Below are 288,358 nucleotides of genomic sequence, written 5' to 3' on the forward strand. Positions count from 1 at the left end.
TTTATTGATAGTCAACTATCGACACTGGAGCTGATGAAGGTCCTGCTGATGAAGTAAACATATCTGTTATTTTGACACATTTACAGCGACTGCTTGAAGGGCCTATTTCTTTTTTTCATGCTATTTCTCTGCACATTCCTTGCGTTTCAACTCCATCTCTCTGATTATTTTGACAGATACACACTGACATTGCATACTTGCTCAGAGCCCAGAGGGGGACGTGTATAAAGATGTGATAGGGCCAGCCCAATGTCAATCAAGAAAAGAACCAATGGGCCGCTGATCTACGTATTTCATGGGTCGGTCTGTCAGTAAAAGAAATCCTACGCTGACTTTTTATGACCAATGCATTACACAGGCACAAAGACCCCAGCGCCCCTACTTCTGATTGGCTTCAAGTTTGTTATAGTGCTATCCACATTCAACAGTTTTTCAGAAATTGCTTACTGCACCTTTAATTGATGAATGGTTTAAAGTCCGCATGAAATGGCAGTTGCGGCAATCTTTTCTTCATTATTGTGCCGTATATCTGAGTGAAACGCTTCTGGAACAAGAACAAATGTAGGAATTGATTGGATGGTTGTGGTTTGCTATTGGCTGATCTCATGTGAGTGACAGGTTATTGGCCCGCCCTCATGATCAGAGAAGAGAAGAGATGCTGCAAGAGGGAAGTTATTCTGATTCAAGATTACCAGGAACATGAAAAAAAAAGTATGTGCACGGATCAATCATCTATTATAAATACTGTAATATATTCCATTTAAAAGGTATTGTCAAATTTGATTTCAATCTAAATTTAGGATGCCAAATTCTTGGACAGCAGGTTCAACCCACACTGTTCAGAGGAACCAAGAAACACTACAAAAAACAGAATTCATCTACGTTCAGTTGAATGTCAGTAGCAAGACAACAGCGGCATCTTATGGACATTTTTCTTTTGTTATTACCTTAGTAAAGAAGGCGAATTCAACCAAAGTTTGAGCTGTAATAATAAATTCACTCAATTTCTGCTAAATTCTATCATTAATGCGTTTCCTGGTTTCCCCTAATTTTCATCTGTAGTCAATTGTAGGATTGTGGATTAGGTGTAACGCATTTTTGTGGATGTATTGTTGATCAAATTCACATGTAGACATAGATATACAAATTGAGAAGTGTTTTATTGTGTAGCCTACCAAGTATATGTTGGTATTTAAGGATCCTGGATGGCAACCCAAAGGTCACAGCCAACATGCAGCCTAGGTCTATTTAAAAAAAAACTACAGTTCTTGAATTTTTAATACAAAATATGTGTTTTTAATACAATACATTTTAACTTAATTACTTTTAATAAAAAAACAAAAAAACACATGTAGACATGGAAAATGGAGAAGTGTTTTCTTGCTTTGCACCAAGCCTATGGTAGGCTATTTAAGGATAGTCTACTGGATGGCAACCCAAAGGTTTAAGGTACAAACAATAGCCTATTTAATAAATTTTTAAAAATCGAATAAATAGCAATTAACCTTAATAACATTAATCTCTTAGTATGACGATGTAATATTTCATAATTTGAAATAATTACTGCACATCACAGCCAACATAGCTTTGGTCTATTTAAAAAAAAAACGACAGTTCTTGAATTTTTAATGCAAAAATATATGTTTATAACACATTATATTTTAACCTAATTCATTTTAATTCAAAGCAATCCACTGAACACGTGTAGCCTCGAGCGCGTTCACGAGTACGTGCGCGCTCCAGCAGGTGAACAGTCTTCCTCCTGGTTGGTTGCCCAGTAACAACAAGTGCAGGATGCGCTCATACGTTACCGTTTACGCACTGCGTGGGCTGTGACGTAAGATCGCACATCCCGCACTTGTCAGTGTGCCAGCAGGTCAGTGTATTTCCCTTCACCCTCATGCATGACTGGAATACTGCACAGGCTTATGTTTCTATTTGTGACACGGACTGATTTCTGGATAAACAGAGCGGAAGAGCGTGATTCTGTGAAATGACGCGCTCCGGTTGACGGCAGGTTTGCACGAGCAAAATCCGGTATAGTGCAGGAATCAGAGCGGTCTGTCAGACCGGTTCTTCTTCTTTACCTAGTTGCTATAAAACAGCTAAAAAGCATGACATAGACTCGTTTAATGTGCGTTTAAACGGGGTAAGTTTACTTTTTATTGTGCTATGACGTCTTATTGCCAGGTAAGTTAGCCTATTTACCAGCTAACAAAAACATATTCTGAGATCGTTTTGCTATCGATCTGAAAACGTCGTTCCTAAACGACAAGATTTGTAAACGTTTTTAAAACGTTTCCTCGTGTTTATGCGAACGTTAAAGGAACGTTCTATTTGATAATTTTGTAAGCATTATGCGAATGCTACTTTTGAATGTTATCTGAACGTTCTATTATGACGCTAGCATTTTGAGAAGCCCAGATAACTTTCAACAAACGTTCTATTAACGTAACTGGAAGAACGTTTGTTCATAACTTTGAGAGAACCAGCTTAATTAGATCTCATTTAGTAGTTAAATAATAGTGTCAGGTTTTAATATGAGGTCATGACCCTTGTTAAATGACGTCAATGAGGTCAGCTCCGATTGGGATAGCCGCTCCACAAGCAAGGAGTTATGAGCAGCCTTACTAAGAAGACACGGTTTTTTAACAATCCTGGCAATAAACTGTCTTTTGGCAATAGAGACTGGAGTGATGACTTCATCAGGCTCTATGATGAATCCATTGGGAGAGGGATGCACACATTGCAGCCAGACAAGGACACACACACTTCACCACGGGACGGAATGGCGCTGAGACTCAAAAGTCCTGCTTCGGTCATCCTTCCCACAGGCCATCTGGACCTAAGCACAACTTCAGTCGCCAGCTACTTCCACACCACTAACACAAGTTACTGCACAAGCCCTGCCTCAGACTATCAGGAAAAGAACCGTCTGCTTGACATTCGTAAACGGTCCAGCTCCTCCAGACGCAGGTTCGAGGTGGTCACCGAACTGGGACCGGAGGAAGTCAGGTGGTTTTACAAAGAGGACAAAAAAACATGGAAGCCCTTCATGGGACACGACTCTCTCAGGATAGAAATCATGTATCGCTACTTCTGCGAGCGCAACCCGGAAAGGGGTTTAAACCGTGGAGGAGAGGTGCTTCTCGAAGATGATGGTCTGGATGGAGGAGAACCGTCGCTGGAGACATGTGGAGACGAGAGACATGACAGTGTGGATATCAGTGTAGAAGCAGTGTGTGTGAGAGGAGGACTCTATGAAGTGGATGTGAGGAATAAAGAGTGTTATCCGGTGTACTGGAATCGTAAGTATTGCTCGTTGATGGATGCAAGTCAAGTCACGTTTATTTCTTTTTTTGGGAGCAATTGTTTTTATTGAGCAGTCAGTTCAATATAAGAAAAAATATACAACATACTAAAGTGCACCCCCCCCCCCCCCCCACCCCATGCTAAGGAATTGCAAGACATGGAGTGTAAAGGGTAAAAAATAAAATATCCTAATAAATAGAAAATAGACATAAACACCAAATACATTTTACATCAAAAAGAAGAAACAAAGGATTTAACAATGTCAAAAGTTGCAAGTCACATTTATTCCTGTGCTCATTATAGAGCTCTTTAACCTGTGCAGATTGTTTCAAAGCAGCATTAATAAACAGGAAAATAACTGTCAGTCTTGTTAAATGCATAGATTATGAAACCAATCAATTTCAGCCTTAAAGCAGCTTGCAGAAGACAGTAGTGTTATTATTCATCCAATAGTGTCAGTGCAGTTAAATCGATAATATTATTGAATATTAATGGTCTTCTAATACCTAGTCCTGATTTTTAGTCGTCATTCAACTACAAGAGCCAGTAAAATAATGAAAATTAATTAAGTGTTAATGACGCATAATAAATAGTTACATGATTAAATTGAATAATTAAATGACTGTAAATTAATAAACAAAACAAAGAAAATAAACACACACACAGTTTGCTATTAAGAATCCTTTGGCTTTAGTTAAATCAATAATATTATTGCATAATAATGGTCTTTTAATCTCCAATCCTGATTTTTAGTCCTCATTCGACTAATTCCTGAGTAAAAAACCTGACCTGACTGTTTTTAATTTCTGTAATGAATTGGGTTAGAATCCGAGTTTGTCTGATACCCAAAATCAGTTCACAAAACTGTATCAACTAAAAGTCTTCTCTCAGCCTGAGAAGTTAGAGGAAGCCATGAAATGGCAGAAAGCAGAAGAAGTGATGATAAAAATAAGCAGGGTTTAATGATTAATCTTGGTTGCAAAGCCTATGTTTCAATTTTTTAGACTTTGTCTGACCAGCACAAATCCAACAAGTGATATTATCAAAGCAAAAGCAATTAAAACACAGTGTTTCCCCTAGAATTTTTTCCAGCAGCGGTGCTGTTACGTGCCCGAGGTTGTTACCAAGCCGCGCATGGTGGGGTCCAGGGGCATGCACCCTGGAAGAGTTTTGTAAAAAAAAAAAAACCCTTAAACCATGACTTCTGGCAAGTTTTGTGGATAGAAATGGACATTTTAAGAAAAACTGATTCAAGGCATGATTATTGCAGCACGTACCTTGAACTGCCGTCACAAACAGAAACCTTAATTTTATAATTTTAGACAGGATTATTCATGTTTTTCTTTTGTGTTCATTTTCAGCTTGGTAGAAATTGTTTAGGGGAAAAATGAAACAGCACAACCCAGAAAAAGATTATTTACAATTTATTGAAAATTTTATGTTAATGGGAAAGGCCACACCCAATCTGTGAGCACTTAATTTTTCTGGGCTTTTTAAAGAAGATCTCTAAGGCTCTTTGGTAATTGAATGATATTGTGGGGGTATTTTTTGTTTTTGCAAGAAGTCTTATGCTCATCTAGCCTGCATTTATTTAATTTAAAAAAAAAAACAGAAAAAACAGTAGCCTAATATTGTGAAATATTATTACATGATGTTCTTTTTATTAGTCAAAGAATCTTTGAAAAAAAAAGAAAAGAGCATCACATATCATATTAGAATGATTTCTGAAGGACACCAACAAGTTTAGTAGACTCATCTGAAAAATTAAATATGATTTAACGTTAACTATCAGGATTATGAGCAGTAGGTGATACTTCCTCGTCCTCATGGAGAGCGCAGTTCGTACCGCTTTCTCCTTTCCACAAGCGCTTGCTCTTCCTTGGCGTCTGTCGTTGCTATGCAACCATGAACAGAGGCGTGCTTGGGAAAAAGAGTGCGCCGGCCGCATTTGAAATAATGAATTTGAACGCGCAAAAAACGCGCTATGTGAACGGCCCCTTATGGAAACGTGACATTAGCCTAATCGAAAATATTTCCATATGTGGCTCTTTCCTCCTTGTTTACAAGTGGATTCAGAGCCACCGCATGCAGCGCCGCCGGTCGCCATGTCTCAGTGTTTTTAGGTGTGTACGTGAATGAAGAGAATGTCGTGATATCACTGATCATGGAAAGATTTTACAGCGGCGCTGAAAATCCAGCGGCGGCGCTGCGCCGCTGCTGAATACATTGTAGGGGAAACACTGAAACATCACTGTTTCACAACATCCTGTGACATTAAAAATCTTAAAATGCACGACAAGAGCCAGGAAAATTAGCCTGGCTCCGCCCTCCTACGCACTTCCGCTCAATTTCATTTTCCTTCAGTACTGAGTCTGGGATTGCGCTGTAGACTTTGGTTTTCTCCGATCAATTTTTTACCGGGCCAATCAGCGAACAGAGGGAGTGGCTGAGAACGATGACGTTGATGTCAACTCGTGCGTTATTTTGAGTTGTAGTTCAAAATAAGAAAGATGCAAGCGAAGCCATTCGGTCCGTTGTGGCAACGCTGCCGAATATCAAGAAGTTAAAGCCGGAGCAAGAACAATCTTTGCTTAGTTTTGTGTTTATGGCCATCCTCCCACGGGGTTCGGGAAAATACATATGTCACGACCAAACGTTAGCGATTGGTTATGGCAGATAGAGTGACTCTGGGCAGATCCAATAGTTTTAGACTTCAATAGAATACCCGCCTACAAGGAAGTTAACGCTTGTCAATGGAGCGGTGCCAGACTCTCTGTACAAATGAAATGTACGAGAGTCTGGTAGAACCAGGCTACAGGAAAATAGGCTAAGTAAAATAATAAAAAATAATAAATGGTTAAATGACACATAACAAATGTATAATTAAATGAATAAAAAACAAACAAAGAAACACACACACAAAGTTTGCTGTTAAGATTCCTTTGGCCCTTCTAGTTTTAGTGAACACTTCTAAGCTTGAATGCTTAAAAACATTTGCATCATTAGCTGCCCTGTCCACTGAATTATTAATATTCGTTGGTGTCTTTGACACCTGGAGTTTTGTTCACATCAGGTGTGAAGTAAGATCTCTTTCATTTTTTCTAATCGACTTTTTATTGAGAATTTTCAATATTGCAAACAGTGTATGCAAATAAATATAATATACCCATACTAATTCTTCCATCTGGATGAAATAGTTTTAAACCACTAACAAAAAACAAATGAACAATGTAAAAAAAATATCATGTTCGTAAGAGTGAAGTAATATAGTTGACTTTTTGTGGAATACTTTAAAATAAACCTACAGAAAATAAGGACCTCTACTCTGTGCATAATTTTGAAGGCTTCATGTTTAGTTTTCTGCATAATGATTAACGTACTCTGTTACTAACGTAACCTCGGTTCTCTCCAGAGAGGGAAAGAGTACTGCGTAATATCTTACGCTACGAAGGGGGATAACCCCTTTTCCACGAGATATTGAAGCCAAAAATTATCCTTAATTTTGAATTAATGACATTGGCAAGACGGCTCGCGCGCCTATTGGCTGCCCTGCGGCAACAGCAGCAGCCTATCGACAGAGCCCCTGAGTGGCGTGATACCCAATGGGGGCGCTTCGCGCCCATTTCGTCACGTCCCGCCAGAATAGACGTGGCCTTGGCCTTTAAATACGCTCGACATGCTGATACAAACTGGTTTTCATCACTGAAGCGAACCAGCGCTGTTGTATGCACGGCAAGATACGCAGTACTCGTTCCCTCTCTAGAGAGAACGGAGGTTACGTTAGTAACCAAGTACGTTCTCTTACGATAGTATCTCTCGTACTGCGTAATATCTTACTCTATGTGGAACACAATGCAACACGCCGTGCGTACTGGGATCCGACACCAAAGTCCCAAGCGCAGTAGCCTGTGGCTCATATACTGCATAATCACCGTAGACTCAGAGAGTCGGAGAAGAGAGGCTACAAGCATCATTCCCAATGAAATAGCATCCCACAGGAGCTAGTTATGTTAACAGTGTTTCACGCAGACAGGGTGAATGTGTTCAGCCTGAACTGGGTATAAGAATGGGTTATTCAACACCCATGGAGCTGTTCTATCGATCAGTTAGCGATGCACAAGCAAAACTCAGCATTCTGCGCCGGCGCAGCGGGGCAGATAGTACTGAATTCTAGACCGACAGCAGCTTTGGCCTGTAAGGCGGGAACCTCTAGGTTATACAACCTTATAAATGTAGACGGCGAAGCCCAGCCTGCCGCCATACAGATATCTTGCAAGGAAATCCCGCTAGACCACGCCCAAGACGAGGCCACGCCCCTCGTGGAGTGCGCTCTGACACCCAAAGGACACTGCAGGCCCTTAGAAGTGTAAGCCAGCGCTATGGCATCGACTATCCATCTGGATAGGCTCTGTCTTGATGCGGCAAGTCCCTTGGAGCGTCCGCCAAACAAAACGAAAAGCTGCTCAGTCTGTCTGAAGACAGACGAGTGGGACACATAAGCTCTCAGTGCCCTGACAGGGCAGAGGAGACTCGCATCCTCCTCCTCATCATGAACCGGGAGGGCGCACAGGGAAATAACCTGGGCCCTGAACGGTGTGTTGAGGGATTTGGGCACGTACCCATGCCTTGGTTTGAGTATGACTTTTGAGTCATTAGCCCCAAACTCCTTGCATGACGCGCTTACTGAAAACGCTTGCAAGAGCCATAAGGAATACCGTTTTGAGAGACAGATATTTCATGTCTGACAAATGGATTGGCTAGAATGGGGCACCTTTCATGGCTTCAAAAAACGTAGAAAGGTCCCACACAGGGACTGAGGGGGGTCTGGGAGGATTCAGCCTCCGAGCTCCCCTGAGGAATCGCACGACCAGGTCGTTTTTCCCCAGTGACTGTCCAGACGTCGGTTTTGCAAACGCCGCTATGGCTACCACGTATACTTTGAGTGTGGATGGGGTTCTGCCCTTATCCAGCAGCTCCTGAAGGAAGGAGAGCACTTCCGTAACCCTGCAGTCTGCGGTTGAAAAGCCCTGAGATTGACACCAGGCAGAGAACACAGACCACTTTGAGGAATAGAGCCGTCTAGTAGACGGGGCTCTAGCCTGCGTGATTGTCCCTCTGGGAGGTTAGCGGGTACCCGTTGATGGCCCATGCATGTAGGGACCATAAATCCGGGCGAGGATGCCAAATCGAGCCCTTTGCCTGAGAGAGGAGGTCTCTCCTCACCTGTATCGGCCACGGGGCAGTGCTGGTCAGCCGCATCAGGACTGGGAACCAATTCTGGTTCGTCCAGAGCGGAGCCTGATTCGTTCCAGCACTTGAGGCAGGAGCGAGACGGGGGGAAAAGCATAGAGGGGGCAGCGGGGCCATACGTGGGCCAGCGCATCCCTGCTCTTGGAGAAAAAGTTCGGTCAGTGAGCGTTTTCTTGGGATGCGAACAATTCCATCTGCGCTCTGCCGAATGTCTCCCACAGCAGTTGGATCGTCTGCGGGTGCAGCGACCATTCCCCTGCTGGGACATTGTTTCTGGACAGACAGTCTGGTCCCAGATTCAGGCGACCAGGCACATGCGCTGCTTTCAGGTTGTTCTGTGCCCAGACCAGGAGGCGTTCCGTCAGCCTGTAAAGGTTTCGCGAGCTGACGCAACCCTGGCGATTTATGTATGCCACCACTGATATGTTGTCCGACCGGACTAAGACGTTGTGGCCTTTTATCTGGGGACAAACGCGCCGTAGCGCGTTGTTGACTGCCAGCATTTCCAGACAATTTATGTGTAGGAGCTTTTCCCCTTCTGACAACTGGCCAAAGAACGGTCTGCCCTCGAGCAGTGCTCCCCATCCCGAGGTGGAGGCGTCCGTGGACACCACCGTCACACTCGAGGGAGTCCCTAGACTCATGCCTGACTGACACCAGTCGGCTATTTTCCAAGGTTCCAGAGCCGAAACGCATTTCATGTCGACCCTGAGGCGAAACATACCAGAGGTCCATGCCCGGGGTGGAACTCGCGCTTTCAGCCATAATTGCAGTGGGCGTAAGCGAAGCAGGCCCAGCTGAATTACCGAAGATGCCGAGGCCATGAGGCCCAGCATTTTCTGAAACCTTTTGAGCGGGACTATAGAGCCGTGGCGAAAGGATTGTGGGATTGAGGATTGAGGACCCCAATCAGGATTGAGACCCCAATCTGGGTCTCACAGCCCAATTGACTGTGAGACCCAGATTCTCAAGATGCTCGAGTAATGTGGTTCTGTGTTCTATGAGCTCTGAATGTGATCGAGCAAGAATCAGCCAATCGTCCAAGTAGTTCAAAACTCGCATGCCCTGAAGTCTCAGGGGTGCGAGGGCCGCGTCCATGCACTTCGTAAATGTACGGGGTGCTAGGGATAGGTCGAACGGTAGGACTGTGTATTGATATGCCTGGCTGTCGAAGGCGAATTTCAAGAATCGCCTGTGACGTGACGCTATTTGTTTTTGGAAAAAGGCGTCTTTCAGATCTATTGCCATAAACCAGTCTCCCTGGCGCACTTGCGCAAGGATTTTCCTGGTTGTCAGCATTCTGAACTGGCGCTTCATAGCACTCTGTTCAGCTGTCGCAGATCTAGAATGGGTCTGAGACCCCCGTCTTTTTTTCGGTACCAGAAAATATCTGCTGTATAGCCCCCCTTCGCTCTGAGATACAGGTTCTATGGCCCCTTTGCTCAGCAGTTTCGCTTTTTCGGATCGAAGTAGATGAGATACTTCATTGTTTACCGTGGTTTCGACTTGCGCCGTGTAGCGGTGGGGATGTCGAGCGAACTGTAGCGAATAGCCTCTTTTTATAGTGTTCAACACCCCTTCTGATACCTCGGGAAGCTTTGCCCTCGCCTCTGCGTGAATAGCTAGAGGTAGAATGAAATCCGGGCTCTGGCCGCGGCATAGCGGCGGCCGCAGAGCTTCGGTGTGCTGTGACATAAACACTGTGTTTACAGTGTGAGATGCGGGAGGTGCGCCGATCACGGCGGGCAGCCTGGTCGCGCTCGAATTCTCTATGACAGATTGTGGAGAGAGAGCGAGCGGGACAAACCCCATGGGGTTGAGCGTGTCTGTGAGGGAATGTGGGCGCGAGACAGTGGGCACACTCACTGCACTGAAAACACCGTCGGCTTGTGCTGACTGAATGTGTGTCGGTCTCGTTTTTACAGAAACCGAGGCACACGTATCGTGTAGTGTTTGTGGGCACTGTGTCGTTTGGATCATTCACTACATTTTTTTAATTTATTTTTAATTTTATTTTTTCACAATCGACATGAGTCGATTTTATTTGTGCTAGCACTGAACTGTGGCGGGCGGTGTCTGTGTGTGGGAATGGGCACTGAGACGTGGGCATTCTTATAACACTCAAAACACCATCGGTCATAGGCGGAATACCAGAAAATACACTATTTTTTGGGATTTATCTGGGTCTCCGTAAAAATGGCGTTTGTGTGCAGGCAAGCGGGCTGTGGTACCGGCTTGTTTACTGGGAAATACACTGGAATAGTCACATTTTCTGGAACTGAATGAGCGAAAGTTCGGTGGAATTCCGGCCGCGGCGAGACTTTAAAAAAAAAAAATGTATCCGTTTGTTGTTGTACAACAGGCTCATTGCTGCAATATTGACATTTTCAGCCGCTCAGACTACGAGGAGCTGAGAAATGTTTGAGAAATGGAGATTGGTCCGGCCTCGGTGGAACAAAAACATACTCTTTCCTCATTTCGTCGGTGACGCGTGCCCACGGGTTGAGAGCGTCATCACAGTTTTGTGTGTTTCGGCATTTGTTTGCAGGCGTGCGTGTTATTCAACAGGCTCATTGCCGCAATATTGACATTTCAGCCGCTCCGACTACGAGGAGCTGAGAAATGTTTGAGAAATGGAGATTGGTCCGGCCTCGGCGGGACCAAAACACACTCTTTCCTCATTTCGCCGGTGATGCATGTCTATGCGGGGCGGGGTAGCTTCCTTAAAACGTAAAGAAAGCTAGCCGCGCCGCGGTTTTGATGCTGGCCCGTTTCCCTGACAACTCACGGGCAGATGGGAGGAGGTCCACAGAGCTCGCCCTATCCTCACTGTCCGACGCCAGGATAGAGCAGCTGGCCTTCTCTATAGAAGCAGCTATCTCGTCGTCATTAACGGCGGAAGCGGCGGCGCGCGGCGGCCGTTTTCCGTCAGCGAGTGACTCGAGTGAAGCTGGCGGGCGAACCGGCGAGCTTTCACGGGCTGGAGAAGACTCGGGGACCCACTGAGTACGGTGCTTTTACGGCGCGGCACTACAGCGGGCGGAAGAGCAGGCTCTGAGAAGGATGCCAGGCGAGTCCTCAGAGTCACCATGGGCATCAGCTCGTAATGAGGGCATTCGCGTCAGCGAGCACGAGAGCCGCGTTATCCTCACCCAGGCAGGAAGCGCAGATGACGGTCTCTGTTGCTGAGTGTGGCTTGGCACGAGCCGCAGGATCTTTGCATCTTTAAAAAGACGCAGCTCTTTTAGGAGAGAGAGAGAGAGAGATATACAGTGCGCAGCGGCGACTCACACTCTCACTGTATATGTTGTAAATATTTTTTACATGTTTGTAAAAATATTTTACAAACATGTACACTGAAAAAAAAGTGGTGTATGATTTACTAAATCATGTAAATTTGACAAATAATGACAAAGAAATGGCCAGTAACACATTGAATACATCAATATTTTGAAGTAGAAAAACTAAAATAGTATAGTATAAGCATGCTCTAATAATGTATGTTTTATTTACAGCATTGAAAAATCATTGTTAAATGGGTACTATTACTGTATGCCCTTTTACGAAGTCTTGATTTTGTTTTGGGGGTGTACTCGAATGTTTTCATGCTTGATTGTTTATTTCTTTATTTGTTTATGTTCCCGAAGGACAGTTGGTTTTACAGCAAGACCAGCATACAAAAAAGAAAATTTACAATACATTAAAAAAAGCATAATAATCTACACAATACAACAACAGGCCCAAACAACTACCTACTTCCACCTATTCCCCCCACGCCCGAATTTAACAGAGAAATTGAAGTAGGAATAAATTAATGTTTGTACCTTTTACTCCTAACAGAGGAAAATCTTAACCGAGATCCTGAGGGTAAAAATTGAAACTCAGAATAGAGAGGATGGGAACTAACCATTAAGATGGATTTGTCTTTTCTAACTACCTGGTGATTAAACAGGATGGTAGGGTGACTCTGCTTAATTCCTAAAATCTAACTACTAGAATTACCTATTTTTGCCAAAGCAGTCTTTGCCTTCACACTAAGACTGGCATACCAGCATAACATAGCGAATGTTAAAACGGACTCAATATAAGACTTGTAAAACAAAGTCAAAGACCGATCAACGTTAACCTTGGACAGTCTCCGTAGACAGTATAGACGTTGCTGGCCCTTTTTACAAATCGTCTCTACATTGACATTAAAATTCAGCTTGTAATCAATCACACATCCCAATTTTGTTAAAAAAACACATTATTTTTCACATATTTTACATTATTACAGCCTCTCTCTCCCCAGTCTGGTTGAACGTGTTGTTTTCGATGAAAACGCTCCTTCCAAACATATGAAATGTGTTGTAATTGGATAGCTGGCCCAGTGTGTTATGATTGGTAGTGCTTAGTGCGTGTTTGGGAAATTTCCCGCCCCTCCATATCCGCGAGCTCTATTCGGATGTAAATATTAAGGATGGCGTCCATTTCAAAACGATTTGAGCCCGATTCAGACCCTGACAATGTTAACAAACAAGAGGATCGTGCTGAACAGATTTCAAGCACGGATTTCACAGGATGTTTCGGAGTGTAATGATGTTTTTGTATTATTCTTATAGATACAATGTTATCCACCATTTAATCATGATATTTGTCGGATTAAGGTAATAAGTAGGTAGAAATTAAGGTAATACAAACAGTAATCGTCCACAAAACCATGGTTAATTTTCCTGAGGAGCAGTGAACCGTCTTACAAAAGCAAAAGCGTACAAAAGCAACAGAAAACAAGCTGTTCTCCATACAAAGTGCAGCACACAGATAAACGTTGGGGTTATAATGTTCAGGAACCGTGTTTAAAATAAGCTTTAACCACTATTAAGTTCGTCAGCCTTCAGAAGGTCAAACAATGAGTTTTGGAAACGTTGCGGAAGAAACTGCGTCTCTTTGACGGCGACAACATTGTCTTCTGTAATGCAGCTCAACCAGGCCTTGTCCACCTTTTGTGTAATGCGTGCTTGGGGATTATTTAATGACTTCATAAGATCTGGAAAAATCACGTTGTTGTCCAAACGAGCCATTCTTTGTAGTTCTTGTGAATCGTGTTAAATAAAATTTCTCCCTTTGCATTGAACTTTGAGCTTTGTAACCTTGCAGATATTTTTTATGCTCAAACAGCAACATTACACACTAACTTAAGTTGAAAAAGTGGAAAAGCATAATTAAAATAATTTGTTATTTTAATTATTTTAATTTGTTATTTTTCTTATTTTCTGTGTCCTTCACTGTTCTATCATTATTTTGTGTCTCCCACTTTGTAGAACAGGATTGCATCCCTGTCATGAGAGGCCAGTGGTTCATTGACGGCACATGGACGCCTGTAGAGGAGGACGAGAGCGAACTCATAGAGAAAGAACACCTGACATGTTTCCGAGGACAACAGGTACAGGACGCTTTTGAGACTGACACGCTGGCCCATACTGTGGACAGAAAAGATGGTGAGCGAATTCACTACTAGCACATCATTTGGTTGGAAATTGATCAATAGAGGTTAATTGTAAAGAGAGAGCATTCCTCTTGTGTGTGAGGCTGTTTGTCAGCTTAGAAGTATTTGAAAAACAAATGAAGGATCTGCTCCAAACCAACCCCTAAAACTGGCTTGTCTCAATCCAGTAAATACGGGGAGTGAAATGTTAACTCGCACATTTGTTTGTCTGACGTCACACCTGCCCTTATTGTCAGTATCTGTTGAAAAATGACTCTTTGTGTGTGACGGTGTATATGTTTGTATGTATGTTATAGCGTTCGTGACTTTGAAATGATCTTCATGCAATTTCTAAAACAACATGATAACAATTACATCAAAGGCATTTTACACTTTTTTTTGTTTTTGTTTTCAGTTCGATCCATTAAAACACAAGCCCCTTTTTCACTTACTGGTGCCATACACTGTGTTTACATCTCAGAAAATTTGCCCGGGCTGAAAAAATCGGCTCCAAACCAACCCCATAAAACTGGCAAGCTGTCTTAATCCAGCAAATATGGGGAGTGAAATGATGTTAAAAAACTCACACACAAAACACTAGAATGCATTAAACTCGATAGTTGAAACTACATAATGTTACGTTGCACAGCAGCTTCAGTCACTTAAGCATCAATTAAACTGAAGAAATGCTTATTCAATTTTTTCGAATGTTAAAATGTTCTATAATAATGTCTGTAGTTAAACTTCTGGGTTGAACTTTGACAAGATGGCATAGTGCTCCGAATTAAGATCTTTCTGATTTTCATTTATTGTCATTTAGCTTTGAAAAGTGAATGAGAGCAATGATAGAAACTAAATGGAGTTAGAAAAAAAAGAAGCAACCCAAAATTGAGTACCCATCATGGTGATGCTAATGAATCGGAAGTCTTGTGCATTCGCAGAAAACGGCTTTCTTTCACGTTGCAAAATAAGTTGAATTGGATAATGGAGTTTAGACAGGAAAGCAGGCAGGAATGGAGTACAAACACGACTGGGTCTTTAGAGATTTTCAATGAGACATAAATCAACTTGAGGATAAAAGAGAATTTGCACAAATGCTCTAGACTGACAGAGACAGAAGGCCGTGACCGCTGAAGAGAGGATACTGATACTGAGTATCAGAGATGTCTTCAAATTAGGCTTTTGCAAAAAGAAGAAAATCTGTAAAAGTGCCACTGAGTCATTGTGACTCTCCACATTGAGATGTTACAACAGGGTTTAAGTAGATTGGCCATCATTATCTTTCTCCTCCTTTATGTTAAGCTACTCTACATTTTATTTTCTCTGTCTTGTAGGGAACTTAAAGAGCACTAATGAGGAGATGAATGTTGGTCGTGCTCAATTACACACAATGTGTATTTAAACATTGAGTCACAAGAATGCCCACTGGAATCTAGCTTTTAATTACAAGTAAAGAACCAGAAAAACTTGCCTAATCTGCTCCATTCAGTCTGTGCAAATCTCTCAGCTGCACTTTTACAGTTTTGTCCGACCAGGATAGCAGATTTTATTCACTAAGCTGTAAATCAGATTTTTTCACCAATCATCATGGAGTCCCACAGGGTTCTTTACTGGGACCTCTGTTGTTCTCAGTCTAAATCACATCTTTCAGCTGTAGCTTATTTTATTTTCAGTCCAAACAGCAGTTCCATACTGAGTGTCACTTTGGATCACACATGACACACATTTCCCCGTGGTTCAGTTTTCAAAACCATCAAAGTGTTTACAATCTTCAAAAATTCAATCTGCCAGAAGCTTACTTATAATTGGTTCTGCATGAGATGCGAGAAAGTGTTTTAACATTCGAAGAACTCTATTATGCAAAACTTTTCATTATATGCCACATATCTTTCTCTTATATGCCACACTTCTTGTGTTTCGAGACATATAGTGTAATAAATCTCCTTTTTTTTAAATGCCGACTGCTGAAAACTGTTGACCTTCATGACTCAAATGACGCTTGGACTGGGTGGAGGAGATAAATCTGATGAGAGAATGAGTGTTTATTGAGTTTATTGAAAATGTAGAGAAAAGCTCAACATTAGTTTGTCTATAAGAAATAAAGGGAGCGAAGGAAAATATAATACAGCCTCACAGAGGAGTGATTGCTCTCTATAAAATGGCATTCGATTTACTGAATCATTTAGAAATGGACCATGTTTACATGCACATCATTTTCTAAATAAGTTCTGTGTTCTAGTTAAGCTTTTATTATATTAAAAGTTTTACATGCTCCACAGCTGTAGGAATTTTCCTCTGTAAAGAAGCTGTATGATATCAGCAATTTTTCTGATATATTCTTTTTGAAAATACTGGAGATATTCTCCTTGCCATTTATTACACTGCATATTTAGCAATTCACTACTGTCATTTAATCAACACAGTGGCTTAATCTACTTTAGGTAGTTGTTAACGTTTACACAATGGATGCATAATTGGAATATGACCAAATAAGATTAATATAGCAATATATCAATATTTGATTATTATAGCATATGTTGAGCTTGTAAACGCAGTCGGTGAATAGTTGAAGCATCAAAAACAACAGCTCCCTTAAACACTGAAATGATAAGACCAATTATGTTAATATATTTCATGTACGAGTTTATGCAAACTTTGTAATTACATGACAGCAGACAAAGTGAATTTGTGTTTTCACCATGTCTTTACTTATGCAACATTTATTGGTTTGAGACTTAAATGATATGAGAAATGTGTCCTGGGTTATATCACATACTTTCACATTAAAATCCTTTAAAAAGCCCCATATAAAAGACTGTGCAAGTGAGAAGCAGGATTTTCATGTGAAACTTTGCTTAAGTGCTTGTGCTGTTGGAATAACAACACAATATGATGGTATTACTTGTATTTTGAGCTGAATAGTATACAGTACAACACTGTCTGGTAGTTGGTTTTTATTAAAACTAATAGTTTGTCTGTTCTGCTGATGTTGTGTAGGGTGATAGAGAGGTATCATTGCCAATAACGTGACCATTGACTGTTTTTGGTTTGTTAGTTCTTTCCCACTTCCCCCCATTCTACCTCCCTTTTCTATTCAAATGGAGCGGATATCAGACGAGTGCTAAATGTCACAAGCGAAAGCGATGTCAAGGTACTACAGCCCTCCGTTTTTACTCCTTGTTGATGCTGATTCTCCTTTTCCGCCTTTTGGTCATTAGAAACCCTCCCATTAGTTGTAGTTTCATAAAAGTGTTATTTTTGGCTCTCATGCCCATTTTTCCTATTTTCCCAGCTGTATTTCCTTATTGTGTTACTATTATTAGAATCTGATGTTTTCAAAACACTCAAAGCAATGTTTTGGATAAGGTACAGTGTCAAAAGTTCTTTAAATTGTGAAAAATTGCAAAATAGTATAGGATTTAGTTTCACTCAGAAAATTCTTGTAAATTTCACATATAATTACAAAGAAAAGACGATTTCAACTCCTTTTTCATGCCGCATCGACAAGACAATATTTGGGGAATCATTCCTTGAAGCTTTAGTTTTATCAAACACCACTAATAATTAACGTGAAAAAATAAAAACATGCTTCATAAATTGATGATATACGACCATGAAAATTTAATGCAAAATAATATTACAGGCTTGTATAAAATGTTTAATTGTATATTCCTAATAATCTCTCATATATTCTCATATTTAAATTGTTTTGCATAATTACATATGTACAGGAGTATGTTGTGTTAGCTCAATTACCTTTGTTGGCAGTGTATAGTAGACACACCCGTCTTGACGGATCCTATATATTTATTATATTCAGAAATGAAATTCCAGCTTTATTAGAACCCTGGATAAAGCGATTCATAACCTTCGAAATACATGTAGAAAACCAAGTGCCTATCAACGCTTACAAATCCTGATAGGCTGCCTTTTGACACAAGCCCTCTTAACCTTAGTTAGCTTCGTAATCCCTCAGAGTTAAGTTGGTCCTGCTCTAATACACGCTTCTCCTGTTACGCCGCACATATAATGACACATGTTATGTTTTGGGGATGTTTTTCCTTACAATATCATCTATTCCATAGATTCATGAGGGCCTCGATAGCCATATTTATATAATTTGATCTTTATTCAGACCCCTGAGTACCTTTTAGTTCAGCTCCTTGCACCACAATGGGCTTCTGTTGAGTATGTAGGTCAATAGAGTAGCACTTCATGCTTTCATTGAGTTTTCTCTGGAAAACGGTTTGTTCAAGAGTTTTCAAACACACATATGTTGATCCTCTTGCAATAGTGCCATACAAGACCCTATGAGTAAGACCATTATTTAGCCGATTCTTGGCCTTTTTTAAAATGATTGTCATTGCTTTGGCACAGGAACACAATTAGTTTGTTGCCCTTTGTGTCAGTTTCAAAATACCTTATTAATGGATAGTTTTAATTATTTTTGTGTATATTATGTTTTCCGTTGTGATTATTTTTGTCATATTGTATTGCCATATATGCATTTCATATACATTGTCATTATATTAGCCTTTCTCCTCAAGATATTTCCATCTGCATCAGCCATTGGACCAAAATGTAGCCGATTACTCGTCATAATTTTTTGCTATAATAGCTACTTAAATTTTTGTTTTCAGTTATATTTTTAAAAAAAACCCACTGTTGCCCAATTTGCTGCATTCATAAAACAGCATATCTGTCAAAATGTGTTTGCACTATTTAATAAGATGGTGCTAATATGGGCGTCTATTAATATTTTAATGTTTGGTTAAAAAATGTAAAATCTTTTGTCATTTTGAAATTTGAAGCCCTTGGAAATACAGTACATGCGTAACTTAACTCAATGCAGGCTTTATCGCCCCTCTGTCCTCTGAATGCCCTCACTTACACAAATGAGATTGATCGAGGGACATTCAATTTACACCAATCTAAAGAAACTGCGTCTATAGAAGCCATCACTGTAAAGGACTTCTGAACAGTTCTGTATTTCGGCATGGTGCTCTAGGCCTCTAGTCCTCCTTTGTTTGCTTTCCTATGGCAATCAGCTTTAGACACCTGTGCACAAGAGCAGCCCACCTGTGATAAAGAACACCGATCAAAACTGGATGAATTTAGAAATGTGCAAAATTAGTAGTACTTAATTTTGTACAGTGAAGGAATGCTTTGGTCCAATACAGCACATGTGGTCAGTTACCACAGATAATCGTTTTTAGTCATTCCTCAGTTTGTAAAAAAATAAAATAAAAATTATGGTAATACACTTATGGCTGATGTATATGGGGTAAAACATAGTGTTAAAATACTTTTTACCAGCAATATGGAACACCAAACAATAGCGAAAATAATGTCTGTGTCTGAAATTGCCCCCTATACTCTTTAAAGGGTAACTAAACCCCTGGTCAGAGCCTGACTCCACCCACTGGCAATATTTTCCAATGGAAAAGTGGGCAGAGCCCAACGGAGGGGGGCGTGCACCTGAGACGCATCTGTCTGTATGGAACTTGCCTACCTCACCAACAACCCCTTACGTCACGAACCACCCCAAGCATCCAATAGGAAAATTCAACTGCAGTAGCCACCGTTCAACCTGAAGAGGGCAGCACTCAGACGTTTTTACACCATATATTGTAGAATTAAAACACTTTATTAACAAATGTCAAAACAGTTACTCGAATCAATGAACAGTAGTAATAAAGCCCAATTCTTACAGATCATTAACTAAAAAAAGTTGGTTTAGGGTTTAGTTACCCTTTAATAGAGCACTATTTGAGGGAAAAGCCATTTGTAGTGGTGTCCGAAACCATTGTGGACATTATCGAGCGCACTCATTCAATCCCACAATGCACCACAATAACAAGTGTACAACCGTGTACACTCAACGGCTAGAAAATACCCATAATGCAGTGACGTAGGGCTGTTTTTCAAATTCCTGGTTCTGGAATCAATGGGAGTTGATTTTTTTTTTATCCTAATCTCGTCATGACTACAGGACAAAGGTCGTAGAAAGTTGCCTTCTCATAACATGAGGCTTTATTTGTAATATGAAGATACATTTCTATAGCTCTACTTTATTTTTAAATTGTAATTTTGGCTGCATTGCCCCTAAAATGGGTCGTACCTCATAGTCCAGCAGTATAGGCTTAAAAAAAAACGCTTATTCGTGGACATGCATTTATTGCATGGATGGAACAAGACATGAAAATATCTGTGCATAGTTCAGTTGAATGAAGTATACTTTAACTGTATGCTTCGTGCCAAATGAAGCTGTACACTGAAATAAAATAAAAGGGACATTAACCCCCTGGAGTCTGCCGTCGTGACAGCCTTGCTTTTTTTCTTATCAGTGCGAAAGAGACCCAAATAACTATCGATTTTTGTCAATAAAAATATCAATATTACTCTATTAATATTACTTAATTACTCTTGTATGTATGTATGTATGGCAAAAAATATGTTAATAGTATTAGACCAATATAAGTGAACTATCAAACAAACTGAGGGATGACATTATTTTTTGTGGTAATCAACAATATGCCACGGAACCGGGACCGGGAACATTTGTCATAATATTAAAAACATTTTTTGCACTGCAAACTGAAACATGAGATTTATATTCTGTATGTGAAGTACGAAGCAGGGCTGCTCTTATCATCAGGTGAACCTTTGCTGATTTACTTGCCGGATTCATTTCTCTGTTTATTTCTCTCTGTTTGTAAGGGAGAATGACAGGCGGCTTTTCAGTGTGCTATTTAAGGGATACTTTCCTGCCTAATCACTCAGTGCTGTGGCACTCTTTAAACGCCTCAAATAAGACCCTCAGAGAAAACCGGACATGATGTCTGTGCACTGAAAAGCACTGCTTCCCTTTAGTTTTGTGTCATTTACTGTGTAATGTGAACTGTGATGTGTTACTGTACAGCCATGTCAGTAAATGTAATGAATGTTTTGTTATCCTTCTCATCACGTACAGCCATTCACAGTCTGCAGTTGAGCCGCAGTCATGTTGACTGGTACAGCGACGATGAGGTGTATCTGTACAGTGACGCCACCACGTCTAAGATTGCTCGCACCGTCACACAGAAGCTGGGTTTCTCTAAAGGTGAGTGGATCCACTGGAGCTGCATGAACACAATCATCAATCCCAGCCGTATCATTCTGTCCGTACACCAGATTCTCTCTCTGTGTGTGTGTGTGTGTTTCCTGTCTGAGTTCCTTGTGTCATTATTATACGTCTCTCTGCAACTGTATTTTAGGATAATTTCTGAAACATTATGTTTAAGACTATCCAAAGACTTGCATTTGTAAAGAGCGAAAGCTTTTCTCATATGGAGTAAGCATGTTTTTGTGTCCATAACATTTTTATTATCTTTTATCATTTTATTAGTTATCTTTTCATAAAAAAGCAAAAATTATGGAAGCTTGCTTCCATCACGGAATAAACCATTTTAAAAGATAATTGCGTTTTTTTTTTAATCTCACAATTGCGAGTTTATCTTGCAATTCTGACTTTATATCTCCCAATTGCATGTCAGAATTGTATTTATTGCATTATAAAGTCAGAATTGCGAGAAATAAATGTGCATTTCTGAGAAAAAAAATCTTAATTGCGAGTTTATATCACGCAATATAACACACAATTGCGACTTTATATCACGCAATTCTGACTTTATAAATCGCAATTGCGACCTTATATCACATATCAGAATTGCGAGATGTAAACTCGTTATTGTGAGAAAAAAAGTCAGAATCGTGAGATAAAGTGTCGCAATTACCTTTTTTTATTTTTTATTCTGTGGTGGAAACAAGCTTCCATAATAACTGTACAAGAGACTGAAAGGTACACAATGTGTAACCTAAACTTGCTACATCTTATCAGGCAGCTTTCGCGACCCATTGTAAAGACTTTTCGGCACGCCCATTACTCCGATGTGCAGAGACCCAAACTAGGACATTTCGGTGCATGACTAGATGAGGAGGATGTAACTTGGGTTAGGTATCGTTCCAATTCTGATTCTTATCGATTCCTAATTTCGCTTCCAATAAAAAAAACATTCTTAATGACTAAAAACTTACAAAACATTTCATTGTAGTTGAATACCATGAACAAAAATCAAAAGGCTAAAGAACTTTTGCCTATGGTTTAAAAATATCATAGCAAAAACATCTAGCCTATAATAACTAATATAAAAATCGTCTCAGGTTACTATTGTAACCATAGTTCCCTGAGAACAGGGAACGAGACGATGCGTCCATCGACGCCATGGGAACGCCCCCAGCGTCGATGGACGCATCGTTGAGTTCCCTTCGTAAGGGAACGTCTCAGGTTACTATTGTAACCATAGTTCCCTGAGAACAGGGAACAAGACGATGCGTCCATCGACGCTGGGGGCGTTCCCATGGCGTCGATGGACGCATCGTTGAGTTCCCTTCGTAAGGGAACAAGCATTATTAAAGACAAGTAAACACTCAGTAATTAAAAAAATTATAATAATTAAATAAATTGGCAATCACACAAATAGATACAACTGAACAAAGATATGATAGAAATACAGTGTCTTAAGATTTTCAGGTATTCAGGTACAGAAACTGTAATCAAATGTAAAATAACAATGCACTTTATAAATAAAATGTACATTACAAATATAGTTACAAAAGTTATTCCGTCAAGAACAGTGAGTGGATTTTCTCTTTTTTTGTTGTTTGATTAACGTTATTAAAGTGGCGGAAGCAGGAATATTAGCCTTCTGTCACTTTAAGAGCTGCACTGATCCAATTTACCGTTACACATGCGTTTTCTTTGTCAACTGTTTATGTTCACTTAAAACATAACTGACTGTGTTTACGAGGATATTTTAACATTTTTCTGTGTATTTGTCCGGTTTTTCTTTGCAACCCTTTGCAAAAAGACAGTAAAAGTTCAGTAGTGTTTTTTAACACTGTGGTTTAAAATCACTATTTATGTGCTTGTTTTAGGCTAGATGTGTGCGCAGCACAGAAAAGAGTGCAGGTCTTCTTGCGCTTGAATGGTTTAAAGTCCTATTAAAATGCACACATGGAATTGCAATTTAAATTTTATAACGATTATCCGATTCCTGACCTTAAGTATCCAATTCCAGAATTGGAATAGATTTTCGATTCCCAGCCCTAGTTGCAACAAGGGTGGCCGTGCCCTTCAGCTGTGACTGTATTAGTAAAACAGCAGTGACTCTCTCTTAACGTGTGTCCTGTGATTGGCTCAGCCTCCAGTAGTGGCACCAGACTGCACCGCGGTTATGTGGAAGAGGCCTCACTGGACGATAAACCCCCTCAGACCACACATATTGTGTTCGTGGTTCATGGCATTGGACAGAAGATGGACAAGGATCGCATCATCAAAAACACTGGCATGTGAGTCCTCAGGAGTACTGTTGTTTAAGTCTTCAGGGAGATGCCTTGGTGATGAATTATAGTGTATTAATTGGGAAAGTATTTAGATAAATCTGTTTCTAGGTTCATTAAAGATATTCAGAGCTTCTTTTTTCTTTTTACAATATTTGTGTTTATGTCTGTCATATACACAGTAGTGGTCAAAGTGATGTCTGGTCATAAAAAATTTGACATACATGTAAGCTCATTGTATAGTTTTGCTTAAAGCCAATTGTTTTATTTGTGATAATGCAATGAAATGTAAAATTGTGCCGACATAATTTTTGGCCAGGCTGTCATACAAAGAAATGATGAACACATGCAAAAATAAGAGAGAATAACTGATTATGTTGTAGTTAATACATACTTTTTCCTGTGAGCTTAAGTAAAGTAAAAACTTGGTGCTTTTTTTGCCAAATCTATTTTGTCAGATAAATACCTTAACGATGTTTAGTGTTTTGTTCTTCCCTCATATTTCAAATATTTAAATTATGTAAAATATTGTCCTCATATTTTGATTGTTTAACCAAACTTGTAGGTTCATTTCAAAACAAATATCCCCTCTGGTCATATAGATATAATATATATCAATATGAATGAAGTATTGAGTTGTGAAATGAGAACAGCTGGATAGTCTGTAATGATGCATCTTTTTTTTTTTTTTATAAATTAAGATCATTTTTGTTAACATTCTAGTGATCATCTCTGGTTAATATTAAATTGGAAAACTAAGTGTTTAGAATATTTTGAATTGATTTTTATTTGTATTTTATTTGTTTGTTTTTTTAGTAATTTTGTCATGCCCTTTTATCATCGTTTAATATTTCTTTGGTGTGTGTTCAGGCTGCGGGAAGCGGTGAGGAAGATGGAGGAGAAGCACTTTGCTGAGCAAACAGAGGAGCATGTGGAGTTCCTGCCGGTCGAGTGGCGCTCGAAACTGGCTTTGGACGGCGGTAAGACTGTGAAACCATGTGTCTGTCTGCGTTCACTCTCTGAACAGCTGTTCTTATCACACACGCTGTCATTTTACCATTTGTTCACAAGCACACACACTGTTTTATATGATGACAAGAGAATGTAATATAGTTCATCCTCTCTCAGCTGTGCAAACAAAGCAGCTCAAACAATGACATGCATTAACATTAATAACGAAATGTTGACTGAGCTGTTCAATCATAGTTTGTGTTCATATTTTAAGAGCGTTTTCCTCTTTACATGCAGACACAGTGGAGTCGATCACACCAGATAAAGTGAGAGGCCTGAGAGATTTACTCAACAGCAGTGCCATGGACATCATGTACTACACCAGCCCTCTCTACAGAGATGAGGTGAACCACATCTTACGTTTCATTAGTTCTTACATTTTGTCATCATTTTCTCTCACCCACTGAGTGGCAAAAAGAGTGAATTTTCAGTGTGAAAACAAAACACAGCTTTGCGATTGACTGTACAAATAGATTTGACAATACATCTATTTGTTTTTAATAAATTTTCTAAAAGACTGTTGAAAGCTACAGAACAGAGAAACAAATTTATCGCTCCAATTCATAGAAACAAATGGACTCCAGGCAGCGAAAGGTGGATTTGCAGTTACCGTGTGTCAATATGCTGAATTTAGTGGTAAAATCATTCCCTATATATTGTATTGACACCTCATCAATTAAATATTTACCATCGTATAGACCTTATGCGCCAGAGAAACGAGGGCGCAGCCATCTTTAGAAAATCGTCTTTGAACTTCCGTTTTTGCGGTCGCTCTGTATATTTCTATGCCATTGCTGTCCAGGAGTAATTAGCTTTTGAAGTGGATTTACTTAACTATGAGCAGAAATTGGTGAACAAAAGCATACCTATTTAATGTGACGGTAGTCTTTTTTTACAGTCAAAACTTTATAATCCATCCAAAACTAATCACAAAATCTTTTCTAAACATTTATATTTAGTCTGTAACATATTTTGTATGATATATTAGCATATACATGTGAATTAGCAGTTTGTTGCTTATACAGACATTTTATTTCAACATATTTCAGTCTATTTTTACTCATCTTAGTAGGCTATATCAATATATTTTGGATGTGTTCATGTAAACATAACGTTTACTAATGTAGGTGCGAGAGTGAATGAACGGCACAGACACGCGCTGTATAACTCTAGTAAACAAAGCGTGCGCGCGCCTGTGCCGTTCATTCATCATTTAGCCTACACACAGACACACAATTCATATTTAAACAGTCTTTTTGCGGTTTACAGTCAGACACTATTCAATATCGCGATTAGAACAAAGCACTTAAGAATAAATGACTTACTACATCAGCTGGATCCGTTGCTCCTCGAAATGAAACTACCAGCACTTCTGGTACATTTCCCAGGGTTATTAGATAGTATTATTCCGCACAGGGTAGGGATACGCTGTGTTCACAGCGGTAGTAAGAAACTTACTAAACACGATGTGTTTTATAATCCAGCTGGAGGGTGTTGGCATGTTTGAATGGCTTGCCTTAGATCATTTGCGTTTGAATACCGCGCACTCTCCGTGGGCGTGGAACATTAACGCGTAATGAGGTATAATGAGCTGGAAAGAAAAAGACTGACATCTCTCTTTTCATACAGATTACATAAACTGAGAATATTTGTTTTTTTATATAAATTTAATTCATTTAAAAGAAGAGAGTTCAAGCTTCATTATGGAAAACACTCGTGCCTGTATGACAAGTATTCGCGGAATTACAGTTAATTTTCGGACACGTTTCAGAATGGACTTAACTGACAGAGTAAAAGCAAAACGCCCATCATGTTTGTTTTTCTTTATTTGGCGAAAAGCACAACACTTTGTTTTTATTGTGAGTATCCACAAAAAAATAGACACTTATCAGGATCTAATGATGTACCACACTTAATATGTAAGATCAAAATTAACAGAGTATTTTGAGTTTCTTTTGCACTGATAAGAAAAAAAGCAAGACTATCGCGCCCGCGCGATAGCCGACTCCAGGGGGTTAATGTAAAATTAAAGGGATAGTTCACCCAAAAATGAAAATTCTGTCAGTATTTACTCACCCTCATGTTGTTCCAACCCCATAAGACCTTCGTTCATCTTCGGAACACGAATTAAGATATTTTTGATGAAATCTGAGTTCTGGATCACTCCTCCATAGGCTTCTTAAGGGATTGAAATTGCCAGCTCCTAAAAGTTATTAAAGACATCGTTAAAATAGTCCAAGTGACTACAGTGGCTCAATCTTAACTATATCAATCAACGAGAATACTTTTTGTGCACAAAAACAAACAAAAATAACGACTTTATTTCAACTATTCATTTCCTTCTCTGTTGGCCTCTAGTCAGTTAACTTAGTATGATTGCGTAGAGCTACGTCACACGTAGGCTCACTATTGGCCGACGCGGGTCATGTGTGTGATGCGTGTGACGTACAACAACAGAAGCTTACGCTATTATACTAGTGAACTGACTCGAGGCCCAGAGAGAAGGAAATAAATAGTTGAAACAAAGTGTTAGAACACAGATAGAGCTGGGATAGAGGAAAAGGAGATTTCTCACATTTATTATTTTTAAATCTTTCATTTATTGATAGTCCCTCTTTTCCCCTAGACTGGAGAGGGAATGTAACAAAAGTTATTTTTGTTTTTTTTGCGCACAAAAAGTATTCTCGTCGTTTGATAAACTTAAGATTGAGCCACTGTAGTCACTTGGACTATTTTAACGATGTCTTTAATAACTTTTCGAGGCTGGCAAGTTTCAATCCCTGAAGAAGCCTATGGACTAGTATGGAGGAGTGATCCAGCTCTCAGATTTCATCAAAAATATCTTAGTTCGCGTTCCGAAGATGAACGAAGGTCTTACGAGGTTGGAACAACATGAGGGTAAGTCAATACTGATAGAATTTTCATTTTTGTGTGAACTATCCCTTTAACGAAAGTTATCATGAGGTTTTTAATGTTTAGAGCAGATGTCTTAAAGGGGTGGTTTACTGCTTTTTTTCTTTGCATGATTGTGTTTATGGGGTGCAATATAACATGTCTAAGTGTGTTTTTTTTTTTTTATAAACCTTATTTTTCATAAATTTCACCTTTATTGTAAGCCGCTTTCTCCTCTGTCATTTGAACGACCGGTTGACTTCCTGATTCTATGAAACCACTCCCTCAGAAACAGGCAATGGGCTCAGATTGGTTAGTTGGGCTGGTGTGTTGTAATTGGCTAAACTGCGTAGTGCACGTAGTCCGGAAACTTCACGCCCATAATTACCTTTACAGGCGAAAGCTGCATGTGCTCCGGTCTAATGTAAATAATGTCAACAGCCTACTGCCGTATCAGTTTGAGCCAGAATCAGACCCAGAAAGCGGCAATGAAGAGAGTCAAGCAGAACCTCCCCACGGCTCTAACAAAACGTTTCTGAATGTTACATTATATTATTATTATTGTATCCTATTCTTTTCTATTCTATTATTATTATATAAGAATTTCGATACGCTGTTACTTGAAAATGCTACTTCTGTTTATAGCTTTTGAGATACGGTTTTCTCCTGATTAAACATTTAATATAACTGAATAAATGACAGAGTAATACCGTTTTTTTAATGTTATTGTTTTATCGATATCATGAACAACCGTTTATCTATTCACAAAACTTAGTTTACTCAGTGTATCGTTTTCTTTAGGTACACGTTTGTCTTACACACACAAAATAGCATCGAACTAACTGGCTACTATAAACAAACAGTGTTGGCATTGGTTTACGTTCTTGATCAAATCGAAAAGTTACGTCATAAAGTATACATGGAAAATACATTTACAAAATTAGTAATAATTACAAATTCAGGTCCAAAATGTTTGTAGGCTACGCATTTGCCATAGACACACGAAATAGCATAACTAAGTGGCTACTAAAGCCAGCGCTGGCATTAGTTTATGTCCTTTACGTCTGAAATTATACATGCAAATACATTTAAAATTATTAAGTCTTACTTACAGGTTGTGGCCCAACAACTGCTGCCTCTGGTTTTAAAGTTGGAACTGCTTCATGTTTTAGTAGATTCCAAACATGATCCAGTAGATTCTGGAAGCGGTCTTCCGTAAAATGCGCAGCACAGAGAACTAAATTACGATTGTAATTTTCAGGAACATAATCAAACATAAACTGTAGCCATTGTTGATGAACTACAGCGTCCGTAGGAAGCCCGAACACAGAAGACTGAAAGACTGAGTGAAAATAACACACTTTCGACGGCATGGCTACTGCTCTCCACTACAACTCTTCCTCTTCGACAAAGCAGCAGAAATATGGCCATGCCCCCTTTTTTGCATATTCCGGAGGGAGGGTTGATTATGGGTTAGTTACGTATAAAACCCGGGAGTATCTCGTTGTAGTCCCATTCGAGTCGTTTTTGTAGGCATTAAACTTCCTGATTTTTAAAAGACGATATCTCTGCTTACGTTGAACTTTCAGCAACTTTGCAGATACTGTTCATGCACCAACAGCAACATTACACACTATTTAAAATTAAAAAAGTGAAATTGCAATCAACCACCCCTTTTAACAAATGTCAGTTGACTGGGAAGATTTTAAAACGAGCCGCTCATTCATAAATACACAAGATACACAACGAGTGCAGCGCTGAAAAAAGGGCTACATAAGGTCTATATTCTGCATAATTAGATGAATTTAAATAAACACTGACAAAAAACTTTTAAGACGATATGATTGTATATATAACATTGATATGCGTGATCACGTGGATTTAGACCTACCTATATTGTATTTATATAAAGCGTTCACACATAAAAATGTACATAAATAAATTGCTGGCAAATTTGTTTATTTCCCGTCGTCTAAATCAGGCTTATATAAATATCAGGAAACACGATTCCTGGCTGCATGTATATATCTGTGGATCACTGGATCTTTGATAAGTTGTAAGGAACACTATATCGAGTTCAACCTTTAGTTTAAACTGATAATTATTTGTTTTACTTGCGTTTTCACAGTTTCCCCATATTAAATCCAGTCTTGCAGCAGCTCTTCTTCCACTCAGTGCGGCTGAGAGAGTGTTCCCGCGGGAAAGTGACGTCAGTGCATATATACAGTATAGCTGACCAATGAAGTATTTTGTTTATACTGTATATATATATATGTAAGCTAATATTCATCCTTGCAGATCACTAAAGGTTTGACGCAGGAGCTCAACCGCCTGTATTCTCTCTTCTGCTCACGAAACCCTGAATTTGAGAGGAAAGGCGGCAAAGTGTCCATCATCTCCCATTCACTGGGCTGCGTGATCACCTTTGACATCATGACGGGCTGGGATCCGGTGCGCTTCTGTCTACAGGAACATCACGATCAGCTGCAGGGGGAAGACTTACACTGGATGAGTTACGGAGAGCGCCTCCTGCTGGAGGAAGTGCAGCTTACCAGACAAAGGTGCTGCTGGTTCATACGTCTAAGATCATTTAAAGCATCCTCATGTTAAGTGCAACATAATCTATATATAGTGCTGTTCACTATTGTTTCATAGCAGCGTTACAATAGTGTACATTTTATTAATGAAACTGATAAAAAAATTTGACTTTTTTTTTATGACTAGATCACATTGGCATCATTAAACACTAGCTGTGACTATATCATCATGCATTATTGGTGATGAGACTGATAAGACTAAAATGTAGTTAAAGTCCCCCTGTAGTCAATCATTTTATCGGTTAAAACTCATCTTTGATCACCAAAATGACATTTTTAAATGAGAAAGGAAAAAAACGTCTTCGTGCCTTAAAACAGCTTGAATGTAACTCGACACCCTTGCCTCATTTAGTATACGTGGTTTATGAATATGCAAATTAGCCACGCCTCCACTCACTCACAGCAGCTCAGAGATCCACTTGTTGACGATTACACGTTGATCTGGTACGAGGTAGTTTGTGACTTCAGAAACACCAGCGATTACAGTGTTTTTGGGACGGTCTTTGGTTCACTCTAGTTTTAAAGCTACAATAAAGATTTTTGTAATAAAATATCCAAAAATCACTTGCACAGTGTGATATATTTCCTTCAGATTTACCTCACAAGTTTCATTCGTCTGATAAACTGATCTGTGTGAGTAGTAAGTCTGCACTTGTGGGTAGTTCGGTAGAATGAAATGTCCTTATTCCTTTATATCCGCGGGACTTGTGTGTGGCACTGATATCTGTCTCTCATTAGCAACGCCCTGCTTCATACCACAGTCATGTTAAAAACATCAATGCATTCACTCATCCATAAACATTATTAGATCCATCGGCATGACTACAAGTTCCATGATTCCGCTTATCACTGCGTCATCAACCTACGCCTTTGTTATTGTAAGAGGTTAGCAACCCCTAGCAGTGAAAAAAATTACAAATTTTCGCTTGGAGAAAATACTCAGCATTGGTGTTGACTTATGGATTTTTGACTTAAAGCATATTAAAGGGCACCTATTATGCCCCTTTTTACAAGATGTAATATTGGTCTCGGGTGTTCCCAGAATGTATTTGTGAAGTTTCAGCACAAAATACCCCACAGTTATTTTATTATAACCATTGAAAATGTCATTTTTGGGGCCTGTTTTAAAAAGAGCTGTTTTGGTGTGTACCACCTTAAATGTAAATGAGCTGCATATCCCCGCCCTGCCTGTGGATGAGGGCGTAACTTGCATAGGCTACCTATGGCAATAAACAGTCGGTAGAAGCAGAATGACTGAGAGTAGAGACCCGCTGTTTTGTATGGCATTCAGCCGTGCATGTTTGAACCGGAATCAGACCCAGATGATGAAGAGACTCTGGCAGAAGAAACACAAATGAGAATGGACCAGGATGTCTCGGAATGGTTATTTGATACATTTATGTACTTGCAGAGTTGTAATCGCGTCCCCTGGATGTGCAACACAGACACACACAAGCTGTGATGACGTTGGCGCAATCTTTTGAAACTACAAACACAAATACTGTGATAACGTTTGCTACGTACAAACGAAATTACATTTATGCGAGGGACCTGTTGCGTCATGTTTACATTACTTGTCGTACAGGTGCTTATGTGGCAAATGTGAGAAGGCTACAGAACAAGAAAATAAAATCCATCCACTGCGTTTTCAGTGGCTCTGATGTCGGAAGAAAGTGAAAACTACTATGAACATTATTACATCCCATAACAGAACAGTTATGTTTCTTATGGGTCTATGCCAAAACCACAGTGTCAATCAAACCACGTCGGTGGGGCATGCTCAATTCTACGTCACACTGAGCCGAATCTTAGAACAGCTCGTTCTGAGAAGTGCTTATGATTTATTGAGATTGTAAAAAAAACACTGGGTGGATTTTTATCATTCTAGGGTGGTTTTGCTCACACACTGCCAACACACATTTATGTTCAAACTTTTTTGAACTTTGAATTTTGCATAATAGGTGCCCTTTAAAAACACCACATAGACATATACAGGTGAAACTCGAAAAATTATCTAAATTGAATTTGGGGTTTTCATAAGCTGTAAGCCATAATCATCATAAATATAACTTTTGCACGATAATCTAATTTTTCGAGTTTCACCTGTAAACAAACATTTAAAAGGTGGATTTTCACCACAGGGGGACTTTAAAAGAATATATTTTCTTCCCAGTGATTTACTACTTATGTTTGCAATCTGGCAACCATGCACTTGCGCTCTACACTACAGAAAAAGCATACAGTAGATGATCTGAAAACACAAACATTCTGTTCAAATGAAAGTGTAGCAACTGCATGGTGACACCCTAGCATTGTGAAACTGAGTTTTGCGTAGACAAGCACCACTCACACTTTAGAAAAAGTCAAAATCTAGTCTTGTAATTAATCAATGTCTGTGACAGGTTACGAGAACTGCAAGATCAGCTTCAGGGCCTCAAGGCATCGAAACCTGCACCCTTCCCTACGTTAAAGTTTAAGGTGATGTAGTGACATTAACATGGTGATCAGCTAAAGTAACACATCTGTACCTCAATACAGTCAAACCAAAATTTATTCAGACACCTTCAACATTTCTCACACTATCACAGTTTATTCACTATAGTTTAGAAAATGGTAATACAATATGACAACAACTCAGACTAACAGAAGGATGGACAAAACCAGTAAAACATCAACTGATCTGATAACTGTCTCACAGATGAATTATGTTGAATATCTGTCAGCTGTTAAATTAAACTACACAATTAGATAATACCAGTTTAGCTCAACAAATTACCAAGCGATGCTTCACATTTTTCAGTCTGTGGTGTAAAAAGATCACATTAGCAATTAAAGAAAAAAACACTTCAGCAAAACATGGTCAGGTCAAAGTGTCTGAATAATTTTTGGTCCCAAATGTTTATAAGTTTTACTGGTAGTCGCTGTATGAATAATTTTTGGGTATGTCACAGTTTATTTTGCTCTCCTCACTTACATAAATGAGCTATATTGTCCTGCACCCCCTAGTAAAAAATATCTGGTGTCTGATTAATTTTTGGTTTGACTGTATAATGAAGCTCCATAATTAATTTGCAGGTGGAGAACTTCTTCTGCATGGGTTCTCCTCTGGCTGTGTTCCTGGCTTTGAGAGGGATTAGGCCTGGAAACACCGGTGATCAGGATCACATCATGCCCAAGTCCATCTGCCAGCGCCTCTTCAACATCTTCCACCCGACAGACCCTGTGGTGAGATGACGACACTGCATTTCACTCTGTGACTTTGCTATTCATTTGAGGAGAGTGGAATGATTTGGCATTTTTGTAATAATTGTTTCACTGTATTGCAGGCCTATCGACTGGAGCCTCTTGTTTTAAAGCACTATAGCAACATCGCTCCTGTCCAAATACACTGGTGAGTCTTGATTTGTTATTGTTTAAGTATAGTTTATACTAGTCAGGGAAATGTATGTGTATGCTTATGCATAAATGTTACATTTTATTTCCTCTTTTTTTATTTGTCCTTATTGTAGAATTGCTTAAAGCAGTGGTTCTCAATCTTTTATTCTCGTTGTCCAACACCAAATTTGAGCCCCATATATATTTTTTAACTTTGTTATAACTCTTTTTAACAGACACTGGGAGTGTTGGTGTCTTACATTAACTAACCACCACTATTCAGTTTATGATTTCAGAATGTTCAAGAACTGTGCTTAAAAAAAAAAAAAATAGTTATTGAGAGAGGAAAAAAAGATGTTGATTATTTTTTTTGTGTTTTTACCATTTTAATTTAGATTATGGAAACACTTTACAATAAGGTTAATTAGTTAACATAAGTTAACTACCTTAGTTAACATAAACTAAGAATGAACAATGCTTCTTCAGCCTTTAATAATCTTAGTTAATGTTAATTTCAACTTTTACTAATACATTATTAAAATCAAAGGTTGTATTTGTTAACATTAGTTAATGTACTGTGAACTAACATGAACAAACAATGAACTGCTGTATTTTTATTAACTAAAATTAACAAAGGTTAATAAATACTGTAACACATGTATTGCTCATTTTTAGTTAATTTAGTTAATACATTAACTAATGTTAACTAATGAACCTTATTGTAAAGTGTTACCTAGATTATTAATTTAGAGTTTTGAATATACATTACTGGTATATAGGAGGTTGGAATAATGGCAGGATGCACCATTTCTCCACTGACTTTTACCATGGCAATGGAAGTAATCATTAGGGCATCAAGATGGGTAGTAGGAGGAGAGCGCTTGGCTTCTGGGATGCAACTACCATCAATCAGAGCATACATGGATGACATGAAAACCATGACTACAACAGTATCCTGCACTAATCGGTTATTGGGGAAGTTAACAGATAATATCGAATGAGCACGAATGCAATTTAAGCCCTCTAAATCAAGGAGCATCTCGATAGTTAAAGGAAAGGTAGTAGATAAAACATTCTTCATTAATGGTGAGGCAATACCAAAAGTTTCTGAGAAGCCAGTGAAGAGTCTTGGGAGATGGTACGATGGGGATCTAAAGGACACAGTTCGAGTGGGAGAAGTTAGACGACAAGCAGTGGAAGGGTTGAAGAGCATAAACAGCTGTGCTCTACCAGGCAAACTAAAACTCTGGTGCTTTCAGTTTGGTCTACTGACAAGGTTGCTGTGGCCACTGACTGTGTACGAGGTTTTTTTGACAACAGTGGATAAGCTGGAAAGCGTTAAGTTCATACATCAGGAAATGGTTGGGAGTTCCACGCTGCCTCAGCTAGTGGGACTTTATAGTAAAGGAGTATTGCAGCTGCCAGTCTCTGCTTTAACCGAGGACTTTAAGGGTGTCAAGGTCAGACTCGAAATGACTTTAGCTGAGTCACGCGACAAATGTGTAAGGGAGGCAGCCCCTGTGGTAAAAACTGGTAGAAAGTGGTCAGCAAAGAAATCTGTAGTAGAGGCAAAGGCTGACCTTCAAATTGGGGATATCGTGGGACAGGTACAGCATGGAAGAGGGGATTTTGGGCTCAGTTTAGCTCCTCCTATATGGCACAAGGCAGGCCCAGCTCAAAGGAGGAAGCTGGTAGTCAACGAGGTGCGAAAGCAGGAGGAGAGGATGAGATGTATAAAGGCCATTTCCCAGGCCAAGCAGGGAAAGTGGATGAGATGGGAGAGTGTGGAACAACGCAAAATGGGCTGGCAAGATCTTTGGTCAATGGAAGAGAGTAGGATCAGTTTCCTTATCAGGTCAACATATGATGTTCTCCCATCACCGCAGAACCTAAACCTCTGGGTAGGAGAGGATCCCTCTTGTCCTTTGTGTTCATCACCTGCCACATTAAGGCACATTTTGACAGGATGTAAGGTGGCCAAGGTCGGTTTACTTGGCGCCATGACTAAGTATTGCGATCTTTGGCTTTAGCATTGGAAGGCAAGCGTAGTATGACCAATAAGTTGCCGCCTGTTCTAGCAAAACATTACACGCAGAAGACAATATTCCTCAGGCGAGCAACCACAAAGAAAAGGTGCTAACACCGATTCTCGGCCAGGACAACTGGAAGCTGCTAGGGACTGGAAGATGCTGGCTGATCTTGATCAACGGCTTATTTTTCCACCTGAGATTGCCACCACTAACCTACGACCAGATATTGTTTTTTGGTCTGGATCAACACGCTTTGCTCAACTGATAGAGTTAACAGTGCCATGGGAGGATGCGGTAGATGAGGCATATGAGAGGAAGAAACTGCGGTATGCTCATCTGGCCACTGAAGCAGAACATCGAGGATGGAGAGTCCAGGTTTATCCAGTGGAAGTGGGTTGTCGAGGTTTTGTGGCACACTCTACAACCCGGTTCCTCAGAGACGTCGGATTCAGTGGCCAGCAGCAGGAGGGATGTAGAGGTCAGTAAGCTGGGCTGAGTTGAGTGGGGGACGGAGGGGGGTGACTCTGGGACGCCAGAGTCACTGTCGAGCCCTCTTGAGGTGTCGTGGGCTAGTCGACGAAACACTGAGGATTGAAGGTGCCCACTTGAAGACCCTAGAGATGTCCCCTACTCAGCTCAATCCAGACGGTTGTCATGGGGGGACCGCACTGTGGTTGCAGCCGTTGTGTGTGCTGACGCGTGTTAACACTAGACAGAAGGAGATTTACATCACCATATGGAAAGAAGCGTAAATGGATGGGAGAAGCATAGGCTACTGTAATGCTATGTCTTAGTTGGTGCTTATCTTGGCGAAAGCTGAGTACAACTGATTTTTAACATCTACTCTCGTGTAATGGAAATCATTACTGGTCAGAAGATTTTTAAAAAATATTTTTAAAAGAAGTCTCTTATGCTCATCAGTTTTTTTGATCGAAGATACATTAAAAACAGAAATATTTTGACATATTACAGTTTAAAATAAGTTTTCTATGTGAATATATTGTGTAATGTAATTTATTCCTTTGATCAAAGCTGAATTTTCTTCATCATTACTCCAGTCTTCAGTGTCACATGATCATTCAGAAATCATTCTAATATGATGATTTGATGCTCTGTTTTTATTATTATTTTTCAGTTTTTATTGTTATTATTGCTGATGATCAATCATTAATAATGGTTCCAATATTAATGTTGAAAACAGTTTTTGCTGGGTTTTTTTGTTATTTTTTTACATTTTCTTCTGAATTCTTTGTTGAATAGAAAGTACAAAAGAACAGCATTTATTTGAAATAGAAATCTTTACTGTCTTTTTTGATCAATTTAATACATCATTGCTGAAAATCATCATCATAGAGTGATTTCTGAAGGATCATGTGACACTGAAGACTGGAGTAAGGATGATGAAAATTCAGCTTTGATCACAGGAATAAATTAGTTTAACAATATATTCACACATATATTCAGTTATTTAAAATGGTAATTATTTTTCATAATGTCACTGTATTTACTCTATCTTTGATCAAAATATTGTGAGCAGAAGACACTTCTTTCAAAATCATTAAAAAAAAATGTATTCCAATCTTTTGACCAGTAGTGTATTAATATTATTATTAATTTAAATTTAAATATGTTTGTAAGTTTGCTGTGGGCCACAGACCCCTAGTTGAGAATCACTCTCCTCTGAGTTTAAAGGTTACATTTGCAATAATTCTATATGTTGGGATTTTCTGATATGATTTTGAATGTTGATTTTGATGTTGCTTTGTAGGTGTAACACCACCAACTCCAGTCCATATGATGAGATCAGACCCACATATATAAACGTCAGTAACGACACAGACAACAGTCCCAGCACCTCACCTATCCTGGCCAGTCGACACTACGGAGAGTCCATCACCAACCTGGGCAAGGCCAGCATACTAGGTACATCTGACAAACGCATGAATAAGCTTCTCTAGGTATTCCTCAGACACAAAGGATCTGATTCGCACTATGCTTTTTGGATGGTAGTTGGCTGATTTAGTAATGGCTTCTGAAGCTTAGGATGACACCAAGATTCCTGACTTCATGTTTAGTTTTTAGACCCCTGGTGTCAAGATAAGCATATACCTTTGATACTTCATCTTTTTGCCAAATACGACTACCTGTTTTATCTTTATTTAACTGAAGAAAGTTTTGGCACATCCAGTTGCTAAATACAAAGTTCTGTCACGAAACTCTAGATGGCGCAGACTGATAGGTCCTTTAACTGAATCCGCTCGCAATCACATCATTCTCTATAGGACACAGCTGATTGGTTCCTGCTGTATCAGTAGCCAATGAGCTCGCTGCTCAACCTTCAAATATTTGGTAGCATTTGCTGAAGCAGTTGCTGCGTGCTTTCAGAAACCCTCCACCTGTATAGATATGCTACAGGCAATTCATGTGCAGTATTGTACAGTAGCAGCATATCTTACCTGCTCACAACAGTGTGTGGTGGATGGATTTGCATTAGCAAGTCCTGTACTTGCTCTATAGCAGCATGGTGACAAAGCTAGGTAGATATGGGTGTCATCTGCATAGCTGAGATGAGCAATATTGTTGTTTTGAATTATTTGGCCTAACGGGAGCATATACACACTGAAGAGTAGAGGCGCATGGATTGAACAGTGTTTAACTCAATGTGTCAAAGCAGTCCAGTCAGATTCATAACTGCCTATGCTCACAAAGTAGCCTCTGCCTTCTAAATTGAGCTAAATAATGACCTTCCCAGTCTGTTGAGGAGTATATTGTGACCTCTGGAAGCATCTCTTTCAATCGTTTAGTCTGTATAGGGTCTAACATACAAGTTGTCGATTTAGATGAGTTAACGATTTTGCTAAATTCTTATTCTCCTATAGCAACAAATGAATCAAATTTTTCCTCAGGGAGACTACAATGCACTCCCTGATGCGATACTGTAGTAAACGGTTGCATAGTTATAATTTTGTCCCTGATATTATTGATCTTATAAGTGAAGAAGTTCATAAAGTCATTACTGCTGTGTTTCTTGGAAACTTCTGGGCTTGACGTTTTCTTTTTCGTTAGTTTAGCCACTTTTTCAAATAAATACCTAGGATTATGTTTATTTTCTTCTAATAGGGTTGAAAAATAAGCAGATCTAGCAGCTTTTAAAGCCTCTCTGTAAGCAATCGAGCACTCCTTCCATGCAATCCGAAATAACTCTAGTTTTGTTTTCTTCCAGCTGCGCTCCATTTTTCTGGCTGTTCTCTTAAGGGCCCGGGTGTGCTCGTTGTACCACGGCGTTGGACTATTTATTTTAATCTTCTTTAAGCGCAGCGCAACTGCGTCTAAAGTGCTGGAAAAGAGAGAGTTAAAAGTTTCTGTTGCGAGTTCTTCTAAGCTATCTGGGATGCTGAAATGAAACTGATCAGGAAGATTATTGATAAAGCAATCTTTCGTGGCAGAAGTGATAGGTCTAACATATTTATAACACGGAGTCGGCTTTGCAGCCTCGGCTAAATGTAATTTACATGAGACTAGATAATGATCTGAGATGTCGTCGCTCTGCTGCAGTATTTCAACAGCATCAACATTGATTCCATGTGATAATATTAGATCTAGAGTATGATTACGACAATAATTAGGTCCTGACACGTGTTGTCTAACTCCAATGGAGTTTACAATGTCTTTAAATGCCAATCCCAATGCATCTTTTTCATTATCTACATTTATATTAAAATCACCAACAATTAGTACTTTATCTGCAGCCAAACTAATTCTGATAGAAAGTCAGCAAACTCTTTGATAAAGTCTTTATGGTCCCCTGGTGGCCTGTATACAGTAGCCAGCAGAATTTTCAAACGTGATTTATCGTTTACACTATATATTTTTACATTAAGCACCAACACTTCAAAAGAAGTATATTTAAAACTAGATTTCTTAGTGGTTTTGAAAATATTACTATAAATTACAGCAACACCTCCTGCTTTGCCTTTCGGACGAGGTTCATGTTTATAACAGTAATCTTGCGGGGTGGACTCATTTAAAGTAAAGTAATCGTTTGGTTTTAGCCAGGTTTCTGTCAAACACAGCACATCTAGGTTATAATCTGAAATCATATCATTAACATTAAGTGCATTTGAAGTAAGGGATCGAATATTCAGCAACCCAAGCTTTATCGTTTGCTCATCTGTAAAATATGTTTTTTATATGTTGAACATCAATTAAATTTTTAACCTTAGATAGGTTTGGAAGTTTTTTGTATTTCCAAATTCGGGGAACAGACACAGTCTCTATATGATGATATCTAGGTGAAAGAGCCTCTATGTGATGGGATTTATCTGACCTTGGTGACGCGAGGCCGCTTGCAGACGGTCGGTTTAGCCAGTCTGTCTGCTTCCTGACCTGAGCCCCAGATTGTCATGTTTTATTTCTCAGACTATGAGCCAAATTACTAGAGAGAAGAGCAGCACCATCCCAGGAGGGATGAATACCATCTCTTTTCAACAGGCCAGGTTTGCCCCAAAAACTTTTCCAATTGTCTACGAATTCTATATTATTTTGCGGACACCACTTTGACAGCCAGCCATTGAGTGAACACAATCTACTAACTATCTCATCACTCCTTCGGACAGGAAGGGGGCTAGAGCAAATTACAGTGCCTGACATCGTGCTTGCAAGTTCAAACACCTCTTTAATGTTAATTTTGGTGATCCCCGACTGGCAAAGTCGAACATCATTAGTGCCGACGTGAATAATAATCTTAGAGAATTTACGATTAACATTAGCCAGCACTTTTAAATTTGCTTTGATGTCAGGCGCGCTGGCTCCCGGCAAACATGTGACTATGCTGGCTGGTGTCTCTATTTTCACGTTCCGTATAACAGAATCGCCAATTACCAGGGCACAATCAACAGAATTCTCAGTCGGTGTTTCACAGAGTGGGGCAAATCGATTTGTTGTGGTAATCGGAACGGAAGAGTGGTTTTTTTGATCCGCGACTAGAGCGATCCCTCACTGTCACCCATCTGCCTGGCTGCACAGGCAATAATTCAGCCGGAACCGGATCATGTAAAGGGTTCACTATGCTAGGCGCATCCAAAATAGTATCTAAAGCTCTTGCACACTTACTATCCTCAATTAAAGTTTGGATGCGTGTCTCTAGTTCTGAAATCTTCTCCGTCAGCCTGACTGTTTCCTTGGATTTATCACATATATATCCTATATTGCTGACGGGGAAGGCTATACTAAACATGTGGCATGAAGTGCAGGTGACAATAAAAGGACAAGACATTACTCACCGTGTTTGTTGACTGATTCTTACTCACCTGGGCTTTTATGAACTCAGTGGCGCGGGCGAGCGCGAGAAAAATAAATAAATAAACTGAGCGCGCGGGTGGCGCGTTAACAGACTAGCGAGTTACTAGTGTGTCGTGCTAAGAATAACGGAAGCTAGTGAATGATAAGTAAGCTGTAATTAGTAGTATAAACAATTAGAAATGATAGTAAATGATGGTTCAAAACAGAAAGAAATACGAAGCTAATACGAGGCTTAGACGGAGTTTACAGCCTCGAAGCAAACAAAACTCACAGCACAGCAGGCAGCGAGGCAGACAGGAGCAATCGATTGTTTTGCGTTAAATGACCAGAAAGCCACGCAACCAATTTACACATGGTTTCTCTTAAAGCATATTAAAAACACCACAGAGACATATAAACAACATTTAAAAGCTTGATGTTCACCACAGGGGAACTTTAAGGACCTTGGGAAAATACCTAAAATATTATAATTTATTTCTAGCTTTGTTTTCTGCCACATACATTTAGCTTTCCTGCATTTCCTGCATTTTCTGCATTTACTTAGAAGTCTTAAAGTTGCCATGAAACAGAAGTTGCGTTACTCTATTCTTCCCTATTCTGCCGTATAACCAAGTGAAACGCTTCTGGAACTAGAACAAATGTGGGCGGGGCTTGATTGTGTCTGTGGGGAATTGATTGGATGGTTGTGGTTTGCTATTGGCTGATCTCATGTGAGTGACAGGTTATAGCCCTGCCCTCATCATCAGAGAAGAGAAGAGATGCTGCAAGAGTTACTCTGATTCAAGATTACCAGGAGCATAATTTGTTTTAAAACAATGATGTCAACGGATAAATCATTTATTATCGTCTAATGTCGCTGAATATTCGGCCGATGCTGATCGTTTCATTTACGAACCTTACGGGCCTGTGCCCTTGTATATACCGGCCTATATATGTTGTTGGCCTCTCGATCTAGCACGGAGAAAGCGCAGGAGGAAACGTGGGAAACGGGCTGGGATCTCCATCCGACGGAAAGTCCAGCTCCAAGCTAGTTTTAAAGCTAGCCTCATGTCTCCGATATGGAAGTCGGTCCGAGATGGTTATGCTGTACACTGTTCACTGGATCTCTCCTCGCGCTGGCTTCGCCCCATTCACCTTGCCTACTTGTCTCCGAGCCAATGGCCGGACTCTGCCCTCATCCGCGTTTGTACGCGTCAAGTAGGGGTGAATTATGCGAATCTTCGTCCACTGAGCAGAGCTCAGCTCACCCGCAACATCATTACTCCACCAAAAATGTCTTTGTTAAACGCTCATTCCCTGGTGAATAAGACGTTCTTGCTAAACGTTTTTTTCTTCTCGCACAAGCTGGACTTGTTTATCACGGAATCTTGGACACAGGTGGGAGATTTAAGTCCCTTTTCTGAAGTGGTTCCTAATGACTGCTCGTTTTTTAATTCTCCCCGGGATAACGGTCGTGGGGGTGGCTTGGTGACCATTTTAAAACAGTCTTTCCTCACGCATTGTAAAATGGTCTCTGCAAGGATTTTTTCTAGTTTTGAAGTGCAGTTATTAAGGCTTGAGTGGAATGGCCCTGTTCTGCTAGCAGTGTTGTATTGCCCCCCACATCTTGCAAAGGACTTCATTTTTGTATTTTACTAATTTAATTGATTTGTATTACTTGGTGATTTTAATATTCATGTTTGTTGCCCGTCTAATACTCTTTCAAAGGAATTTTTAAGTGTCATCGAGTCTTATAATTTAGTACAGTGGATAAATTATCCTACTCATATCCACGGCCACACTTTGGATGTAGTGCTTACTAATGGTTTTTCCATCTCTGAGATTGAAATATTGGATACTCTGATCTCTGACTATAAGCCTATTGTATTTAAAGGGTTAGTTCACCCAAAAATGAAAATTAAGTCATTAATTACTCACCCCCATGCTGTACCAACCCCGTAAGACCTTCGTTCATCTTCGGAACACAAATGAAGATATTTTTGATTAAATCTGAGAGGTGGATCACTGCTACATAGGCTGCCTAAGGGAATGAAACTTGACGGCCCAGAAAGTCATTAAAGAACATGTTTAAATATTCCATGTGCCTACAGTGGCTCAACTATAAGTTTATCAAGCGACGAGAATACTTTTTTTCCGAAAAAAACAACAACATAAATAACGACTTTATTCGACTATTCCTTTTCTTCCTTGTGGGCCTGAGACGAGAGTTCAAGAGATTTCCACGACGCATGCGCGAGAACTGAGAAGAGGATGTTCTTCTTCTAATACTTCTTGTTCAGTTCTCTAACTAACCCTTTTAATACAACTACTACAACTAACTAACCCTTTAAATACAATGATCTTTGTCACTCGAGTACTCAAGAAGCCCTCCTTAAAAGCTTACCGACCCATCTCTGTGATTCCATTTATTACAAAGGTTTTGGAAAAAACTGCATTGTGTCAGCTGCATTCATCCCTAATTAAGTCAAATATTTCTGAAATGTTTCAGTCTGGTTTTAAGTATTTTCACAGCACAGAATCTGCTGAGAGTGTTAAATGACATTTTTGTTGCCACTGATGCTGGAGACCCTGTGGTTCTGGTTCTCTTAGACTTATCTGCAGCTTTTGATACTGTCAATCATTCACTGCTCTTATCTAGATTAAACGATGTGGGGCTGAAAGGTTCAGTCTTAAAATGGTCAAAATCCTACTTAACTGATACATATTTTTCAGTCAGGATTGGCAGTGTCACCTCCTCTGCTTCTCTCCTTGAAACCGGACTTCCCCCAGAGCTCTATCTTGTCTCCCTCGCTTTTCTCTCTGTACATGCTCCCTCTTGGCCCGATTCTAGGAAGGCATGGTGTCTCTTTCCATTTTTATGCGGACGATACACAGATCTATTTGCCGATTCAAATAAAATGACCCCTCTGCATTTAAATTTTTAATGGATTGCCTCGATGAGGTAAAGCTCTGGCTGGCAAGCAACTTTCTAACATTAAACAATTCAAAGACTGAGGTTATAGTTTTTGGCCCATCAGACAAATTTGTATTTGACAACTCTTTGGGTAACTTATATGTTTTTAATACAAGCTGCGTACGGAATCTGGGAGTGTTCCTTGACAGTCGATTAACTCTAGAGAAACAGGTGTACTCTGTGGTCGCATCTAACTTTTTTCAACTCCGCCTTCTTGCTAAAATTAAGCACTTAGTGCCAGAAAAATCCCTTGAGACAGCTATTCATGCTTTTATAACATCCCGCTTGGATTACTGTAATTCATTGTACTGCGGCATTTCTAAGTCCCAGCTCTTTCGTCTCCAATTGGTCCAAAATGCTTCGGCCAAATTCCTTATGAAAAGACATAAATTTGATCATGTCACTCCCATCCAGCGAGCTCTCCATTGGTTACCGGTCCAATCTAGGATTGACTATAAAATTCTTCTATGTGTATAAATGTCTGCATCATCTTACTCCAAGTTACCTGTCTGAACTTTTTCATTCCTATTGTCCATCCCGTGACTTAAGATCTAGTAATCTAAATATGCTGTTCCTTGTACTAGGCTCAAACGTAGAGGAGACACCGAGCCTTTTCGGTGGTAGGGCCTAGACTGTGGAACAGCTTGCCGGCACAACTTGGAGTAGCTCCTTCTTTATCAGTTTTTAAATCTCTGCTAAAAACCCATTTCTTTCCTTAGCTTTTAATGCTTGTTAATATCTTTACTCTGTATGTTTGACTTATATTTTGCCTATTTTTTCTTCATTGTTCTCTGTTTTAAATTTGTACATGTAGCTTCTTAGCTGTTTTTCTCTCTAATCTTTATCTTATGCTTGTACAGCACTTTGGTCAGCCTTGTGACTGTTTTAAATGTGCTTTATAAATGAACTGAACTATTATAAATACTGCAATTTTCCATAAAAAATAATTCTTTGATTTCATGGGGACTTTATAGGCAGCAGAAAAAAAAAGAAGAAAAAAGAGAGAGATACTGTGAATTATGACCAATTTTAGAATGAAAAACATTGACAACTGGATTGTAACTGGATCACAGAAAATCCCACACAGTAATAGTCTGCATGACCAGGTGTTGTCTTCTAATCTGTGACCTTGTGTTTGTGCAGGTGCTGCGAGTATCGGCAAGGGCATCGGCGGGATTTTATTCTCCCGTTTCTCTCGCTCACCCAGCCTGCCATCAGCCGGGGATTCTGGGGTGTGTGACAGTGAGGACAGCCAAAGCACTTTCTCATACTCCGCCATATCTCCATCCTCTTCCTCCTCTTTATTCGATGCAGCAGGTGTGTACAGCCAACTGTTTGTGTCTTTTTAATGTGGTGAGATGATGAATCAAACTATAGTGTGAAAGAATCCAATACTTTCCTTAAGCAAGGATGCATTAAATTGATAAAAAAGGGACAGTAATGGAATTTATAATGTTACACAAAATTTATATTTCAAACTAATGCAGTTATTTTGAACTTAATATTAATAAATAAATAAAATATCACAGTTTTCACAAAAATGTACAATGATAATAATCATAAATGTTCCTTGAGAATCAGATCAGCATCAGAATGATTTCTGAAGGATCACGTGACATTGAAGACTGGTAATGATGCTGAAAATGCAGCTTTGATCACGGGAATAAATTACATTTTCACATATATTCACATAGAAAACAGGTACTTTTAAATTGGTAATAATATTTCACTGTTTTTACTGTATTTTTATCAAATAAATGCAACCTTGGTGTGCAGAAGAGAATTCTTTCAAAAATAGATAAAACATCTTAATTATTCCAAACTTTTGTGTGTGTGTGTGTGTGTGTGTGTGTGTGTGTGTGTGTGTGTGTGTGTGTGTGTGTGTGTGTGTGTGTGTGTGTGTGTATTCAAAACTCTAAATTAATAGTCAAAATTAAAATGGTAAAAACACACAAAAACATTTTTTTTTCTCTCTTAACTTTTTTATTTAAGCACAGTTCTTGAACATTCTGAAATCACAAACTGAATCGTGGTCAATTAATTTAATACACAATATATTCACATATATATATATATGTCATATATTCAGTTTTTTAAAATTTTAATTATTTTTCACAATGTTACTGTACTTACTCTATTTTTTTTAATCAAAAATAATGCCACCATAATAAAAATAGTTACAACAAAGTAGAAAAAAACAAACATTATATATGAACCATGAATACACTTTTTTTTTTTTTTAGGGATTCGAGGAGTTTTGTGGTTGAAGTTTTAAAAAGTAACAAATCCTTCCCTCGTGGGTCAATTTGACCCCCATAGGAATGAATGGAATGCGAGGAAAGCTTCAGTAGGAAAGCTTGTTAATATCTTTACTCTGTATGTTTGATTATATTTTGCCTATTTTGTCTTCATTGTTCTCTGTTTTAAATTTGTACATGTAGCTTCTTAGCTGTTTTTCTCTCTAATCTTTATCTTATGCTTGTACAGCACTTTGGTTAGCCTTGTGACTGTTTTAAATGTGCTTTATAAATAAATGAACTGAACAATTATAAATACTGCAATTTTCCATGATACACATAGAAAACCTTTTAGGTTTTTCAGTACACATAGAAAAACCTAAAAATGCTCAAAATTCTAACTAAAAATGCTAAAACTTTACCCCAAATTTTTTTTTTATAAGTTCTACATGTGTATCTGAATGCTTAGGCCGTGTGTCCACCAAAGCGGTTTTTCACGCACCTGGCGTAAAATTCTAATTGTTTTCAATGGGAGCGCCCCGTTTTTTTAAACGCCATGAGCGTAGTAACGAGACACTGAGCGTGTATTTAACGCTCAAGCGCTGAGCGCCCGGCATTTTTTACTGTTTGCCGAGAGTTGAAAAATGTTCAACTTTGGGTAAAACGCTGCGCTCATCACTGTCACTTTTTACACAGCCGTCCAATCACAGTGGAGGAGGGGTGGGACAAATATCACACCGACCAACTGTCAAAACATTCTTTCTGAACAACGACGTCAACCGGCAGAGCTAACCGAACAAAATGGATGAAAATATTTTTTTAGTATGAAACAAATTATCTGCGAAATCAGTTACAAGTAAACTGTGCTGCGGATATTCTGTATCATAGCAACGAATCGTCTCAACTGAAAAAACGCAGCACTGCCAAAACGCTCTCAAGCGCCCACAGCTAGGCGTTTTCAGCAGAGCGTCTAGCTTTTTCAGCCGGCTAAAACCGCTTTGGTGGACACACGGCCTTACTGAAGAACTGACTTTAGGACCCAGCGGAACAACCCTAACCCTAACCCTTGCTCCATATAGAGATATAAGGCCATCTAGTGGCTAAAGTCGTGAAATATCAAGTTTATTATTATATACAAGTTTATATATTATTTTTTTTCCACAAGAGTTCACAAACACACCCAATGTAAGATATTTTGAGCCGAATTAAAAGGGTTAGGCATGAAAGTGTGAAAGTAGAAAGAATTGTGAGGAATGTCCTAAATTAGTATTTATTTGATTTAAATCTAGTAATTTAAAGGAAAACTAAATAAAAAAAATAAAAAAAAATCTCCCAAAAAAATTGCATTAAAAAATAGAAAAAACATTATCAAAATGAAATATAATAACCTTTCTGGACAAAAAAAAAGTATAATTTTAGGGCTTGGGTCATTTTGATCCGTGAGGGAAGGATTTGTTACAAATGCGACGGAAAAGGATCATTCACCTAGAAATAACTTTCTTTCTGCTATTGATTTTGGTTGTTGTGTGTGTCCCAGTTGAGATGGAGCACCGCATGGACTATGAGCTTCGTGAGGGTTTGGTGGAGAGCCGCTATTGGTCAGCTGTGACCTCACACACGGCCTACTGGACGTCCCATGATGTGGCCCTGTTCCTCCTGACCTTCATATACAGGCCTCAGAGCTCAGACCAGGCAGAACACACACACAATAAAGACTGACCCCATCCGGTCCATCCCGAACACTTTAAACAACACTTGGTGCCTCTGAGTTTCTTCCCGAAGCCTTTCCCGTACGGACACAGGCTGGACTATGCAAACATGCAGCGCTGAATCGCGTTAAGAAACTGTAATATTTTTTTACATAATGCAAGTCCAAAGAATGGTATGCAGAGAGTGTGTGCAGTATATGGGTCGAATCAATTTCCTTTTACTTAGTCAGCGGTACATAATAACTCCCTAATAATGAACACCACTTATTTAAATGTCTACTTTTTATAGATATTTTTGTTTTGACTTGAGAAATCAATATCTGTTTCATGCATAACTTATGTTTATTGTTAACACAATTGTATTTTTATGCAGAAGGACACTTGAGTTTCTTCATTGTGCCCTCATAACTATATTATTTAATTATTTTATTGACGTGATTATGAATGGTTATGGATGGCCGGGCATCAGTTTTTATAGCCAAATCATTCCAAGTGTTTGTGAGCAAGTTATAAAGTCTTTACATCTCACAAAACTTGCAATCTAACCTTGACGGGTTTCCGGAAGATTCTCCCTTCACTTGTACTGCCGTTTTAGCGTTAATATGTGCCACGAATAACAACACTATTAAAATGTAGAAGCTAGCTCATGGAAAACATGATATTTAGGCATTAGGGGCTCAAGACTGTTCTCTCATGTAGTTTGATGTTCCTGTTCCTCTGAAGCGTTTGATCTTCAGTCACTATTTACATGTCCATAAAGGTCACATGTTTATGATTCTGATGTTCATCTGCACTTTAACAGCAGAAATGTCCAAGATGTGAAGGACAATAAGTGACATGATAGAGAGCTTGTCTGTTGAGATTGAGACCTGCATGGCTGACATGATCAGTGTTTGTTTATTTTTGTTCCCATTATACTTGTTTTTCCCAGCTTGTTGTTGTTTTATCCCATCAAGTACAGAAACATGTTCTTGTGAACTCATGCTACACTGGATATTCGTAAGCTGCACTGTATATTTTTATTTATAAGTGAAATCTTGGATGTTCAGCGGTGGTAAAATTATTTGCTGTTTTAAGTGGTGCAATTTAACAATCACAAAGTATCAAAAAAAAATTTTTTTATCCAAAGTGACACAAAAGAGGAACAAATCGATTCTTCAAAGAGCCAACAATATTCACAATATCCAATGCAAATATCGGATATTGGAGGCCTGTCATATAAGGTTAAGAGGAGAAAGTCAACATAAATCAATAACGATAACACATATATGGACGTATTACACAAGTTTTTGTTTTACAGGTTTATACACAAACAAAGCTAAGTCTTATCAACATCCTACAGGTTGGGAATCACTGTTGTGCTTTTGTGTGTGAGAGAGAGTGAGTGTGTGTGTCTCCATGTTTGGTTATCTGAACCATCAATCATTTGCTTAAGTGTTTCTCATGTAAGACAAAGAAATAAATAACTTAAGTTTACCTGTTTTTGGCTACAAAGTTTATTTAAGTATTAGTTCATAGCAGCGGGGCAACATTTAATTGCTCTTTCTTTGAACTTTGCTGCTCTTTTCAGTGCTCAAATAATAAATATATATGTATATATAATAGAGTTGTTGAAAAAATCGGTCACTACACAGAAAACATTGATCCAATTCGTGTGTAATCATCATATCTGCAGTTTTTCAGCTTTTATTGAGAGTTGGCCACTAGATGGCAGCTATTACTATTCTCCAGCAACCCATCCTTATTTCAATGCTACTCCTTTTACAGTAGATTTGCATTCACTTTGCTTAAGTTTTAGTAAATGGGTCAATGTTTGTCTCTTTTTATGTCTTACATCTTTGTTACGTCCTATTGACCAAATAGAAAACTTTAGGAACCAGCACTGCAGTGATTTTGCTCGCTGGCATTGTACTCCTGCATAGAGCTGATAAACAACTTTCTCGTTCTGAACAATATAAGAGCCCTTTTCAGAAATTCTACACTTTCAGAGTCACATTAAGTAAGCTCTCATCACTGCACACGCACACACACACACACACACACACACACACACACACACACACACACACACACACACACACACACACACACACACACACACACACACACACACACACACACACACACACACACACACACAGCTTCTCATTTCCCTGCTCTGTTTACACACTAATTAAAACACAGCCTAAAAAGGCAATGGCAGAACAGAGGAGGTTAGAGAAGAGGTTATACATTCTTCTGATGCAGATCCACGGCTCAGGCACACATTCCTTCATGCAGCACCATTCGCATTTGAGCTGGACTGGAAATATTGGGTTATATTCTTATTTTTTATTCATTTATTTTTACATATGAAAACTATTAGCTTAAAAAAAACTTTCTTCAGTTTTGTTCATGCAGGAAAAAAAAATAGAACTAAATCTTTAGATCTAGCAAACCCGAATCAAGCAGAATGAGCAGAAAAGCAAGATAGACAGACAGACAGACATACAGATAAATAAATAGAAAGACAAATAGATAGATAGAAAGACACATAGATAGATAGACATATATATATATATATATATATATATATATATATATATATAGACAGACAGATAAATAGAGAGATAGATAGACAGACAGACATATATATACTGTCTGTATATTTATCTATTTATCTGATTGATTGATTGATTCAGTGTAGGCTACATTTTACTTAAAGTTATTTATAACCACATTTTATTTCCATAATAGGCAGTTCCTACTCCAGTAGTGTAATAATATTCCAGATGGCCTGTTAACTCCTGGATTCACTCCCATAGAAAAGCTGAGAATCACTAATTCGACAATTGTGTATTTTATTAGGCTACTGTTAACTGTTTGTTATCAGCGTGATCGCAATCGTTTAACACAATTAACCCATTCAGAACGGATAATTGGTCGGGCTTTCACAGAAAAGTGAACTGATGCCAATATTCATTAGAAATAGACCTATGATGAGAAAGTGAATGATGACTGGGAAACAAGATCTATCAGTAGGTTTCCACTTTTAATTGCATTGTATTTTTTTTTAGTGCTTAAAGATGTTTTTCAACAGCAAACTAAGAACGTTTTGCTAACATTCACATTAAGTTACGAAAACGTTTCACGAACGAATAAAGCCGATAGGCTATATCATAATTTTATGATCATATTTTGAGAACATTATTAAATAATAGCTGACTTTGGACTTCCTATTAACGAGAACGTTTGTTCATAATAACCTTGTCACATTAGGCAACGTTTGTTGGGATAATGTTCTCAACGATATAATGGCGCAAAACAGTCACTAAGAAAAATAATGGTTTTGTCAATTTTTAGTTAACCAATTAAACAAAAAACTGACGTTACGCTAGTATCCATAAGAAACGTCATTTATCATGAGAAGTGAATGGCGAGCGAGTGAGTGACGTTATCCGAGGGCGGGCTGGAGGAGAGAGAGAGAGAGAGAGAGAGAGAGAGAGAGAGAGAGAGAGAGAGAGAGAGAGAGAGAGAGAGTGTGTGTGTGAGTGTGAGTGAGTGTGTGTGTGTGTGTGTGTGTCTGTGAGAGAGAGAGAGAGAGAGAGAGAGAGAGAGAGAGAGAGAGAGAGAGAGAGAGAGAGAGAGAGAGAACGGCCGCTGGACTCCATTAACGCAAACCCTCCAGGAGCTCCGTCGCTGGACTTTGGCGATTTTCTTCTTTTTCGGGAACCCTCCTCATGATAGGATTAAATACGCGGTCTAAGGAAAGAAAACGCGCAAACTGTTGAAGTTCTGGGAAGTGAAGTGGTGTTTTGTGGATTTGTTTCGGCGTATTTGTGAAGGTTAGTGAACGCTATGATTTCACTCCTCTCAGGATTTGTCTGGCGTAGCTAACGTTACTCCCCAACTCTGTATACAAATAACCCTACGTGTTACTTTGCTTTGTGTTACGTACTCTCGTATCCTACCAAAAAAGCGAGTAAACTAACTTTCGTGGTCGTTTTTGTGTGTTTTCTCTCATTGACCTGGCTGTCTTTATTTAGTTGGCATTTGGAGCGGGGCTGCTGACGTCATCCGAGCCCTAGCTCAGAGATTGACCGTTAGTCACACGAGCTACAGGTTTAATATCATATTTAGGTTTAAATCTGAATTTAAAACTCATCAAAACGTCCAATATGATATTTTGTTGTAGTTTATTGAATTAGGCGGCTGGTATAATTTAACTACTGCATTTAGTTCACACAGACTTCTAGAAATAATACCAATTCCATTCAGATAAAAACGTGACAAACATTACAATGTTTTGCTAAAGCATTTCCAAAGTAAATCTAATGTTTAATAATAATTTAATTTATAGTAATTCTAATGCCCTTATCCACTTGACATACCTGAAGAGCTTTTAATTCAATTTATTTCTAGTTTATTTACACATTTTATCATTGATGAAGTATTATTTTATCTGTGCACATTGGTATTAAAGGGATAGTTCACCCAAAAATGTAAATTCAGTCATTAATTCCTCACCCTCATGTTGTTCCAAACCTGTAAGACTTTTCTTCATCTTCTAAACACAAATGCAGATCTTTTTTAATTAAATGTAAGAGATTACTGTCCCTCCATTGACAGCCTACGCAACTACCACTTTCAAGCCACAAAGGTAGTAAAGACATCATTAAAGTAATCCATGTGACTCCCATGGTTTAACCGCAATTTTATGTATGGACAGGAGTGCATTGTTTGCCCAAAAAAACCCATAATTTACCAATTTATTTTAAAAAATGATTCTCCAATGCACCTTTACCCAACAACGTTTGTTCTCGCATCAACACAACACGCATGTGCCGTGGTGCTCTCATGAATGCGCGTTGGAGATTAATATAAAGTGGTAAATTATGTTTATGAAAGTGGTAGTTGCGTAGACTGTCAATGGAGTGACAAAAACCTCTCATATTTCATTAAAAATATCATTTGTGTTTAGAAGATGAACGCAAGTCTTACAGATTTGGAACATGAGGGTGAGGAATTAATGACAGAATTTAAATTTTTGGGTGAACTAACCATTTAACTCAAAATGTCATGTGCTGTCATTAGTGATTCGATTCCTTTCTGCGAAACCGGTTCTTTCGGACAGTTCGTTTCAATGTTCATAAACCGATTAATCAGTTCCTTACATCATCAAGTAATGATGCCACGACACATTTATTTTCTAACAACTTCAGTTCGATTAATGAAATGTCTCGACCGGTTACTTCATATGAACCGGCTTCAACCGGCTTAAAAGAACGATTCATTCAAGATCAGAACATCACTAGCTCTCTATAATGTCCAAAAACGTTGTCTAGGTGTGCAGCTCACTAGCTATTGAGATCTGTGTCTCACTCTCAAGAGCTTTGCTTTACTTTGACCAGTTGGACACTTGTTGCTGAAGTTCCCAGACTTCAGATCCTCATTTTTGTGATGTTTTGACTGTTTTTAAAGTATGGCGTTGGACGGGATCCGGATGCCAGACGGCTGCTACGCAGACGGGACCTGGGAACTGAAAATGAATGTGACTGACCTCAACAGGGACGTGTCTCTCAGAGTCACCGGGGAAATTCACATCGGCGGGGTGATGCTCAAACTCGTGGAGAAACTTGGTACGTACGCGGTTTCCTCTCTTCATTTGAGTTTGCTGAGCCGAATGATGCTCATGCCAACTGCGGTTTCGTTGACTCATGGTCGCCGTACACATGATTATGCACTGATTCATCTGTAATTCATCATACACTGCATTCAGACATCCAAGCGTTATGTTTAATGTGATTCACAGTGCAGGTATTCTCTCATTATTTGTAATAATTGACCGACATATTCCAACCAGATTGTTTGATTAGTTGATATTTGTTCATTTTAAAACTATCAGCATTGACTGATAACTGAGCCATAATTGCAAAAGTGGTCATTATCATCAACAGCCTTGTCCATGATTTGTAGGATTTTGTATGTTTTCGGTGGTGGTTCGGTTGAATAATTGGGCTGTTTTAATAATCATACTAATTCTACACTCTTGCAAATAAAGGCCTTTTTGACATAGAAGAACATTCAACATTCGTGGAATTTTTATAAGGTTCTTTATAGTGGAAAAAGGTTATTTTAGATTATTAATATGGTTATTTAGTGCTACCTAAAGAATCAAAAAAGATTCTAATAAGCAGGATTTGTACAAAGTGCTTAAAGTGCTTGAATTTGACTTTTTGAAATTGAAGTCCTGGAAAACCCTTGGAAACAGCCATATTTATGAAAAGGTACTTGGAAAAGTGCTTGAATTATTAAAAGACATATGATATTATACATTATTGCTTAATTTTATTGATAAAACAAGATTTTTATGATTATGAAATTTTATGAAAATTAATGCTGCAGCCATTTTGCATGGCTATGAGGCTATAGTGTTTTTATTCTTCAGGTCAATCAAATGTATATATTAATGGGAGAAAAAAATCAGTTTGAATAAATACTTTGTTATAATATCTTTTCAATGGTTAAAGTCCACAGTCATTGCATCTGCTGCACTTTGTTTGTACCATTTTGTTTTATTAGTTTATTTATATATTTACATTTTTTAGAATTTGAAAGATAATAAAGATAGGCCTGTTCTTTTGGTTCGGAAAGTCCTTGAATTTTATTATACAGTATCTGCACGAACCCTGTCTATGGCATCGCTGGGGAAAAAAAACTTTTGAAAGCTTAATTTTAAGAAATGTATGAGAATAGCAAAGTCCACACCTCAGCTCTAGCCATAATGACAGAGGATTCAGAATGATTTCTTCCCAACTTATGAGCAATTTACATTGAAAGCCAATCAGAATTCACCGCTATAATTCATAAATCAGTCATCATGTTCTATAGATGTGTCATTGTTTAATGAAAAACCCTTAATGGATGATTATTCTCTTGCATTATTAAATGGATGTGTTTGTGTGATATTTATTTTGGTTGGAAAACAAAAGTATGGAATGATACTACATGTGGCATAATTAGCTTCTTGGCAATTTCCTTGCAGTTCATCCTTGTTGTTTGGAGCTATAGAACAAAACGGCCTTTGTTTTCCGTGCTCTTCCCACTCTATGAAGACGAAGATGAAGAACACATGTCCACTGATCCTCCCTTGTGGAGCCATTGCATTATTAGCACACTTACATTTTTCTGGATTTTCTGTGTTGCTGGGATGTTTGGTGTGTTTGTGAACTCCTTGAATGCTATAAAGTGTCTGAAAAGTGTTGCTGTAAACGATCAGCTGTGGCATCTGTTGTTTTCTTCTATGCTGGAGAATGAGGCACACCAGGACCTCCTGTGGCTCTGCCTTCATCTTTGACCAAAGATGTTAAAAAAGCAGCTTTGTTTGAGGGAAAATGTGTGAGAAAACTCATCTAGCCGTGGTCATTAGGGACTGGTTACCCATGATGCTCATGCATTAACCCTGTAAACTCTCCAGGAATGTGTGGTGGTGGTGGTTGTGCTAGTTTAGAGCACATGTTAGCTATTAACCCTCAGATAAACTTCATTTCTCGTGACCCAAACATGCTGCTTGAAGATACATGCTTAACAAAAATGTTGTTGTTCTCCTTTGTGCTTCGTTACTGTGTTTTGGTGTTGAGAAATGTTGTCTGTTGGCTCACTAACACTACAGCTGTCATTTTCGAGGCCTCTAAATGATCAACATGATCCAAACTTTGCGTTTTCACACTATCTAATCCAGTCCTTCTGTCTCTGATTGATAGTTTAGACTCTTTTATTAAGTAAAAGTCTTTTAGTATATTGTACAAACGTCCTTTTTCAGCTCGAGCTTCACATGTCTTTCTGTGTCAAATCTGCACTGGTTTGCTGATTAACTTTTACTTTGTTAGTAATATTTAAATTGGAACGTTTACTGGACTGAAGCAGGTTTACTTGATTGTCCAGACATACTTTTATAGAAAAATCATGCATATCAAATGTGATCATCAGGCTTTTGAGGAAGGTTTATTTGTTCATCTCTCTATCATCATCATTGTATTGCATTGTATTAGGCTATATGTTTTAAAACTACAGATCTTTGATCATAAAACTAACCACTTAAATCTTAATAAGACACATTATTGGCAGATATAGAGTGATGACTGATATTTAAATGCAATTTTCAGTTTAAACAACTCAAACATGCATTTTAGTCTGGGACTAGCTTAAGTCTGTGAAACCGGGGTTAAGGTCAAGCTGTACAGTGTTAAACAGATCAGCAGTGCAGTTCTTGGATGCTTTGTGCTCTTGGTATGCCAAAAATAAAAAAATAAAATAAAAATAATATATATATATATATATATATATATATATATATATATATATATATTGACATATTGTGGAATCTGTCAATTCTGGATAAATTGAGAACCACAATTTTTTTTGTTTCAAACAGAGATCACAGTTCTTCCGAATACTTAATTGTTTCATTGATCATTACTATATGAATCAGCATGATTTGAATTAGGGTTGGGCGATGTCTACCAATTTGGTATCAGACGATGTCTACAGTGAAACATCGCGATGGATGATGATATCGGGAGGGGGAGGAGGTAACATTCTTTTTTTCCACTAGATATTTTCCTCTATATCTCATCAGTAATTTCGATTTCGGCAAACTCTGCAGCAGCTGAGCACTAAGGAGCGAATGTACAGTGACGTGACATCACTACCAGATTCAAACTGTGCTTCCGCGCTATGGCTGGCGCTGAGCCAAAGACGGACGCACTCAGTGCTTGTCCTAGGCTATATCACAATTGTTCAGTGTGTTTAACCACATACTGTTTATTTTAGGTTTCAGACATTTAAATACATATAATTTATAGCAAAACAATACATTTATAGTTTGTAAAATACACAATGGTGTCTATGGAAGCAGCAATAACAAACCATTCAAATATATTTGCAGACAGTTTTTATTCATATCAGACACAGTGTAAATATCTATAAAGGCAACTCTATTTTTCTACCAGTTCACCGGCCACTTTCATGTATTTCAGGAGAAACTGATGAATGCACGCGGTGTAATAAATCCAACAGACAGTAATCTCTGAACTGCGGCCCAAACAAACATGACGGCGCCCATCTCACGTTACAGATCAAGATAATTTATAAAAGGTTTTTTAAACAACAAAACAAACTCACACATATTTGAGAATCGGAATAGAAGATAGTTGATGACATGGTAAGCAAGTTTGTTAATATTTATAAATAAAAGCGATTCATCGTTCATACTGCGCTATTTTGGCTGTGGTGTACCAAGCATGAAGCGTCACCATGGAAACGTGTGTGTGTGTGTGATCGCGATGCAAGCTAAACTACGTGATGTCTGTCAGCCATCACAATGATATCGTCCATCGGCCCAACCCTAATTTGAATGAATCTCTTGAATGAATGATTCAATGACAAATAAATTTTTTAACAGTTCCTTTTCGCCACCTACTGGTGTAACAATGTAACTGATACGATCTGTATTTGAAGTGCCAAGTTATTTTCAAGAGGTACTCTATTTTGATAGATTCCGAAGGCATCACTTGTTTATATCCGAACTATAAACTTTCAACCCAGTTTTTCAATGATAATATGAATATTTGAAAGACTAAAATAATCTGTTTCATAACTAGCCTATGCATGACAACTGCTCTCTCTGGATCAGAACGCAGGTCTCTGTGTTCGTACTTGTCAAAGGTTAAATAGACAGAGACGAATCGTTGTCTTTTAGGAATATTGTTCTCAAATGACTGTCGTCACATGTTTTCATGATCTCTGTGATCGGAGGAAAAGGGTCGAATGACTCTTCTTTGTGACTTTTATTTTGTCCTTGTAAGACACTGTAAGCTTGACCTGTCTGCCCTGCTTTAAGAAGACAAAGTTGCCTTACGCCTCTGGCGTTTGTTTCATGAAATCCATTCTACCCTTGACATGATATGCTTGTCCTGCACGTCCTTCATTTACACTCTAAAAAATGCTGGGTTGTTTCAACCCAAGTTTGGGTCAAATAATGACAAACCCAAAAGTTGGGTTTAAAAATTGTATTTAATGATTTATTTAAACCAATTGTTGGGTTTTGTCTATATTTGACCCAAACATGTGTTAAAAAACCCAGCGTTTTTTTTAGAGTGCACCATTATAGTGTGCTGAAATGAAGTATGTTGTTTGGTCTTCACTACACTTTAGAACTGATGTGATTGAATTAGGAGTGTAACGTAGGGCTGTCGCAGTGAAGGAATTTCCCTTGCGGTAATTTTGAGTGGCTCAATAGCGCGATATGCGGTTTTACCGCCATTTATTTATTTATATTTATTTGCTATATAAATACGTGTTATGATGTGGTCAGCATACACAAAAACAATGTAACCAATGTAACCGAAACTAAACCGCGTCTCTGCGCATTAAAAGACTGTCACTCAGCGCGCAGTTGTTATGCCAACGGACTGTCTTTGAGTGAGTCATTGAACCGTTCATTCAACAAAAACGTTCAAAAAAGCTGATTCCTTAAATGATAGATGTAATGAAACAAGGTGTTAATTATTTTTTTAACTTTGAGCTCCACTTTTCAAGGCTCAGCTGGCCAGCAATGCTTCACTTTTGGGCAAAGCGGAAGCAATGCTTCACTTAATAGAGACCAATGGCATTGATTCAATGCGTGACTCGCTGCTTTCCCCCCACGGCTTCCTCGCGCTGTGTAATGCTGACCAGCGCTGACGCCATTCATGGTAAATACCCTTACACGTTAAAAGGATAATAGCCTACGACAAATATTTCGCTTTCCTTGGAAACGGCAACCTTTTCACGAATATACATGACTTGACTTCAAAGACAGACGCAGGTAATCGCACGCGCTCAGTCAAACACATTCACTGTCTGTTTAGGCTTAAGTCCAAATCCACGAATCCTCTGTACAAATCACCATGATAAACAGTCTTGTTATCATTATTAACTTATTTAACATTCAATACACATGGTACGAACTACGAAGGGTTGCCTTATGAAAAAAGAAAACGCGGTTGCTGCGGTTACTTGCGTTTCTCTGCAGTTGGCCTGTCAGTAGCGCGGTACTGCGATTATTGCGGTTATCGCGACAGCCCTACTGTAACGATACCCTCATGTCATGATTTGATACGAACTTACAATACGATATTATTGCGATACTCCAAGACATATGGGAAAACGTTAACAAAATGACTTGGTGCTGGTAATCCAATGCACAGGACAATAGTGACACCAGAATAAAAATATTCATGATTCTGAAGCTGAAAACAGAATTATTTGAGATAAATAGCCTATGCTTGCACTCTTTCAATGACTATATACACTTAAAATAATCTATGCCACTTTTTACTGGTAACATCAGACATTTGCCATTATCAGGACCCACAAATATTCCCCCATTGCATTATTGTACATTATATTCATATAGTAGTTAAGTTTACAGAGTTTTACCGTACGTTCACACCGCCGGCGACTTGAGCGGCAAAGAAGCTCTGGACGCCCTGTCAAGGACGCTTGTCAAAAAGTACGGGGAAGCTTGTTGACGCTTTGGTCGCTCTGACGTAGCAGGGAGAAGAGAAGTGTCACAACATGAAATGTCACATGAGATTGGTGTTTTTGCATTCCACTTCACTGCTTTTCTATTTAACTATGTAAACACGCGCTAGACTGTGTGCTCGAGCTTTGTGTCTTTTGCCGCGTCTTGCGCATGTCACAGCGTTTTAAAAAACGCGTCATTCAAGTTAAAATAAGTTCAACTTTAAGAACAAAAATGTAAACTATCCCAGCTATTTTATCCCATGCCTCGTTCTTTTGTAACTGGTCCCTATAAGCAAACAACGTCATATCATAAATGATAGGAAACCCAGCAACGGCGATTATTAGCTTCTCCTCCATTTTATCTGAACTAATGTTTTGGTAGGAACGAAAGTTTACATCGCGTGTTTCTCCGGAATCAGCCAGCGCGGAGGACGTCTATATTCCGATTGGTTCCTGGCTTTTGCCGCTGCTTGCCGCTGAACCGCGTCATAGCTCATTACCATAAAGTGGAGCTACTTTCAACTTTCTGATTGACGTTCAAAACGCCCAAAACGCAACGCCGATGGATTTGACGCTCCTTGCAGCTGAGAGAAGCCAGCTTCCATTGAAAATTAATGACTTCCGGTAGCTTTGGAAGCTCAAGTCGGCGGCGGTGTGAACGTATTTTTGTATTGCGATTATATTGTGACAGTCACGATATATTGTTAAACCCCTAGTTTGAATGCATTGCAAGTTTCATGTTAATTTAAAACATGAATTAAAGGTGCAGTGTGGTATCTAGTGGTGAGGTTACGAATTGCAACCAACAAAAGTTACGGTGGCTGACAGGAAAATGTCATCGTCTGAGACAGCAGAGAGTAGCCTCTATGTAAAATATGTTTACTTTAGGGCTGCAACAACTAATCGATAATAATCGATTATGAAAATCATTGTCAACGAATGTCATTATCGATTAGTTGATCTGCTTGCGTCACAGGGAGCATTTACTGATGACGTCACTTTCATGACAACACAGTCACACACGAAAAGGCAGAGAGTACCGTACCTACAGATCAATTGGCGGCAGAAAAAGTGTGCGCCCCAAGCTGGGGCTGTTTACAACTGGCCACTTCATGCGTTTTCTCAGATCGGATAGCTATCTGATTTATCAAAACGATTCCGTTTACATCTGGTCACATAAATGTGTTTTCGCTCTTCAATTCCCGCACTATATGCAGATTTAATGGAGTTCATATCACCGAAAGCAACAGATATGAGCTGCATTTCATTGATCATCAGCAAAAATCAAAATCAAAGACCACAATAAGAGAGCGCGGCAACAGCACTGGTAAGATCATTTCGTTTCTTGACTTTTAATGATGATGTTTAAGCGTCTGCGACTGACTTTGCGATAGTTTGTTTGTTTTATTATTCCTTTATTTTTTAACCAGGAGAATCACATTGAGATATTGCTATCTCTTCTTCCAGAGAGACCTGGTCAAGACGGCGGCACAAAAAAAAAAAAAATTCATACACAAGAATCATTGAAAAGAAATATCACAATTTACACATTCACAGACAACATTGATTCGTTGGCTTGATGAATAGGCTAGAGTTTCTCATCTGCGGTAATGCGTGTTGCAGTAGCGCCGTCATATCTGGCTATAACATTACATATAGCCTATAACACGCTCTCACATGTTTATTTTTTAGCATTTTTGGGAGGAGTAAAATTTACATATGTGGTTTCAACAACCAGATGCATTTACACTTGTCCAGTTTGGTCTGGAATGAGTCCCAGATCTCCTCCTGAAGTGGTTTGAGCGATCGGATTCAAATCCGTCTCGAATGCGTTTTCGAAGGGCATTTACACCTGGTCTTTTCACGATCAGATAGCTATCCGATCTGAGAAAACAATGCTACTGTGTAAACAGCTTTGTTTACTAACTTCGGGACAGTCACACTAGATCTGTTTTGTCTCGAGAATCAGGTTGCGCAAACAGTTCGCTCGCAACATAAGTCATGGATTAAAATAGCGCTACCGCAGAAATTTTTCTTGTCCCCTCACAATGACAGTCAACTAATTATTACATGAGTGATGATTAACGTTACATAGGCCTATTTTCACCTCAAAATGGCGAAATTAGACAAAAGTATATTAGTTTGCCTGATTATTTTTGTCATTCGTTTAACATTTATGACCTAAAAAAAATGTCAATGAAGGAAAAACGGAGAACGCGCTGAATCTGATTCTATAACAAGACTGAAGCGAACACGAATTATGCATTTTGCATAACGGCTTGGTCGGCTTTTGTTGGACATACATCACATGGCAAAATGTAATGAAAGCGGAACGAAACTCATTATTTTGTGCTTCACGGACCGTTTATCAGTTCGGACGAATGTCAGTGCAGCGCGAGTCGATCTTGATTAAGCGACACCGTTACTACATAAGAGATCCAGTAAACAAAGCATTTGAATTCGCCACTTAAGTAATAACATCGCTGAGAGATCTAGTGAGAAGCGTTACAATTTCTCCATTATTAACGGATCAAACAGCACTGACGTTGAAACCAGGAGAAACATCGTTCCATGAATAAACTAGTTATAGGTTTTAAGTCCACTGATCATTCACCATGGATTTAATGTAGTAACACTAACTTGTAACCTAGGAAGTTTGGGAGGAATATTAAAATGCTTTCAAGTACGTCACACATCTTTTGCCAGCACTTCAAAACTCAAATGTTATTTAAATGTTATTTTCAATGTGATGACCAAAACATTATTTGTTCATGCTTCAAAGATTACCCCCATTTATAAAACTAAAAGTTTCAAGATGTAGGAAAACTCACACTTATTTAAAAATATTTTTTCTTTTAATAAATAGGAAATTTTTATGGCATTTCTTTATTTTTGCTGTGTCGAAAACGTACCGAACCGTGACACCGCTGTATCATATCAAACTGAACCGTGAATTTTGTGAACCGTTACACCCATATTAAAAATATAAAAGAACAATAAAGACTTATTGAATAATATTTTATTATTTTAAAAAGTTTAGGAGTCTTTAAATCAATAATGTCTCATATCTTTATGTACTAGTAATTCTATACAATAATAGGTCAAATGCAGCAAGTCAAAAGACTAATTGGACCTTCTTTGCCATTTCTTTGAAGGATTGCAAAAATATCGTCTGAATATCGATATCGAGATATTGAAAAAAAATATCGAGATATTCATTTTTGTCAATATCTCCCACCCCTAATCTCGGTAGCCTACTTTCTACGTTTCTATTTGGATAAAGAAAATCTCTATTTATAAAAATAAAATAAAAAAAGTCATTTTCACATCCTGCTCAATGATATCCAAACAATGTTGATATTGAAGGATATGGAAACATATATAGGGAATGTAATGTAGGCTATGCAATATATTATGTGCAAAAAGGTGGTTAAAATCACATTATATTTTAACATTGTAACATTACAATCTAAAAACAAAAATAATGCTTTTGTTTTTAAAATGACTAAAGGCTAAACTAAAAATGAAAATAAAAACAAAAGCACAAACTAATTATATTACCTTGCATTTGATTACCCCATTATAATGGTCACTTTCATAAAAACATACTTGTAGATTTAAAATTCCACATATGGCACATTTATTGTCTCCAACAACAAATATTTTAGCAATATGTTTATTTTAGTCAGAATTATTGCACTACTATTCTATTGTCCTCGTCTGTTTGGCGCGCATGCTTGCAGCGGCGCTCGTTCACGAAAGCTTCAATCTTGAATATTAGCGGAGATTCACTTGCAGAGGGCTCGTCCTCTCCTGACAGTGAAATGGACATATTTGTTTGACTTTGTAACGTTTACAGATGTAGAATATACTAGGTAAATGTAAGTTAAACACTGAGGAAAGCACCACGTCTCAAACGCATTAAATAGCACAAGTATTAAATCTGTCAGTCAGCAACAGTATCAGAGTATCTGACAATGCAAGCTGCTTTAAACTTGTTAACTAACGTTATATCTTACCAGTTATTTTGAAGCGCTTAACATAAGCTTGTGTCATGTTTAGGACAAATTGTACTACCGGTATGTTCTTTCACTGCTGGAGCTCACACTGCGTCCTCCGCTATTTATCAGATGTGTTCGTATCAAACTACTGTATCGATATAAACGGTATTGCCTCATTCCATATCGTTTAACAAGAAATCAATATATTGTACAAAATATACCGCCCAGCCCTACTAGGAATGTCCTCTTTCACGTATCAGCCTCGTAGTTCTTTGACATTATTATAAATAACCTGAAGTAATATTGACACTCTTCGCGCCACTGTGTATGACGTTTGCTGTTTGTTTTGCTGATGGCCAGTCGGACCAGTGACTGGCCAATCAACTAGCCCGACATACTCTTTTACTGGCCCCGGACCATCGGGCGATTGCTTATGTCGAGCCCTGACTAATGCATCATTCCTGTCCTTTTAATCAAGCCTGTTAGCGTACCTCCATTCCATTCTCTTTTTATAGCATTTGTCTACTATTAAGTTTTAATTGTTTTTCAAACGCGATCCACTGCGGCTCTACTACGTTCACACGCTTGTTTAAAGTCTTTCTATATTTAATTTATCAATATATTAAGGTTTAAAATGTCAAAAATAAAGATTATAGGCCTATTAGTAAAACTCAATATGTGGTTTTTGCACTTTTTAAAGTACACTTTTACACATAAATACCCTGATTTAGGGTTTTATTTAGTTATAATAAACAAAAAAATCAAATTTATTTAAAAACTTTTTTATCCGATTAATCAAAGTAGTCGTCCGACTAATCGATTATCAAAATAATCGTTAGTTGCAGCCCTAGTTTACTTAATTATTCAGTAAAACTATGTTATTGCAAATATTATTGTTACTTGTTCATCGTTGTGTCAGTGTTTTATTCGCTGAAATAAGCTTGCTTGCACGAAGAGCAACATAGTAATGAAACGCGTTTAGGGCTACTGTAGAAACATGTCGGCGCATTTCAATGTAAGGGGAGCCGCGGTGTATGTAGATAGAAACTGCTCATTCTAAGGTAATACAAATATAACGGTTCATTAAGTGAGTTCTTTATACACCACTGAAAACTTATTTTTCAAGGTAGTGATGAAACGCGCTGTTTGTTAGCTGTCGGCTACGGTAGAAACATGACGAGACAATATGTCGACCTCCATAGAAGGCGGTGCCCGCGGTTATGGAAATATAAGTTTCTCATTCTAATGTAATAAAAACATAACGGTTCATTATGCAAGGTCTTTATACACCACTGAAAACATAGTTATGGATCTTATATTGCATTTCTGTCAATAGATCCTCAGAAATATTATACATTGCACCTTTTAGAATAGGAAAAGTGCAACTGGTTCACTTTACTTTGACATTTGTGCAATTCCAAGTAACCTGATAGTTTCAATCAAATCAATGAACTTTTAAAAAAAAATTAAATGCTTGCAGGGAGAAGTGATGAACACTTTTGCCAAAATAAGCCTTAGAAATTAGAACATGTTTTCTTGTTATTTTTTTTATGGTTACTGAGAAGTGGACATGTTCGGTTCACAGTTTTGTCGTAGAGACAAGATCATTTTGTCAAGGTAAGGACATCATTATGTTGTGGCCAAGAGATAAGTCGAGGGAAAGAAAGGACTGAAAACTAAGTTAGCACCACAGCTTTCAGGGAAAACATTAGCAATACAAATGTTTTTCCCTGGATATTATGAAACTATGGGAGAGGAACCTCATACTCTCCAGGCAGGGGGAAACAACAATTTTGAAATAGGCAAACTATTGCTCATTGGATATCACAGCCATCCACAACCTAACCATAAGCTCAATGGTAGCCATAAAAAAACTTTAACACAAAAGAAACTCTTTCAAATGTCAAACATTACTGAACATTAAACATTAACAGGTCTTCACTCAAAAACACATACAATAACACTTAATTTTAACATTTACTCTCCTGATCCAGCCACATCAAATCATGCAATTGTGTTATAAAGTGTGTTCCCCACCTTTCAACACTCTCCCCATGTTCATCTCTTCTCTGTCCTGTATATCAAAAGGTTTTTGATTTTGTAATAGAATAAATGGGAATGCCAGGAAAGCACTCTCTCATTGATTACAGTGCTCATTTCCTGAAACAGCATTTCAGCAGATTCTATTTAATAATTAATGATCTGGGGCCTTGATGGCTTTTATTTGCCAGTTCAGAGGAACAGCATGTACCTCACTTTGAAGTGTAATTGATTAGGCTGGAATTGACCGTTTGGAAAGACCCGCCCCCTTTAGTTACTGTTGCTATGTCCGACAAGCCACGCCGCTCTCACGCCACACCATGTTCTCACGCAGTGAAAAACGCATCGTGTAGCAGAGAGGACAGGACAGAGCAGGTTACTTGTGATATGAAACAAAGTCTCGCCTTTCAAATTTTGCGAAATTTAAACAAATACCGTTTTGTGGCTCTTTAATGTGTCTGATAGATCGCTGTAGAGCCTCAGTTAAAGCTTCTCGTGAACTAATCATCTCTTCCTTCTAGATCATTTATAGCATCAAATAAACATGAATGAACATAAGAAGGAATGTTATTTTAACCACGGAGAGACGTCAGTTCACACCGTTCAAATCCTCCAACGTTAATCTACTAACTCTCCTGACTGCTTTGTCGGACAAAAATGGCGGATTCGGCAGATTATGATTGGTTAGATCGCCTGTCAATCAATCTCCATGCGAAGGGTCAATTTTGCCTGCTGCACTACTTTATTTATTTATTTTGACTCAACATGCGCTTCAGAAAAGAAACGCAAGGAAGTCTAGTGTAGGAGACTGAGACCTTGGTGACAGTTAAATTCTTATTCTAGCTTTTTATATATAAGATGGTGTGTTTAATGCTGAGGTTTCAGGTATAGTTCTAATAAAATATTACAGTATTTATTAGAGATGCACCAATATATCGGCCAATAATCGGTCGTATAAAAGCTTTGATTTTCTCTATCGTCCATCGGCAGATTGTTTAAAAACAGCCGATGATCAGGGCCGATTGTATCCTGTCAATCAAAAGGGTGCGGAAAAATGTGTCAGACTGCAACTCATACGGTGTGTGAGGAAAATCTCTCTTGTGTTGAATTTAGGGCAAGTTAACGCAACAATAATGCATTAACAGTTCAATAATAGCGTTGTAATGCAGGCCTTATTTGACTCTATGAATCACCCATAGTTCAAGCCAGGGTTGCCAGATCTGCGGTTTTTGCCTACACCAATCATCATTTGTAGCGCCTCCCATCCAATAATCACAAATAGCTCTGTTACTTCTGATAAGAAACAAAGTTTCAGCTTTCAAATTATGTACATTTCAGCTAGGGATGGGGCCGATCCGATCCAGTATCGGTATCGGCTCCGATACAGCCATTTTTGCCGGATCGGGTATCGGTCAGACGAGGCCGATCTAAATCCGATATTGTGTGTTTACTATTGTGTTATTGTTAAGCCCCACAAAAGTATTATAAAGCACCATTAAGTGTTCGTGCACTATATTATAAGTGTTCTGAAGCCATTCTATAGTATAATGTGAGATAGAAATGAATATTTAAGTCATTAAATTCAAGATCACGTAAACTGTTCCCTCCGCTGCGGCTGTCAATCATTCTTCATTCAGCATTCAACAGCGCGTCGCGTTCGGTTATGACAGTCAACTCGATGAAACTCTCCAAGATGATTCAATTACTATTATTATACTTGATCTGTAGATAAAGCTCTATGGTTTCGGATAAAATGACTATCTTGCTGGACTTGCTGTACCTTAATCATGTTACTTTTTAACGTGTGTCTGTTAGATCACAACACTGGAGAGCACTATAATTGTTCTTCAAGCACACAGTAACTGAAATTTAAAACTGTTAAAAGAAAAGGCTGAATAAACTATTGCATAGATAGATACTGTACAATACACTACGCATTAATATGTCTTTCCTTTGTGCGTTGAACTTTTCAATGCGGACTCGACGCGCTGGGCGCTGTGACTCCATGTTGCTTCAAGCGCATCATTCTGCGCTCGGGATGCGCATAAGCGCTGTGTGCCGCACTGTATTGGAGTCTTTCATAATCATATCATAATACTTTTGCGCAATGAAAGATTATTAAATGTCCCATCTATCATATGTTGCTGCCTCAATAAACAGCTGTGCTATACATATAAAAAATGTCTTAATTTTATAGTAGCTAGACTATGTATAAAATAATTTATCTTTTTGATTTTTGTTATCTTGTTTTTTATGAATGTATTTTACAACAATACAAACAGCAATGTGTAACGTTTTACCAGATTTGGTGCTGGTGCCTACACTTATTGTCTCTTATTTGTTTCTAACCTTATACTTACTTCAAGTTGCCTTTTGGGACATACATGCATACATATCATACTTGCCTGTAGACAGAAGTTTATTGCAGCATCATATAAAATCAACAATAATGATAATAATAATATTAAAGCAAACACAGCTCTGGTATCGGAATAGTATCGGTATCGGCCGATATCCAAATTCAGGTATCGGGATCGGATCGGAAGTGAAAAAATGCGGATCGGTGCATCCCTAATTTCAGCAAACAATAAACGGCGTTTTGACGCTCTTAAATTTGACGTAACAGATCGCTGTAACGCAAGTCTTTTTTTCCACTTTAATACAAATTATGTCTCAAAAAACATGCATGAATATCAGACGGTATGTTGAAAGTTTCAGGACAACTTACCGAAATCCGTATTGGACTTATTTAATCACTCAATCAGTGTTTTATCCGCGGATAGACGTCAATAAAACAGCTTGTAGTGCTGGGCGGTAAACCGGTTCAACCCGAAAACCGGTTTATATTTTCGTCACGATTTTGATTTTGAATAAACCGCCATACCGGAGTATTTAATTACACAACGTTTGGAACGAACGTTACGCTGCGCGACACTGTTTCAGACGGACCCTTTACAATTTTGCACTTCTAAGCAGCGACGAGTGAGGGCAAACAAACAGCAGTGCTCTGTTACGTTACATGGACGATGGATTCGGAGCGCATTATTGTAGCGCGAAAGTACATTAATATAATGCGCGAGCGCGAATCTCTCTGCTCGCGTGGGGAATATAATGTGCCGCGCTCTCAGATACACGCTGCTCTTGTGAAAATAGGTCAATTTTCTCTGGGCTCGCTCAGAGAATCCTGCACTTAAAACGTGTTCAGTGCAATCGCGAATCTCTCCTCTTCCCCAGCTAACAATTTTAGGTTATAAGAATGTTTTCATAAGGTTCCCATTAAGTTATAAAAACTAGGGGTGGGAATCTCGAGGCACCTCACGATTCGATTCGATTACGATTCAGAGGCCTGCGATTCGATTCTAAAGCGATTATCTGAATCTTTTTGTGTGTGTGTGTGTGTGTGTGTGTGTGTGTGAATATAAATACTTTGCTTTAAAAGTACAAAGTAATGACCTATAAAGAATTAACGTACAATATATTTTATTAAAATTGCAAAGAACCAACAGGAAAATAAATGTGTGCTTGAACTAGCAGCATGAGCATACTTCTTCTGCTTACCACGCCCATAAATCTATGCATCCTTGCTGTGGAGACTTGTAGGAAACTTTGACAGGTGAAAGACAGGGAACTACACTGCGACCAAAATGGTCGCATATGCGACCTTTTGAAATGCCATTGCGACCCTAATTTTTAATGGGTCGCAAATGTATCACCGTTTGATTATTTTTGTACCTACCTAATGTTCTAGGCAATATGCTATGATTTACTATGAGCATTTATTAAAACAGAAATGTGTATTTTAAGAATACGTTTTATAACGCGCTCTGAGCATTCAACACATCAAGTTGGCTTCGCGGATTCGCGCTTGTTTAACTGAGAGAACGAGCAGAGAGAGTGAAAGCCCCAGTCGCGCGCGCGCTCTCTCTCCCTCCCTCGCTCATAATAATGAATTGAGTTGACTGAATATCTTTGAGAATACACGATGGTAAAAGGTCGGAAGACCGAAGTTTTTTTTTTTCTGAACTACCACTGGTTGTGAATTGTGCTAAAATAACGTTGCCTCATCTTCTCTGAAAAGCTTTCCACACATTCAGATGGCATAAACCACTCTTTCAATAAACAAAACAAAAAATCTATCTGGTGATGAAATGTTTTCTGTGTTGAGACAAATCTTGTGCGATGTCCTAAACTGCCTGGATAATCACACAACGTGTGCCGTGGTCCGTTAATGACACGTCCGATTCGCGAACTGACTCCTTTGAACCGATTCACTTTAATGAATGGTTAAAATAACAACTGATCTGTCCAACACTGAACTCAAGAGTCATTCTAGAATGATTCATTCTTTCCAAGTAGAGCTATTCAAGTCATCTGTAGAAATTGTTTTTATATCGCAATATATATCGCAGAAAAATCAAATATCGCAATGTCATTTTTTTTACCAATATCGTGCAGCCCTACTGTAAATTCTGTGGGCCTTCAATTGCAGGACTGTCCAAATTTGTAACTGCGTCAAAACAATTCAAACACGAATCATTGAAGCTTCACAATGACATATTATATTTATTTTACTTTTCCTTAAGAGTTCAGAAGTCTGCCCATCTGTGCCAACCATAGCATGGTGAAATCCAAAAGAAATTAATTTAGCACTTTATTGTGTAGGCTACTGTATTTTCTATTGCAGTAAATCTATCCCAACCATTTTTAAAGAAAACAAGAAGGCATGTGTTTTAAAAGATGGAGAGTAAAATAAAAAGCACATCTGTATGCAATACAGTTTCACCATTGGTCATTATTATCCAGAGCGGCTTACTATATAAATAATTTGTGCGACCAAATCATGTTTTGCGCTAGTAACTGAAAAAGTTAGTAGCGCAAGTGCCACCAGTGGAAAATGTTAGTGTAGTTCCCTGAAAGATGAATATTTGATGATAATTTTTACTTTTCACACCCGATTTAAAAATAAAAACAGTACATTATACTGTACTCTTAACTTCAAATTTTATTATAATTTTATTTCATATAATATTATCATTTTTACTTGTTATATCAAATGTGATAATTGCTAGTTCATTTAAAAGATCAAAATATGCCCCCCATACACTTACCCTGATTAAAATGAAATAACGATGTTATAATATTGTGAGATTTACACCATTATGGAAACAATAGAGAAAGAATCAACATTATCTGTGATCGATTCGCGTTTGAGTAGCATTTTTCGACAAGGCAGCAGAAATCGTCTGAACACCGGTACAGCCCAGAGCCATAGAGAGAAACGGCTCTGGTACAGCCGAGTGTTTTTCCTCCTCTGGGTGGAAACGTGTCATATGGCTTCTCATATTTGTCGTGTTACCGAAATATTTTAGTTTTATTCTACAAAGCTTACAACTAGTGTGGCTCTTGTCCAGCTCCTTTTCCCCTTCAACTTCATAGAAGCCAAAATATTTCCACACGTCAGCTTTTAACGAGGAGGGTGTTTGGATTTCGCGCTCAGCCATCGCGTCTCTGTTATGTCCACACGCCACAGACAGACGGTCTTGGGACTGCACTTCCTTGCTTCAGAGTTCCGTCTTTTGCGTTCCGTCAATATTACGTCATTATAAATAGCCTACATATCTAAAAAAAAAAATTGTTTTTTTTTGAAAATCGATTTTTGACATTTCTGAATCGATTCAGAATCGTCCACGTCCGCATCGCGATTCATCTAAGAATCGATTTTTTCCCCCACCACTAATAAAAACGTTAACGTTATTTCTGAATGTTCTAGGAACATTCAAAATGTCCAGTTTTTTAGACGTTGTATTAACGTTATATCTTGGTTATAAGAACTCCATTCAAAACATTATAAGAACGTTCAATTCTCTCGTTATATAAACGTTGTATTAACGTTCTTGCTTGGTTATAAGAACATCATCCCGTTATATAGACGCTGTATTAGCGTTACTTCCTGGTTATAAGAACGTTATTAGAACGTTAAGAAATAACAATTTTAGGTTATACTGGGCGCTATTCTATTCTACAATATTCACTAATGACAGTAAAATAGACCATCTTAAGTCAATTTACTAGAGTAATTCGTCTCTCAACCAGTAGAAAATGCTTTGAACACCTGATTATGCATGAAAAAAACCCCCGTCATAAACCGGAAAACCGGCATAATTTTGAAAAAAAACGTGATATAAATTAATAACAGCTTGTGAACAATATCAATTAGCCTACCAAATACTGCATGATGCAAACACTGCACTCGAAGTACTTTAGGTAACAACAAAATATTAATGGTTATGAGCTTTAAATTGTCCAGTAAAATAAATTATAATAGTTTATATAAGTTTAAATAAAAGTCACATTCAGTCTCAGTCAGTTGAGCGCGCTCTAGGACACACTCAGTCTCTCTCGCTCAGTGTTGAGTGCGCTCTCGGACACACTCGTTCTCACTCGCGCTGTGTTCAGCACGTTCTCGGACACACTCGGTCTCTCTCGCGCAGTGTTGAGCGCGCTCTCGGACACACTCGGTCTCACTCGCGCGGTGTCGCTCGCAGAGTTCGCTGCGGTTTTGTCCAGTCCGTCTGTCATAGACAGACGTGGTGTGCATGGAGGGGAGGGTGTGTGTGTGTGTGTGTGTGTGTGTGTGTGTGTGTGTGTGTGTGTGTGTGAGAAAGACGCGTGAGTGTCACAGATGGAGGGAGAGCAGGGAAAGGAAATGCAACTGAAAGAATACGCTGCATGTTTTAAATAGCGTTAAAAAAATGAATAACGAAACGAAACGCAATATGTGGCAGCCGGTGTTGATTCTGTGGCGCACCGTAACGAATTAGTCTATGTTTGTGAAACACTGCATAAAAGTCACGTGGGAACTGCTCGGCTCGGTACTGAGGGCTTAGCGTCAAGTTTCTTAACTTTTTCGCCGACGAAAGCAGAGCCGTGGAGAGCCGCTTCGCCATGCTTTCATTGAGAGGCAGCTGAAATGACGGGAGGGGTTGTGTCGCCCAGATTTGCTTCCCCCGGTCTGCATTTTTCCCAGACATACGTTCTTTTCCCACACAAAAACAGAATTTAATTCCAAATATGTAAAATTCCGCGAAATTCTGCATTAACACTAGATTCCGTGTTAATTTGCCAATTCTGCCAGTCCGTCTGCGGTTCTGTGATCGTGGAAATTATAGGGCCCTAATCACTGGCATTTTGTAGTTTACTACAGCACACACACACACACACTGCTTTCACAGGCTGTGTGAAGCGTTTAGACGACCCATCTGCAATTGATTTTGAAAATAATAGTTTGGGGTTCTGCCGTCTCTCCATCATGCAAAATGACACAAGTCATGTTTCAGAGACTGAATATAGAACCATCCCCTCCTCAAGAGACAGGACCTTCATTCGTTTTCCCTTTGCAGTGCTGTTTAAATCATAATGTTTCTTAAGAGTAAGTGGAGACATCTTAAATGAAGCAGGGCACATTTTGTTCAGACTATGTGGCAAATGCTGTGAGTCTATAATCGAGTAAGAATCTGCAGTGTGTCAATGTGAGTGCTGGCCAAAAGAAAACCCTGCCTTCTAAAGGCAGTGAAGAGACACAAACACACACACACACACACACTCCCCTCCACTAATACTGGCGAAGGGAGCGCGTATATTATTAGAATGTGAAACGGAAACCCTAAAAAGTAAGCAAGCTCAAAATGACATCATTGAGACAGGACTTTTATCTGAGTCCTCTTGACCAAACCCTCAGTTGTTCCAAACGTTTGGTCATGAGGGGTTGTAACGGAGGTTGGAGGAAAAACGATGATAGTGATTCTTCACTTTGGTTTAAGGTGGGGTTGCAGCATGTCGAGCCCAGTTTGTGACGTGGCCGAGGGACTTTCAGCAAACAGGATATGACTTTGAGCGTTTGGCTCGTTCCCTGGATGTTGCCGTCATCCTGATATTTTCTGCTGCTGCTCACAGATAATTTCATTGTTTTCATACTTGATTTAAAAAACATCAGTAATTTATGACAAAGCCATTAAGTCTTTTTTCAGACGTTGATTATTGTTCAGAGAGCATTAATTGACCAAAACTTAGTATGGAATGGCATAGTTTTAATTTTCCAGTAACTAAAAGGTTGTCGTCTTAAAGTCCCCCTGTAGTCAATATTTTTTTTCCCTTAAAGCTCATCTTTGATCACCAAAATGAAAAATTAAAAAAAAAAATCCTGGGAAAAAATTTCTTCATGCCTTAAATATCTTGAATGTAACTCGACACCCTTGCCTCATTTAGTATACACTCGTCTATAAATATGCAAATGAGCCCCGTCTCCGCTCACTCACAGCAGGTCAGAGATCCACTCGTTGACAATCACACGTTGATCTGATTGGTTACAAGGTAGTTTGTGAGACTGTCTTTGGTTCACTGCAGTTTTAAGAAGAAAATACTCAGCAATGGTGTTGACTTATGAATTTACACAATGGTTTGTCTTAAAGCATATTAGAAACACCACATAGACATATAAACAACATTAAAAGCTTGATTTTCACCACAGTGGGACTTTAAACTAAGAATATTTCTGTCCTATACGATCCTACTGTAATCATGGCAGAGGAATGTGGAGACTGCAGGGAAATGCAGGATTTATCAGAGGATGCATCATTTCCTCCCCTTTCCTTCCTCGTATCAAGAGATTTGGAGATGTTGTTATTGCCTGCCCAACTTGGACAGGGGAATATTTTGAAGTCAAGATCATGGATTATGTGCTGATGATTATTTGTGATTGACAATTTAATTGTCTGTTTTGTTCATGTAACTTACAGTGTAAGTCTAACACATATTTTTACATTTAATGTGTAGCTGTATAATTAAATAGGCCCATTTGATTTTCTTTAATGCTGTGGAAATTAAAATTATGTTAAAATATTTCTGCTTTTTTTAACTTTAATTTTGGTCCAATTAACATTCACTCTGTCTGCACCTGAATATAATGCAATATAATATAATGCAGTCTGATTAAACCAACAAGGCCTCATTTCATTTGAAGACATTTGACTGTCTCCACAAATGTATTGGCTCGTCATCTCCTCATCCTGTAACTATATGCTGTTATCTGTGTGTGTAACAAGAATGCTTGGCATTACGCAAATGTTAAAGTAAAAACAGGGCCGTTACGCATTCTTGATATGTGATATGAGCTTTTGCATGAGTTTGCTGTGAACTGGACAGAAGCGTCTATTCTTCACACACTCTGACTGAGGTCTCTATTACCTTTACAATTTTGTAGAAATGCCCTAATGATGTGTGATGCAAAGAACAAGCTGTTGTTTATTGTTGAATGAAGTATCATACATGACTGTCGTATTATTTAAAAGTTTTCCTTTCACTCATCGTCTGTGAAGTCCACCCACCAGTCCTTGTTTCATCCACAGACGTCTTATTTTGGGCCTTAGGGAGGTGCGTTTTTTTACTGCTTGTTCAATATAAGCAGCACGGCACAAAAGTTCATGTGCAATCAGGGCCTGAGTTTCGTTTTGGAAAATAGGGGGGAAATCCCCCTTTAGGTCATTCTTATGGGGGGGATTTTTTAATTTGAGGGGGGAGTTTTTTTTAGACAATTAAAAAAAAATACGTTTAGCTAAATCATTGTTTGCTCACTCATTGTATTTGTATTTTTACAATGGGGTCATTTGTTTTAGTTTACACAACAAAAGGAAGCTTGATTAAATCTTTGAAATTAAATTGAAAAAAGTAGCACAAATAAATACATGAAATAAAGAGAAAAGTTTAGGTCTAACACTAGTATTCAGAAATGCTAGAAACGGAAAAATAACACGGAATAGTCTTTTAGTCCTGTATAATTTGAATACATAGGCTATTAATCCTGATTCCTTACAATTAATGCTATCTTTTGTTGTTTTATATACAATAATGACAGACACATTTTAGGCTACTCTCACTTTAAGCGCTAGTTCACGGATCCATGAAGCGTGGACATGTTGTGTGTAAAGCGCAGTCCGTACCACTTTCTCCTCTTTTAAAAAGGGCTCCCTGTTGCTAAGCAATCATGAGCCACGTTCTCCATGAAGACGAAGACGTTTCAGCAAAGGATGAACGCGCAAAAGACGTAACGTGAACGGCCCATACTGTTTTCATTATAGTGTCACATGCATTTTCTTTTTGTATTATTTTTTTAAGACATAACCGATTGTGTTTGAGAGGATACTCCCCAAGACCGGAATTTAGACAATGTTGTGTGCTTTTGACCGTTAAAGCGCTATAATTTGCGAAAAATAACTCAGTTTTGTTTCTCACGAGCTGTTTGTTCTGCGGGTTAAAATCGCTTGAATGTTTAAATAGGTAAGACTTAAAAAGACGCACAAATTATAAACATTAGTGACGATGCAATGGCCCGATTGTGCAAGTGACATTTCCATCATATGTCCCGACTCCTGAAACGCGAGAGTCTAGAATCACCGCCTGCAGCTGCAGCGCGATTGGCTTGCCTTGTGTAACCTATTTTGAAAGACAGAGAAGATGCGGCATTGGCAGAATCACTCACGCTGTTTGTGAAATTGCGTCTCGCAGAATGTTTTAAAATGACTGATTTGATCTTATAATCTGTTAGATTAAATTTACTCATAGACTTACATGCTAGATTGAATGAATGTTTGCGGGAATTTCCCGCGTTATAAACGCAAGACCTGCGGGAATGATTAAAATGATGCGCAATACCCGCAATCACGCACCGAAATTTGAGCCCTGTGTAAAGGTTCGTTTGTTTGCACATTAATGTTTCTCTGTAGTTAAACGCTGACTGCAGTGTGTGTTTGTCAGCTCTGTTGGTCTTTAGGGTTTAATCTACGAGACAGGAAGTAGTTACACTCAGCAGAAGCCCTACCCAGCACAGAGCTTTCCTGTGGCATTGATCAAATCTAGCTGTGATTTAGTGTTGTAGACTTGCTTACTTACACTGAAGCCCTCTGGGAAGAGAAACAGCTTCATGTCTGCTTTCAAGGCTGGCTTTAGAAGCTTGATAATTAAGTTATTTCATCATTATGGAAATATACATTATTTATGAGCTTTTAGTATTCTACAAATAATATTTGTCTAAACTGTTCCTGTGAATATCTTAATTATTTGTGCTTCTTGAAAATGCAACAGAAATGAATAAGATCGCTGGCAATCATTTTAATATTAATTTTAAATTTAATAATAATTTACAGTGTTGTTTATGTGAATGTATGTGATTATTTCTATTGAATATTGAGGTTATAATATGACAATTTTCTTGATTTTACTTAGTCTTGATCCAGACTGCGACTAAAACGGTTGCATTTGTGACCAAAACTATTAATTTGCGAGTGATATAAATGATATATAAAATATAAATATAGAATTTAATTGGCGACAATATAAATGTAATGATTAAAATTGCGTGCCTTTTTACCTGCATGTTCTGTGATGAGTAACCCATCACATCTTTTGTTGCGTTGACATAATAAAATGAGACGACGCATTGGCAAAAATACGCACAGAGTCAGTGAGGATCAGCTTTCCGCGTCAGAAACGCATGTCAAACGGAAAATATCGGGCTTTTCAAAGCCCTCATCTCTTTCGAGCAACAACGCTGAACGCTGTGCCAGAAAGAGAGGGAAAACGACGGAGACGTGTCAATGAATGAACATGCAAGTAGGGATGCGCGGTATACCGGTACTGCAAAAATACCGGTATATATTATATTTCAAACGGTACAATATCCTAATTTTGTTCAATTCGGTATTTAATGCGCTGCTGTTTCGAAGTTCACCGCTAGGCGGCAGTGCGCTACCTAAACTGACGCGGGTCATGCGAAACCGGCAAACGGTGACAACAGAGGAACACGATGGATCAAACGAAGCTCATTCGAATTTCTACACGCCCGAAATTAATAAATAGTGAGAGCAGTGAAATAAGGCATTACTTTGCCTACAAAAGTAATGAGACAAGTAAAGAAACAGATCTCAATGCACCACTCTGCAAACGGGGAGGCAACACATTAAATCTGCCTAAGCACTTGACTTGTCAGTTGCTCATCCTGACTTGTTCAAAGAGTTCAGAGATCGACAGGTTAGTCCATCATTCAACTGATTTAATTTAGACTTTTATTGAACACTGAACAGCGCACATACGTAAGAGCTTATCAATTATATATGATACGGTAAACACGAAAGCTCAAATCTGCTTGCATGGCACGCTAGAACCAATTAAGTTTAGGTCTCATCATTTTAGCATTTTCAAACAAACATATATTAATTGAATTTGAATGAATAAAGAATACAAATTTGAATAATATTAATTTTAGTATTAGTGATAGTAAAATGAATGGCATATTAGAGCCGCTGTTGCGACCCCTAGAGGAATAAGCCGAGAGAGAGAGAGAGTGATAGTAGTAATATGAATATTACTAATATTACAATTAAGCTACATTTGTCAACATTCATTAGGTAACCAGACCTAACAGTATTATAGCATTTATATCAATCAGTAATTAAATGACCTAGAAAATTAAATATACTAATACATGTTTAACAATGCATTAAACTAATATGAACCCAAACAGTAACCAAACCAAGATGAATAAATGCAATAAATGTTGATAATTCTCTGTTGATGCATGACAGCTAATGGTTTACATGTCATTTCATTATCCTATTATTATTATTATATGTTAATCTATTATTATAGATATTAACCTATTTTATTGTATAATTTCAGGGTTTTTTTTCAAAATCAAAATTTAACCTACTGTATGTTCCCTGACTGAATTATTATTATTTTATTTTACATTTTGATACCTTTTCTTAGCACATTTGGTAGTGGCGAGTTTCAAGCAGTGCTTTTTAAGTGTCACTTAAATTTTGAGACTGTTTTTTTCTTTTTTTTACCTGTGGTATTGATTTAGTATCGATACCGAGGTATTAGGTTCTGGTATCACACCGAAGCCAAAATTGTGGTATTGAGCCATGCAAGTTCTGTAAAAGTGCAGGAAGGTAGCGTCTATTTCATGTACAAAACAGATAAACATGTCAGGTGTGAGAACACAAACTAATCGTCAACAATTTTAGTTTTTAATTGATACTGATATGGATTCTTATTCTCAATATCTTTTAATCTTTGCTGTTTTCTGTAACTGCCTGAACTTCACATTATTTGTCGCGCAGTAAGATTTGCACTTAGCTGTCTCCTTTAATGTGTTTGTTAATTTTAGTAAACAATTAACAAAGTTTCAGCTTTCAAATCCTGTCAATTTTATCATGAAATACAAGCAATGGATGTAGTTTTGGCGTTGTTTAATGTGATCTGACAGACAAGATCGCTCAATCAGTATTTCCACCTATATGAAACCACTTGAGAACAATCGTGTCATGTCAAATTTACCTCAGAAAAGCAATTTAATTGTTTATTTAATAGTAATGTTCATAAATGTAATTTACTGTCGTTAATGAAAGAAGGAAGCTGCGTACACAACAGTGTTACTTGTCTGTGTGTTCATGGGTCGCAACACACCCCTCTCTCTGCAGCACTGGTCTCTCGCACCGTTTCATGCGTCCTATTACTTAGCATGCATTCATTCTGTTACAGCATTACGTCATCTGCTGCCAGGCTGTATTTTTAGCCAAGAAATACTATTGGCCGACGGCTAATTAAATTACAGCCCCCTATTTCGGCTGTTTAATGGATAGTCAATGAAGGGCCGTTCTCCCAGCACTCCCATCTGATGGCAGGACTGGGAAACCAGTCTCACTGGGGATCCTCTGGAAAAAGTGCATGTGTGTGTGTTTGAATCTATGAGCGTGTTTATTCCATAACTTGCTCATGACAACGTAATGACTCATGTGGATGTCGGTCAAAGATGAAATCATACTACTCCCAAAAATGGACTGGCATCATTTCATTGAAGCTCATCAGGGATGTTTGGCACAAGCTTGGCCGGAGACTGTAGGGGTCGAGACACACGCACACGCACACGCACACACACACACACACACACACACACACACACACACACACACACACACACACACACACACACACACACACACACACACACACACACACACACACACACACACACACACACACACACCCCTGCATCTGGCTTTATTCCCGTTCCCATAACAGGAAGGAAAGACTACGGACATTATTTAACACATTTAATATATAGAATTGACTAGTATCAGCGCAATAATAATTTTGTTTACACTCAGTAAATTAAAACTTAATAATGTAATTAATTTAAACCTCGGTTTTTGTTCCGCTCATTTTGACCCCGAGAGGATTTTAGTTTTCCCGAAAATGCTAGTAAGGAATCGTTCACTTAAAATTTAAATTCTGTCATCATTTATTCACCCTCAAGTTGTTTCAAACCTGTATGAATTTCTTTCTTCCGCTGCACATAAAGGAATGTATTTTGAAGAATGATGGTAACCTGACTTTTATAGTAGGAAAAGATACTATGGAAGTCAATGGGGTCCATCAACTGTTTGCTTACTGACATTCTTCTAAATCAAAATCTTCTTTTGTGTTCAGCATAATAAATAAATTCATACAGGTTTGAAACAACTTGAGGGTGAATAAATTAGCTTTATTTTAATTTTTAAGTGAAATGGGCCTTTAACGTTATTGCATTATTATTGTTATTGTCTCTCTCTCTCTCTCTCTCTCTCTCTCTCTCTCTCTCTCTCTCTCTCTCTCTCTCTCTCTCTCTCTCTCTCTCTCTCTCTCTCTCTCTCTCTCTCTCTCTCTCGACCTTGTTATTAGGGCTGGGCAATATGGCCAAAAAAATCTTGGAGAGGACTTTTTTTCTTTGATAAGTCCAATTCATCCTGTGAGGAAGTGACATTTTATTTTAACCCTCTGAGGTCTAAGGGGTTTTTGGGGTCCTTGAGGTGTTCTGACATGCTCTGACATTTGTGCTTTTTTCAGTTATTTATAAACATCTTAATGGCAAAGGTGTAAATTCACTCTATATAGCACAAACGGGGCTACAGTAATATGTGAGCAACATGTATGAATATTTATGTTTGTATTTTAGAGAGAATAATGTTTATGCGTGGTTATTGAAAAAACTAAAACTTAAATGTCTGAAATAAGGCCACAAAACACATACTAAATATGTGTCCACAAGACTTTTGACTAATGGGTGTTGTTGCCTAGAATTTTTGCTTCAAAATGATTTGAAAATCATCCTGCCTAATCATTTACACAAAACAATACATTGATTTAAATTTTATAAGACACCTTTTGTTTGGAAAGGCAATATGCGTGGAGGCGTGTTCACACCTGAGAAGACAAAGGCCGGATATTGTGCCACATACATAATGAGCTGCATATTAATTAGCCCTTTCACACAGGTGTGTCACAGGATCCCAAAGAATGCAAGGACAAAAGAAATTATCTATATATACATATTTTACAATTAGAAATTGTAACCAATTACAAATAGGTTACAATTACAGCAACAATTACAATTTTAACAATATTTCAAGTGTATTTCTTTGTAAAAAGTATGCATTTTATCATACGTATTAAAAAAGGGAAGGATTCATTAGTTTGAATATTGGAACAAACACTATAATAACATCTTAGTTGATTTCAATGTATTGAATATACCTACTTTATTTTTGACAAAACATCATACTATAGTATATTTAACTATGAGCAGAAATTGGTGAACAAAAGCGTACCTATTTAATGTGACAGAAGTCTTTTTTTACAGTCAAAACTTTATAATCTATCCAAAACTAATCACTAAATCTTGTCTAAACATTCATATTTAGTCTTTGTTACAATATTTGTAAAATATTGTGTATGATATATTAACATATACATGTGAATTTGCAGTTTGTTGCTTATACAGAAATTTTATTTCAACATATTTTTTAGTCTATTTTTACTCATCTTAGTAGGCTATATCAATATAGTTTGGATGTGTTCATGTAAACATAACGTTTACTAATGTAGGTGCGAGAGTGAATGAACGGCACAGGCACGCGCTGTATAACTGTAGTAAACAAAGTGTGCGCGCCTGTGCCGTTCATTCATCATTTAGCCTACACACAGACACACAATTCATATTTAAACAGTCTTTTTGCGGTTTACAGTCAGACACTATTCAATATCGTGATTAGAACAAAGCACTTAAGAATAAATGACTTACTACATCAGCTGGATCCGTTGCTCCTCGAAATGAAACTACCAGCACTTCTGGTACATTTTCCAGGGTTATTAGATAGTATTATTCCTCACAGCGTAGGGATACACTGTGTACACAGGTGTAGTAAGATACTTACTGAACACGATGCGTTTTATAATCCAGCTGGTGGGCGTTGGCATGTTTGAATGGCTTGCCTTAGATCATTTGCGTTTGAATACCGCGCGCCCGCGCGTTAGCCGACCTCAGAGGGTTAATCTTTAACACCGGTGTTTTCTGCACCACTGTTAAGCTCCTCATACTTCACTGGTTGCAATCAACATACAGAGCAACCAGGGCATCTTCCTGTACAATATCCTCAAAATTACAAAGCAGAATTGGAGCATACAGGATGGTGCTTCTCTTTTGATTATTCCTATTAATTGGCAATGTTGGCTAAAAGCTTTGGGCTCTATATAACTAGAGCTGCACGATTCTGAATAAATTGAGAATCACAATATTTTTGTTTCAAATAGAGATCATGATTCTCCCACGATTCTGATCAGACAACTAGCTTAGTCCAAATAACGTGTAATTTACTAGATGTTAACACAAATTTTTTATTGCTGCAGTCTATTTAAAAGTATTTAATTAATTTGAATTAATTCTTTAAAAAAATCTGTTGAATTAATGATTCAATGACTCAATTATAATTACTTCCCTTGTTTTATTACTGGATGAATCAGCGTTTTTGAATAAATCTCCTGTATGAATGATTCAATGACTGTACATTTTGTTAACAGTCACTTGGTGTATCCTAATCGATGCAATCGTTATTTGAAGCGCCACGTTACTTTCAAAAGGTGATTTGCTCTATTTTGATCGCTACCATAGACATCACTGTTTATATTCAAACTACAAACTTTTATCCTTATAAGTACTTCTGTGATGGCCGACAACGTGGCCACACAGCAAGGCGGTAACTAACCCATGCAAAATCATGCATCTTTTTCTTTTGTTTGTTATTTTGGTTATCCTTTATACATTACGTCATTCAATATTTTGTTACAGATCACCCTTGTATACATTTCATAATAACGACAGACACAGATTTGGTTCATTACATTCACTTTATTTATCATTTTCACTGTTATCATACATGACTAGGTTGGGTGCACACTTTCTAGTTATTGGTGGTATATTGTGTTAATATTATTTTCTTTGAGTTTAAGTTACCTGCATGTGGAAAGTGGAGTTGTGGCGCTGCCTGGGACGTAGAGCTCCGGTGAAGGTCCATTCCATTAAAGGACGGGCTGGCGTCAGTGGCTGCCATTTTATGCTGTTGGGTTAATCCATGTTGCCAATTAGCAGGGGGGGGGATGATTGATTATATGTTAGTTTTGTTTATTATTCTATTTACATTTTGGTTATTATAATTACTGGAGTAAGTTATTTTATGATCTCTTTATTGATAAATTTGAAGTTTATGACTTTATTTAGTGTAATTGTGTTAAGTGATGATTGTGTGATGTCCCTTGTGTGTGTTTAATGGACTAGTCATTTGTATATATAAGTTCCCCATGTGTGTCATAAGGGAGGTCATGTTGGTTTGGTTAGTTTGATTTGATTTCTGTTAAGTTTGATCCTGTTCAGTTGACCCTTTTTCTTTATGGGCCCAGACCTGACTTTATTTTTATTCAGTTTTTCAATTATTTTGATTTTGTAACTTTCTTTTTTTTGTATTTAAATAAATAATTTTTGGTTGGAAATCCTGTGTCCTTTGCCCTTGACTACTCGGTCCCTCACATATGGTGTCAGAAGTGGGATCTGCAGAGGACGCAGGTTTCCTATTTTTTGTTTTTTTCCTTTTTTTTGTCCTCCCTGTTTTTTTGGAGCCATGAGTCGACCTGGAAGAAGAGGGGCTCAAAGGATGATGCCAAGGGAAGTACAGGAAGGAGAGGTGGAGACCATAGAGGATGGTGAGGAGATTGTGCCAGAGGAGTCTGGAGGGCAGGAGCCAACGCTGGCAGATTTGACGAGTTTGTTCCGGGCCCACATGGCGCAGATGGATGCTCGGGAGGCCGGGAGGGCCCAAGAACAAAGGGAACAAGAACGACGATTTAAGGCATTGCAGCACCAGTTTGGTTTACTTCAGATGGAGGTACAAGCTCGTATTCCTACTCCACCCACCCCTGATCCACGTTCTATGAATCCAAGTCCAGAGGAAGGGCAGGATGGTGACCCTGATCTTGATCAACCATTTCCGGCAAGGAGGGAAAGAGTACTTCACCACGTGGACCAAGACAGAGGTCAGTCCTGGATCAAAGAACCCAGATTAGAAAAGTTAAGTGACTCTGATGACATAGAACATTTTCTGATAACCTTTGAGAGGATTGCTGCAGCATGTGGTTGGCCTAAGGCTGACTGGGCGTTCCGACTGATTCCCCTACTGACCGGTAAGGCCCGAGCGGCATATGTGCTTATGGACATTGATGATTCGCTGGATTATATGAGTGTTAAGTCGGCTATTCTGAGAAAGTACGACATCAATTCAGAAACTTATCGACAAAGATTTCGTTCTCTGGAGGTTGAATCATCTGAGAGTCCCAATGAACTGTATGCCAGGCTGAAGGAGCTGTATGGGAAATGGATTCGACCTAAAGGTAAAACTACTGAGGAAATTGGAGAAATAATAATTCTTGAGCAGTATCTGCGAATGCTCTCTCCTGAGCTTCAGGTATGGATCCGGGAGCGGGGCCCTGATACTGCTGCTGAGGCTGCATCACTGGCGAATGTGTTCGTTGCTGCTCGAGGAAGGAACCAGCCATGGAGTTGGCGGGGTGGGAGAGATTCTCGAAAGCCCCATGTCTTTCATCCACCCCCTCACTACCACTCTGGTAAGCCTCCTGTAGCAGGGAAAGCTGAAGCGGTGTTTCTCAAATCACCTAAGAAAGTGCCTATTTGTTACCTGTGTGGCCAAGAGGGTCATACCAAACCTGTTTGCCCGAAGAACGTTAAGCTCTCTCAAGTCTGTTATGTGCCCAGAAGTAATGCAGCTCCGGTGAAGCCCGGATTGTCCGTAAAGATGACCACTGTGGAAGTGAACGGTAAAGAACTTCCTGCTCTGGTTGATACTGGCAGCGACCAGACGTTGGTACACCGACAGTTTGTTTCACCTGCCTTGATTAATTCTACTGACCAGAGATTGATATGCTGTGTCCATGGCGATGAGAAACTGTTACCTACCGCGGGTCTTTACATCAAAGTACAGGGACAGACTTATCTCATGGACGTGGGAGTTGCAGAAAATTTACCGTATCCTGTGATTCTGGGGCATGATCTACCAGTACTTTTGGATTTACTGCAGTCAGAACAGCTTTGTAATGTTGTGGTAACCAGGGCCAAAAAGAAACCGAAAGAGGAACTGACACAAACACTCAGTACTTTGCCTTTCTTTGATGTGGATATTGAAGTAGAACCTTCAAAGTCACGGAAGTCCCGTAGTGAAAAACGACGAGACAAACTTGCATATAATGTTTCCAAGACACCGACTAACCCCTCGGGTGACTTGTTTCAAAGTTTCCAGGTGCCTACTAACATGGTCCAGTTACAGCAGGAGGACGTCAGTCTAGCTCCGTACCTCAAGAAAGGGGAACAGGAAGCTACAGCCAATGCGGATGACACTGACTCTGCCGAAAGGTATTTGTTTCAAAAAGGTATTCTTTATCGTCAGTTCGAATCAACAAACCAGCTTGTCGTGCCACAATGTGTCCGAGAGGTAATCCTCCAGTTGGGTCATTCGATTCCCTGGGCTGGCCACTTAGGGAAACACAAGACCTTGGCCCGTATCAAGAGACACTTCTATTGGCCAGGATTAAGGAGGGATGTGACTCGATACTGTAAAAGTTGTCCTGAGTGTCAGAAAGTCTCAATGAGAAGTCCTTCCAGAGCTCCATTACAACCTTTACCTGTTGTGGGTACACCCTTTGAGAGACTGGGGATGGATATTGTAGGTCCTGTAGAAAGGAGTCGAGCTGGAAATAGATTTATGCTTGTTATCACTGATTATGCAACTAGATATCCTGAGGTGTTCCCGATGAAGTCCATTAAAGCCAAGTACGTAGCAACATGCTTAATACAACTTTTTTCCCGAGTTGGATTCCCCTGTCAGATCCTTACTGATCAGGGCACTAACTTTATGTCAACTCTCTTGAAGCAGGTATATCAGCTTTTGGGTATTGAGAGTTTACGTTCCACTCCTTATCATCCGCAAACCGATGGCCTCACAGAGCGTTTCAATCAAACACTCAAGCAAATGCTTCGCAAGTTCGTCAGTGAGTCAGGCAAGGATTGGGACCAGTGGTTGCCCTATCTCTTGTTCGCATACAGAGAAGTTCCTCAGGCCTCGACGGGGTTCTCTCCCTTTGAGTTATTATATGGACGTGAGGTGAGAGGCCCTTTGACCCTGCTTCGGGAGCTGTGGGAAGGCACACAAGGTAACGAGGATTCGGTAAACGTGATCTCTTATGTGATTCAGATGAGGGAACGGTTGGGAACGATGGCAAAACTGGCTCAAAGTCACCTGGCTGAGGCACAGAGATCTCAGAAGTCATGGTATGATCGGTCTGCATGTGAACGAAGTTTTAACCCTGGCCAGCAAGTGTTGGTGATGTTACCAAGTCAGGAAAGCAAATTATTGGCAAAATGGCAAGGTCCATTTGAGATCCAACGGAAGCTGGGACGCACCACCTATGAAATTTCTACACCCGGCTTGGGACAGCAGAGTAAAATCTTGCACGTTAATTTGCTGAAAGAGTGGATTCCTCGTCCTGAAAAGGAGTCACAAGTCTTGATGATTCAACAGGTGAGGGAGGAGGAGGAACTAGAGGAGCAATATTTGCCTCAACCGGTCACGGAATGTGTTGATCTGGAGCATTTGCACAAGGATCGCCAATCCCAAGTGAGAGCCATTTGTCACTCTGATCTTTTTTCTGAGTATCCGGGAGCCACAACATTGATCGAACATGAGATTGTGTTGAAAAATGATGCTGTTGTCAAAAGAATGAGTTATCGAATACCTGAGCGATTACAAGTCTCTTTGAAGGAAGAGATTGATTTGATGCTGACGTTGGGAATCATCGAACCGTCTAAGAGTGAGTGGTGCCACCCAGTGGTTTTAGTCCCCAAAAAGGATGGAACCTTACGGTTCTGCATTGATTTCCGATACTTGAACTCTGTTTCCAAGTTTGATTCCTATCCAACACCCCGTATAAGCGACCTTATTGACCGTTTAGGTCGAAGCCAGTATCTGACCACCATCGACCTCGCCAAAGGATATTGGCAAATTCCTCTCACTCCTCAATCCAGAGAGTTGACTGCCTTTAGAACACCCTGGGGACTATTCCATTTTAAGGTTCTTCCCTTTGGCCTGCATGGGGCTCCAGCCACTTTTCAGAGGCTCATGGACCAGATATTACATGGTTTGTCTTTTACGGCCGCTTATCTAGATGATATTGTTATCTATAGTGACACTTGGGAACAGCACCTACAACATCTACAAGAAGTTCTGCGGCGACTACAGCAAGCTGGTCTTACCATCAATCCACTCAAATGTGCTATAGCACGGACTGAAATTGAATATCTGGGCTATGTCATTGGTAAAGGGGTGGTCAGACCCCAGGTAAAAAAGATTCAAGTGATTCAACAGTGTCCTCTACCCCAAACACGGAAAGAACTGAGATCGTTCCTTGGTATGGCAGGTTTTTATAACCGATTCATTCCTAATTTTTCTGGCAGAGCAGCAGCCTTGACGGATATGGTGGGTTCCAGATGCCCTAGTCAACTTCAGTGGTCAGAGGGAGCAAAGCTGGCTTTCCAAGACATCCAGACTGCCCTGGGTGGGGACCCTGTGTTGCATAATCCTGATTTTAAGGAACCCTTTATTGTGCAAACAGATGCTTCCGAACGAGGCATTGGGGCGGTGCTACTGCAAGGGACAGGTGACGGACGACAACTGGTGGCTTGTATTAGCCGTAAACTTTTCCCGCGAGAAGTCCGGTATTCTACCATCGAAAAGGAGTGCTTGGCTGTGAAATGGGCTCTGGATTCCCTGAAATATTATCTGCTGGGGAGAGAGTTTATTGTGGAAACTGACCATAAGGCTCTACAGTGGTTGAAAAGGATGAAGGACACTAACAGCAGGATTACTCGGTGGTACTTGGCCATGCAGCCCTTCCGATTCATCGTCCAGTATGTTCCCGGAAAGGACAATGTTACAGCTGACTTCCTCTCTCGCTGTGTTGGGGAGATTTCTGAAGTGGGGGGGAATGTGATGGCCGACAACGTGGCCACACAGCAAGGCGGTAACTAACCCATGCAAAATCATGCATCTTTTTCTTTTGTTTGTTATTTTGGTTATCCTTTATACATTACGTCATTCAATATTTTGTTACAGATCACCCTTGTATACATTTCATAATAACGACAGACACAGATTTGGTTCATTACATTCACTTTATTTATCATTTTCACTGTTATCATACATGACTAGGTTGGGTGCACACTTTCTAGTTATTGGTGGTATATTGTGTTAATATTATTTTCTTTGAGTTTAAGTTACCTGCATGTGGAAAGTGGAGTTGTGGCGCTGCCTGGGACGTAGAGCTCCGGTGAAGGTCCATTCCATTAAAGGACGGGCTGGCGTCAGTGGCTGCCATTTTATGCTGTTGGGTTAATCCATGTTGCCAATTAGCAGGGGGGGGGATGATTGATTATATGTTAGTTTTGTTTATTATTCTATTTACATTTTGGTTATTATAATTACTGGAGTAAGTTATTTTATGATCTCTTTATTGATAAATTTGAAGTTTATGACTTTATTTAGTGTAATTGTGTTAAGTGATGATTGTGTGATGTCCCTTGTGTGTGTTTAATGGACTAGTCATTTGTATATATAAGTTCCCCATGTGTGTCATAAGGGAGGTCATGTTGGTTTGGTTAGTTTGATTTGATTTCTGTTAAGTTTGATCCTGTTCAGTTGACCCTTTTTCTTTATGGGCCCAGACCTGACTTTATTTTTATTCAGTTTTTCAATTATTTTGATTTTGTAACTTTCTTTTTTTTGTATTTAAATAAATAATTTTTGGTTGGAAATCCTGTGTCCTTTGCCCTTGACTACTCGGTCCCTCACAACTTCTTATAATTATAATTTGAAATTTATAAATATAATTTGAATATTTGTAACAGAAATAATGATACTGTGGTTGAACAACTGCTCTCTCTGTGTCAGAACGCAGATCTCAATGTTCTGCTGTGATTTTGTCAAATGGTTAACAGACACATGCGAATCATTGTCATGTAGGAATGAGATCCCGTGGGTGTTTGAATCAAGATTGCGATTTTTTAACGATTAATCGTGCAGCGCTATATAACTTCTTCAGAATGATTATAGACTGTGATTATAGACTTAGAGAATTTAACATGTTCTGTTGTCTTTTGTTCTGTTATGTTGTTATGGGGATGGACGCCACAGTTGGCTAGTGAACGAGATGTGGTCATTGAAACGGGGCCGGTGTGAAGAGACTTGGTTTGTAGGGTGTGGAGGAGAAAAACTGAGTCAGTGCATTTCTGTCTGTAGAAAAATGGTCACAGCTGTGACATAAGTGGACATATGATTCGAGAGATTTTGAGAAATCGATAGTCACATTCATCGTTTTGTCCTTATAAAATAGGAAAATTCTATTAAATTTAAAAAAACAAACTTTATCACAATGTCTTTAGTTTGTTCTTTTTTTTAGAAATAAACATATTGGCTCATAATCCTTTCAAAAAATGTTTGTCATCTAACAAATAAAAAACATGAATTTTTATACTTATTTGGGCAAAAAAAAGTGTTTTTGTGAATTCTTGTGTTTGAAACAAAAAAGCAATACATAAAACCGAACATACAGAAAGCAAAAGAAAACACAATCTTCAAAATTTCGAACTACTAACAGGGTTCCCACGGGCCTTTGAAATCCTTGAAAGTTTGTGAATCAGAAAAAAAAAACCTTTCAAGGCCCTTCAAAGTTTTTGAAAATACACATACATATAGTCCTTGAAAGTGCTTGAATTTATTATTCCCTCCAGTCCGCTAATGTGTTATTTCACCAACACTTCGTGGCCTATGCACACTAGCTTGCTTGATTTAGGCTACATTAGTTACGCGTATTTACGTATTACTTTAAGTGTTTCCCGCGTGAGGTACTTTGTGTTGCACGTTGCCATGACGTTCACGCACTCAAATTTAACTGCAACAATAGGCCTATTTCACAAAATGGCGACCGAGACCGGAAGTAGGGTAAACTCTTTTCCGGTGAAAGGGCTAGCAGTTGCAGTCGGAGAACAAATGCGGAGACTAAAAGCGGTCAGTCCTGTTGCGTACCTTTTTATGTTTCAACCCAAAGAAGAACAACCCTATTTATCACTTCACAGCTTTCCGTGTTTTGCTGGTTTCCATGGAACAACCGGGGAGAAGTTAAATCACGCTAGAGTGACACAGATGACAAAACGACTTCTGGTCGCGCCGCCGCCTGCTACGATTCATTCTCAAAATGGACTCTGAACAGCTTGTTTCCTCTCTCAGTCATTCATATATCTGACAAAAGTAAGAATAGCAGATGTTGTCCGTGTTGTTGATAGTTTTCAGGGAGCTGTGAAAAGATCGCTGAAATTGGACAAAGGTTACAAATTCTTGACGTTTGCTTACATTAAAACAAAAAATTCCATTCATTTAAATGGCATGACACTTGATGACTAAGCTCACATTTAAAGTTACTATATCTAAACACAATAAATAAATAAATTGAAATGATGTCCGATTGCTATGAGTGAAATTTAGTGGCTTTTGTTACAAATTCATGTTATTAAGTGTTAGTTTGTCCAGGAGATTGCAGCAATCTTCCACTAGATTATGGCTCATTTTTCATGTTACCACCATGAATGAAACTAAGAATTGTACATCTTTACAGTGAATTTGACCTAACGTTGCTATAATAAAAAAATGGTTAGACTAAAGACATGAATGAAGTGAGTGATATTAGGCCTACATGTTTTAAAAAAAATCATGATGTTACAAAATAACATTTTAATGTCTGAGGTCCCCTTATGAAAAGAAAATATATTTTCCTATATATGAATGATTAATATATGAAATGGTTTAACAGCTCACAGGCATAAATGGTTTAAAATATCCACAGTATTCCTGCGCCCCATGACGCTTTGCGCGAATTATGGGTGTAACTTCCGTTAAGCTGTAAACAATCAGTGAAAGACTAGCTCTGGACGCAATAATATATTTTTAAACCGTGTACGATGACATTACATTATTCTACTTACCCTTCAACCATTGAACATTAAAAGGACATTTTCAAAGTGTAAAAGCGTAAACAAGGTACTTTCAACAGACCATGAATAATCTATGAAAAAGTATCTTTCCACAGCAACATCGGCGGTAATCTGTATTATGTAACATACGTTGCCTTAATAATAAAAAAATGTTTTACTTCAGCATTGCGTGATACTATTTTAAAGTGATTTCAGTAATTTTGACAGATAATAAATTGTAAATTTACCTGTGAAACCAAACCTGGAAAGAGACGTGCAGGATTTGGGGAGTATTCCAGTGAATTGGTATAGGCTACATCGTAAATTAAATCGGGAGAACAGACCACAAATGTGCAGTATATGTTGACCTTTATCATACTATTACAGCGAAATTCAAAAGTAAAAAAGAAAATAATCATGAGGAAAAGAATGCAGAGCTCTTACTATAGATATTCTTGTTATAACATGTCACGTTAAAATACCAAGTGTTACGTTATTCTGATGTTATTCTTAGATAAAACATGAAAGAAAACTGATAGCTCATTGAGTCAAACTGACGGATCAGCTTTATTTGTAGGGCAACCTTATGATTTGAAATGATTCGTTTCAGTCTTTTTGAATGGGAGTTCCCCAAACCGGAAGTGCCACCCATAATTCAAAACGCAGTAAGCTCGTCAGGAATAAGGTGGATACAGAATAATATATGGTGTTAATATATTACAATATATTGAATAATACATAGGGAATTTTCATATATTAAAAAATATATAATGTATGTAAATTTTATATTCAGTAATACACTTCATCATACAGGGATTAAAGTTATCCGTCGCTACAAGAGTCTACGACGGATTTCCGTCAATATCAAGGTTCCCACCTGTCCTTGTGTCTTAAATTCACTTTTTATAATTTTAAGGCCGTAAATATGCTTACATTTCTCAAATAGTGTAATAAATGTCTTAATTTTAGTTTGAATGGGAAGGACGAGGTGTTCACTCTGCTGAGGGGGATGTGATAAAGCCTGGAGTGGAGCGAAAGCCCCCTCCTCTCTGCACTCTAAGCGTGCTGTCATCACTCCGCTCCTGATCCACTCCGGGTTTTCCAGTCCCACTCACGGTAAAAACTGCTCCGTGTTTACACAACTTTAAAAGTTATTCTAATATGTTTATTTTTTGTATATCACAAACGTCTGAATTTATAATACTATATGTAACGGTTTGGAAAGTATTCTACACGTTTAATAAATGTTCCAGCTGCCCTTGCTTGCACAAGTAAACAGCAGGCCTGGCAAAGCGCACCCAGGAAAAAAGGGAAAGAAAGTTACAGAAAACCACTTCTACAAACAATTTTAAATTGCCAACATTATTATTATAATAATAATAAATTAAAGTGCATGACGTTCAAATCGGATAACAATCAAGTGCAATATAAACATGTTTTGTCAGGGCATCACTCCCGAACCCGGGCATCACTCCCGAACCCCGGCATCAACACTCAATTTCAACATCTGCTTCCTCCTTTACATGTGTCTGGCGTGATTTAACTTCTCCCCAGTTGTTCCATGAAAACACGGAAAGCTGTGAAGTGATAAATAGGGTTGTTTCTTCTTTGGGTTGAAACATAAAAAGGTACGCAACAGGACGGACCGCTTTTAGTCTCCGCATTTGTCCTCCGACTGCAACTGCTAGCGCTTTCACCAGAAAAGAGTTTACCCTACTTCCGGTCTTGGCGGCCATTTTTGTGAAATAGGCCTATGTACATACTTACAAGGTAACATGATGCAACCTTGCTCTCACTTGAAATGTGTCCCCACATTAAGTCCTTCAATGTGAGGATGTTGGACCTGGAAAATCCTTAAAAGGTCCTTGAATTTGAAGTTAACCAAGGTGTGGGAACCCTGTATGAACTTTCATAGTCGTCACACAAAAACAAGGAGAAACTGGATAGTGGGCTGCTGAGTGGAAAACGGTTTCTTTTGTCTGCTCGCATGCATACCTGTCTACTGACATCACTGACGGAGAGACTCCACCGGTCCACCCGACATTCACTCAAGGCCCGGGCCAATTTGATTGCGTAATTATTTAAAAGATCGGAATTTAATTAAACCGCATGAATTGCGAATCGAATCGTGCAATTTGTGTCAATATCTACCCAGCCCTAATTATTATTGTCACATTAGCATTAGTGTCTTTAGGTGCTGTCAAGATTTTTATAGATTTTTTTCATCCATAAATATCAATACTAAAATATTTGAAACTGTTTCAGTACTCATTTTCCACAGTATCGGTATGCCAGTACCAGCTGCACTTTCTCGCTCTCTCTCCAACAGCAAGTTGACACAACAGACCAACAGCGTTTGTATTTTATTTAAAGTTCCCCTGTAGTCAATAATTTTATCCCTTAAAACTCATCTTTGATCACCAAAATTACATTTTACATTACATTACAAAAGTTTTTTTTTACTCGCTCACTCGCTCAATTTACGGAGTGAACGCTGCACAATGGTGTCGCTTATTACAACGTCGGACACAGAACGGTAATTAATATGATTAGCCTTTTGTTTTACTACATAATGAAACAGCTAATGTTACACAAATCATGTTCCCATTCGCCATCTCAGTCTGCCTTCTAACAATGATCAGAAACGCATTGAACAACTCAGAACGTCAGTGGAGAAAGGCATAGTTCATCATCTGTTTTTTAGGTTTTTTAGGTATCTAACAGTAGTTTCCAGGTACAAAAATTGAAATAATCAAATGTAAGACAACATTGCATATAATCTTCACTGTATAATTAAATAAAGATTAATCCTTATTTAAATTACAAAAGCTATTCAATCTAGAGCAGTGGGTGATTTCCTTGTCTTTTGTTGTTTGATTAACATTAAAAACACAAGACAGCAGGAATATTAACCTGCTGTCACTTTAAGACATAATGCATGGATCCAGTACACACTGATACTGATGCACATCACTCGACTGTTTCATCAGGGTTCCCGCGGATCCTTAAAAAGTCTTAAATTAGATTTTTAAAATATAGCCTAAGGCCAAAAAAGTCTTATTTTTACTTATGAAAGGTCTTAAATTTTAGATGACACTTTGACTTAGTTTTAATTTGGAAAGCATTTAGATATGTCTATCTAATTAGCGTACGTATTATTTTTTATTATTCTATCTTTGTGGATTTGCTTGTTCACGTGACAATTCGCATCACACGCTCCCGGGTAGAATAACGTCTGTCTCCTGCACGTGAGAGGAGAGAAGGAGAAGAAAGTTGGTAAATGTCAGTTCAGTTGTAAGTTCATTCTTTGTGCATAGGGGTGTGCGATGTGTATTATGATTGTGTACTATGAATCATTGTTTTAAAGATGTACGAGGCACTGCGAGCTGACATTGCATTTGTCTCTCGTTCTTTTACTGTGTGATGTGTGCAGTTATGCTGTAGGTATGTCCCCAAATTAGTTTTTGTCTTATATTTATATCATATTATCATTTCATTTATCATTTATCATTTTTTAGACTTTTTAGACACAATATTGTCCATATTCACAATATTCGCCGACTAGAATTTCAAAATAAAACCGTAGCAGAGTCTCAATGCAACAGACAGTGATGATTTCTTGACTGCTTCTTTCCCGAATGAATCAGCCGTTTGAACGAATCGGTTGAAAGAAAGACTCCTTCAACTCAATTAAGACAGTTACTTGCCGCCACCTACTGGTGGTTTTAGTTTCAGATTTAAAGTACCCTTTAATTAAAACTTTAAAATTACAGTCCCTCCAGAAAAACGTGATTGTGATCGCTGAATTCAATGCATATTCAATATACGTGCACTTTCGCCGCATAAATTGCCGATTTCCGTGCAAAATATGCAGAGCTTGCATGATTTCATAATCCTCGCTAGGACTGCTCAATTATGGAAAAAATCATAATCACTATTATTTTGGTCAGTATTGAAATCACGACTATGTAACACGATTATTTCACATGACTTTAGGAACGTGTTGCATTTATTAAAAGACACCTTTCAACAACTCTTAAAAAAAATTAAAATGTGAACATTTATTGTACTTTTTGAACTATTAAACAGACCTGCAAACTCACAAGTAGTGAAACAGGTGACATGTTTACAAATTAATTTGTTTTAGGGGGTCACCAGGGTGTTTTTTGCCTTTATAAAGGACAATTTATTAAACCTTACTAAATGTTTTATGTCAATTTCTTACATTTGATCAAATTCAGTTGTAATAAAAAGGGCTGGTATCCATTAAATTAATTTACACTGCAAAATTACAACTGTAAAAATATTATGAGATTAAAACAAATAAAAAATAAAATCAATGATAACTTTAAACAATAAAACAATAGGTGGCGACAACTACCGTCTTAATAAATGAATCATTGAGTCATTCATTAAAACGATTCGTCCAAAATAATGAATCATTCAGTAACAAAACACAGCCCTTAGTGATGCTTTTCTTTTGAAACTATTTTCGTCGGTGAAATAGAACAAAACCAGTCAATATTGCGTCTAAAATGTAAGTTACTACATATAAACTAGGCTACTTGTTTATGAAACCTAAATTCAATGTAACATTTGCAATCTTGTTATAGAACAACCCTTAGTCGTGTTATGTTACTTAACTACATCATATGTTAAAAAAAAAACTGTTTTGTATGTTTCTTCTGTGAGTTTTTGTGTGAGCTGTTAGGCTCATTTGTTTTGATTTCTCCACTAATGTCTCTCACAAATAGACAGGCATCGCAGCTTCCAGAAACTATCCATTACCGATCTCTGTTTACACTGACTGTATAAGATCAAAACCATCTCGTGTTTCGATCAGTCGGGCAAGTAAAACTCTTTTACTTGAAACTTAAAAATCCCCTTTTCCCGGACAAGCAGACCAGTGTTAATGTCGCTCCCTGTGTTCATTCTCGATTTGTTTCGTGCTGTAAACTGGAATAGATGATCAGGTAGTGTGCGCTGGCTCGCGCTGCCGTTCGCTTTAACTGAGGCGCTACACAGTGATCGAGCAGAGATCTGCGACAGCTCGAGATACGTCTGGTCTCACTCCAGTCTGTATTAAATTAGCCAATTGTTATTGTGAAGTTTATTGTGCTTGCAGTTTATGACTGTATAGGCTGAGAGAGTTTATGGCTTCGGTAGGGGCGGATGTGCGCATGCGCGAGTCATTCAGAACACAAGACAAAATAAGAGTGTTCTTGCAAAACAGAACATGGCAAAATAATCGTTTTTACTCGATTGTACTATTTTGGAGATTGTTGGGAGCCAAAATCGAAATTGAAAAAGAAATTCGATTAATTGCACAGCCCTAATCCTCGCATTTTCGTTGCAAAAAAGTCACATATTTTTAAGCAGAAAGTTGAAACATTTTGCGTTTGCTTCACACAAGAGCAGCCATTTCCCCCTGTTTCCATGGGAACGTTATGAAGTGACGCAATTACGCGACAGGATAGCTCACAGCTGAAGTTATTGCAGAGGCCAGACAGACTCACGGAGGCGATTGGCATCTCACAACTCGCTCTTTACTCCCAAATCGAACTATCACAATCACAAAAAAACTCTCATAGCTTTATTTATGCAATTGTAAATGGAGTGTAAATATTTTAATATACTGTATGTGGTACAGTGTAAGTATTATTGTATAAATAAGTATAATTACTGTATAATTTAATTTGAATGTTAGTATTTGACATAAAAGGTGAAGCTTAACTCTACATAAGTTTAGAAAAAAAGTCCATATATAGGTGAAAATGCCCCTGGAAGTCAATTTAAGGTGGCAAATATTGTCCCTTAATAAAATTATTAATTTCTGTCACTGCTGTGAACTGACCACTGCATAGAAAACGAAAAATATGAATATCTTCATGAATCAGCTGTCAACAACAGGCCTAAACCAGCCATGGCACCAGCACAAAAACACAATCAGTAAAATATCATGTAATTATTATTAGGGCTGTAATCTCCCAGTCGACTAGTCGATTAATTGGTCGATACGTTCTGGCTCGACTAAAATTCTGATTGGTCGACTTTTTGCCGCATTAATTTCATTACATTCATTTCATCACTATTTGCTAATGGGGGTGTTTTCAGAGCACCCCTGTTTCACAGGTAACAGTCTGTCTTCAGAACACCCCCCTTGTTTTCACTTTTTTGGATTAGCCCAACCCACTGGAGACAGATTGAAGAAAGAACTAAGGCATTGGTCTGTATCATCCATGGTGGTTTGCTGAATTTACTGTCAGAGTAATCTACCATGTCAAAGACATCGGGAGTGTGGCAGTATTTTATGAAAATAGAAAATAGAAAAAAAGTCGAAGGCAAAGTTTGCATATCACAGCTCGACATCAAACATGGCATATCACCTAAAAATGGTAAGCTAACTTGTCTGCGTTTAGTTGCCCCGTCTGTGTTGAGTTGCTATATGAATGAACATATCAGAATTGGCATAAAACATTGAAATATGCCAATTAGAAATAATCGTTTTATAAGTTAACTGCAGGCGCACCCGCTCGCAATGACGGTAGCTCCCCCAGACACACCCATACCACGCTGGGAACATTTTATGGTTCACCTTTATTATTGTAACCATTTGTTTCTAGTCTTATTTATTGGAATTTTTTTTTTTTTTGCCTAATGGTAATGCGCAATTGCGCTGTGCCCACCGTTTGTATTTGTTTTGAGCCTATGCTTTATTTTTCAGTTATGCCCTATTTCGTTTCTGCTCTCGTCTTGATCTGGTTTGTTTAATAAATATTCTTATTTCATTAAAGTGGACGTGCCTTGTGTGTTTAAGAGTAAAAGCTTTAAATTAATAGTCTATTCGTGCCTCAGCAGCGAAGCTGAGCTCCTATGTTCAGCCTCGCTCTGTGCGAGGACATGCACAGAGCGGCTGAAATGATAGTGTCTGTCAGTTATCATAACATTAGGACAAAAACCATTGTCTAAATTATGTTGCATATTCCTCAACAGTTCTTGTGCTGATATCACTAGTTGACATAGTACTATTTTCGGAAATCATAGGCTATATAGGCTACAGGTGCACGTGATGCAACGCTGTCAGAGCCGACAGACTCGAGTGTGTCATTTCAGTGTAAAATAATTAGGTCAAAAAACGATTTAATATACTGCAATTATTAGAATTATTATAATTTATTATAATAAATATATAAATATGTTTATTTATGATTAATTTATGCGGACAAGGCTACCAAGTACTGCACAGCTAGTTAGATATTAATCTAAAGTTTTTTAGGAGTTTAGTCGACCAAGATTTTCTCTAGTTGATTACAGCCCTAATTATTATCAACAAAACGTTGAAAATATCGAGATATATTTTTGTCAGTATTCCACACTCCTAATGCACGGGATTAAATTTTGATTTCTTCAGGTCTTAAAAAGGTCTTAAAAGCCTTAAATTTGACTTTAAAAAGTGTGCAGGAACCCTGTTCATTCCCTTAAGACGTAAATGACTATGTCTGCTAGGATTCTCTCCAAGATGGGAGTGTTGGCATCATTTTTTTATTCGTCTGTTTTAGGGCTGGTTTAAACAAAAGCATAGGCCTAACTGTTTTACTCTTGCAAGTGAAGAAATTCTTTGTAGAAACGGTTAAGAAATTAACTTAGAAACTGTTACATTTTTATGCCCTTAATGTTGTGACAATATTTCCCTGTGGTATCGAATTTCAATATTTTTCACGGTATTGTATGGGAGTTAGAAAGTCCAGTTCAATGGCAACATGTTTTTATAAAACTGGACTTTTAAAACAAACGTTTAATTGCAAAGCCCTGATTGGCGTATGTAACATGTCACCTGATACGTATGAATTGGATTCTTCTTCTGTAGCTCCACTAATGCCCACAGCTTGAGTTGTTTGTGTGCATCTGTTAGAGGAAAAGCTGGTTTAGAGTATCAGAATCAGATTACAATGTGAATCTGGAACAAAGAGAAAGGACTGACCCTGATCTCCTTACTCACACATACACACACTTCTCAGCGTTTCACCTCCAACTGCTCCTGTTTTCGGCCTGTGTGCATGAGCCTCCCGACGAATTTTTTCATCCAGGCCAGAACGCAAGAGGCTTTGGCAAGTGCAGTTTCACACAAACACATCTGACACTTAACCATGTTTCTCTTTAGTCGACCTCTCTTTCAACTCTATTGCATTGCTGGATGTGAGGCAAATTAGAGGCCAGTATTAGCTTAGCTACTTTTCATCCCGAGTGTTTATCAATGTAATTCTTAACCGTGTCATATTTCTCTCTCTCTATCTTTATGCAGATGTGAAGAAGGACTGGTCAGATCACGCACTGTGGTGGGAAAAGAAGAAGACCTGGCTGTTAAAGACCCACTGGACGCTTGATAAATATGGCATTCAGGCCGACGCCAGGCTTCTCTTCACTCCACAACACAAACTTCTGCGACTTCAGCTTCCCAACATGAAGCACATGAGGGTGAAAGTCAACTTCTCTGACCGTGTCTTCAAGGCTGTGTCCGACATCTGCAAAACGTTCAGTGAGTGCCTTCTCTAAAATAGACTCCATTTGCCTAACTCAATATTCCCACTGGTCGTGAAGAACAATACGTCATGATAATTGTGTTATTTTGATATACATTAAAGCAAATTCAGCCTTTAATGCTGAGAATAGATGTAGGGTTTGGATAGAGAGATGGTGTTAAATCAGAATACAGTGCCATCTTGAAGGCCCCATGAAATGGATTGAAAACACAATTGTTTTTATGTGTTGATGTATTTTCTCTACCTATCCAAGGGCTTGTGTTTTAAAATAACCAGTAGTCTTTATTTTTTGCAATCCAGCACAATCATTGCTTGGAATTATATGTTAGCATACTGCATCCTCATGCTTTAAAATAGCTTGAATTAGGGGTGGGAATTGGCAAAAATGTGACGATTCGATAGTATTGCGATATTTGGGCCACAATTCAATATTATTGCGATTCTCAATATATTGCGATACAGCAAGTATTGCGATTCGATTTTCTGCAATATTGCGATTTATGTCCCCCATATTATTCAAAGGCATTACAAATATCGAGGAAAATAAGACCGCTCAACTCACTTTAAATGTCACATTTAATTCTGTAAACATTAACTTCTACACATTAACTGAAGTGCAAAGACTTAGGAGGGTATTGCAAAAACTTGAAAACTTGTTCTGGAACATTCAGGACATAGGACCTTATTGCAGGACAGGACGTAATTATTATCTGAATAGGAGACCTCTCACATGAATGGTTAGCTCTAGACTTGCTACGATGGTCGGTGTTGCATGGTGTCGCAACCACGGTTTCAATACTTGCCCACCGGGGCAACCCAACAACAACACAAAAGTTTAAAAATATTTAATGCAATTAGGCAGTATCCGTTAAATCCTGCCTGTATCACACACACACACACACACACACACACACACACACACACACACACACACACACACACACACACACACACACACACACACACACACACACACACACACACACACGACCCACAGAAAAGACTTGCGTCAGTATCGAGTTCTCTTTCGGGCTTGAACAAACCATAGCACACACAAATTATGCCAAAATGTCCGTTTTGTCGAGTGTCCTCATAAGAGCAGTCTTAAATGATTTAAATAAAGTCTTAAATTAACGTACAGATTTGTGAGAAAATGGGACGCGTGTCAGAGTGCGTCTCTGTCTCACATTGCACTGCATTAATGTACAGCTTATGTAGCCTACGCTCAACGGCTGTCCGAATTCACTCATTCGTTTTCATTCACTCCTTCAAGTGAACAGTATTAGTGGACTAACCTAGGGAATAGGCCTAACTTAGTGAATGAGGGTTTAGGGGGCGATTTAAATAATGAAAGATCGATACTTGGCGCCCGTGTATCGATACAGTATTGTCACAGAAAATATCGCGATACTATGCTGTATCGATTTTTTCCCCCACCCCTAGCTTGAATGTAACTCTACACCTTGCCTCATTTAGTATACGCGGTTCTATGAAAATGCAAATGACCCCCACCTCCACTCACTCACACAGCTCAGAGATCCACTCGTTGGCAATCACACATTGATCTGATTGGTTACAAGGTAGTTTGTGACGTCAGAAACACCAGCGATTTCAACCCGTGTTTTTGAGACTGTCTTTGGTTCACTGCAGTTTTAAGGAGAAAATACTCAGCAATGGTGTTGACTTATGAATTTACACATGGTTTGTCTTAAAAACACGACATAGACATATGAACAACATTAAAACCTTAATTTTCACCACAGGGAGAACTTTAAATATATAAGCTGTTAAGGCCGTTTTCATATCTGGGTTGTTTAAAGCATTTGTTTCAGAACCTAGCACGTGTTCTCCCTTGGTTTAGTTTGTTTGGCATATATGAAAATGGCGATCACACTCGGATCCGCTCCAGAAATACGTCAGTGATGAACTAACTGAACGAGTTGGTCTTAGCCCGCTTGAAGACGAACTCTGGAGCCGTTCCCTTGTGGGGAGAAAGCAATCTGACCCAACGGACATAAGTATGATTGGTAATTATTACATGTATTGCATGAAAAGCAGCAGTGTTTGTTTTGCTAATTTTCGCGGGTTAACCTGGATCAAAAACTAGGTGTAATGCATATTTCAGAACTGTCCAAAACGCATTAAAATACAGATGAAGCCTTGATGTTTGCTCAGAATTATAACGTAATATAGCGAAACTACAAAGAAAGCCACTAAAACAAGTTTTGATCCATTTAGGTCAGTGGCCTTGTGAAAGCAAACTGAAACAATAAGAATTTGCAACATTGTAACAATTGGTTGATTATGATTTAACTTTTCTAACTCGAGTTTTAATGTTTCTGTTTGCGCATAAACAACATCTGCAAAGTTACAACGCTCAAAGTTCAAAGCAAAGGATGATATTTTCTTTTACAGACATTGCTTTTTAAGGACTACAACAAATGGCTGGTAGGGACTACAACGAGCTTCTTCACGAGTTAGTGACATCACTAACCTTAAAATTTACATAAACCCCGCCCCCGGGAACATGATTTATAGATTATCATGACAGAATATGCTAATCAATGACTATAGGATAACTATACATAAGCTACATAAATTCATCAACTAACCATTCAGAAATGTTGTCACTACTTCTTGAGTCTCTCCATCATTGTCTGACTCCGGTTTGAACATAAAAGTCTTAAAGTTTTTGAAATATTCAGTGCACGTCTGTGAGGTAAAAGGATACAAGCTGTTGAATCTCCATCCTCTGTGCCGGGAGTAGCAGCTCATTTGCATTTAAAGCAGGGGTGTCAAACTCATTTTTACCCCGGGCCACATCAGCATTATGGATGGCCTCAAAGGGCCAGTTGTAACTATAAAACTGTGTTAATGTAGCTACTTCTTAAAATATTGTTAAATAACTCTCTCTGCATTTGTCATCCAAGTGAATGCTGCACATTACTGGTGGTTGAGGTGATTCCCCCTTCAATGTATAGCGCTTTAGTACCTAGAAAAGCGCTATATAAATGTAACAAATTATTATTACAAAATTATTTGATTTGATAATAATTTATTCAAGTGTACAAATACAGCAAGTGCATTCACATTAATGTAAAATATATGTAAGCACATTGCTCTGTGTTATTATAACATAAATCCCTTTAATTTATCAGGTTAAGAAAAGATCAAACTTTTCAAGTGAATAACAAAGACAAATATCATTAAACACAAGTTATTAAATCAAATTTGTTTAAAACTTTGTCACAGTTGAGAGGGGCAAAACTATGGTCCAACACATACAGTAAGTGTGAGAGGCTAAGAACATGTGTGACAGATGTGGCATTTTACAAAAACAAAAGGCTACAGAGGGCATATCCAATCCAACTAATGAGATATGGTTTTGATTACAGTAAACATTTTGCTGCATGGACGCATACACCTGTAAACACACTGAATACATTGCTTCATAGTACACAAAGTAGTATGTGTAATTAACTCAAAATGGCAATAAGGTTTGTCTCAGTTCACAACTGTATTGGTCAAGTTCTGAGTGAAGTTGATGAGGTGATGCTGCTTGACCTCAACACACCAAAGATCCTTTCTCAGCTTACCTACACCATATTCCACACCATCCTCATCCATTTCATGTTCTGAAAATAACAAACACAAAACAAAATGCAAGTTCAACCATTACATTTCACACATATTACACTATACTTATTCGGTTGAAATATTTTTTTTAATATATTTGCAATTCAGGTTTATAAAAATGCTTACCTATTTGTTTTCTGGCTGGATGTCTGACACCGTTTTCCTCTGGTCAGTCCGTCAATGTCTGGCTTTAAATCTTGTGCTGTAGCAATCCGTAAAACAGCGTGGAGGTTGTCATCGTTGATGCGTGATCTGTGTTTGGTCTTGTTTAGATTCATTATTGAAAACATCTGTTCGCACAGGTAGGTGCTCCCAAACATGGACAGAACGCGGGCAGCATTAAGCCGGAGCTGCGGCATCAAAGCATGGGGCAGTAGGTTGTAAAAGTCCTCGATTGCAGCATCCTGGAACTTTGCTCTCAGGCCACTATTGCTTTGAAGTTCTATTAACTCCATCTGAAGGAGATGGGGCGCACTGTCGACGTCAGCGGCGAAAGGATTGGCAAAGATGGCAAAGCCTGGGTGCTGTGTTTTAAAGTCAGAGAAGCGCCGATCAAATTCAATTATTAACCGGTTCACTTTGGTAGCCAACCGAGCGCATGAAAAAGCACCAGAGACTGAGGCGGAGATGCTCTGACAGACAGGAAAGTGGGCAAGATTATCGTGTTGGGACTTCCACATGTGCAGTTTACGCTGGAAAGCTGTGATCATGTCGGACATCTGCGTGATGACCCTGCAGCCTCTGATTCAGTTGAGCGAGATGCTCCGCTAGGTCACACAACATAGCAAAGTCACACAGCCAGTTTGGATCAGACAGTTCATGCAAGGGTTTTCCTTTACTTTGCATGAAAAGCACAATTTCTTCCCTCAGCTCAAAAAATCGTTTGAGGACCGCGCTCCTACTCAGCCACCTTACTTCTGTATGGTACGGCACATCTCCATGCTCCGAGTAGGGGTGGGAATCTCTAGGCCCCTCACGATTCGATTCGATTACGATTCAGAGGCCTGCGATTCGATTCAAAAGCGATTATCGATTATCTGAATCTTTTGTGTGTGTGTGTGTGTGTGTGTGAATATAAATACTTTGCTTTAAAAGTACAAAGTAATGACCCATAAAGAATTATCGTACAATATATTTTATTAACATTGCAAAGAACCAACAGGAAAATAAATGTGTGCCTGAACTAGCAGCATACTTGTAGTAAATTAATAATATAACAACAACAGGTGTTCTGACGATTCATGCTACCCATTGAGATGTGCTACTTACTGGTTATGCGCATGTGCAGACTCATTTTTCTTCTGCTTACCACGCCCATAAATCTATGCATCCTTGCTGTGGATACTTGTAGGAAACTTTGACAGGTCAAAGATGAATATTTGATGATAATTTTTACTTTTCACACCGTTTTAAAAATAAAAACAGTATATTATACTGTACTCTTAACTTCGAATTTTATTATAATTTTATTTCATATAATAATATCATTTTTACTTGTTATATCAAATGTGATAATTGCTAGTTCATTTAAAATATCCAAATATGCTCCCCATACACTTACCCTGATTAAAATGAAATAACGATGTTATAATATTGTGAGATTTACACCATTATGGAAACAATAGAGAATGAATCAACATTATCTATGATCGATTCGCGTTTGGGTAGCATTTTTCGACAAGGCAGCAGAAATCGTCTGAACACCGGTACAGCCCAGAGCCATAGAGAGACACGGGTCTGGTACAGCCGAGTGTTTTTCCTCCTCTGGGTGGAAACGTGTCATATGGCTTCTCATATTTGTCGTGTTGCCGAAATATTTTAGTTTTATTCTACAAAGCTTACAACTAGTGTGGCTCTTGTCCAGCTCCTTTCCCCCTTCAACTTCATAGAAGCCAAAATATTTCCACACGTCAGCTTTTAACGAGGAGGGTGTTTGGATTTCGCGCTCAGCCATCGCGTCTCTGTTATGTGCGCACGCCACAGACAGACGGTCCGGGCACTGCACTTCCGCGCTTCAGAGTTCCGTCTTTTGCGTTCCGTCAATATTACGTCAATATAAATAGGCTACATATCAAAAAAAAAAAAAAATTTTTTTTTTGAAAATCGATTTTTGACATTTGTGAATCGATTCAGAATCGTCCACGTCCGCATCGCGATGCATCTAAGAATCGATTTTTTCCCCCACCCCTAGCTCCGAGCCCAACTCCTTTAAAAACAGCTTGAACTGGCGGTGATTCAGGCCACGCGCTCGAATGAAGTTCACTGTTTTCACGACTGTGCTCATTATATCATCCAGTTCCAGAACCTTTCCACACAGACCTTCTTGGTGGATAATGCAATGATAAGTTATCAGAGGTGTGTGGCAGTTACTTTTTTGCATTTTCTCCTTCACTAGTCCAACCAAGCCTGCTTTTTCTCCACACATCCCAGGTGCGCCGTCGGTAGTTAGCCCAACAAACTTTTCCCAAGGTAATTTAGTTTTACTTACGGACCTCTACACCGCATCAAAAATGTCCTTCCCCTTCGTCGTCCCATGCATTGCAACTACATCCAAGAGCTCCTCACTGATAGTGATGTCTGCTTTCACGCCTCTTATAAAAATGGATAGTTGCGCTGTATCCGTATTGTCTGTACTTTCATCAACAGCTAATGAAAAAGTCTGGTAACTGCGTGTCTCTTTGGCCAGCTGTGTTGTCAGATTGCCTGCCAGTTCCTTAACTCGGTCTGCGATGGTGTTTCTTGACAAACTGACATCTTTAAAATTCTGTATCTGGTCGGGGCACACCTGCTCACATACCTTTAGCATACTCCTCTTTAAAAATGCTCCCTCTGAAAAACACTTGGAAGCGCGGGCGATTTCTTCAGCCACAATAAAGCTAGCTTTCACAGCTGAATCATTTTTTGCTGTGGCTTTTGTGAACATATTTTGCTGCCATTGCAGTCTGCTTTTCAATTCTTGAACAATTTGATTTTTTTCTTGGAGACTAGAGTTAGCATACTTCGCTCCATGTCTGGTGTCAAAATGCTGACGTAAATTGTATTCCTTCATTACCGACACTGTCTCGCCACACAGAAGACGTACCGGTTTTTCTCCTTGAAGTACAAACATGTATTCACTTTCCCATCGTTCTTTAAATTGCCTCCCCTCTGCATCAATTTTTCTCTTTTTGGACATTTTAGTTTATAAATTTTTAATTTGGGTTATCTATAGCTCTTTCTCAACTCCACAGGTAAGGGCCGATATGGAAACACTGCTATCTAGCGGCACAATGCCGTCCTTTCGCGGGTTACAAAATCAACATGCATTGTGGGAGATGTAGTTTTTGGTCAATGTACGCTGTAAGCATACTTTATTTTAAGACAATCATATGCCTTTTGAGCTCGCGCGGGCCACATAAAATGACAGGGCGGGCCGAACACGGCCCGCGGGCCTTTAGGTCGACACATGTGATTTAAAGGGACACACGAAACGGTATGTTTTTGCTCACCCTGAAAAGTGACAATTTTAACAAAAATATCTGTGGGGTATTTTGAGCTAAAACTTCACATGCACACTCTGGGGACAACAGAGACTTATTTTCAGGGTACCCGCGGGGTCTTAAAAGTATTGAAAAAGTCTTAAATTTGATCATCTCAAATTAAGGCCTTAAAAGCCTTGAATTTGGTATACAAAGTCTTGGATTTCGTTACAAAATTCGTTTTTAACATTGCATATTTAATGAACATTGTTTTATTTAAAGGTGCATTGCGCAACATTTCATGTTAAAAATACCCGTTTTTCCATTCTTAAACAATTGCCTGATGGGCTTAATGAGCCCTTCTCTGATCACTGCGATTGCCTCTATAATCCTGTACAGTAAAATAAATAAGAGGGATTCGGGACGGAATTTGAGACTGGGCGTGACGTCATGCGCGTTTACTCTCACCTGGCTATGTCTGGCAGGTTTGTGTATTCGCTGCCATTCTCCGTATCAGCGAAGACAACTTGAGCGACAAAAGCAGAAGATGGATTTAAAGAGACCGGCTTGTAGTCCATTCCAAACCCCAACGCAAACTCCACGTAAGACAGAAAAGAAAACTTTTGTGTAGTGCCACCAAAAGGGCCAAATTGGAGTCAGACAGGCGTCGGAATAAGACTAGTCAACATCAGGAAGGCTTTCAACAAATGGAGAGATCTCCGGTCTGCTCTAGGGCTCAAACGGGATTCTCAGTTGGCTTTTTACTTGATAAAACGGTAAGATATAGCCCAGTCTCTAATGTATGATACGGCAAATCTATGACTACAAATGACTATGCTTAAAATGTGTAATGCTTTAGCTGGTTGCAGTTTCACTTGTTGCCAGAGGGGGCATAGTTCTGCAAAAACTCAGACACTTGCGCTATGCACCTTTAAAGCATTATTTCTTTTTTTAAAGGTATTATAAAGGTAAAAAATTAAATGGAAAAATTGATTAAAGGGGGCAAATATTGTCCCTTAATGGCAAAGGTGAGATGCAGTCTAAGTGAAAGAGAGGGGGTTCGAGGGTGTACGGTACTCTAAAACATTGGAGAACCACGGAACTTAGGAAAAGGGATAATTATGTAGAACTGCACAAGTGCTACTGCTGAAGAGTGCAATGTCAATAATGTCTCATAAGGTTAATTGAATTGGCCTAGAGAGAATAATTATGATGACATTTTCAGTCTAAAGACTACATATAAAATAACTACCAAAAGTAAAGTAACTGCAGTTTGACTAAAAGTTGACACAAAATGCAAAGACTTTGTCAACTAAAACTATAAAAACAGAATGACTAAAATGTGATTAAGACCAATAAGCATTTTCATCTATAGATGAAGACTAAGACTAAATCAAAAATGGCTGCCAAAATTAACACTGGCCTACACACACGTGCACAATGCTGTTGCGTATGTATTAAATATGACTGATAATTTAAATAAAATGTTTTATTTAATTCAAGTAGCCTACTTGTACATGATTATATTCTAGGGTTTAAAACAGATTTGACATTTTCCCCTCATACTTCTGTCGGAATGGGTACAAAGTTAGCATTGAATTTCATTTGAAATGGTATTAAAAAGGTCTTAAAAAGCCTTGAATTTAAGTTGGAGTATCTTGGGGGCACCCTGTATTTTACATCTTGTAAAAAGGGGCATTATACCACCCTTTAATCCCTGTTTCGGGGGAAAAAAAGCAAATGATCTAAAGGTCTAAAAACTCCCATAAAAAAACAATTTACTCCAATTTACAATATTGTAAAATGCATTATGCAACAGTACACATTTCAAGCAGTAGTATAGATATAAAACCAATATCAATGTCATTACTCGATTTAAAGACAGTATAACATGAACAGCATTGCTGGAAAAAAATACATAATATTCATATACATAATATGTATCGAGTCATTTGAAATTAAATTGAGAATTGATCAATTTGGTAAAAAAATGTTTTAACTTGATTTGATTGATAAATCTTTATAATTTGATACAAAATGTCAGTGATTCTGCTCTATAATCCTATTTGAGTAGTTTCACAAATAGAATGTATTACATAATACAACATATAATAGGCTACAAAATATATTGGTATTCTGTTGGCAAGTAGTATGGTGATAATATCACTTATAATGTTTGGAAGCCATGTTATAGTATTTACTACTGTGTATCACGGTCCTAGTGTTTGAAAAATACTGCGGCACTGCATTTTGAGGCGATAATGCCTTAGCACTGCTATCTGATAAATTAACCACATTTCTTGGCCTTTATTATTTGTTAAACAGACTTAGCTGCCATGATTGGTCTTTCTTAGCATAACTAAGACCCAGCATGTCCTTGAACTGCTCCAAATCTTGTTTTTATAAACGATTCTTATCACTGTAACTGGCAGTGTAACTTTTGTTGTGTCCGTTTATGGAAAACAAGGCCTTATGAGCACTTAGAAGTTCAATACTGCAGAAAAAGCCTTATGACCAGCAAAGAAGTCTGATGACCTCCTCTCTCAAATTGATTTCAATTGATCGTATCTCTCTCACACTCTCTTTCTCTCTCTTTCTTTCTTTCTTTCTTTCTTTTTCTTTCTCTCTTTCTCTCTCTTTCTCTCACTCACTCTCTCTCTTTCTCTCTCTCACGCACACACACACACTCTCTCTCTCTCTCTCTCTCTCACACACACACACACACACACACACACACACACACACACACACACACACACACACACACACACACACACACACACACACACACACACACACACACACACACACACACACACTCTCTCACTCATTCATTCACTCTCTCACTCACTTAACAAAATAGCATGAAATGTTAGTATTTGCTTGTTTATTATTACTTGAATACTACATTTCTTGAAACAAAAGTGTTGGGGTTTGAAAAGGGGGACAATACAAACAAAGCAACAACAAACAATTCATATAGAATAGTAGGGATGGGAATTAGAAGGAATTTAAAGATGAACTGAACTGAAATTTGAGTAAAGGTGATATAACAAATGTATTTTATTTATTCTAATTGGTACAATTATTAAAATGGCAGAATTTGTTAAAAGGGATAAAAGGGGGTGGGGGGGTCATACTGTATTGCCTCTGGCTGTAGTAATGAATTGTATAGGGCTAAGTCAGCTGAGGTTACGATACATTTTCACAGGCTACCTTTGACAAGGAAACCAGCCCTCAAGTCATGGCTAGCTGCCTTAAAACTGTCTAGCCCTCCGACAGCCCCTGGATTTCGAGTCTGTGGTGAGCATTTTTTAGCGACAGACTATTTGGAGAGTTGTACTTTCGATACAACAGGTTCACTGGTGAGGGTTAAGTCCCTGATGTAGTTCACTGCACAGGAAGGGTTCGAAATCCTATTCCTCCTTCCCAAATGCCCCCTCGCCCAAAGAGTGAACTGCCGGTACGCTGTTAACCTAAACAGTCTAAACTAGCCTAGCACAGTCGCCAATTCGTAAAATACACTGTTACATACCTGCTACTTACGCCCGTTTCACACATACTCCGTGTGCGGTGCATATACGGTACAGGAGCAGCACGCGCTATAGTGCTTTCACATATGCTGCGTTTGCAGTGCGCTACTGATCCGCAGTTTCTGTGAGCCACAAAATCAAAAATGGCTAAGTAATTTTGATTTTATCCAAAACGTTAAATTTGACATTGTTTAACCCATACAAAAATGTAATATATGGCCATATATGTACTTATATTTTAAATAGCATGACATATATCTATAGGCTTCATATATTTGACTTATCTGAGAACACAATATATGCATGCTACATATATTAACATTTATGTGTCCAAACATGTGAAGAAAATATTTGAGTTCATCCATATATGATACCATATATCTGTTTATGTACATGAGATCCACTGGGAGGAGTCGGATCAAGATCCAAGGGGTGGAGATGGGTAGGATTAGGGGTGGGTTTAGGGATCAGGGGGTGGAGATGGGTAGGTTTAGGTATATGTAAGGTGGGAGGAGTTGGATCTGGATCCGACTCCTTCCCGTGCATTTCATGTTCTGCAGTGAGGACCATCTCCATTTTTGCTATATTTTGAAATATATGTTTCATATGTCTATGTGTTTTATATATATGAATTTTGCATATATTCTCATATAGGCAGCAGACATACATGGGCACTGACATTATATATGTAATTTACTTATATTGACATATATTGCATTTCTGTGGGAAGACATTGAAACAGTATGAAAATTTATTTTAATCATGATTCTTTGTTTTACATGTAGTTTCCCCCGATCCCCTCCCCAAAATATATTTTTTAAGGGGAAAAAATCATATATGATGGCATTTTGCAACTATTGAGACTATAATCATACTTTTTTGTTTTTCTTGAGCCTGTAATTTAGTAACTATAGAACACATTAACTTCTTTGCTTCTTTGCCTAATAGCCTTAACACAGGCTTTACTCCCTTCAAACTTAAATTACAATGTCACTGTTTCTGTCTCTGCAACTTCCCGAACACAAGAAATGAAATACATTCAGCCCAAGCAAAGGCTTTATTAGTTTGTCATATAAAGCGCTTCACAGCCTGTTACATATCACATACCCAACACTTTATTCGGCCTGGTGAACTATTTAATTAAAACGCTACCACAAGGCTTGTTTTCCTTTATTGGTTTGCCCTGAAGATATTTTGATGTTGAAAATGAAATTAAAAAGAGTGACGCATGATCATTGCGTTTTACAGTGAAATGAATGTTCAGTGTCTATATTGAAATCAACACATCAATAATTTATCTCTCTAGATTAACCCTCTGAGGTCTAAGCATTTTTTGGGGTCCTTGAGGTGTTCTGACATGCTCTGACATTTGTGCTTTTTTCAGTTATTTATAAACATGTTAATGGCAAAAGTGTAAATTCAATCTATATAGCACAAACGGGGCTACCGTAATATGTGAGCAACATGTATGAACATGTTTGTATTTTTTAGAGAATAATGTTTATGCGTGGTTATTGAAAAAACTAAAACTTAAATGTCTGAAATAAGGCCACAAAACACATACTAAATATGTGTCCACAAGACTTTTGACTAATGGGTGTTGTTGCCTAGAATTTTTGCTTCAAAATGATCTGAAAATCATCCTGCCTAATCATTTACACAAAACAATACATTGATTTAAATTTTATAAGACACCTTTTGTTTGGAAAGGCAATATGCGTGGAGGCGTGTTCACACCTGAGAAGACAAAGGCCGGATAATGTGCCACATACATAATGAGCTGCATATTAATTAGCCTTTCACACATGTGTGTCACAGGATCCCAAAGAATGCAAGGACAAAAGAAATTATCTATATATACATATTTTACAATTAGAAATTGTAACCAATTACAAATAGGTTACAATTACAGCAACAATTACAATTTTAACAATATTTCAAGTGTATTTCTTTGTAAAAAAAAGTATACATTTTATCATACGTATTAAAAAAGTTAAGGATTCATTAGTTTGAATATTGGAACAAACACTATAATAACATCTTAGTTGATAATTCAATATACCTACTTTATTTTTGACAAAACATCATATAGTATATTTAACTATGAGCAGAAATTGGTGAACAAAAGCGTACCTATTTAATGTGACAGAAGTCTTTTTTTACAGTCAAAACTTTATAATCTATCCAAAACTAATCACAAAATCTTGTCTAAACATTCATATTTAGTCTTTGTTACAATATTTGTAACATATTGTGTATGATATATTAGCATATACATGTGAATTTGCAGTTTGTTGCTTATACAGAAATTTTATTTCAAAATATTTTTAGTCTATTTTTACTCATCTTAGTAGGCTATATCAATATAGTTTGGATGTGTTCATGTAAACATAACGTTTACTAATGTAGGTGCGAGAGTGAATGAACGGCACAGACACGCGCTGTATAACTGTAGTAAACAAAGCGTGCGCGCGCCTGTGCCGTTCATTCATCATTTAGCCTACACACAGACACACAATTCATATTTAAACAGTCTTTTTGCGGTTTACAGTCAGACACTATTCAAAATATCGTGATTAGAACAAAGCACTTAAGAATAAATGACTTACTACATCAGCTGGATCCTTTGCTCCTCGAAATGAAACTACCAGCACTTCTGGTACATTTTCCAGGGTTATTAGATAGCGTATCCCTACACTGTGAGCAATAATACTGTGTTCACAGCTCTAGTAAGATACTTACTAAACACGATGCGTTTTATAATCCAGCTGGAGGGCGTTGGCATGTTTGAATGGCTTGCCTTAGATCATTTGCGTTTGAACACCGCGCGCTCTCCGTGGGCGTGGAACATTAACGCGTAATCAGGTATAATGAGCTGGAAAGAAAAAGACTGACATCTCTCTTTTCATACAGATTACATAAACTGAGAATATTTGTTTTTTATATAAATTAATTCATTTAAAAGAAGAGAGTTCAAGCTTCATTATGGAAAAACACTCGTGCCTGTATGACAAGTATTCGCGGAATTACAGTTAATTTTCGGACGCGTTCAGAATGGACTTAACTGACAGAAGAGAAGGCAGAACGCGCATCATGTTTGTTTTTCTTTATTTGGCGAAAAGCACAACACTTTGTTTTTATTGTGAGTATCCACAAAAAAATAGACACTTATCAGGATCTAATGATGTACAACACTTAATATGTAAGATCAAAATTAACAGAGTATTTTGAGTTTCTTTTGCACTGATAAGAAAAAAAGCGAGACTATCGACCTCAGAGGGTTAATATGCAAATTGGGATGCACCTTTAGTAGGGCTGGGAATCGAAAATCGATTATATACTTGTTATAAAATAAAAATTTTGTTTCCTTTGTGGGCATTTCAATATGACTTTAAACCATTGAAGCTTGAGACGACTCACACTGTTTTCTACATCCAGCTATATTGGATCTGTGCAATAATATTAGTCTAACATTCCTGCTGCCATCTTTATAATAACACTAATCAAACAACAGAAGCATGCATGAAAATACAGCCTGTCAAAATAGATGTGCATTAATTTAAATGCAGACTAACAGATTCACAGAAACAATTTTTTTGCATGACAATATTTTTGAATAGCTTTGACAAATAATTGCAAGAGCTATTGCAGATACTTGTCTACTTTTACTTTAGGCCTTGGAAAATGGTGAATACCTGTGATGTGACGTGTACCTCTTGAATTAGTGTGTGTGGTTATTCAGAGGCCGTAACATTGTTCGACACTGACTTCATAACACTCTCTCTCTCTCTCTCTCTCTCTCTCTCTCTCTCTCTCTCTCTCTCTCTCTCTCTCTCTCTCTCTCTCTCTCTCTCTCTCTCTCTCTCTCTCTCTCTCTCTCTCTCTCTCTCTCTCTCTCTCTCTCTCTCTCTCTCTCTCTCTCTCTCTCTCTCTCTCTGGTATCAGTTGTTTTGTGGGTCTGATTGGCTTCAGACCATGTTCTCCTCACATTACTGTTGCTTTCTAATGTGATGCATTAAATGAATTGGAGTGTGTTTGTTATTTACCTCCTAAAGCAAGTGGACTGGATTTTTCCAAGCGCAACACAAGAGCTGCATGTCAGAGATGCAATAAAATGAATAATGTGTGGTTTCTCAGTCAGAGCGTTGTCTACAAGCTTCATGTGAGTTATGGATGTTTATTTGGGAGCGTTTGCTGAAGGATCTTCTGTTTGTTGATTGGAATTTGAGAGGAGTTGCTCACTCACTCCCAGCTCTCTTGTGTCCTGCTACAGTTTGCTCACACATGGCTGTAAAAGGGCAGACTCGGAGAGAGAGAGAGAACTACCATCTGGTAGTTCTTAAAACCTCTGGAATGCTTTTGCTTTAGTAACACAACTAAACAAGCCATTCCTGCCCCCAACACACTCACACTCCGTCACACGCGTTTCCTCCAGGACTGTGGAAAATCCAGGTCGTCCTGCCATAATGCTTGAAGTAGTGGAGAATTAAAGTGCAAGAATTTCAATAAAAAATCAGTTGATGCCAAAACTGTCAGCGATTAATAAAATGTGCTTTATTATGTATGCAAAATGTATACTTTTCAAGGTTTCTTTAGATCGCTGATCTGCTTAGATATCTAATGTCACTGTTTAAGTGCCTTTGATTTGATACGAAAAACACAGAATAGGGGAATCCTAAAAAATGGAATTTGCTGTTTAATGTCGTGGAACGCGAATTTTAGATTTTAGAAAAAGTAAAGTTGCACACTTAAAGGGTTAATTCACCCAAAAAAGTAAAATTATGCCATTAATGACTCACCCTCATGTCGTTCCAAGCCCGTAAGACCTCCGTTCATCTTCGGAACACAGTTTAAGATATTTTAGATTCAGTCCGAGAGCTTTTTGTCCCTCCATTGAAAATCTATGTATGGTATACTGACCTTGTCCAGAAAGGCAATAAAGACATCATCAAAGTAGTCCATGTGACCTCAGTGGGTTAGTTAGAATTTTTTGAAGCATCGAAAATACATTTTGTTCCAAAAATAACTAAAACGACGACTTTATTCAGCATTGTATTCTCTTCCGGTTCTGTTGTCAATCCGATTTCATGAGTCCGCTGACGTAAGACGCTGCTGATGTGTGTCTGGTGCGCCTGAGCTTCGTTTACAGTCTGATGGAGACGCACGCTGTAAAGAAAACAATCTTTGCAAACATGTCTAAGGATTTCGACACAGAGGAAGACTTGCAATTTTTTTAACCAGACATATTTATTTGAACCCGAATACACGGACGCACCAGATAACACGTCAGCAGCGTCTTACGTCAGCAGCGTCACTGGCCTTGTGAACGCGGATTGACAACAGAACCGGAGTTGTATAATCACATAACAATATATTATAGTGTCTGTGAATATTAAAGCACAAAAAAGACTGCTATATAAATATGAAATCTGCATGTTCAGTATCTAATAATAATAATAATAATAATACTATGGCTAACAGGACGGCCGAGGGACGTGAGAGAACGGCGCGAGGCCGGTGGTGCGATTGCTAATGAGCAACACCTGTGAAGCACACCGGTCTCGCATCTCTCACGGAGGAGCGGAAGCATAAAGGAGGAGCGACGACGTTGATGATCGAGAGAGGAACAGGCCTGTGTTTTAGTTTTTGAATTTGTGTTTTATTTTAGCCAGCAGTCGTCCGCGAGGGGCTGCTGGCAGTCCTTTGTTTATTTTCGGTAGCCAGCAGTCGTCCGCGAGGGGCTGCTGGCGGTATTTTGGTTTGTTTGTTTTATTTTAAATAAAGTTTATTTGATTGTTCGCCGGTTCCCGCCTCCTTCTTCCCTGAAAATTGCTACAAATACAATTAAAATTCTTTAAGTCAATCACACAATTCTTCTTCCATTTTTTTATTTTAACAGTAAATATGTTGTGTAGCACTTTGTTTAAATTTAATTTAATTTAAAAAATAAATAGTTACTTTTCATACAATTTTCATTAAAAGTTAAATCCAGAAATAATAAAAGTCAATACAGAATTTCTGAAATAATTCAACATTTCATAGGGCCTTATTATTGTAAAAATTGAAATAAATTATGAATTCATTAGACATGCCTTTTTAATTAATACATTTAAATTTAAAATAAACAACAAAACAGAATCCAGAAAAAAAATAAACAACAAAACAGAATCCAGAAAAAAATAAACAACAAAACAGAATCCAGAAAAAAATAAAACTGAAGACACTGCATTTGGATTAAAACTGATTTTGCAGGGTGGGAAAATTGAACTTTTAATTCATTATTTAATTCATAATTCATTATTCATTAATAATTCATTATATTCATTATTATTTAATTTAAATTGTTCAAGTTTAATGATGATGATTTAATTAGACATGCCTTTTCATGACTTAAGTCATTTGACAATTAAAACGTAAAAAAAAAATGGAATCCAGAGAAATGAAACCAGTATATAAATAAAGTAAAATTTATAATAAAACAGAATTTGTAAACAGTCAAATGGGTTTCGTAGATGAAGCATGACATCTTGTACTCTTCCAGAGTGAGGAAGAGAGGAGGTAAAGTCATCACAGACTCTACTCACCCTGGACACCACCTATTTGAACTGTTACCGTCAAGACGGAGACTCAGATCACTGGCCATAAGAACATCTCGGCACAGGAACAGTTTCTTCCCACAGGCCATTTCCCTTCTGAACAGTTAACACTCCTCCCAAGGCATATGTCTTTAAGTGCAATACTCCCACTGTTTAGTGGTAATATCCTACAACTCAGATGATACTTATATTTAGATTTATTTATTATAATATTCAAAACACTGTAAATATGTTCATAATCTGTAAATCTGGAAATGTATATTCTGACTAAACCCAACTGTGATACTTTTATTCTCATATATTTATATTTTTATTCTTTATTCTTATAATTTGTAGTATTATGTTTTATGTTTCTTGTTGTATTTGTATAGTCCACTTGAAGCCTCAGCACCAAAACAAATTCCTTATGTGTGGAAGCACACTTGGCAATAAAGCTCTTTCTGATTCTGATTCTGATCTGATTGTATACAGTGAATTATCGGCAATTTAAATCATTCACTATTATATTAATTCAGACATGCTGTAATTCAGGCTTGTTTTAAAAAGGTTTGCATTTAGACTTATTGAAATGTAGGCCTATTATTCCTTGTTTCTAAATCTTCCATTTGTCTCTTGCCTTTATTCTGTTTGAAATGGCCTTCAGAGTCTGAGACTTCTTGTGTGTTAGGTGGGGTATTGTAATGAGTTCACTTTTAATTACAACGAGTGCCTCTTCTGCAGACATCCGGCACCCCGAGGAGCTCTCCTTACTGCGCAAACCCCGCGACCCCAAGAAGAAGAAGAAGAAGCTGGAGGAGGCGGAGGAGGAGGCGCTGGAGCTGGAGGGACCTCTGCTCACTCCTGGATCAGGTACATCATCATCCCCATCATCATCTTCATGTGTCCTCGGACTAAATATACGTCTGAGGATGTTAATGCAGGAACCTCTCTGTCGAGTGAGACACGAGGAAGCTCTAAATAATGACTCAAACTCGGAACTCATTACAATAAGGTACTTTAGCTAACAATACTTCTTCAGCATTAATTAATCTTAGGTAATATTTATTAATATTAATAATATAAATTTTACTTATATATTATTATAATCAAAGGTTGGGTTTGTTGACATTAGTTAATGCACTGTGAACTTACATTAACAAACAATGAACACCTGTATTTTTATTAACTAACATTAACAATGAGCAATACATTTGTTACAGTATTTATTAGTTCATGTTAGTTAATACATTAACTAATGAACCTTATTGTAAAGTGTTACTTGTTTACTTTAGGAAATAGTTTTGTTCCAAATCCTAGCGTGTTGCCTACATACAGTGGTGCTCAGAATTAATGGCACCCCTGGTAAATATAATCAAAAATGCCTGTAAAAAATAAATCTGCATTGTTTATCCTTTTGATCTTTCATTAAAAAAATTGCAAAAATCTAACCTTTCATTGAAGTAAAATAATTGAAATCTAACCTTTCATTGAAGTAAAATAATTGAAATCACATTATGAAATAAATGTTTTTCTACAAAATAAGTGGCACCCCTAGAATTTTTAACGAGTAAAATATCTCTGAAGTATGTTCCCATTAATATTTACCCATCACAATGAGTAAAACCAAAGAATATAGTTCTGATGTGCATCAAAAGATTGCTGAGCATCACAAAATAGAAAGTGGCTGTAAGAAAATAGCTAAAGAATTGAAAATCCCCATTTTGACCATCAGGGAATAATTAAGAAGTTCCAATCAACTAAAGATGTTACGAATTAGTGGCTCTTCCACTTTTATGGTTTTATTGTCATTTTTAGCAAGAAATTTGTATTGTAGTAATTAAATAATCACTAAGTCCATCATTAGACCATTATGCTGCTTAAGGGCCATTCACACAGAATGCGTTTTTGCTGATAAAAATGCAAGACGCAGGTCAGTGGAACGAAAAAATGGTCTAGTTGAGCTTATTTTAACTTGTGCAGCTCGTTTTCAGAACTGAAAAAGACATGAGTTCCGCGGTTAACCCTCTGAGGTCGCGCGATAGTCTCGCTTTTTTTCTTATCAGTGCAAAAGAAACTCAAAATACTCTGTTGATTTTGATCTTACATATTAAGTGTTGTACATCATTAGATCCTGATAAGTGTCTATTTTTTTGTGGATACTCACAATAAAAACAAAGTGTTTTGCTTTTCGCCAAATAAAGAAAAACAAACCTGATGCGCGTTCTGCCTTCTCTTCTGTCAGTTAAATCCATTCTGAAACGCGTCCGAAAATTAACTGTAATTCCGCGAATACTTGTCATACAGGCACGAGTGTTTTTCCATAATGAAGCTTGAACTCTCTTCTTTTAAATGAATTAATTTATATAAAAAACAAATATTCTCAGTTTATGTAATCTGTATGAAAAGAGAGAGATGTCAGTCTTTTTCTTTCCAGCTCATTATACCTGATTACGCGTTAATGTTCCACGCCCACGGAGAGCGCGCGGTGTTCAAACGCAAATGATCTAAGGCAAGCCATTCAAACTACTATTGTTATATACTACTATTATAACTATTGTCACATTAAATAGGTACTCTTTTGTTCACCAATTTCTGCTCATAGTTAAATATACTATAGTATGATGTTTTGTCAAAAATAAAGTAGGTATTGAATTATCAACTAAGATGTTATTATAGTGTTTGTTCCAATATTAAAACTAATGAATCCTTACCTTTTTTAATACGTATGATAAAATGTATACTTTTTACAAAGAAATACACTTGAAATATTGTTAAAATTTTAATTGTTGTTGTAATTGTAACCTATTTGTAATTGGTTACAATTTCTAATTGTAAAATATGTATATATAGATAATTTCTTTTGTCCTTGCATTCTTTGGGATCCTGTGACACACCTGTGTGAAAGGGCTAATTAATATGCAGCTCATTATGTATGTGGCACATTATCCGGCCTTTGTCTTCTCAGGTGTGAACACGCCTCAACGCATATTGCCTTTCCAAACAAAAGGTGTCTTATAAAATTTAAATCAATGTATTGTTTTGTGTAAATGATTAGGCAGGATGATTTTCAGATCATTTTGAAGCAAAAATTCTAGGCAACAACACCCATTAGTCAAAAGTCTTGTGGACACATATTTAGTATGTGTTTTGTGGCCTTATTTCAGACACTTTAAGTTTTAGTTTTTTCAATAACCACGCATAAACATTATTCTCTAAAAAATACAAACATGTACATGCATGTTGCTCACATATTACTGTAGCCCCGTTTGTGCAATATAGAGTGAATTTACACCTTTGCCATTAACATGTTTATAAATAACTGAAAAAAGCAAAAATGTCAGAGCATGTCAGAACACCTCAAAGACCCCAAAAAACCCTTAGACCTCAGAGGGTTAAAGACGTCTGTCTAGTGCATTTACATTGAAAAACAATGGAAGTTGTGTAGTGGAATGGAAAAACACGTTCTGTGTGAACTAAATAATGGTTAGTTTTGTTTGTTTGTTTTTTAATCAAAAAGCATGTATAATCAATTGAAATCATGAAACCGTTTAACAGCAATTTATTAAAAGTTGAACAAATATTTATTTTTAGGGACCTATGAAATTTTTTCTAAAATTTTTACCCAAATTCTATATTATTTTTCCAAACTTCTGTGTTTTCCTTTATTTTTCTAGATTCAGTATAAATTGTAAATTTTATAATCGAAAAGCATGTCTAATAAATTAAATGTTACATTCTTTTACATCAATGAAATGCCTTCATTTGGTTACAACTATTTAAAAATAAAATAAATTTGAATTTAATCCATTCTTCCAGAAAAATTTAAATAGGTAACACAGAATTTCAGAAAAAATTTGAATCTGCAATGAACTCCTTCATTGGATTTTCATAGGGCCGAGCACAAATGTGAAATGTTCAGTGTTATGGGTTTCCTAAAAAAAGCATTAAAAACAACAATCATAAGTGGCCAAACAACTCAACCTAAATTAATTTTATAGAGTTTGACATTAGAATAATAGTAACAGCACTCCTCTCTTCAACAAGCCACACAACTCTAGTTCATATCTGTAGCACAGGTGGGGTTGCATGCTAAAGTACTGAATTGGGTTTAGTTCGAATTGCAAACCCAAAGTACGCTTAATGCAAAGTGATGGTTGACAGAAGCGACTCTGATTGTCTCGCCACATCGCGTTGCTTGTTTGCAGCGTAGACAGAGTTTGATGGTTTAAAACCCATGAAGCTCCATAATGTGTGGTTGAAGAGCAGGAAAACAAAAGGGTGGTTGTGTTGAAATAGTGCTGAAATGAGAAATGTGTGGGTTGAGAGTAGCATATCATTTGCAGGCCTGCAGCCCTCGCTCTAACTTCGAAGCGTGAATGGTTTAGATTCCACACATATTTGGTCACTCTGCCATTTTGAAACCAAGCAGTCAGATGCATCCCCACACATGATGTGCGTAAATCCATTTAAGATGCACAGAGGACAGTCTCCAGGTCTACATGAATAGGGTCTATTGTCCCGGTGCAATGCATCCCCCATGCAAACTCAAAACGCCTGTGTCTAAGATCTGTTCTCCACTTGTTTCTTCAATACAACCATGTAACCTTACAATGACCCTCGTTAAATTAGTGCATGAGTGCTGATGTTTTGGGGCTATAAAGACTGGTTTTTACTATGGGTGTAACAATATATCGCAATACAAAAATGCAACAATATGTATCGTGGATAGTTCACCCAGTTTTCAGAGTTTTAGTGTCAGTACTACATTAATATAATACTATCAGGGTTTCCGTTGTCCGGTAATTACGGACATTGGCCGGGAAAAAAATGAAATGTCTGACAAAATTAAATCTCTCCGGTCAAATTGTCTGATTAAAATTGCCTAATAATCCCGCCCCCCTAACACAATCTGAATTTGAGAATATGCCTAAAATGTATAAAGGAAAAATACACTGACCTTTTGCTATGTTATAAAGGAACAGGCTCTACCGTTTGAAAGTTATTAAAAAACATCGCATGCTGCATTTCAAATAAAGCGCACGCCTAAAATGGCTGTAATATAGACCTAAACAACGAACGATTGAGTGAGACGTTTCAAATATGGCCAGGCCCAGGCAGACTAGCCTTAAAAGCTTTTTTCAGAGGCCAGACGCGACGGACGATGGTGAATCAGGAACGCGTGAAGCCTCGGATGTCCAGAGCCAGACAGCTCCACAGCCACCGGACGTTCATGTTTTTTTCCGTTTATTTGAAAGTTAGGCTAGTGGCGGCTCGTCAATAGAGGGCGCTGGGGCGCCGCCGTCCCTGGTCACTGCGTCCCTGGCAAATCAGAATTTGATACATGTTATTTTATCCAATCTGATTGGTTCTTGTCACCTATCATTCAACTTTACGCTCTTGGGCCACTACTGAGAGTGTGCAGGCGACTTCGACAAAACCTTGCTAGGCTGATCACTTTCGTAGAGATAATGGCAGCAGTTAAACCAAATTTAACCCGTCATTGATTTACAAAAAAACCCTTTCACAAGGCGTTCGCTGGAAGAAAAAAAAAAAAGGATAAAGGGTCTCGGACCGGACTAACCCGATTTACAAATCCGGCAGCAGCCAGTGACAGAGGACGAGCTTCACCCGGAGCTTCACCCGCGCTTGTCATAAGAAACGTGTCGGCACTAAAGTTATGTGGACAATAACGGGGGTAAGAGACCTCAAACAGCTATCTGAAATTTACTTTCGCCAGCCACCACTGCAAACATGTTGCATTCTATACGACCTGATTATAAGTTACATAGCCTGCCTCCAGTTTTCCTCAACTTGACTAATTAAGAGGCAATATTTGACCGGCATATCATCAAAATGTCCGTAAAACGAAACCTCTGCCGGTCACTTTGACCGGCACCATTTTTTTATCGGCACCATTTTTTTCTAGCGGAAACTCTGAATACTATATGCTACTATATGAATATAATGTATAATAATGCAATGGGGGAATATTTGTGGATCCTGATAATGCCAAATGTCTGATGTTACCAGTAAAAAGTGGACTTTATTATTTCAAATATATCTAGTCAGTGACAGAGTGCAAGCATGTTCATCTAAAATAATTCTGCATTTTCAGCTTCAGAATCATGCATATTGTTATTCTGTTGTCTCTATTGTCCTGTGCTTTGGGTTTCCAGCACCAAATCCAAACCTATTCATTTACCCCCACAATGAAATACCAAATTTAGCATATTAATAAACAGGAAATTTTTGTTTACCTTTTACCATATTTCTTGGAGTATCGCAATAATATCGAATCGTGACATGAGGGTATCGTTATACCGCTAGTTTTTACTGCACAAAGCCTCTTTTAGAATGGAGAAATGAAACGGGAGCCATTCTGGGCCACAACAAGTAATGAGCCGAAGACCCTCCGCTTGAACCGCTCTCAGAGGGACTTATTTCAGTCGCTGTGATAAGATTCACTTTGATAACGGCATGAGTAGAACACCAGCTCCACCCAGAAGTATTTGTGTTCCTTTCCCTTCTTCTCTACGGATCTTCAGTCGATACCATCAGCTCTGGAAGTACAGGCTCTGTCTTCATTTGTGTTCGGTGTCTGAACTTTCTCCAATGCTACTGTTGGTCACTTTTACACAAAATGGGGTAAATTTGGTTTCCCATATACCAGTCAGTTTGGAATAATATTAAGCAGCAGATCATAATATCAGAGTGATTTCTGAAGGATTATGTGACACTGAAGACTGGAGTAATGATGCTGAAAATTAAGCTTTGATCACAGGAATAAAATACATTTTACAATATATTCACACATATAATCAGTTATTTAAAATGGTAATTATTTTTCAAAATGTATTATGTTTTACACAAAAATATAAAGTAGCAAAATAATTTTTTTATTTTATTTTAAATCAATAAGAACAATTAATAATAATAGAGCATAAATAATAAGTGAGCAGCAAATCAACATATCAATGATTTCTGAAGAATCATGTGACACTGAAGACTGGAGTAATGATGCTGGAAATTCAGCTTTGATCACGAATAAATTACATCTGAAAACTTATTACGTCAGTTATTTTAAATTGTAATATTTCATAATGTTACAGTTTTACTGTATTTTTGATCAAATAAATGCAGCCACAAGAGACCTTTTCTTTCTTTTTTTGAGATTTTAGTTATTTTCTTCTTGAAACGGTTGTTACATCTATTCTAATGTCTTGTCTCACTTTGCATGTTAACACTTTCCTTTCCTCCAAGCTGTAAATCTCTTTAATATATCCTTTCATTCCCCCTCTTTCTCTCTTTGTTGTTTTCTTTTCTACATTTCCTCTCATTCCTCAAGCCTCTGAGATACTATACATTGGACCGGTAAAAGGTAAGGTTTCCTGTTTTCCTGGTTTCCCACATTGCTTCCTTCACCTCCCTTCACCTCAGCTGGAGAAGTCACATGACCACTGCAGAAATCCCTGGCTCTGGTCACATGACTCTCTGCTTCAGTTGCACCTCAGCTGACGAGGGTCATGAGATGAGCTTTTGCCCAAACAGTGCATTTGCTTATAGGTTCACAGTTTGATCTTACTTTGTCCTAAAATCTCTATAAAATTAGAGATAAAAGAATTAAAGGTCAAGTCAAGGAGCCACACTAAACGGTTGTGATGCTCAGGATTTTGTAATTTTTTAACCCCAGCCAACAGTGATATTGATTATTCAAGCTTTTATCAGGAGCTCACCATCACTGGTTATAAAAACAAACAGGCTTACACAAAATGCCACCATATACGGATGCATAGGAACATAGCTATTCCCTAAAGAGCTTTATTGAGGAAAACACCCTTGTGAAGAGAGTGGATGGGAGAGCATGTGTTTAAACTGAATGGTTTTTCTTTGAATTCTTTTCTTTTATTTCATTGGAGCATTTGGAAGGAAATACCAGTGCTTGCAAGCCAACAAAAAATGGTCCCACTTTATATTAAGTGGCTTTAAGTACTATGTACTTCCATCGAAAAATAAGTACAATGTACTTATTGTGTTCATGTTGTATTGTAAAACACTTGTGCTGCTATTGAAGTGTGATACTGGTAAGGTTAGGGACAGGTGTGGTGGTATGGGTGGGTTAAGGTATCAGGGAAGGTCAACAATGTAATTACAGATGTAATTACATGCAGGTATTTTCAAAATATAAGTACAATGTAAAAACATGTATGTACACAATACGTTCATTGTATTAAATGATTAATTTCAGTGTAAGAACATAGCACTTAAAGCCACTTAATATAAAGTGAAGAAAGGTTGTGGAAAAAGGTTGTGGAAAAGTCAAATGATAGGAAAGTTGTAAAGCCAAGTACACAGGGAAATTGATAGTAAGATAAAGGAACGATCACAAACTTAGAATGCAAAAAAAAAACACTCAGTATGCAAATACTATTGCACACTTAAAGCTGCCACATTATGGCATACAAAATATCTATGGACACTGCAACGGTCATAAAGATGTTACACACTGTGGTGTCTTTAAAAAAACAGCAACATAATTTAACATATAATTCATCCAAAATTTTCAAAATATGTGATCTACTTTACTGCCATACTGCAATTCTGCAGATCTTTGATGCTTTCATTCTTTTAATTCAGCTAAGAGGTCATGCTGATCTTGCAAACTTGACCAAACTTGAACTTTGGAAATCAAGGAAATTTGCATGAGCTTGTGTTTCCGGTCTCTCACATTGGCATGTGTATGAATGGAAGTAAGTGGAATAAAATGTGCAGTGTTTGTGGCTCTCAAGGCTAAGATGAAAGTCCCCAGCAACTGGTTTCATTGGTGCTGAATCTCCAAAACCACAGAAAAAGAAATAATTTTTTTCTTAGTTGTGACATGAAAATGCCATGACAGATTGTCGTACTGTGGACTGCACACAAAACTAGTTAGCAGTGTAGTCTGATTCACAAACACTTATTTGATGATTGTGATGACTGCCTTGCAAACAGTAATTATCTAATTGATTAGCAAAAAGTTTGACATCTGAGCGGGTGAACATTCCTCCTCACTTACTCAATTATTTTAAATGTTCCTACAGACATGATCCTTGTGTTTGTGGATTGGGAGTTATTTGAGCATTCCTAAACAGTGTGTAGAGTCGAGTAAACATCCTAACGCTGCTGACGGTCAGGCTTCCTCAGTCCCTGATGGGAGTGAAACCCTCTAGTGACCTTGAGTTTCTGAGAACGCCTGTGAGGCCTTCCTCATGTCTCTCCCTTTTCTCATGACCTCAAGCTCTTCCTTTCCCTCTTCACGACTGTGGCCTCCCACTGCCGCATAACTGGCTTTGCTTCAACGCTTCTGTTTTACTCGCTCTGTGATTGCTCGCTTAAGTGGTTAGAGAAAAATGTGTAGTGTAACTGTTTTTTTCTGATTTATGACCATAAACAAGTTTAAAAAGTTGAGGAATGATGGTGTCTTCCCAAAAAAATTATATCTTTGCACAACTAGTTTATTTTTGCATTGCATTATTGCTCACACAATCCAATTTTAGTGATAATGTCTAAGGACAGGTGTTTTGTGTGGGCTGCCTGTAGTTTAAAATGATGTATGTGTAATTTTTTATTTGCCAAAATCACATTTCTTTTAACATGATGTAACTAAAGGTAATGCCCTCTTTTAAAAAGTTCAAATTATTAAATGTGTTAATTTTTTAATACAGTAAAGGCCTTTCTCAGCTTTGATATTCCTAGTTTTTTGTAGTGTTTACAAACCTTTTCTTGACTATTTTTAATGCTCAGGAACTATGACTATACATAAACGGACCAATCACAAATATTTCAACAATAATCTACACAGTTTCATTAAGTGCAACTCCTTCAGCTGTGATTTATATTCACAAAATACTACAGCCTCTCATACCTTTGTGCTATTATATACGGTTGCTGCATACAGTATATTAAGGACACTTAAACTCATTAAAGCTTTGTTTTATCAATCTTGTTCATTAAGTGTCTTTAAATTATGTTGCAATTTGTCTCAATGGGTGCTTATACACAGAAGCTGGTGAACAGCTGATACAATATCACGTATTTTCGCACAGCTAAAATGCTGCATTGACCACTTAACATCCAGAAGTCTATTTAATAACCAACTGAACCTGTTGAGGATAAGGGGAAATTGCTCCAGTCGTCCTGTAGGCATTGCCTGGAATGTTTAAAGAATTATGAGCACTAATGTACTGAATGTGTTAATGATCTGTGATGATAACAACCACTGTATTGGTTCACTCACTGTCTGAGACCCATCTGAATGTTCAATCTCTGGGTTCATAGAGATGTCAGTCCCCTCTTTAACCCCTCATGCTGCTGGTTGTGCACGCGCAAAGTTGAATTCTGTGTTTTATCAGGAATGTACAGTCATGTGAATGATTGTGTGAACAACAGTTTTATTGCATTTTTCAGTCATTGGATTTGGTTACACGTATCTGGCTAAGAGTGGGCGGTATGACAAAATATTAGTCTTAATTATTTTATTTTAATTAGTCTTAGTTATGTTTGCCAAAAATATTCAACCCAATTCAAATGTTTGTTTTATGACAATAAAAAAAATGTCAATTTAATCTAGTTTATTATTATAATCTGAGCAAAAGAGCGCTCAGTGTTCAGCGAGTGAAAAAATATCTATGCTAAAATTATACTTAACCTCTAACACACACACACACACACACACACACACGCACACACACGCTGGCGAGTAAAAACAAAGAATTTATTAGCCAATGGCTAATGATAGAAATTATTTAGTCGCCCAGATTGAAGATTTAGCTGCATTGTAGAGGGTTAAATTTTTTCTCTCTTTTGACCAATGTAATCAATTCTTTCAATATTTTTCCCTGTTTTGTAAAATCATTGACATTGTATAGAATATTGAAGCAAACGCAAAGGCAGAAATAATATTTTTTGGTAGTTTCAGTACTAAAGAAGTTTACACACAACTATGATGACTTCCCCTTCTGAGAACCCCGGAAATGTGAAAAGGGTCAAATTGCAACTGTTTGAAGAACACAAATAACCTACATTTACACCGTTTACAAAACTAAATCGTACTCTATTGGTTTCGTACTCTACATATTTCTCTTGTTGCGTAATATATTAGGGCTTTGAAACGATTAACCGCATTCAAAAATAAACAGTCTGTACTGTGTATAATTATTTTGTATATATAAATACACACATGCATGTATATATTTATATATAAAATGTATTAAATTATTTATATATATATATATATATATATATATATATACATACAGTATATGCATGCAAATATTTTTTATAAATATATTCATGCATGTGTTTGTATTTATATATACAAAATAATTATACACAGTACACACACATATATTACAGTATGTGAACACAAACTTTTATTTTGGATGTGATGAATCTTTTCACAGCCCTAAAATATATGTCATTCTGCCCTGCACTCCGTCTGGCTTTTCATGAGAATGGGGTGCCGCCTGTTTCAGGCGTTTACTAATGGTAGTGTTTAATTTCAGGGAGCATCTATTCTAGTCCCGGACTTTACAGCAAGACCATGACGCCTACCTATGACTCTCGGGACGGCAGCCCTCTGTCCCCCACCACGGCCTGGTTTGGAGACAGTCCCCTGTCTGAAGGCAATCCCAGCATCCTCGCTGTCAGCCAGCCCATCACCTCACCAGACATTCTGCTCAAGATGTACAAACCCCAGTCCCTCCTGGACAAGGCCAAGATCAACCAGGGGTAAGTTGGGGCAGATCTGATCTGTGATTCAGGGTTTAAAGGGATTGTTCACCCAAAAATGAAAATTAGCCCATGATTTACTCACCTTCAAATCAGACGGCTGTACGCATCGATTTACGCCGAAAGAGTAACACTTGAACTTGACACACAACGTAATGCCGAACACCATTGCCCAGCCCTGTTTGTTTGAACCGCAAGTGGCGTCAAAGCTTACGCTACTCCTACATCTATTTCAAGTCAAGTTTCAAGTCATCAAGTGTTACTCTTGTGGCGTAAGACGACTTGCTTACGGCCGTCTGCCGGAAGCTAGTTATTTTAGTCAATAAAGTCTTAAATATGGATATTTTTCTTACATCATCGCTATGCTTCAGAAGGCATTTATTAAAGGACAAGTTCGGTATTTTACACGTAAAGCCCTGTTTTAAGATCATCTCTGATGAAATAGAACGGTTAAGATTGAAATTTGGACAAATGCTGCTGTCCCGAGAATTTTCGGTTTCTGTGTTAGCACGACTTGTATTGGATGTTCTGTGAGGTACGGTATTACTCCGCCGACGGAAACGGAAATTTCCGGAAAAACAAAGTCCGGTTGTGAGGCGATTGGAAAAATAGGTCCACAGTTTTACAAAAAATTGTAAAACACCTGTTGGAAAGAATCTTTTCCAGCGATTTTTGTGTGAGCATATCAGTGGACACCCCAGACCACTCGGTGAGTTTCACGTCTTTGTAAACTAAAGTTTAATGCTTTTTATGAATGATTGTTCCAGTGCCCCATCAAACCATTGTGGAGGTGGGGGGTGCTAACACAGAAACCTAAAATTCACGGAACAGCAGCATTTGTCCAAATTTCAATCTTAACCGTTCTATTTCATCAGAAACGATCTTAAAACAGGACTTTAAGTGTAAAATACCGAAGTTGTCCTTTAACCCCTTGGAGCCAATATGATGAACTTTTATGGGCTTCAAAAAATAGTGTCCATTCACTCCTATTATTTAGCTTGGAAGAGAAAGGACATTTTTTAATTTAACTCTGATTGTATTCGTCTGAAGGAAGAATGTCATATACACCTAGGATGGCTTCAGGGTGAGTAAATCATGGGCTAATTTTCATTTTTGGGTGAACTATCCCTTTGATTTGTGTTCCTCTGAATGTGTTTGTGAAGGTGGCTGGACTCCTCCAGATCACTGATGGAACAAGATGTGAAGGAGAACGAGGTTCTTCTGCTCCGGTTCAAGTATCACAGCTTCTTTGACCTCAACCCAAAGGTCAGTGTGTTCTGTGTTTGAAAACTCAACATTGTTATCATGCTTATTTCATTACCAGTTACACGGCACTGACTGTCTAATTGCTTATTAGTGAAGTCATATAGTAGATGTTTGTGAAAAGCCATTCAAGTAAAAGCTTTTAATTAGTCGTGTTTATACACGCATCATTATTACTATTGCTTGTTATTTGAACACACCTCTTACAGCCATTTGTGCTCCAGGCATGAATGAGGTGTGCTGTTACTTTACCATGAGATTATACTTAAATGGCTGGTTCACCCAAAAATGAAAATTCATTAAAGTCATAATTTACTCATCTTCATGTAGTTTTAATAAGACTTCCGTTCATCTTCGTAACACGAATTAACATATTTGTAATGAAATCTGAGAGATTTCTGTCCCTCCAATGTAAGTACATTCACCCAAAACATTCATAAAGAGATTCTAAAATAAACCCATATGAATTGAGTGCTTTATTCCAAGTCTTCAGAAGAGACATGATCACTTTACATGATGAACAGGTTTAAATTTAGGCTTTTATTCACACCCGGGGCCTAAAATTCAAGCCAATTGCGAGTAAAAGTATAGTGTTGGCAAGTATATGAAACGGTCACTCGCCAGTTGGCTGGTAAAATTTTTATGAATTCTAACAATGACATTGCACGAATATTAAACTGGGTTTTTAATCAAGCCTTCTTACACTTGACCGGACAAATTCCCACAAAATTGTGTAATTAAATAGCAAGTATCATAGTCGGTTGTCTCAAATGAACGTAAACAGTTAAGAAAATAAATGCATGTGTTGTATCAGTCTATTAGATCCATGCATTCGCTCTTTAAGTGACAGCAGCCTAATATTCCTTCTGCTGCCTGTTTTGCATGTCATAAGGTGTAGTGTGTGAGTTGTATCTTACTGCCCATTTACGTCAAAACTAGGCTAAGTTGTAACTTACGCACAGCTGGTGCAACCAGTTCCTGAAAACTACTGTTAGACCAACCTGAAAACCTGCACTTGTTATATTGTAATTATTTGTGTTTTTGCTTGTAATTTGATTATTTGTTTTTATTTTATTACTGACTGTTTAATTGTCTTTAATAATGTTTTAAATGTATATTAGTTAGGCTAGTAGGTTTAGCTGTAATATCACAATTGGAGTAGAGAATTGTGAATTGTCACTGGTATCTAAAATTTTGGTGTCATAACTGCCTGTTTTTGCCGAAACATTTTCATTGCCATTGGCACGTGTAGCAAAAAGTTAGTTTTAGGCCGTTCACATATGGCGCTTTTCACTGCACGGCTCGGCTCGGCTCGCTTTGCTTTTCCACTGCAGTTTAGTACCGCTTCAAAGTGGGTGAGATTACACTGATCGTTATAGTTGCTGAAAAATGTTCATTCCTGGTCGCAATATATAATGTCCACCTCGTCTACTGACCAGTCACCACGATTCAGATATTACTTTTTTCCAAGTTTTTTTTATTTTATTTTTTAAAAATAAGTCTAATTTTATTTTTTAAGTCTTCTAATAAAAATAGTGCGATCAATAAATACTGCGGTGGCTTTTGCTGCCTTTTTAAAGGACAAGTTCGGTATTTTACACTTAAAGATCGTTTCTGATCAAATAGAACGGTTAAGATTCAAACTTTGGACAAATGCTGCTGTTCCGAGAATTTTCGGTTTATGTGTTTATGTGTCACAACCCCCCCCCCCCCACCTCCACAATGGTTTCATATGGGCACTGGAACAATCATTCATAAAACGCATTAAACTTTAGTTTACAAAGACGTGAAACTCACCGAGTGGTCTGGGTTGTTCACTGATATGCTCACACAAATATCGCTGCAAAAGATGCTTTCCAACATGTTTTATCGTAGTTTTTGTTCAACTCCATATACTTGTATTGGATGTTCTGTGAGGTACGTTATTACTCTGCCGCCGGAAATGGGGTTGTTTGTATTCTTTCTGAAGTCTTATGCAGTCGCGGTATCGTAGGCTACGCTATCCGAACATTGGCAAAGTTGCATTATCGCCACCAACTGGGCTGGAGTATCTATTATTCAAGCTGTCAACGGAAGAATGTCCGGTTGTGAGGCGTTTGGAAAAATAGGTCCACAGTTTTACAACAAATGGTAAAACACCTGTTGGAAAGCATCTTTTTTGTGTGAGCATATCAGTGAACACCCCAGACCAGTCTTTGTAAACTAAAGTTGAATGCGTTTTATGAATGATTCTTGTGCTAACACAGAAACCGAAAATTCTCGGGACAGCAGCATTTGTCCAAATTTCAATCTTAACTGTTCCATTTCATCAGAAACGATCTTAAAACAGGGCTTTAAGTGTAAAATACCGAACTTGTCCTTTAAAGCTAGAGCTTTTGGTGTTTTGTGTTGCAAATCCAACGACACTGGTATAGTGACGATTCTCTCTGACCAATCAGTGATCTTCAGTGTTCTCACATCACATTTTAGTATCGGTACGGTATGCTTGGAACCTCAACAGAGGTGGTACCATTTAAAGCAAACCAAAGCTAGCCGTACCATGCAGTGGAAAAGCACTATTTTGCTTATATTACAATTATATTACATTGTAACATATATGTGCTGTGTTTCCTGAATAGAGCATGTGATAAGGTGTCGTGTTTTTAACGCTCTCCTGCAGTATGATGCCATCAGGGTGAATCAGCTGTACGAACAGGCCAAGTGGGCCATCTTACTGGAGGAAATCGAATGCACCGAGGAAGAGATGATGATGTTCGCCGCGCTCCAGGTATGTGCATGTCAGAATTAATGTGAACGCGCGCCGTCTGTTAGGATTGCTGTGTAAGCCCGGCATTTTACAGTCTGCAGTCTTCACTCTGGTCCTCTCGCCCTGGTAATGGACTGGATGGGCTCAGTGCCTGCACAGCATCTGCAGTGTGCAAACGTTTGGCTTTGGCCAACGATGACCCGGCTATTTCAGACCCTCGTAAATGTTGAGTGACAACACCTCAGGACGCCTCACTGTCTTCACATCATGTAAATATAGAGAGGGTGTCTGTGTCAGAGAGGTGGGACATGGAAGACCACCCAGAGTCTGATGTACTAAGGAGGTGTGGGTTTCTCCAGCAGGGATTTCTGGAGATGTATCAGTGGTGTCGACTTTCTCTGTTTACGTACTGCGAGTTTAAATTAGTCAGATCTGTCCCTCCCCATCAGTCCACGTTGTGTCAGTGGGTGTCTGCGGGGTCTTAAAAAGTATTAAAAGTTGATAAATCAATTTACAGAAAATGAAGGCCCTTAAAAATTTATTAAATGCCATTTTCCGAGGTATTAAAGATCCATTGTGTAAAATTTAGGAGGATCCGTTGACAGAAATGCAATATCATATACATAACTATGTTTTGAGTGGTGTATAAAGAGCTTACTTAATGAACTGTTATGTTTTTATTAGCTTAGAATGAGCTATTTCTATCTACACACACCGCGGGTCCCCTTACATTGAAATGCGCCAACATGTTTCTACAGTGGCCTTGAATGGACAAAATGCGTTTCGTCACGATGTTGTTCTTCATGCAAAAGAAGCTAGCTTAAGTCAGCGAATAAAACACTGACACAATGGTGAACAAGTAACAATAGTCTTTTACTGAATAATTAAGTAAATCTAATTTCTTAATTTATCTTTGTAAAGAAACCTCATATTTTCCTGTCGGCCACCGTAACTTCAGTTGGTTGCAATTTGCAACCTCACCACTAGATGCCGCTAAAAATTACACAGTGCACCTTTAAATTTTGTATCTTTTCATTATGTATATTTGTCCAAAGAATTGTATTAATTTGTAAATTAATTATCTTTTGCTTTGTTTCCACCCTTCTGAATTATGTTGCATTGATAAGCAATTATCACAAAATAAGAATGTTTAGTTGTGCTATCTTACAATCAATATATAATAAATGTAAGTTAAAGTGTCGCCGATTTAACCAGTTAAAACTTGAAGTGGCTATGAGGTCTTAAAATGAATGGAAACTTGAAAGAATCTTAAAGTTCTTAAAAGGTATTACATTTAACTCCATGATTCCTGTATACCCTGTATGAGGTTGGCTCATGGTCCGTGTCTCTGGGTAGAAGAGATCGTCAACATCAAACATCAGCAGGTCTAAGTTTAGCCAGCGTTATAGCAAGTCTGTTAACTGTTGAGAGAAATAGGCATGTCATTCACTTACTAACCACTCTTATCCGAGCAGAGAAATGGTGACATGAAAATGCCTTCCGGCCTCCATTTTGAAAGTGGAGCTGTCATCAGCAAACGTTTGCAAGTATCAGTGAAATGTGCTTCTGTAGTCCAGCTGTTCACTGTAGTACCATGGGGATCGTTTGACTTGAAGTCACAGGCTTCAAGCTCATACAGAAAATAAAGTTGTTTCACCTTCAAAACATGTTGTCTGTTCATCTCATGAGGTCAAAGCAGGGTTATTATTGTAAACCCAAACTATTTAAAACATTTCTGTTAATTTAAATAAAACTAAAATAAAATATAAATATTAGTTGTAATATATTAGTTCACTTCATATAATAGTTATAAACTTAAATGAAAATTAGAAATGTTGCCTTGGTATTAAACTAGTTTATTAACTAGTGGTATTAAACAAATTAGTTGAAACACTAAAATTATAATATATAACAAAAAAAAAATTAATTAATAATTTATAAACTATAATAATATAATATAATATAGCATGTGTGAAAACTATTTAAAACCAAATCATGAACATTTGGGGTAAAAAATAAATGTTACATTTCACAAATGCATAAATTGTTTTAAATCTAAATAATATTTGGACGTTTAACATGAATATTTTAGTGACAATTTATCTTCTATTTAATTGGAAAAAATAATCCAATAACAGTGTTGCATGCAAAATGGGAAGGGGCTAAATATACGCCCATCTTGCGAGGTCAAAGCAAATATTGAATTAGCCGTTTATTTGTCGATTTATTTTAATCGAGTTCTGCAGTGAACTCTGAAATTCTGGACAATGTGAATAAAGTTTAAACCCAATTCATGAAAATGCTAAATAAAATGTTCACAAATTCACAAACACATGAAAGTTATAAATGTTTTACTTTTCTAAATAATTTATTTAACAATTTCCATTTTCCAATTCAGTTTTAAGTGAGAAAATGCTAGATGTGGGAGAGGGTTAAAGGTACACTGTAACAAGTTTTTGTCCAAAATTGATATAATGAATGAGTACCGTATTCTTAACTCATCTTCCAAACTGTGTTTTTGTCTCAGAGAGTTCTTGTTCTTTCGCAAGACTCATGCAGTTTTGTTTATTTACCACTAGAGCGGCAAAAGTTACATAGTGTACCTTTAAATATTGCAATAAATAATTTACAATTTGATGAATTAATAAAGTGCAAGACTGTGTTTATTTAAATTTGTGTTTTTATTTGCAGTACCACATCAACAAGCTGTCCATCATGTCTTCAGACAATCACATGAACAACAGTGAGAAGGAGGTAGACGAGGTTGATGCCGCTCTCTCAGACCTGGAGATCACCTTAGAGGGAGGAAAGACATCCAACACGCTGGTACTGAAGCATAGCAATAGCAACTTTATTTAGATAGCACAATTAAAACAACACAAGTTGACCAATGTGCTGGCCAGGGTGGCCGCGGGTCCCTTAAATGTCTTAAAGTTTTCCTAATTAAAGGCCTTAAGTATTAAAATGTCTTAAAATCAGATTCGATGGGTCTTAAATATATCTGGTCACATTACCGCTAAAATTTCTCCAGTCTGACGGACCAAATGTCCATCTAATAACCAGTGAGGCATCGAATCGTGAGAATGATTCTGATTTTATTACATAAACAGCGATTGATGATGATAATGTATTTCTGCGCTGTTGAGACTCGCGCTGCCTGTCTCTGTGAGAGATTTTATAGTGAGAAATCAAAACAAATGAGAATAACAGCACACATAAAAAAACTCACAGAAGAAACATACTGAGGTAAAAATCCAAAATGTTGAGTTTTTTATTTATAACATATGATATAGTAAGTAACATAACATGACGGGAGCTATTTTGCTGAATATTCTCACGATTGCAAATGTTACATTGATTTTAGTTCAATAAACAAGTAGTTAATAGTAAATTACTTAAATTACTTAGGTTAAACATTAAATGTTACATATACGTATGTAATATAATGTGTATTTCCATCACAGGTTTGGTCTTAAATTTCATTCAAAGTGGCATTAAAAGGTCTTAAGTCTTAAATTTAACTTGTTTATATCTGTAGACACCCTGTTACAATGTCACCGACCAAACACTCCACCAAACTACACTTTGATCAGACACATGCAGAAATTCTTGGAACTTTTTGTCACAGCAGTGTGTCTGATATATGGCAGCCACAAACTCACACAACTATAGGCTTTTATCACACTTCAGATAATAGCGTAAAATAACTTCTGTTGCAACTTGAATCAATGCAGTGGACATAGCATGTGGTTGTTATGATTGATTTATAGATTGTCAACACACCAACCTCATTAATCAGGAATGATGAAGCAGAAAAATGGTGTCATTATGTCATTCTGACGCATATTTCATTGTCACAAAGTGGAGCACACAAGCCATCTGTATGTGTATGTGCAATACTTCAGTCTGACCACTTTTTTTGTGAAAGAAATGTAAACACAAACAACATATCACATTAAAGAGCATTAGAATTAGACAAGGTTATACATCACATTAAACATTAATTACGAGTGAAGGCTGCATAAATGAAACAATAATAATGTACGTTCATGCACTTGCTTTACTTTCCAATATAGTCTCTAAGTATTTGACCAAATTCTAATAAAAGAATATAAAATAGACTCCTGTCCTCCGTGTTTGAATGTATTGATTGGATGGCATTATATTGCAGATGAAATTGGAGTTTAATCATAAGACGTTAAGCAACAACAAAAAATGTATTATATTAAAACGGTGTATTGTGATTATTTTTCTGCCGTTAACTTTCGCAACTTGCAGCTGTTCTGTGGGCTCGTAACTATAAGATATCTATAAGGTTCTGACAACTTTATTTATAACTTTATTAATGCACTTTGTGTTCTCAGGGTGACATCACATCCATTCCTGAACTGGCCGACCATGTCAAAGTCTTCAAGTGAGTTGAAATTGGAAAAATGTGGAGTTGTTTTTTTGGGGGGTTTTCGTATGCCTTTATTAGTGTCAAGCAAAAAAAATAAAACAAGGTCTGTTGCCAGATTGAGCATATAGACTGTCTATAAACATTAGTCTGTTTAAAGTGTAAATGGTGTCATTTCCACAACACAATTGGCAACAAAATGAATTCCAGCGTGATTGTTAGAGTGGTCCAAATGTGTCTGATGTGACATAATATTGGCTCAAACAATGTTGTGACTTGTGATGTGACCAGACCTGTTTGATCAACTATGTTAGGCAAAGAGAAATGTTTGAAACTCTAGTGGCATTTTTATAATGTTCTTGTATTTTGTTGAAGGTATTTTGTTGTTTTTTACCCTAATGGCCTTTAATTTAAAGAGCAATTGTCGAAGAGCTGATCTTTTCTTTCAACAGAAGATCATAACCTCTCATCGAAGTCATTCCTCTTTGATTTTGACTAACTTTTTTTCCACATTTACTTTCATTTTGTACTTTATACAACAGGTGATATCATACAATGAACACAATAAACACTGCTTGGTGGGACCGGAATGTCACCTGCCAATTTTGACTAACTTTTGCTTATACCTCAGACCAAAGAAACTCACTCTGAAAGGATACAAGCAGTACTGGTGCACGTTCAAGGACATCACAATCTCCTGCTATAAGAGCCGCGAGGAGGCGCATGGCACGCCAGCGCTCCAGATGAACCTGAGAGGTGAACCACACACACACACACGCACACATGATTCGCCGTTAGAAAGCATGTTTGCCACTTATGCACTGTTTCTCATCCGCTGTTTCTCTATAGGCTGTGAAGTCACACCAGATGTGAACATCTCTGCTCAGAAATTCAACATCAAGTTGCTAATTCCTGTAGCAGATGGTATGAATGAGATCTGGCTGCGGTGTGATATTGTGAGTGAGATGCTTTTCTATTGAATGCCATACATTATTGTATAGTTAATCAACTCACATATTCAGTTGTCTATTAAAAGTAATACATTGCTTTTACTTGCTACTATTTATGCAAAATGTGACCCGACTTCACTAAGCACTAAGGCACCACTAAGCAGGGTTTCAATAAATCTAAAGCCATTAACAAACATTTGTGTTAGTTGAAATATGAAAAACTTTTACTGCAAGAATTTAAAACTTAAACGTATTTTATTTCAGCTGGTCGCCTAAAGGCTGCAATACACTACAGATTTTTGCCCTGATTTTCAGTCTGGACGAGTCGAAAATCTGTCAGTCCGCAGATTTTTGGTCAGTCGAAGTTGACAGATTTCACAGAAAATCGCATGGTGTATAATGGGCACAGACTCAAACCAGTTGGATGATATCAAAACATGCTTGATATATTGAGCCGAATTTAGAGCGGATATCATAGTGTACGACATAAGGCTGGGCGATAAACTATATCATGTCGAGATCAAGATTAAAATTTAGGTCGATAACGATGATAAGCTGCGGACATTTTTTACTCTATATGGATTAATTTAACAGCCTATCACACAGCAGAAATAAACACAACATCCGGTCAGTGCATGACGCTAATAAGTGATTTGTGCGTGTCTCTGTGGATGAACGACACGATTTCGTCTGATACTCAAACTCACACACGCGTGTGATGCTCACTGTGCTTTCAGCGTCTGCGTCTCAATATATGAGGACATGAACTTCATCTCCAGAGCTGCTCTGAGAGTCGCTTCACAAGCTTTTGACCGTTTCCTTTGAGAAAAACTACCATCAAACATGCATTGAAACTGGAGCTAAAACTGAAAGATCTTCACGACAACTTGTCAAAATAAAAGTTCGGTATATAATCACTGAAATATATCACTATTGTATACTAAAATGTACTTCTCGAAGTAATAATGTTATTATTTCGAAGGAATATCATACAACCAAGATATTTTTTCATCTATGTTTTACATTTAAATTGTTTTAAATGTAAAATGTAAATGTAAAACAGGAGTGTAAAACAGGAAAGATGTCATCTTGATGGCAGTTTATGTCTCTGTACAATCCAAATAAATGCCTCCATGTCAATGGTACCTTCACAATAATGCAAGTTACCCATACTGTTTGCAATGATGCACCTCAATACCAGCACAGATGTTTGCTTTTTCACCTGTCACTGGTGAAAGTCTGGTTGGTCCCTTTCGTCTTTGGGACTGAGAACTCGATGATCATTTTCTCCCAAAAACAAGCTGAAACATGGACTCATCTGACCACAGCACACATTTCCACTGTCTTCTAGACCATCTGAGATGAGCTCAGGCCCAGAGAACTCGCCGGCATCTCCACATAGAACTGATGTAAAGCATTCTCCTTGCGTAACGGTTTCTCCTTGATGCAGCGTCAGACTGTGTTCAGTGAAAACGGTTTTCCTATTTACTCCTGAGCACGTGTCTGTATTTAACGGATTAGGATGATGGTATCTTGTGCAATGCCATCTGAGGGCTCAAAGGTCACGCACATTCAACAGAGGTCTACTGCCTTGCCCTACACAGACTGAGATTTCTCTGCATTCCCTAAATCTTGTGACAATATTATGCATGGAAGATGATGAAAGGCATACATTTTTTTTGCAATCTTGCTTTGAGAAATGGGATTTTTTTAATTGTTTGACAATTCTCTCATGATATTTGGCACAAAGTGATGAGCCATGACCCATCTTTGCTTAAAAAGACTGAGAAGCACTTTTACACCCAAAAATGATACCCTCAACTATTATCAATTCACCTGCTCATTGTGGACTGTTTCTAAATAGTTGGATAATTTAATTTGGATAATCTTTTCACTTTTATTTGGTCTCTGTCCCAACTTTTTTGGGGGGTGTTGCAGCCATCAAAATCAAAATTTGTTCATATTTACAATATACAATTATGTCGGTCAGTGAAAACATTGGAAAACATTTCTTTATGCGTCCCAACTTTTAAAATGTCCCAACTTTTTCTGATTTGGGGTTGTACTAAAACAACTCAAACTAAAACTGAAATAAAAAATAATAACTATATAGACATTTAAAAAAAAAAACGGGTAACTACTAAAAATGACTAAAACACACCAATATTACTAAAACTTTAACTAAAATTAAAATAAAAAGAGAGAATTCAAAAATAAAAACTAGCCTAATTTAAAATATTAATATTACGTCCCCCTGTAGTCAATAATTGTATCCCTTAAAGCTCATCTTTGATCACCAAAATGACATATTAAAAAAAAAAAAATCCTGGGAAAAAATTTCTTCATGCCTTAAATATCTTGAATTTAACTCGACAACCTTGCCTCATTTAGTATACGCTGTTCTATGAATATGCAAATTAGCCCCGCCTCCACTCACTCACACAGCTCAGAGATCCACTCGTTGACGATCACACGTTGATCTGATTGGTTACAAGGTAGTTTGTGACGTCAGAAACACCAGCGATTTCAAACCGTGTTTTTGAGACTGTCTTTGTTAAACTGCAGTTTTAAGGAGAAAATACTCAGCAATGGTGTTGACTTATGAATTTACACATGGTTTGTCTTAAAGCATATTAAAAACACCACATAGACATATAAACAACATTTTTTTTTTTTTTTTTTTCACAGGGGGGCTTTAAAAGAACTAGTAGTATCTCAATGATAGTAAAATACCTCTGCGGTCTCTTTCCCCTGTCTCTCAGGAGAAGCAGTACGCTCAGTGGATGGCAGCGTGCCGTTTGGCCTCTAAGGGGAAGACGATGGCTGATAGTTCCTACAATCTGGAGGTCCAGAACATTCTGTCCTTCCTGAAGATGCAGCACATGAATCCTGATCCTCAGATCATAGAGCCCATCACCACCGACATCAACCCTGAGTGTCTGGTGTCTCCACGATACCTGAAGAAATACAAGAACAAGCAGGTAAATAAAAGAGGCTGAGGCTTCAAGAGATCGATCTGCCAATGCAGTGCAGAACACAGACAGGAAACTAAAGGCAGATAGTACATAACCATACATAGTAGTGGTGTAACATTACATGTATTCGTCCCGAACCATCGGTGCATACAGTCAGACGACGAATACAGTCACAGGTGATCCATACTCCAGTCCAGAAGGGGGCACACGCTAATGCAACAACAGGAAAAAGAGCAGAAGAAAAACAAATAATCCATTCACGAACCCAAAACAAGAGCCTGCTATTAGCCTATACGCGGAGTTTTTTTTTTTTTTTTTTTTGTGACGCTCTCTACAAGCTTCACGGAAAGCGACATCCCGTTGTTTTCTTTATTTTGCAAAAGCACAGTGTTTTGTTTTTATTGTGAGTGTACACAACTGAAAACAGACCTTTTACAGTCTGAATGATATGTTGCTCTTATCGTTATCTTGCTCTTATGACCATAAGTCAGGGTGGTAAAAGTACTCAAAAATTAAACTCGAGTAAAAGTATGTATACCTAAATAAAAAATGACTCCAGTAAAAGTGGAAAGTCCTCCATTCAAACATCACTTGAGTAAAAGTACAAAAGTATCCGATTTAAAACATACTTAAGTACCGAAAGTAAAAAGTAAATATTCAAACTGTAAATATTAATAATTAAACAGATCAATTGTTTTGGGAGTGATATGCAATGTTTTAATTGAACAAATTATTAGATACTGCAATTAAGAATTTGTTAGATTTGCAATCAGTCAAGAGACAATGAAGCACCTTGCATCAATTCTAAATAATTTCATTAAGTTTAGTGACAGCATATTATGGTGCAATGACTGGTAGGTCATTCTTTGATAAAAATTTTACAATTTCAATTCAATTATTGTGGTTTGATTCCGATCTTGATTCAATATAGATTCATTTTGATAAATATTTTAATTTAAAATAATTTTTAAATTAAGAAAATCTCACCTAATTCTGTAAACATAGGCTACAGAGAGCCCTGTCAGCTGGTATTATTAAATGTCAAAAATACATGTGATTTTTATTATAATAACAACTTTATAATATTTTAATGATATAAGTAAAAAATATAATAAAGATATAGTGCACATATTTAGCAAAATACTAATTTATATTAATATTAAATATATTATAAAATACTAATTTTTCTAGCAAACTAACGTGCTATGGTCATTAAATTTTTTTTATTTATTTTTTCTGAGGTAGCCTAAGTAACGTTATGTGACATATTGTTCTCCAGCTGTTTTACTGACCTCTTTCTGCGGTTGAAAAACACTGATTTATTGATATTATGTATAAGGTATATACATTTCGGTAAGTTGTACTGTATCTTTCAACATAGGCTATACCTATTATTGTTCATTTGTGTTTATTTACAATTAACTAGTAGTAAAGAGATTAACGGCACCCCATAGAACGCGCTAGCTATCTGTCACGTCACATTTAAAAGCTCCAAAACGGTATTTATTGTTTGAATTTCGTAATAAAATTGACAGAATCTGAGAGCTGAGAATGTATTTCATATCAAAAGTAACCCACTCTGTCCTGTCTGTCGGTGTCAATGTCCTCTTTGCTTCGCGATTTTTCTCTGCGTGAGAAAATGGATGTGTCGTGAGAGCGTGTGGAAAGTGTCGATTGCGTGAGTCTGATTGAGTGAGAGTTGGCAGCTCTGCAATAGACATGTTCCATAAAATTAGCTGCATCAAACAGAAGATGTGCAAGATACAGTGTATGCGGGAATGTCTGGGTCATTGCTGGCCAGAGCTGCACCTTCACCTCTTTCTGCGGTCATCTTCCACAATGGCGAACTGACTGCTATGTGAGCGTTTGCTGGCAAAGAGCTTGCACATTCTTTTTTTCAAAATAAAACCAAGTTTTTCATTGGTTTGGAAAGCCGGTGTATTAAATACTTGGAGCGGGCATGGGGGAAATGTAACGGAGGAAAAAGTAAACTTTGTCTTTAATATTGTTGTGGAGTAAGAGTAAAAGTAGATGCAAATAAAACATACTCAAGTAAAGTACAGATCCCCGAAAAAAATACGTAAGTAAAGTAACGAAGTATTTTTACTTCGTTACTTACCACCACTGCCATAAGTGACAGAGTATTTTTAGTTGTTTCCGCTGTTATAATGAGACAAGATCACTGGCATTGTGGTGATTTGTGTCGTAAGTCTCACTACAGTCCAGTGATGAAATCCGCTTGTCCTGGAACAGGAAGCCTCAGGTGCCGCTTCACTCACTCTCTCCTAGTGGAAAAGTGAAGTAAGCTCAGATGTAGATGCCACTTTTTCTCCTTCTCGCTCATCTTTCCATGATTTGAAAAAGCGTAATATTGTCACTGCATCTTAATGAACTCACGTGCAAAGAAAATGACAATTAGTTAATGACAAATCATTTTACCGCGCAACATTGGTCAATCTAAATTAGATTAACAAGTCAACAATTCCTTAATTTTTATTTTAAGCAATCAGGAGTCTGGGGGAGGCTGGACATGTAAATTTACCGAACTCGTATCAAACCGTGACCCCTAAACCGAGGCACTGTCACTTCTGTGTACCGTTACACCCATAATACATAGTAATAAACAGCAGCATATTAAATATGAAATATATCACGGAGCCCTAAATGCTAATGTAAACAACAAGCCGCTAGGGTGACACGCGATGAATCAACATCGAATGAACAACAACAAAGTATGATAATCTCAGGTACTGTTTATGTGCTTTATGTAATGTTAAAAGCGTCTTTGTGAGTTTGAATATCATTTTGTGTTTTTTATAGCCGTACTGAAAGCAACTCACCTCAGATCTTCAAAATAAATATGTCAACCCATTGTTAACAGACAAGTGTATTCTATGACAACGATTGTTTCAGTAACTAATTATGTATTTTTAATAATGTTAAAATGGTGTAATATTCATAAATTTGATTATATAGGCTAGGCTATAATACTTATCAATTTCGTTGCGAGTGCTGGGAGCTTGCCGAAAGAGCCCGCCCACCAGCTCTTCTGATTGGCTGTGATTTTTTATCGCGTCCCATAGTCACGTCGTTTCTGGTGTGGACACACAAATTACTTTAGCAGGAATCAGGAATCTGAACATGTAAATGTACCAAACTCATACCCAAAATTGTGATGCATACCAAATCATTTTACATTTACTTTTGCTTTTATCCAAAGCGACTTACATTGCATTTCAAGGTACACATTTACATTCTTATCAGTTCTTGCTTTTCCTGGGAATCAAACCCACGACCTTGACGTTGAAAGCATCAATCTCTACTGTTTGAGCTACAGGAGGGCTACACATGAATCATGACGTCTGTGTACCGTTACATCCCTAATACATAGTAATAAACAGCAGTATATTAAATATATCACTGAGCCCTAAATGGTAATGGTAAATTTTTTTGGTAACACTTTATTTTACAGTGTCCTTGTTACATATGTTACATGTAATTACCATAGTTATAACAGTAAATTATGCATAATTACGTGCAATTAACCCTCAACGAAATCCTTATCGTACCCTAACCCTATTGTAAGTACATGTAGTTAATTAATATTACACTGTACTTAAATATTTAATTACACTGTAACAATGACACCTTAAAATAAAGTGTAACCTTTTTTTCACAAATGCGCTAAACACGACAATTTTGCATTGGTGAAATTTTTCAAGAGAATGTTTTTGGTTATACTTGATTGAAAAACGAGAGAAAAGTGTAAGTATGTAGGAAGGGAGTGTGTGTGGGAGTCCTCAGTCTGTGTGCTCCTGTGTGGCGCTGGTGTCGTCTTACAGTGGCCCTGGACTCAATCCAGCCCCTGTGATGCTGGGGGATGGTGGGCTTCCCGGCCTCTCCTCACTCGCTCCCCCACTAGCGTAAAGCTGCGAGAAAGTTTGAGGAGTTGGGGTGGGGTGTTCAGAAACAGGCGGGAAAAACATACAGGAAACGAGCCATGCCTGGGAATGTGGAGAGAGAGTCTGGGAAGAAGACAGCAGAGTGCAATGTGATCACGCGTTCAGATGTTTCCTGAACACTGCATTACAAGCTTCAACTCTTTTCTTCAAAGGCTTCCCCTGGGATTTTACTCCCAGATCACGTGGGATAGAAAGCACTTGCTTTTGGAAACAAGGATAGATGACTTTCTCACTTCCCGACTTGTTTAACTTAACAAGACCAACAAAGCGGATGTAGTCATCCAAATGGTGGTGAATGTCAGAGGTCTCTCCAGTAGTATTGGGTTTTAAGTGTGTGTGGCGCCGCCTTGTGGAGTCAAGGGTGTGTGGTTTGATGTGTTTGAAGAATTGTTCAGGTTAATCATAAACTACAGCTCAGCCATGAACTTTGCACCCCTTTTTATATCTTTAAAGTCCTGTTTCGAGACTTTTAAAAGTGAACCGATTTGTTCTCAGCACAAAAGATGTAATTAAAGCATTTATTTATTTATATTTCATTATTTGTTTAAATCTTTAGTTTATATATTTTAATTTAGAGCTTAAAGAACAAACAAAGAGATATAAAAAAACTAGAAGAGTGAAGCTTGTTGACAAACTTTGATGTTGGCTTGACCAAGCTTTTAAAACAAGGCTTTAAGGTTTTACTCAGAGAAAAGACAATACAAACTACTCACTAAAATAATTCCATATTAGACTACTTTAGAAACCTCTTTGAAAAAAAAAAACATTAGACCTCTAAAAAGTGCCCCTCTCTTTGACTAATGAATGTTCATGGAAGTGTGGGCCTGTTTGGAAGTCCACTGGAATTTCGAAGGTCAGATCTGTTAGAAAAGATGTATTGTCAAGCCAACATAATAAACCATAAGATGAATCAGTCTTACATTAGTGCAAAAACAGCTTAGACGGAGTTATCCCATTGTAATCAGTAAAGATGGATCTACACTAAGATCGCCCAACCACCACAGAGTTTGTAGAGTACACTAGTCTTCTGCTTGGGTCAGTGCTATAGCAGGATCTCTCAGGTTAGTTGTCATATTTCTGCGTAGTATGTATAGTCGATCCTCTTGGACTTAATGTGCTCCTTCGCTCTCTCCTGTCTAAAGTGAACCTCTCCTGCTGTATACTGATATGTGCACCCTGCCCTCTTCTCTCTCTGTACATTAACGGTTGTTTTGATTCTGTTGTTCTGCTTGTTTGCTGCATTGTTCATTTATTTGCTTTTCCCTTGTTTCCTCTCTGTGTCCCTCCTCCTGTTTCCACCCTCCTCAGCCTGGCTTTGTCAGGGACTTGGTAAGTCACTCGTTTGACAGCTGGTAAATGTCTGTGACTCACTAACACTGGTGCTGTGTTTTATTTCAGTAATCCTTCTATTAACCCACTTTTCTATTTATTGCTGTAGCTCAACTCAAAAGCTTGCATTTCACCTTTTTTTATTATTATTTAAAGATTATGTTTTGAGTCACTGGTGTCTCCCCATGAACAGCTGTTTGCCTGAATGATGTTGAGTGCATGTATGCTGTAAACACTCAAATAATGTATAAGCTCTCATTTCATGGATATTTTAGAAATATCCTAATGAATATAGAAGCAACTTGTAGTCTCATGACTTTGAGGCTTATGATGTCAGATTAGACTGTAGACTGTTTTTATCATTTCAAGCATGATTATATCCCTAAATATAATCATATTGTTTTTACTATTATCATTATTATTACAATTATTGTTTTGTGATATTTATTTAGATGACACTATGCCTTGTCCTGCAGCTCCTAAAGGGACTTGGTGACAGTAAAAAAAAGAGATGGGATGAAAATGATATGCATATCTTTCGTGATAGAATGCAAAGTTTCTTGGGCAAACGCAATAGCTTTGCGTGACAATGTAAAGTTTCTTGGGAAAACTCAATAGTTTCACGAGCGAATGTTAAGTCTGACTTCTGCCCACTCCTTTTCGAGCAATAGATGGATTTAAGTTGTTAAAGTATGGTGAATTCAAATTGTCATACTGTTTAATCAAATTGCCTTGTTATGTGCTATTATATTGCTCAAAATGAATAAAATAATAAATAAAGTTTCTTGAGAATATGCAATAGTTTTGCATGACAATGTAAAGTTTCTTGGGGGAACGCAATAGTTTTGAGTGAGAATGAAGTTTTCTTACCATCTTATATTTTTTTTATTCCCATTTCTTATGTTCACATTGGGGCTCTATGATTTTCTCTGTAATCAACACATTATTTGTCTAATGGTATGTTTAAAATCTTACAGAAATATATTTTTTTCAAACTCTGTGTAATTGAAAGACCCTTTTAGGCAGTTTTTTAGTATGTCAGCTGATCTGCAGCTTTTATGAAGCAAGTCATCGATCAGTGGGAGGCTCCAGTGACATCACTCATTTCTTTATGAAAATGTTTCATCCCAGTGGTAGCTGGGATTGCAATGGCTTCTGTGTATGCATGTTAAGCCGCATGTATAACAGATCATAACAGTTGCTTGAACAAGAAGAGGGGTCTCGTATGTACACAATGATATTAGTGGTGATGGGATACAGCAGTTTCATAAAGTCTGTGGTGTTGCATTCTTCTCTGGGGTTGTTTCCTAATGACAGCGTGTCTGTGTGCTCACTCTGTACTTCTGCTTAAGTTATGATTGCTTGTAGCACTTGTTTATTAATGTTCACATATGCATTATCCTCAGATTTCCGCCCGTATTCTGGAAGCTCATCAGAATGTGGCCCAGATGAGCCTCATTGAGGCCAAGATGCGCTTCATACAGGCATGGCAGTCCTTGCCAGAGTTTGGAATGACCCATTTTCTTGCCAAGTAAGTTTCTTCTAGAAAACCTGATGTTTCTGTCAGATATCTTGATTAAATGATTGTCGGCCAATAACAACAGAATTCCTTGTTGAAGAGATAGAAAGTTCTAGGACATGTTACTGTTAGAAATTTGGTCTCAGAAGAAGCTTAAAAAATGTGGGTTCTTTTATCTTTTACTTACTTTTACTTTCTCTATATTTCTGTTGTTAATTGTTAAATATCATCAAATTAGGTTTCAGGGGGGCAAGAAAGATGAGCTGATTGGCATCACCTACAACAGACTGATCCGTATGGACGCCAGCACAGGAGACGCCATCAAGACATGGCGTTTCAGTAACATGAAACAGTGGAACGTCAACTGGGAGATTAAGATGGTAAGATGCTCTTCATGTTACACCTTCATCCCATGATGTCATTGAGCATGAACACCAATACGCTGATAACTACCAAAAATCAGTTTATTGAAATAACCCAATTTACCGGTTTCGGCAATGCAAGTAATTGCGTTTACATGACTGTATTATAAAATTAGGGTTAGTTCACCCAAACATTACTACCCAATTAATTACTCACCCATTAATTATTAATTACTCACCCTTGTGTCATTCCAAACCCATAAGACTTTCCTTCATCTTCGGAACACAAATGAATGAATCGTTTTTATGAAATTTTATGAAAATAGAAATCTAAGAGATTTTTAGTAATAGAAAGCCAGATGTTCATGGCAAGTGGCCTGTCCATAAAACATGACCAGTACTCGTATGTAGATGGTGCACAGGGTCATAAACACCATCAGGATAACACACACAACACTAAAATAAGGCAATAAACCTGAATTAAATAACAGAAAATATAATACTAATGATAAAAAATATTAGAAGAAACATTTAAAACTATTTAAAATATAATCATATGGGTAACACTTTACAATAAGGTTCATTATACCTTAGTTAACATGAACAAATAATGAACAATACTTCTACAGCATTAATTAATCTTAGTTAATATTAATTTCAACATTTACTAATATGTCATTAAAATCAAAGGTTGGGTTTGTTAACATTAGTTAATTCACTGTGAACTAACATGAACAAACTATGAACAGCTGTATTTTTATTAACTAACCTTAACAAAGATTAATAAATACTGTAGCAAATAGAGCCCGACCGATATATCGGCGGGCCGATATTATCGGCCGATTTTAGGCATTTTTCTAACTATCGGTATCGGCATTTATAATGGCCGATAAATGAATATTTTTAAAAATGCGGGTACGGTGATTCATGTAAGGGTGGCGCTGCCAATAAAGCACCTAAAAGCTGTCACAAGAACTGGCAAAAATAATGATTATGAATACAACAAATATAGCAAGGCGACATTTTAATTGTTTATTAATAAACAAGTGTTTTCAGTCAGTGTCAGCCAAAGATGAAGTTGACGATGCTGACTCGCGATCTTCAGTGAGCGCGCGCCAGAGAGAAATGCACATTTCATACGATTACATGAGTCTGTCTGTCTTTCGTTTTGAATTGTTCTGTTTAAAAGTAGACATTCCAATATAGATATATTTCAATTCTCAGGTCTATACCCTGAGTTTCGGTTCATGAGACGAGCTCCAGTTCACCCGCAGGCGCCTCCGTGTCGAGATTATCTATCGTCTGCTAAATTTACTTCTTATAAATTAAATCCAGGCAAATGGCTGATGAAACATTGATTAAAATTAAGATACAATTAATACAAAACGAAATTCACTTTGAAACGAAAGGTTTTGTGCTTTCTGTTTGATGTCTATGTGAAAGTTTCAAAGCATTAGTGCCGCTTTCAGAGCGCTCACGTCCGTAGTGCTGAACTGTCGCGTCTGTAACATTGTTTTTTCCTCATAAATGCAAACATGAAAAATAAAATAAAATAAATATTTTATGTAGCCTGTGGAGACTGAGAGCCAACCCTTCTTCATCCGGTGGGTAGTAGCCTACTTGTGATTTGCGCAGTGTAATTCACAGAATTGATTTCTCTGCTACAAGCCTCTGTCACGTATTGTGTGAGCTTGTGACTATTGCAAGCGCGCAGCTGAGAAGTCCTGATTATATTGTCTGCTATATTTAGGCCTTCTTCTTATTTATTAAGGCAATTGGTTGATGAAACATTGATTAAAATGCGTGGCGCGAGCGATCTCCGACAGTAAACTGATTCTGCTTTGTCTAGGGTAAACAGCTGTTGCGACGCGAGCAGTAACGGCCGCGTCCGGTGTAGACACAGTGTTAAAGCTCATTCTGCCTGATAACGCTACGTTACAACATCAAGCAATATTCCAAAAATGTATATAATTATAACACTTTATATAGGGCCATTTTGCATTAAGAGTAGGCTAGTTTCACGTTTAGTACCTTTTGCTTACTAATTATTTAAAATAGTATAAAAGTACTGTACATATGTAATAAAAACGTTTTCATTATGATATTATTCATTTTACTTTAGTAAAAAGATCTGAGTTCTTCCTCCACTGGTAGAGATTAGAGGAATTAAGAGTAAAAATAGAAGATAATAAGGTTTTGTCAGTGACACTTTTTATATATTTATTGATACAGTTATGACTAAATTAAAAGACAAAGTCGTCGTTAGTGAAGATTATGCAACAGTATTTAGAATATAATATAATATAATATAACATGCAATGCAAACTAGTTTGGTTACAGCTCAGCTGTATAATTCTCATTCTATCATTCCCCCTTCCTCCATTACATATCTGTGTCACACAAGTGTTTGATTACCACATTTGAGTGATCATTGCAAAACGTGTTTATAAAATATATTTATTCTGTTTATAGCTACTGTGTAAAGTACCCATCAAAAGTTTGTACACACCAATAGGAAAGTGTCCAAACTTTTGACTGGTATACTGTACTATAATACACATAAATAATATTGATACTGCATTATAATATACACATAAATAATATCGGCCGATATATCGGTATCGGGCTTTTTTTACTCCCTAATATCGGTATCGGCATCGGCCCCCAAAAATCCATATCGGTCGGGCTCTAGTAACAAATGCATTCCTCATTGTTAGTTAATGTTAGTTATATGCATTAACTAATGAGCCTTATTGTAAAGTGTTACCATCATATGAGATGAGAATGTTCTTTTATTGTTTTTCACCATAAATTTATAATTCATTCGCTGTCAATCAGACAACAGAAGGTGTGTAGTAGATTGTGTGCAACAGGTCTATCTGCAAAAGTTTGATCTTGTTGTTCATTTCGAGGCCTTAGAGATGTGTTTATCAAATATGACACAGTGGGCTTTATAGGAAGCCACGTTCATCGCAAGTAACCTCTCCACAAAACATGACCAGTACTCGTATAGATGATAACAGATCACTCTAAATTGTAATGTGGACTCATCCATTTTCTGTAAAGCTGCTTTGAAACGATGTGTATTGTGAAAAGCGCTCTACAAATACATGTGAATTGAAACTTTTCTGTGCACATTTGCTCTGTTCTCACGTCAGGTGACGGTGGAGTTTGCGGACGAGCCCAGTCTGGCCTTCATCTGTGCTGAGGTGGACTGTAAAGTGGTGCACGAGTTCATCGGCGGATACATCTTCCTCTCCACGCGTGCCAAAGACCAGAACGAGTCTCTGGACGAGGAGATGTTCTACAAGCTGACCAGCGGCTGGGTCTGAGAGTCGCTCACACCGCTTTACTCTTACTTTCACTCTTCCTCTGTCTCTTAACAGCTCCATCGTAATACTTTGAAAACTGAAACTTTTGTTTTTTTATCATTTCCGTTCGTAACTCTAGCAGAAGTGCCGAGTCCGTGGAGAACGTGCTGCTTCCCTCCAGAAATGATTGGGTTGTTGAGATGAGGCATTGACAGTCACATAGCCATGACCTTTCACCCCTGAATAGAAATATGCCGATTATTTATTTGTCACTAATTTACGTTGCTTCTCTCCGGGTAATTGTTGAATGTTGTTGCCGTGCTCTTCTTTGATGATAATTGTGTCACATCAATGTGATGTTGTAGAGACACTAGAGAAGGATTTGCTTATTTTCTGAGCGTTGAGTAGATGACGCTACACTTTAGTCAATAATCCATTCGAGTTGGTCATTTCTAAGCACTTCTATCGTGAGGTGAGAGTCTCTGCATCGATAAGCTGAAGTTTGAACACTACATTTAATGACACAGATATTTTTTTACACTATGAAGAAGGAGAGTCGCACACTTTTTTGTAGCAAACCGCTTGCAGTGAAGCAACATAGGAGAATTATGAATCTGCTTTTGAAGCTCATTGATTTCCCACTGTTGGATGTTTCTTTTTATTATTAGTTTCCTGTTATTTTATTCATCACTCTTTATTGTGAACCAGTATAGTATTATTCAAAAGTATTTCTTTAATACCCACCAGCGATAGGTCACAAACCATGCAATTTTCTTTTTTTTTTATCTTCTTTTTTTTTTTTCCAAAATGAAGGATTGTTAAATGAAGTATTAGGTTTGTTTTGTATCTAATGTATAAAAAAACAGGTTTTAAAAAAGAAATTGTACAGTTATTTTTTTGCTGCTTTTTTCTGTCATTTTTGGAAGTGTGTTTTTCCAGAAGAGAGGGGGAAAAAAGCCATTTTTTGACATTTGAGGATCGGTGCCTGTCGATCTTAAGGACTCTCAGAAAAATATATATAAGTGCATATGAAGAAGTGGAAAAAGTCTCAAGCTCCTGGCTGGAATAAAATCATGTAGATTAAGCCATTCTTTATGTCTCTGGTGAGAAGGAGCGTTTGATGGGTTTTATTGAGTTTCTCCTGCCTTAACTGATAAATATCCACACTCGTTTGATTCTGCTGAACATATAGCCTTTATCAACACTACACACTAATGAAGGCCAGCAGAATCACTCCTTCTCTGCTATCACTTCTTGTCAGTATTTTCTCCTAATGTTTCCCCATATGAAGGTGGTGTCAGAGCCAGAAATGAAGGTTATTATTATTATTTTGTTTGTTTATTTGGTTTTGTTTTCTCAGATGCCAGCAGTGCGTTGCATGGCCTGCTGTTTTAAGACTGTAAAAATGCCATTTACCTGACAAATAAATCAATAAAATCATTTTTATTTAAAATCTTATGAGGATGATTCAGCAGGCCTTTATTCCAGCTGTTTTTTCCCATCAGCCCTGCAGTGGTCCGTCTTCACCACAAGAGAGCAGTCCTGGAGAACTTCTATGGCTTGTGCAATTTAGAGCAGGTTTACTTTAGCTGAAAGATGCAACCATTTTACAATCCTACAATGAGTCCATTCATTCTAAGTAAAACGTATAGCACAAATGAAGGCTTTAAAGGGATACGCCACCCAAAAATAAAAGTTCTCTCTTCATTTACTCCCCCTCATGACATCTCTATTTGACTTTCTTTCTTCAGATAAACACAAATGAAGATTTTTAGAAATATATTCCATCTCTTTGAGTTTGTATAATGTAAGCGATTGTATAATGTAAGAATGTCTTCTGAAGCCAAACGATAAGTGTACGTAAGAAAAATACTGACATTTTAACTATAAATCAAAGCTTTCGGTCTACTGTTACTCACTTGCATAATATGTACTTTCAGAGATGAATTATTTTCCAAAACATCGTCATTTGTGTTTATCTGACAAAAAGAAAGTAATATACATCGGGGACGTTATGAGGATGAGTGAATGATGAGAGAACTTTCCTTTTTTTTTGAGTGGAGTATCCCTTTAAACATGATTATTTAGACATTTAGGTATCGGCATAATAATGAATTGAAAATATAGCCACTCATTTGATTTACTGAGGTAAACAAGCAACATGCTAAACAACATTCTGTAGAAAAATTTGCTAATTGTTTAAAAATAACTTCAAAGTATTTGAGTTTTTCAACCTCTATTTTGTACAGAGTTAGTGTGAAACTGCATTGAGTCGCTGGGTGTTTTAGAAAACTCGTTTTCCTGTTTCTCTAACACATTTAAACACTGTCATGTTTTGGTGCTGATGGTTTACATTTGCTCTGTTCAAAGGTTATTTAAAACATCAGTAATAAGCTGCAGAGACGAAGTTTGAAACTAATTTTCTTGCGTAATCTTTATTTTAACTCATGATTATGAAGTATCACATTGTCTTTTTAATTTTGATGTATGAATATTTTATTCTGTTTTTGAATGACCATAAATATGGCACAACAAACTAGTTGATGTTCTTGGTCTTCTGTGACAGAGCTTTAACCAAAGACCTCCTCTGATTTGAGATATTTATGTACTGTAAGAGCAGTCAAATAAATATACAAGAAAAACAACTTCTTTTTCCTTTTTTTTTTTTTTGAAGCCTGCCTTTTGATATAAAAAAAACGTCCACTTTGACATATCATCTTGCCGGCTGGTTATGCCAAACTGACTGCTAAACAGTTCTTCACATATTCATTTTTAAATGCATTTTTAATAAGAAGACTATTGCTTATTGTAAGCAATTTCATGAGGTGCTTCTGGGAACCTTACATGTATAACAGGTTAACAAATATTAGCTATTATGGGGAAAAACAGCAATTTTCTTAACACATAGGCATACATTAACTTGCATATTGAACAAATAAACTTACCTTTCTTTAGAAACACACACAACTTGCAAGATTTAGATGCTCACAACAGCCCAGCCATAGTGGTGGAGAGTGAACTGCAATGAAACAGCAAGAGCTTTACTAGAATAATGCAAAACTAATAAATGACCAATTCACAAATGCTTGAAATTGCACATAAGCTCCTGAGAAGATGTTGAAACAGACAAGCAAATCCATGAATGTTGTACAAAACAGGCTTGAAACTCTTGAGCTCAAGATTTTTATTTGTCACATGCACAGTTACATACTAGAGATTATATAACCAGCAGTGAGATGTAAAAACAGGTCCGCTCCATGGACAGTGCAAATATTATCAGAATACAAACACAAGGTGGACAAAGTACACAACTTCCTTACCTGAGTGAAGGTATATATACTACTGTTCAAATATTACTCCGTTACAAGAAAAAGTTGTAAAGACCGACTTTTATTGAAGTAAAAGTACAGAAGTACTCGTTTTTAAAAGTACTTGAGTATCAAAAGTAAGAAGTAATGTCAATGCATTGTTTTATTATTGTTGTATGTAATAAATACAGTACCTTATGCCTCTGAATCTATGCCTACCTCATATCAATATCACATGTATTTCTAGAACACAGTAGTGGGATTGAATGTGAGATTGGATAAATGCACTCAATAACATCCACAATGGTTTCAGACACCCAAATGGCTGTTCCCTCAAATAGTGTTTTGGCTTTGAGTCGACCCGACTTTCATTTCCAACCTAAATCTTCCCCTGACTGACGTTACTACTTTCTACTCAAGGACACTGACAGAAATGTAGTGGAGTAAAAAGTACGATATTCGTCTTTCAAATGTAGTGAAGTTAAAGTAAAACGTTTCCAGAAAAAAATAATACTCAAGTAAAGTACTCAAGTAAATGTACTTTGTTACTGTCCACCTCTGCGCATGAAGAGTACGGGTAAATATAGATATCTATGCACTAATAAATATTTAGGTGAGCAGAAATGTACAAGAGAAGAATGTGCAAACAGGTTGTAAAGTAGTAGTAAAAAAAAACAAATGCAATGCACAGTCAGATGAATAATCTTGAATTAAAGGAACACTGTTTCTTTAAATGATAGAGTTAGTTTGACTGATGCAATATGACACCGGTGGGTGTGAAATCATGAAAGGTAGTATGACCTTTGACCTGAAGATTTTCATTTCTGCATTATAAGGTTGTTCATTAAATGTAAATACACATTATTGTGACAGGTCTTGGTCTTATTAGCCACTGCAGGTTTCATGGACACTGCTGGCCCAGTTTGGCTGAAATATGCTTATTAAGCCTTCAAAGCAACTATATGAAATTCACTGATATTCACAGTTGACTGTGATGGACTGGTCGTCTGTCCTTACTTAATGGACGGATGGATAATGGATGAAAATTACTTTTTTTTAAATGAAAACCACAATGAGTTCAGAGATGATGACTCTTTGGACCGCAAACAGTGTGTTTTAAGAAAATATAGATAGAATACAAAGCTTTAAAATGTGTGCCATCATTGCTGTTTGTATCACTTAGTGCTGAGGAAGAGCTGAAATTCAGACATAAACATTACTATTCTGACACATGCTGCAAACTGTCGACCAACAACAGACTGGGCAATCTGACCAATCACAACAGACTGGGTCATCTGACCAATCAGAGAAGAGTAGACCAATCACAACAGACTGGGTCATCTGACCAATCAGAGTCCAGCAGCAGCAATAGAGAGAATTCAAAACAAAATAGGATCTTTTAAAATAGCATGATACGGACACTTTAAAGTTCAGTTAAATGTATTCATTTTTTTTTTTGCCTATTTGTTGTTGGATATGTGTCACATTTTTATTATATTGTGAGTTAATTTTTTTATCAATATCCTGTTCACTTACACTCAGTTGTGTCACAGCAGCCAAATATAGGCTATGAATTAAACTCAGCATTTATATTTGTGTTTGTTAAGTACCAATTTAAAATAAGCTGTGTTAATAAACAAGTGTCTTTTGTCATTTATATTTATTTATAATATACCTAATAGTGTGCATGTCAATGTCAACATGTTTATTGATACACTATATCATCCAAATAACACATCTTATGAATTTAATTTAAATAAAAACATTACAACTGAAGCATAGTTATTTGGTAAAGGTAATTAATTGTTTTTTTCTTCTTCAAATAAGTGTCAGTCACATACATAGTGAAAAAACCCCCAAATTTATCAAAATTATGGACAAAATTATGAACTCCGATTTGTAGTATTTTATAGAAATGAACACTGATCGCTGTCTAATAGTTCTCTCTCTAAACGCCAGGACTTACTTTATTGTTTAAAACTGTTTGAAGCCTATTCGTGAAACGCTGCAGTATAGTTGTATAAAGCCAGAATGAGGAAATTAAGGAATTAAGGAAGTGAACTATAACAGGTACAGTGTCGCGCGCGCGCGCGCTCGCTCACTGCGTCTGATCCACGTCACGCACATTTCCACGCGGTCAAACAGTGAAGCAGCTGCGGTTTGTGCTGTCGAGACACACACACACACTACAGAGTAAACATTAATCGCTCCAGATACAGTGTGTGACAGGAGAAGCGCGCTCTCAAACTTTGCACGTTTCTAGATGGAAAATACAGCATAGAGGGAGCGCGAGAGAATAAAGCTGAACTCACAGTGAAAGGTAAGAAAAACACCAGATGATGATTAGTAGTGAGAGAAGAGGAATACTTATAAGTGTGGAGATGCTGTAAAGCTCTAGTAGTCTTATTTTATAGTCGAAATAAGTTGTGCCTGTTTATTGTGACGGAACGCGAGTCACGGATCTTGGTTGACAGAAAAAACGCTTAATTCCTCTCAATAACATCTTTATGAAACTAACACAATATGTCAATTGTGTGTCTGGCGACAAACCCACTTAACTGGAGCACGTATTTCAGTTTTTACGAGAATAATCCACACTTTACTACGACAGAAAGTTGTATTGATCTGCAACGCACATCGCTGCTGCTTTTATTTTGAGGTAAACGGCACAGAAGGAATTGATATTTGCAGAGAAATCATTTAAACACTGTAACTCGTGACCGGCTGTGTTTCAAAATCTTTTCAGCCGCCTTTCTAGACAGCATGTGTTTTATGATGAAAGCTTCTTGTTTTCACGTCAACAGTTTTGTTTCTTCCCAGGATAAAAACAAACATTGTTTGAATGACCAAAAACATTAGACCAAACAACTTGTATTGTAATATCTATTTACTATTAATTTAAACGTACTCATGTTTTGAATAGTGCTTTTGAAAAATTATTAATAATATAATAATATGTTTATTGTATAATAATATGTTTCAAGTCATTGAAGCCTCTGGTCATGTCAGTCACATTTATTTGTATAGCACTTTTTACAATACAGATTGTTTCAAAGCAGCTTTACAGTGGCCTCACATGACTAGCCAAATGTTTCCCACTAAACCCTGATATTGGACACATTTGCTTGTGGAAGGAATTAATCATTGCTGACTTTGAATAGGGACAGCACTGCTAAAGGGTCATGATGGTGGAAAAAAATATGAGATGGGAGGAAAATGATTTTGTGCTCTCTCGCAAATGATTTGTGTTCCCATGAGAAACTTTGTGTTCGCTCTACAGTAATGGAAAACTTTTATACGTCTAAATTCACACTACTATAAGATGACTGCCATGTCCCAAATAACCAGCATAACATAAATCAAATATTACAGACTCTAAATGTGCAACCAAAATGAAAATCTGATGACATGTTTTGAAAATACCTACCTGGTAGGTTTACAAAAAACAAAAACTAACAATTTCCATCTTTACAGACAACATAGGCTACATTACAAAAAATGACTAGAGAGAGTTGTCTAGATTATAATCCCTCAAGTTGCAAAAATATATTTTATTTATTTATAATCCTTTGTTGTGATGCAAAATCACTTGGTGTGACAATAATTATATATTTTTACAGTGAAAATCACATTCATCTATCAATTAAATTAAGTTGTAAATAAAGTTTGGTTAAATTTATATAAAATAAAATCCTTGGTAAAATTATTTAACAAAAATGAATGTATTAATGTGTACAACATGTGCTTGCAAAGATAAAGGCCTCGGAGCTGTGTAATATAGTAAAAACAATATATATAGCATAATGGGATTTATAAGCTTTTTTTTTTTGTCCAGAAACGCCACAAGTGTGACTTTCTTGTTTGTACAAAATAAATGCATTTCAAAACAAACTTCCTGGTTAAACATTAAAGCACTCTAGTGTGATAAACAGTGCAATTTCGTACCCATATTTGTTGAATGTTGACATTTACCCACAAATAATGCTTTTTTCATTCAACAACTGAGGTGCATAAACTCAGATCAACAAGGACGATCAATCAGTTTAAATAAAGAAATAGCCTACAAAACCTGTGCTAATTGACAGAAAAAAAGTTGAGAAAAGATTGAATCCAAGAATTGGTAATAATAAGGCATAACAAGAAATTTTTAAAGGGTCTGCCATTTTTGACCGGGAACACAAAAGGTTTCAGGAGCGCTGGTCTAAATATAATGAAGTCCACATCAGGTTTCTTGGGTTTATTGGGTTCTTGGTAATAATTCTCACTTACTGCTGAATCACCACACGAGATGGACAGCCCTTGTCGAAAGTGAACCGCAACCTCTCGCCAGTGTAGAAGGTTTTTTATTCCTCTCAGTTTATAAGTATAATGTGTCACCGCAAAACATTATTTGAGCATAAATTTAGTATGTTGTCTTGACAAAATTGATATGGTAAATGTTGAGGATTGATCAGAGAAAAGGCCAAAGTCATTTCTGAATGAGTGAAAAGATGATGTACCATACAGCGGTGGAAGTCTATTAGATTTCGGCTGATTCAGGGTTTCGCAAACTGGGTTTTACAAACGCCTGGGGATTGATGAAAAGCTAATAACTAATTGAATCATAAAAATAGAAAATTAGAAAAGAGGCAAAATGGAGAGATATTAGACCGCAGCAGTATTAAAGATATGTTAAATGATTCAGTAAAAATGGGGTAACAGTTTACAATAAGGTTCATTAGTTAATGTACTAACATGAACTGCCACTGATCAATACATTTGTTAGGCCTACAGTATTTATTTATTCTTTGATAATGTTAGTTAATAAAATCCAGCTGTTCATTGTTTGTTCATGTTAGTTCACAGTGCATTATCTAATTTTAACAAAAAAAACCTTTGGTTTTAATGACGTATTAGTAAATGTTGAAATTAAAATTAACTAAGATTAATTAATGCTGAAGAAGTATTGTTCATTCTTAGTTCATGTTAACTAATTAACCTTATTGTAAAGTGTTACCAAAAAATGGCTTTAAAAATCATTAATACTATTACTAGTAATTTGATTAAATTGCTTAACAAATTGATGTTGTGTGATCAGTGTGAGGTGACAATAGCTATGTTTCCATCCACTTATTTTTATGAGCATTTTCATCGTTCGCATAAAAAAACGCCAAAATGCGCATAAATTCTAAAAATGTGCATAAAAACATATGCGATAAACTTTTTATCCAATAAGAAAACATGTGCATAATGTGGAAACACATTTACCGAATAAATTCTGGACGGCATAACTGGACCAACCAGCGGACTGATGTCATTGCACAGCGTCTGAAATTAGTTTTTTGTTGTTGTTCTGAAATGCCTCAGCAAAGTGTGTTGTCTAAATGGTTCGGTATAATGACCTCCTAGAACTGTCTAACACGACTGTTCCCAAACGGCAGGCAAACCTCAGAAGTGCATTCATTGCGTTTTGTTTGCGCGATCTGAGGTGCAAGTAATTTATTATTTTAATTAATTTCATATATACGACATTATTACATACAGTGGCTTCTCGTACTGCAGCAACTTCCATTTTTATTGGGGATATTTAGCGCCAATTTATCAGGAAGTTACGATTTAGTTCTCTTTGGCTCACTTGATGGAAACTTGCTTTATTTACAAATGTTAAATGCATTATTCCAATTTTGTGCTAAAGTTAAACTTGCAAACTTTGGATGGAAACATAGCTAATGACACAGACCTGCCAATCTGTACGCATTTTGACCTCAAAGTACTGGTACGATTTGACAATAAACTACGCAAAATCCTGGTGACGGCTCTGTGCACGTGCAGTACACTCAATCAACAGAAAAAGGAGAGATCGACCAATCATATTCCCCAAATAGTGACAGCAACAAATTCCGCTCGAACTCCATTCAACCCCCGCCGTCTGAGTAATTTCTGAAGCGATGACAGTATAGTCACGGTACTTCTATATTCTTAAAGTCCATTTAAAAATGTCATTTTGGTGATCAAAGTTGATTTTTAAGGGAGAAAATGATTGACTACAGAAGGACTTTAAGTTAATCAGACTGGGGTGAATGTTTTACCATGTACTGTACTGTAGTAAGTGTGTTTTTGTTTTTTGGCAGAATGAAGAAATAAAAGACAGATATACAGTAAATATGAGTATTGTTGTCCTAGTTTTGGTTAGATTATGACCAAGGCCATTTCCCAGGCCAAGCAGGGAGAGTGGATGAGATGGGAGAGTGTGGAACAACGCAAAATGGGCTGGCAAGACCTTTGGTCAATGGAAGAGAGTAGGGTCAGTTTCCTTATCAGGTCAACATATGATGTTCTCCCATCACCGCAGAACCTAAACCCCTGGGTAGGAGAGGATCCCTCTTGTCCTTTGTGTTCATCACCTGCCACATTAAGGCACATTTTGACAGGATGTAAGTTGGCTCTTAGCCAAGGTCGGTTTACTTTGCGCCGTGACCGAGTATTGCGATATTTGGCTTTAGCATTGGAAGGCAAGCGTAGTATGACCAATAAGTTGCCGCCTGTTCTAGCAAAACATTACACGCAGAAGACAATATTCCTCCGCCCAGGGGGAATGAGGGGGAGGAGATTGTGAGGTTGTGGTTAGGTCTCAGCAGCAGGAGGGATGTAGAGGTCAGTAAGCTGGGCTGAGTTGAGTGGGGGACGGAGGGGGGTGATTCTGGGACGCCAGAGTCACTGTCGAGCCCTCTTGAGGTGTCGTGGGCTAGTCGACGAAACACTGAGGATGGAAGGTGCCCACTTGAAGACCCTAGAGATGTCCCCTACTCAGCTCAATCCAGACGGTTGTCATGGGGGGACCGCACTGTGGTTGCAGCCGTTGTGTGTGCTGACGCGTGTTAACACTAGACAGAAGGAGATTTACATCACCATATGGAAAGAAGCGTAAATGGATGGAGAAGCATAGGTTACTGTAAAGCTATGTCTTAGTTGGTGCTTATCTTGGCGAAAGCCGAGTACAAATCAGCATGAAGTTTTAACATGTACTCTCGTGTAATGGAAATCATTAAGACAAGTGTTTTCTCTAAAATACTGCCTTCAGAGGAATAGCACAAAGGTGTGTGTGACTGTTAATAATAACTAAATTACCTAATTAGGCCTATGTTATAAATTTATTTTGAATGAAAACTTGTGCATTAGTTACTTATGGATTAAAAAGTACAGTTTTTTCAGTAATAATCATTGTATATTATAATGTAGCCCAGTGCAGTGTAAGTGAAATTTATGAAGCGTGTGAATTTATGTGTGTGTGTTACAGATTCAACCCCTAGAATTAACTTAGCCTATTATTCCTAAAATCACAAGATTTGAGACCAATTTGTGCAGAAAGCCTTTCCACTACATTCATTATAGAACACAACGTGTCATGAGCTGCTGCTGACCATGCTGATGTTTCCTGACTGCATAGTTTTCTTCACAACCAATGTATATGTTGAAAAATTTGAGAATATATGAGCCCCTCCTCCAACCCTGTGTCCCATCCCGTCCCAGTGATGGTACTCAAAAAAGTTTTCCAAGGTTGGCAGGTCTGGTGATGCATACAAGTTTGGTGTTAATATTAGGGATGGGCATTCGATTAAATTTTCTTAGTCGATCGTCGGGAGAATTAACGATCGACTATCGATTAATCATTAATATTTTTTTATTCAAATTCATTATTTATTTAACTTTTTATAAATTAAAAAGGCAATGAAAATACAAAAATACAGCGTGTTTTTCCTCGATTAGATCTTTATTACAAGATGATCAACTTGTGGCAGTAAAACTGGACGTTCGGTTAGGCTAAACTTGAAGATATATATGCGCTGCGGTGCTCGAAGCAACGGAACCTGCAGCTGCGAGTTGGCGTTCTTAAACAGAGACCCTTGTTTGTTCCAAAATAATAAATAATAATAAAAAATCATGTTAAACAATAACTTAACCAAAAACATAATAATACTTAGATCTGACAGGTTTTGTCGAAATGTAACTCAAAACTATCCAAGAACGAAGTCGAGAAAGAGGGTGAGAGAGATTACTGTAACAATCAATTAGGCTAGGCTACTTAACAAAGCCTCATAAAAAATAACTAGTAACTCACATACAACTTCTACACCAGTCTACTGATTTTTTTTGAGAAAGATAAGCATGTTGATGACATGATCTGAGGTCAGACGCGACCGCAACCTGACCGTCAAGCCTCGTTTACACTTTCGCCTGGCTCTGCAGCGCGAGTCTCCGCAGACTGCGCGCACACCTCCCCAAACAGACGAGGCGTTTATACTCGACGCGCTCGCCTGTGAAACACCGAATACCGCAATGACGTCATTTTTGCCGCGCTAACCTTCGCGCTCGTGCGGACGCCTCGAGTGTAAACAAGGCTTCAGTCCAGCCGCTGAAAACACCTGCTCTGAGGAGACTGACGTTGCCGGGATGCACAGGTACCTCCGCGCTAACTTGACCAGCCCGGGGAACACGTTCACTTTCCGCAGCAGCATTAGTTTAATGATAATCGATAACAAATTAACGTGATCGACGAAATTCTTAATGATCAATAATCGATCGTCGATTAAACATGCCCATCCCTAGTTAATATGGCTAAGCGTTGCATTGTTACAGCCTCAGAATCAGCTTGGCATTTATTAATTTATTAATTTATCAGCTTGGCCATTAATATAGTGGGTGCGTTATTTGAGAACCGTTTGGACAATCAAACATCTTTTAATACATTTTTACCGGCATGATCTGAAGATGATCTGAGCCACTGTTGGTGAAAATCGGACCAGCGGTTTAGGATTAGTTAAAAAAAAATAGGGTTTCAATGAAATTTAATGTAGCAGACAACAGTTTCGACTGACCATGGTGTAATTGGTATCAATGTTCTTGGTATGACTCAAGTTTCATTCAGATTAATCAAAAGCTATAGCATCAATTAATCAATAGCATTTTTTGAAATTTCATTGTAAGTTCCTCCAGGGGCATGGTGCCAATGATGCATATCGAGTTTCGTAATGATATGCTAATGTGTACGTAAAATACTGCATTTCATGACAAAATTCAAAATGGGTGACGCCCAAATTGGTCAATATGGGAAAATTGGGTATCATTCGACTGCTGCACTTTTCTTTTTTTTGTTTTGCTTGGCAAACTGTTCAGAAGTTATAAGCAAAGCCATTTTTCATATCTCCTGACCAGTAGGTGGTGCTGTGCCGAAACGCTGCATGTAGCCTCAGGTCATGCTTGTGATGACATGCACCAAAATTCATCTCAATACGCTAAAGCACTGCGGAGATACAGCCTCATATCCATGTTATGTGTTCTTCGTCAAATTAGTTTGCGCGTCAAATTAGCTTTAAGGTTAAAATCTGATGAACCGTCTAGGATGAGAAAGTAGCCTTTTCAGAAAATTCTAAATTACGGAATTCCATTTTCTGTAAATGTTCATTACAGGAAATGACATCATAGTGTGCAATTCAATCATCTAGAGCCAAGGAATTTTGTTTCTAGCCCTTATGGTTCAAAAGTTATTAGCATAAACATGCAACTTTGGACAGTTGGTGGCGCTAAAGACATTGAGTTAGAGACTCTTAAATTGCTGTGGTTAATGTGCCAAATTGCACAACTTTTTACCTCACGGTTCCATGGGCTGCCATAAGACAAGACGATTAACGACTGTTTTTTTTTTCTGTTTTTTCAAATACCCCATTCACGAGTGAGATAATGATTAGTCATGCACTCTGTGCCAATAATTGGCTGTTTTGGACCAGTTTTTTGCTTTCGATTAAGGATTTCATTTAGTCAGTCGCAGGCCTTAAGCTTCATGTGTTTTCTTTCCTTACTCTGAATTCTGAGCTGATCATCATGTTTTCCGCTCTGTGGTGTGAAATCCTTGCAGCCCCTTCACTGGCTGATGGGAAACACACGTTGCTTTGACTTCACTATCCAGTACTTCTGCCTCTTGTGCTTGTTGTATAAGAGGTCAAACTAACTTGCTAGTCCTGTTCTTTCTGTATTTTTATGTAACTGAGTTTTCTGTAAATGCTTGTATTTTTATTATGCTCAGTGTTTTGTAGTTGACTCATATTTCCAGGAGAATTCCTTCAGTATTCTCTTGGTTTATGATGTACAGTGATACTACTAGTCAAATGTTTGGAATAATTAAGATTTTTTTTTTTTTTTTTTGAAAGAAGTCTCTTATGCTCACAAAGGCTGTATTTATTTGATCAAATAATAAAAAACAATAACTTTAATAAACTTTAAAATAAACTTTTTTTTTTTAATGAGCAAAAGCTGTTTTCAGCATTGTTAATAATCATAAATGTTTCTTGAGCAGCAAATCATCATATTAGAATGATTTCTGAGAGATCATGTGACTGAGACTGGAGTAATGATGCTGAAAATTCAGCTTTGATCACAGGAATAAATTACATTTTACAGTATTTACATTGTGTCTGAAGGCCCTTTCACACCGGACGCGTAACGAAAAACCGTAACGAAAAAGCCAATAGTTCGTGTGCGAATAGTTCGCGTCAAAACCGTTCACATCAGCCGCGACGCAAATTTGCAACGTCTGTGACGTTCAGAGCTCCAACATTCCAAAATTTTCGCGCCGACAAAACATGGACACTTCAACATCATCATCTGTCACAATAACGAGTCCCAAGATCCAAGTGCAAGTTAAGACAGTTTATTAAATAGGAAAGCGGGGAACACACTCAAAACGCCACAGGTGGCAGGCGGGCGACCTGGAATCCGTAATGTCCGGACGGGAAATGTAATACTCAAAACGCCACAGTTTGCAGGCGGGCGACCTGGAATCCGTAATGTCCGGAAGCAAGACGAAGAGGCAAATCCCGCAAGGAGACTCCAACAGGAACTAGGTGAGAAAACAAGCAAGAGTGACGAACCGACAACACAGTGCACACGCCAGCTAGATAAAGGCAACTTAACTAGCCACAGCTGAGCCTCTAATTAGAGTGATCAGCTGAGTATCTAGGCAACGCACACGCACTGACACACCCACATCCCAATACACACCCGTTATAACTCAAGAAATGAACATACAGATTTATGAATCATGACATCATCATCCAGTAAAGACGAGCTTTTCATTTTTAAAAGACAGAAAAGAAGGTTTTGGGTGCACCCAATCTTAAAGAACAGAGTATGAAGGGGAGTATGCTAATCTTGTACAGGAGCTAAAACTTTATCATGGCCGGTTCTGCACTTAATTTCGGATGTCTCTGGGACAATTTGAGGAGCTCCTTCAGACAGTGGCACCGCCTCTGATGAAACAAACCACAATCTTCAGGGCACCAATCGATCCGAAGGTGAGCTGTCCTCTTAAAATCATCAGGGGCTAGGTTTACATGCAATCAAATAAACAATCCATTAGTAAGAAGAAGATCCATCATTGTTGCTGTGACGTCACCTTTGTTTCCTTGTATGTGATTGGCTGAAGCCTTTTCTGTCGCCACAAAAGTAAAAACAAAAGACATCAAAGCGAAAAAAGTAGTTTTTTCACCACAGCACATTGGCGTTCGGTGTGGAAGCTCTCATTACACAAACAGCTGATCAAAAAATAAAACCTTCGCACAAATTATTTGTGCGTCAAAATCGCGCCCAGTGTGAAAGGACCTTGAGGCATAAGCCTCATGGGCAGAACATGAAATGATAAATGGCATATGGCGCAACTGAACCTCTGGCGCCCGGAGTTCGATTCCTGGCTCGAGATTTTTTGCCGATCCCGTTCGCCATGGATTGAACTTGTAGGTCCAGCACAACCCACTGATGCTCAGCTGGATTGAGATCTGGGGGTTTGAAGGCCAGGAAAACACCTTGAACTCTTCATCATGTTCCTCAATCCATTCCTGATCTGTGTGTGTGTGTGTGTGTGTGTGTGTGTGTGTGTGTGTGTGTGTGTGTGTGTGTGTGTGTGTGTGTGTGTGTGTGTGTGTGTGTGTGTGTGTGTGTGTGTGATGGTGCATTATCCTGCTGAAAGATTATTCCCACTTCCACCAGGAACACCAGTGTCATGAAGGGCTGGACCTGCTCTACAACAATCTTTAAATAGGTGGAAATCTACGTCCACATAAATGTCCGGACCCAGAGTTTCCCAGCAGAACATTGTTAAGAGCATCACACTCCCTCGAGCGGCTCGTCATTATCCCACCGTGATTCTGGTTTTATCATTTCCCCAGGTAAACGGGTCACATGTCCTCATGATATAGAAGAAAACGGGGATAGCCTTCATTGCCCTTCGTTGAGCCTTGGACACTCAACACCCTATTGTTGTTTTGTGTTTGTCCCTTCTCGGACACTGTTGGTAAATTCCCACCACTGCTGACTGGAATCAACACACAAGCCTCACCATTTCAGAGATACTCTGACACAGTCGTCTTGCCATAACAATTTGGTCCTTGTTGAAGTCGCTCCGATCTTTATTCCTGCCCATTTATCCTCTATCCAACACGTTGATGACGAGAACTGATTGTTTGCTGACCATCTAATCTAACCAGACCTTAATATATGGCCTTGTTAGGAGATGATCAATGATATTCGCTTCACCTGTGATGGGTCATAATGTTTTGGGTCATCAGTCTATATCTGACCTTATATATCTGAACTTCTGACTGTTACATCAGAACCCAGTGTGTGATTGCATAAAGATGCTGAATTACTATGATTTAAAGAAACAAAATAAAATGGCATCAGTTTGTCTGCAACTGGTTAATTTTATAGTTTATTTAATTATTTAAGAGACTGAAATAGACAGGACTCTGTGCCGTATGTTGCTGCTTTATGTTCCCTGGGTTTGCAACTTTCTAAAGAAGGCTTTCAGTGACTAGTAAGGGGATATTGAAATCATTTCAGATATCTTACATCTACTGTTTCAGCAAATGTAAAGGGAGGTTACCGTTTTTTAAGGTTGCTGACACCATAGTAAATTGGATTTGAAAAATGTGGCTGGAGCCCCCTAAAAAGAGTGCAGAAGAACAATAAAATATTTTCTTAAAACCAGGAGTCAGGATGCTTCGACTCTATATGACCTGACGGAGAGTATGATGGGCATGTGTTTTTAGGGTGTGCAAAGAGCCAAGCCAGTTTGACATGAAGTGGAAAAACGACAAATTGGATATCTAAAAGCCATTTGTTTCTCATTTAGGTGAGACAACAGTGTGCAAACAAGACAACATCAGCACTGACCTTTTCATGACAAAACCATTGCCTCCAGGCCTGCTGTTTGCTAACAGGAGCTTTGTGCCCTTTCTTTAGGCATTGTGACTGTAACTATGAGTCTTTGTTCTGTGTTATACAAGGGATCATGAGTTTGGCGCTGCCTCCCATATGCCAGTCCACAATGACTGCTGACAGACTGAATGTGTTTGTGTTTCTTGCTTTTGCACGAGTGTGCCAGTTGGTCTGGGTTTGGTTCTTGAAGGTTTTATTCATCTGTCTTAACTTTTTGTAATATTAGGTCAGTATTCAGAATTTAAGTGTGGTCCAATTTTTTATAATCTCATGATGTTTCTGCTATCAAGTTATGTTTCAAATGAAGTTGATATTAACAGGTGCCATGTATAATGTATTTTATGTTCATACATTATGAATGCAACAACAACAACAACAGTTGCAATATGCAGATTTTGTTTGACTGCTTAATTCTCCAATAATACATTCAGTCGGTTGTTACCTCTTCTCTTCGGGGTCCTGATCACCCTGTCAGGCTTTATTTCGAAAAAAAACCAGCTGGAATGTAAATTATCCCTTACTTAAAAAGACCATATTATGTCCCCTTTTAAAGTCTTGATTGGGTGCTTTTGGTGCTCTTATAGAATATGTTTTCATGCTTGAATTATCAAAAATGCACCTTATTTGTCCCATATTCTCCATTGTCGCATCTCCTCTCTTCTCGGTGTGTTAGTAATGCTGCTGGGGTTCGTTTTCCGATGCGAAATATAGTTGGAAGTTCCATCGTTACCAACACAATTCAGTGGAACATGCGACCATAGTTGGCTAATGATGCTTTTGGGAAACGCACCCCTAGAGCCGGTTGCACAAACTGCTAAGACTTGTCTTAAAGGTTAGTCATCAAATTTTTTTCCCTTTAAGACTGTTCATAACTGTTTTAAAGGGTTAGTTTACCCAAAAATGAAAATTCTGTCAGTAATTACTCACTCTCATGTTGTTCCAACCCCTTAAGACTTTAGTTTATCTTCAGAACACAAATTAAGATATTTTTGATTAAATCTGAGAGCTGGATCACTCCTCCATAGGCTTCTAAGGGATTGAAACTTGCCTGCCCAGAAAAGTTATTAAATACATCGTTATAATAGTCCAAGTGACTACTGTGGCTCAATCTTAAGTTTGTGTAACAGCGCAGCGCTTCTGTGTTGTACGTCACACGCATGTGTCAGGGAACTACACTGCGACCAAAATGGTCGCATATGCGACCTTTTGAAATGCCATTGCGACCCTAATTTTTAATGGGTCGCAAATGTATCACTGATTATTTTTGTACCTATGTTTTTAGGCAATATGCTATGCTTTACTATGAGCATTTATTAAAACAGAAATGTGTATTTGAAGAATACGTTTTATAACGTGCTCTGAGCATTCAACACATCAAGTTGGCTTCAGCCCCGCGACCGTTACTTAGATTAAAACGTACCATTGTATCAGTGCTGCGCTCTCTCTCTCTCTCAGAAACACGGACGCGCGCACACAGAGAGAGAGAAGATAATTGTAAAATGAAAATTGGCTATAGTTTAAATTTTGTTCTTGCTTGTTTTTTTTCTGTCAAAATGTCAGAAAGCATTTTGTATTATCCATCCGTGTTTTTAAAATTCGTTAAATGACGTCCGTTTTACTGCTAACACAGCCCTCATTATAGGCCTATGTCGGTTTCATTTAACTTATACTTGATATTATTTTTATAATAAGTGATTTGTTATGCTATTATTGGACTTCATTCTATTCATTGTCAACTGTTTTCTATAAATATGTTTGTATTGGCTAACATTTATTCAGCTAATGCGTGTCCTGTTTAATGTTCAAACGCAAAGACAGCACGTCACAAATAGAAGCCGTTTTCCCTGGATATTGGAATAATAAATACAACACTTTTTTTTCAGCATTTTTTTTTTTTACTCTTTTCTAGGGGGTTCTTAATTTTAGACAAGTTGACCAGCACACATTATATGCAATGCAATATAATGCATGCGTGTCCTATGTGTGACATATTTTGCACACAGGTAAAGGTGCCCAATATCAGTCATTTCTAAAGTAAAAAAAAGAAAATAAAAGTGTTTTTAAATATATCTCTTTATTTGATTATCAGTAAATTTGTTTTCTATACAGAGATATCGACCATAACAGCAATATTAATATCGGTTATCGGTATCGGCCACAATTTTCACATCGGTGCATCACTACTTACGAGTTCACGAGTCTGCCCATCTGTGCAAACCATAGCATGTTGAAATCCATTTTGCTCTTTATTGTGTACAGTATTTTCTATTGCAGTAAATCTATCCCAACCAATGTTAAAGAAAACAAAAACAAGGCGGCATGTGGTTTAAAACATGGCAAGTAAAATAAAAAGCACATCTGTATGTAATACAGTTTCATTATTGTTCATTATTATCCAGAGCGGCTTACTATAAATAATTTGTGCGACCAAATCATATTTTGCGCTAGTAACTGAAAAAGTTAGTAGTGCAAGTGCCACCAGTGGAAAAGGTTAGTTAGTGTGTGCAACACAGATGCGCTGCACTGTTACACTGCGTGAACTCACTCGAGGCCCACAGAGAAGGAAATGAATAGTTGAAGTAAAGTTCTTTTTTTTCTTTTTTTTGGCGCAAAAAAAAGTATTCTCGTCGCTTGATAAACTTAAGGTTGAGCCACTGTAGTCACTTAGACTATTTTAACAATGTCTTTAATAACTTTTCTGGGTCTGCAAATTTCAATCCCTTAGAAGCCTATGGAGGAGTGATCCAGCTCTCAGATTTAGTCAAACATATCTTGCGGGGTTGGAACAACATGAGGGTGAGTGATTACTGACAGAATTTTCGGGAATTTTTGGGTGAACTATCCTTTTAAGTCAGTTAGATAAAAATGTATATTGGTCTAATTTGAAACCAAAAAGTTAGACTGATTGTCCCTTGACTAATTACTATTTGGTCATACTAGTAGGCTACATACTTAAGACACAGGCTGCATCCGAAATCACATACTTCCCTACTATATAGTTGGCGAAAAACGGTATGTGACAAAATAAGCATGTCCGAATTTACAGTACTCATAAAAGAGGAGGCAAAAAGTACCCAGGTGATGTACTATTTCCAGCGAGATTCTGTAGTTTGCATTTGATGGACACTTTACTTTCCCATGAGGCCACAGGAGAGGATTTGAGAATATCATGAGAGTTGTCTGGCTTCACTGTTAATGACAATATGATAAATGTAGTATGTCCAGACTATATTCATACTACACACATTGGCTCTCATTTATCAAAAGTGCATACACCAAATTTCCAGCAAAACAAAACTTAATTAAGTGGCCAAAATCATGTCTGTGCATGTCTCCCTATATTGCGAATCCTATCTTAGCCTGTTCACTTTTCATAATCAACATAGATGGGGAAAAAATAACATTATTATTTTTTTTAACAAATATGAAACTAAATGCACTTAGTTAATGGCTACAACACGTAGCCTAATAGTAGGCCTGAATATTGTTATCATTACTTTTTTCAAGTTCGGCACGAATTACTATTAGCCTAAATGTGTTACTAAATGATTTGAATGTATTTTTAACATTGTTGTATTTAAGGACTGTATTTGTGTGTTATTTTTAAATTATTTGTTTTATGTGGTGGACAATATTGGAACGTGACATTGGAAATATTTATTTTATTTTTACTATTTAATTTATTTTACTATTTATTTTGTTTGGCTTTTATTTATTTCATGCAGTTGCACTTATTTAATTTATATTAATTTATAGTATGAGTCCCTGATTATATGTTGCATGTTCTCTTCTTGTTGTTTTTGTTGTTGTTTTTTTAGACAAAAAATGGATGGATTTATAGCGTTTTGAAAAAAAAAATACAATTGAATTTATCAACAACAATATTGTTGTTTGATTTAATAATAATTTTTCATGATGGTGATGGTCTCGATCTCCAGAGAAGTGTCTCCTCTTTGCCGTCTTCCGTGTGTCCATGGCGTAAAAGGAGGGCGTGGGGGAAGCGGATACTTGAATATGGGGCGTGTTATTCTAATGACGATCGTTTTCAGCCGCGGGATTTATCAAGGGCAGGTATTGCGTACACCTGGATTTCAAAGGTACGCACAGCTTCATAAATCAGGCGGTGAGAGGAGTGTAAGCATAATCTTACGCCAAATTATACGCCCGTTTCTACGCAAGAATGATAAATGAGGGCCATTAATACTATATAGTAGGGGTGTAACAATATATCGTGTCACAGTATATCGCAATACAAAAATGCAACAGTATGTCAGTGGGAGTATTGCACTTACAGGCATATGCCTTGGGAGGAGTGTTAACTGTTCAGGAGGGAAATGGCCTGTGGGAAGAAACTGTTCCTGTGCCGAGATGTTCTTGTGGCCAGTGATCTGAGTCTCCGTCTTGACGGTAACAGTTCAAACAGGTGGTGTCCAGGGTGAGTGGAGTCTGTGATGATTTTACCTGCTCTCTTCCTCACTCTGGAAGAGTACAGGTCCTGGAGGTTTGGCAGGGGGGCAACAATAATCCTCTCCGCAGTCCGGACTGTCCGTTGTAGTCTCCTGATGTCTGATTTGGTAGCTGAACCAAACCAGACAGTGATGGAAGCGCAGAAGACAGACTCAATGACGGCTGAGTAGAACTGAATCAGCAGATCCTGTGGCAGGTTGAACTTCCTCAGCTGGCGAAGGAAGTACAGTCTCTGCTGGGCCTTTTTCACAGTGGAGTCAATGTGATTGTCCCACTTCAGGTCCTGAGAGATGATAGTGCCCAGGAACCTGAATGACTCCACTGCTTCCACAGTGCTGTTCATGATGGTGAGTGGGAGGAGTGCTGAGCTGTTCCTCCTGAAGTCCACGATCATCTCCACTGTTTTGAGCGTGTTCAGCTCAAGGTTGTTATAACTGCACCAGGCAGCCAGCTGTTCAACCTCCAGTCTGTAAGCAGACTCGTCACCGTTTCGGATGAGACCGATGACAGTGGTGTCGTCTGCAAATTTCAGGAGCTTGACAGTGGGGTCTTTAGAAGTGCAGTCATTAGTGTACAGGGAGAAGAGCAGTGGGGAGAGAACGCACCCTGGGGGAGCACCAGTGCTGATTGTGAGTGTCTTGGATGTGTGTTTCCCCAGTCTCACTCGCTGCTGCCGGTCCGTCAGGAAGCTGGTGATCCACTGACAGATCGAGGATGGTATGGAGAGCTGGGTCAGTTTGGCTGTGAGAAGACCAGGCATGATGGTATTGAAGGCCGAACTGAAGTCCACAAAGAGGATCCTTGCATAAGTCCCTGGTCTGTCGAGATGTTGCAGGATATAATGCAGTCCCATGTTGACTGCATCATCCACAGACCTGTTTGCTCTGTAAGCAAACTGAAAGGGATCCAGCAGGGGTCCAGTGATGTCCTTCAGGTGGGCCAGCACCAGTCTTTCAAACGACTTCATGACCACAGACGTGAGAGCGACAGGTCTGTAGTCATTAAGTCCAGTGATTTTGGGTTTTTTGGGGACAGGAATGATAGTGGAGCGTTTGAAGCAGCAGGGAACTTCACACTGCTCCAATGATCTGTTGAAGATCTGCGTGAAGACCGGGGCCAGTTGGTCAGCGCAGGCTTTTAAACAAGCAGATGAGATGCCGTCTGGGCCTGAGGCTTTCCTAGTCTTCTGTTTTTTGAAGACTCGGCTCACGTCCTCCACACAGACCTTAAGCTCAGGTTGGATGGCAGGAGGGGGGAGTGATAATTGGAGAACAGGAGGTGATGCTGAATGTGTGAAGTGCAGATCAGACCGGGTGTGTGGTGTGAATGAGGGCTTTTCAAACCGGCAGTAAAATGAATTTAAATCGTCAGCCAGGTGTTGATTGTCCACAGATCGAGGGGATGGTGACTTGTAGTTGGTAATGTTCCTCAGGCCATTCCAGACTGATGATGGGTCGTTGGATGAAAACTGGTTTTTCAGTTTATCAGAGTAGTTCCTTTTAGCAACTCTGATCTCCTTTGTCAATCTGTTTCTGGCCTGGTTATACAAGATTTTATCCCCACTTCTGTAAGCATCCTCTTTGGCATGACGAAGGTGTTTGAGTTTCCCAGTAAACCATGGTTTATCATTAGTGAATGATAAGAATGTGCTGGTAGGAATGCATGTATCCTCACAGAAACTTATATATGATGTTACAGTATCTGTGAGCTCATCCAGATCATTGGTAGCAGCTTCAAAAACAGTCCAATCAGTGCAATCAAAGCAGGCCTGTAGATTCTGCTCTGCTTCATTAGTCCATCTTTTCACAGTCCTTATTCCAGGTTTAGCTGATTTCAGTTTCTGCCTGTAGGTCGGTATGAGATGAACCAAACAGTGATCAGAGAGCCCCAAAGCTGCCCGTGGGACGGAGTGATATGCATTTCTTATTGTGGTGTAACAGTGGCAGTATATTACTGTCTCTGGTGGGACATGTAACGTGCTGTCTGTATTTTGGTAGTTCACGGGAAAGATTTGCTTTGTTAAAATCCCCAAGAATGATTAAAAGAGAGTCTGGGTACCTTTGTTCCGTTTCAGATATTTGTTCAGCCAGCTGTTGTAGCGCCGCGCTCGCGCACGCGTCTGGAGGGATGTAAACATTCACGAGAATGAAAGAGGAAAATTCCCGAGGCGAGTAGAAGGGTTTACAGTTTATGAAATGTGCCTCTAAATTAGGAGAGCACATCTTCTTCAGTGTTGTTACATCTGAACACCAACTTTCGTTAATGTAGAAACACAATCCACCACCTCTCGTTTTCCCCGTTAGCTCCGCGATGCGATCCGCTCGGAACAGCTGGAAGCCCGGCAGATGTATTGCGTTGTCCGGTATGGCTTCACTCAGCCAGGTTTCAGTGAAGCACAAAGCAGCAGAGTTTAAAAAATCCTTGTTAGTGTGGGTGAGGAGAAGAAGTTCATCCGTTTTGTTAGGAAGGGATCGGAGATTCGCGAGATGAATGCTGGGGAGTGCAGTGCGCAGGCCGCGCTCGCGGAGTTTAACCAGCGCGCCGGCTCGCTTCCCGCGTTTGCGTCTGAACGCGCGTTTGAACAACAACGCTGCCCCTCCGACGAGAATGTCCAGCAAAACGTCAGAATAATCAAAAACTGTAGAAAAGGTTTCTGGTGTGTGTTTCCTAATGTCCAGTAGTTCGTCTTTGGTGAAACTGATAGGAAAAGAATGACTAAACGCAGAACAAACGAACAAAAACAACACAATAGCTGGAGAGCTCCACACCGAGGCAGCCATCCGCGGCGCCATCTTGGATCTACTGGATGTATCTTGGAGAGTGACAATATTTGTGTATGATTCTCGTTTACAGAGTTCTAGTGTCAGCACGACATTAAACTAATATATATATATATATGTATATTTGTATAATAATGCAATGGGGAAATATTTGTGGGTCCTGATAATGCAGAATGTCTGATGTTACCAGTAAAATGTGGCCTATACATTATTTTAAATGTATCTAGTCAGTGAAAGAGTGCATGCATATTCATCTACAATAATTCTGTATTTTCAGCTTCAGAATCATCAATATTGTTATTCTGGTGTCTCTATTGTCCTGTGCTTTGGGTTTCCAGCACCAAATCCAAACTTATTCATTTACACCCACAGTGTAATTCCAAATTTAGCATTTTAATCAACAGTTAATTTTTGTTAACCTTTTACCATATGTCTTGGAGTATCGGAATAATATTGTGAGTTCAGTATTATGATATCTATCGAATCGTAACATGAGTGTATCGTTACACCCATGATATATAGAACATAATTTTTAGCGGTTGCAAAGTAGTTATTCAAAATATGTACCTACTCAAGACAAGAGAGCATGTGATTTCGGATGCAGCCACAGTATTAACATAATGGCTATATTTATGCACTTATGCAAGCGCAATAAATATAACATCACAGGTGTCGTAACATTAAAATATTTGCTTGCATTATTGTTATCTTTTTATTTTTTGTATTTGTGTAAATTAGAATGTATTTAAGGCGCTTTGTTAACATTAAGATTATTTTAAATATGCCAATTAAAATCTAATATTGGCTTTCTCCAGGTATTTATAATTTTATCAAAATTATGTTTTTACAACATATGTTTACTTTCACTAGCCGTCGCGTATTTGCGAACTTTCAGCGGTAATCTCTTGAGTGAGAACTAGATTACAGGCTTCTGTACGCCGCCCGCCTGCGATGATGACTGGGTTTTTTAAAGGTTTCATTCTCTCAAGTCTGCACACGATGCATCCTTGATATCAAGAACACATCCAGGTACTTTCTCTGTAGGCCTACTTGCATTCTTGAGTATTGGAACCAGATTGTAACGGTTTATGATGATGTAGTAGCTACAAGAACACAAGGACTGAAGATCGCTTAAAAACTCATATTGAGAAACCGCCTCTGTGTCTCATTTTTTCTGTCGTCAGAGTTAAGAGAGCCCTGCTGTCACCCAGCCTGTGCTATCGGCTACAATGAGTGGCAAATCGGCCCTCAACAAGGCGGTCTTTCTTCCGAATGATGAGCGGATGTTGGCAGCCGTGCAGGTGAAGAGGAGGACGAAGAAGAAGATCCCATTCTTGGCTACAGGAGGCCAGGGTGACTACACCACATTCATTTGCTTATCAGGTAAAGTCTAACCTCATAACCTCATTATTACTGCTGCTCAAGTTTGAGCTTAGTGATTTGATCCCTAATTATTAAACTGGCTCGTAACTTCACCCACATCTTTGAGCTACAGACATGAACAATTGCTCAAATCAGGTTTATTAATAATTGGTATTTACTTTAATTTAGAACTGCACTATCAGTGGTATCTAAGAAGTGTTGAGATACTTTTATAGTTTTTATTAATATTTTGAATTTTTTTAATAAAGATATTTTGTTTTAATTTGTTAAAGTTTAAATTAATGTATTGTGTTTTTGCCATTTTTGTATATATTAATTTTTTTATTTCACTCTTAGAAAAAGCAATAGCTTTGGCAATTAGTTGAAATAAATTTAGTTTGAGGGTTTTTGTATATATATTTTATTTCAAGTTATGAAAGTTTTTTTTTTATGGTTTCGGTTGTCATTAACTATAATAACCCTGTTCACAATTGTGACGGAAAAAAATTACAGGATTTACTTTGAATCGAGCATTTACTTGGCCATTCGCAAAGACCCGCCCCCTTTAGTTACTGTTGCTATGTCCGACAAGGCAACCCGCTATCACGCCACACCATGCTCTCACGCAGTGAATAATACATCGCGGAGCAGAGAGGACACTGACAGACAGGACAGAGCATGTTACTTTTGATATGAAACAAAGTCTTACCTTTCAAGTTTGGTCATTTACATAAACAACAAATAACGTTTTGTGGCTCTCTAATGCGTCTGACAAACTCATGTCTCTTAATCGCTGTAGCGCCTCAGATAAAGCTGCTCGTGAACCAATAATCAATTCCTTATAGTTAATTTATAGCATCAAATAAACATGAATGAACATAAGAAGGAATGTTGTTTTAACCGCGGAAAGACGTCAGTTCACACCGTTCAAATCCTCCAACGTTAATCTACTAACTCTCCTGACTGCTTTGTCGGACAAAAATGGCGGATTCGGCGGATGGCGGATTATGATTGGTCAGATTGCCTGTCAATCAAACTCCCTGGGAAGGCTCAATTACGAGCTACTCATGTGTAAATAAACATGGTGCTGTGCTTCATTCTGAAACACATAGTGCATATATTTATGTAATTAAATCGTAGCCTTAGTGATTTGATAATTGCACAAAGCCATATCACGATTTTGGTTTGATTTTGTAATGTACATTCAGGTTGTTGTTACCTCTTCTCGTTGGGGACATAAACACCCTGTCATATCCCTTACTTAAACAGACCATATCATGCCCTTACTAAGTCTTGATTTAGTTTTTGGGGTTAACTAGAATAGGTTTTCATGTTTGAATGTTGCAGCTCTTCCCAGTCTGTCAGGAACGCTCTTTTTAGTTCCTGTCTCTATGAAGCCCCTCCTTCTGAAAAGCACACTGTGCTCTGATTGGTCGGCTGGATTAGTGTGTTATGATTGGCTGAGCGCTTCAAATGTGTTTGGGAAATGTCCCACCCCTTACCATAACCGCCAGTTTCAACACACTACTAAATAACTCAACCAGGCCACGCCCCTTTATTCTGCGTATTCATTAATTAAATGAGGAATATTGTGACGTGTCTGTTTCCGGAAGAAACTCAAGACTACAATGGAGGCGTTTCAGGGAGTTCAGAAACACTGACACTGATATAGAGAATAACTCCCGCTGGAGGGACTTTGCAGATCTTTTTCATGCTCAAACAGCAACATTGCACACTCTAAAGAAAGCGTGATATGTCCTCTTTAAATGTCAGACATCTTTCTATGTGAGTGGTTCTTGTCTAGAATAAGCTGCTTAGTGAACCAGACTTCACTTCTAGTCAGGAGTTTGTTTTTCAAGACTACAGAAGGATTTATACCATGTGCAGTCTATCCGCTTGTGATTGATAACACCTGTGTCCCTGAACTGTCTATGATCAATATAAGAAGACAACTGCTTTCCAAAAAATATTACTACAATGAGTGTGAGTCAAGTGGAGGCGTTTCCTCCGTCTCGGTGCCAACACAGAGTATCGGTCCAACTGAATCACGGTGGAAGAAATAAATGTTGTGGAGCTGCTGGACGCCTCAGGGCTCGACTGCTCCGTCACTGCAGACTAATGAATCCCAAACTCTACTGCAGAATGTGTGTGTGTTTCTGTGAACTCTGATTCAAAGAAAATTAAAAACACTGGAGAAAATGAACAACAGAGGACAGTCCTAGCTTTACTACTATTGAAATGTAGCACTGTTATTAGTCAAAGGCAAGGAAACGAGACTTCTTGGAAATATGGAACATATCACTATTCATAATAGAATGATTTTACTGTGGTTAAATGGAGTGGTATATTGATTTTATAAAATGTTGGTTATCAGTATGTAGGGCTGTGCCGGTAAACTTGACAACCGCACCACAGCGGTGGCTGAGCAGCACTGGCGGTGATCCTCCAAAACACATTTTTTTTGTATGTAAATGCTATAATAAAAGCAATAATAGGTTAGCAAATTAAATGTTACATCACAGCCATGGAAACGTTGGGATTTGTGACGAATGAGAGAGTTGTGCGTGAGCCCATAAATTTAAGCTTTGTCGGCTTTGTATTCTGATTTGCGATCCGGTCACCCGATTATCAGCGAATTTAATACTATTTTTTTTATTATTTTTTTATTTTTATTACAGTAATTATAACATTTCCTTACAATTGGATGGTACCTGGAATCTTAGTCAAGGCATTCAACAGTTGGGTATATTGGCTAAAAATAAATAAAATAAATTAAAAAAAAAAACAACAGCAAAACATATTTTGTGAAACAGATATTACATCCAAAATTATAAGAGAAAGAAAAAAAGGGACATAAAAGTCATCAATTGTAGTAACAATACAATATGTTGCAAGGCAATGTCAGCCAACCAAATATTACAGCTGTTTTGTAAATTCGTATAGCTATAGTTATATATTTATTACTCTGCCTGTAGTTTGGGTACCAGATCCGATCCGTTTTCAAATTTTTTTTATGAACTATATACAAAAGAAAACATTTGAGGATGATGCATTTTAATCCAGAAGTACTCTCATTCCCAATATGGGTATTTATTTTTATTCCTATCATTACTTCTTTCATTCCATATCCTTCGTAACTCTTATTCAATAATTCTTAAGATTTCCCTTCTTTTCGTAAAATTTTTCAAAATTTCTACACTAGGTCTGGTCTAAGTGGGAGAATGTAGTCTATCCATTTTCTCCATAGCTTGATAAATTTCTCGGACTGTAGCCGAAGATTCATTGTTAACCTCTCCATTGTGTAAATTTCATACACAATTCCCAGCCAATCGTTGATTCCCGGTGATTCAGGTTGCAACCACTTTCTAGTTATAGCTTTTTTGCAAGCTATCAACAGAATTCTCATTAAATATTTATCAGATTTATCTTCTGATTTAACATTTGTAAGACCCAAGTATAGAGTTAATAAACTAAATTGGATGGGTTCCATTAATATATACTCTCTAAACTCTTATGGATTTCTTGCCAATATTTTTGAACTTTAGAGCATTCCCAGAATATATGGCTATGATTTGCTTCATTCGAGCCACACATTCTCCAGCAGATTGCATTTTTGCTTTGATATCTCTTCTGCTTAGGAGTGAGGAAAAATCTAGTGACATTTTTCCAGCCGAATTCTCTCCAGGTTGAGGAATGTGATGTCCTCCACTGTGATTTAAGTATATTTGCTCAATCTTCCTCTAGGATTTACAAATTTCCTTCCATTTCCCATTTATTTTTAATGTATTGGGTATTTTCTGTCTTGTAGACTTTTATACAATTTTGCAACTATTTTAGTCATGTCCCCCGTTTTATAAATTGAAATAAACATTGTGAGAATATTGTTTTCCTTGTCTTTATATTCCCTTATAATATTTTCAATTTTATGTCTTATTTGTAAGTACCTATGAAAATCCTTATTACATAACAAATGTTCACATTTGAGTGTCTCAAAATCCAAAATTTGTCCTTTATGTAAAAACGTACAGTGTGCTGTGAGGCCTTGTTTAGTCCAAACTTTAAAGCTATGGTCTATAGTATTTGGAATAAATGTTGAATCATAAGCGGGCCAACTCAATATTGACACCAGGTCTATCAAATTTTTTTTTTTTATTATATCTTGCCAAATCTTTAATAAAGTATTTGTCCACGGATTGAATTCTTGTATATACATTTTAATCAAGTGTTCATCTGCCATTATAGCTTGTATTGGGGGTCTTTTAAGGTCAGCATTTTCTATTTCTTTCCATCTGGCTTTAAAATCTGGATTACATAGACATAATAAAGGTCGTAATTGGGCTGCACGATAATATTCCTCTAAACATGGCAAGGCAAAGCCACCTTTTTCTTTCTTTAATTGTAGTGTCTTAAATGTTATTCTTGTTTTTTTCCCTTGCCATATAAATCGTGATATCACTCTGTCCAATTCAATAAAGTTTTGTTTACTTATCTCTATTGGAAGTGTTTGGAAAAGATACAAGAATCGCGGAAGTATATTCATCTTTATTGATTCAATTCTACCACATAATCCTAGATATGGCAGAAGATTCCATCTAGCCAAATCTGATTTCATTGTAGAATATAATGGCTTGTAATTTACTTCAAATAGGCGTGTGAAATCTTTGGGTATTTGAACCCCAAAGTATTTCAAATAGTCCTCTCCCCATTTAAACTTAAATTTTCCCTTCAAATAACTAGATGGTTGGCAATTAAAAGTTAAGACCTGGGTTTTTTGTACATTTAATTTATAGCCTGATAAATCTCCAAACAAAACCAATGTTTCCACCAAAACATTTAATGATTTGTTGGGTTGTCCTAAATAAACTAATATATCATCTGCAAAGTGTGATAGTTTGTGTTCTTCTCTATTTATGTCTATTCCCTTAATGTTTGTATTTTGTTTTATATATTGGCTTAACGGCTCTAAAAATAAAGCAAACAAAAGAGGGGAACATGGACATCCCTGCCTACATGATCTTTCTAAGATAAACGCTTGTGAAAGATTTCCATTAACTTTAACTCTTCCTGTTGGTTTATTGTATAGTGCTTGGAAGGCTTTAATAGTGGTATGGAATCCAAACTTTTCTAATACCTTATAGAGATACAACCATCTAACTGTATCAAATGCTTTTTCTGCATCTAGTCCCAGAAACACAGAATTGATCTTGTCATGCTGTATATTTCATAGGATGTGTAATGTACGTCTAATGCTATCTTGTGTCTGTCTTTGACGAATAAACCCTGTTTGGTCAAACTGAATAAGGTCAGGCAATATAGTCTCCAGTCTTTTAGCCAAAATCGATGTGTATATTTTATAATCTATGTTTAAAACCGAAATTGGACGATAATTTTTTCACTCTAATTTATCTTTTGTGTCTTTAGGGATAATTGTTATTGTCGCTTCCCTCCAGGAAGGGGGAATCTCCCCCTTTTGTAGAGCCCAGTTGCACGCAGTTTGAAGTCTTGGGACTATCTGTTCTCGAAAGCTTTTGTACCATTCTGATGTGTATCCATCCGTACCCGGGCTTTTGTTAGCTTTTAGTCTTGCTATTGATTTATTTATTTACATTTCTGTAATTTCTTTTGTTAAATCTAGCATTCTGCTCTTCAGTGACTTCTGGTAGGTTTAAAAATACTCTCTACGGACAAAAATACTCTCTAAACTAATAAAAGAAAAGACTCAAATAGCCCTTATACAAGAGACACATTTAAATGAAACTGAGCATCAGAAACTTAATAAAGGGGGATTTAAATATCTATTTTCAGCTTCTTATAAATCTGGACACAGACGGGGGGTTGCGATTCTTATATCAAATCAAGTAACTTACGAGCATTTGTCAGAAAGGAAAGATAAAGAAGTTAGATTTATCCTTATTAAAGGGAGAATAAATGGGTTTTTAGTAACTATACTCAACATCTATGCCCCTCCGGGTAGTCAATGGTCTTTTTTCAGACAAATATTTAATATGATATCTACAGAATCTGAGGGCATACTTATATGTGGAGGAGATATGAATATTCGCTTATCAAAACTGGAATATTCAAGGAAAAATCCTATACTTCAAAACCGGGTGAGCAAGAAAGTCAATATCATGTTAAGAGAAGGGGGTATCATTGATATTCGGAGAAATTTCTACCCATCTGGATGAGACTACACACACTTCTCAGCTCCCCACTCAACGTACAGTCGAATTGATTACTTCTTTACGTTTCTTAAACACAGACACAGAATCCATTCATGTGACATTGGAACAATTGATATATCAGATCATGCACCTATAGTAATGACAATAAATATTAACGACAGTTTAAGATAAACCCTTTGGAAGCTGAATTCAAGTATACTAAATAATCTGAAAAATCTGAAATCTGAAATTGAATCTTACTTTTAAGGAAATGATAATGGAGAAGTATCACCAACAATTATTTGGGATGCCTTTAAAGCAGTCTTAAGAGGAAAAATCATTGCGCATACTGCTTCACTAAAGAAAATGAGACGAGGGAAAATTGAAAATTTACAATCACAACTGAAAGAGGCTCAACGGGTTCATAAAAGAACAAATGATCCTGGTGAAAAACAGAGAATTCAAAGATTACAGAAAGAGTTAGATGCCATATTAACAGAGGAAATTCAACGTAAGCTAATATTCCTAAGACAGAACTATTATGAATCAGGAAACAAGTCAATGAGACTCTTAGCATATATACTATACTAAGAAAACAACAAGCTTCAGGGATTTTTCCCTGAATATTCCAGTTTTGATAAGCGAATATTCATATCTCCTCCACATATAAGTATGCCCTCAGATTCTGTAGATATCATATTAAATATTTGTCTGAAAAAAGACCATTGACTACACGGAGGGGCATAGATGTTGAGTATAGTTACTAAAAACCCATTTATTCTCCCTTTAATAAGGATAAATCTAACTTCTTTATCTTTCCTTTCTGACAAATGCTCGTAAGTTACTTGATTTGATATAAGAATCGCAACCCCCCGTCTGTGTCCAGATTTATAAGAAGCTGAAAATAGATATTTAAATCCCCCTTTTTAAGTTTCTGATGCTCAGCTTCATTTAAATGTGTCTCTTGTATAAGGGCTATTTGAGTCTTTTCTTTTCTTAGTTTAGAGAGTATTTTTGTCCGCTTTTGAGGGTTTAATATACCATTAACATTGAAAGACATAACTTTCAGTCTCTGCATATTGGTCTCCAACTCAAAATTATGCTTAATACCTGTACTTCTTTTACAATATCCATTTTCTGTCCAACATCCTCTTGGCTGCAATGAACTTCACCCACAAAACAAAGCAAAGTAGAACAAGGAACATACTGTATCATGAACATTGTAAGAATATGATTCCAAACTTTTAGGACTTCCAGAAGTGAGGTTCTAAAAATCACCCATACTGTGTTTGGGAAGATCAGTTTTAAGGAGGGTGTCTCTCTTTTCACCACAGGATGGCCCTCCATGATCACCTCAACGTGATAATCACTCATCTCTTCTGGCTAGTAATTTTCACGATGCTCCCGATCCTAATATCTCGATTTAACAGACATACTAATGACACAACAGACACGGAAAGAAACAAACGAAAAAAACAAAAAACAAATCCGCGTTCTGTATCCTAGTCTTTCAAATCAAAGATGCGCGAGTCTTGGTTCTCATAACGAAAAAAGAAAAAAATGCACCTGCGAATCAGTCAGTGTATCCGTTTACGTAACATTAGGAGAAATTCAGTCCATGCTATGAACTCGTGCTTATCTGGCAAAGAAAAAAAAAAGAAAAGAAAACGGCACTTATATTCGCCGAGTGCATTCGTGCCATCAAATTAACTATCTTCCGCGGGTTCTCGATCATGTCTGAATTGCTGCTCGTCTCCTACGTTCTCTTCTATTACTGCTTCTTCCTCTTTGATCGCTCGTAGTCCACGTCATCTTCTGGATTTTCTCCATCAGCGTCTCCGGCTGCTTAACTACGGTAACAGGTAATCCCCTCTCAGCCATGTCTCTCGTCGCTTCTGTAGCAGAATTGTACATACATACTCCGTCTTCATAGAAGACCCTCATTCTGGCAGGGAAGGGGGTTTGGAAGCGTAGGCCCTTTTCTTTTAAGATTTTCTTTACCTCTGCGTATTCCCTTTGTTTTTTCACCACTCCTGACGCATAATTATGATCAAAGTTTATTTGCTTGCCCCTCCAAATAAACCCTTTGTTTTGCCACGCAGTTTTGATGATTTCTTCTTTTGTTCTATAGTCCAGAAATCTCACAATGACAGACCGCGGTGCTGATCCAGGAGGTGGAAGAGGATTAAGAGCTCTGTGGGCTCTCTCGATCTGCAAATTCATGTCAGTAGGCAGTTTCAAATTTTCTGTTAGCAACTGCTCGATAAAGGCCTTCATTGATGAGTGATTTTTCTCAGATCCTTCGGGTACAGAGTAGATTCTTATGTTGTTGCGCCTGTCATGTCCTTCCTGGTCAATTATCTTTGCTTCGAGTTGGCCGTGGAGTTTAAGTATCTCCGTCATCACCTCTTCTGTAACCTGCATTCGATCCTCCATTGTTGTTATGCGTTCTTCTGTTTTGTCAAGTCTTTGGTTTGCTCTGTTGATGTCCTCTTTGAGCTCTTGGAACTCTTTCTTGTTGTCTTGACGGAACTTTTTTATTTCTCTGAATATCGTCTTCAAATCCACGTCCATGTCCCCATCTTCCTCGCTATGATTAGCTAGTGATTCAGCGTCATTAGCCTCGAGGGCTCCTTCAATATTCTGTACCTTTTTCTTACCTTTAACTTTATTTTGTCTGTCTTTTGTCATGGCCCTAGACTTTTCCAAATCAATTAGAGGAAAAAAAAATTGAGTATTTTTATTTGCTTAGGCCCTTTTCGCCACTTAGTTGGGAGCAACTCGTTCTCACGCTGCCATATTGCTGTCGCCCAAACCGGAAGTCAATTTAATACTATTTCATTAGTTATTCCCCTGGAAATGGAATCTCTTGTTTCTTTTCCCTAATCTTCACTCACGTCTCAGCCATATCCGCAGGGGATTATAAATGTTTCTTCCTTTGGTTCGTTTTAAAGTAGGCCTATTATATTAGCATTCTTTACTGTGGTAAAGTAGAAAAACGCAGTAGGAAAGCTCGCCTACCTTTTTATTTGCACGTCAAATTCTTTTTAACACAGTTTGTGCTTGTTATTAGACTTGTTAAGGCGCGTCAAGATTATTTGTAGTCTGCTCTACACACACGCGTGGGTGATTTTAGTTTCGCTTTCTCTGGTAGTGTAAAATCAAACATAGCCTAAATGCCTTGTCCTTCTGGAAGATAAAATTCGCTCTTCAGACCTTTTACAACAAGTAGAAAACATGAAGATATAAAAAAAAAGAGGGAGATGATCTTTTTCTGTTCTTGTCTCACATCCCTGATCCCTCTCAAAGCGCAGAGCTATAGGCTATATCACAGATCTTTGTGTGGAAATATTAAACAATGTTTTTTTAAATATTTAACTTTATTATATTATTTAAGTTAATATTATTTACTGATATTTATTTCAATGCTTTACAGGCTTTAGTGTGATGATTCATTGACGCAAGTGGTCAAATAAACATAAATGTTTGTTACGAAATGGATGTTTGAGGTGGTAAAACACTTTACACTTAAACTATATTATTGTTTATTCTGATAAATTAATTAATCCAACCATTTTTTGAGGATTAGTGCCTTTTATCATAAAGTGCCCGTATTATGCTATTTTAAAGGTTGCTAATTTTGGTTTGGTGTCTTGTGCAGTTGGTTTACATGCATGCAAGGTCAAAAAAATGCTTGAATTTTCTCATAATATACACTGCAGTATCAGCTCTTTTCTCGCGGTGTCTGAAACGGTTCAATAAATTCAGTCTATCTCTAAACCCCTCTTTTCCTAGAGTCTGCTCTGCTCTGATTGGTCAGATGGCTGACAAAAAGTTGCTAAATGTATTTTTTTTTTTAAATTTACGTAAACGTAAAAATATCTTATTTTTGAAGAATTTTCTGAGCCTGATGAAATCGGTATTAAATACGTGTTTAATACTGCAAAATACGCTCGATTGGTCAGTTACTGCCCTTGCCGCCCAGAATAAATGAGAACAACCCAATCGAGGGAAGGAATTTGTGGAAACTGGTTCCTAATTATTGTGATCTAACATTTGCCTTGCATTTCAGGATGAAAAAAACAAACATTTCAGGTGAAGGATAATCCACTTCTTACCTCAGAGACTGTGTTATGATTTGTATGACCGTATTGTTTTTTATTGTGAGTATTAGGTTTATTATTATTTCTGATCACTGTTGATATGCTATATTTTTACTATTAAACTCTTACGACAAACATGTAGTCTAATATCTTCAATTGTTGCGTATACCGAGCTGCAGCAGACACATTTGTAAACGACTTTACTCTGACCCATTGTGCGAACTGTCTCTTTAATACCGCGTGGTTTATATACATGTTGCTGCTGATTGAGCTGACATTTTTGACACCCCCACCAAACGAGAAAACATCTCAAACCCCGTTGCACATCATTTTTCCAAAAACGTTTTTCCCCGTTGCACACAGCTTTTCCAAACTCTTCTAGTCTCAGCTACAACTACAGTGTTTGAGGGCGGGGCAAAGTTGATGTTGTTCACCCAATCAAGACCATAGACTGGCTTTATGCAAATTAGTTACAAACCTACATAGGTACGTAACAGGAAGTGAGACTGGATTTACTGACGACTCATTTCAGGCAGAAAAAGCCTTCAGGCAGAGCTTTTACATTAACAAACAGCACTATTACACACTACATGAAGGTAATATCTGAAAAAGCATAATGGGGCACTTTAAGTAACTAATAAATTAGTAATAAATAACCATATTATTATACTATAATTATTATTACAAATAATAACAACATCATCAACAGTTTGGCTGTGTTACTGTTGCAAATTGACTGATCCAGAATTATGCAAACCCTCATTCCTGGCCAATCCTATAAAAATAATGCTTCTGTTATATTGCAGATTAATATGAACATGTAAACCAGTCCACATTCTCACAGACAGTCTGAGAAATTCAAGTCACACACAATGAAATAAACATTATCACAAGTGGGGCATGTGGTTTTCTCTCTGTCAGATTACAGATGAAGTGCTTCCTTGACTTCCTTGTTTAAGCAGTTTGAGTAATCTAGTGGAGATTTTTTTTAGAGATAGCAGAGTTGTTGAACCAGTCACATTTTCTACATTGTCATCTAGTCCCTTTAGGGCAACTCCAAATATGTAATTTTAAAGAAATGTGGTGAAACGAGTGCTGCTACTAGCTTCGGGGAAGGGAAAAATAGAAAGAACTGGGGTCCGTGAGGATGGGGGAGAAAAAAAAAAAGAAGATGACTTACTCGCAGAGCACTCTCGTACAAGGTGCAATTTTATTTACAGTGCCAAACAGGAAGTCAGTCCACAGTGAAATATATATTCACAGGTGCGCACAAAAACTTAAAGTACCAAAAATAAATCAAATAAAAGAATTAAGATGAAAAATCTCCACAATGTATCCAACGTAGGCTACACAAAAGGTTTGCTTGAGGCACCGCAGTTGCACTCTCTGCACTGACTTGGTTAACAAGTCCTGATTGTGAGTCTGGCCTCCCTTTTTATAGGCCAGACTCCGCCTTCTTTGGCAATCCCCCATTGAGAGGTACAGATATATAAACTCTAGCCAGTGACATAATACATACAACAATGTTAATCAATCAACATTAAACCATATTTGTCCTTGGTAATTATCAAATAAATACATCTATCATTATCAACAACACAGAAACACATAAATAGCAAACACTTAATTCACACATAATCCCCCCTTAATCACACGACAATGGTTTCACCGTCTTTGGTGGCAGTGCGCCGGCGCGACCTAAATTATACGTCATAAATATCCGCCCTTCGTCTGCTCTGTTTGGTCGACACGGCGTTTACCCACCAAAGCCAGACTACTCCCATACAACAAACAAACGAATGAAGACACGCGAACAAGACACAGACGATGTGTGTGTGTGTGTGTGTGTGTGTGTGTGTGTGTGTGTGTGTGTGTGTGTGTGTGTGTGTGTGTGTGTGTGTGTGTGTGAAATAATCTGGTATGCGACTGACTGAAGGGAAATGTGGTGTGGAGAAATGTCCGCGAGCCATCGGACCGGCGTGTGCACCCGCATTGCAGACGGCAAAGTCAACAGGTGAGGACGGGAATTGAGAGTGAATGCTGTATGTATGCTAATGTGTTTGTGTGTGCAAGCCAGTGCTGCTCCCTCAGCGGTGACGATCAGACAGATTTGTCACATTACTTTCCCCCTCTTCAAGCCGAGTACTGGCCGGAAACCTGGACAGATAGTCGGCCACCACGTTTAGCCTTCCAGGTCTGTGCCGGATCTTAAAGTTAAAGGGCTGCAGTGAAAGGTACCATCTCATTACTCTGGCATTGTGATCTTTCATAGAGTGTATCCAAGTCAAGGCTCGGTGGTCTGTCTCCAGGTCGAACTCTCTTCCGAGGAGGTAATACCGTAAGCTTTCCAGGGCCCACTTAATGGCGAGACACTCCTTCTCAACTGCCGAGTAGCGAGTCTCCCTTGGCAAAAGCTTACAGCTGAGGTATACAACTGGCCTCTCATCCTCCTGGGTTCCCTGGACCAGAACCGCCCCAAGTCCTGTAGCGGAGGCATCTAACTGGACCAGGAACCTTTGGGCAAAGTCAGGACTTTGCAGGACTGGACTGGAACACATTTTCTCTTTCAGAGCACGAAATGCCATCTCACAGTCTTCAGTCCACGGGACAGGGTTTGCCATGCCTTTGATCAGTAGGTTGGTCAGGGGTGCGGCTACAGAGGCAAAGTTTGGGACAAACCGTCGGTACCAACCCACTAGTCCTAGAAATGACCTCACTTCCTTCTTGGTATTTGGTCTGGGACTTTGACGGATGGCCTCCATCTTGTCAACTTGCGGACGTAATTGCCCATTGCCCAGATGATAACCCAGATAGTTTGCCTCTTGTTTTGCCCACTCACAGTTTGCCACATTTAATGTTAATCCTGCCTCTGTTATCCTTTTCAAGGTCTGTCTCATGTGCTGGAGGTGTTCTTCCCAGGAGTTGCTGTGTATGACCACGTCATCCAGATACGCTGCAGACCACTCCTCACATCCTTGTAACACTCTGTCCATTAATCTCTGAAACGTTGCTGGAGCTCCATGCAGTCCGAAAGGAAGGACGGTAAACTGGAAGAGCCCCAACGGAGTCCTGAAAGCAGTGTACGGTCTGGAAGTTGGCTCTAGGGGTACTTGCCAATATCCTTTGCAGAGATCTAGAGTGGTGATGTACTTGGCTTTTCCTATTCTCTCCAGCAGATCATCTACCCGTGGCATCGGGTATGCGTCGAATTTGGATTGGGCATTGAGCTTACAGAAGTCGATGCAGACACGTAAAGATTCATCCTTCTTTGGGACTATGACCACGGGACTGCACCAGTCACTCAACGATGGCTCAATTACTCCCAGCTCTCTCATCATCACAATTTCCTTCCTCAAGGGTTCCACCAGTCGCTCAGGTACCCGATAAGGTCTCTGTCGGGATGGGGTGGAGTCGGTAAGGTGTATGGTGTGGTGAATTATCTCTGTCCTTCCAGGCCTCTGACGAAACAGAGTGGGAAAGGGGTCTAGCAGGTTCTGCAATTCTTGGCGCTTGACGTCCTCTAGGTGAGTTGGACTCACCACAGACGGTTGCCTCTCTGCGGCCTCAGACCCATCTTCCTCCTCCACATCCTTCACCTTCCGTACCATCAATGCTGACTCAGGTTTTTCCCCTGGTGATTCTTTTAATAGGTTAAGGTGGTACGTTTGCTTGGACTTCCCCTTGTCGGGATGGTGGATCTCGAATGTCACTGGCCCCATCTTCCGGACCACAGTGTATGGCCCTTGCCATTTCGCTAGTAGCTTGTGTGTTGAGTTTGGCAGTAAGAATAATACCTTCTGACCTGGTTGGAACTGTCGTAATCTTGCGTATTGATCATACCACCGCTTTTGTGCTTGTTGTTTCGCCTGTAAGTTTTCTTTTGCTTGTTCCCGGTACCGCTCTAGACGGTCTCTCATCTCCAACACATACCGAACAATGCCTGTCTCCTCGGTTTTGCCTGCCAACTCTCCTCCCAGCTCTTTCGCAGGAGGTCCAGTGGTCCTTGCACTTGCCATCCATAGAGAAGCTCAAATGGTGAGAAACCTGTCGACGCTTGAGAAACTTCTCTGTAAGTAAAGAGAACAAAAGGTAGCCACCTGTCCCAATCTCGTCCCGTGTCTGCGACGAACTTCCGCAGCATATTTTTGAGGGTCTGGTTAAACCTTTCCACCAGGCCGTCAGTCTGTGGATGGTATGGGCTTGTTCTGATGGCGGTAATGCCCAACTGTCGGTTCAGTTGCCCCATGAGCTTTGACGTGAAGTTGGTGCCTTGGTCCGTCAAGATCTCTTCTGGTATTCCTACCCTGGAGAAGAGTTGTACAAGGCAATGGATGATTTTTGGTGTGGTGATGGTACGGAGTGGGAAAGCCTCTGGATATCTTGTTGCATAGTCACTGATTACCAGGATGTACTGGTTACCTGAACTGCTTTTCTCCAATGGCCCCACAATGTCCATAGCTATCCGCCTGAAAGGTTCAGAAATCACAGGGAGAGGTTGCAGGGGTGCTTTGCTCCGCCGGGTCACAGCACTGGTTTTCTGACATATGGTGCATGTTTTGCAATGTGTCAGTACTTCAGCATATAATGTTGGCCAGTGAAAACGTGAGCTGATACGTGCATATGTCTTTTGTTGGCCTAGATGACCAGCCCACGGAACTGTGTGTGCTAAGTGCAAGACAAGTGGACGACAACAAGTTGGTACAACAAGGCGGGTCACATCATTGACTTGCAAATACAACACACCATTCAATAGCTCATACCTCTCATTACACAGATTGGATAGTTTGTCAGAAGCAGTTTTCTCAAACAAAGGTTTCAACGTCTCATCATCTCTTCTCTCTGCTGCTGTGCATCTAGGAACTGACGCATTAGGGAAACCATCCCCTCACCAGCTGTAGTGACTGGAGTGATTGGCTCAGTCCGTGGTGACCTGGACTTTTTCGAGGTATCAGGAAGCTCTGCCATCACTTCCTCCTCCTCTGAAGTCCCATCCGAATTCCAAGCCTCATCCTCCATCGTCGCTATCTTCATCTGTGATCGCAACCCAGTCCTGGGTTTTCTGCCTTTTGGCGCTGTCTTGCGAGTAGCCATCCCACTTCTGACACCAAACATGTGGTTTAAATTTCCAGAATTAAAGTTACAAATTAGGCCCATGTGTAGTTGGGATCAGCGCGTCTGAGTGATCATTCTTAAAGATGGTTTGAGAGCTACCAGGGATTTCCCAGGTTTGCCTGGATCTCACTAAAGTGATAAACAAAACTTTATAAAAACCGAATGTGCAAAATCAGCCTCCACCATCACACGAGTTTTGGCTTTTATCATCCAATCGTCCTGCCTCCAAAGAGTAAGTGCTGAGTGTCTGTGATTCTTCACCACATTTACTGCACCAAGAAAAGCCCTGAAAAGTGAAGCCAAAACGTCTCGATCGCCCCCCGGTGACCGGTCCTAGTATAGCTCATAAACCCCGCCTCCCTATGTTATTCAATGGGACGTGAGACCAACTAAACATTTAAATTACACTTCACATATCTTTTTTCCAAAGATAGTTTCTGTCATTTACTGTAGTTTTCATCACGCTGATGTATTCAAGTGTTTGTTTTTAAAATAAGTTTGTTTTAGTTAGTTATTTGATGCTATAAAAACGGCACTGTGTCGTACATGATTGACAGCTGTGATTGACAGGTTCTCTGAGCAAAGTAGTCCCTGAAGCAACAACGGACTTTTTATCGGGATCTTTGGAGGACTGAGGAGATTGGAGCTTTAAATTTAATATCTAAATTTCTATAATTAATTATTTCACACCGACATAACGGTTTGTTCTGCAGCAGAGGTGCGTGCTTGCGGTTGATTCAGCGAGAGTGAAGGCGGGACCAGAGCAGGACGTTGATTTCGTGGCTTTACTTCCTGCTCACTACTGCGCATATCTGGTCCCGAAATCGCAACTGCGCATACTCAAGTCCCAAGATGTCAGGGCCATATATCGGGACAATGGCGGCTTCACTTCTCGCCAATGGAAGAGAGTGAAGGGGCGTCGTCCATCTTTTTTTACAGTCTATGTACTGCACGGTCATAGTTTCTGTGCCTTTTTAAGTCATATTTCTTTGATTAAAAAAATAAAATAAATCGAAACCAAGCTTTTCATTTAAAGTTGTTGTCATCTACCACTGACTGGTTTTTCATTCCATTTGTTTTTTTTAAATATATTATGGTTTTATGGTGTTACATCCTAAATGACATCCTGAAAAGTAGTAATACTATTTTATTTACTATATAATTAGTATTTAGTGTTATGCCTCGTAATTCTTGAATTTAGAATAATTTCTTGTAAATTAACGTGATTTCATTATTTGCAAGTTACAACATAATTTTTCTGTCTTACAATTACTTGAAAAGCTCAGAATTATGGATCCTTTTCTTATAATTGCTAGTATTCATTTTAAGAATTGTCCTTACCAAATATTTACTTGGGATGGAGGGTAGATAACAAATACAAACGTGTCTTTGTCCATTCTGGAATGTCTGGTATGAATGTACTTTTTGTTTTGCTTTGAAAGTGTCTCTGATCTGTGTTTCACATACTTCACAAACCACCTTTTTGGACTACAAGCCTAATGAAAAGAGGACATATATTCCTAAGCTAACTGTCTTTAGAAGGATATTCATAAAAATGTTGTGACCTAAAATGTTTCAGTGTCATGAAACTGAAAATTCAATTCTTATTGTTGTTCATTCTACATTATGTGAATTGTGGTAGTCTTTCAAAAATTGTCCCGTTGGCATTTTATAAAACCCTCACTAATCACGTATATCAGCCAAGACTGCCAAAATGACACTTGGGAATAAAGCTTTGCAAGCTTTTTACTTGAGCCTTATTGCCTTGCTTTTGCAATTTTTTCAGTCTTTGTTCTGATGTTTCCTAGTATTGTTCTTCCCTGCTTTGTCCTTGTTTTCTTTCTGCATCTGAAACATTTCTCTATGTGCACTTTGTCAGTGTGGTTGGATTTACAAGAGCTTGATGCTAAACAGAAACATTTCTTAGAGTCCAACCTACATAACAGATGAAAAGATGAAATTACTTTTGGTATTTATTTGCTGATGTGAGAGTTTAATGGCAGTTTATATATAGGCACTGCACCATTCATGACACCATAGTGATATTAACTCCTGCACCTGGTGCTATTAAGTCGAAATAACTGTTTAAGAGAAAGCGCTTAGATGAAGTGCACTCTCCTAAACCTTCACCGTTCCTTATTTAACACCTGAAACTCAAGATCTGCCGCAGTAGAGTGTTTTTGTTATCCGACTGTGCCTTTCTAATAATTCCTAAGCAACTGCAATTTAAACCATGTAAGACTATACTGTACTTTGAATATGCACTGTGACTTTCAGCACTCAAAGCTCCAGGGAACAACACTATTGAAACCGATCATTCTAGGGATGTCCTGAGCCGATCTCAATCCTTTACCCGATCCTTTATTTTCCATCAGCTGTCATGCGGGTGTTGTGCAGTAGGTGGCGGTATGCATCTTATAGTGGGTTCGCCATTTAAAATGAAAAGAAGAAGCTCAGATGTCTGTGTGACGCGTGAGAACCAATTAGGTCTGTTCTAGCACATCACACACACAAACGTTCAAGCATCCGTGTTTAGCATATTTGATGCACACTTTTGTATGGAATCACTCGAGTCAAGTCATTTATTGACTATTTATTTGTATCTGCCATCAGACTATCTGAGTGGCGTTGCCGTGGGTTGTGTGTGTGTCTTGCCCGCAATTTGACCGCAGCTTCATGCTTTCTGACTTTTCCCTTTATATTGCAATTATTCTGCTTATTGTACATACACATTTTTTTTGTTACAATGGTGCAGATTAAAACTGTATTAGATCCAAAAGAAAACCTAAAGCTTGTGCAAACAACGCAAAATATTTTTACATGGATGTCTTAAATGCACATTAGCTAAAAATGGCCTGTTTAGATCCAAGGGCCAGAGAGACAGAGGAATAGTTTCATAAACCGATGAACTTTGCAGAACTTAGTTATTGAACTTAGTTGAATCAACATTGAATCAACTAAATTGAGCTGAATAAAGATGTCTTCTGTAGAGCTGCTATATTAGTGAAATTGAAGTAATTGATAAGTTTTGCACTTATTTTCTTGTTCATTAACGTGAAGCTGCTTTGAATTTTTTAACTGAATTTATTTTATTTTAAATCTCTATAGAAATACAAATATCTTGTCTTAACTTGATAAATCACATTTTGAAAGTTTTTCAATCAATCAAATATCCACGAAAAGTTAATCCATGAAAAGGATTAGCAGAAAAAAGGTGTCGGACAGGTAAATGTTCTGAAAGAGCAATAAATATCCAGCTGAGCATGTAAATATGTATCATAAGCAAACATTTGTGTAGATTTGCACAAATGCATGCATGCTTAAATACATAAATAACAGGTTGTTCAAATTCTGTAACGGTCAGTTAAGTCAGACGGTTCATCTCAGTAGATATGGCTGCCATCTGTCTCTTAATCAGCAGAAATTAAAAGGTAATTCTTTTTAGAAACGTAATGCTATTGTACTACACAACTGTGAGGCAACAAGAATGAGCTGCATACTTCACATAGCAGAGTCTGCTTTATGACTGACGTCTGTGTTAATTGTTTTAATGAAAGTGTGCACAAGAAGCTGCTGGACTAACACACACACACATACACACACACTGACACCACAGAGGCCTGTAGTTTAGACCTCTGCCCACCAGGACCATGACACTGACATATGCTCTAATCTCACTTCACACTTCACTGCTAATGGGCAAAGACCAGCTCTTTTACTCTTGTTTTACAGTAAGTTTCACTAAATTGAGTCAATCAATAACAATTTTTAATAGCAATCCATATTTTTCTGTAGCTAATATGTTTGTGCATCAGGTCATATATGTTTTTCATTTAACTACTAACTAGAACACTGCTTTTGTACTTTTGACAGTAGCAGTAGCAGAGACTTTTATATTGAAAGGGACTGAAACAAGGTTGTAAACAAGGACATAATTTTTTACCTTAAACAACACCTTATGAGACGCAACAGACACATGCATTGACTAGCGCTGTCATGGGAATTCACATTAAAGATATCGCTTACCTCAGTGGACATCTAAACATATTTTTTATTATGAATATAAGATTAACCCGAAGAATGAATGCTTTAACAGATGCAGGTAATACAATCGATCTCTCTTATAATTCTCTACATAATACAATAAGCTTCAATTAAGCGACTCTGCGTTCCTTCATTACTAGTTCTAAAGTGACGTTTGAAGTAGTTGAAGGAAATAGTTCTGCACAAAAGAGACACTCCCTCCGTTGTTGTTTCTTATGTACCCACTTATGTACCCATAAAAGCAATATCGCACTTGTAGTCGTGTGATATGGCTCTATATCACAGCCATGCTAAAATAGAGACATATTGCACGACTATGAGTGCAATGTACGTATGTTTTAGGCAGGTCTTGACCGCATTAGTTACATAATAATTTTGCTAAATGATTTATTTCAAAGGGCCTTACAGCCTACAACCGCAAATTAACCAAATAATTATATCAAACAATGGGATAAAAATGACAAACTATTTCCATGTTTTCCCACAACATTACATTTCATTATCTATGGACAGCACACACACTTTCTCCCGTTCTCTCTCCCATACAAACACACACACACACACACAGAAACTGGTCAACGCTGCCCAGCGACCTTATCAATGAAATAGTTTTGAATCTGCAAAACTACATGACATTTCTCAGTATCGAGGTAGTAATGTCGTGTTTTTTGAGGCAGTTAAACTTACAGCTTTGCTATAGACTTCGCTGTCAAACACTTTTGAGAGACTCACAGACTGTTAATTCACACACACTTAAGCAATCTATCAATCTCTCTTCAATAACTGCATTAGTCTGCGTATCAATGGCTCAAGCCTACTTATATAAATTTACTTCACTCAGACAGATGCTTGTGTGACTGCTTTAGGATTGTCATTTATTGGGGGGAAAAGATTATATAAACGGAATAATTGATTCCCGGCCATGAAGTGAATTATTGAAAATTAACTCAAATCCACATTATGACCTCAGGTTTTGCATTAATCTACACTAAACAGTGTTGTCATGTATGTAGATGGAAAGACACTGTGTTTATATGGTCAGACTGACCCAATGCAGATTAAATACAAGGCATTTAAGTCTTATCAGTTGCTGAAATGCTGTTATGCGTGTCAGTGTCCGGAGCAGCAGGACGGTTTGTGTTGTGTTGGCGGCCTGCTGTTCACTCCGAACATGTCTAAAGGTTAGATGAGATTTAGACAGACGTTTCTCTCTGAGAGCTTCTGCGCTTAAGCAGTGACTTGAGCTGTTTGGGTGAAGTCAGTGTCATGTCGATTTGTCAAAAAAAAGATTTGAATTGATCTCTTTTGGTGAAATAATAGGACTCCAGCATGCATCTGTCCTTTATGAATAGTTGAGTCAAAACTGGCATTGTTAGAGCACAACTATATCTCTCCTGTTCTGTGTTGCATTCATTCACGCACAGTTAAGTGGCTTTAGATGCAAATATTTCAGTAGAAATTTAAATAATTTCACATCATTACTTGGTCATTGTGAAACTATTTAGACATGACACAGGTTTGACACAGCAGAAAAGTCACATTTAACAGTGTTCATAAACTGTTATTCTGCATTATATCGGTATTCAAGATGTACTTTGTAAAGCATTATACAGTATATTTGCAAAAAATAATTGTAACCATAGTTAAAATGCATTGTAATAGTTGCATAATCTTTATTAAATCTGAAATTGGTTGTTTGTCATATTTTAATGCATTATACTTTCTAAAGGTATAACAATGTAGACAAGTACTAAGTGTAATATAACTGTTGTTACAATTATTCATGAGATCATGTTTGCATTATAATGTGCATTACAAGGAATAATGAATGCATTAAAATGAATTACAAATAAAGCCATTCATTATAAATAAAGCCTTCAAGTTAAGTGGTACCAAAAACTTAAACTCATTTTATTTTAGTTTGTTGTCAAGGCAACATTTAGCCTTTTCATTGATGTACTTAAAAAAACACAAACTAAAAATGACATCAATGCACAATAAAATTATTGAAACTTTTACTAGGATGAAAATTAAAAATATAAAAATAAAACCTATTCAAAATATATTTATTATATTTACCTATTCAAAACATTCTTTGAGGATTCTCAGGAAGGGTTAGAAAACTATATAAAAAGAAAAGTAGTGATCATTGGCTATAAACTGAGTGTTAATGCAGAGGTCTGAGTGGAGCTGTTGCTCCCGGTTAATCTTTTTTCAATAACGTACCCCCTGTCAATTTTTCTCTCAGCCAAGTACCCCCTGACCGGCCCCAATCATTTGAGATAGAAATAAAAGCTATGACTACGATATAGTGATGTGCCATCACTATGGGATTTATTATACATTGTAAATGAAAAACATTTGCAATAATAAACATTTACAATAATACATTGGGGGAAACTCCTTTCCTCAGATTTATTGAAGCTTTTATGTAAAATGCATTGCAACTGCACAGTGAGAGACTGATTCACTGATTGGCTGTGCTGCAGCAACTGCACATCCAATGGCGAAGGCACCTCTGACGTGTGCGCTAATCAGCTGTCAGCACAGACATAGCGTAGACACACATAGCGCCTATAAAGGGAACAACTGGCCATGTTACTACAGTGCGGCAGGCTACGCAATACTCGTTCCCTATTCTCAGGGAACCGAGGTTATGATAGTAACCGAGTATGTTCCCTTTTGAAGACCGGTCACTTCGTATTGCGTAGCTATGCGCAGTGGGGACGCAATGTAAAACACCGCACCATGAGTAACTTTGTTGCTGTGAATCCCATCAAAACAAACCCCTCCTGATATTGACGGAATTTGGTTGGCTCCACTTTGACTTTCTTTATTTCTCCACTTTGGCTTTCTTTATTTCTTCAGGATTTCATTTAAATGTCTGTTTGTTTCCAGTAAAGCAACTGGATTCCTGCTAAGCGTGATTCAAATTCTTCTTCTGTGATTTAGGTAGTTTACTAATCACATTTAAAATAGAAACATTTTATATAAAAAAAAAAAGTGGTTTACATAAACATTTTATTAAACTTATTTTCGTATGATATCTTCATGGATCATGGATGATTTTGTATATATTTTAAATTAATTTAAGTTAATTAATAATTTAAATTAATTAATTAAAAAAAATGTTTTATATAAATCTCACGTACCCCCTAACAGTACCGCAAAGTACACCTAGGGGTATGCGTACCCCCATTTGAGAATCACTGCTTTAAGGAATGATTAGATTGAAGGGCATGATGTTGTTGTTATTATTATTATTATTATTATTATTAAATTTCTGTACACGCTCAGACATGAAAGGCAAAATAACAGATATTATGTTATAAACGTGTTATATGATAATAACCTAATTGGTTACACATTATTTTAAGGTACCACATTGTAAATACAGAAAAAAGTACTGATTTATGTAATATTAACTTCATGTACTTAGAAAGTAAGTACATGCAACGTGTAACCATCACCTAATAATAAGGTGTAACTACATATTTTACATGTGCATTTAATTTTAACTTAGAATACATTTTTTAATAACATTACTTTTAGGCAAAGTTGATTTGCTACAAGATCACTAGTCAAATTATTAGAAATAACAGAACTAATACTTAAAAATGTTCTTCTGTAGGCTTAGGTGGTATCCAAATTTTTATACCGTCAAACCTCCTCCCTATTTTACTGGGGTATACGGTATTACCGTGACTACATTTCTGTGCTACACCGTTCAGAAACTGTATACCAGATCGGGCAAAAAAAAAAACACAAAAAAAAATCAAGGCCAACCCGTGCACGTTGTGTCTGATCCCGGCTGACTGCATTAAATTTAATTATGAGCCGGAGCCCTATTTAGAATCGACTATTTTTAATATGTGGGCCGTTATAATATAGTGGCGCCAAATAATTTTTTAACCCAGGTGCTGAGGGGGTGGTAGATATTAATACTATTTATAAATGAGCAAACATGGGACACTTAATAATATTTAATTATTTTAATTATGACAATTAAAGTATTCATTTTATTAATTAATTTAAATTAAATTAACAAGCAACAAGCAAGAAGTGCATTTGTAAATCCGGTGACACGCGTCCATTGATTTTTATTAATACAACTTTTCTGTCAGTGCTGCAAAGATTAAGTTGACGATCGCCATCTCCTAGTGAACGCGCATATATAGAGAAAATGCAAATCATGGATTACATAATCAGAAGGTATAGGCTAGCCTTTTTCTTTTCGTTTTGAATTGTTTCGTTTAAAGAAATTGACGATTGATATCTCCGTAGTGAACGCTCCTATAGAGAGAAATCATGGATTAATCAGAGAATATGCTGCCTATATTTCTTTTCCTTTTGAATTGTTTCGTTTAAAGAAATTGATGATTGATATCTCCGTAGGGAACGCGCCTATAGAGAGAAATGCACATCATGGATTAATCTGAGAGTATGCTGCCTATATTTCTTTTCCTTTTGAATTGTTTCGTTTAGAGAAATTGACGAATCGCCATCTCCATAGTGAACGATAGAGAGAAATGCACATCATGGATTACATAATCAGAGAGTAGGCTAGCCTATTTCTTTCGTTTTGAATAGTTTCGTTTAATGAATTTGATGATCGCCATTTCCGTATGAACTCGCATAGAGAGAAATGCACATCATGGATTAAATAATCAGCGAGTGGCCTATTTCTTTTCGTTTTGAATTATTTCGTTTAATGAAATTTCAAGCTTTATTTAGATTTAGGCCTATCTGTCATGTCTGTGAGACATACACTGAGTTTCGGTTAATTTATGATGAGATTTCAATGCAAGTGACCGCGGCGCGCCAGCGAACGATCATGTCATGATTATGTTGTCTCCTATATTTGATTCTTATTTATTAAATCCATTGATCCATTTATTAAATTGGTTGATAAAAAAAATTATAAAAATTAAGATACAATTTATACAAAACGAAATTCACTTTAAAGAAAGGCCTTTTACAAAATGAAACTTAATTAAGTGGTCAATGTCTGAGTCCCGATGCATCCCATCTTACCCGTGCTGTTCAGTTTTCATTATCAACGTAAAAAAAAATAACATTATCATATTTTAACAAATATAAACTAATGCGCTTATTTAATCGACTCGGGGCAAAATGCATCCTCGCAGCAGTGAGTGGGTGGTTGTTTCGGAGATGCGACATTAGGTTAGAGGTGTTTCCATCTCTCGCGGTCAACTTTTTTATTGCAACATTTACAATTGCCTCGTCAGTATTTACCGCCTCTCCCTTCTCTCTCTCTCTCTTTCTCCTCCACACTGTCACTTGATGACAACTACATAAGCATTTTTAGGCATTGAATAAATGATATTTATATATTATATATAAGTGCCGGTGATGAAGGTATTGAAACTGATACCATTGCTATTTTAAGACCCCGCGGTATACGATATTACCGTAATACCGCCCAACCCTATTCTTCTGTTAAGTTTTTGTGAATGTCATGTATTTAGAGATTCAGAACTCCAGCATTTTTTTAGATACTTGTGCCAAAGCAAGGCCAGACTGATCAAGGCAAGACTAGATTTATTTACCATTAATAAAATAATTTCACAGACTCTGTCTATATTTCATTCTCATTATCTAGAATTTTGACTGTTGGCATTAAGCCAGACTCATTTTCTAAAAAGTTTAAATTGACAGTTTAAAGTTTAAACACTGAAGAAATTGGCAGAACTGTGTTTCACCTCATTTTTATACAAGTTGTTAAATCTGCACAAAATGTCAATAAATATATTTTTGGGGAAAAACAACTTTTCAGCAGTAGTGTAAGTTTTGTTAAGGTGTGATGCCATGAACCTTCCAGCAATATTTTCTTAGAATTGTTTATTAGAAGAAGTGTGCCATCTTCTAAACAAAGAACTCAACATACCATCATAAGATATGAAATCCATCCAACATTCGATTATGAGAAGATGAAACTATAAAAAAAATGCTACAGAAACATGACTTTGTACCTTGGCGCTTAACTTATGCTTACGCTTTTCCCTTTGATAATTTTGCAAGATTTAATTAATGAAATTGACAGTATCCTTATATTTGTAATACTTGTTGATGGGCTCTTGTACGGCGTGTGATAAATGAGCATCAGCTCAACAGTGTTGTGTTAGGCGATGAAAGGCTTTTGTTTCCCTGGACAGGAAGGAGGACACAGGAACAGTGATGTCATTTTTGCAAAAGCTTCGCGTCAAGCTGTTTTGTGCTGCTTACCTGAACAGACTCTTGTGTTTCTGACTTGAATTAAGCTCGTCTCAGAGACGAGCAGAGGAACTAAACCTTCTTGTATGAGTGAACCGCATACTGGCTCTGTTCTGTGTGCCAATGACCCTTCATGTTGTGATTAAAGGATAAAGTCTGTTACGTTCTTTTTAAAACTTGAAACATAAATAAAAAACATGTTCAAAGGCCTTTCAGTAAATCATAGATGACCTATACCAAATAATTTTCAGTGTGGCTGTGGCCTAATGAAACTTTTTAGAAAGCGTAGTGATGCTTTGAGAGAAACTGTCTGCCAGCTGAGGAGCAAATGGGCCGTTCCTGATACCGCTTTACATTTATTTGTTGTTTATTTCCTCTAATTAATTGAACTCATGAAACTTATACAATTTAACAACAATTTATTTAAAGTTTAATAAAAACAAGTTTAGGGCCCTATGAAATACATTTAATCACTAAAACAGTCGCTTTGTCAGTTCATCGCAATCTCACAAAGTTACATTGTGATCAATGAAGCTGCCAACAATGCACAATAAATATCTTACATCATGTCTACACTTGTTTGTTAATGAGGCTTTGTGAGCCTGTATAACTCGGCACTGAATAAAAGCTCGGTGAGTGGATTCTGACTGATTTAAAGGGCCATGAACTGAGAATTAAAATTCTACTTTTGACAGTTAAGAGGTAGTTATACTATAAAAATATCCTGTAAGTTTCAAAACTCAAAACTTCCTTGTTATTCCATAAACAGCTTTATGGAAACCACGGCCAGAAAAGGGACCTAAAAAGTGTGGAATTATGATGTAATATTGCGACGAAAGACTGCCTTTTCAGAAGATCAACGCCTATGTCTACATGTCTTTGGCTCCGCCCACTGGTGCGTTAGTGAATAGTGACATGCAGTGTTGTGCCTGAACGCGTTCATTGAATGATAGTTCATGAACTCGTTCATATGTTGGGCGAACGTGAACTGAACGTACTGTATTATTGCCTGGTGAACGTTACTGTGAACTCGTTCATTCTGGTGTCTGTGAACAGCGCGCTGCGCGCTCTCAGTTTAACTTCGTTCAATAGGGCGCCAGATTTCTATAGAGCCTTCCAGGCGAAAACCCGGCTAAAACACAAAATGGCCTTAATATGTAGCAGAAAAAACACCCAATCTGGCAACACCAGCCAGCAGCCACCGCCGCATGCGTGATCAAAACAAAATAAAGCAAGGAAGCGTCGTATGATCATTTAAGCGAGTTTTATGACAAGGCCGGTGAGGATAGGAAAAATCTTACATTTCTGTTCAAACTTGACCCGCCGATAAAATAACTGCTGTCTGTAGTTCTATATGGGCTGTGGCAATCATTTTGAAAAATAATAGCTAGTAGCAACATTATGGAAAAAAATAACTATAAATGAACTAGTTAAAAAATTTAAAGTCTGAACTGAACTGAACTTTAAACTAGTTCATGTAGAAAGTGAACTTTGGCATGAGAACTGGTAACACGTGACATGAGAACGGGTAAAGATTGACACAGGATTAATAACATTACCCTCCAAAGAATCCTAATGCTAGGCAAGTGTTTGTTTTTTTCAACTATGGGAAACTCTCAGCAGTGTATTATTTGTTTGTATTTGGTACATTTCACTGTGTAATCATTTGGCAATTCAGTCGCAATCTTGGCGCAGGCTTTGCAAACAGACTTTTACGATATGGATCCATCAGCAACACCACAAACATGTAACAGTGTTCATTCTAATGCCTGATCTGTGATCAGTGATTTCTGATGTGTAACCATTCAAGTTCAGACAGATTTTCTATGGCTTGATTTTTACAGAAAGCGATCAAAGAATGATCCCTTTACAATAGCCGAAGCTGTCAATTACACAGTGCGAGTTTATCTGGACACTTGCCAAAACTCCCGTTATGTAATCAATGACTCTCTTTCTGTATTGACATCATGTTTGCATTATTTATGGTGAAATTTGTGAGTGCAGAAATTGTGTTGCAATGATGAGATCACTGCATTCACGTGATTAACAGTCTGTCTGTCATCTGCTCAATACTCATCACTGCAACCTTTCATGTGATTAAATTAGATCTAAATTAGGACTTCAGTTCGGCCTTCAATACCATCATGCCTGGTCTTCTCACAGCCAAACTGACCCAGCTCTACATACCATTCTTCGATCTGTCAGTGGATCACCAGCTTCCTGACGGACCGGCAGCAGCGAGTGAGACTGGGGAAACTCACATCCAGGACTCTCACCACCAGCACTGGTGCCCCCCAAGGGTGCGTTCTCTCCCCACTGCTCTTCTCCCTGTACACTAATGACTGCACTTTTAAAGACCCCACTGTCAAGCTCCTGAAATTTGCCGAAGACACCACTGTCATCGGTCACATCCAAAACGGTGACGAATCTGCTTACAGACTGGAGGTTGAACAGCTGGCTGTCTGGTGCAGTTATAACAACCTTGAGCAGAACACGCTCAAAACAGTGGAGATGATCGTGGACTTCAGGAGGAACAGCCCAGCACTCCCCCCACTCACCATCATGAACAGCACTGTGGAAGCAGTGGAGTCATTCAGGTTCCTGGGCACTTCCATCTCTCAGGACCTGAAGTGGGATAATCACATTGACTCCATTGTGAAAAAAGCCCAGCAGAGACTGTACTTCCTTCGCCAGCTGAGGAAGTTCAACTTGCCACAGGAGCTGCTGATTCAGTTCTACTCAGCTGTCATTGAGTCTGTCTTATGCACATCCATCACTGTCTGGTTTGGTTCAGCTACCAAATCAGACATCAGGAGACTACAACGGACAGTCCGGACTGCGGAGAGGATTATTGGTGCCCCCATGCCATACCTCCAGGACCTGTACTCTTCCAGAGTGAGGAAGAGAGGAGGTAAAGTCATCACAGACTCTACTCACCCTGGACACCACCTATTTGAACTGTTACCGTCAAGACGGCGAATCAGATCACTGGCCATAAGAACATCTCGGCACAGGAACAGTTTCTTCCCACAGGCCATTTCCCTTCTGAACAGTTAACACTCCTCCCAAGGCATATGTCTTTAAGTGCAATACTCCCACTGTTTAGTGCAATATCCTACAACTCAGATGATACTTATATGTAGATTTATTTATTTATAATATTCAAAACACTGTAAATATGTTCATAATCTGTGAATCTGAAAAGGTCAATTCTGACTAGACTCAACTGTGATACTTTTATTCTCATATATTTTTATTTTTTATTCTTATAATTTGTAGTATTATGTTTCTTGTTGTATTTGTATATGTCCACTGGAAGCCTAAGTACCAAAACAAATTCCTTGTGTGTGCAAGCACACTTGGCAATAAAGCTCTTTCTGATTCTGATTCTAAATATAGTGCTATAATCAACACTTTTCACAATTCGTTAATCATGACTACTATAATAGTCAAAACGTAGTAAAAGTATTCAAGAGGGTTCCATATGCAATATTTATTTCATATACAAAGATGTTCGCTCTTCAAACTATTTAAATTAGAGGGCTAAAATCAGGGTAGAAAATTATTCTATAATAAAACCATTTACTTCTTAATTGTGAATTTTATGTAAAAATCATTAACATTATAAGTGCACCTCAGGAAACATTTATAAAATAATTTTAAAATCCAGTTCATGACCCCATTAAACACGATTGGCCATTGCGTTCAAGAGATCAACAACTATGTCTGTGATACAATGTGCTACCTTGCTCTCTGCTTCAAAAACATGTTGTAAATGGATACATTTTGAAGTTCTCCAGAGCGAAAACACAGACATGCACTGGAGCATGTGCAAAGTGTCTGTTTCGCCAATATATTACTACAGTTCTGTCAGGACCACTATCGTCAAATACAATTGACAATTAGCATACAGTGTGGATTGGCAGTATGGTTCCGTTCTGGGCGAGAACTCCCAGCGCATCCATGCTGCCTAGCATGGATAAGAGCAGGGAGAGCAGCAATAACCCCCCAAAACAAAACCAAATGCCAATATCCCCCAAACCCAACTGACAGTGTAATTCTGGATGCTTTTGCAGTTACCTGAGTGAGCCAAGGCAAAAAGCATGTTGCCAATACCTAAAAAGCTTGAGCAACAGCATGTTACCAACAATATGGAAAGCCTTAAGCAACAAGTATGCTGCCCTTACCTGGATGACCTAAACAAGTATGTTGCCAATACCTGCATCAGCCATAGCATCAAGCATGTTGTCAATACCCGAAATGCTTAAGCAGTAAACATGCATATTGCCATAAATGACATGCCGTCTGAAATGAAGAAGTGAAAATTGAGATATCAAAATGAATCAGCTGCTTGCTTGTGGTTGTATATCCTGAGTCCAGTTCCAGTTTCTTTTGAGTGACGACTGTAAGCTAGAGATGAGATATGGAGATTTCCCTTTCAATTATCCTTATTGGAAATATGTCACAATACTGAGTAAAGTTGGTGGAAACTTCCAGTTCACGCAGAATTAAGCAACACATGTCATTAATACAGCTGGATGGTTAAATGCAGCAAGTGTGAATCTGATACTTAGATATATTTAGGCACAAATATGTAGGTTTGCAAAAACTGCGTACACCGACACCTGTCAATGATGTCATAACCTTGTTATACTTGGTTATAGTTTACTTCTGTAGAAACCAAGAAAATACAATTATTATTTTTTATACACTACCCCCAACACGACTGAGGCTGATTGAATGGTTAATACATCCTGATGTTAGCGGCATATGTTGAGCACTACAGATTAATATAATGGGGGAAGCATCAGCCCAGCTGGATCAAGCAAGGACACATTGCAACAAGCCTGTTGTGGTAGCCAATTTACCAATTGTATAGGATCTATTGGGGGAAGCTTACACCCCTAGCGGCAGCAAAATCTGATACAACAAGCATGTTGTATAATCAAGGAACTATTGCTTAAACTAGTGTAATTTGGCAGGGGAAGCATACACCCTACAGCAGTGAACCTCTGTGGTGAACGTACCTACTGTGAATTTGTACAAGTATGTTACCGATAATCTAGATAAGCTTTAGCCACAAGCATATGCTAACTTAAACACAGCATGTTGCAATAATCGGATAGAATAAAGAACAAGCATTTTCCCAATGCAACCAGATAATCCTAAAACAACGCTTTATTACTAGAGCTTGTTGCGTAGGACAGTATGCGCAATAATACTAGAAGCCTAAGTAGCAAGCATATATACGATAACATTTCCACTAGCAACCACCAGTACAGTACTGAGAGCAAGTTGCTAAAACAACAGCATATTGCTGATACCTAATAAGCTTAGCACAGCATGTGACAATGACACCAGATAGAGGCCTAAAACACAGGCATGTTCCAAACAACGACTGGGCTAAATAACCTTAAAACAGCCATGTTGACAGTAGCAACAAACCACTTTTAGAGGAAGCAGTTTTCAATAGAAACTAGATAGAATTTCGAACAAGCAGTGTTTTTAGAGCAAGCATATTTCCAATACACTATAGCTTTAAGAACGCTGTGTTTCCAAGAACTAGATAGACCAAGCAAGTCTGATACCCTGCAGAATAAACGCTGAACTGACTCAACTGAATAGTGACTGCTTACTATATATTTTTAGAGCAGCACCACAGCAGAAATTATTCAGTTTGCACAATGAAATGTTATTTCCTAACTATCAGCGCAAGAATCGGTTGAATCTGTGCTGCATAGTGCTAAAAGCACAGCATGTGCAACGTGAGCTGTTGCCAATGACAAAAGATAAGTACGCACATAGCCAATATGATCACATAAGCCTAGCAAGAGCATTTTAATGAAAACGACTAGATAAGCCCAAGTAACACGGATAGCATTAGCTACAAGCATGTTGTCAATACCCTGATAGCTTTTAGCAATGAGCATTAAAAAGGAAATTAGCTTCGTGAAGACTTTCAGAGATAAATGGAGAGTGAATAACATCGAGTCTTGTGTCAATAATGTCGCGATGCAAGCAGCAATGCAGACTGAGATCCCTTACAAATCACGCAGCTTATGATCGATGCGGCGAATCTCATGTTCAAGTTCATGAACTTGAATTAATCTGAGGTGAAATCCTTGTGGGGAACAAATTCCTCTTGCTAAATTCCCGACTGCACGATTCCTTGTGAGATGATGCAGTTTGCCTGCCTAATTTCGCCATTTAATTAGCTCCTAAGAAACGCAATAGCTGCTGATAATACTGAAGGAGCTTATATATGTATACAGTGATAGGCGTCGTATTCCTATTGGTAGACATGGATCATCTGAGAGTCAGCTGATGCGAGCTTGACTAACGTGACCTGCCAGAACTGACGCTACGCTTGATTATCAACTGAGGGTGTTCTTGCTTGTGTTTGAGGGTCATTAGTTACCCCTTAGAACTAGGCCTGTTCACTTGATACAAACACACTTGTGATGCAAACACACTTGAGTTGTATTTAACTTATTTTTCTAGTTTTTCTTTAAGCCTGAACTTTTGAGACAAAGAGAGTTGTAACTTAGGATCTACTTTAAAATGTTCTTTTATAGTTTTCAGTCACAGTAAAATAGTTGCTGTGTTTAAATGCCCATAAATAATATGTTTGTACTCCAGGAAGTTGTTTATTAGTCTCAGCCTAAGTCTTGCTGGGTTAATAGTTTGGTTGGAGTGGTTCCACAGACTCATTTGTGCTGATCTATTAGGCTGGTCTGTGATCATCTGGAGTCTGCGGAGTGACTATTAGAAGTTCCTATTCATCAGACTGAGTCCTGAACTCTTGCTGAGCTCTGCTCTGTACATATATCCAGCATCTTGGCACTTTCTGAAGAGCCATGAAAACATCTCTGAACATCCTCACTGGTGCAGTGTGACAAGCATGCTCACTTAAATGGGTCATAAACAACATTTTTTAAATGTTATAATGTTTCTTGAGGTGCACTCGTAATGTTAGTAGGATATTTTATATCTAAACTGTCTTAATTAAGAAATAATAAGCCATTTTCTACCCCGATTTTAGCCCTCTGCTTCAATTCAACTTGCTTCAATTCCACTAGCTTAAATAGGTGTGTCTCATTTAAACGGAAATTGCAATAGTCTTTTCTTCCCTGTTGAGGCGTATATATCTGAGTGAATAGGCTTCTGGAAGAAGAGAAAATATAGGCGGGGCTTGATTGAGTTAATTTCTGTCACTGTTTGTTTGGGATTGTTTTACAGTTTTTATCTTTGCTTCACTGAATCCTGCAAAGGCTCCTCCTTTTTGTTGCAATAGCAATGAGCACCCTAGTCACACTAAGTGACCCAAAACTGGAAAAACTCCCACAGTGTGTATTCAGCTTTCTGTTGTGTTTACTTGGTTTAAATTCAATTTCGCCAGTTTATTTTTTTTTGTGGATTAGATCTGTTTATTTTAATTTATTACATCGTCACCCCAAAGGCACATTCACTTTACCCCCGCCCCTAATATGATTTATAATGTGCACGATTTTAAACTTTTTCTTTGAGGATAATGACCATTTAATCTCCAGATACTGTGCAAATATTCTGTTAAACTGAGCAAGGTTTATGTGGTGTGTTAAGCATAAATGTGGTTAGCCAGTCATAATAAATCTAGCGCCCAGAGCAGAAAATAAGACCCATCACCAGGATCTCCAGCTTGGCCTTTGTGCTTTCATTCAGAGAAAGTCTAAAACACACCCAGAACGTCACGGTTCTGCATTCCAGCCCACAGACCCACAGCAACACTGTGTTCCAGGAGTCAGTCTGTTTCATTATACAGTGCTCAGCATGGACGGTCACATGGCTCTAGGTATCAAAGGAGTCCTGAAGATTTTGAAAAACATTTTGGGGTTGTTGAGGGGAGACCGCACTGAAAGTATTTAATAGTAGCCTTCTGGAAATCATCTACTGCTGAGCTCCAGTAGAATGTTTTGCCTTTTAAAGGCCTGTTGACACTAAGAATGGAATGAATTACAAATGAAAGATCTATTTACCAAGAGATACTAAAACAATTGGAAATTACAAATTTCACTTACTTTCAATGGCTCCTGTCATGTTTTTATTTTATTTTACCTTTCCTTTACAGGGCTCGCAAAATCGCTAGCCCGACGTCTCGGGGCTATTGTGTTTTCAAGTCGGGCTACCAAAATGCATAACCGGTCTGCCCGACGGGCTATCTGAAATAGTGTAATCAAATTCCCCTAAACTTCTGCCTCGCCCCCCTAAAAATGTGTGATTAAGTGTAAGCTACACAAATTCGTGTTCGCTTCAGTCTTGTTATAATCAGATTCAGCGCGTTCATCTTCAATCCGCAGCGGCGCACGAGCAGAGTGCACGTCAGAAAAAGAGGACAGGGAGTGTGTGTGTGTGTGTGTGTGTCACTGCTCGTCAATGTCAGAATATTTGAGATGACCAATCAAATAGGCGGGCTTTATGTCACAGAAGCTGCTGAGCGCGAATTTTAGCAGAGTGACTGACGCTTCAGTTTATGGTCAAATGCGAGATAAGATGTAAGTAGCTAAACTAAACATTTCATATTTGACCGTTTTTTTAGGTCATAAATGTTAAACGAATGACAAAAGTAATCAGGCAAACTAATAGGCTTATGTAACGTGATTCATGTAATGTAATAATTAGTTTACTGTCATTGTGAGTTGACAAGAAACATTAACAAAGCCCTTTGCATCGTTGGGCACAAGATTAATAATGAATGTGTACATGTTGAGAATTAATATAATACAATTTGTAGCCTTCAGTAAATTAAAAAAGTTCATTTTTCGGAGGGGAAGAGACAGGGCAAAATGAAGAGATTGAGAGAAAAAGAAAGAGTGATGGAGATGAGAGAGCAGGTATTGACAATCTACTGCCACTGACATGGTTTTAAAGCTATTTCTTATCCTTTTTTGGCCTTCAAATGTCTTGAAATGCACACATCAGAGATATAAAAAATATGAACCCCCTGACAACCTTTAATTTAGGACCTCTTTGATAATAAAGCCCTGTCTACGGCCCTGTGTTAGGAATAAGATCAATAATGAATGTGTATATTGTGAATGAATTTAATAAACTTAGTTAGGCTACCTAGCTTTCCTAGTAGCTTTCAGTAAATGAACACTTCTGAGAAAATTATTCATAAATCAACCTATCAGTTGACCCTATGTTTACTTTCTTCACTGAAATAAGGAAAATAATCAGCTGCATGACATGTTTTTAAAGTTATTGTTATCCAATTTTTGGGGATATGTAGATGAGAGAAATAAAAATTTTCTCGAACCCCCCTAACTAGCCTACCTCACATCCGGGATCTCAGTAATTATAAAACCCTGCCATCTGCATGTTAATGAAACTAGTTAATAGTGAGCAATTAGACACAAAACTAAAGTGTTAACTTTTTTAGTCATAAACTCATTGGGGGCTGAGCCACAGACTGATTCATGTTCCACACTGGTCACACAAATTTCAGTTCAGTTAGAACCAGATGCATATTTGTATTGTTGATTCTAATTTGATTATTTTATATCCAATTGTTGATATTTGTGTTTTGAAAAAGTTTTTGATTGATGTTTGACTCCTAACCAATTTTCTACATTAAAAATTGTCTTTTTATTTGGGCTAGTAAAATCCATTCCGGGCTCACAAAATCTGAAGAGTGCCTGCCCGAAGGGCTACCAGCGATTTTCAAATTTTGCGAGCCCTGCTTTAATGTGTATTAAAGCTTTTTGTTCATTTTTTCTGTTGGAGTGAATTACTCTTGGCTGAAACACCTAATTTGTAGTCCCGCTATTATTTCCATGCCACATCATTAAGGTTAGTTATCGCTTCAATTTTAGTGATTCTGATTTCAATTCTGATTCTCAGATTCTTATTGATTACAATATGGTGGTAAAAAAAGGAAGTCAGAATAAATATCAAACAACCAACTAATAAACTAGACTAACTAATATAAATGTCAAACATTATTAAAGACAAGTAAACAATCAATAATACAATAAGAACAAATTAGCAGTAGCACAAATTCATACAACTGAATAAAGTTAAGAAATTGAAATCAAATGTAAAATAACACTGCATAGTTTTCTTTTTATAAACAAAATATAGATTAATTTTGTTTATTCAGTTTTTAGTCAGTTTTGTTTTCAGTCAAGATCAGTGAGTGATTTTTCTTTGTCTTTTTTGGCTTGATTAACATTAAGGACACGTGTTTTTTCAACACCGAGTTTTACTTTTATATAGATAGATATTTTATATAGATAGATAAATATCTGCTAACTGTTTATTTTGATTGTCCTCCAACAGACACTCTACTGACTATAAGTTTCTTTGCAACTACATATCAACTTATTCTAACCCTACCAGTCTACTAACACTCTAATGAGAGTTAGTAGATATGTAGGTGTAACGTTACTTACAACAGACTGTGTAAAGGGACCATCAAAATAAAGTTTAACCAGAAAGTCATATAAGTTTGGAACGAGAGGAAATAATGAGTTTTTGTTTTTGGGTCGACCATTCCTTGTCATTTGACTGGTTCAGTCAAAGTAAATATCACTCATTCTGTTCAAATTTTGTTCAGAAATGTCAGTGCTGTTTGTCCGTATGCAATTCTTGCTTTTGCAAGGTATAGAGTTTGAGTAGATATACTCAGAAAATAAATTAAGTTGTGGTAGAGATGATGTGCATGGTTATATTGTAAAGTTAGATTACTAAACATTATTGCACAATAGATTTGTCAAGATATTGAGTTTGGAGATGGCTGAGGAATATTCCTACAGACACACGCCCTTGAGCTACTGTGCAGTGTTCAATTTCATCAAGAAGAGTCTGGAGTCTCCTGGGACTGCACAAATGTTGGAATTGAAAGCTGGGCTGATGGATCTGAGATGACCCTGACATGAGTAGCCTCACACAGATGGAGGGAATGAGAGGGAGGAAAAGGGAGTGTTGTACACAGAGGCCTGAACAAACAGTTGAGGATCAGAAATTCCTCAAACAGTACGCCTCGGGCCGGATGTTCTCGCTCCAGAAGAACCGGGTGTGGTGGAATCTGTAAACACTGCTCTTTGATATGGACAAGAGCGCTAGAGAGCCAGCTGATTTTCCACATATTGTGTATTATATGTAATTCAGATCTCTTAGTATTGTTTGTTTCTGTATTATGTCGAAAAATCGAATGTACTGTGTGTATGTTTCCGATTAAAAGTTTGGCTTGGCAAGATTTGTTTGTTTTTGAAAGTCTCTTTTGCTTGTGTGTTCAAAGCTGAGTGTTCAGCATCATTACTCCAGTCTTCAGTGTCATATGATCCTTCAGGATTATTCTATTATGCTCTTTTGCTGCTCAGTTATTATTAATTATTATTATTTAGTGGTCAATTTTTGATAATGGTTCTTATTATCAGTGTTTATTTTTCTGCGCGACATATTTTCAGGATACTTTAATGAATGGAAATTTCAAAAGAACAGCATTTATTTGACATAGAAATTTTTTGTAACAAATATCTTTACTGTCCCTTTCCATCAATTTAATGCATCCTTTCTGAATTACAATATTATTATTATTATTATTATTATTATTATTATCTACTACCATTCAAAACTTTGGGGTATCACTGGTTTTCAACATTGATAATAATTAGAAATGTTTATTGAGCATCAAATCATATTAGAATGATTTCTGAAGGATCTTGTGACACTGAAGACTGAAGTAAGGATGCTGAAAATTCAGATTTTAATCAAAGGAATAAATTACATTTTTCTATTTACATTACACACAATAGATTTTAAATATTCAAATAGAAAATAAATAAATATTTATTAATACAGTCTGTTGATAATACAGGTTTTACTCTATTCTTGATCAAATAAATACAGCCTTGGTCACCTGAAGAGAGTTCTTTTATAAACATTAAAAATGTAATTATTCCAAACCAGTAGTGTGTTTTCATTGTCGTTGCAGTTACCAATAAGAAACCAGTGCAAGTTTTCCTCACAAAAGTGAAGCAGTTTGAGGGCTCATCATCTTTTGTTAGGAGAACACAATGGACCATCAGTCAGCTGCGGCAGGTGAACGGCATCGACCCCATGCGAGTGAGTAGATCAGCCTCTTTCTCCATTTCCATCTTTCTGAGATAGCTGTTGGGTGTTTTGATGATAATGATCTTTGACTACTTCCCTTCATCCAAAAATGTTTAGGATTGCGCTGAGTTTGACCTGATATTTGAGAATGGATCTGACCAGTGGATAGCAGGTTCAGCTGGAGAGAAGTGCATGTTTGTCCAGATCCTCCATCACACATGTCAGCGGTTCATCCCCGAAAGAAAACCTGAGTTTATCAACTGCCACTCCAAACTGCTGGGAGGTGAGACGCCCCCTTCAAACATAATTCACAGTCTCTCCTTCAGCTGTTTTTAGCTTTGTCTTCTGCTGCTGTAGTCCATCTTCTTCCCGTTTCAATATTTTGTGCGTTCAGAGATGCTCTTCTGCATACCTCGGTTGTAACAATTTGAGCTACTGTTGCCTTTTTATCAGCTGGAACAATTCTCCTCTGACTTCTGGCATCAAAAAGGCATTTTCACTCACAGAACTGCCACTTACTGGATATTTTCTCTTTTCCGGGCCATTCTCTGTAAACCTTGGTTGTGCATGAAAATCCCAGTAGATCAGCAGTTTCTGAAATACTCAGATGAGCCCAACAACCATGCCACATTCAAAGTCACATAAATCACGTTTCTTCTTCATTCTGATGCTCAGATTGAACTTCAGCAGATCGTCTTGGTCATGTCTACATTAGTGTTGTTAATAGTACCAACTTCTGTACCAAGTTGGTACTGAAATTTTATGTGACTATACCAGCATTTCCCTGGTCATGGCAGTTTGAGCGCTGTTGAACGGTTTTCTAAACACCTCTGGTTGTCCATTGTGTTCATGGCCATATATGTTGAATGCGTGAACACAATGGCCAATCAGAGACATATATGTTGAACGCATGAACACAATGGCCAATCAGAGACATATATGTTGAGCGCATGAACACAATGACCAATCACAGACATATATGTTGAGTGTGTGAACACAATGGCCAATCACAGACATATATGTTGAGCACGTGAACACAATGGCCAATCACAGTCATATATGTTGAGCACATGAACACAATGGCCAATCAGAGACGTATATGTTGAGCGCATGAACACAATGGCCAATCACAGACATATATGTTGATTGTGTGAACACAATGGCCAATCACAGACATATATGTTGAGCGCGTGAACACAATGGCCAATCACAGACATATATGTTGAGCGCTTGAACACAATGGCCAACCAGAGGTGTTTAAGAATCCGAAGTCGTTAATTTTGACAACATTAGTCTACATGCCTGAATGCATTGAGTTGCTACCATTTGATTGGCTGATTAGATCTATTTGCGTTTAAGTGCAGATGAACAGGTGTACCTAGTAAAGTGGTCGGTGAGTGTAATATATATAAATATATATACATATATTTATTAGGGCAACAAGTTCCCTCCATCACTGTCGGTCCGCCGCAACCGCCTCTGCTTCATCCCATATATATACTTTAGTACTAATACTTATTGATTATAATTATTGCCAAAATAATAAAAATATAGTCTTTATTGTTTTAAATACCTAATAAAGTATAGTTTATATTAACAGAGGGTAATAAAAAAAAGTTTCTCAAGATTAAGCATTAAAGGGAAACCAGGCAAGCCTGAGTGGTTTTTCTCTACGAAGCTCCCCCTAGCTCCCCCTGGTGTCTGGTAGTAAATGCTTTCAAACACACTGTCGCATAAATGAACTGTTGTTCCTCCCCCCTCGCCACGAGCAACCCAGCTGAGCATGAACCCGCTGTTTCAAAACCAGTTATGTCTACCGAGGTAAGTAAAGCAATATTTTCTTTCCAACTGATGGCGATTTTTTTTATTTTTATGCATACTAGTATTTTTACCGGGAACGAACGAAGCGAACTACTGCTTTCGTGTTTTGTTTTGTTTTTGTTGTTGTTTTTTTTTAGGAGAGTGGGCATGAGAATAAAAAAAATATATATCGGAGGCTAATTTGTCTAAAGTTATATTAGCAAGGTATATAAGTTCATCTGGTAGAATGACGGTTTACCTTTGCTTGTCTAAGAAAACATCAGATCGTTACACACATAGACACATATATGACACATTACACACATAGAAGGGCAGCATCCATCTAGCTAGATCAACCCAAAATCTCCGCTAGCCATTTAGACCTGGGAAGGATACACCCGGTGTAGGATACACATTTGAAGAATTTGATATCTATTTATTTGCGAACAAAGTTACACAAATAAAACCGACTGAGGAACGGCCAAACAACTACAGAAATCAAACTTGTTTGCTAATGACAATGCTAACATCAAAGTTATAGTATCTAGTGTACTAGTAAGCCCGTAACAGACAGCGATCATAATAAAAACCTTTGCAGACAATAACAAACATCCTGAGGTCACAATTAATTGAAATTTAAATATTAAACACAGTTTATTCCAAAGATACTTACAAGAGCAACAGCAAGAAGGCCAGGTCAGCATCCGTTTTGCAGGCTTCCGTTTCTCTCAGTTCTCGCCATTCTGAAAAAGCCAGTCCGATATTTATTTGAGTCTGATTTCTTGCTCGGTCAGTCTCCCGTTTCCTCCCGTTTCTGCTTCTTTTTTACAGGCTCAGCCATAACTCAATCTATCGTTGCCCTTTGCTTATAGCTAGCCGGTGCTTGAATGGGGGCGTGTACGTGTGCAGTGCCGTCAAGCAATTCGTTACATCGGGAGAGCTGATATCACGCGATACTTCCTGACGGCGAGGCCGGCGGCTCGCCGTGGGATATTCTTTCACTGACCTTGTGTTGAAAAATAGTTTCATGCAAGATTTATGTCTTAGGTACTTTATTGTATTGTGTTTTTACTCCACTGTATTTTATGTAGTACAGCAAATCTTTTTTGTTCTGCTAATCAGGAGAAGTTTATTTTTTGCAAACTTGTATATAGCCTATAACTTTTCTTTTGCTATTAAAACCCTGACACTCACTTTATTTCAAATTGTTTCCTGCTTGTTGGCATATTACTGGGTGTATAATCAGAGGTGTAACAATTAAAAACATTCATTTTCACAATGCATCCTGGTTATGCAACGGCATTTGACTTGAAATAAGACTTTTAAACTATCAATTATGATGGTCAGTAATCCATTCAAAATACCTAAATGATTCTTTGAGTATACAAAATTTAACACATACTTTTTTTTAAAATAAATTAGGTTACATGTGCAAAATACTGGGTAGTGATTCTCAGTATCACTTTATCAGCGTCTCCATCACAATCCTTCATGGGATTGCATCTGCTCTTCGTTCTTTCTGTCGCTCTCATGTAACCTTGTTTATTACTTTATGCCCCTATAGTGCTATTTTAAAGATTCTCAGTTTGTTTTGGATTCTCCTACAATTCGTTTTCATGCATCCAAGGTCAAAAAACACTTTAGTTTTCTCATAATATACACTCACCTAAAGGATTATTAGGAACACCTGTTCAATTTCTCATGAATGCAATTATCTAATCAACCAATCACATGGCAGTTGCTTCAATGCATTTAGGGGTGTGGTCCTGGTCAAGACAATCTCCTGAACTCCAAACTGAATGTCAGAATGGGAAAGAAAGGTGATTTAAGCAGTTTTGAGCGTGGCATGGTTGTTGGTGCCAGACGGGCCGGTCTGAGTATTTCACAATCTGCTCAGTTACTGGGATTTTCACGCACAACCATTTCTAGGGTTTACAAAGAATGGTGTGAAAAGGGAAAAACATCCAGTATGCGGCAGTCCTGTGGGCGAAAATGCCTTGTTGATGCTAAAGGTCAGAGGAAAATGGGAAAATTCAAGCTGATAGAAGAGCAACTTTGATTGAAATAACCACTTGTTACAACCGAGGTATGCAGCAAAGCATTTGTGAAGCCACAACACGCACAACCTTGAGGCGGATGGGCTACAACAGCAGAAGACCCCTGCGGGTACCACTCATCTCCACTACAAATAGGAAAAATAGGCTACAATTTGCAAGAGCTCACCAAAATTGGACAGTTGAAGACTGGAAAAATGTTGCCTGGTCTGATGAGTCTCGATTTCTGTTGAGACATTCAGATGGTAGAGTCAGAATTTGGCGTAAACAGAATGAGAACATGAATCCATCATGCCTTGTTACCACTGTGCAGGCTGGTGGTGGTGGTGTAATGGTGTGGGGGATGTTTTCTTAGCACACTTTAGGCCCCTTAGTGCCAATTGGGCATCGTTTAAATGCCACGGCCTACCTGAGCATTGTTTCTGACCATGTCCATCCCTTTATGGCCACCATGTACCCATCCTCTGATGGCTACTTCCAGCAGGATAATGCACCATGTCACAAAGCTCGAATCATTTCAAATTGGTTTCTTGAACATGACAATGAGTTCACTGTAATAAAATGGCCCCCACAGTCACCAGATCTCAACCCAATAGAGCATATTTGGGATGTGGTGGAACGGGAGCTTCGTGCCCTGGATGTGCATCCCACAAATCTCCATCAACTGCAAGATGCTATCCTATCATTATGGGCCAACATTTCTAAAGAATGCTTTCAGCACCTTGTTGAATCAATGCCATATAGAATTAAGGCAGTTCTGAAGGCGAAAGGGGGTCAAACACAGTATTAGTATGGTGTTCCTAATAATCCTTTAGGTGAGTGTACATTGCAGTATCAGCTATTTTCTCAGTGTCTACTCTGCTCTGATTGGTCAAATGGCCCAGTCTGTTGTCATTGGTCAACCGCTAACAGCGTGTCAGAATAGTAACATCCATTAACAGATCTGAATTTCAGCTCTTCCTCAGCACTTGATACACAGTGATACGAACAGTAACAATGGTGTCGGTTTTACCGTATCAATCTCACCCTCTTGAAGTGCATGTAAAGTGGATTTGCATTTACAGCGCTGAAAACGGCGTGTTCTCGACATGGACAATACGAACCAAACTCTTCCAGTTTCAGCAACGACTACAGGGTTTGAGGGTGGGGCAAAGTTAATATTCTTTGCGGACAGCTAATGAAAACTATAGCCTGGCATTATGCAAATTAGTTACAAACCTACGCAGATTCAAGCAGAAAAGAAATTGAAATTACTAACGACTCGTTTCAGGCAGTTCAGAATCAATTCGTTCATTTTGGAGACAATAATGCCCTTCATCTACTATTTGATCTTTGAAACTTTGCTGACCTTTTACTTTCACAAACAGTTATATCACACAGTACCAAAACTAAAGCTCAGACAGTTCGCATTCGTATGCTACAATTAAAGTGTTCTTCTGTCGAATAGAGTGCTGATGCTATTTTAACTGTCTTGGGGAAGCACCCTTCCTTCTCTTCCCTGCCAGTTATTCCTCCCACTTAATAAATAACAGCTTTTAGTGTTGCTTCTCGTCTTTATTCTTTTAGTCGCGGTCTGACTCAAGGAGAGGATGGACTGTTTTATTGTGGGAAATCGAGTCACGGTTGCTGTGGGTTCAGAGGCCTGTATTCTGTTGCCTGGCAGGGTTCAGTACACTGATCCATTTAAAGCTGAGCAAACATCAACACACCTGATTGTGAGCTGAAAGTCACATATATAATTCCTGTTCATGTTTATTTATGATAACTCTAGCTGAAATGTCATTTTAAAGTTCAAATTATTTGTTATATGATACTACAACACATTATATGCACATTATATTACCGAACAGAATACAAGAATACAATATACAGAATAAAAAATAAAAAAGGTAATTGCGTATCTCGCAATTCTGATTTTTTTAATCTCAGAATTGCATGATATAAAGTCGCAATTGTGTGTTATAAAGTCTGAATTGCGAGATATGAAGTCCTAATTGCATGTTATAGTCAGAATTGAGCTATATAAACTCACAATTGTGTGTTTTTAAAGTGTTAGTTCACCCAAAAATGAAAATTCTGTCAGTATTTACTCACCCTCATGTTGTTCCAACCCCGTAAGACCTTCGTTCATCTTTAGAACACGAAATTAAGATATTTTTGATGAAATCTGAGAGCTGGATCACTCCTCCATAGGCTTCTTAAGGGATTGAAACTTGCCACCCCTCGAAAAGTTATTAGAGATATCGTTAAAATAGTCCAAGTGACTACAGTGGCTCAATCTTAAGTTTATCAAGCGACGAGAATACTTTTTGTACTAAAAAAACAACAAAAATAACGACTTTATGTAGGCTTCTAGTCAGTTAACTTAGTGTGATAGCGTAGAGCTACGTCACACGTAGGCTCACTATTGGCCGACGCTGGTCATGTGTGTGATGCGTGTGACGTACAACAACAGAAGAACTGCGCTATATCACTAGTGAATTGACTAGAGGCCAACAGAGAAGGAAACGAATAGTTGAAATAAAGTCGTTATTTTATTTTTTTTGCGCACAAAAAGTATTCTCGTCGTTTGATAAACTTAAGATTGAGTCACTTGGACTATTTTAACGATATCTTTAATAACTTTTAGGGGCTGGCAAGTTTCAATCCCTTAAGAAGCCTATGGAGGAGTGATCCAGCTCTCAGATTTAATCAAAAATAATTTGTGTTCCGAAGATGAACAAAGGTCTTACAAGAACAACATGAGGGTGAGTAAATACTGACAGAATTTTCACTTTTGGGTGAACTATCCCTTTAAGTCAGAATTGCGAGTTTATTTCTCGCAATTCTGACTATAACAAGCAATTGCGACTTTATATCACGCAATTCTGACTTTATATCTCGCAATTATGAGAAATAAAGTCAGAATTGCGAGATGTAAACCGGTTTATTCTGTGGCGGAAACAAGCTACCATTAATTAAAACATGGCATATAGCAGCAGTTTACATATAGTGTTGAAAGCAACATTTGTCAGTCTGTACTGGCAAATGATAAGGTTAATGATACAATCATGAGAGCTGAGAGATCAGTCATGTGTGGCTGAAGAAGACCACGCCTTCCTGGTCCCTCCGGTCTAAGTCTCACACCAGTGCAAAACGAATACGGTGAAGCTGCTCAGGTGTGGGACAAAAACCGTGGGGATGTCAGATGTCACTACAGGACCAGTTTCATCCTCAACTCCATGGATAGATAGTGGAATAAATGACATGTTGTGGTCAAACAGGCATTTATAATGCTGGAAACATTTCATGAACATGTTACTTCTGCACATCCTATTATCATCCTATAATTGTTTTAAGTGTACTTAAAAAAAAGTGCACTTTGTAATAATGTCAAATTAAACGTTGTATTTCAAAGTATGTTTAAATCATTACGTTTTAACAATCTTTTGTCGTGCTTATAAGTACACTTATCTTGATGTGTTAACATGCTAAAGCAAATGTAATGTACTTGATTATAATTTGAACTGTAGTGTTATAAGTATTTTAAAGTTTAACTTCACTAATTTTCAACCCACTTTGTTTCGTTAGAGTATTGGTAGGATATGTAAATGAACAATGTTTACTCGTTCTCCGTGTCACCTGGAATTATCCTAATTCACGTTTATTTGTCAGCTTTTGACAGATTCATGTCTTTCGTGAAAACTTAAGATCATACTTTTGCTTTTTTATTAATCCTTGCGCACAGGCAGTCGGAATGACAGAAGGTTATTAACAGAACTACTGTTGTAAGAGTAGGTTTGTATCATTGTGTCAAATTGTATCACACTTTGTCTACTCTTTAAACAGCATTATGATAAAAAATACTCTGGCAACAGCTTTCTTACCTGTATGCGACAGGGTTTTGCTTTGGGCAGAACTGACGGAATGGCAGTTTCTTTCAGTTTTTCCCTCCATTTGCCCTAAAACACTGTTCATTGTCATCCACTTTGAAATGTTGACCACAATCACTGGGGTTTTTCAGATTTTTCACTGCGGCGTTCATCTCTTGGATCCTTCACTGGAAGATGAAAGTTACTCATTCCCACCAAACTCTATGAATTCTTGCAACAAGTCAACACCATTATGACTAAAAGTTTGCTACAAAGTATTTGCTACTAAAGCAAGGTAACATTTGACTGGATTGGGTCGAGGATTTCCAGCCATAATGATCACAAAATAAAATTATAAAAATTAATCTGCCAGGAGAACAATACATAAGGAAACCGGATCAAAACGTGGCGTAAACAGTAAAAGAAAATTAGCAAATATGACAAAAAAAAATTCTACCCAAACAGGTATAAACTTTTATAGTATATCAAATATTTGTAAATGACAGTAAAAAAGTGAACAGACTTCAACCCTACTACACACCATAAAAGCCGAATATGTGTCATTCGTGTTTAAAAAATGAACGACAGTAATAATGCGCTTAATTTTGTGCTTATACTTCAAATAGAACTACAGTACGTGACCCTGGGAGTTTTCCTACCTATTTGGCCAAACTTTTTGAAAAAAAACTGTTTTCTTACTGTATAGGCAGCCAAGTTTTATTTAAAGCCCATTACAACTTCATCATTAAAAATGTTTAATTAAATTAAAATGCGTTAACTCACACGATTTATTTAAAAATTGTTAAAGAGTTGACATTAATGTAAAAAAAGTCGTCACCATTATTTATGTAGCGCTTTATACAATACAGATTGTTTCAAAGCAGCTTTACAGTGATGACAGGAAAATGATTCAATGATGGAAACAGCGTTTGATTCGGCTGTCCATCTGCTCTAAAAAAAACACAGTGTCATTGTTCGGCTGAAGTCAGTTCAGTGTTGATTCAGTTCAGTTGTAAAGATCATCAATTATTAAATTAGTTAATTTCATCTATAAAGCATTTCTTCAGAAAACAGTGATGTTTTTGTCCTGCTCAGTTCAGTCCTCATACAACAGCATCAGTACTGATAAAACTTCAGATTAATAATATTGTTGAAAATTAAGCGTCCCCATCTAAGCAGAGGTGACAGTGGAAATTAACCCAAGCTCCATCAGGTGACGGAGTGGAGAAAAAACAACGAACGAACACCATGTCATTAAGATTCATCACACTGGTATGGAGCTGAAGCTGGTCATAGGCTTTCTTTCTTTCTTTCTTTCTTTCTTTCTTTCTTTCTTTCTTTCTTTCTTTCTTTCTTTCTTTCTTTCGTTCTTTCGTTCTTTCGTTCTTTCGTTCGTTCGTTCGTTCGTTCGTTCGTTCGTTCGTTCGTTCGTTCTTTCTTTCTTTCTTTCTTTCTTTCTAATGTTTAATACAACACAAGTTGCCCAAAGTGCTTCACAATCACACACAACATCATACAATAAAAAAACAATATATATATAAACAATACATAGAACCGACACATTTGCCATCGAAACCCCTTCAGGAGAGTTCACACATAGCGTTTAACAGGTGAGGTTTAACCTCAGTTTAAAAGTAGGAAGTGATTTGGCTGATCTAATAGCAAGGGGGAGATCATTAGTTTTGGAATGGCTCAAGTCTCCCTACAACAGACATTCTCTACCAAGGACAGTGAGCTGCAGTGCCCACAGGTGCACCTGTTGAGACAGAATAATTTGTACTTGTAGAAGGAGACTTGAAATATCTGTTTTTTGCTTAAAGCTGCAGTAGGGAGTTTTGAGAAAATGTTGACTTAGCCTGAAAATTTGATGGAATTAAAAAACTTTAAGTTTTATAAGCACAAATGCTCGCCTTGCAAGTTCGTGACTCTCCTGTTTGAACTCGTTCATCAAAATTAACAAATCTTTTTTCGAGTTTTGATCGAGTCTCTTTCGGAGTCATTTCGTTCATTCAACGAACGAAATGACTCCGAAAAAGACTCGTTCAAAATGAACAAATCTTTTTTCGAGTCATTTCGTTCATTCAACGAACAAAATGACTCGAAAAAAGATTCGTTCATTTGGATGAACTTGTTCGAACAGGAGAGTCACGAACGACAGTACGCGCTCGTGCTGTGCAAGAGAGGGGTGATCAGCGCGTACACGAGCGTGATTGACACTGCTAAGACATTCCTCCTGGCTCTGATTGGTTGTTTCTGACCGGGAGCGGTGTATTTCTGTGGCAATAGGCAAATGGCAATAGGACCAGAGGGAGGAGCCAGAGGAGCTTGATTTTTTCACAGATTATCTGACTCATATTCTACTGTCAGGACATAATGACAGTTTTAACAAATATTTGTTTACAAAAGTTACCTACTGGAGCTTTAATTATTAACACTACATCATACCAAAATTAACCTAAATGCATGGGTTTTAAATTTTTGATACTTCCTTTAGCATTTGCTATGAGCAATGCGGATTGTCGGATGCCGATCGCGATGCGGGAGTTAAGAAAGCAGTTTGAGCCAGCGGCTCGAATTGATGTGGCGAAAAGACAGCTTATGACACACACACACACACACACACACACACACACACACACACAGACACACAGTAAACCTGTGTTGTTTACTCAGCTATGCATAATAGCACCAAATTCATAAACACAATATATTGACCCGCGTCGTGTTTTCTTTCATGCGGCGTGCACATTTGCAATGACGTAAGATGCACGCAAATGCACCAAAGTTCGATAGAATCAAGTTGAGTGTGAAACCAGACCAACGTTGCGGGGGGCGCCGATAACAATCGCGTTCTGCCTCGGACCGCCGCAAACGAGCCCAGTGTAAAAGCACCCTTAGAGTCTGACAGCAGCTGTGTCAGTTCACTGCGGGTCTCAGGTGCACTAAACCCAACCCCCCCCCCCCCCCCCCCCACCCCCCCAAAAGTAGAAAAAACACTTTTTCTAAAACCTTTGCTAAGAAAGGTAAATTTGATATCGGTCTAAAATTATTGGGATCATCTGTTGCCAAATTTGGCCTCTTAAGAAATGGGGCAACTGAGGCATGCTTAAAATCATCAGGACAAATGCCTTGATTAAGGCATTTGTTGATTAAGTGCAGCACAGCTGTCGATAAACTTTCAAACGTCTGTCTAAAAAGATTGGGAGGCATAACATCACCATTGAAAGAAGACGGTTTGAGATGTGTGACTATATCCGCTAAAGCTGGAAGTGTAATGAGTTCACACTCTCCATTCTGTTCTACAGGTCGGCTGTAGGCTTGGCTGTACATTTTTTTGGCAGTCACGTTATTTCCGCATGTAAATTGACAATCTTCCCATAGGGTCTGTGTGGAGGACCAGTCTGGTTCTTTTGGTCTTTGTTGAGGATCAGTGCCGATGGCTGTTGTATCGATGCAGGTCCTCCATCTGATCTGGATACGGCCCAGATCCGGTTGACTACAGTAAACTTCGGGATAAACAGAGAGACTAATATTAGCGTAGATGCCATTCTTATGATGTAACGAGTAAATCATGTGTTATAGAAAGTGTTCTTGTTTCCGGCTGACCTAGTTTATGCAGCCTAACAATCCTTTAATGGATCTGAATTACAGAAATGTGATAATGTGTTATGTGTATGCCAGGTTAAAGAGATGTGTTTTTAGTCTAGATTTAAACTGACAGAGTGTGTCTGCTTTCCAAACAAGGTTAGGAAGACTATTAACGTAATTTACGTCACACAGTCAGACTATCTTTTGATGGTCGTGAGTTTATCATTGAGTGTCTACAATGGTGCAAACGCCTGTAACCCTGGTAGGTGGGAATTTGTATTCTAACCCTTTAACCCGATTTCGCTTTTCTGTTTGCGATAAGATAATTTTAAGCCGCTAAACTCTCTGAAAGTTATCAGTCCAATTTTCCAAGCGAATGCTTTCAAACAAAGTCCAAAACAGCGTCCAAAAAGTCCAAAACCACAAAACCAGGCTTATTACATCAGATATGACAGAGAGAACAGGGACTTCAATTTTCAGTGAATTTTTCATTCCAGTGTGTGTTTAACTTTAAAACAAGAGCTCGGTGTGAAATACAGACTGAAAGGAACATCAAAACATCCAACCGCTGTATAGCCAGATGATCCGCAAACTGCGGTAATCGGCTGGATAAAGCAAACCAGCGTCTCGCTAGTAAAGTTTTGATGGATGTGAATTGTAAAGATGATTGCAGTGACATACTGGAGTCCTATATTTATAATTCATGCGCAAACAAACAGCGTTCGTGTACGGATCCATTTCAGTAAATTCATGTTGTTTCCACTCACATTCAGAATCTGTTTTATTTTAGGTTTTATTTTTTAAATTTTTTTGGCATCTTAATGTGGTAAAGATGATTGCTGTGACATACAAGAATAGTACAATTAACAAAAGTGTGTGTTTAATCATTGACAAAAAATTGTATCTATTGACTGCCCTAATTTAAATGCATGGCATACAAGTTTCAATTTAAATTGCATTACAGTGTAGTTTAATTTGCATTAAATTCATTCAGCAGAACATTTTAAGCTGAATGTACTTCAAATTTCAAAGAAAATAGAAGTAATTATTGAATTGCATATAAAGAGAGTGGTTTAGTCCTACTTTAGAGAGTCATTTTCATTTAATTTAATGTAACATGCAATTAAATGTCTGAAAATATTACATTTAATCATCGCACTTAAAGGGTTAGTTCACCCAAAAATGAAAATTAAGTCATTAATTACTCACCCCCATGCTGTACCAACCCCGTAAGACCTTCGTTCATCTTCGGAACACAAATGAAGATATTTTTGATTAAATCTGAGAGGTGGATCACTGCTACATTGGCTGCCAGAGGGAATGAAACTTGACGGCCCAGAAAGTCATTAAAGAACATGTTTAAATATTCCATGTGCCTACAGTGGCTCAACTATAAGTTTATCAAGCGACGAGAATACTTTTTTTCCGAAAAAAAACACATAAATAACGACTTTATTCGACTATTCCTTTTCTTCCTTGTGGGCCTGAGACGAGAGTTCAAGAGATTTCCACGACGCATGCGCGAGAACTGAGAAGAGGACGTTCTTCTTCTAATACTTCTTGTTCAGTTCTCGCGCATGCGTTGTGGAAATCTCTTGAACTCTCGTCTCAGGCTTATTAATGACTTAATTTTCATTTTTGGGTGAACTAACCCTTTAAGATCACATTTATTTGTATAGCGCTTTTTACTATACACATCGTTTCAAAGCAGCTTTACAGAAAATGTATGAGTCCACATTACAATTCAGAGTGATCTGTTATCAGAGGAAACTGTCTAAGTTATGTATTTCAGAAATGTACATATACAAATCACAGTTAGCTAAAAATTTATTCATTTAAACAATGTAATAATTTAAGGCAGAAACAATGAGCTAGTTAAAGTAATGAATACATGTTTGTTAACAAGTTAATATATTCTTTTAAAGTAAATTATTATTTTAGAGTGATTTTTCTTTTTTAAGTATGCTGGAGTGTACTACTTTTTCTAAAGGATAGTGGTGTTACCACGACCGCAAGTCTTTTCTCTCAGCTGGTTTCTCTTCATCTGTGTAGGGACCAGTATCCTTCACGAGGCAGCAGACAGTGTCACCAGTGCAGTGCAGAAGGCCAGTCAGGCTCTGAACGAGCGTGGCGAGAGACTGGGCCGCGTCGAGGAGAAGACCAGTGACATGAAGAACAGCGCACAGCATTTCGCTGACACTGCACACAAGGTAAAATGTGCCACATGTTTGTGTTTACTCGTAGACATTTTGACCAGTTCAAGGAGGTTTTGCTAAACTTAATCAGGAGAAAAACAATTTGTGTTGCTTTGCTGCCTTCATGTGGTGACTGCTGTCATGCGCAGACACAAATCAAAATAATAATTTTTTTTTAAAAATATTAAAAACCATTATGACTGAGCTCACTGACATCATTAGGCATTTTGTACTGTAATTCTACAGTAAATTCTCTCTCTCTCTCTCTCTCTCTCTCTCTCTCTCTCTCTCTCTCTCTCTAGCTTGCCATGAAGCACAAGTGTTAATCCTTTGCCGTATTTTTGGAGAATCTGGTACAAATTCCTCACCCCTGCTATCAGAGACTGTTGTGGGATGCACATGAAATATCATGAAGAAACGAGGATGATGTGTGTCTATCACAACATGCCTGTAGCCTTGAAAACATCATGCATCCTCTAACCATAGATGGGATTTTCAGTCATTGCAAGCTTAATCAAAGCCTTATTCCTGTGTTCCCACTGTATGACAGATCATTATTATAATTTTAAAAGATTCCTATATAAAGGTTCAAATTCCTGCTGATATATGATATCCCTTTGATATTGTTTGATAAGTGCCATCATGAAAGAATTTTAGCGTGTGAAAGTATTAGAAATATATATTTTTGTAAAAATCCAAAACTTAATTTTTTTTCTTCAAATGTCACATGCCAAAAAACTGCTTTATTTTAATATTAAAATAAAGTTCTCAAAGACAAATTTTAATGGTGTAGTTGGCCCACGTTTTAATAATGAAGTGCTTCTGAAGTGTTTAAAAAGCTACAGAACAGCCCTGAGAAAAGACCATGAGCCATGAGACGTGGATGTTAACTTCACAAACAGGGACAGAATGAACATATTCCACAAATGTCTGTAAATTCAATCTCTGCAACAGTTGGATAGACATGTGACTTCTGAGGCTCTTAACGCTTTTCAGTTTCCCCTCATAACTCACAATACAGATCTGGGATTAGCGAGAGCGACTACATAAAAACATGCACTCAGGCTACAAATATGTATAACATAAACTCAGTGTTTTGTGTACTAGGGAATACTGAGCTCTACGAGGAGCATGGCTCTAACCTTTTACTTTCTGCCTTGAATTGTTTTGCATTTTATGTTGCCTTTTGTTTTTTTATAAGAATAATTGGTGTAACATGAATGTTTACATTTAGTATGCACATGACTTACACTTCTTGGTTGTACTTTACAATGTTATTTTCCCATTTGATTGTTTGCTAATGGATTACAAGTCTGTAGTGCTCAGTTTTATGTGTTGCATTTAAAATTTGCGATTAAATATACAATTATTTCTGCGCTACAAACCCTGCCTTAATATTGCATACAGTTTTCATTACACTGTTTTACTTCTGTCATTTGTAACATAATTTATAGCTTCTTTCATGTCGAGTGCCATCAGTAGTCATATGGTTTGTTTTATGGATGTTGAGAACATCTCTGATGTACGGGTGTCTGTTTCTTGCTGTCTGCCTTCGAGGCCGGGAAATACTGCCAGAGAATGTCATCGTTAGAGAAAAACATATGAATTTTGAAACTGTCATGTGCACCCCAGGCCTAAAAGTTCATGTTTTTCATGTCACATGCTTTCATGATGTTTGCAGTGATCTAACCACGTTTTTGAGTGTGTAGAGTTGCGATATGCTTTTAAGTCAAAATCGTTTTTGTTTAAAGGGAATATTAAGATATTGTTTAACCTTTTTTAAATGTGCCTGTGCTACTGTGTGGTCAATGGAATAATGACTGGTAATAAATGATGATGATACATCTCTTTGCTCTCATACTGTAAGTACATTTGAAACCCTCATTCTGGTGCAAGAAGGCATATTCAGAATTATGTGATGACAAAATCAAAAACTGGTTTCAGTTTGGCTGCCAAATGTCAAGCCTTCATGCACATATTAGCTTTCAATGCTATAATATAGCAGCTCCTTTATTTCTTTCATTTATAATTATCCCTCAATGGACAGATAAAATCGACAAGTAGCAAATTTAAATTTGTAGTATATAAAATAAGCATATACTTGTGGGTAGTTGTACGGAGTGTATGTGGTGATGAGAAAAAAATTAAACAGGGCTGGTATTATATTCCAATGCTTGGCATTCTCTTGCACAACTGCTGAGTTTTCCAGATAAACTATGCATTCACTCGTAAAACTTTTGTAATGGAAATAATAAAAAAAATTGAGTGGATATGGGAGGAAAAACTATTTCAGTGCTTTTTGAGTGAAAGCAAAGTTTCTTGGGGGAAAGCTACTTTTGCTTTGACGCTGCATCTGGTATTGACGCTATGGGGAATGGCATCAGCGTGACTGGTGTCTGAGGCACGTTTAAACAAAAGAATTGGCAGATGGCCATAAAATATAAAGATGAAAAAAATAAAGTATAACGTTTTTGATATATTTGATACACTAGGCTTGTATGGCTCATTTAGTGAAAGCATAGTGAAAACATGGAAGAAAAACACCTCAATTGTATATAGATACTTACAAATAAAAATCAGTCATCACTCAATATCTGCCAATAATATGTCTTAGAAAGATATTTCAATGCTTGGTTTATGATCAAAGCTTGTAGTTTTAAAACAATGTAATGCAATACAATTAAGACTGAGAGGTGAACAAATAAACCTTTTTCTATAAAATGATGTATTATAATCAAGTTAACCAAAGCTGCTTCTGTCCAGCAAGTGTTTATCTTGAAATATTAATACCAAGTTCTGGCATGAGACTCTAGATGGCGCCGGCTAATAGGTCCTCAACTCAATTTGATAGTGATCGCATCATTATCTACATAGCACAGCTGATTGGTTGTTGCTGCAACAGAGGCCAATGAGCTGCGGCTAAACATTCAAATACTGGTAGTGTTGCTGATAGCAGAAAGCATCTAAAATGAAATCAACATCTAAGATAAGTAAACACTCTTTTACTCAGTATCTCTGTGCATATTGCGTGGTTTGCTCATTCATTTCTAAATGAGCAATCATCACAGTTTAATCTAAACAGTTTACTCAATAACAGTTGTGAAGTGATTTACTAAGCATTTAATCTGCAGTGTTTATGCCTTAGCAAGCGGTCTATTGTATGTAATTGCTGTGAAGATACGCCGTCTAAGCTAAGGATATGAGAAAAGGTTAAAGTGAAATAAGTTGATTTCAGCTGCACACAGTGTCAGAACACACTCTGTCTTTATTTATCGTCTCAACAGCTTTTCACTTATCAATAAGAGTATAAGGTTGTGTCAATTATACTTCAAATGATTTAATCATGATACTTGCTTAAGTAGTTGCTGGGGCTTTATCTCTATCAGCTTGCAACATATGTTAATCATTTAAAGGCTTGCATATCAAGTATGACTATGATACAATAGGCTTTATAGCGTTAATAGTGTGTTGTAAGCAGTTGTTCACATGTGTGCATTGAGGACGGGCCACTGCTGGTCACCTTTGAGCTCTACCCTGACTGATTTGGCAGATGTGAGATGAGACGCAGCTGAGAGCATCTGCCATCTCTATATCTGGATCAGATCTGCTTATGCCTTTGGGTTCCCGTTGAGAGCAATGACAGCCATGCTGGAGCAAACATTAACCCAATGTACACAACACACACCACTGCTGTCTGTCCAATGCAAACAAAGTGAGTGTGTGTGTAGAAGATGCAGTGATCTGTAGAATACAAGCAAGTCGTCCCTGCTGGAAGAAAAAAAAACTTTTAGGTGTGGCCTGTTACATGAAGTTAGTAGAACAAACCCTTTTTGAGAGAAAAAATCCAGTGAGAAAGTTGAAAGCTTATTTTGCTGCTGTATACGTCCTGCTTTAAACATCTGAGCAATGGCATCAATCAGTCGCACAGTGCTTCATTTTCCATTATTAAAAGACTCAACATTCTTTTTTTATCTGCAGATGAAAAAAAAAACATCTCAGCTCTCTAAACAAAAAACAAATAAATGGTGGTCGCTGTGGTTTTAGTGAGGTTTCAGGCATTATGGGACGGCATTTTGATGGCTGTAAACCTACATACCAATCCTTAGCTTCTACACTCTGCTTTGACCTTTATATCAGAGGTCTTCAACCCTGCTCCTGTAAACCCACTACCTTCCACACAACAGCCTGTCCTGAAGACCTTGATTATGTAACGAACTGCTCCGAGACACAAAGGTTGAGGATCCAAATGCAGTGTTTTAATGAAGGGTAATCCACAATCATAGTAAAAGACAGGCAGAAGGTCAGAGCACAGTAAATCATTCTAATCAAACAAACAAATCCAGAGGGTGAGACAGGAACGGTAAACCAGTACACAGGCAAATATGGAAAACAGTGTTACACTTACAAACAGTTAACAAGACTTCACAGGGAATAACAGAAAGAACCAGGCTTATATAGGGAGTACATAAGATGGTGAGACACAGGTGAATGTTCTCATGGCTGATTAGTCTGGGTAAAGGATTATGGTGAACGGAGTTTGTGGATGTTTGGTGATTGTCCGGGTTTGAGTGGTATCGTCCTTAACTTTTTTTTTGCCTATAATTTAATAATAATATGTACTGCATTTTTTGTTTTTTTTTTACTCAAAAAGCACAAAGAGAGTCTTAGGCTTCATTTGGAATTGCACACTTTGTTATTATTAAGTAGGTGAAAAACAGTGTGACAAAAGAAGTATGGTCAGAATTCACAGCGCCTGGATAAACTATTTTTCTGGTAAGATTCTGAAGTGTGCATACGATGGACACTTTATGAGGCCAAAGTAGAGGATTCATGAATGGCAATGACCATACCTCAACTGACGTTGTTGGTCACATGATAATCACAACATAGTGAATGTAGTATGGCCGGATTACATTCATTCTACACACATTCATACTCTATATAGAACGTGCTTAGCGACCGTGAAGTAATTATCCCGATGGTCATGGGCCCAGGCCTGAAAAACATGAGCCCAGGCCTTAAAATGCAACAAACAGGTGTTATATTACCATTACTGTAATTAAAAAAAAAAAAAAAACCATAATTGACTCAACTAAATAAATTAATGGCCAATGTTACCTGCATACCACAACATTTGACATATGCAGTTCTACATAAAATTAAAGACAAAGTATGCCTTGTGGAACCTTACAATGTGGTCTAAAGCTTTGCGTATGCTGATCTTGACAATCATCTTCTTCTTCTTCTTTCCTCTTATGGTGGAAAGGGATACACAAGCAATAAGAGGGCAGACACATCACTGTCCCAATCTAATGTCAAAATGGGTCAAAAAACTATGAAGTTTGTCTTGACCTAATAATAATGATCAATTAAAAAAATATAATATCAAATAAATTTAAAACCACTTTAAATTAATTACCTGTAGTTGTTCCTTGACTGGTGTTGCACAGCTCTGTAGATTAAATCAAACTTCTCAAAAACTTACCACTGACCGTGTCCACACCAGATGTGACAGCTCGTGTCGTGCAGCTTGAAGGGGCAGTCATATTACACTTTTCATTTCATTAACTTCCGTTCATATGCATATGAATGCTGAAGACCGAAAACGCAAGCTCATGTGGAAAAGTTTTGCATTTCCGCGTGTTCCAAAGTTCAAGTTTGGTGAACAATATCCAGCCCACGTCCCGGTATGGCAGCCTCAGTAAGGAACTCAGAAGCACCAAACCCAACTGTCCCTGAAAATTCATGTCTCCAGCCCAGCATTACATCAATAGGCAATTTTGCACGATGGCTAAACGTTAGAAAACAAAGGGTATACCCTGTAGAGGGATGGGGTGTATTATTTTAGGCCTGTACCAACTATGTCACATCTAAGTTCTCTTTCTGATCATCCCTTAATGTACCCAGCAAAATCAACAACGTCAGATTAAAGCGTTCACATTGACCATTTCCTGCTGGTTGATAGGGAGTCGTCTGAGACTTTCTGAAGTTGTACAATAGCTCTTTGATGACTTTTGATTCAAAACTGGGGCCCTGGTCGGAGTGCAACTGATCAAATTGTCTGTACAAAACCACTGTATAAAGTGCTCCCACAACACCCTTGCAGTAGTGACTGCTGTTTGCTCCAAAGTCGGCACTGCATAACAAGTAAAGTAGTCCATCATCAATGTTCCCTCTAATGGTGCTTTTGCATTACCAGTACCAGCTCAACTCGACTCGACTTGCCTCGCCTCGACTCAGCTCGCTTTTCGTTCCGTTTTCCATTACTGATAGTACCTCCACAATAGTACCTGGTCGTCATAGCGACGCCACAGGAAACTGCCGAGACATAATCTTCTACGCGACACACACCCGCTACCCACACACATACATGACAATGGAAGAAATCGAGTGTATGCTGTTTTTGATCCTCGGGATATGGCTGTTTCTCACAGCAAAAAGGCAAACGTTGTTTCAGGAGAGGCTGAGGGCAGCAAAACGAAACAGTGCTTGAAAAAACAGCTCTGTCTGGTGAGTGGAATGATGACGCAGTGAATAGTGATGATTCTCTCTGACCAATCTGCAGTGTTTTCACGTCACATTTTAGTATCGCCTCAACTCGCTCAGAACCTTGCTGGAGGTGATACGAACCCGAAAAGCAGAATCCGAAAGCAGGTACAGGTACAACTTTTACACAGTGGAAAACGATACCAGGTTACTAACGTAACCTCGGTTCTCTCTAGAGAGGGAACGAGTATTGCGTAAGTTTAGCTTACGCTACGGGAAAGATTCATCTTCTCGAGATACTGAAGCCAAAAAATTATCCTTAATTTTGTATAACTTGTCAACGCAGTGCAGCAGCTAGCAGACCTAGAGCAGGCCATCTCGCGTGCTCATTGGCTGCCCTGCGGGCAACTGCTGCAGCCTACCAGTGCGCCCGGCGTGACGTCACGCCCAATGAAGGGCGCCCGCGCCTTTATAGCGCCACAGCCCACCAGATAGGCGTGGCTTAGCGTATAAAATAGGGGCTGTAGGCTGAATTCTCTGGTTTTTTGACGACTGAAGCGAAGTCGCTCGTGGCGTGAGCACGGCCGGTTACGCAATACTCGTTCCCTCTCTTTAGAGAGAACCGAGGTTACGTTAGTAACCGAGTATCGTTCTCTTACGAGAGGTTCTCTCGTATTGCGTAAGTTTAGCTTACGCTACGGGAACACTTTGTCAACGCCGTGCGCGCCAAGCATCCACATGAGACCCCGAGCTTAAGGGGAACCCCATAAGTGGAAAAAATAAGGTGGCCAGCCACGCGGGCCATCACTTGTACATAAGCACACATAGGGAATACAGAGCAGCGCGCCGGTCTGTATAGTCATATGGCACATACCCTACTTAGTGCAGCTCAACCAGGAGAGCTGAGTCATGAACGTGATCTGAGCAGGAGATCTGGGCAGAATACACCTCTTTTCAGACTGACAACAGTTTAGCCTGCAAGGCAGGAACTTCTAGGTTATAAAACCTGACAAAGGTAGACGGGGAGCTCCAGCCCGCCGCTACACATATGTCATGGATAGAAATTCCACTGGACCATGCCCACGACGAGGCCACGCCTCTCGTGGAATGAGCCCTGATGCCCAGAGGGCATTGCAGGCCTTTTGACGCGTAAGCTGCCGCTATAGCGTCCACTATCCATCTGGACAGGCTCTGTTTCGAGGAGGCAAGCCCCTTGGCGCGCCCACCAAACGAAACGAAAAGCTGTTCCGAACGCCTGAAGGAGGCGGAGCGCGTAATGTAAAACCTCAGCGCTCTGACAGGGCAGAGGAGATTCACATCACTTTCGCTGTCAGATGCTGGGAGAGCTGACAGCGAAATAACTTGCGCTCTGAATGGAGTGCCCATCACTTTAGGGACATAACCATGTCTAGGTCTGAGGATGACTTTAGAGTCATTTGGTCCGAACTCAAGACACGACGCGCTGACAGACAGCGCGTGCAGATCCCCTACACGTTTTACTGACGACAGTGCAGTCAGAAAAACGGCTTTTAGTGATAGATATTTCAACTCCACGGAGTCTAGTGGTTCAAATGGAAAAGCTTTCAGGGCCTCGAGGACCAGTGAAAGATCCCACATGGGAACCGACGGGGGGCGCGGCGGATTCATCCTTCTAGCTCCTCTAAGGAAGCGGATGACCAACTCATGTCTTCCCAGTGACTGGCCGTGCGTCGATTCCGCGAATGCTGCTACGGCCGCCACGTAAACTTTGAGCGTGGATGGGGATCTTCCCTTATCCAACAGCTCCTGTAGGAAAGTGAGCAGATGCGCCACCCCGCATGTCCGCGGGTCCAGACCTCTGTCGGTGCACCATCCCGAGAACACCGACCATTTAGACGCGTAGAGCCTTCTCGTGGAAGGGGCTCTAGACTGCGTGATCGTGTTCATCACTCCTTCTGGCAGGGCAACGAGTACCCGTTGATCAACCATGCATGCAGAGACCAGCGCTCTGGATGGGGATGCCAGATCGTGCCGCGAGCTTGAGAGAGGAGATCTGCCCTCACCGGAATCGGCCACGGAGCTGTATGTGACAGCCGTGCCAGTTCCGGGAACCAAGTCTGATTCTCCCAACGCGGGGCTATGAGGAGCACCGAGTGGCGCGTTTCCCTGATCCTCTTGATCACCTGTGGCAACAGAGAGACCGGAGGGAAAGCATATAGCGGGAGGCTGGGCCAAACCTGGGCCAGCGCGTCCTCGTCCTTCGAGAAGAACATCGGGCATTGAGCGTTGTCTTTTGACGCAAACAGGTCGACTTCCGCTCTGCCGAATAGGCGCCACAGTTTCTGGACCGTTTGGGGGTGCAGGGACCATTCCCCTGCGGGAACATTGTCCCTGGACAGTCTGTCTGGGCCGTCGTTCAAATGGCCAGGCACATGCGCCGCCCTCAGCGAGCGCAGGTTCGTCTGTGACCAAATAAGGAGGCGTTCCGTCAGATTGCAGAGATTTCTGGATCTGACACCGCCCTGACGGTTTACATAGGATACCACAGATGTGTTGTCCGAGCGGACAAGAACATGCTGGTCCTGTATAAACGGGAGGAAGCACTTCAGCGCGTTCTCGACCGCTATCATTTCCAGACAGTTTATGTGAAAACCCTTTTCCTGGTCTGACCACTGGCCAAAGGCCGGTCTGCCCTCGAACAGCGCGCCCCAACCCGAGTTGGACGCGTCTGTCGAGATGACCTTCCGATAAGAGATGGTTCCCATCATTACTCCATGCTGGTACCAATCGGCCACTAACCAGGGCTGCAGAGCTGTTATGCAGGTCTGAGTCACTCTGATTTTCTGGCCGCCAGACACCCAGGCTCGGCGAGGCGCGCGAGCGTTCAACCAGCGTTGGAGCGGGCGCATGCGCAGTAGGCCCAGCTGGAGCACCGCTGCAGCTGATGCCATACAGCCCAACATCCTTTGAAATGTTTTCAAAGGGAGAAAGCTGCTCTTCTGGAAAGATGCGGCTAGGTGGCGAACACGGCGCGCGCGCTGTGTCGATAAACGAGCCGTCATGGTCACCGAGTCCAGTTCTATTCCTAAAAAGGAAATTGACTGGCTGGGCAGTAATGAGCTCTTGGTCCAGTTGACCGTGAGACCCAAGCTTTCCAGATGACTGAGAAGCACTGTTCTGTGAGATAGTAGTTCTGTCTCTGACTGTGCCAATATCAGCCAATCGTCCAGATAGTTCATTATGCGCAGCCCCTGACTTCTCAGGGGGGTGAGCGCCGCGTCCATGCACTTTGTAAATGTACGGGGTGCTAGGGACAGGCCGAACGGCAGGACGGCAGGCATATTGATATGCCTGACCGTCGAAGGCGAATCTCAAAAATTGCCTGTGACGGGGTACTATCTGAATCTGAAAATAGGCATCCTTCAGATCTAGAGAAATAAACCAGTCCCTCGGGCGAACGTGCGCGAGGATTTTTCTGGTCGTAATCATTTTGATTTTACAAGCACTTTGTTCAAATATCTCAGATCTAGGATAGGTCTGAAGGCTCCGTCCTTCTTGGGTACGAGAAAATATCGGCTGTAAAAGCCTGACTCGCTCAGAGAAGGCGGCACCTTTTCTATAGCCCCTTTGCACAGCAGCTTTGCTATTTCTGCGTGAAGTAGGTGTGCTACTTCCTCATTCACTATCGTCGCGGTCCGGGCTTGAAAGCACGGAGGACAGCGAACGAATTGAAGTGCATAGCCCTGCTTTATTGTGCTCAACACCCATTCTGAAATCCCTGGGATAGTTTCCCACGCAGCTATGTGAGCCGCCAGGGGGCGAATGGCCTCCGCGTTCAGACCGCCGCCATTTGCGGGCTTGTGAAACTGAACCGGAGCCGAGAGCGCGGCGCGCGCGCTCTCGGTTCTGGGCAATGGCCGCTCGCTGACAGCCGAGACCGGCTGACTTATGTGAGATGTCCCGATCATAAGGGATGGGGAACATACTTTTGCCACACTTTGACGCGCGAGCAGCACTCTGCGCGGGAGAGCTCTCTGTAAGCGTGAGCGCGCGCACGCGGGCACGAGACTTACAACTGTATCTGACGCCCCGATCATAGTAGATGGGGAGCGTTTTATTAACGCCCTGTGTTTCGTGATAACACTTAAACGCACAGGCGGGACCCGGGGGAAGGTTTGTGTTAGCAAGCGTGAGCGCTCTCTGGCGGGCACGAGACTTACGTTCATAAGCTTCTTTGATCGTGTAACAGAGCGGGCAGATAGTGGGCACAGACCTGTGGACACATTTCTTACATTCAACACTCGAGCGGCTTTTCTGCGCTTTATGAGAGTGTGCTCTGTGAGTGACACGGGATTTTGAGTGCTTATGTGTAGGGGTGAACACTGGGGCGTGGGCACATTCACTACACTTAAAACACTGACGGCGTGAGCCGGACCAGACATTATACTCTTTTTGAGATTTCTCTGGGTCGCCGTGAAAACGGCGTTTGTGTGCAGGCGAGAGGGTGAATAAACCGGCTCGTTGGCTGCTAGTTGAACCACTGCAGTAGCCTGTTCGAAGGGGACTGACAGGGAAATTAACTTTGACGGCGGTCCGGCCGCAGCGGGACACGCGCGTCTTTTCTCTCCCGCTGTTAGGAGGGCTTTGCGTGCTCAGACTTCAGCGTGAGCCTTTGCCGAGGCCCTCTGGGGGGCGGCGGTCTGCGACGGCTGTCTGAGCGCGATCTAGGGCGGCCGCCCTGACGTCGCTGCGAAGGCTGATGCTGAGGCTGTGCTGGACGCTGGGTGCTGGTTCGCACAGGAGGCTGGCTTTGTCTCTCGCGAGAGCGGCCTGTGGCGGAACTCGAGCGTCGCGGCAGGAAGAGGTTCATGGCCTGGGTGGTTTTTTGCACCATAGAGAAGCGGTCAACAATCCCGTTCACCGCTGGGCCGAAGAGACCAGTGGGGGAAAGCGGCGCGTTCAGAAAGGTGGCTCGCTCAGTTTCCCTCATATCCGCGAGCGTTAACCAGAGGTGCCTCTCCGTCACGGTTAACGCGGCCATGGCTCGTCCGATGGCCTGGGCTGCAGCTTTGGTGGCGCGGAGAGAAAGATCCGTCGCGCTTCTCAAATCCGTAACCGCAGCTGGGTCCCGGCCCTTCTCATCCCATTCACGGAGGAGGTCGGCTTGCAGGATCTGAAGCACAGCCATCGAGTGTAGAGCAGACGCGGCCTGGCCGGAGGCGGCATAAGCGCGGCCGACCAAGGCGGAAGTGGCTCTGCAGGCTTTAGACGGGAGGGCTGACCGTGACCGCCATCTCGCGGAGGGCGGGCAAAGGTGCGCTGCGACCGCCTCTTCCACAGGGGGAATCGCTGTGTACCCTTTCTCGGCGGCGCCGTCCACTCGGGAGAGCGACGCGGAGGCCTGTGACTGAAGTCTAGCAGAAAAAGGTGAATTCCACGACTTCGTCAGCTCCGCATGAAGTTCCGGCAGGAATGGAGCGGGCCTGGTTTCTGAAACTGCGCGGCGGCGACTTTGAAGGAAGCAGCCGTCGAGCCTGTTCGGCGCGGGTTCCTTCGGCAGCGACCACTCGAGCCCGAGACGGTCGACAGCTTGCGTCAGCAGGCGCATAAGTTCCGCGTCAGCTCCAGCGCGGGTACGGGCGGATTCCTGGATTTGACGAGGAGGCGGAGTGAAGCGACCATTCCTTGCTGTCCGATGCCAGGATAGAGCAGCAGTCTTTTGTGGCGTGTCCCACGGACTCATCCTCCGAAGTGACGGCAGTGAGGCTCGCAAGCGGCAGCTGCGCGTCAGTGAGGAGAGGTGGGGAAGGCGAGAGCGAGGCTCGAGGGAGGTTCTCCGGCGAGCGCGCCGCTGTGGCCACAGGTTCCGGCTGTCTCAGGGAACGGCGCTTCTTTCTGCGCGGTCCCACAGGGGGCGGAGTGACTGCTGTGGTGTTGAACGCTTCCTCACAGAGCTCGTAGCCCCCGGACGCGAGGGCGAGCTCTGCGTGTTCCAGGCCCAGGCAGAGAGCGCAGATCAGGTGGCGGTCTCCGGCGCTTAGCGGGGCTTTACACGAGCCGCAGGAAGTGCGAGGCATCTTTAAAAAGACGCTCGCTGCTCTTTTAGAATGATTTGCAAAAAGGATACGTCGCCGGATAGCGTAGCTCGCACGGATGGCTGAAGGTGGCGAAGACGGCCGGCTTCCTCAGCGCTGTCCTAAGCTGGCTGTTCGCTGTTCGACGGCGGCGGTGGCTTCTCTCAAATCCAGCGATGCGAAGAGCTCGCTGAAGAGTCGAAAAATCAGAGAATTCAGCCTACAGCCCCTATTTTATACGCTAAGCCACGCCTATCTGGTGGGCTGTGACGCTATAAAGGCGCGGGCGCCCTTCATTGGGCGTGACGTCACGCCGGGCGCACTGGTAGGCTGCAGCAGTTGCCCGCAGGGCAGCCAATGAGCACGCGAGATGGCCTGCTCTAGGTCTGCTAGCTGCTGCACTGCGTTGACAAGCAGTGACAACCTTATACAAAATTAAGGATAATTTTTTGGCTTCAGTATCTCGAGAAGATGAATCTTTCCCGTAGCGTAAGCTAAACTTACGCAATACGAGAGAACCTCTCGTAAGAGAACCAAACAAAGGCAAGTCGAGTCGAGCTGGTATTGTGTAGTGTAGTGAAAAGCACCATAAGATGCGCGTGTGAACGGCTGGTCATTTCTGATGCCACAGCCGTACAGAAGGACAGATGCGAAATGTGTGGGGAAATCCATTTGATTATAGTTTAAATGAGAAATAATTGCAGTGCTCCAGTTCAACCGCTATAGAGTAAGTGTCACTATAGAGTTTGAACAGGTGAATCCAATCCAAACATTTACTTTTGATGGTTTAATGCTGCCTGTAGCCAGGTTTAATGCTGCCTGTTGTTGAATGTACAATCGTTGTCCCAAACATCTCAGTGTAACTTTATTTTTTTCCATATTAACATATAAAGGAGTTAATTTATATAACATATAAATTAACATATATATATATATATATATATATATATATATATATATATATATATATATATATATATATTATTGTAAAGAATTGAACTGTCCTGCGGGAGATTTTTAAATTATTTTTCAATTGAATTAGGTAAAGAATGGTAAAGTTAACACAACGCTGTAAAAAAAAATAAAAAATTAAGTAATCTAACATGTTCTTAATTTAGTGACTTCTAAATTACCTGCTTGTTTTCAAAAATATGGTTTAATAGCACTAAGTTACATCCAGGGTCAAATAAAATAGAAATGGCACAATAAATTTAAAAGTTACAACTGCATGATGAAACCATTTCTTGTCTTTACGTACACTATACAGATCTAGTATAAAGAATGTTTTTGCTCAGGTGGCAAAATGTGCGCCCAATAGAGAAGTTTTGCTCAGCAAGAAAAAAAAATAGAGGGAAAATTGTCATCTTTATGAAAATATCAGACATTCCAATACGTGCAGTCTCCAGTGACAAAACAAAATGAACAGAAACAATCTGTAGAGAAGAATTTGATTGTATAGATAGAAGAGGGGTACTTTATTGGCTGGAGTCTGATGCAGTTTGCATCGAACACATTGGAAGCAGCACTTCTCAACTACTCTTGGCAGCCCTTGTCAGAAGAACCGTTGGCGGGATAAGCCCAGGGTCGTCTCCACTCCTAGATGTCCTGCGTGGTCATTCACCAATTCCAGGACTTGATTCTGCAGACACTGAGGCACAACTACTTGTTTCCATTTGTCAAATGTCTTTGGATCACTTTCGCAACAGCGACAGACTGGCTTCTACGGCTGCTCGTTCTTTTGGAACAGACCCTCTCCCTCTGTCCATATAGACCCACAACCGTGACACCACTGGATCATTCCGCTGTGCCTTCACCCAGTTGGCCAGCAGACTGGGGCGCTATCTCCTTTATTTATTTGTGCCCCTGCCTCAATCTTCTGGCACTCCTCCAGCTCCTCAATCACTGGAACAAATGCATGGACACAGGCACGGACCACTTTAAATAACAAATATCCATCCTCACCACATGGGGCTATCCCATCCTCTGTAGTCCTGACAGAAGTCTCACTCACAGGCCACATGGAGAGTGCATCAGATGTGCCATATTGAAATGAGCCAATGGATTGTTTTCTGTGAAGACAGTAAAGGGGGACACAGCAAGATATTCCCTAATTTTTTCTACTTTCGCCCATTTTAAAGCCAGCAGTTCTAGTTTGATTGAGCTGAAGTTTATTTAATTTCTTTTAGTGGGATGGAGGCTGCAGGGGTTCTGCAATCTTTGGAAAGTTTTATAGTAACCTGCTAAGCCCAAGGAAGCCCACAGCTGGGTGATATTCTGAGGAGTTGCCCAGGCCTCCACTGCTCGCAACTTTTCTGAGTCTAGTGACACCCCTACTTCTGCAATCACCTGACCTAGATAATGCACTTCATTCCGGAAGAGAGTGCATTTGGAGGGTTTAACTTTTAAACCAAAATCCTCCAGGCAGCTGAAAATCAAGTATGGGCAATGTCGGCCTCAAATAAAGGGGAGAAGACAATTATATAATCCAAATAGAGCAACAATGTTTAAAAATGTTGGTCACAAGTAACTTTCAACCAGTCTTTGAAATGTTCTTGGAGCATAGCATAACCCCATTGGTATCTGATTAAATTCATATAATCTTATGGGGGTCACGAAGGTGGTCTTATCCTTGTCAGCTGGATCCACCCCCACCTTTCAGTGCCCATGTGCTAGATCTAATGTTAAAAAAAACTAGATTTCTTCAATGAAGCCAGTGATTCCTCAATTCTGGGAAGGGGGTTCTTTTTGGGTTAATCTTTTTGGGTTACACCATTCAACTGCCTGTAGTCTATGCAAAAACAAAGGGAGCCGTCCTTCTTTCTGACAAGCACTACAGGCGCTGACCAAGGTTATTTGTCCTTTTTGACACATCTATTGTTGTACAACATAGCGCCCTGCGCATTACATGCAGAAAAATATAGTGTCCATGAATTAAGAAATTGCTGATCTCTTTTTAATAAATTGGTCATCTGTAGCCTATTAGTTAAAATGTTTATTAATTTGTTCCTATAAATTCCTACATATTCATTATATGATTTGAAAAACGAAGAAACAAATAAGTAGGCTAAAAGTTACACACAATTTAACTAAAATGGAATTAAAATGCAGGAACGTCCTCTTGTTTCAAGTAAAGTGAATGATTAATAAAACATGCTTCTGAGTTGACATCTTTTTTTCCCAAAATGTCATGCTCCGTTGTTTCTACATAGGCTTATAGGGACAGTTAAAATTATTAATATTTTCATAGTGTGCGCATGTACCAAGTTTGGGGGGGGTGTGGGGGTGGGGGGGGGGGGATATTAATAAGCCTAAAAAATTGTTATTCACTGTATTATATATTCATTTACATGTCAGCCTTTTGTGAAGATGACTTTTGTGTGACACATCATTTTAAAGATGACACATTTCTGAATGACTACAGAGAACAACTACAGATTCACAAAATTCGCTTCCAAGCTGAAAGATTAGGTACAGTTTAGACTTGTGGTGTCCAAAACGGATGGTTTAAATTCAGAATAGCATTTGGAACATGCAGAATATTGGCGTCAGTAAATATGTTAATAATGTTTGAATGCGCTTTGTTCATAATTCAGAATGAATTAAAAATAATTATTATTTACTATAAATTATTATTAATGTAGTTAGTGGGGGAATAACAAAAATCTGAAGTGGAGTGGCCTCTGGTGGCTCTCAAGGGCACTCCAGCTGATGATCGTTACAGTGGCGCAGGAGCAGCACGATATTCTGCTTTCACATATGCTGTGTTTGCAGTGCGCAACTGATCTATGGCTGTACCACAAACACAACATGTATTCTCTATTTTTTTATTTCAAATCAATAAGTAAAAAAGTTTCAGCATTGCGATTCACAGACGTATTCACGTTTAAACTCAATACAAAACGTATTATTCAATGCATTACTTCTAAATAGATTTATATATTAAGTTGCTCAAGCAAAACATTTAAACATGTACTGTAGGCCTATTTATGTTAAAATCGCAAACATTTTAAATTAAAACATACAATTGACAAAACAGCTCTCTCATACCTTTTCTTTTGCATTTAATTTTTTTTTTACAAAAAATATTGTGGGTCACAAAGAACTTGTTTTTCCACCTCCACGAAGAGACGAGTACACCTATTATTGCGTTGTTGAGGTATACTGTGTAGTTTTCCTTGCTTTAATTACCCCGGGCTTAAAGTTAAAAAGAAAATGACTGGGAAAAATAGTAGCCTACTATAATTTAATTAAATGCATTTATGTTGAGATTACTATATTTTCATGTAAATCTGTGTTCATTTTTGACCACGAACCATGCGCTGTCACCAATGTTCCCTCTATTTTTTTTTTTTTCTTGCTGAGCAAAACTTTTTTCTATTGGGCGGACATTTTTCGCCACCTGAGCAAAAATATTCTTTATACCTGACTTGTACAGCACATGTAGAAACACAATGGTTTCAACATTCAGTTGTAACTTTTAACTTGAATGTGCCATTTCTATTGTATTTGACCCTTGATGTAACTTATTGGTATTAAATCATATTTTTGAACAACAAGCAGTTAATTAAGAAGTCAATAAATGAAGCACATTTTGGGTTACCTGATATTTTTTTCACAGTGCTGTTAACTGTCTTTACCAAGAAATCCTATGAAAAATAATTTACAAAATCTTCTGCAGGACAGTTCAATTCTTTACAATAATAGAATATAGTATGAAAGAAAAGTAAGCTGTTGCACTGAGATGGTCTGGGAAAACCATCCCAGCAAACACAGAACGTTCCCCTAACGTTCCCGAATGGTCCCATGAGGTTATTTTTTTGGGAACCAAACAAGAACGTTATAGGAACGTTCCATGTAGGTTATTTTTAGGTTCCATTTTTATAACGTAAGGAAAACGTTCCGGGAACGTTCCCCTAACGTTAAGGGAAAGTTCTAGGAACGTTCTGGGAACCAAAAACTAACGTTCCCAGAACCTAAATTTGTTTGCTGGGATAAAGTGTTTTTGTACAGTCAATTAATTGTGTACAGGAAGCATTAAACCATAAAGTTAAATGATTGTTTATTGCTTATGAATTTGAATTTGCACGCCGAGTGGGTATGTAATTCTTACCGTTATGTGTCCATCAACCGTTATTTCCACAACTTTAATCAAACCACTCTTCTTTAAAACATGATGTGATTTTATTTTACTTGTCTTTGCGTTTCTCGTTGCCTCTCGCATTGAGCTATTTGGTCCGCACGCAAGACTCACTGCCAATCACACGTGCTCACATCATTCTCTTTCTATGAAACCTGTAAACTGCATTCACCAGTTTTCACTCTAAAGCGGTTGATCAGAGCACTACAATTATTTCTCACTTAAACTACAATCAAATGGATTTCCCCACACATTTCGCGTCAGTCCTCTGCGTGGTATTTTATTCTTTTCTGCGCGGCCGCGGCTTCAGAAGTGCGCGGCCGCGCAAGCGCGCAGCTTAGAGGGAACATTGGCTGCAATTAACCTATTATCTTCCAATAAACATTAACTAAAACTGGCTACATAAAATATAACTACTGACTAGATTCTCGAGAGCTCGGCTAATGTGTATAAAAGTAAAAAAAAATACAGTAATTTCATTAATTTACCAGCGAGCGTACTTCGGAAACACTGAAAATGAATGGGGTTCAATGAGGACGAGGAGGAGGACGGGCTGTTTCGAATAACAGCAGCACATTCAGCAGTGAGCCTCTTCTCGGCCTCTGCTGCTTTATTGGGGCTAAAGAAGCCTATCTTTTTAAACCTGGGATCAAGCAGTGTCGCCAGTGACATGATGCTCATTGATTGCAATGTGAATAGCTTCTCCCGTAACTGTCTTTTCAGACTCTCAGCCATTGCTTTGCTCTCTGGAGTTTGGAGAACTCCCATGTCCTCCTCCAGTGTGTGGTGTAGCATTGACAAAAGAGGAATTACTTTTGATCCGGAAACTCTTCTCCTCTGACAGCTCACTGTGGCATCATGAAATGGGGACAGCACTTTTAGACATTCTGCAATAATATTGTACTGTTCTGATGACAGTGGGGCAACGTCAGTGCGAAGGCCTGCCAAAGCTGCTCCTACAGGTTTCCTGAGGTCATAAAGACATTGGAGCATATGGTATGTGCTGTTCCAACGTGTATCCACTTCTTGAACTAGCTTCAGTGCTGGCTGGCCCATTTGCTCCTGCACCTGTGTCAGCCTCTCCTGTAAAATTAGCAATCAAAAAGTGATTAATGCAAGTGTCACTGCAGCAGCACAAAACAGTGGCATTTAGAATATTGCAATGAAATAAAGTACTTCACCTTTGCAGTTGTGCTGCTCCTGAAATAGCCCACTATCTTCCTTGAGTTTGCCCGGATGACAGACAACACAGCGTTTTGGTCAAGAGCCTTTTTTACAAGCAAATTCAAAGTATGCGCCACACAATTTGTGTGACGCAAACGAAGCTCCTTGCCACAAGCACCCATATTTGCAGCAGCATCAGTCACAAGGCAAGTAACTTTGTTTGTAATACCCCACTGTGACATAAGTGCGGCTTTTGCTTGTGCCAAATTTTCAGCAGTATGTGCCTCAGGGAAATACAGCACCCCTAAAACAACAGACTGCAAGGAGGTGCTTGCATCTATAAAATGGCATGTCACAGCTAAATATGCATCGGTGTTTATAGAGGTCCGCATATCTGATGTTAAACTAACTGCTGAGGCCTTCAACACCAAGGCTTTGGCTTTCTCCTTGGATTCCTTATATTTGTCCTCCACCATAGCTTTCAAAGCCTAAAGGAAAGAAGAGAACACTCTTGGAATGGCAAATATGGGAAAAAAGGGAAAAATACATGTGCTCACATACGCACCTGCCTTGTGGGGAGAACATGGGTTGGGTTCAAAGCTTTAAGAAGCTTTCTGAACCCTTTGTCCTCCACAATATTGAAAGGCTGGGAATCCTCAGTCACCATATTGACCAAGCCCTCATCCACATCCTTCTCTCCTGATGACAAAAAATCCTTTAATTAGATTAATAAATTATTTACAGTATCAGTTAATGTTGTATAATACAAATATACCATGTCATTTTATGTTGGTATGCTGTCTTATCATTGCATCCTAAAATGGCTTACCTGAGCCTAGTCCACCTTGGTTGGTCTCCTTGTTTACGTGCAGGGCTCTATAATGCCTCAGCATAGATGAGGTGTTGTTGTTGTATCCAAGTTCTTTGGAACACAACAGACACTTCACCTTTTAAAATACAAGAAATAAGAAGAAAGACATTAGAACAAGTAATACCTTGTGTTGCCGCGTTTATTTATATTACACTAGTTATTATTACAATGTAAATACATTATTTGGTGAGATCAGCTCAAAGTGTTCCCAGACAGGGGAAAATCTCCTTTTTCTTGCTGGTTCCATCGCAAAAAAAAAGAAGCTTGAATAGATCGCTAACAAACTCGCAAAGTCCCAAGTCAACAAAATGTGAGGGGGAATCCATTGCATTTTGCTGGCCCGTATATCTCAAATAGACCGCCAAACTGCGAACCACTTCCTGAAGCAGTCACGTGGTACAGGTGGCTCGCGAGGCTTCAAACGTCACCACATACGTCACCGACACAAGCCTCGATACGCGCTTCACAGAAATCATCCCGGATTACTCGACACACGCTTCGAAGCCTCGATACGGGAGGACACATCACTACTGTTATTACTCTGCCAGAAACACCATATCTTCCAACCAGTTACTCACCTGCCATCTTGTTTCTGTATAAACTGAGTTTGTATTTTACCTGTGTTGTTCTCCTTCTGTATAATGGCACAGTCACTGCCACTAATGTCACCTCAAAAACGTGCATGACGGTTCTACCAAACCCACATAGACCTTCCTATAAGGTCTTGCATGTGCAAATGCCTCTATCAAATGCCTCTGACATGTGCTTGTATTGTCTTTCATATTCCCTGCGGCCACTGTAAATTTAACTTATTTGTCCTGACTCATCTGCAAACTTTAACAGATCTTCACACGCCAAACAAATCTGATGCCACACCTTCCATTTCACATTCTGATCCTACGCAACTATCTATAGTCTGTATCAGGAAACCTCTGCACTCCTTAATCACATTCGTGCACATCAGTCCTGGGTACGATGATCCATTTGAGTCTTTAACAATCAACACTCCCCTTTTTGGTATGACTTTCCCAACTATATTTAAATTCACCTCAGCATGTGGAATGACTAACCCAGTAGCAGCTACCAAATTAAACTTTTGGATGTCAATGTTGTCACTTGTGAACCAGTATCAATCAAACAAGGTATTTTACCCCCTGTATCACCACTTCCACAACTGGATATTATCCTATTAAATTATCTTTCTTTTCTGATTGGCCTTAACCAACTGTATCCACTGTTTGGGCCTACAATTGGGTCTACAAATTTACAGACCCCTATGCTCCCTCACAACCTCTTTCAATATGCCCAACACAGACAGACGGTTTTCTCTAATGGTCAAATCGGTCTGCGCTTCTTAGACCTCTCCTAAAGTCATCGCTCGGTCTTGCATTATCACTGCTTGGCTTCTGCACTACTTCATGGACTTCATTAATCGTTCAAGTCATTATTTCCTTTATTTCTCATTTTAACTGCAAGAAGACCTAGTGTTTGCTCCCCTTAACCAATTGTCTTGTATCTGGGGCTTGTTTTAACTGTACAATTGCAGCTACTGTCACTCTAACCATAGCTCAAAGTTCCCTACTCAATTCTGCATCACAGAGTCCTAAAGTAAATTGATCCGTAAGATATTACCCCTAGGGGTGCCTATTCTCAACCGATTACTCAATTCTTGAAGTGCCAAGGGAAACTGCCTAGTATTCTCATTTGTCCTTTTGTTTACGAGTAAAAAATCTGGAGGTGTTCTGACATTTGTGCTTATTTCTGTTACTTGTAACATTTCCATGGCTAAAGTCTGATTACATTGTATTCAGCACAAATTCTGCTACAATAATTTGAGCAGCATGTATTTAAAAGTTTGCAAAAATGACGTTTATGCGTGGTTTGTGGAAAACCCCAAAAAAATTAGTCATTGAAATAAGGCCATAAAACCCATACTGGTAATTTGTTCACAGCACTTTTGAAAATTGCATCATGTAGCCTAGAATATTTGCTCCAAAACTATGTGCAAATCATCCTGCCCACTTATTCAGATAAAACAATATATTGATTTAAAATTTGAAAGTCATGTTTTGTGTAAAAAAGCTGTATGACTCATAATGGATATTGATGTTTCACACCTGGGAAGACAAAGGCCCTCCCCTCCCCCTAATAACCTATCAGGTGGGACTGTGAGGGATCTTGAAAAAAAGAATGTGAGGAGATATTAAAAGAGAGACTTTTTGATTGATTGAGGGATGAACAATTAAATGGTAATCTAATATTGAAGGCCTCTCTGGGTGACTAGATTGCAGATTGTGGGGTACACAGGATTTATAATGCTGGCCTTCCTGAACTGTCCAGAGTTTACATTCTGGTCATTAAACACTTCATTTATCTTAAGATATATAGGGCTTCTTATACCTAAGTCAATATGAAACCTGGAACAATTTCATAACCGTACAGTAAAATCTAAATAAACACTTTTATTTTGTTTGTTACCCCAGGCTTGCTAGCATAATTTCACAGTTTAAGACAGGGATAATTCATGTGAAAATAAAATAAATTCCTTTGTCAGACAGTGTGGGAAACAGCTGGATGGCATTTAAGCCTCTGTTCACTAACACACAGAAGCCACTGTCAATAAGTGAGTTTAAAGACCTTCTTGTTGTGAACTGGGGTGATGAAGGCAGCAACCACAGACAGACTGAAATGAAGACCATCTTTGCTTGGTAATATTTACTCAGCAGCATTTGGGATAGGTGGTGATATAATTAATGTATTTTGTTTTTAATGTTTTATGAGCTTGGTAGTTGCACTTAACATTTTATGTTCTTAACAGATAAAGAGGCCTCTCTTACATTTGAGGATCTTCTGATATTCATGACTGGTGCTGATGCTACCCCTCCTCTTGGCTTTCCCAAATAAAGCCGAGAACAACTTCTACACAGAAGAGGATGAATGCCAAAGACTGCCTTATGCATCAACTTGTTTAATCGTTCTTTTTCTTACTAAGACGTGTACTTAGAATTAGAAAACCTGCTTATAGATGCAGTAAAAGGCTCAGTTGGGTTTGTGAAATTTAGATCTGGTATCATATTTTTAATATTACTCTTTATCATGCTCTCCTGGTTTCCCAAGTGTTCAATATATTAATGGAATAGTTCACCCCAAAAGGAAAATGATCTCATAATTGACTCACCTTCAAGGCATCCGAGGTGTTTATGAATTTCTTCTTTTGGCTGAACACAGTCATGTTAATTAGCTCTTCCCAGCATTGTAGTTTTTGAAGCTTCAAAAAGTACATCTATCCACCAAAAAAGTATCCATATTACTCCAGTGGGTTAATAAATGCATGCTGAAGCAGAGCGAAGGGTTTTTGTAAGAAAAATATTCACACTGTATGTATGTGTGTGTGTGTGTGTGCGTGTGTGTATGTATATATATATATATATATATATATATAAAACATGGTTACACTTTATTTCGATAGTCACTTTAGACATTCTACTAACTATAAGTAACTTTTCAACTATATGTCAACTAACTGTCATTAGAGTATTAGTAGACTGTCAGTATACTGTTAGGTTAGGGTTCGGGTTAGGAGAACAAGTTGACTTGTAGTTGCTAAGTTACTTATATATTCTACTGACTATGTTGGGGGACCAACAAAATAGTGTTAGCAGATATTAAGCAGACCGTCTACTAATACTCTAATGACATTTAGTTGACATGTAGCTGCTAAGTTACTTGTAGTGTTACATATGTATTAAATGTTTTAATTTAGGTTCCAATACAATAGTATATAAACTGAGAAAGTTTAGTAGACTGAATTTAGCATTTGAAGTATAAATGAGGATATCAGAATTGTCAGTAAGAGATTCATTGCCAGTCCTGGGCCCGTATTCATAAAGATTCTAAGAATCCTCTCAGAAAACTCTTAATTTAGCTTAAAACCTTTTACGTAGGAGTCTTAGCTTAAGAGCGATTCGGGACCGATCTGAGAGCAACTCTGAGTAAGGAAAAGACCAAAAATTTGATCTTAGTGAGGAGGCGGGGCTGACCCCGTTGCTATGTATGACACAATCTTTTGAAGACTGTGATTGGTTGGTTGTCCAAGAAGGAACAAAAGAGTTATTTATAAGTATAGGGCCTATTCGAAGCCTTCACATTGAAATTACATGCGTAATTTTTCCTATTTGACCATTCTCATACACACACACACACACACACACACATTTTATATGTGTATATAAATCCTTTTTTTAATTTACCATACTGTTAATTTCCTATAAGGTATTTGATTGGATTAGAATGATAAAAATTGTTCCAGTCTATTTAAGTGGTGGTTTGAATGTTGGTTTTAATGTAGCAAACATGGAATAAAAAAACAAGAAAGCTCAACTGGACAGAGGAACAGTGTTTACTGTGAGCCCAGTTAGTGGATGAACACAAGGCCATCCTTAAAGGAAAATCAGGCCGGGTGTCACAGCACAGAAGCAGACGTGGGAGCTTATAGCGGTTAATAATAAATTATTTACGGTTCATTCCCCCTGCTTGTGAGGAAGCCTGCTATATTTATAAATGCATTTTTTTGAGCCTGCAAGGTGGGAATGTCCAGTGGAAACAAAATGAACTGTGACACAATAAGAGGTTCTGGAATGCTGTAATTGTTTGTGATCACTCTGCTTACAGAAGGTTGTGACAGACCCAAATCATCACTGCTGCGTTGATGCATTTTCCCAGCTGCCAAATATCTTCATGTACAGTAGTGATTTAATTTCTGGCACTACGCCATTCCTGCGCTGTGTCGGAGATGTTATTGTGTCTCTAATAAAATCGGTCACAAACATGATCCCTGCACGATCTAATCTATAGTGTCTTCTGCACACGCAAGGTCTCTCGTTCGCTTACCTCTGCCGTGTGCGCGGTTTGGAGCACAATATCTTTACTCTAGATTACGGGATATTTAACTAATTTGCGGTATAACTAGTCGATCGCGAGTGGCTCAACAGGTAGATATATAGATAAACTCATCTTTCAGGCATTTTACCTACCGGGTTGACACTTAAGCGTGAGAAATCGGGGGTGTGGCGTGAGAGCGTGAGAATTGGGTCAATTGCGTGTGTCTCACGCTCAATGCGTGAGAGTTGGCAGCCCTGGTGTCGAGCAACACAGTCGGATAATGACTTATCTGTACTGAAGATGGCCCTTATCAATGCACGATCCCTGGTAAATAAAACTTTCATTTTAAACGAATTGTTTACTACACAAGCGCTGGACTTCCTTTGTGTCACCGAGACATGGATTAAACCTGGAGAATTAAGCTCGCTTGTTGAATTACTACCGCAGGGCTGTGACTTTTTAAATACCCCGCGCTCATCAGGCCGCGGTGGGGGGTTAGTGACTGTTTTTAAAAACACTTTTTCTTGTCAATTTTTATCTACATCTTCATATAGCAGTTTTGAGGTGCAACTATTTCAAATACTAGTAGCAAACCCTGTCACAATTGCACTGTTATATCGCCCTCCCAAACATAACTCAGAATTTATTAACGAATTTGCTGCATTTGTGGGGGATCTTGTTATTGCTTACGATAAAATACTGCTGCTTGGTGATTTTAATATTCATGTTTGTTGTGCATCTAAAACTCTCTCCATGGAGTTTTTAAATCTCATTGAGTCTTTTGACCTTGTTCAGTGGGTATCTGGCCCAACGCATCTACATGGTCATACCTTGGACTTGATTTTAACTCATGGATTATCTGTATCAGATATTACAATTAGCAATGCAACCTTCTCTGATCATATGCCTGTAATTTTCTCTGTTCCATACTTTGGTCAAACACTAAAAACTCAGCCCATGGTGCGTATGTCTCGTACCTTCAGTGCACACTCCAGGGAGGAGTTCACTGCAGCATTTCTTGGAGCGTGGACTTCTGCAACGGAATTTACTCTTCATAACCTGGATGCGGATGAACATCTCAGATTTTTCAACTCCACCTGTGCTTCTATTCTGAACAGTATTGCACCTTTTAAGCTTAAATTCCGTATTTCAGTACCAATTCCATGGTTTAATGAATCAGTGCGTTCTCTTAGACAGGCTTGCCGTCGAGCTGAACGCAAGTGGAAAAAGGACAAATTGCATGTCTCATATGAAATTATGAGAAACTCTCTTTCCTCATTTCAGAGGGCTGCTAAAGCTGCTAAAAGTAAATATTTCTCTGATTTGATTACGCAAAATAGAAATAACCCTCGGGGACTTTTTTCCACTATTGACTCTGTGCTAAATCCACCTGTCAATCTTTTTCCTACGCCTTCTGTCTCGCTCTGTGAAAGTTTTGGAAACTTTTTTACAAATAAGGTATTGGCCATTAGAGCTAAAATGTCTCAGGCTGGACATACTTTGTCAGAGATTCCTTTATATTCCGCCACATGGTCTGTGTTTGAGCCACTCTGTTTCCACGCCTGTAAGGAAATTGTGGAGCGTCTTAAGCCTACATCATGCCAACATGATATTGTTCCCTCACATTTCCTCAAACAAAATATGGATGCAATTGGTCCAGGTCTGCTGTCCGTCATTAATAAGTGCTTATATACGGGCACTGTTCCAGTTTGCCTTAAACAGGCTGTGATAACACCATATATTAAAAAACCTAATCTAGATTCCTCTTCTCTCTCCAGCTTTCGACCTATTTCAAATCTTCCTTTTATTTCAAAGATCATGGAGAAAGCTGTATTGGCTCAATTACAAACTTTTCTGTCAAACAATTCAATCAATGAAGTTTTTCAATCTGGCTTTAAAGTTTTACATAGCACCGAATCTGCTCTTTTAAAAGTCCTAAATGATATATATCTTATCACAGATTCTGGTAAACCTTTGGCTCTGGTCCTCTTAGATCTAAGTGCTGCTTTTGACTTAGTTGACCACAGCATTCTTTTGTCACGCCTGGAGTCTTGTGTGGGACTTCGTGGGTCTGTCTTACAGTGGTTTCACTCTTATCTGTCAGATAGATGTTTTACTGTACAGTTAGGACAATATTCATCCTCCAATAAGCAGCTTGGTTGTGGTGTCCCTCAGGGATCAATCCTTGGGCCTGTGTTATTTTCTTTATATTTGCTCCCTCTGGCTGCTATTTTTAAAAAACATGGTGTCTCGTTTCATTTTTACGCCGACGATACCCAACTTTACCTTCCCTTGCAACGCAATAATGAATCTTCTCTTCAGCCGCTGTTAGATTGCCTGAATGATCTTAAGTCATGGCTGTCAAACAATTTTCTACACTTAAATGAAAACAAATCGGAGTTTATGTTGTTCGGCCCCAATGAAAACTGTGTTTTTAACTTTGATCTTGGCCCTCTTACCCCGTACAAAACAAAGTGTGCCAGGAATCTGGGCTTCCTATTTGACACTAGTTTAAAATTTGATAAACAGATTTGTGCTGTTGTTAAGTCATGCTTTTATCAACTGCGCCTTCTCAGTAAAGTAAAGTCCATTCTATCAAGAAGTAATTTAGAAATAGCTATTCATGCGTTCGTTACTTCTAGGCTTGACTACTGTAATTCTTTGTATTATGGCATTTCTCAGGCATCAATCTCCCGTCTGCAGATGGTTCAAAACGCAGCTGCTCGACTGCTTGAAGGGAAGCGTAAGTTCGATCACATAACTCCTATTTTAATGTCTCTGCACTGGCTTCCGGTTAAGTATAGGATAGAGTTCAAAATTTTATTATTCGTCTACAAAGCTTTTAACAATCTAGCACCGCAATACCTAACTGATCTCTTGGTACCGTATACCCCTTCTAGAAACCTGAGATCCATTGACCATGGCCTTCTAACTGTCCCTAAAGTAAAATTTAAAAAACGTGGTGACCGCGCCTTTGCCGCTGCTGGACCGAGGCTGTGGAACAGCCTTCCTCCGTCTATTAGGCATGCTCCATCTATCTCCACTTTTAAAACTCAGCTTAAGACTTATTTGTTCTCTTTGGCTTTTAACACTATATAGCTACCTTCTGTTTGAAAATGAATGTTTATTGATTACCTATTTTTGTTTGTATTCATAAATGCTAGGTCTGTGTGTCTTTTATTCTGTGTAAAGCACTTTGGTCAACCTTGGTTGTGTCGTAAATGTGCTCTATAAATAAATGATTGATTGATTGATTGATTTCCCCCCAGTGTACTTCATTGTAATGAAATTGCGTTTTTCTCTTTTATGCAGTATTAAACAATACACCAACACTTTTATGTGTTCCCAAGCAAGTGCCTGAAGCATGTGCAGTAAGTGGACTTTTTCTAATGTTACATCAAAAGGGAAGAAAGTAGCTACAACACTTTGTAATGCTCATTTTTCCCCCAATGCACAGGACAGTGAAGAAACCCTCTCAGGTATCTTTAAGTGCATAAATAACTTTACTTAATTTACACTTGAGTACCTATTATTTCTAATATGAGTTGCAGGAGTCCACATCTACAGAAGAGTCTGCACAAAGCAGTGATGCAGAGGTGGGCAGTGTTGTACTTTTCCTTTTAATTTTTGATGCATTAGCCATGTATTTGACAGGTTTACCCCTACCCCTTGAAAACAGAGTATTTTGAAAATACCTGTACTTGACAACTTAAAGAAAAAAAAAACTGGCACTAGAGATAGAGTTGCTTCATGGGAACTTCAGAGTAAGTGCTAATATATTATTTCACACAGAGTACAATGTATATTATTTGCAGGCAAAAGATGACTTGATCACTGGCTTTTCTTTACAAAGAACAATTAAAATAAAAATCAAAGAACTAAGCATATTTGTCTTGTCTTTTATTAAACATTAATGAAATGTTTTATATTTTTTCTAACGGTGCAATGTTGTGTAATATGGCCCATGCAATGTCACAGGCCCTGTCAGGTGCAACCCTCAGACTTTTCAGATACTTTAGTTAGCTAAAGTTCACTTCATTGTGTGCCCTTGTCCTGGCTAGAGCTGCATTGTAACTGGTCTGGGGTTTGGGTCAGGGAATGGGGTCATAAAACACCTGGCTCCAAGCAGGATCCTGTTGTAATCACCTGTTTAATGGAAAAATTCAGTTCTGTTAGGATAACCATATGTGTATGTAGGCTAATACAGTGAGCTTGATATTTATATTTTTCCTTACCACGATCAAATAATGTGCATAAATCTCTGAAAATTCTTGAGTCATGCACAGATCCTGGCCATATTTGTGATATGGAACATAGTCACAAACCATCCAAGAGATTTTAGTCAGTCAACTGCCTTTTTAAATTTTTATATAATACTAATCTGGATAAGAATCGCAATAGTAACTTGCCTGCACTGTTATTAAAGCCCGACTCTGACGAGTCGAACATTTATGCGTTTCCAACAAATTAATGATGTAAACGACATCCTCACGAGTCATGAGAAAAATGATATCTCTCAAAAAGTACACTATCGCGCTGCGCTAAAAGACTTCCCGTATCAGCTCTGCTTAAAAAGCCGCGATCTAATCCTGTTAACATGAAATAAGCCTGCTCGCGAGCAGGTTCAAGCTGGCGCACCTGTTGCTATGACAGCAAGTCCAGGATGAGTGTCGAAGAACCAAACAATCCAAGATCATGCCAAATCGCCAACAATCAAATCCAGCTAACTGAGTTAGCGACGTACGAAGAACAGGCCCTTGGTGACTACAGCATCGCAACAGCAAAGTCTTCAATAAAGAGTAACTTCTGCAGTGAAAGATATCCCAACGTCTCCTGGTTCTTAGCTTCTGAGTTCCTAAACTTTAGAAGAAAATAGTTCACAACAATAGTTAGTAAAATGTCTAAAGTGGACTATCGAAATAAAGTGTTACCATATATATATATATATAGCCTACACTGTATTATATAATTTATTCTTAATGTTTTAAAATTATTCAAAATGGAATTCAAATATTTACAAAAATTGAAGGTAATATTGTGCTTAATGCAAAACTTAACAAAAAGTTACCTGAACATGTATACTGCCCAACATAGTTACTAGTTTGGCATGCTCCTTTAGTCAACAACGATATTAAAAATCATTAAAGTTTCTGATTTGAACAGCTCTTTTACATAACACCTAATATACATTTGTGCAATTATTCAAAGTTTCGACAGACAACACTACTGTTGTCATAAGATGAAGACGAAGGTAGACAGGATCCGATGCGAAGTGTAATTTAAATATCACTACAAACACAGGAACAGACAGAAGGTTTAACCTTCCAGTAACATTAAACCTTACATAATTTACATAGTAACATAACCTGAAACATTGCACACAACACGCACACATCGACTAACAACCAAAGACTGAAAACCGAGGAACTAAATGCACAGAGATAATGAAATGATAAAGAACAGGTGTGATGATTAGATGAATGTCCATGACAACTGATGACTCACAGGAAAATCAAACAAAGGAACACATGTGACTGAAAAAAACAAACTGAAGTCCATGAAAACAAACTATCTGAAAACAACTGTGACAACTTTTTACGTGTAGCAATATTAAAGATAATAAGCAAAAGAAATGTATTAATTTAATACCAATCTTCATGCAGTTATATATGGTCAGAATGGTAGATTGGGGCTAAACAATTTAAGGATTAATAAGCAAACACTAAAACCTTAAAATCAAGGTTAGCTCCTCAGTATTAAAGCAAGACGTAAAAATAGTTTCATATGAATTTTGGAAAACACCAGAAAACTGAGCAGCAGTGGAAGAGTTAAATATTGACGTTGCCGAGCTGGAATACTCAGTTTAGAGTAACAAGGAAGAGAGATCTCAAACAGAACAGGCATGTGATCAGAAAAAAAACAAAAAACACTTCAGATATTTCAAGGTTAGAAACCAGTACGCCACAAGATCTAGTGTGTGTCCAACCTGTCAGAAACTGAGCCAAATTAAAATAATCAATTCGATTTAAAAAGTCTTTGACCAGTGGCTTTGTAGGACAGCATAGATGACAATTAAAGTCAGGAATAATTAAAATCCAGTCATATTTTGGCATCATTCCAAACAAAAAATCAGAGAAGTAGTCATTGATGAAATCCTTATTGTATTTAGGTGGTCGATATATCAGAGCACAGCACCGGCTGGAGTCGACCCAATTAAAAAATATTCAGTTAAAAACTGGCAGTTGACGGCAGATACATGTTTCTTGTCTTAAAGGCAAATGCAGGATGTCCCTTTAGCATTTCTGCTTGTGGGTTTTGATGCATAACTATGGCCGTTGTGTGTCTGGTTTCTCTCCAGTGACTCTGCTGGAGAGTGCAGTGACTGGTCTGGAGGACCAGTGCTGTATGTGTGTTTTAGCTGGTGAGTAACAGATTTCTCCCTGTAGGCACCACCATCTGAACAGACTGTATATCAGCCCTACTGGCTCTTAAACATGATTGATAGCAGTGATCAAGCTGTTACACTGTTCCTCTGGCCACGTGCGCAGGCGATGCACTTGACCTTGGACTAAACCTTACTGGGGGGCTAAAGGCATTTTTACTCTGGTTGCTGTACTCTTTGGCAAAAAGGAAATACACTATGCATGACATATTTTGTTGTGAAAGTCGGCACAAAATTAAAATTCACCTTATCCATTTTCTAAATGCATATTATAGATCTTATTGTGAACAATTCATCCTTGCACGTTTCACAAATAATTACTTCATAATGTTTAAAGGGATTTATAAAAATGATTTTAATGCTCCTTGAGGTTCACTTATAATGTTAATGAAGACAAAAACAAATATATATGTGGAAACCAATTATTTTTAACCCTCACTCTGACCTGAAATGACCCGTTACGGCTCCTTTAAGACATGTTAGTAAACGGCCACTGTTATGATTGGCTAACATCACTGCATATGAAATTGCTATTGCACGCGAGTAATTGTGTTTTAAAAACATCCATATAAAACCGTCATGTACAGACATAAATCATTCACTTAAGGTGATGATACACTGGGCAAGTTTTTGAGCAATGTTGTTGGGCAATGTTGCCGTCAACGGGCAACCGGATGAGACACAGGGCCCACGACGATCTAAATTTACCAGATAGAAATTTATTGTCCATTTCAATGGAAAAAGTGCCCAAGCAACAATCGCTCAGCAAGATTGCCCAGCAACATTGCTCAAAAACTTGCCCTGTGTATCATCACCTTCGGACCGTTGGCTGAACGTCTGATGCATGATGTGGCACACTTTACTGGAAACATTTCAGGACCGTCATGTATTTGTTTTAATTATATAGGATATCCGGGAGACGTGTGTGGTGTTTTTTTTAATGGTCCGTCGTGACGCCAAACCCCCTGGTGGAAGAAGAACGCCGCTGCGTTTTCAACTCTGACAATGAGCGCTTACCATCCTGCAGGATCAACTAAACTCTGGATTTTCAAAAGTATGCAGTTCGCGGCTCCATTGTTGCAGTAAACTTGTTCTTGAATAAATTATTAAATGCACAATGGTCTGTTATTGTAGGGACATCAACTTTACATTTTCACACTCCTAAACATGACGAACTATGATTGGTTGCGTCACATGTCAGTCAAACATCCTCTTAGGCGGTCCTTTCCTTGGCCAATGAAAGCTGTGACAGAGTCCAGGGGCCAGTTGCATTACCAGCCATTATTAATTACTATTAATTATAAATTAATATTAACTAATCCAAAAATGCATCCAAATGTAATGTATTATCAAAAATAGGTAAAAAATAGATTGGTTATTAGTTATTATTAGTAATAACTATAAAGGATGCATAATTAAATGCAACTAACCCTAAAAAAAAACTATAACCCTAAAGTAAGTACATGTTGTTAAATGGATAGTATTGTGTGACGCCATCAAGTGTAGAGGGACACAAGTGGAGAGATAAAAGATGGAGGACAAGCTAAACCTGGTGTCTGCGTGGTTCGATCTGAGATAACTAGAAAGGTTATAAACAGATAGTTCACCCCCAAATAAAGAATTTTGTCATCATTTACTGAACCCTAAAGTTGCTCCAACACTGTATGAATTTCTTTCTTCTGCTGAACACAAAAAAATTATGTTTTGGAATGTCGGGAACCAAACAGTTATGGGGCAACATTGACTTCCATAGTATGAATAAAGAAACTACTACGGAAATCGATGGGGATCATAAACCATTTGGTTACAAACATTCTTGAAAATATTTTCCTTTGTGTTCAGCAGAAGAAAGAAACTCATACAGGTTTGGAATAACTTCAGGGTTCAGTAAATTATGACGGAATGTTTTTTTTGGGGGGGGGGGGGGGGGGGTGAACTATTCCTTTAACAACATGTACTTACTATAGGGTTAGGTTTTGTTTAGGGTTCGTTGCATTTAATTTTGCATAATTATAGTTATTATAGTTATTCATATGGTAACTAAATATAACAAGGACACTGTAAAATAAAGTGTTACCATTTTCTTTTTCAATAATATGTCACATCATTTGGATGCACGTCACAATAAGGAAAAAAAAAGATCCGTCACTCCTTCGGTTACATCGCGACTTTGACGTCAGTATGACATTTGACTTCTGTGATGTGACAGGATATTCAGCAAGAAAAAATGAAGGGCATTGCTTAATTTTTATCAATGGCGAATTGATTTGATGGTGTCGAGCAGCTAACATTCCTGATTTTTTTAAAAAATGTCATTTGCTATTTTTGCTTGTATTACATTAACATTGACCAGCTTAAAGGGTTAGTTCACCCAAAAATGAAAATGATGTCATTAATGACTCACCCTCATGTCGCTCCAAGCCCGTAAGACCTCTGTTCATCTTCAGAACACAGTTTAAGATATTTTATATTCAGTCCGAGAGCTTTCTGTCCCTCCATTGAAAATCTATGTATGGTATACTGTCCTTGTCCAGAAAGGAAATAAAGACATCATCAAAGTAGTCCATGTGACATCAGTGGGTTAGTTAGAATGTTTTGAAGCATCAGAAATACATTTTGGTCCAAAAATAACAAAAACTACGACTTTATTCAGCATTGTATTGTCTTCCGGTTCTGTTGGGGATCCGCGTTCACGAGTCCGCAGTGACGCTGATGACGTAAGACGCTGCTGACGTGTTATCTGGTGCGTCCGTGTATTCGGGTTCAAATAAATATTGCTGGGCAAAAAAATGCAAGTCTTCCTCTGTGTGGAAATCCTTAGACATGTTTGTGAAGATTGTTTTGTTTCCAGCGTGCGTCTCCCTGTGACTGTAAACGAAGCTCGGGCACACCAGACACACGTCAGCAGCGTCTTACGTCAGCAGCGTCACTGAACGCGGATCCACAACAGAACCGGAAGACAATACAATGCTGAATAAAGTCCTAGTTTTTGTTATTTTTGGACCAAAATGTATTTCCGATGCTTCAAAACATTCTAACTAACCCACTGATGTCACATGGACTACTTTGATGATGTCTTTATTTCCTTTCTGGACAAGGACAGTATACCGTTCATACATTTTCAATGGAGGGACAGAAAGCTCTCGGCCTAAATCTAAAATATCTTAAACTGTGTTCTGAAGATGAACTGAGGTCTTACGGGCTTGGAGCGACATGAGGGTGAGTCATTAATGACATCATTTTCATTTTTGGGTGAATTAACCCTTTAAATTACTCTGTTGTAGCTATAGACCAGATTTTAAAAAGTCTTCAACACCTACAACTGTGGCCTGAAACAATGACTGACTGATGTTGAGTTCTGGCTATTAAAATAATTAATAGCTCACACTTAATAGCTCATTTCAGAGGTGAAGCAAGTTATTACATTATGATGATGGATTATGAAGTCAAACCATTTTATTTGGAAAAATGTGCACAGATGAATAATTTACAATCAGACCAGGAATGTATTTAGAAAGTAATAAAAAGTTGATTTCATACAGCATACAGCACATACAATACAAGCAATACAAGCGTTGTGCTTTTGTCACTCAGCATTTCTGTCCTGTTCTTATGTTTTCCCCCACCGAGGGGCAGCTGTGTTCCAGGAAACACTTTCACATGCTCTTGAAAGCGTCCAGCGATGAGTTCAGCTGCGTCTTATGGCAGTTCACAGGGTGCAGAAACCAGCTGAGCTGTTTCATTCTGCTTCTGCAGTATCACTTTCAGCTCAGCTTTCCTGCATATTTATGTCTTTTTACCCTTAGCTTTTGAAGATATAAGAGTTAAAATAAAACCCATGTGAGCCTTCACCCTCTAGTCTGCGTTAACTGATATATGACCGTTATCATGATATTTTTTCATACATTCTGAAAAAAAGTGTTCCATGGTCACATGCCAAGCCTTTTTACCCTTAAAGAAAGATATCATGGAGAATGTAGCTTTTTGGCTCTGTATTCCTTTAAAAAAAAGGATTTTTTTTTTTTGTGCATATGTCCTGTATTGAAATTGGAAGTTAAGGTTGAACATATAACTTAGAACATATAAACATAGAACTTCAGTTTACAGTATATTACAGACTGACAAATGGACAATTCTTATTTTTTTTTTATGAAATATTGTAGTATTTATTACATTTTAACTGTGCACATCATATTTTTTTTAAATCCATGTGTCACATAATCTTGAATCAGAATATCTTCCTCTTGCAGCATCTCTTCTCTTATGATGACAGGCTATAACCTGTCACTCACCTGAGATCAACCAATAGCAAACCACAACCATCCAATCAATTCCCCACGGACACAATCAAGGACTGTGTCTGAAACCGCCCCATTTTCCCTAAAATAGGACACTATTTGAGGGTACAGCCATTTGTAGTAGTGACTGAAAACATAGTGGATGTTATCGAGTGTACTCTTTCAATCCTATAATGCACTGCGATCACGAGTGTACAATTAATATACACTCAATGGCTAGATAATATAGATATATAATGCACTGTGATGGTCGCGCGAAATAAAATCCCACATCTCGCCTGAAGATGGTCCCACATCTGAATCATCCATCCATCCATTTTCTAAACCGCTGGGTCATTGTGGCTACAGCATTATATCATAATATCATACAGGTATACCTTTCTTTTTAATTGATTATTAAATAATTTCATTAGTTTATATATGTTAGTTTCCATGACAGAATTCAACATAAATATTTTCATTACTACTGGAGCTGTCAGTGTGCAAAGTTTCAAATGATTATTAAACAGCAAACACAAACTATCTAACAGCGGCAGCTCTTCCGGCGCACTCAGTGTCCGAATTCACTTCAAGTGAACTATATTGGAGTAATGAAGGGAATAGTGATTAAGGGTTTAGGGGGCGATTTCGAACCCAGCCAAGAAGCCATTTCACTCGGATGTACATCACAATAGGGAAGAAAAGACACTTGCTTTAACCAGTGAAGCTAATTAACACAGCACATTCTTAATTACGGCTAAATACAAAAGAAATTAATGAAAGAATAAAAATGAGAAGTGCTATCTGTTCCCTCTGTAGCCATCTGAAGTAGGTTAGTAGTATGCATTATTATATGCACAAATCCTGAATTCTACTTTGGCCCTGTCCCAAATGGCACCCTAAACACTCACGGTCTTCTGAGTCTGCGCTTTCATGACGTAATGCTGCTTTTACTGTCAGAAAGAAATCTGCTACAGGGTTGCCAGGTTTTCACAATAAAACCCACCTAATTGCTACTCAAAACTAGCCCAATCCCATTCCAGGGGGTAAAATCTGCGTGTTTTGGCGGGGTTCCCCTGGTAAAAATCAATTTCAGGTGTAAATATTGCATTATTGGTGTCGCTTCAACCCACAGACTTGAAAAAAACCCATGGCAACAGTGTAAAAGCAGCCTTATACCGCGGTAAAATGGCAGACTTGGCAACACTGGTCTGCTGTGCGGGTTCGGCAAAGTCAAATCGTCACCTTAATTTATACAGCGCTTTCAACAATACAGATGGTTTCAAAGCAGCTTTACAGTGATAATAGGAGATTAATGGAACAAGATTGTTTTGGCTTTACAGTAGCTCTAGAATAAAGTTATTGTCCAGCTAAAATTAGTTTTTGATTGATTCACTTCCGTTGCAAAGATCATTAGTTATTACATTTACATTTATTCATTTAGCTGATGCTTTTATCCAAAGCGACTTACAATTGCTATATGTCAGAGGTTGCACGCCTCTGGAGCAACTATAGGTTAAGTGTCTTGCTCAGGGACACATTATTAACTTAGGGGCAGCTTACACAACACTGTTTTAATAGAAAACATTTAATGTATTCTGGCTGTTCATTTGCACGACATCAGTGTTTGTTGGCTCGAGAACGCAAACTTTGAAATAGCTTCCAAGGTGCAAGTTTTGAAAAAATTTGAAAACATTATCATCTCTGTGTAACATCTGTGAAAATGGTGATGGCGTGCACATGCATATTACGTGTTTAGTCTATAGCTATGCGCGTTTGAATATGTACAGGTATGTGCAAAGGGGTGTGTTCTTTCTTTACAAACTGACATCGCCGGCAGCATAATACAGATTTTTTTGTTGTTTCCACGGATCCTTGTGAAAGGGGTGCATGCGAGAACCCTTCTGAAACCTGAATGTGCACTTTTGCTGAGCCCACGACCAGCACACTTCTGCCCTACAGTTAAAGCGGCATACCCTAAGATCGCGAGGGCTTCAGGTACCATTTGTAGACAAGGCCTTTGTCAAGTCTGTTTTTGGCTGTCTGAGGGAACACTGCAATGCAGATCTGAGTCTGTGCACAGAGAAGAAAGAAGAAAAGCAGAGTGTTTGTGTGTGAGACAGAGAGTATTCATATTTTGCTGTGTTATATCTAAAACAAAAAGAAAGCTGTTGAAGGAACAATGTTTAATAATAAATGGTTTGGTAATAAACAATGTTTAATAATAAATGGTTTGGTAATAAACAATGTTTAATAATAAATAAAAAATCTAATGCTCTGGATACCTGTGAAAAAATGTCTCTTAGATTAAATGACATGGCAGTTCATTGCACCACATACCAAAGTCCCTTTCAAGACAAGTCAGTTTATTCTTCTTCTTTTTAACTGAATTGAGTGAAATCACAAGAGCTGCTAAACAGATTCACATTTCAATAACATAATTCAAATAAGCAATGAAATGTGACATGAATGGGACCTTCAGAAACTGCACATTTCAGTTTTATCCAGGTAATGTGCATGTGCAGTTTAAAGCAAAGATTTTAAAACTTTAGGGTTAGGTTTTGTTAAGGGTTTGTTGCATTTAATTATTTAGTCATTTCTATCGTAATTAAATATAACAAGGACACTGTAAAATAAAGTGTTACACTTTTCTGTTTCAATAATACGTCACAATAAGGAAGAAAGAGTTTCATGTGGCCTTTGAGTTTCAATGTAAAGGCCAGGTGTGACAGGTGATTGTTTTTTTTATTTATATTTCTTCATATCTTTTTGTAACTGTTTTCACCATTGATAATAATCAGAAATGTCACTTTCAAGGAAAGTCTATTCACTCAGTGGCCATATTTGCAACGCCTCAGGGCAGCTATTTTTGGCATCCATTTCCAAGTCCGATCTACTTGATTGGAGGAATCCTGAAATCTCAAAAACTCCTCACAATTAACAACACAAGTGCCCACATTCCTCTCTCAGTCCTCTCTTTTTCTCTGTGTTCTTGCACATCATTTAAAGCTCCCTTGATCCTAATTTTGGCTTGCTAGAGGATTTATTCTGTACAAACAGTACAAACTTGTCAGGAGACCCAAGGATACAGTGAAGACGTCCTATCTGGAAGCTTTCCAGAGTCCTGGTTATCTGCAGGTCACGGTGATGCAGATGGCTTGATAGATGGCAGTATTGGTGTTGAAGCGACACAGTCGAGGGGTATTTTGGATGACTGGGCATTTCCGCTTGCCAAAGGCAATTGATGCTTGTTTAATTCTGTTCTTAAATTTGATCTTGCATTGAATGCAGGGTTATTGTCAATTCAGTTTTTTGTCAATTCAGTTAAGTCAGTAGGTGACCTTGCTCGATGGCTGATTGTGTTGAGGTGTTAAAGAGCCCCAGGACAAATTCAAGTACCAAGTCGAGGTCGCTGGTTCAAACCCCATATGGAATGACATATCATATCATAGCAAAGCTCAGGTTGATGTAAGGTCCCTGTGCTGTATATCTCTACAGTAAAAGTGTATGCTAAATAAATACTTGCCTGTGTAAATTAGTTGGTTGACCAGTGGTTGATAAGTAATATCACATTCATAGCTATTGAATAGATATTTATATCACATGAATATGGCTCTATTTGGTTCCTTGCCACTGTTGCCTTTTTCACCTTTGTTGCCATTGGCTTTTGTCTTGCTTAGTTGGGAACATTAAATTTAACATTTTGATTTAATATTCAACAATAATATTGATCTGCCTGCATTGACACCATTATATGAGAATTGAACTGAGCTGGATGATGACATCACGGTTTACTCCAGAGTGTATATATATATATATATATAGATAAATAAACAAAATGTATAACTTTTTTACAACAAAAATGAAACATCAATGAACTTACTTAAGCTGGACTGTGACGCTATTTTCTTCTTGAAACAAACTTTGTTGCATTATTTTCCTGTTATCTCTATAAAGCTGCTTTAAAACAATCTGTATTGTAAAAAGCGTTATATAAATAAATGTGACTTGACACGGCTGTGACATACAGCCATATCGCACGCCTACAAGTGTGAATTTGTGTTTATACAACAGTTCGACGGCACAAGTTTGTAAATAAATAAGAAACAATGGAGTGTCTTTAAAGGTGCTGTATGTAACTTTTTTTACTCTACTAAAGCATAAAATTACAATAATATGTTATTATGGATAGTATGAATAATATGAATATTATATATATTTAGGAAACACGCTAAGTTCACATACTTGTTTCTCTGAAAAACACTTCTACAGCCAGTTATTTTACAAATTATTTTACACGTTCCGTGTTGTCAGACGGTTTTTGTTTTGGTCTGTGTGACTCCGCCCACTCCCAGTTCACCCAATAGTATTTCGTATCGAAGCCTTGGAAACGAGCAAATAAACTGGGTCAGAGATTGCAGATTCCACACAGCCTAAAAAGCCTCTATCCATCTAAAAATCTCTATGAACGAGAGCATATTAAAACGCGAATAAATCAACTCATTAATTTACAGTCTGTAAGGCTTTTGTTTTCAATTGCGCTCGTTCCTGTTGTGTGTCCTCAAACTCGTGTGAGCGTCGAGTCTGAGGAGGAGGGGGAAACAACGCTCTGATATTTTGAATTTGGACTGCAGTACCTATTTCCAGCTGTCATTATTACAGACCGCACCTTTAAAAAAACTATTTTGTGCGAACTAATTTCTTCCGCCACAGATTCAAATCTCAAGTAGACCGTTTAATAGTTGAGCCCAAGTCTCCAATACTAATTCTGAAACATAACTTTAGAACTATGAAGGAACGCAGAGTCGTTTCATTGAAGCTTATTGTATTATGTTTAGTATTATGAGAGAGAGATCAACTAGTGCAAGTGCAATACCTGCATCTAACTGATATTCTTCTGGTCAATCTTATATTCATATTTACAAAATCAATTTGAATGCCCGCTGAGGAAAGTGAAATCTTTGTCTTTGTCCTTTTAACAGTTAAGGGGATTTCCCATGACAGCGCTAGTCAATGCATTTCTAAGTTGCGTCTTACTGTTTACAACCTTGTTTCAGTTCCTTATACCGCTAATATAGAAGTCTTCGCTACTGACTCACTCATAAAGACAGTCTTTGCTGCCATCTAATGGTGTATGCCATCTAAAGTTATAAAACTTAACTTTTCCCTTGGCCAAATCGATTTGCTCTGGAACAAGTAATACATTAATAAGACCAAAGATTGCCCGTTTGATATTCCCAAACAGAATTATACCTCATGTTTAAACACTATCTACAAGCAAGCGATAAATTCCAGAAGGACTGACCGAGATAAAGTTGTTTTCTGCGGGTATATGAGTGCTGAATGGCCGCTGATGACCTGGAGCTTGCGTCTGCAAAAGCGTCTAAACATATTTTGAAATAGGCATGATTATATATCACATATTTGACGTGGTCTAAAAAACTACATTCTCACCAAAAAACTCTTAAAACTACATTCCATGACACAACAACAGTAGTATTTGTAAAATGATGGTGGTTTGCTTATCCGTCATGACAGTCTCTGTGAGAGAAAGCCTGTGGGGAGTGATACAAGTGGAGTGATACAAACGGCGAAATGGTTCCCTATACCCATAGAATATCACATGGCTTGAAAAGACTCTCAGCTAATCAGAATCGAGAACCAGAACAAACTGATGTATAAACGTGTACCACCACCACAAATGTATATTTAGGCCTAAATTTACGATAAAGTTCCATATATATGTATTACAGTGTTTTCAGATAAACTAATATTGTGATGCATATTTGTCAGTCATGCATAAACGGGTAAGATCACAGAAAAAAAACATGGCATAGTTCATTATTTGCACCTCTTTGATTTTATTAAAATAATCTGATTTTCAAAATGCATTTATTAAAATTGCTTAGAATCTGTTCATTGTGAAATATATATTTAGTTAAAAAGTATGAACATGGTTCAAATATGACATGGAATATTTAATTGTAGTTATACACGAATGAGACTGAAACAAACTGACTGGATGATTGATGATAAATATATAAACCTGTTTTTTGTGTATTTTAAACAAACACATTCAGTTAATTAGTGCTATTACAGAAATCTGACCCATTTCATTTATGTAAGGCTGACAAATATGCATCACATTTACTGACTTTCTTAATATTAAAATAGATGGAAATTTTATATGCATTTCAGAAACATATATCTTTACGGTGGCCGAGAGAGCTCAACGTGCTGCAACTGAAGAAAACGCATGCAAATAGTAGAAAACGCATGCAAATAGAAAAAAACACCTGCAAATTAAAAAACATCTTCATCAGTTTCACAACACTCATGTGATACAAATACTCACAACACAACCAAATACAGAAACGCGCTGCAAAAGTTCACAACACAACCAAATACAGAAACGCAGACGGCAGAGTGGGACTTTGGAGTGAGCTTGGCACTAGTGTGCCATTATGTAGCCGGTTGGAACGCACTTGATGAAGGGAGCAACGAAAGAAAAGTAATTTCCTCATTATTTTCACCTAGGATGTTCCCATGACAACGCAGCACGTTGTCCATCAGCTGAATAGCTGTTCTGACGACAGAAATATAATGCTGTTAACATAACAGTTGCAAATCATTTTTTTTTTTTTTTTTTTACTTTACAATTTTTTTTTAAATATGCGTTATATATCTGTGTCAGTGTCTCAATTTTACCCTACATTACCTAACATTTCTTATGAAACATTTCTTTATGCAAATTTAATGAAACTCTACAGTGTAACGGATGTATAGATTAATATCTTTCCTTCATGTTCTTCTTCTCTATCTTTTTTATTTATTTATTTTAGTTTTCAGCTCATTTCTCCTTTCTCATTTGTATTCTGATGACATTGAACATATTGTTAATACATTTTGTATATTGTATACAAGTTGTATGTCATAAAAATGTAATCTCTGTATGTTTTGCGAAAAAAAAACAAAGTTAAAATAAATAAAATAAAGCAGAATTTTGACCTGTACGCAGTCCCAGTCGGTTCGTCACTTATTTGGTTCCCCCGGAAACATTTCCGTTGTGGTCTGTACTATTTGCAGCGCGTTTCTGTATTTGGTTGTGTTGTGAGTATTTGGAGCACACGTGTGTTGTGAAACTGATGAAGATGTTTTCGGAATTTGCACGTGTTTTTTCTCTATTTGCATATGTTTTTTTGTACTTGCATGCATTTTTTTCTATTTGCATGCGTTTTTTACTATTTGCATGCGGTTTTTTTCTATTTGCATGCGTTTTTTAGTATTTCCATGCGTTTTTTACTATTTGCATGTATTTTCTTAAGTTGCAGCACGTTGAGCTCTCTCGGCCACCATATATCTTAGATTTAGGCCTAAATGTGTTTTTGAGTGCACTACATTTCTGACCTTCTCATCTGTCTGTATTTATGAAGTCCTAACACCAGTGCTACCTTTATGTCATCTTGGATTATAAGTAATCATGACAGGCTGTGCTTTCAAGTGATTCCATTCAGAGCACAATGGAAGTGTTCATAATTCATATTCTTTCCCTCTTTTGTGCCTATATAAGAACAGTATCCACGTAATTATGAAGCTTTGATGTCACCAGGTAAGCTAGGCTAAACGATCAGTGATTACAAAGAACAATGATCTTCATCAACACTCTCATAACTGATGTGTCCCGTCACGCATGACACAGATCTCTTGGGTGATTCATCGCTTTGAATCTGACATTTTCAGTTCACATCTGTGTCACTTTCATATGTGTAAATAATTCAAATTCTTTCACTCTTCTGCTCACCAAGGTTACAGTTATTGGATCAGAAATACAGGGAAAACAGTAATATTGTAATTTATTCTTGTAATTTATTCCTGTGATGCAGAGCTGAATTTTCAGCATCATTACTCCAAAGACTTTATATATAGAAAGACGGTGCATGATAATGACAAAGTTACTGCTGTCAATTTGATAAATACTTCACATGTTGTATGTCAAGTCACATGTATTTCTATATCGCTTTTAACAATACAGATTGTTTCAAAGAAGCTTCACATTAATTATCAGGGAAACCTCTCTACAGAAGATGATAATGTCATTATTCAGCACAATTCAGGTCATTGGTGATTCAATTCAGTTCAATGACAGCGTTTAAGCTGATAAGTTTTGACAATACAATGGTTTGTCTGTCCTTTTGTTTTGTTTTTATCTTTTTTATTTTGTTTGGCATTGATTTCAGTGTTGCATGTGTAAATTAGACTGCTTTAAAAATTTGTGAAGTCAGAATATATACAATTTTCTGTGAGTATATTTGTTTGTTTTGGTCGGTGTTTACATACCACCACAATCTTGCATAGCTGACGCAATACAACAGCTTGCTGATCAGATAACAGACGCAGAGAAACAGCACCCAGACTCTCTCGTGATTATTGTCGATGATTTTAACAGTGCTAAACTCAATAAAGAACTCCCTAAATACAGACAACATATCAGGATTCCCACCAGGGACAAATACACTCTGGACCACTGTTATACAGTCTTAAAGGATGCCTATCACGCAGTCTCCCGGGCAGCTCTAGGACTATCCGATCATTGTCTGCTTCATCTCATCCCTACTTACAGGCAAAAACTTAAAACCTCTAAACCTGTGGCAAGGTCTGTTAAAAAATGGACAAGAGAATCAAAGCGTGAGCTGCAGGCTTGCTTTGATTGTACCGACTGGAGTGTCTTTGAAGCTGCAGCTACAGACCTCAACGACCTCACTGATATTGTAACATATTATATCAGCTTTTGTGAGGACATATGTGTAAAAACCAAGACAATTTGCACATATAATAACAGCAAACCTTGGTTTAACCCTAATCCAACCCAGAAGCAAAAGCCCAAAAAGGCCCCCGCCCCTGACGGCGTTTCCCAATCCTGCCTGCGTATCTGTGTGGACCAGCTGGCACCAATATTAACGCGGATTTTCAACCGGTCTCTGGAGTTGTGTGTAGTGCCCTACTGTTTTAAACGGTCCACCGTCATTCCAATCCCCAAAAACCCTCCATCACAGGACTAAATGACTACAGGCCTGTCACCTTGACCTCCGTGGTCATTAAATCTTTTGAGAGACTGGTGTTGTGTCTGCTGATGATGCTGTTAACATCGGACTGCAATACATACTGCACCACCTCGACTCCCAAGGGACGTATGCTAGGATCCTGTTTGTTTACTTCTCCTCAGCATTCAACACCATCATACCTGAACTCTTACATCAGAAGCTCACCCAGTTCTCAGTGCCTGCCTCCACCTGCCAGTGGATCACCAGGGGGGAGCTTTACAGGGGGTATGGCTTATCTAAATGAGGTGTAAATGAGCCCTATTGTCACCCCCAGCAGCAGAGACAGGTGAGAACTGCACAATCTTTAGAGGTCGTTTTCTCATCTTTGAGCTTTTTTAAGAGCCTACTTTAAAATGGCCACAACTTCTCCAAATATTATCAGATTTCCACATGTTACACATCGTTGGAAAGCTTGGAGATTACACTTTCAGAATCTATGAATAACTCAAAATGCCCCAGAACCGACTTGTGTCCCTAGTTTCCGTGACCGGTCACATATATACTATACAGGGCCAGACTGCAACAGACAATAAGGGCTGCGGAGAGAATCATTGGAGCTGACCTTCCCTCCACCCAGGACCTGCACCGGTCCAGGTTCAGGAAAAGGGTAGTAAAAATCTCTGCAGACCCCTCATCCTTGTCACAAACTTTTCAACCTCCTCCCCTCTGGTAGGCGATACAAGGCACTGTATGCCAAAACCAGTCGACACAAAGTCAGCTTCTATCCCCAAGCAGTTACTCTGTTAAATACTCAGAAACTGCCCCTACCCTTATACTGGACATAGTCAACCAATATTATTCTATTTATTCTACTTATCTACCTCATGCCTTTAATCTTCTATTGAATGCATTAATTACTATATTATCATTGTATGGACCTGCACTGCTCGATTTACTTTATTTATTATACTGATATTGCACTACCCCCCCCCCCCCCCCTGCACTTTGTAATTTCCACTGTATTGCCAGACTAAGTATTGCCAGACTAAATATATAACAATATTCTGTTTTTAATATAAATTTCTTTACTCTATGTTTTTATGTCATGTGAGTGTTGTAGCCTGTTGCAGTTAATGAGTGATGTAATTTGAAAGCCTTGTTGTTACCAAGTCAAATTCCTAGTTTGTCTATGCAAACATGGCCAATTAAGCTGATTCTGACTCTGATATATGTAAATACATTTATTATGCTGTGTTCCTGAATCCCCTACATTCCTGCAGAGGATAATGTGGGAAGATGGATGGATGTATTTTTCAAAAGTCCTCAGGGAACATGTGACACAGAATATGGAATTACGCTGCCACATTGGAAATCACAATTTAGGAAATGTAATACTTTCCAGTTTTGGAGTATGTGTGTCTACTGTGCCAGTGAAGGTGAGAGTGTAGATGCAGTGGAGATTACGCTATGTCCTAGAACGCTAGTAAATTATTCAGTCAGAGGACAGTTACATGACAAATGGTAATTCATAGAAGCTGATGCTTTGGTTTGGCTGGTTTTATGGTGTTCCACTGCCCTGATGCGTTTCATTGTTTTGAATGTGCACTTGTACTTCAAACTCTTAAAAGTATATTTAAGAAAAACTGTATATGCAGATGATATAATATTAATTAAATAAAAGGAAATACTTAAAGAGAATACACTTTCATTACTACGTTTCTTAACATACTTTGTAAATGTCAAATGAAAAGTTTGACCTTTTTACATTTTAAATTGTTTTGTTTTAATAATCTTTTTAAAGAAGTACACTAATTTTGATGTGTTGACTAACATACTAAAAAACGTAGTTAACTGTAGTGTCTTATTCGAAAATAAATAAATAAAGTTAATATATTTTAAATGTAGTAAATTGCAACTTTATCATTACAAATGTGTAATAAGTTATACGTAATTAGCATACGCGGTCCAAAAGAGGGTTATGAATATACAAATGAGCCCCGCCTCTACTCACTCACACAGCTCAGAGATCCACTCGTTGACGATCACACGTTGATCTGATTGGTTACAAGGTAGTTTGTGACATCAGAAAAGCCAGCGATTTCAAACCGTGTTTTTGAGACTGTTTTGGTTCACTGCAGTTTTAAGGAGAAAATACTGTCAATGGTGTGGACTTATGAATTTACACATGACATTGAAGTATATTTTAGTTTACCATAAATGTCAATATTCAGCAGTTCACTTACATTTCAAACCATATGTAAGGAACTCAGCTTTTTGGAAATATTAATAATCAATAATATCTTGTTATTATTAATTATAAATATTTGGGTCAGTTAATTGGATTAACTTGATGTGGCTGAATTAATATTACAATCAATTAATCAGTTCTTCCAACGAACTCTTTTGATTATTCATTTATTCTAAGAAAAGGGTATCTTCATGGCCACCGAAGAATAATTATTTCTTCGCCTGTACAGTACTTTGAGCCAGTAGCAAAAACCGTGATCGTAAAGTGACTTGTATTGCAAACAAAACTGAACCAAATACATATTATGTACAAGTTTTATTAACTAAATATAGATATTTATATGAATATAAATAAACTAAACAACATACACACATGAATACATAAATAGGTTAGTGATAGGATAAAATTGGAAACCGGAAGAGAGTCTATGAGAAGAACCATCAGAATTTCATTTTCACATTTCATTGAATTGAATACTTGCATTTGTAATGGGAACAATTCTTGAAGTTGTTGAAAATTGGAGTCGTTGATGGTTACGGCAGTGTCAAGTGGAAGTTGGTTGAGCGTTCTCTTTCTCCAGGAACGCATGACTGGTTTGGTCAAGGCCTGGGACTCTGTTGAGGCCACGCCGAGCACCCAGGAGAAGTGAGGAAGTCGGAAGGATGGGTGATTGGAGTCGTTGTTGGTTGGAGTCTTCGTTACAAAACTCTTGAGATTGTCCTTGGTTCTTTGTGAGAGAGTCATCTCTCTCCTGCCTGAGCCCATATCTGGTTGGAATCGAGGCCTGCTGGGCCCTGGGGACCCCGTGGAGGGGGAGGGGGCTCCCCAGTATCACCAGAACAGTGTTGCGGCTGGATGAAAGAACTAAGAGAGGGAGGTCACATGTGGACTGTCTCTAATAAGGCCTGGAGAAGATCCTCCCCTAAGGGTTGAACTCGACCAATCAGAAAGGGGACATGTCTGAGAGGGAAAGTGGCTTTTAGTTGATTTACGGATCTTTGTCCCTAGCATGATTATACCTTCATTAATGCTAGCTATAACACATCCACACTGCATTCTAGAAGAAGGTGATGTACATCAAAGTGTGAGTCATTAAATGAGGATTAATTAGGTAGGAGGCATGATACAGGTGAGGTTACATTGATCATTAGTTGGTTGTATACCAGGATACATACCATAATACCTAATAGTACACGAGACAGTAAACCATTTACACTGTTTCTTTCACAGTTTTATGCATGTTCATTTATAGATCAGTTAGTCTATGATTAATGCAGCAAAGTCTGTTTTAAAGAGGGTTTCTGTTTCATAGTCTCTCTCTTGAGTATGTGGCCACATTCCTCGGAGGTCGTAAAATCTCCTTATCATGCCCTGTAACATGACACTGTTTCTGCCCTTGTGTTTGTTCATTTGGGCTGTGTGAGGAGTTTCATAAACCTTTGTATATAATGAATAATTTGTATGTGTCTGATTGGTCCATACCCTACACATATATCAAAGACATCATGAAATTACTTACTGTAATGTGTATGCTCTCTTTGGGTTTAGTTTTTATTGTTTACATGGCTTTCCTGTGTTCATTGTTTCCTTTGCTTATTAGGGGTCGTTTACTACATGCCTACATGTTAACCAGCAATCCAAAAAGTCTCTAGATTTGTCGCTAGTCACTACAGGGGTCTGAAAAGTCACTAATCTAGAGACCAAGTTGCTAAATTGGCAACACCGTCTAAATATGTAGTGCTTTTCAGACACCATCAACTTCTCTGGTAGCTCACCTATTTCAGCATTGCACTTTTATCATGGTTATTATCTTTGAGCTAACCATTATCAACAGGATCCTATTGTTTGATGAGATACTGTCACAGTGTTGGGTTTGTGTTTCCGGGTGTCCACTAGAGGTCCTCTTCCACACGGTGTCATCCACATTATGAACTGCATTCCCCACAATCCTTGTCTGTACCCATCACTGTATCATTGCACTCAGCTGTTCCCCATTATCATTGTTAGTTCTGTGTTATATATACCCTGCCTGTTTAGTGTTAGTTACGGAGTCCTTGTATTATGTCACCTGCTTCCCAGAGTTTTCATTTCTTTGTTTATTTGTTTGTTCGTGTTTTGGACTGCTTACATGGATATCAACCTTTTGCCTGTTTCTGGATTGTGATTTACGGATTACCCAAATAAAGCTGCAATTGGATCTTACCTGTTCTTGTGTGTGCCATGACAGATACAAGAAAAACAATCGATCCCGTCAGTTTTCATTCTTATTGCTTCGACTGTTGTGGTGTGTTGCATGGACAACAGGTCAGACATCAGAATTATCTGAAGCAGTTCAGTGAGTGTTGACTTCGAGACAGTCTCTCTCTCTGTACATATGTTCTCCTCTCACTTAGGCTTCGATCGATCGCATCCAGAGTTTCCTCCAAAGCCACCGATACTCTCAAGGTCTGCCCATCATGCCAGGTGGTTGTATCGATCTCCATCAGTGATGAGAAACCATTAGCATCAAGGAAAATGCTGAGTAAAGAAGCCCTTTTTACAAACCTGCAGTACGCCGAATAACAAACATGAACAACGTGGCCCACTTCAACACGGATGTGTTCTTTCATGGAGTAGAACAAGGCAAATATACTAAACAAAATAATAAACGCTACACTTTTGTTTTTGTCCCCATTTTCATGAGCTGAACTCAAATATTTAAGACTTTTCTATATACACAAAAGGCCTATTTCTCTCAAATATTGTATAATGTACAAATATAAATCTATCTAAACCTGTGTTAGTGAGCACTTCTCCTTTGCCGAGATAATCCATCCACCTCACAGGTGTGTCATATCAGGTTGCTGATTAGACAGCATGATTATTGCACAGGTGATAATCCACGAACCATCACCTCATGTTGCAGCATAATAATGCATGGCCACATGTTGCAAGGATCTTTACACAATTCCTGGAAGCTGAAAACATCCCAGTTCTTGCATGGCCAGCATACTCACCTGACATGTCACCCATTGAGCATGTTTGGGATGCTCTGGATCGGCGTATACGACAGTGTGTTCCAGGTCCTGCCAATATCCAGCAACTTCGCACAGCCGTTGAAGAGGAGTGGACCAACATTCCACAGGCCACAATCAACAACCTGATCAACTCTATGCGAAGGAGATTTGTTGAACTGCGTGAGGCAAATGGTGGTCACACCAGATACAGACTGGTTTTCATATATATATATATATATATATATATATATATATGTATATATATACAGTATATATATATTAGGGGTGTGCAAAGCAGCCGGTATTTGTATCTGTATTTGTATTTGTTGAGGGGGAAAAAGTATTTGTATTTGTATTCGAGTAAAATCCAAAATAGGCGTAAAAATCTAGTTTTTTTGCGTTACACTTCTAATTTACGTTATAGTGTAAGTATTCTTTAATTATATAAATCCAGCAACGAACATGTAGCCTACCAAGGAACGTCATTGAAAAGAAAATAACATAACAGCCATTACCTCATCCATGGTTAAACCAACAACTAATAAAATACCATTGTGAACATTATGAATCCCACCACCACCCGTCCTTGTTGGAGGACGCTGAACAGACAGAATAAGTAAGGGATAATGTATAGCGAGGCGGTTGATTATGAGCCTGACGCGAAGCGGAGGGGTCTTGAATCAGCCTGAAGGGTTTGTATTCGCTATAACAACCACCTCGCTATACATTATCCCTTTTACTACATGGCTACCTACCAAATAAATCAATAATTTGACTCAAAATATTGATTTAAAAAGGAGTTTATTGATTTAAAAACTATTGTATTGCTTCCGCTAAAAAAAATAGTCCGTTCCGTCTCTACGTTTAGAATCCATGGCAACGCTCTGTTTTTCGTGGCAACGGTGTGTTATACTTAGCAGCGGTCTGTTATTAAGAAATAACCATGGAAATAACAGACCGCATTCTACATTAGAATTCAACCAAGCCATGTAATGAAAACAAATAATTACGGAGCTAACAGAGCTACGTAAACAGAGCGAACATGAGAGCACCCGGCTGCAGACGTCAATAATGCAGCGTAATGAAATAATCTCCCGATCAAACTCCACGTCCCGAAAGTTATAAACTGCCTCCGGAACCCAGTTGAGGTACAAAAATCTATTCAACAAAAATAGTAATGCAGTTAAGTGTTTTTTCGCTCAGCCGAGCCCTCTCTGTTGCTGTGTGGAGCAGCCTGTGTCAGTCACCTCTTCCTGAACGTCACTCACTCACTCGCGCACTGCGGTCTTGTGAGGAAACGCAGCTTTTTGATATAAAGTTTTTCTTGTTCCCGAATACAAATATTTTCTAAAGTATTTGTTTGAAATAAGTATTCGTAAAAAACACGTTATTTGTGCCATTCCGAATACCGTATTCGGGTTCGGCTCCACCCCTAATATATATATATATATATATATATATATATATAATGTGTGTGTAAAAAAAGTACATTTAATGTAAATATTTTGTATTTATTTACTTTTGATAAAAAAAATACAAATAAAATTGTGTTTAAATGTATAGGCTATGTTTGTTTTTTGATGTGACCAATGCCTTGCTAATGTAAAGCCTTTTAACATGCCAGTAAAGCTACTTGAATCTGAATCTGTGTAATTTGACAGAGAAATTAGGGGGAAACCTCCTATAAAGTGCTCTTAAATCAGACAAAACATCCCTCCACAATGTTTCTTTTTGAACCCAACAATGTTATTTCAAACCAATCTTGTACTATTAGTCCTTGGGCACATTGTATCTTTCAGGACTCTGGAGTCTCAATTTTTATCTCACCAGAAAGCAGTTTACAGAAAATGTGTTTACAGCTTTATTTTTCTTCTTCTGTCAGTGAGCTATAGCTTCACAAGCTGCTGCTTTTTGAGCAGCCTGTAATTTGTCCTTTAAACACGGTAAACAGGACCAATGTTGAACATCAATACCATTACAGGTTGTTAATAAAGGACTGAAGCTTTTCCGTCTTTATTTCTTATGAATCTTCCATAAAAGAGAGAAATATCCGGTGAGTCCCTGACCTCTGTTATATCCATCTTCAATTTGTGTCTCTATTACCCTGCAGTGTATCTTATGTCTCTGCTCATGTTGTTGTGTCTGTCCTGGGCAGTGGCCGTGAGGGGCTGATTGATTGCTCACTTATGGCTTGAACCCACTAACCTGGCCGAAGATCAGCTTTCTGCTGCATTTCAGTGCAACAAAGTGTTTTTTTCCCTGACATTTACCTAGTCTCATAGATTCTTGACTTATTCATCCCTCACGTGACAATGTCAAATTGTGTAACAGTTACTCCACTGAAGGCAAGTTTGTAGAGAACCTAAGTGCAGTTTATTTACAAAACGTGATCAAACGTAAAAAGTGGCATAAACTCAGAACATGAATGCACCAAACAGTGGTAACAGGAAACAAAACTTGACAAGGACACATCAAGTCAAGTCAAGTCACCTTTATTTAAATAGTACTTATTACAATACAGATTGTATCAGAGCAGCTTCACAGTGATAACATGAAAATAATACAACAAAGTTTGTTTCTAGAAGAAAATTGTGTCATCGTCCACCTTAAGTAAAGCAGATCAATAATATTGTTGAATATTAAATGTCGCCAACTAAGCAAGCCAAAAGCCAATGCAACAGCAGTAGCAAAATAGCAAACATGAGGGCTTAAATACACAAGACTAATGACTGAACAAGACAGACCTGTGCACAATGAAACAATGTCAATGACAACATGACAACACAGAACACATGGTAGGATCACATGACTAGAAAAGGGGATCACATGACATAAATGAAACAAGAACATGAAAAAAAAAAACGTGACATATCACCCAAGGGCTCACGGCTGGAACCGATGTGTGTGCTGCTCACACACACAAAATTGCTGTGGCCATGATTATCAACACTGCGTCATCCGGAGCTGACTCAGGCGTGGTGGCCATCTTGCCCGAAGAGACAGGCGTGGCAGACATGGCGTAAACAGTCTCTGGCTTGGTAGGCATGTCGTAAAAAGGCTCAGACTTGGCGTGTATGACATGAACAGGCTCTGGCTTGGAAAGCGCTGTGGAATTGCAGGGTTCCTCATCCACAGTTCCCACAGTAAAACATAAGTCAAGGCATGGTCAATATATTTCTCCAGGGACCAGTGTATGTATGTTAGACCCTATTCCGACTAAACTATTCCGATATAAACTATACTAACTTTCATTCTATTGAAAGAATGGCTATGATTAAACCACTTGTTAAAAAAACGCAACTTGATCCTACAGAATTAGTCAATTACAGGCCGATCTCAAATCTACCTTTTCTGTCAAAGATACTAGAAAAGGCAGTATCCTCACAACTATGTTCCTTTTTAGAAAGAAATGGTATCTGCAAGGATTTTCAGTCAGGATTTAGACTGTACCATAGTACTGAGACAGCTCTCATTAGAGTCACAAATGATTTGCTCTTATCATCCGATCGTTGTTGTATCTTGCTACTGGTGTTACTTGATCTTAGTGCTGCATTTGATACTATTGATAACAACATTCTTTTAAATAGATTCGAAAATTATGTTGGCATTTGTGGAATTGCAATAGCATGGTTTAAATCATACTTATCTGACCGTTATCAGTTTGTAGCAGTAAATGAAGAGATGTCTTATCGATCAAAAGTTCAGTATGGCGTACCACAAGGCTCAGTACTAGGACCGTTGCTGTTCACTCTGTACATGCTACCCTTAGGAGATATTATTAGGAAGCATGGCATTAGTTTTCACTGTTATGCTGATGATACTCAGCTCTATATTTCTTCAAGCCCTGACGAAACTTACCAATTCACCAAATTAACGGAATGCATGGCTGATATAAAAAATTGGATGACTAGTAATTTCCCACAACTTAAATCTGAAAAAACAGAGATTCTAATTATTGGACAAAAACTTCCTCACGTAATAACCTAGAATACTGTCTAACACTTGATGGCTGCTCTGTCAAGTCCTCGTCGTCGGTTAGGAACCTGGGTGTGCTCTTTGATAGCAATCTTTCATTTGAAAGTCACATGAATAGTATCTGTAAAACCGCATTTTTCCTTATAAAAAATATATCTAAATTACGTAATATGCTCTCAATGACAAATGCAGAATAATTAGTCCATGCATTCATGACATCAAGGCTTATTGTATTGCTCTTATGGGTGGTTGCCCTGCACGCTTAACCCTCTGGGGACGGATTGGGCGGTACCGCCCAAAATGACATACTTCTACAAATGTGTAATTATCTTAAAAACTATTAATGATAGAGAGGTGCGGTCTTTTTTGCCGTCTTCCTCAGATTCCGTTGAAAACAGTTATAACAAACTTACCTGGCTTGTATACACACTTCCTTGTTGCGCAATACCACTTCGTCAAAGACCGATGAAATCGATGTTGTTGGCAGATTCACGAGCAACAACCAATGGAAAAATTGCCGATGGAGGAATATTTTACTTACCCAATCAGAGGAAGGTTACCATGACGTATTCTAGCAAATCGGAGGACTCTGTAGCCTTGCAAGGGGTGGTACTATATACTATTACGCAAACAGCATTGAGTGGCAGAGACGACAGAAAGCGAACGGACGCCTCGAATATAAACAAGGCTTTACGGAGCGAGAGCGCACAGAGATATAAGAGAGAGACAGAACAATTATAATATATATATATATATACACATACAATTATAACATTATTTATTGTTTTAGCACTTTTATGATGGCAAGCAGTAAACGATTTACGGTGGAACAAGCTCTGGAACAATTACTGGAGAGTGACGAGGAGAAAGCATTGCTTAGAAAATTCTAAGCATTCCTAAGAAAAACGCCTGGGACTATTTGTAAATAAAGTTACATTTTTCATTGTTCTTTACACATTTTATTTAACAATTACACATGTCTGTCAAGCAAAGGCTTTGACAAATATATTTTTTGTTCAAAAACTGTTCACTATTGTTGTGTGATGTGTGATTTACAGAAAAATAAATGCCAAAAATCAAATTTCCGTTTTTGAAATTCTCTAGTTTATGGTACATTTTCACTCATACTTCCTTTATAAACATATTACATGTGTGCTTATGTTAGCTTAGGGTCTTCTGAATCCATAGATACCAAACACATAGTGTTCCATCTCCATTACATATAGTTTATAAGCCCAAATGTAAAAATAGAGAAAACGGACCAAAAAGAGCTTAGTCCCCAGAGGGTTAATAAACAAATTACAGCTGGTCCAAAACGCAGCCGCTAGAGTTCTTGCCAGAACCAGGAAGTATGACCATATTAGCCCGGTTCTGTCAACACTGCATTGGCTCCCTATTAAACATCGTATACATTTTAAAATATTGCTGATTACTTACAAAGCACTAAATGGTTTAGCTCCCCAGTACTTGAGCAAGCTCTTAACGCATTATATTACTTCACGTCTATTGCGATCTCAAAATTCTGGCCAGATATAATACCTAGAATATCAAAATCGATTGTTGGCGGTAGATCTTAGAGCTTAATCAAAACACTCCAACGCAGCCTCCATTCTTCACGAAAGATGAATAAAAAAGCGCACAGGAAACTAAAACCTTTAAAAAAAAATTATAAACGACCCCACCAAATCACAGAGATGCCGATTCGCGCGGGACTAATATTATCACAGGACCTCGGTGTTCGGCGAAATAAGGTAGGTTATTTGTGGGGGAATTTTTACTTTACAAATTACAGACATGTCCAATTCACATGGGATTAAAATCACAGACAAACTCCACAATTATTACAAATGACTAGAGGTCAGCAGGTAATACTTATCCAGTGCGAATGGGCTTTTGGCTGCTCTTAGGTTTGTGAACTAGAGCAGCTTGGATATTGCGCTAAATAACATCTTTTGAGTTTGAAGGTAAAATTAAAATGATACCGTTTTTTGAATAACATTGTTACGATCGGTGGTCTAGTCTGTGTATTATGCTAATTTTTTTGTTGTCCCTCCCTTTTTTACTTTGGCATTGTTCTATCTGTATGAGCACGCGCGTACTCTCTTTCTCTTAGGTTGATGCACTTGTTCAACATTTGAGAGTTAGCTGACTGAAATCGGCAGATTAAAAAACGTTTTTTATCTGATAAAAAACAACCCATCTAACAACCCATAATAGCATTACAATAATCTACTCTTGATGTCATGAACGCATGAACTAATTGTTCTGCATTTGTCATTGAGAACATTTGACGTCATTTAGATATAATTTTAAGATGGAAAAATGCGGTTCCCTTTCGTTGTCACTCCGAGTTACGTCGGATGACGACGAATGGGGTTTCGCTTAGGAAGCCTATCAACTTCGAGTATTACAAACCGAGCCAATGGCAAAGAAATGCCATGGGTCTGCGGAATTTGCATGACGTAACTCCGCCCCACCTCGTGGGTATAAAAGGAGGACGCCGGCAACAAGCAGATATGTTTTCGCTTCGGAGCCAAGTGTAATTCTTCACTCCTTAAGCTATCTCTGATTGTCAGCTTCTTACGAGACAAGCAACTCTCCAGTGATGGTGTGACGGCGATCTCCCGGCGAGTGCACACTTCCTGCTTATCTGAGCGTGGTTTGCCAGCGAGTGTGTTCTCCGCGGGCGCTTCAGCACTGAGTTTCTCTCACAAAAAGAGCTTGCAGGCGGCACGTCTTTTTAAAGATGCCTCGCCCGTGCACTTCTGGTTGCGGTCGGCTGGTGTCTGACTCTGATGGGCACGAGCGCTGCTTGGTGTGTTTGGGCTTTAATCACGCTAAAGCAGCGCTCGTGGATGAGTCATGTTCTTTCTGTGGGAACATGACCATCGCAACACTTAGATCGAGACTCAATGATCTCGCAAGGGTGAGAGTCCCCTCATCCACACCCTGATCTAGCGCCTCCTCGAGAGGCTCTACTTCGGCTGGTGGCCAGGGTGATCTGAGGGTGACTGTGTGTAACAAAGCGCCGACTATTTGTCCGTGCCCCGCAGCACCTTCTCCAGTGTTGCAACCCGCGAGCGTTCAGGGGATCCCGGGACAGGCGGCTGCCTCTTTGCATGCCATGGCCACTCTGCAGGTCTATCAGGCCCAGATGCTAAGGGACATGCACGAGGGTAGGACGGACCCAGGGCTCTTCGATGAGCTGCGCGCCGCCACCGGCCTCGCCCTCTGGGCGACGAAGGTGACCGCACGCTCCCTGGGTCTGGTGATGTCCACAGCTGTGGTCCAGGAGAGACACTTATGGCTGAACCTGGCTGACATGCGGGATGCTGAGCGCTCTCGCCTGCTCGACTCCCCCATGTCCCAGGCCGGCCTATTCGGCGGTGCGGTGGAGGACTTCGCCCAACAGTTCTCCATCGCCCAGAAACAGACTGAGGCCATCAAGCACATTCTGCCCCGACGGCCCGCTGCTGCCTCCACCCAGCCGACCGGGCAGATCCCTCAGTCTGTTCGCCCTCCTGCGGCTCCCGCCCCTCCCGCCCGGCCCAAGCAGCAGCCTCCACCCGGGCCCGGTCACGGAGGAAGCCGTAAGAAGGCGCCCCAGCCCTCTCCAGCCCCACCCCCTGCTAAACGCCGGGCCAAGCGGCGCTCCTGAGACGGGCTGCTCAGGGACGTTGAAGGTTACTTCTCAGGAGATGGTAGCAGGACCACTCCTTCCCCCGGTGGAGGGCCGGGGGAGAATCTTTTGTTCTCCACTCCCCGCTGCTCACCCACGGGTGGGCAGCACCCTAATGTGGTTAAAGAAAGAAGTAACATTTCCATCCCTGAGCACACAGAGTTCTCGGACGACACGGTGCGCCGCCCCCGAGCCGTGCACCCCTCGTCCCCCTCTGTCCCAGAGCCGGTTGACAGTGCGCACCGTCCCCGGACCGTGCCGCTCTCTTCCGCCTCTGTCGCCAGCCCCCTGGCAGAGCAGACCCCCGTGGAACGTTCTTCCTTCCCTGGTCTCCTCTGCCAGGGCGCGGTTAATGACTGTGCCCCCACACCGGGCCGCTATGCCGTCCATGTCCGGGCCAGTCATTCCGCCCTGCTGCACCATCGGTGGGAAGTCTGTGGTCCGTATGACCCCGCTGGTACAGTTCTTGGGAGCCTGGCTAGAGCTTCCCCTTCTGTCCCGCTGGGTCGCGCGGACGATCAGGCCCGGCTACGCGATTCAGTTTGCGCTGTTCAGTTCCAGGGGAGTCCGCTCCACTTTGGTCGGTGGCAACGCCCCTATCATGAGAACAGAGATCGCTACCCTGCTGGCGAAGGGTGCGATCGAGACCGTCCCTCCGGCCGAGATGAGGACCGGCTTCTACAGCCCGTACTTCATTGTCCCAAAGAAAACCGGTGGGTTACGGCCAATCCTGGACCTGCGCGTGCTGAACCGTTCCCTTCACAGGCTGCCGTTCAAGATGCTCACTGCCAAACGCATTTTCGAATGTGTGCGGCCCCAGGATTGGTTTGCAGCAATCGACCTGAAGGACGCCTACTTCCATGTCTCCATTCTCCCTCGAGACAGACCGTTCCTACGGTTTGCTTTCGGGGGGCAGGCATACCAGCACGTGGTTCTCCCTTTCGGGCTAGCCCTGTCTCCTCGCGTCTTCACGAAGGTCGTCGAGGCAGCCCTTGTCCCCCTTTGGGAACACGGGGTTCGCATCCTGAACTATATCGACGACTGGCTGATCCTAGCTCACTCTCGAGGCCAAGTGTGCGAACACAGGGACCTAGTGCTCCAGCACCTAGCTCGTCTGGGCCTTCGGGTCAACTGGGAAAAGAGCAAACTTTGCCCCGTGCAGAGGATCTCTTTTCTCGGTATGGATATCGACTCGGTCGCCATGTCCGCGCAGCTTACGAGCGAGCGCGCGCAATCACTGCTGACTTGCCTGAGACAGTTCGAGGGCAAGAGTGCGGTTCCACTGAAACTTTTTCAGAGGCTCCTGGGGCATATGGCTTCTGCAGCCGCGGCAACGCCGCTCGGATTGCATCATATGAGACCGCTTCAGCTTTGGCTTCGCGACCCAGTCCCGAGGTGGGCATGGCAACACGGCAACCTCCGAGTAACAGTTACTCCGACCTGCCGTCAGACCTTAACCCTGTGGTCGAACCTCAGTTTTCTACGGGCCGGAGTGCCCCTGGAACGAGCTTCGCGGCATGTGGTTGTAACGACAGATGCCACCTCCACGGGCTGGGGTGCCATGTGCAATGGACGTGCTGCCGCGGGCTCATGGACAGGACCCCGACGCCTCTGGCATGTCAATTGCCTCGAGTTGCTGGCCGTCTTGCTTTGCTCCGCTTCCGGGCCGTGCTCAAGAACCAACACGTACTAGTCCGTTCAGACAATACCGCCACTGTAGCGTACATAAACCTTCAAGGTGGTCTACGCTCCCGCCGTATGTCGCAACTCGCCCGCCACCTCCTCATATGGAGTCAGAAGCATCTGAGGTCGCTTCATGCCATTTATATCCCCGGAGCCCTGAACTGTGCAGCCGACAAGCTCTCACGGCTTCAGCCCCTCCCGGGAGATTGGCGACTCCATCCCCAGTCGGTTCAGCTGATTTGGGACCAGTTCAGGGACGCACAGATAGATCTGTTTGCCACTCACGATTCGACCCATTGCGACCTGTATTATTCCCTGACCGAGGGCCGCAAATATGCGTTTCCCCCAGTGAGCCTTCTTGCGCAGACCCTGCGCAAGGTCAGGGAGGACGAGGAGCAGGTCATTCTGGTCGCGCCGTACTGGCCCGCCCGGACCTGGTTCTCCGAACTAGTACTCCTCGCGACAGCACCTCCTTGGCTGACCCTCGTCCCTATCTTTGGAACCTCCACGTGTGGCCCCTGGACGGGACGAGTCAGGTTTGAGTACCCTACCACCAGCGGTGGCGGCTACCATCACTTCCGCTAGAGGGTCGTCCACTAGACACGTCTATGCGTTGAAGTGGAACCTCTTCATCAACTGGTGCTCCTCTCACCGAGAAGACCCCTGGAGATGTTCGATTAGTGGCTTGCTTTCCTTCCTTCAAGATGGGTTGGAGCGAAGGCTGTCTCCCTCCACCCTGAAAGTCTATGTTGCCGCTATTGCCGCACACCATGACCCGGTCGAAGGTAAGTCTGTTGGGAAGCACGACCTGATCGTCAGGTTCCTGAGAGGAGCGAGGAGAATGAATCCTCCTCGCCCTCCTCTCGTTCCCTCCTGGGACCTCTCAGTGGTTCTAACTGCCCTGCAGAGTGCTCCCTTTGAGCCTTTGCAATCAGTGGAGCTTAAGTTCCTGTCTTTGAAGACAGCGCTCCTGGTTGCATTGGCCTCCATCAAGAGGGTAGTGGACCTGCACGCATTCTCCGTTGACGAAGCGTGCCTGGAATTCGGGCCGGCTTACTCTCACCTGATCCTGAGACCCCGGCTCGGATATGTGCCCAAGGTTCCTACCACTTTCTTCCGGGACCAGGTGGTGAACCTGCAAGCACTGCCCCTGGAGGAGGCAGACCCAGCCTTGGCACTGCTCTGTCCAGTACGCGCTCTCCGCGCCTTTGTAGACAGGACGCAGTGTTTCAGGACCTCAGACCAGCTCTTTGTCTGTTATGGTGGGAAGGGAAAGGGAAAGGCTCTCTCAAAGCAAAGGTTGTCTCACTGGATAGTGGACGCCATTGCCTTGGCATACCAGCAGCAAGGTCGACCGTGCCCCCTTGGTGTGACTGCCAACTCCACCCGGAGTGTGGCGTCCTCTTGGGCTCTAGCGCATGGCGCCTCGCTAACAGACATCTGCAGAGCTGCAGGCTGGGCGACACCTAACACATTCGCCAGATTCTACAATCTCCGAGTGGAGCCAGTGTCCTCTCATGTACTCGCTTCAACCAGCTAGTACTGGATCCGCTCAGGTGTCTTCTCTTGCTTGCCATTCCACTCCACGGACTGGATACGTGCGATATTCTCCTCAAGTGAGCTTCTCCGAAAGCCCTGAGTTCCTCCAGCACTCCTGACATCGGCGCCAGTGTCTATTGCCTGCACGTCGGCTAGGTGCTGCATGGTCCCTCCTCTGAGCGACCCCCACATGTGTATTTCCACTGTAAGCCCTTCTGAGCATGTGGCTTTCTCTTGGCAAGCCACCTTGCCACCCCTGGGGTTGAAATATTCCACCTGCGGCTGGACACCCCAGTGTTCTCCATATGCATCCTTCAGGTCATATGTGTATTCTCTAAGTCCCCCCCGTTGGGCTGGCAATATTTTGCATATTTCCTCTAAACTATGGGATATGCTCCCCAGTGTACCTTGGTATTCCTGTGCTAGATAGGAGTCCTTCATCCGTGCCAATCTCATGACAAGGATCTCAGATTTACACAGGGCACTGGAAGTCAGCCGAGAAGGTGGCGTGATTAGACTGGTAACCCCATTCGTCGTCATCCGACGCAACTC

General features: G+C 38.8%; 3 protein-coding genes and 1 long non-coding RNA gene across 15 annotated transcripts; 3 read left to right on the top strand and 1 right to left on the bottom strand.

Annotated features, from left to right (window-relative positions):
• Nucleotides 1-1,816: 1,816 nt before the first annotated feature.
• On the top strand, nt 1,817-48,988 carry ddhd1a (DDHD domain containing 1a). Of its 9 annotated transcripts, none has more exons than XM_077238547.1 (15): nt 1,821-1,876; nt 2,686-3,308; nt 13,863-14,039; nt 17,082-17,177; nt 21,000-21,128; nt 23,269-23,416; nt 24,278-24,387; nt 24,656-24,762; nt 29,609-29,871; nt 32,310-32,385; nt 32,983-33,132; nt 33,234-33,298; nt 37,081-37,235; nt 44,710-44,883; nt 47,341-48,988. In XM_077238547.1, the coding sequence occupies exons 2-15, from the start codon at nt 2,738-2,740 to the stop codon at nt 47,520-47,522; spliced, it is 2,403 nt and encodes an 800-aa protein (XP_077094662.1). In that variant the 5' UTR covers nt 1,821-1,876; nt 2,686-2,737; the 3' UTR covers nt 47,523-48,988. The 9 variants fall into 9 exon arrangements, with proteins under 9 accessions (XP_077094666.1, XP_077094662.1, XP_077094657.1 ...); XM_077238545.1 differs by lacking the exon at nt 1,821-1,876 and adding an exon at nt 2,013-2,149; XM_077238543.1 differs by lacking the exon at nt 1,821-1,876 and adding an exon at nt 2,028-2,149 and having other exon boundaries at nt 2,577-3,308.
• Nucleotides 48,989-50,922: 1,934 nt separating this feature from the next.
• On the top strand, nt 50,923-152,389 carry fermt2 (FERM domain containing kindlin 2). Of its 4 annotated transcripts, XM_077238577.1 has the most exons (17): nt 50,927-51,336; nt 52,973-53,130; nt 98,913-99,146; nt 117,094-117,222; nt 123,698-123,730; nt 127,893-128,118; nt 129,282-129,384; nt 132,041-132,148; nt 134,819-134,953; nt 136,492-136,541; nt 137,155-137,279; nt 137,373-137,479; nt 140,236-140,454; nt 145,719-145,739; nt 147,146-147,270; nt 147,497-147,638; nt 150,779-152,389. In XM_077238577.1, the coding sequence occupies exons 2-17, from the start codon at nt 52,974-52,976 to the stop codon at nt 150,950-150,952; spliced, it is 2,088 nt and encodes a 695-aa protein (XP_077094692.1). In that variant the 5' UTR covers nt 50,927-51,336; nt 52,973; the 3' UTR covers nt 150,953-152,389. The 4 variants fall into 4 exon arrangements, with proteins under 4 accessions (XP_077094695.1, XP_077094692.1, XP_077094694.1 ...); XM_077238579.1 differs by lacking the exon at nt 123,698-123,730 and having other exon boundaries at nt 50,947-51,336; XM_077238578.1 differs by lacking the exon at nt 145,719-145,739 and having other exon boundaries at nt 50,957-51,336.
• Nucleotides 152,390-156,272: 3,883 nt separating this feature from the next.
• stxbp6 (syntaxin binding protein 6 (amisyn)) lies at nt 156,273-229,178 on the top strand. The gene is made up of 6 exons (XM_077238593.1): nt 156,273-156,559; nt 175,919-176,117; nt 213,728-213,858; nt 213,964-214,129; nt 227,192-227,349; nt 227,637-229,178. Exons 2-6 carry the CDS (start codon nt 175,964-175,966, stop codon nt 227,658-227,660), a joined length of 633 nt encoding a protein of 210 aa, XP_077094708.1. The 5' UTR covers nt 156,273-156,559; nt 175,919-175,963; the 3' UTR covers nt 227,661-229,178.
• On the bottom strand, nt 227,086-232,405 carry LOC143746642 (uncharacterized). Its single transcript, XR_013206592.1, has 2 exons — nt 230,855-232,405; nt 227,086-227,338 (listed from the first exon to the last, which is right to left on the bottom strand). It is a non-coding gene; the product is annotated as an uncharacterized LOC143746642 (long non-coding RNA).
• Between the last annotated feature and the right edge of the window lie 55,953 nt (nt 232,406-288,358).

Source organism: Siphateles boraxobius, unplaced genomic scaffold, assembly GCF_051911475.1.
Source record: "Siphateles boraxobius isolate OS27281-9 unplaced genomic scaffold, OSU_SipBor_1 22, whole genome shotgun sequence".
NCBI classification, from domain to species: Eukaryota; Metazoa; Chordata; class Actinopteri; order Cypriniformes; family Leuciscidae; genus Siphateles; species Siphateles boraxobius.

Excerpts from the sequence above, each read along its gene's own strand:
- ddhd1a (XM_077238542.1), top strand. The coding sequence starts at position 2,618 with ATGAGCAGCCTTACTAAGAAGACACGGTTTTTTAACAATCCTGGCAAT. Across the intron at positions 3,309-13,862 it reads TTATCCGGTGTACTGGAATC|AACAGGATTGCATCCCTGTC; the intron begins GTAAGTATTGCT and ends CCCACTTTGTAG. Across the intron at positions 29,872-32,309 it reads GTGCAGCTTACCAGACAAAG|GTTACGAGAACTGCAAGATC; the intron begins GTGCTGCTGGTT and ends TGTCTGTGACAG.
- fermt2 (XM_077238577.1), top strand. The coding sequence starts at position 52,974 with ATGGCGTTGGACGGGATCCGGATGCCAGACGGCTGCTACGCAGACGGG. Across the intron at positions 99,147-117,093 it reads CGACATCTGCAAAACGTTCA|ACATCCGGCACCCCGAGGAG; the intron begins GTGAGTGCCTTC and ends CCTCTTCTGCAG. Across the intron at positions 123,731-127,892 it reads ATACATTGGACCGGTAAAAG|GGAGCATCTATTCTAGTCCC; the intron begins GTAAGGTTTCCT and ends GTTTAATTTCAG.
- stxbp6 (XM_077238593.1), top strand. The coding sequence starts at position 175,964 with ATGAGTGGCAAATCGGCCCTCAACAAGGCGGTCTTTCTTCCGAATGAT. Across the intron at positions 214,130-227,191 it reads CCACTCCAAACTGCTGGGAG|GGACCAGTATCCTTCACGAG; the intron begins GTGAGACGCCCC and ends TCATCTGTGTAG. Across the intron at positions 227,350-227,636 it reads TCGCTGACACTGCACACAAG|CTTGCCATGAAGCACAAGTG; the intron begins GTAAAATGTGCC and ends CTCTCTCTCTAG.